This window comes from Diabrotica virgifera, chromosome 8 (assembly GCF_917563875.1).
Source record: "Diabrotica virgifera virgifera chromosome 8, PGI_DIABVI_V3a".
NCBI classification, from domain to species: Eukaryota; Metazoa; Arthropoda; class Insecta; order Coleoptera; family Chrysomelidae; genus Diabrotica; species Diabrotica virgifera.
The window spans coordinates 176,266,514-176,490,390 of NC_065450.1; the positions used below are offsets into that span (position 1 = coordinate 176,266,514).

Sequence of the window (223,877 nt, forward strand, 5' to 3'; positions counted from 1 at the left end):
CTGTGGGACTGTGTTTGGTTATAATGTATGCTTGTTGCGTTTTAAAATTTGTAGGAAGAGAAACAACAAACAAAAAGTTAGTTAATGGTTATACTGCCTTTTTAAATAGTTTTCATATTATATTTTTGGACTTATTTACATAGAAGAGATGATTGTTGCATGCCAATGTGAAAGCTCATCAAACTGTGCCTAGTATGAGTGCCGCAGATCTCGCTTATTCAAAGCTAAAGAATCTTTCACTGGTAAAGTGTTTTATAAATAGTTGATCAAATTTTGTTATGATATTTGAACATAGCCACTTTGCACGACGCAAGTGATTGCGAAATGTATTAGTCGTTATATACGGGCTCCGATTCCTACCTTGAACCTACCAAAATACATAAGTAGTATGTAATACTTTTTTTTACATAATTTGATTACCATCAAAATTTATATCAATATTCACCTAATATATTGTCTTCTTACCCTATGTTTTGTTGTATTTTTTCAATTCTAAATCATTTCAATTCAAAATCAAAATAATTTGATTTACATAAGTTAAAAATGTCAAAAGGTTAATCTGTTTAGTTAGACGATCTTCGCACATAATGACAAGCTGCCTCTGTGGTGCAGTTTTAATGCGGGTGAATCCCAATACAACGCAAATACCAGCCGCGTGGTAAGTTGGTTCGAATCCCAATAGAAACTTTTATTTTTTTATTTTTTTTTATACATTTTATGATTGTAAGTATATTTATTATATAATTTTATTTTCAGAAAATACGTATTTAGTTAAAAATTTTTCCGACAATTAATGTTCAGAAATCATTTGTGGCATTTTTAATGTGTTTGTGTGTGTTTTATTTTTTTATTATTTTAATTTTTGGCACTGTTTTAATAAAAATGTTTGAGAAGTATTAAGTATAAATTAATTTAATATTTAAATAAAATATAAATAAAAAGTATATTAATTTCGTTTATAATCATATAATCATATAATCATATAATAGAAGTATAACTTCTTACGTGCGTACAAAGTACACACACATTCTTTTTTTATTATATAATATAAGCAAATGAATCAAAAAAGAAAATGTTAAGAAAGCCTAATTGAGTTTTAATTTTAATATTTTATCTATGCTATAATATTCCACAGAGTGTTCCGAACTTTAAGGAAAAAACACAGTATGATTATTACACCCGGTATAAAATGGCATTTACCTGTCTAGCAACAATATTGTTAAGTTGATATTTTAAATAATAAGGCTATAACATACTAAAAAAATCACTCAAATCAGACAACAGGTTTAGGAAATTCGAGACCTCAAACGTGTATAATTCATCGAATGACCCGATTTTTGTGATCGCGAGTGTAGTTGCAGAAGAATGAGGAGCCATTAAAAATAAATAAGCTGTCTTTATTGATCATAACATAAGAATTATATTCATAAATACAAACGACAAGCTATTTGTCATTGGTGTATTCTTTAGTGTTACATCTCATAAGTCATTTTTAGGAAGAACCTGACTTCACCGTTTGACTTCTGAAGCATCCATATGTATAGTACTGGGTAATTTTTTGTCATGTGTTAGGTCTCAATTAAGTTCTTTGTAGGTTTAATTATTAGGTGATTAAAAGATTTTGTCAGGTTTCACTTTTTGATGTTACTAGGTACCTACCTACTGAACATAATTACAGGGTGTCCAGAAACTCTACCGACAAACGAACACAGGAGATTCTTCAAATCATTTTTAGACAATTTAATCCAATTCACTTAGTCCAAAAACGCTTCCTAAGGGATCTAGAGCCATTTGAAGACGGCGTCTGGTAATATAGTTTTTCTTAAATCCCTCCGGAACGCTTCTATTTAGAAAAACAAAAATTGGTATGCATATTTATCTTCCAGAGATATATCGATTCCATCCATTGCAAATTTCTAATACCGGTCATAGTAGTCCGTTTTGGGTAGGGCAACGGTTACTTCATCGCATAACTTTTTTGTCTTTAACTTTTAAGCATTTTTAAGTCTGGATTATTAAATTGTGAGGCATGCTTGTACTAAAAGGTACTCTTGTTTTAAGTCGATAGAATACACCGTTTTCTAGAAAAATCGATTTGAAAATTTTTCGTTTTTTAAATTTCAAAAAAAAACTACATATTTAGAAAAACGAAAACTTGTACGTTTAATTATATTCCAGAGATTAATCGATTTCATTAATTGCGAATTTCTGGTATCGGCCATATTCATCGGTTTTGGATAGGTCAACGGTGATTTTACCGCATAACTTCATTTTTAAGCATTTTTGACACTACCTAGATTATTAAATTCTGAGGTATTCTAGTAGTAAAAGTTACTCTTGCTTTAAGTTGGTAAAATACACCGTTTTTGTTTAAAAAATTTTTTCAAATTCAAGAGACGAAAAATTTTCAAATCGATTTTTCTAGAAAATTGTGTGTCCTACTGACTTAAATCAAAAGTACCTTTTAGTACTAGCATACTTCACAATTTAATAATCCAAAGTGAAAAATGCTTATAATTTAAAGACAAAAAAGTTATGCGATAAAATAAACGTTACCCTACCCAAAACGGACGCCTATGACCGGTACTATAAGTTCGCAATCTATGGAATCGATTTATCTCTGGAAGATAAATAAGCGTACCAATTTTTGTTTTTCTAACTAGAAGCGTTCTGGAGGTATTTAAGAAAAACTAATTACAAGACGCCATTTTCAAAGAGCTCTAGCTCCCTTAGGAAGCATTTTCGGACTAGGTGAATTTGGTTAAATTGTCTTAAAATTACCTGAGGAATCTCCTGTCTTCGTTTGTCGGTAGAGTTTCTGGACACCCTGTATATTGAAGACACTGGTGCAAAAAAGATGATTAGTACGTTCTTTAAAGGTAAAATACTGCAAAACCTCTAAATTTGATAACCGCTTGGATTGACATGAAATTTGGCATACACATAGCTAACAAGTAAAAAAAAAAGTGATATTGTGTAGATGTGTGCTTTTGCCCTAGGGGTGAGTTTCACCCCCTTTTGGGGTTGAAAATTATATGTTCGAAATAAGTCCGGAAATGGATAAAATTTATTTATTTATTTATTTATTTATATATATTTACGAGCAAAGCTCATTGCAATAAAACATTACAGAAGATATGAAGAACTAACAAAATATTACAAATATACGTAAAATACAATAAGATACAATAAACACTACGACAATAAAGCAAGTCAAAAAGTAAAAATAACAGGTAAAGATATATAATCACAAGTTTAAAATATTCAAGAACATAAAACTAGAGGGTGCAATCCTTTAGCGTTTTTAAAAATCGCGAACTATCCGCAAAGAAATCCACACAATTGGAGCAAGCATTTGCCTGTCTAGAAACCCTCGAGATGAAAGAATTTGCAGTGAAGTTAGTTCTGCTGATGGGAGTATGAAACGTAGATCTTGAACGTGTGATTCTGGAGGGAATATGTAAACCTACTTCCTCCAGGAGCTCAGGGCAGTCGTGAATTGAATTTATAATATTATACAACATGTACATGTCCTTCTTTTTCCGTCTGCTTGATAAGGTGTCAATGTTAAGTTCTAGTTCAAGATCCATATAATTCCAGTCTCTACGGTTTGTTTTGAATGCGACGAACCTAAGGAATAGGTGCTGGATCCTTTCAATCTTACAGTTGTATGTCTCATAGGCGGGTGACCAGACGCAAGATGCATATTCCACGATTGGCCTCACCATTGCACAGTACAATAGTTTAAACGATCTCAACTGCTTAAAGTCTTGGGAGCACCTTTTAATAAAACCTAACAGTTGAAGCGATTTTGAGATGATATTGCTTATATGAATATTGAAAGATAGTCCAGAGTCAAGTGTAACTCCAAGATCTTTTATGGATGTGACTGTTGTGATATTTATATCACCTATTTTGTATGTGAAAGAGATAGGACTTTTCGAACGCGTGAATGAAATGTGAAAACATTTTTGCAGGAGTTGAGAACCATGTCATTGTTGCTGCACCATTCATTCAACCGATTCAAATCGGACTGAAACCTTAAAATTAAAATGACTAATTCTAAGCAACTTTTGTTCTATAAAGTTTTTTCACCAAGTTTACACTTTTCGAGTTATTTGCGAGTGACTATGTTAATTTTTCTACAAAATAACCACGTTTTCAGACGGTTTTTCGCAAATAAATCAAAAAGTAAGTATTTGGTCAAAAAAAAAAATTCTTATCAAAAATATAGCACGTAAAAAAGTGAAAAACATGGTACCTATACCTATATATTAGGTCATTATACCTAGTAGAAGCAGAGTTATAGCTAATGAAAAATAGGTTCATATTCGTCAAATTCCAAATCGAAAAATTGTAACGTGCCTTAACCAAAAACGAAGCACTCTTTTGGGGAAAACTCATTTTAACTTTTTTAAAGTGTTTAAAAAATGCTTATTTTTGTTTAAAAAAAAATTTTAGCATCAAAAGTAAACAAGTTATTACGCTCAAAATAAAGTTGGTCCCTTTTTTTTGGTAAGAAATCGGGAAAATCACCCCTTAATTAACATTTCAAATGAACTTAATTGTTACCACTTCACAAGTTTTTTACTCGCGTATGTATGTATCATAATAATATGATATGTAAGTTTCATCGGTTCAAAGTCTTTATTTTTGAAAGAGCTGTAGTTAAAAGTGCTTGAACGAGTCACTTATCACGAGTGTATGCAAATTTAGAAACACCGAATCTTAACCAATTTTTGTCTTACAGAAAAACAAAAAAATACAAAATATTCAGAAAAGTAAAGCCGACTTTTTTATTGTTTAAGATTTTTGGTATCTCTAACAATTTTTAAGTTATTTTGAAAAAAAAAGCATTTTTTTCAAAATTAAAATTTTTAAATATTTACTTTAAAACCAAATTTTTTCAAAAATAAGCACTTTGAATCGATGAAACTTACAGATCATTATAAACACAGCATAAGTAAAGTAGCTTGTGAAGCGGTAACGATTAATTTAAGTTAAGTTGCTAATTGGGGAGTGATCTTCCTGATTTTTTTTGCCAAAACAAAAGTGACCAACTTTATTTTGAGCGTAACTTGCTCAAAATAGAAACAAAAACAGAAATAAATATTTTTTTAAACACTTTAAAAAAGTTGTAATGTGTTTTCTCCAAGAATGCTTCATTATTTTGATATTTCACATTGAATTACTCTATTTGGAATTTTTCGAATATGAACCTATTTTTCATTAGCTTTTGCTAGGTATAGATACCTAATATATACACATTTTGTTCACTTTCTTATAGGCTATAGTTTTGCTAAGAATATTTTTTTCGACAAAATGCTTACGTTTCGAGTTATTTGCGAAAAACCGTCTAAAAACGTGTTATTTTGTTGAAAAATGAACATATCACTTGCAAATAACTCGAAAAGTATTGATTTGGTGAAAAAACTCTATAGAACAAAAGTTGCTTAAAATTAGTCAGTTTATCCATTTCGGGACTTGTCTTGGACATATATTTTTTTTCACCCCCGAGATGGGGTGAAAGTTACCCCCAGGGCAAAAGCACACATCGGTACCATAACCATATCACTTTTTTTCTTTGACATGTTAGCTATGCGTATGCCAAATTTCATATCAATCCAAGCGGTTCTTTAAAATTTACAGCAAAAACCGTGAAAGAATGTACTAGATTTTATTAATCTTTTTAAGAATCAGAAAACTGTTACTCAACTACAAATTTTTTCACTAGGTACATAATCGTATGTAGTGTTACACTCTATTACTCTAATACTGAAAACTTACTACTATTTGATTGGCTAATTGTATAAAAAAGGAAATTTTGGAGCGGCCTTTTTTTGCACTGAAGCTCTAAAAAATGTACAAACATTTCAATTGGCAAATAATTCAAAGCAATTTATTAACAAAACGTCGAAATCTTAATATTGTTCTGAATCTATTTTCTTGTGGCTTTTTAATGCAATTTACATTAAGGATATTCATTTATAATGTCTTAATTTTTAGATGGTAAATAAGCCACCATTTTACTTTGAAATTAAGTTTATTTGACGTTTCGATTTCCCCTTCGGATATCTTTATCGAAATACAAAACAATAAATTAAACAAATTTTGTTTTTCGTTGCTTGTAGTCCTGTCGCCAAGGGGGTGGGTACAACGGCCTCCTTTATTCAGATGGACTTACTTAAGTTTTTTATGTATTTTGACGCGTAGAACACGAATTTTTTGGGTAACAGTTGATCCGGATGTCGATAAGATTGTTATTAACAAAGAACTTGAGGAATTATAGGTATAACAGCGATTTTTTGCAAAATAAAACATTTTTTCGTGTTTCTTGGGTCATTCTAAGCAAAAAATGTTCTTACAAGTTTTTTCGTAGGATGCATAGTTTTCGAGATAAACGCGGTTGAACTTTCGAAAAATTGCAATTTTTGAACCCGAATAACTTTTGATTAAAAAATAAAATAGCAATTCTGCTTACCGCATTTGAAAGTTCAAGTCAAATTATACCGGTTTTGATTATTTGCATTCCTAAAAATTAATTTTTTTATTGTTACACAAAGCTATAAACATAAATTGGGCTTGAGTGATGTTTTCAATGCATCTTCCATATAAAATCGAACAAGTAGGGGCGCCTACAAACAGGCAATTTGTACGTAGCATGCATTAATATAAAACGCACTAAAACACTATTTGTTTATAGCTTTGTTTGACAAAAAAAATTAATTTTTAGCAATGCAGGTAACCAAAACCGATATAATTTGGCTTGAACTTTCAAATGCGGTAAGGAGAATTGCTATTTTATTTTTGAATCAAAAGTTATTCGGGTTCAAAAATTGCAATTTTTCGATTTTTTGAAAGTTTAACCGTTTATCTCGAAAACTATGCATCCTACGAAAAAACTTGTAAGAACATTTTTTGCTAGAATGACCCAACAAATACAAAACACGTTTTGTTTTGCGAAAAATCGTTGGTATGTAATTCCTCAAGTTCTTTGTCTATAACAATCTTATCGACATCCGGATCAACTGTTCCCCAAAAAATTCGTGTTCTACGGGTCAAAAGTCAAAATACATAAAAAAACTTGGGTAAGTCCATCTGAATAAAGGAGGCCGTTGTACCCCACCTGGCCCCAAAAAATAATATTAATTTTATATTTTATCTAAAGAAACGTTTTCTTGTAACAAAGTGGACGTTTGATACCAGGAGTTGATGGTCACTTCTGGTCACGTCACAATATGCGCTTGGGTATGTTTTATAGTTTATGGCCGAGAGTTTCAACTTTTACCTTATTGGGACGTAATCTACCTATTAGAAATAAAAAGAGAGCCTATGAAAATGGACAAATAGAAAAAATGGAAGAAAAATTCAAAAACAACGAAATTAGAGGGGCGTACGAATACCTAAAAAAGATAAAAAGTGGGCAAATAATCAGTGACCAACAGAAAGTCACAGAAACCTGGAAGCATTATTTTCAGACACTACTTAGTGTAGGAAACAAAGGTTGAACCTTGCAAAATGGACACAAGTCCGGTTTTATTTTTTTTCTGGTATATCAAGGAGTGCTTATTATAAGACTAACTTTTTCTGAAAAAATTTCGCCCCGGAACCCCCCTTTTCACCCCTTTAAAGGGGGTAATTTGTGGTTTTTGCGGAACATAGCCCTTCCTGTACCTTTTACAAAAAATTTCTTTTATAAAAATATGAAGAACACTATATTTTCTACGATTTATTTCCAACAGCATATGTCTATCATCCACCGTTTAGCAAGGGTGGCGCCCCAAAGTTGACAAGTTTTAAAAAAATATGTTTTAAAAAAATATATATTTTTCCCTAACTGTAACGGAAATTAAGAAGAAATCCTACCGCAATTATTCACAAATAATTGATTGATTTTTTGGTATAGGTTTCACTTAAGCGTAATTGCTGATTTTTTAATTACAGGGTGTTACATTTTAAAAAACCCCTCTTTATACCATCTGAACTGTTTATGCTAGAGTAAAAAGATTTTCAGCGATTACCCATGTACTGGTGCTATTTACAAATTTGTATAATGCACCCCCATTTTTTTCCCGGAACCACCCCAAAAAAAAGAAAAATTAATAAGTAAAGTGATTTTCTTGGAATCCTTCACACACAATGCCCTTTATTAATATGCTTCAGACACCATTTTGTGCAGGTTATTATTACCCATACATGGACACCAAAAGCGATTTCCTAGTGCAACCCCTTTAGCCAAAAAAAATAAATAAAGTGGGGGGTTGGAAATTTTTTTTTGTTTTTTGCCTTTTGATCCATATGGGCATATGCTTCATCAATAGTGCTTTTCAAAAATATATATGGTTATTGCAACCTCCCTGCGGAAACCACGCCTATCCTTGAAAATATACTGCAGAAACTACCCCTATGCCTTGGCGAGCATGTTTTTACGATTTTCTCATTACCTATGCATTATTTTTAAACAAAACTTATACATTGTTAAAGACCACTATTTACTCTAAAAATTAGGTCCTATTCATTTTTTTCGTATAAGCAACCGTTACGGCACAGTGGCGCCGTAAACCTCATATATGCTTTGGCGGGCTCCAGTTTTTGTTTTGTTTTTCGTCATCTGTTCGTTTTATTGATAAAGTACTTATGTAAAATAAAACAACACAGTGTAACCTACAAATTATGACTTATCCTCATTTTACAATCTTTGCGCCCCAAAGCCACAGTGGTGGCCCAAAATCAATTTTTGCATATTTTCGCAACCTACACGCATTTTATTGCATTAATGCTACCTTAATAGCACAATATTCACCCCTAAGTGGTCGCTAAGCAGTGGCGGATCCAGGGAGGGAAGCTGGGGGTGATCACCCCCACCCTCTCAAACCAAGTGATATTATATTTAAAGATTATAAAAATATTCATTTATTTTTATAGAAATTTAACCAATTGGCACCCCCCTCTTAACGATGCTGGATCCGCCACTGTCACTAAAGAATAAAAAGTACGCCATTTTTATAAAAATAATAATATAATATAAGTATTTCTATAAAAATAAATGAATATTTTTATAATCTTTAAATATAATATCACTTGGTTTGAGAGGGGGGGGAGGTGATCACCCCCATCACCCCTTCCTGGATACTTCAGTACTTAGCGACTACTTATGGGTGAATATTGTGCTATTAAGGTAGCATTAATGCAATAAAATACGTGTAGGTGGCGAAAATATGCAAAAATTGATTTTGGGCCACCACTGTGGCTTTGGGGCGCAAATACCGTAAAATGTGCATAGGTCATAATTTGTAGGTTACACTGTGTTGTTTTATTTTACATAAGTACTTTATCAATAAAACAAACAGATGACGAAAAAGAAAACAAAAACTGGAGCCCGCCAAAGCATATATGAGGTTTACTGCGCCACTGTGCCGTAACGGTTGCTTATACGAAAAAAATGAATAGGACCTAATTTTTAGAGTAAATAGTGGTCTTTATTCGTGTAAAACTTTTGCTTAAAAATAATGCATAGGTAATGAGAAAATCGTAAAAACATCCTCGCCAAGGGATAGGGGTAGTTTTTGCAGTATATTTTCAAGGATAGGGGTGGTTTCCGCAGGGATGTTGCAATAACCATATATATTTTTGAAAAGCACTATTGATGAAGCATATACCCATATGGATCAAAAAGCAAAAAACAAAAAAAAATTTCAACCCCCCATTTTATTTATTTTTTTTTTGGCTGCAGGGGTTGCAGTAGGAAATCGCTTTTGGTGTCCATGCATGGGTAATAATAACGTGCACAAAATGATATATGAAGCATATTAATAGAGGGCATTGTGTGCGAATGATTCCAAGAAAATCACTTTATTTATTAATTCTTCTTTTTTTGGGGTGGTTCCGGGGAAAAAATGGGGGTGCATTATACAAATTTGTAAATAGCACCAGTACATGGGTAATCGTTGAAAGTCTTTAAACTCTAGCATAAACGGTTCAGATGGTATAAAAAGGGGTTTTTTAAAATATAACACCCTGTAATTAAAAAAAGGGCAATTACCCTTAAGTGAAACCTATACCAAAAAATCAATCAATTATTTGCGAATAATTGCGGTTAGATTTCTTCTTAATTTACGTTACAGTTAGGCAAAAATATATTTTTTTTAAAACATCTTTTTTAAAAACTTGTCAAATTTGGGGCGCTACCCCCGCTAAACGGTGGATGATAGACATATGCTGTTGAAAACAAATCGTAGAAAATATAGTCCTCTTTATATTTCTATAAAAGAAATTTTTTGTAAAAGGTACAGGAAGGGCTACGTTCCGCAAAAACCACAAATTACCCCCTTTAAAGGGGTGAAAAGGGGGATTCCGGGGCGAAATTTTTTCAGAAAAAGTTAGTCCTATAATAAGCACCCCTTAATACACCATAAAAAAAATTAAACCGGACTTGTGTCCATTTTGCAAGGTTCAACCTCTGTTTCCTACACTAACTTGAAACTCGAGTAGACATGGAAGATGAAATGGGTATGATCTACGTAGAAGAGAATAGAGTAGAAGCTCCAACCATAGAGGAAGTTCTCGAAGCCATTAAGGCCCAGAAAAACAATAAAGCTCCGGGAGTTGACGAAATACCAGCAGAACTATATAAGGTAGGTGGCGACCACCTAGCAAGTCACATCCACGCACTCATCAAAGACGTATGGCAAGAAGAGAAAATACTCGACGACTGGAAGAAAAGTATAGTATGCCCGATCTATAAAAAAGGAGACAAACTCCAATGCAAAAACTACCGTGGAATCTCTCTACTATGTACAGCATATAAAGTCCTCACGTATATTATAAACCAGCGGCTCCAACCACTAGCAGAAAATATTATTGGAGAATATCAGCCGGGCTTCCGACAGGGAAGATCCACACTGGATCAAATATTTACGGTCAAACAGATCTTGAGCAAAGCATGGGAACTTCAAACAGGCATACGACTCAATCAAAAGGAACAAACTATACTATATTGGCTGAATTGGCAATACCACACAAGCTAATAAGACTCATTAAAGCCACAGTGGATGAAACTCAGGCATGTGTACGAATACAAAACCACCGGACAGACTTTTTCAACATTTCGCAGGGACTAAAGCAGGGAGATGGGCTGGCCCCAACATTGTTTAACCTGGCACTGGAGTATGCGGTTAGGCAAATGCAAACTGGACGAGGAAATCTACTGACCAACCGAACGGTTCAACTGGCCGCTTATGCTGATGATATTAATATTATGAGTAGAACATCAACAGGAGCACAGAAAACATATGCAGAGTTAAAAACACAAACAAAAATGCTAGGTCTGGAAATTAACACAGAAAAAACAAAGATAATGACTCAGACGAGAAGAAATATAGTCCCAGAAAACATTATACATGAAGATGACATTGAAACGGTTGAAAAGTTTACATACCTGGGAGTAGAAATATATGCCGACGGATCAGAAGATGGAGAAATACGGAAGAGAATAACGCAGGCAAACAGAGCTTATTTTGCCCTCTCCCATATAGTTCGGTCTAAAAGTGTCCACCGAAATACAAAGATGAGAATCTATAAAACCCTAATTCGACCAATAACATGCTATGGCAGTGAAGCCTGGGTCCTGAAAGAAACATCCAAAAACAAACTCGACACATTCAAAAGGAAAGTACTTAGGAGAATACTAGGACCTGTGAGGGAAAACGGAATCTTCAGAAGTCGATACAACAACGAGCTTTATCAACTTTATAAGGAAACGCCCCTGTTAGACTTCATTAGAATACAAAGATTGCAGTGGGCCGGACATGTGATAAGAATGGGAGAGGATAGGCTACCAAAACGAGCACTGAATGCTAGAATGCAAGGAAAGAGACCGGTTGGGAAGCCACGAAAGCGCTGGGAAGACACAGTAAACAGCGACGCACAAGCCCTCTTAGGAGTCTGTGTATGGAGAAGAGCAGCCACAGACAGGCAAGGGTGGAGGCAAAAAATAAAGGAGGCCAAGACTCAATTTGGGCTGTAGTGCCGTAGAAGAAGAAGAATCTACCTATTGACTTCTTGAACGTCCATGTAGGCTACGCCATGTGTAGGTACAATCTGCGTGAGTGGTGCTGAAAAGACGTGTTTGTAATTTCAAGATGATGCTCTACACTCTACATAGAACTCCATAAGACGGCCACCCCTCAAATTTCTCTACCCCAATCCATTGCTGCCCAGTATTACTTCAATACATAATATTGTTGTTAGATGACCCTACTTTGGCGCTAAAATCTCCTAGGATTGGCACCATTCTGCAGTATATACAAAGTGGGCCAAAGAAAACAGTCCACCTCGATATTTGGCAGTATTAATTAGATTTTAAGGAAATGAAGAAACAGGTCGATTTTTGATCTAAGGGGGACACATTTTTACTGTACATACATCTGTCATTTGTCAACCCCCTCCCTTTCATTTCCCCCACCCCTTATTTTTAAATAGGGAATAGGGATCGTGTGCTACCTCATTTGAAAGGTTATTCAATTATCTATTGAGTAATATTAATATTGACATAATTATTTATACAGGGTGTCCAAGAAAAATTATTTTGAATTAAATTAATTGACACAAAAAGAAGAATGTATGCAATTTATTTAACTCAAAATACATTCTATTACTAACAAAAAACAGAAAAATGTTTATTTGACAAATAAATATTGTTTTTCGCTTAAATTCAATATTCAACCTACCAAGAGGCAGATGGGTGGCAGCTTGAACATTGAAATTAAGCGAAAAACAATGTTTATTTATCAAAAAACATTTATTTCTGTTTTGTGACAGCAGTAGAATGTATTTTTAATTAAATAAATTACATACATTCTTCTTTTTGTGTCAATTAATTTAATTAAAATATTTTTTTCTTGGACATCCTCTATAAACAATTATGTTAATGTTTATATTACTGAATAGGGAATTGAATAACCTTTTAAATGAGCTAGTACACGACCCCTATTCCCTATTTAAAAATAAGAGGTGGGGAAGTGGAAGGGAGGGGGTTGACAAATGTATATACCGTAAAAATGTGTCCCTCTTGGATCAAAAATCGACCTGTTCCGTCATTTCCTTAAAATCTAATAAATACTGCCAAATGTCGAGGTGGACTGATTTCTTTGGCTTACTCTGTATAAAAAAAAAGCATCGTGGAAAATGTCCCAAAATGAAGAAAGGGGAAGGAAATTAGTGCTGACTACTGGAAAAATATTTCAGGATAAAGGATTTGTTATTTTACAACCAGCCTCATCAACTACAATGTTATTCAAAATTTTAGGATATTAGAAATTCTATAAATATCATTTAAAATTAGAAAGATACGCCCCTGGTGTATAAAATATAGTAGGTATTCCAATTAATACTAATTATTTTGTCTTCAAATCGACTTGCTACAACGAGGATGTATGTACTTAATTGCTCTAGATATGAACTAAAAAAAATAAGTTGATATACCTAGTACATACTTTTTTAATTTGTTGTTATATTGTATTTGTTAAAAAGTGTAATGGAATTGATTTCAAAGGTAAGTTATTTTTTAAAGGAAAAGTTTTAACTTGATGTAAAATATTTTAGATACTTTGTTTTGAAGTAAAGTGGATGTAATTTTAATATTAGGAATATTTGTTATCGATTTCCTTTGATAGAAATGAAAAAGATAAGTTACTGAAATATCGTCTGTTTTTTGCGTTTTTACTGCCTCTAAAAACAATTTTAATTTTATAGTCACTAGGTATTTGATTCTAAGTCGTTTTATTAAAAATAGTGATTTTTTATAAAGTTTAAAACTAGTAGTTCAGAACTTGATAGCGGAAAAACTTATATTGTATTCTATAAAAACACAATATTTTTTCTTATTTAAAATATTTATTCCTTAATTATGTTAGCGTTCTGCCAGATGCTGAGAATGTTTTGTCCAAAATTAATAGCGTTTTGTTCTTTTCTTCTATTATAATAGTCTATTCTTTTACTTTTTTATTTGTTCACTGCAACCATAGGTGTTATTAGCGACATAAAATAGAATACATATACAAGTAATGTTATAGTAACTATATAAACCAGTCTCTTTTAAATAACCTATTTTATTTTTAACATTCACATTTTCTGCTAAGAATTCTTCTATCTATATCTTTCCAATTACATCATCCCATCAATGTCTTGCTCTCCCCTTTTTTTGGTTTTTCTATATTTTTGCTTACCACACTCTTCTAACTAATAGTATGGTTTCATCCGGTGTAAATGACCCCACCAGTTCGTTCCTATTTTACTTTTCTTTATTTTATTTTTACCTTTTCTTTGGTGCGAATTTTTCGGTAAATCTGTATTTGTGTTGGTTTTTTTAATCAGGTACACTTTTTCTACTGCCTATTTGCTATAATTTCATTTTCAAATCAGTGGCTCAACTCAGCGGCGGATCTACGGATGGAGGGGTTAATGGGGAAATCCTCAACAAGGTCCTAAATAAAGAAAACAATTGTTGATTCAACCCAATAAACCCGTTAGGAAAATTAAGGGAACTTAACGCATATAAGTTATTATTTCTGTCTTTTATGTAGTTCGGGTATGTACAGGTTTAGGTCTTTTGGTTGGTGTTTCATTGGAAGTCCCCCCAAGGAAAGTTCCCTCCAAGGCAAATGTCTAGATGCGCCACTGGCCTCAACTGTTATTTTCTGTAGCTCATTTTGACCTCTTCTCTTTTTGTTTCTTCTATACTGTTGCTCTTTGTGAGTTTTTGTATTCCTGGTTATTATCTTCTACTTTTCTTCTTCTTCTACTTTATAAATAGGCTCATTGCTTATTTTACTTCGATTTTTAGCCTCAATCTCAATTGACATTGTCTCACCAGCTTTTCCTCGGTCGTTCCAATGATCTTCCTTTTGGCGATTTGTCTCTTGCTATTCGTACTATTCTATTTTCTGTCATCCTTTCTATGTGTTGATTCCATTTTATTTTTCTTGTTTTGGTCCACATGTTTATCCACAGAGAACGCCAGTTCTCACCAGTGGCGCACAACACCCCTACAAGCGACACTATATACACACGAAATTTTCGATTTTCTAAACCTGACTGAATTGAAAATTGGGCAAAATCCCATCTTAAAGTATATGAAAAGACTCGTTCATCCATATGTTACATCTCCATTTTGGTCCAAGGGTGTGGATTTTACGACCCTTCCCATTTAGAGTCTGTTTTTCGTTCTCGTCCCCAAAACTCCCAAAAATTTCAAAAAATTGAGCCCGACCTTTGCGGCTTCTGATAGCACAGATTATTACCTTTCCAACGCATGTTTAATTTCGAAAATCGGTTATACCATTCAAAAGTTATCGCGCTCAGAATTATGACTCAATTTTTATTTAAAAAATGGAAAATGTTTGTGGATATGTTTGTATGTATGTATGTATGTTTGTATGTGTGCGGAAAAGTTACACCGATCTGAATTTTTTTTTCTGTGTTTCAAGAGGGTGTAAGGGCCGATTCAGAACCGGTCTAATTTTTGACTTCTGACTACTCGTAAGCCAGCTAGAGGACTGGGTAGATACAAAATAGCATATTTTTTGGGCGTATATATCTTATGTTCAAGGAGAGACAGGAAAACCGCAAATACACCAAATCAATAAGGCTGAGTTAAGCTTTCAAATGGTGCTTAAGCGATGAACCTGAGACATACACACTGCTCACCATAGCCGAAAAACTGAAAAATTAAACTTTGAAAATTTTGGTTTTTCGACCATTACTCAAAATTTCAACCTACGAATTGCGCTAATAACTGAGCGTTTGTAGAAAGTCTCTAGACGCATCTAACGGTGTATACCTAATATCTGGGAAAATTCGAATTTTTAAGTTATAGGCTTCATAAGTATGATTCAATCTATTTCTTACGGAAAAAAAGGTTTTTCAAGCTCAATAATTCCTGTAATACGTTCAGTTATCATAGTTAATCTTGGATGCATCAGATACTACTTGTCAATACGTTTCAAACTCATGTTTATTGATCAAAATCAGTTAAGCTGTTCAGAAGTTATAGAGCTCCAAACGTATAATTAGTTCAGGAACTGAAACTTTTCACTTCGCAATTTTTACAGAATGGATCGATTTGCTTGAAAATTTGACAATAAGTAGTGGAAAGTCTAAGGATCAAAATCTATATGATGCCGAAAGACGTCTTTACGATGGGGTGGTTGCCACCCCATCTTGGGGGTGGAAATTTTTTATTATATTTTGACCGCAAATGTTGGTAAAAATATTAATTGTAAGCAAACAATATGTTATTCGTTTTTTTGATAAAATTAATAGTTTTCGATTTATTGGTTATTGAAAGTGTTAGTTTTATATCGAAAAAATCAATGGTATTAATCAGTTTTCTGCTAATAACTCAAAAAGTTTTTGTTTTATCAAAACAACTTTACTTAACGAATATATACCTTATAAAAGAGAAAAAAGTTTTTTTTTAATTTTCTTTAAGACCAATAATAGCAGTAATCGAGCTGTACTTTATTACATGTTAGCTTGTCTTCGTCAAATATTAAATATTATATTTTCAAAGTCAAAAGACGGAAAATATATGCATTTTTCGAGGATACTTTTTAGAAACTAATTTTAACTGCTTAAAAACATTTATGTTCAAAAATAAAAAATAAAGTCTGTAGCTTAAAAATTAAGTGACTAATAATGAACAGAATGCCAGTCCCTATTTTTTTAGTCAAAAAGTTATTGGAAACAACCCCCTAATTACCACCCTAATTAAAATTAGTCATCGACCTTATTCCGTATTTTTTATTTATGTATTTTTAATAGATTACAGAAGTTTGACCGGCTTAAAACAATTAGTTTTTAAAAAAAATGGAGTTAAAAGCGAATAACGAATTTTTGTAGTTTGATAAAACATGCCATTTTCTTCAGAATAGAAAGATTAGCATCAGAGATACTAAAAAATGTTTACATATGAAAATGCAGCTTGTTTAATTAAGTTCTTAAAAACTGAAAAACTAAACTTTGAAAATTTTGGGTTTTCGACAATTACTCAAAATTTCAACCTACAAATTGCGCCAATAATTGATCGTTTGTAGAAGGACTCTAGACGAATCTAACGGTGTTTACCTTATATCCGGGAAAATTCGAATCTTTAAGTTATATGCTTCATAAATATGATCAAATTTTTTTTCCTATGGGAAAAAACGGGGTTTTAATCTCAATAATTCCTGTAATAGCTTTAGTTTTCATACTTGACCTTAGATGCATCAGATACTACTTATCAATACGTTTCGATCATGTTTAGTGATCAAAATCGGTTAAGCCGTTTAGAAGTTATTAAGCTACAAAAGTATAATCCAAAAAACGATTATTCCCGAAATGGTTTATGTAGTTGTAGTGGTTACGACGCTAAATTTGATCTGCAACGGGCAATCCGAGTTAATTTACAGGCCATCCCAATATTTTTATTCAATCTATTTCGACTAGAAAACAATCTAGTGTACATTCGATGGACACTAGATCATTTGGCAGCTAATGCGACAAAGGTGACCATTTATAAAACTTAACGTGTAATCGAGAAAAATTGCATTCAACTTCATATATTTAATTTGTAAAAAACTTGAAAAACTCCTGATACAAGAATAAAAAACCGCTAGACGCCGTAAAAATGAGTGGCGCATACAATATTCCAGCTACAAAAGATCTGATATGAAAATTACGTGGCGCGAAAATGTATTTCATTTTGATGCAAAACAAAATTCTAGTTTTATTTTAAAATATTTTTCCATAATATTTGCTAAATTTGAAGTAAACGCGCCACAAAAGAGTTTCAAAATTCAAACTGTATCAAAGTTACTCTTTTGTGGCGCGTTTACTTCAAATTTAGCAAATATTATGGAAAAATCTTTTAAAATAAAACTAGAATTTTGTTTTGCATCAAAATGAAATACATTTTCGCGCCACGTAATTTTCATATCAGATCTTTTGTAGCTGGAATATTGTATGCGCCACTCATTTTTACGGCGTTTAGCGGTTTTTTATTCTTGTTTCTTCTATACCACATCTCGCTCGCATTTCCTCACTTCTTACTCTCTCTCTCTTAGAGTTTGGTTTGTTATTTTTCGTAAGACTTTCATTTCTGCTGTTTCCAGCAGTCTTTGTGTTTTCGCCGTATCTGCTCTTGTTTCCGCTGTGTAGGTACGTCTATCGGTTTTATTGTTGATTTATATATCCTGGTTTTCGTTTCCATTGTGAGGTATTTGTTTCTCCAGATTGTGTTGTTGAGACATCCTGCTGCTCTGTTCGCCATGTTCACTTGTTTTTGTACTTCTTCCACTTTTTCGTAGCTTGACAGTTTTATTCCCAAGTATTCCGTTTCCATCACTTGTTCTATTATTTTGTTACTTACGACCAGTTTACATCGTCTCGGTTCCGCTGATATTACTTGCGATTTAGTTTTCTCTATTAAGATCACCATGTTATATTATTAGCCCGATCAGGGAACGCAAAATTTTACGAAAACCTCCAAAAAAATAAAGGAAGGATGAAAATTTGGCAATAGGTAGTTGAAATTGTCTATTATTATATAAGAAAAAGTTTACAATTCCACATCCCCTCCATTTTACAAAAATTGGGAAATACGGGGAGAAAAATATGTTCTCGTGATTGAAAAATATACGTTCAAAATAAGTCCGGAATTGGATAAAATGACTAATTCTAAGTAACTTTTGTTCTATAGAGTTTTTTTACTAAGTCAATACTTTTCGAGTTATTTGCGAGTGAATGTGTTCATTTTTAACCAAAAAAAATGTTCTTGGACGGTTTTTCGGAGATAACTGAAAAAGTAAGTATTTTAGCGAAAACAATATTCTTAGTAAAAATATAGCTTATAAAAAATTGAAAAAAAAAATGGTGTATGCGTGACGTCTGCAGACACAGTAGAAGCAGAGTTGCAGCTAATGAAATGTAGGTTCTTCTTCGTCAAATTCCAAATCGAATATTTCAGTGTGAAATAACCAAAAACGGAGCACTTTTCGAGGAAAATTAGTTACAACTTTTTTAAAGTGTTTAAGAAAAGGTTTATTTTTGTTTTTTTAAAAAACTTCTAACATTAAAAGTAAGCGAGTTACGCTCAAAATATTGTTGGTCCCTTTTATTTTTTGGTACAAAAAATGGCGAAAATCACCCCTTAATTAGCTTCTCAAATAAAATTAATCGTTACCGCTTTACAACTTACTTTACTTATGTATTGTTTATACTATCTATAAGTTTCATTGGTTCAAAGTGCTCAGTTTTGAAAAAAATTGGGTTTAAAATAAAACATTTTTTTTTATTTTGAAAAAAAATCATAATTGTTTATGGAATTAACTTAAAAACAATTAGACCAGTAAGGATCTGCGAAAAAACGTCTATTTTTGGATGTGAGAGGTGGCATTCGGATATTTGCAGATAAAGTTAGGTGACACCTTCAGTAATAATAATTGACTTATGCTCCTTCTCAAATATGCCCGGAACATTAATAAAAAAATTAAAATATTTAAAAATGTCGAAAAACCTTTTTTGTAATATAGCAATAAATACAAAATAAGGGGACAAAATAAGTCTGTTGTTATTCAATATTTTTTAACCACTTTGGTGGCACTTAGAACCTTAGTAATTCGCTTAGGACATTCTTTGTAACATACTTAAATCGTGTACCAAATTTCATTAAAATCGACCTAATAAATTTTGCATAATAAATTTGCAATCTAAATGTTTTTAAAAAAGTTCAAATTTTGTAAAATCTTTCTGAACAAAAAGTAGAACATTTAGAAGTTGGCTAATTTTTTTTACATATAAAGAGGTGCTCTACCTATCTAATACACTTTACAGAATTAAAATCGGATTATTTAAGGGGCCTCAGCAATGTTTTAAATTTATAAACAATTTTTTGGCTTATAAACAAATAGCTTTGTTTTTAATTTAAACTTTCAAATTAAACTTAAAATTTGACTTAAACTTTCAAATGCTGTCAGCAGAATTGTTATTTTATTTTTTTCTCAATTTTTTGAAAGTTCCACCGCGTTTATCTCGAAAACTATGCATCGTACGAAAAAACTTGTAAGAACATTTTTTGCTTAGAATTACCCAAGAAATAAAAAAAATGTTTTATTTTGCGAAAAATCGATGTTATGTAATTCATTATGTATTTATAACAATCTTATCGACATCCGGATCAACTGTTACCCAAAAAATTCGTGTTATACGGGTCAAAATACATAAAAAAAACTTAAGTAAGTCCATCTAAATAAAGGAGTCCGTAGCACCCTCTCCTGGCCACAGCACTAATTTGTTTATAAGCCAAAAAATTGTTTATAACTTTAAAACATTGCTGAGGCTGCTTAAATAATCCGATTTCAATTCTGTAAAGTGCATTAGATAGGTGGAGTACTTCCTTATATGTAAAAAAATTGACAAATCTTTGTATGTTCTAGTTTTTGTTGTGCAAGATTTTAAAAAATTTTAATTTTTTAAAAGAAGTTTAGATTGCAAAATTATTATGCAAAATCTAGTAAGTCAATTTTAATGAAATTTTGTGTACGGTTTTAGCACATAACAAAAATATTCTAAGCGCATTAGGAAGGTTCCAAGTATAACCTAAGTGATGGAAAATCATTGAATAAGGACAGGCCTGTTTTGCCCCCTTATTTTATATTTATTGCTATTTTGAAGCAAGGGTGATAAATTAAGACATTTTTAACCAATCGCATCTGATAGAAAATTTAATTATCTTTGTTTTATTTCGATACGACTTTGTTCTAAAATGAATAGTTTTCAAGTTATAAGCAAAAAAAGTAGAAAAAAAAACGAAATTTTTTAAAATTTTTAAATATTTTATTTTTTTTATTAATGTTCCGGGAATATTTGAGAAGGAACATAATTCAATTATTATTAACGAAGTTATCACCTAACTTTATCCGCAAAAATCTGAATGCCACCTCTCATTCACCTAAAAACAGATCCTTAGGCTACGGCTCCACGGGCGAGAAATTGACGCTAGCAGTAGCCGTAAAACGAACTTAAGGTTCCGCGGAACGGAATAGGAATAGCCGAACTGAACCGACTACGCACAAGTCCTGTAGTCGGTACAGTTCGGCTATTCCTATTCCGTTCCGCGGAACCTTAAGTTCGTTTTACGGCTACTGCTAGCGTCAATTTCTCGCCCGTGGAGCCGTAGCCTTACTGGTCTAAATTAGGAATACCAAAAATCTCAAAGAGTAATAAAATGTACGTTTTGCTTTTCTGAATATTTTTGATTTTTTGTTTTCTTGTTAGACAAAAATTGGTTATGCTATGGCTGTTCAAAATTTGCCTAAACTCTAATTAGTTACTCGGTCAAGCCATTTTAACTACAGCTTTTTCAAAACGAAGCACTTTGAACCCATGAAACTTACAGATCATATAAATAATACATAGACAAAGTAACTTGCGAAGTGGTAATGTTAAAATTTATATGTGATGCTAATTAGGGGGTGATTTTCGCGATTTTTTTACCAAAAAATAAAAGGGACCAACAATATTTTTAGCGTAATTCACTTACTTTTAATATTACAAGTTAAAAAAAAAAAACAAAAGTAAACCTTTTTTTAAACACTTTAAAAAAGTTAAAATGAATTTTCCCCTAAAAGTGCTCCGTTTTTGGGTTATTTCACATTGAAATGTTCGATTTGGAATTTGACGAAGAAGAACCTACTTTTCATTAGCTGCAACTCTGCTTCTACTGGGTCTACAGACCTCATGTATACACCATTTTTTTCATTTTTTTATGGGCTATATTTTTGCTAAGAATATTTTTTTTGCTAAAATACTTACTTTTTGATTTATCTCCAAAAAACCGTCCAAAAACATGTTTTATTTTGTTAATCATGAACATATTCACTTGCAAATAACTCAAAAAGTATTGACTTGAAAAAACTCTATAGAAGAAAAGTTGTTTAGAATTAGTCATTTTATTCAATTCCGGTCTTATTTTGAATGTATTCTTTTCATCTTCGAGAGGGGGCATTCCCCTCCATTCTTTTTAAATGGAGGGGATGTAGAATTGTAAATTTTTTGTTATATAATAATAGACAATTTCAACTACCTATTCCCAAATTTTCATCCTTCCTTTATTTTTTTTGGGGTCAGATTGTTCTTTGATCGGGCTATATATGATAGTCCAAGTAATAAAGCTTAAAGTAGGACAAAACCTCGCAATTTTTACAGAATGGATCGATTTGCTTGAACATTTGAGAATAAGTAGTGGATAATCCAAGGATCAAAATCTATACGATGCCGAAAGGCGCTTTTACCATGGGGGTGGTTGCCACCTGATCTCGGCGGTGGAAATTTTTTATTATATTTTGACCGCAAAAGTTGATAAAAACATTCATTCTAAGCAAAAAGTGTTCTATACATTTTTTTGATAAAATTGATAGTTTTAGATTTATTCGCTATCGAAAGTGTTAGTTTTATTTCGAAAAAATCAATGTTTTTAATAAGTTTTATGCAAATAACTCCAAAAGTTTTCGGTTTATCAAAACAACTTTATTTAACAATAGTGTACCTTTCAAAAAAATAAACAAAACCGTCTTTTTTAATTTTCTTTAAGACCAATAGTAATCGAGCTATATTTTATTATATGTTAGCTCTTCATGATCAAATGCTAAATATTGTAGTTTTAAAGTCAAAGGACGGGAAAACTGTGCATTTTTCGAGGATAATTTGTTCAAACTAATTTAATGTATTTAAAAATATCTATCTCCAGAAATAAAAAAAAGTCTATCTCAAAAATTAAGTTACTTATCGGAAGCAACCTGCTAATCACCACCCTAATCAAAAATTAGTTATTGACCTTAATTAGTCTTCTTTATTTATGAATTATTAATAGTTTATAGAAGTTTGACCGGCTTAGAATGATTAGTTTTTAAAAAAATGGAGTTAAAAGCGAATGACGAATTTTTGTAGTTTGGAAAAATGACCTTATCTTCAGAATAGAAAGATTAGCATCAGAGATACGAAAAAATTTTTCAATATGAAATTGTAGCTTATTAAATTCCCAAGAACCTGGTTTGCAAAAATTTTTTCTACGGCAAAAATTGAGTGAGCGATTGACAATTAAAACTTGTAATAACATGCAAAAACCACCTTTACCAACCCTTCCAAAGCCACCTTCTTTGCGACTAATGATTTTAAAAAGATTTAATATTAATAGGCTTATAGATCTTGTTAAAATCTACAAAATTCTTTTTTACCAAACTTTCTAAGATAAAAAATAAAAAAGTAACGGTTAAAATATCAATATATTTTTTTTGAAAAAAAAAAAGAAATCCAATTGGAAGAATAATAATGTATGTTAGCGGTGTTTTTAGTCATTGATTTTATTCATTCTTCTTTATTTATGAATTATTAATAGATTCTAGAAGTTTGATTGGCTTAGAATGATTAGTTTTTAAAAAACTGGAGTTAAAAGCGAATAACGAATTTTTGTAGTTTGATAAAAAATGCCATTTTCTTCAGAATAGAAAGATTAGCATCAGAGATACGAAAAAATGTTTAAATATGAAATTGTAGGTTATTTAATTCCCAAGAACTTGGTTTGAAAAAAAATTTTCTACGGCAAAAATTGAGTGAATCGTAAATGAGTATTATCGAAAAACATTGATTTTTTTTTTATATAAAACTAACACTTTCGATAGCGAATAAATCGAAACTATAATATCAAAAAAAATGTATAGAACATTTTTTGCTTAGAATGAATGTTTTCATCAACTTTTGCAGTCAAAATATAATAAAAAATTTCCACCCCTGAGATGAGGTGGCAATCACCCCCATGATAAAAGCGCCTTTCGGCATCATATAGATTTTAATCCTTGGATTATCCACTGTTTATTCTCAAATTTTCAAGCAAATCGATCCATTCTGTAAAAATTGCGAGGTGAAAAGCTTCGGTTCCTGGACTATGAAGCGCCGTGTCTTCGAATTCTTGAATTAATCTTTGTAGGTCATCTTCGTTTTCGGCTGTTATTATTGGCGTCATCTGCGAGCAGAATATTTTTATTTCCTTTCCCCCATTCTATATCCTCTTCTTTTTTTAACTTTCTTTATGATTTCAATCTTCTACTTTTGTAATGTATAAAATAGCAAATTGTATTGTATTTAATCAGGAATTTTTTCAGGACAATTTGGAACATATTAATAATAATTACTGGGAGACTTACCCATACATTAGGGTATCTACTCCAATATTGAAAAGAAAAGTGAAACTAGTGGATACTGATTCACAATATATAAAATTTTGCGAACATCTACACGAACCTCCTATAAAAACAATCGTAAGAGGCCTTCAGGCCCATAAATCAGATCTAACAGCAGGTCATATAATTTTAAATAGGCAGAAATCAAAAATAAACTCGGAAGAAAACGAAATAAAAAAATCCTATGAAGATAATAATTCAATAAACATTTATTTAAAATCTGATGTAGTTGAAATTATTATCAATCCCACCGCCAATAGTACTGAAAAGGAGACCGTTAGTATTCACGAAAAGTTAAAAGACATGATACAAGGTGAGATATTTGCAAATAGATCAAAATATTCAAGAAAATGGAGGAAAATTATTGACAACAGCAAAAGTAAATGGCTGAGAATCTTGGATATTTTTAGAAAAGAAAAATCAGTATCCACTTTGGTGCAGTACCAAAACAAAGGAAGATATTTCAAATACGCCGACGAAATTTGTTTTTGAATAGGTAAATATTAATTTTAATATAGTTTTTAATGTGTTATGGTACCTATGTTTCTTGTTCGATATCCTTTAGAAATGACATACAAAAATTATAAAGGTAAGTTTAGAAGAAATTATTTGTATGGTACTTTCCATGTCAAATCACACAGACAAAAACTTGAGGATCTCCGATTTGCCTGAAACTTGGAGTATAGCTTCAGCGTAACATAAAAGTAAGCCATTTAAGCCCGAACAGTTGTTTTATTCCCTTGAGTGTTTTAAATACTATATTTAGCGATTTTACAGTCATATTTTTTCATTTCGTTCAACTCCCAAAATACATATCCTTCGATTTGGCTGAAAATTTGCCCACAGATAGCCAAAATAATACAGGACTTTTAAGTGGTTAAAAGCAGATTTTTTATTATTTTACAATAAAAAAAAGTTACACTTGCTCATTAGTTTTAATGTGCATCATTCCCATTGCATTTATTATATTTTCCATTCTTTTATTTGTACCTACTTCTCTGAGCCATACAGTGAGCAGCTTTCCACTATTGTCTTAAATATTGGACAGCTTGTATATTAGTGCACCCTAATATCTATGTGCGTATTTCGGCATTGGATCCGAGCTTAACATGTAACACCGTTGCCATATCCTCTATTTTTTCATACTATGACATAATATAAAGTTGCATTTCAAAAATATGTAGTTTTGAAACACCAATTAAGTAAAGTTTTTATGTTGTTGTTTTCACCAATTTTGAAAAAACGTAAAAACGTTGAATTATCCACGTCCGTCCGTCTGTCTATCTGTAAACTCAACTCCTCCGTCATTATACCAGGTAAAATAACAAATGAGGTGTCAAAGGAAAGCTATTAATCTAAGGATGGTACTAAAGGTGAGAAATTTGACCTAGGCTGTCTGTCCGTCCAACCGCGAATTTAACTCCTCCGTCATTATATCAGGTAGAATGACGAATGAGTTGTCGAATGAGAGCTTATAATCCAAGGATGGTACTAAAGGTGAGACATTTGACCTAGGCTGCCTGTCCGTCCGTCCGAACGCGAATATAACTCCTTCGTCACTATACCAGATAGAATGACAAATGAGGTATCAAATGAAAGCTTATAATCCAAGGATGGTACTAATGGTAAGAAATTTGACCTAAACTGTCTGTCCGTCTGACCTAGGACTTCCGGTTTTATTATATTATTCGACATTATTATATTTATATTTTATTATATTTTATTATCCGACGCGCCAAGACGAGAACAAATATATACTTCCGGACTTATGACTGTCTGTCCGTCCGTCCGCGGATACAACTCCTCCATTATTAATATTGACAGATTTTCCTCCATTCTCACTAATGGTGAGAAATTTGACCTAAACTGTCTGTCCGTCTGACCTAGGACTTCCGGTTTTATTATATTATTCGACTTTATTATATTTATATTTTATTATATTTTATTATCCGACGCGCCAAGACGAGAACAAATATATACTTCCGGACTTATGACTGTCTGTCCGTCCGTCCGCGAATACAACTCCTCCATTATTAATATTGACAGATTAATGGACGGACAGACAGCCTACAAATTTCTCACCTTTAGTACCATCCTTGGATTATAAGCTTTCATTTGACATCTCATTTGTCATTCTACCTGGTATAATGACGGAGGAGTTATATTCGTGGTCGGACGGACAGATGGTCAAATTTATCACCTTTAGTACCATCCTTGGATTATAAGCTTTCATTCGACCTGGTATAATGACGGAGGAGTTGTGTTTACGGACAGACAGACAGACGGACGAACGGACGGACGGACAGACGGACGTGGATAATTCAAAGTTTTCACATTTTTTCAAAATTGGGTTAAATTTCAACGTTCTTATAAAATTATTCTATTATTCTTGTAGGTACATTTAACATTTATTGAAATTATGCAATAAACAAAAAAGTATGGCAACACTGTGACGCACAAGCATAAGATTCAGATGTATGTTACATAGGGTGCACTAATGTACAAGCTGTTCTAAATATTTGGTGTTTAGATTTACCTGTAATATTGTCGCTCCATGTAATCGAGTGTAAATATCGTGTTATTGTCTTTCCCTTCTTTATTTTATTTATTCTTCTTCTTATTCTTCTTTTGGCATCATAACCCTGGATGGGTCTTTGCCTTTCTGGCCTTGTCCTTCCATTTAGATCTCTCTTGTGCCCTTCTCCTCCATTGTCTTATATTCATGTTTTCAGGTCGTCTTCCACATCATCCGATCATCTCGTTCTGAACATTCCTTTTTTTCGGCTTCCTACCGGCTTCCATTGTAATATTTTCTTAGTCGTTTTTGTATTTTCTTGTCGCTGAACATGACCCAGCCATGAGTCTTTGACTTTTCACAAATCTTACAATATCATACCCTTCATTCAGTTCGTTAACCTCGTCGTTTCTCCTGATTCTCCATGTGCCGTCTTCCTCTTCCACCGGGCCATATCCTTTTCTCAGTATCTTTCTCTCGAATGTCCTGACTTGGGCTTTGCCTTTTTTCATCATTATCCAGGTTTCACAACCATAGGTTTCAATGTTCTGTAGATAGTCATTTTGGTTCTTTTGTCTAATAATTTCGATATCAATTTTTTATTAGCATAGTATGTACGATTTCCACTAGAAATACGTGCATTAATTTTGCTACTAACGAATTCTTCTGATTGATTGTTTCGTTTATTTTAAGCCCTCTTTTTTGTGCTTCAGGATCAATTTCCTTGAACGTTTCCATTAGTCGTGTCTTGCTTCTACTAATAATAGCGGCATCGTCTGCATATGCAGTAATTTGTACTGTTTTGATATTTATATGGCCGGTTACATTGGTTTTTCTAATGACTACCTCAAGAACTAGGTTGAACAACATGGTTGAAAGTGCGTCTCCCTGTCTCACCCCCATGTTGATTTCAAACAGGGAAGACAGTTCTCCATCCACTCTAACTGCGGCTTTTGAACCCTGTAACGTCATTTTTATGAGGCTGATATATCTTTTTGATATTCCTAGATTACGGAGGTCTTCCAGCATTTTGTCTCTTTTCACACCATCAAAAGCTTGTTTAAAGTCTATATATGTACCTACATATTATATAGTTCTATGTCGTAGTCATCAGCTTTTTCTTGTATCGTCCTTAGTATGAATATGTTGTCTGTAATGCAGTGGCGGCTCGTGACAATTTCAGTTAGTGGGGCCTGGGCCGCATATAAATTTGACGAAATTACAATAAGAAAAATGAAGAATGAAAAACATGGCTCAAAAAATATATATATACAGATACTGTATTGAACTGACCCAATAACACTCACACACACACATACTCGTACAACCCCAGCTTCGAGAGATATGTGTGTTCCAATGGAACAGTGGGACCCACATGTCCGAAGATCAAACCGGTCACACTCCGTAATGAAGTGGTACCTATCTGACCCTCAAGCTATACTACCACGTCTCCCCATCGAAGGACATATCAAATGGGGAGGCTTTGTGCTGAACGTTACTTTGGATGCCCTAAGTAATGGGATATCCTCTTATTACTTTATGTGGTTAAGCCACCTGACTTTATGGATACCTATAAAAGTTTTCCTCCATATTAATGACTTAGTTGTCGTTCGAATTACAACAATACTTAAAAACAAGTGTTTGACCAGTGCATACTCCCAATTCTTACATAGGCATGCCAAACATGGATCTTGATCAAAGCAAACATTGATAAAATAATGAAAACACAAAGAGCCATGGAAAGAGCAATGTTAGGAGTAAAATACAGACGAAAAGCAAAACAACTGGGTAAGAAATAAAGCAAAAGTCAAAGACGCAGGACAACATATTATAGCCAGGCTAAAATGGAGCTTCGCAGGTCATAACGCCAGACAAACGGACAATAGGTGGAATACCACGATACAACAATGGAGACCATGGGCAGGAAAGAAAGCAAGAGGACGCCCCTAGATGAGATGGGGAGATGACATTAAAAAGATAGGAGGAACGCACTGGAAACAGAAGCACTAAACAGAAACGAATGGAGGAAACTGGGGGAAGCCTAGGTTCAAAATTGGACGAATTAAAGGGCAAAAGAAGAACGAATGACTTAGTTTATTTATTACTTAATCTTTTATTTATTTATTACACCTAATCGTTTAATTTCATTATTTTCCTCTATCCCTAACGTATAAAAAGAACTTTGTAATAAATAGTCTACTTTGTTCATTTTAAATTACCGTTATCACACCGAAACAACGTATTAACTACACAGAAGAGCCACACAAAACGGGCCCCTAAACATCTTATACGGCCTGCCTAGGATTATTGACAACAGCGAAGAGCATGCAATGCAATACAGCCGGTACCTACGTGACTGCAACGACTAGTCAAAGAAATAATACTGTTTGAAGCAAGGGCCAGGGTAAACGGGCCCATCGGACGGTTCTATGCGGCCAATGCAGCGCATGGTGACAATTAATAGAGAAGACTTCTACTTAGTACGGTGCGTGATTGTGCAATATATTATTTTTATATCACGAGAAAAAACTATATGCATGAGCAAATAAATTATTTAATACATATTTATATAAAATATTATACAATAGAATCGTAACTAAAAATTTACATATATTACATATTTTTTGGTGGAGCCCGGCCCCTCTGGCCCCTAAGGACGCTCCGCCACTGCTGTAATGGTTGTCTGTTGTCTATTTGGTCTAAATCCATTTTGATAATCACCAATTAAATTTTATATTATTTATTATTTCCGTTTAATCTGATCCTGTATTTGTTAAAGTTACCCCCAAGTACATATTTATATTCATTTGTTTGTTTTATTGAGTTGTTATTTACCTCCAGGTCTTCTGCGGTATCTCCAATGTACCATGTATTGCATTTTATCATAATTAATTTCCAGATCCCAGCTTACAAATTCTTCTTCCAGCTTTTTTTATCATGTACAGAATGTCATCTTTCTCTTCTGCTAAAATTATTTGATCATCGGCAAACAAAAGGCTATGGATGCAGTGTTTGTCAATTTTTACTCCCATCTGTCCCCATGTCTTGTTCCAGTTTTTTAGTGTTTTATCAACAGGATGTTTAATTTTTAATTAAATATAAGAAACTGACGGAAGCACTAAAATCGGCAACATTGCGGTATACTATAATTGTATTTTAAATTGCTAAAGATGTTCAAAATTTGTCTACTCGTTCCGATAGTAATAGTATGTTATTTATCAATTTTTCTCTTTTCTCAATTATTAGTTTTTATTGCATAGTATACAGGGTACAGGGTGTAACAAAAATACAGGTCATAAATTTAATCACATATTTTGGGACCAAAATAGTTCGATTGAACCTAACTTACCTTAGTACAAATGTGCACAGGAAAAAAATTACAGCCCTTTGAAGTTACAAAATGAAAATCGATTTTTTCCAATATATCGAAAACCATTAGAGATTTTTTATTAAAAATGGACATGTAACATTTTTATGGCAGTAGCATCTTAAAAAAATTATAGTGAAATTTGCAAACCCCTTAACAAATTTTATGGGGGTTTTGTTCCTTTAAACCCCCCGCCCCCCAACTTTTGTGTACGTTCCAATTAAATTATTATTGTGGTACCATTAATTAAACACGATGTTTTTAAAAGTTTTTTGCCTCTTAGTACTTTTTCGAAAAGTCAGTTTTTATCGAGATATTTTGAATATTTTTTTGTCAAATCCACCACATATTTGTATATGGATAAGTACGATTATGGAGACTTGCTAATAATATGAAAATTTATTTATAATTTACATTTTTAGGTATATTTTGAACCATATTAAAAAAGAAGCCACATCTCGATAAAAGGTGCCTTATCGAAAAAATACAAAGAGACAAAAAAGTTTTAAAAACACTGTGTTTAACTAATGGTACCGCAGAAATTGTTTAATTCGAATGTACAAAAATATTTGGAGGGTTTAAAAGAACCAAACCCCCATAAAATTTTTATGTAAACATATTTAAAAAGAAGCCGTAACTCGATAAAAACTGTTCTATCGAAAAAATACTCAGATGAAAAAAGTTTTAGAAATATTGAGTTTAACTAATGGCATCACAACAATAATTTTATTGGAACGTACACAAAAGTTTGGTGGGGGTTAAAGGGAACAAAACCCCATAAAATTTTTATGAGGTGCACAAATTTCACTATAATTTTTCTTTAAGATGTTCCTGCCATAAGAATGCCGCATGTCCATTTTCAATAAAAAATCTCTAATAGTTTTCGATATATTCGAAAAAATCGGTTTTCGTTTTGTAACTTCAAAGGGTTGTAACTTTTTTATGCGCATATTTGTATTAGGTAAGGTAAATTCATTCGAACTATTTTTGGTCCCAGAATATATTTAATTTATGACCTGTATTTTTGTTACACCCTGTATATAAATTACTGTAATCACTGAATACATAGTGAAAAAATAATATTAGTAATTTAAGCGATTACGCAAGTAACGATTATCCAAGAATATTAAAAAGCTAAACGAAATAGCTGATGGATTTTGCTGATGAAATAATTGATACTCCGCCGTCGGCAACTAATATAACTATAATACACTTGCTAAATGTTTACGTATAGCTTGCAGTGTTGCCATTTAAAGAGTGTATATCTAATTAAAAGCTAAACAGTCTGTATATAAAGTTTATAAGGTTGGTGGCTGTTGATGTAGTAGTACATTATTTCACGGTTTTTGCTGTAAATGTTTAAGAACCGCTTGGATTGACATAAAATTTGGCATACGCATAGCTAACATGTCAAAGAAAAAAAGTGATATGGTGCCGATGTGTGCTTTTGCCCTGGGGGGTGAGTTTCACCCCATCTCGGGGGTGAAAAAATATATGTACGAGATAAGTCCCGAAATGGATAAACTGACTAATTTTAAGCAACTTTTGTTCTATAGAGGTTTTTCACCAAATCAATATTTTTCGAGTTATTTGCAAGTGAATATGTTAATTTTTCAACAAAATAACCACGTTTTTAGACGGTTTTTCGCAAATAACTCAAAACGTAAGCATTTTGTCGAAAAAAATATTCTTAGCAAAACTACAGCCTATCAAAAAGTGAAAAAAACAGTGTATATATTAGGTCTCTATACCTAGTAAAAGCAGAGTTACAGCTAATGGAAAATAGGTTCATATTCGAAAAATTCCAAATAGAATAATTCAATGTGAAATATCCAAATAATGAAGCATTCTTGGGGAAAACACATTACAACTTTTTTTAAAAAGTGTTTAAAAAATGTTTTATTTTTGTTTTTATAAAAACAATTTCTAGCATCAAATGTAAGCAAGTTACGCTTAAAATAAAGTTGGTCCCTTTTGTTTTGGCAAAAAAAAATCAGGAAGATCACCCCAATTAGCAACTTAAATGAAATTAATCGTAACCGCTTCACCAGTTACTTTACTTATGTTGTGTTTATATGATCTGTAAGTTTCATCGATTCAAAGTGTTTATTTTTGAAAAAATTTGGTTTTAAAATAAAATTTTTAAAAAATTTAATTTTGAAAAAAATGCTTTTTTTCAAAATAACTTAAAAATTGTTAGAGATACCAAAAATCTTAAACAATAAAAAAGTCAGCTTTACTTTTCTGAATATTTTGTATTTTTTTGTTTTTCTGTAAGACAAAAATTGGATAAGATTCGGTGTTTCTAAATTTGCATACACTCGAGATAAGTGACTCGTTCAAGCCCTTTTAACTATAGCTCTTTCAAAAATAAGGACTTTGAACCGATGAAACTTACAGATCATATGATCAATACGTACGCGAGTAAAAAACTTGTGAAGTGGTAACAATTAAGTTCATTTGAAATGCTAATTAGGGGGTGATCTTCCCGATTTCTTACCAAAAAAAGGGACCAACTTTATTTTGAGCGTAACTTGTTTACTTTTGATGCTAAATTTTTTTTTAAATAAACATAAGCATTTTTTAAACACTTTAAAAAAGTTAAAATGAGTTTTTCCAAAAAAGGGCTTCGTTTTTTGGTTATGGCAAGTTAAAGTATTCGATTTGGAATTTGACGAATATGAACCTATTTTTCATTAGCTATAACATAACTATGCTTCTACTAGGTATAGTGACCTAATATATACACCGTTTTTTTCACTTTTTACGTGCTATATTTTTGATAAGAATTTCTTTCTCGATCAAATACTTACTTTTTGAGTTATTTGCGAAAAACCGTCTGAAAACGTGGTTATTTTGTAGAAAAATTAACATATTCACTCGCAAATAACTCGAAAAGTATTATTTTGGTGAAAAAACTTTATAGAACAAAAGTTGCTTAAAATTAGTCATTTTATTCATTTCCGGACTTATTTCGAACATATATTTTTCACTCCCAAAAGGGGGTGAAACTCACCCCTAGGGCAAAAGCACACATCGGCACAATATCACTTTTTTTCTTTGACTTGTTAGCTATGTGTATGCCAAATTTCATGTCAATCCAAGCGGTTCTTTAAAATTTAGAGTTTTTGCAATATTTTACCTTTAAAGAACGTACTGTACATAACTCAATATTTTGTCGATCCGTCGACATTTTTTCTCTTTAACTTTTTATTAACTGCCAAAGATGGGTCAAAATAAGATGAATAGTTTTGAATTAATCCATCTCTAGATATTCGATCGTATCTCATTTTTGTATCCTCTTTACTTTTGTTGCAGATGAACTGATTGAAAAGTGGCGTAGAAAAATTGTGCTGGACGTGATTTATCTACTATTTATTCTATCTACTTGAACGAATACTTAGGGAAAATGTTATTCATCCCACTGTTTTAAAAATGAGCAATCAACATTTCTGAGATGGTGATTAAGATCAAATGTAATTTTATTGCAAAGTAGTTGTTTTTTAAAAGTAGACAAAATTCAATGTGAACTTTTGTTCAATAAAAACTTTATTTATTTATTAGTCATTATTAATATTCTTTAGTCGAACCATAATTTAATATTGTTGTGAAGCTATTTTCTTGTGGCATCTTAATACAATTTACAATAATTTTTACTGGGAACTGGGACAAGTTAAAAATGGTGGAGATATTGAACACAAACGGTTCCACTTTAAATTCAAGATGACGGCTAACGCGGCGGCAGAATACCGCAAAAGATGGAAAACACATTAAGTTATAAGATAAAAAGAAATGAAACTAGTGGAGGTGGGAGATATAGCGATAAAAACCTAAAAATTTACATTCTACTTATTGTTTTCCACCTTTAGACGTATCGGTCCAGTTTGGCAACTGCTACTATCACATTGACATGGTAAGATATAGTAAATTATGTAGATGTAATATCTTTAATAAACATAGAGATGGATGGACGGTGGGTGTGGATGCAGATCGGAGCAGCAAACTGGCAACGGTTGGCGATGAACAGCAATGACTGGCGAAACAGACTGGGAAAGGTCGAGGCTCAACTAGGGCTGTACCACCACTGATAATTGAGGGGGCCACACGTAAAAGGGTTTAAGTGCAGTTTTGATAGTTCTGAGATAATCAGCTTCAAAGTTGTTTTAGTTTTATAAATTCTAGAAGTCATTAAACTAAAATATATCTAGTGTACAATGTACTATACAATGATAAAAATATAAGGGTATATTATTACTCTTACTATATCCTTCCCTTTTTTCAATTATTAAAAAAAGTACTTGAATCAGTACATGGTGTTGATAAATGTTACTGGTAAAACGGTTCAAGTGCAGATGTTACCTACATATTACTACAACTGACACGTTGAATAATACTTAATTAGTCTTCAAAATTGGTCATAAATCTAATATTTATTTACTTGAAATTAATTCTGTATTAACATGTGTTTACACATTACAGAATACTAAAAATAGTTTTGTGGTAAAATGGTTCAAGCGCACTTAACCCCGTTTATTACTATTTGTTTTTACAGAATACTAAAAATAGTTTTGTGGTAAAACGGTTCAAGCGCACGGTTAAACCTGTTTACTACCAAAGCAAACTGCAATTGTTTTCAATGAACTAAATGTAATGGCGATAGATGGCGACTGTAGGGGGAGATATGCTTAAATCGTTTTACCACCAAGTTCTAATACCATTTAAGTATGCGAATCTGTACTTAGAGTATAATTTTAAAAAAGTGTACTTAAACCCTTTTACTTCTAACCCCCTCAATTATGATCTTTCAGGTCAAAATGTACTAGAATAATACAACTATATTCTCTTTTAATTTATTTTAAAAAACACAGTAATAAATATCAAAAATAAATTGAGCAAATTGGTCCAGCTGCACAAAAATGTACAACAGATCAGACCACTACTTTTTCGACGAATAATTAAAGCATCTCTGATTCTCAATGAATTATTCGTTGTTTTTAAGACTTGAAGGCAGAGACCGAACAATTTTCGATACTCTGTATCGACTGTTTCCAGCCTATACTTACTTTAAGTTTACTTAAAATTTGTACGACTATTTAAATATTTCATACATTTCTGATTCTTAATGAATTCTTCGTTGTGTTTTAAGGCTTGAAGACACAGTCCGAACAATTTTCGATACTCTGTCGGTACAGTTGCTTCCATATTTAAATGATACAACCATTCTAACATCTGAAAAATAAAAACGTATAAATACCCTGATTAGTACTAATACACATAATTTTGACCTTTACCGTTATAGATCAGGACGGATCTGTTTTGAGGTGGATGTGAGAGGTGGCATTCGGATTTTTGCAGATAAAATTAGGTGAAAACTTCAGTAATTATAATTGACATATGCTCCTTCTCAAATATGCCTGGAACATTAATAAAAAGTTAAAATATTTAAAAATTTCGAAAAACATCGATTTTTTTTCAACTTTCATTGCTTATAACTTTAAAACGATTCATTTTGGAACAAAATCGTAGTGAAATAAAATAAAGATAATTGAATTTTATATGATATACGACTGGTTTAAAATGTCTTAAATTATTATCCTTTCTGCAAAATAGCAATAAATACAAAATAAGGGGGCAAAATAAGCCTGTTTTTATTTAATGTTTTTCAATCACTTTGGTTGCACTTAGAACCTTCGTAATTCGCTTAGAAAATTCTTACAACATACTTAATCCGTCCACCAAAGTTCATTAAAATCGACATAATAGATTTTGCATAATAATTTTGCAATATAAATTTTTTTAAAAAAGTTCAAATTTTTTAAAAAATTGGTGAACAAAAAGTGGACTATTTAGAAGTTTGCTAATTTTTTTACATATCAAGAGGCGCTCTACCTAATTAATACACTTTACAGAATTAAAATCGGATTATTTAAGCGGCCTCAGCACTGTTTTAAAGTTATAAACAATTTTTTGGCTTATAAACAAATATAGTGAGGACGTATGAGTTGGAATAAATTCATTTTCTCGAGAATGGGCGATTCTGGAGATAAATCCCGACAGAGGTCGATTTTTATATATTTTTTTTTAATTTACATTAACGTGCTCGGCAACTATGGCCACTCGCACAGGACGATTACAAACAAGATTACAAGAGGTATAATTAAAGAGCATTAACAACTTATGGCATAAAAAAAATTTAAAGTTTATGATACAATGATATTTTTTTTAAAACTGAAGAACTCTGTCAACTGGTTGGTATTTATTTTAAATGATTTTTATATTTAAATTACAATTTTTTGGCATATATATATCATGCTAGTGACGTCATCCATCTGGCTGTGATGACTTAATCGATGATTTTTTTAAATGAGAATAGGTGTCGTGTGCTAGCTTATTCGAAAGGTTATTCGATTCTCTATTCATTATGGGTGCCCAAAATTTTTTTTAATTAATTCAGACACAAAGAAGAAAGTATATAATTTATTTAATTCAAAATACATTTTACTGCTGTCCAAAAACAGAAAAAAAATGTTTATTTGATAAATAACTTAAAAATTAATTTATTCCAATCCAAACGTCCTCACTGTATTTGTTTATAAGCCAAAAAATTGTTTATAACTTTAAAACAGTGCTGAAGCCGGTTAAATAATCCAATTTTAGTTCTGTAAAGTGTATTAGACAGGTACAGCGCCTCTTTATATGTAAAAAAATGAGCAAACTTATAAATGGTATACTTTTTATTCAGAAACTTTTTAAAATATTTAATTTTTTTTTTAAATAAGATTGCAAAATTATTATGCAAAATCTATTAAGTCGCTTTTAATTTGGTGGACGATTTAAGTATGTTGTAAGAATTTTCTAAATGAATTACGAAGGTTCTAAGTGCAACCAAAGTGGTTGAAAAACATTGAATAAAGACAGGCTTATTTTGCCCCCTTATTTTGTATTTATTGCTATTTTGTAGAAAGGTTAATAATTTAAGAGATTTTTAACCGGACGAATATGATACAAAATTTAATGATCTTTATTTTATTTCCCCACGACATTTTTCCAAAATGAATCGTTTTAAAGTTATAAGCAAACAAAGTAGAAAAAAATTTTTTTAGAAATTTTTAAATATTTTAATTTTTTTATTAATGTTCCGGGCATATTTGAGAAGGAGCATATAAGTCAATTATTATTATTGAAGCTGTCACCTAACTTTATATGCAAAAATCTGAATGCCACCTCGCACATCCAATAATAGACGTTTTTTCACAGATCCGCCCGGGTCTATTAGTCCTGAAACAATTCTGAGATCGCATACATGTATCGTTGACTACCATGCTTCGTTGACTACCAAAAGACATTCGGTTATGTAAACTGGATAAATCTTTGGTCCGTAAGTGTCACCTGATGACACTTCGACACCTCGTGATAGTCCAATATAGCAACAGTACGACTAGATCAGAAGTTCTCAATCCAATTCACAGCAGATATAGGGATAGATGAGGATGCGTTTTGTCACTTGACTTCTTCTATTTCATCTTCTTAGTTCAGGCGAGACTAGTTAATCTCTGGCACATAATATTAATATTAACCTTTAATAAATCATGTGGCCTCAAAGAAAACCAACAGTTTCCTTATTAGTAGTTTTAGGCAGGGCCGGATTACCACTAGGCCGACAAGGCACTGGCCTAGAGCGCCAAATTTGTTAGGGCGCGGAAAGGGCGTAGTTTGTTCGCATTGCCTAGCTCCGAGTACACGCTAGCACAGTTTACCACACATTAATAGTCTAAAAAATATAAGAGCGATGATTTAGCATACCATTTTTAAATATAACCGTAAGAACATATTATTTACTAATTCATAGTCATAAGACAATGCCAGTAATATGGCAGGGACATATCAGGTGTTTAAACCAGAATAAAAAACTATGTCCTCAGGCTGAGTATGTCCCATGTGCCGCTTATTCCTTAAATCTGGTAGGATCTGTGGCCGTTAGTTTATGTGTGGTTGCTGTTTCATTTTTTTTTATCCCCTTCAAGAACTGTACAATTTTTTCACAGGTTCAACACATAAATGGGAGCTTTATTTGAACCACAAATGCTCTGTGGTACTTCAAAGCCTATCTAAAACACGTTGGTCAGCGAGAAACGATGAAAGAAAATTGGCCGGCAATTACAGAAACTTTGAAGCTAATAGAGAATGACAGGAACGAAAAACCCTCATGGTGAAGTGATGCATCTGCTCTAAGATTAAATCTTCAATTACTAGAGACAGCATTTTTATCCATATTTTGGAGTACCGTTTTAGAACGATTCCAAAAAGTCAGTACTAAGCTTCAGTATGAAACTACAACTTTAAGTAAAAGGATATTACCAGTCGTTGGCTGGTTTTTTGGTAGAGCTTAGAAAGGATTTTTGACGATTAGAAACCTTGGCAAAAGAAAAGTCTGGTTTGACTTAGTACAAATATGAACAACAAAGAAAAAAGAAAAGAACCTTACCTCATGATGAATGTAGCAACACTGAATCTGAAGTTTTAAAAGGATCCGAGAATTTTCGCATAAACATTTTTTTTGTTATGGTAGATTCTCTCAGCACTGAGCTAGGGATTCGAGAAGAAAAGTACAAACACTTGCAAACTTTGTTTTTTTTTTAAGAACTGAAGCAGCTGACATCGTTCACAATTACCGAGAAGGCTACAGAACAATAGAAAGTGTACGTGAATGATTTTGAAGAGTCAGTGGTTCAAGAATGTTTACATCTTAAATCTTTTTTGTTGGATTTGGAGCAAAGTGACATAAAAACTGATTTAAGCCTCCTTGAACTGAATAAACTATTGCGGAAAGAAGATGTAACTGATGTCTACCCAAATGTTGAAATAGCATTAAGGATGACTCTTAGTACACCAGCCACAAACTGCACGGGGGAGCGGGAGATCAAGGCGTGGGGCGCCAGAAATATTAATGCCTAGTCGGGTTCAACATGTAAATCCGGCCCTGGTTTTAGGATCTTTTCTGGTTCAATCCGCAGTGGACCAGTGAATTCCTTTATTGCAATAGCATAGGACGTGTATGGCAGTATCTTCTTCCATTTTGCATTTTTGCACCGTGGTTCATATACCTTACCTAGTTTGTGTAGGTGTTTTCTTAAACGGTAATGTCCAGTCACAGTTTCAGTGACCGTCATGATCTCTCGTTTATTGAGGTTCATCAAATTGTTCGAGAGTTTATATATTCTTGGTTAATTCTTGCTTAATTCAGTATTCTTGATTAATTTGTTAGTCTGGATTTGCCCTTGAGTGGCATTCCATTTATTTTCATGATTTCTGAACCTTGTTTTTTGCAGCATCTTTAATGATACCACATAATAGTTCTGGGTCTACAAAGGTTTCATTCGAGCCTTGTTTGCCAACAAATCTGCTCGTTCGTTCCCCATCATCATCTCGCACCCATACTACACTTTATTATGTTTTGCCAGGTTATTGAGGAGATTTTTGCAGTTTCTCACCAGTTTTGATTTGGTGAGTGGATTCTTTACTGTCACCTGACTTAGTCAAGTCAATATACAGGGTGTCCCGGAAAATAGTGCGTTCCTTATAAAGGTATAGGTAGAGGGCACCATGTAAAACAAAAACTCTTATAACATTTTTTTCTAAATGGTACCTTTTGACCAAAAAATTAAAATACATTTTGGTATGCAAATTAAAATCTGGCAACTCTGTGAGGTACGAAAATTTAATCGTAGACAGTCCCAGTTTAGTAAACAGATAGTTTGGAAGAATCCTGTTTAGTGTCAATTCTAATCGTGAGTTCATTACCTATTATGTTATTATGTTGATTATTTATGGCAGATCACTAGAGACATACTATAATTTCATTCAAAATATTTTGCCGGTATTTCTCGTCGTATGAATGTATGTGTTCGTGAAAGTGAGTTACTTTGAACATTTATTGGGTATAATAATTTTTTTCAAGTAAGTACAACTTAATCTGGTGTATTTGATTTCCAATGTAAGCTATGTTAAAGCCCTCAGCATTCAACACATTTAAGCTTACTAAATACATAATACTAGTTCAGTTAAAATATGTGTTTTTATGTTAAAATATGTATAATTCGTTTAACATTATGCAATAAGTATTTCAATACATTAAAAAAAATAATTATAGTAAACAAATAACAAAAAAAACAAATAATAGTAAATACATAAGTACTATTAGGTTGGATTATTTTAAATATGTCTTGTAAAAAATCACAAACGAGTTCTTATTATCTGTTATTATTCCGTAGTGCGTACGATGTTGTCAGGCTATTTAAATTTCTAAACATTAAAATACAGGTATATGGAAAACAATGTAATCTTTTTTTTTTGGAAACAGTTAACTTTAGAAAAAAATGGTACTGGACTTTTTTGTTCTAAATTGTGTATTCTATCCATACCTTAAAGGAACGCACTATTTTCTGGGACACCCTGTATACGATGGAACATGTCATGAGGATGGCTTTGGAAGAAAGGATTATTTTTCTGTATCTGTGTATCTGTTGCACTAATTACCGAATATATAAGAAAACTGGTCTTGGAAAAAAATTTTGTACTTACTTGAACTGACGAAGCTTCCCAAGTATATCTATCCAACAAGGTTGCTAAAGCCGAAGGAAACAATTCTTTCATTCTGATTTCTTTATCCAGATTCGTTTCTATCAATGTATAAAACCCAGAAAAACTTATAACGGCATAGATAAGTATATCGAATAGACAACAAATATTTTCCACTTCACTTCTTTCTGCTATCTTTGCTTGAATCTGACCGACTAGCTCTAGAAACCAGGGTACACATTCATCAGTGTTTTTACTGTGGGTTTTAAACACTAAATCCAGTTCTTCCCATAAAGACAAACCTCTAAAAGAAAGGATATAGAATGAATTCGTATTTCATGACTAAAATTAATAAAAACATAAAAATTTCCATGTTGTGTTAGGTATCATCGATAAAGTTACACTCTTTAAAGGTACGTTTCTGGGACTTTGGGCGTGTGTTATTTTTTACCTTGTTCGTCGTAGCGAACAATAAGAGCAGAAAATATGGTAGGTGGTGTAAACACCACCCAAGAATGTTAAAAACGAAGAACACGAAAATCAAATCGACTACATAATCACGCGGAAAAGATGGAAAACCTCAGTAATAAACGTAAAAGCTATATATACCTCAAGCATACTGTGGATAATAAGCTGCTAAAAATGAACTGCAGGCTCAAACTACACAAAAATACATCAGGCAAAACAGCTAAGGTAAAAAAGTAATTGGACTTCGTAAGTCCTAGGTTTTCACCCAAAGTGATCTAAAGTAGAAGCGGAAGTCGATATTTGAACTCTTCGTGTAACTTTGCGTCGATTGATATACGATTTGACTAATTTTGAGTCATTTTTACTAAACTTTCGGTCATAATTGTTTAAACGGAAATGACTTTAAAATCGGAACTAAAGATTCAAGCTCTACTTTTCAGTACGCGTTGATTGACATGTCACATGTACTATTTCTGCAACTATATTATGGCACTTCCGGTTAGAACTTTTTAACTTCTTGAGGACACAGTTATCCTAGAACCTACTAGCACCTAGTACCAGCAGCTAGTAACCAGTTAGTAGCTAGCACCTAGTAGCAACCAGAGTCACCACGATTAGAACACCCACCTACGAGACCGTAAGCAAGAAGACGAAGTCAGTATTAACAATATAACCTCTATTTTTATATATATACTATCTCGTATACCGTGTATCTACTACTTTATGTATATAACTTAAGGGCTATCAACGTAATGAACTAGACGTCTCTCCTGTAAGTTCGTTGTAAGCCAGAGTAAAGCTATAAGAGGGTATTAACTATTAACAGAGTGAATACAGGGTATATTTACTGTACAGATTCATTCCAAAGGTAATAGACACCAAGTACGTATTTGACACTTCATGGTAGTAATCGTTAACAATATTTTATTCTTGCTTGATCTTACTTATCCGGGTGTATCTTATATTCATATTTTCTATATTGCAAGGTAACAACGGTGTATTGTATGTGATAAGTTATGGCCTTTAAGTCTTAACAGTATTTTATATTTAATAGTTCAATAGTCAATACATTTTTCTTATATTTTGCTTCATTTTATGTTCAATTAATATTTGTAACGAATAGATTGTTTTAATGCTCAGAATCATCCAGGATCCGCCTTATGCTAACCCACTAATAAATTCCTGAGATGAGATAAAAGAGAGATTAACTGAATTTTGTATTCTATATTATATTAATATTCATAATTAAATTAGTTTTTCATTTTACTGATAACTCCAACAGCATCTCTCGATCTAATTGTAACAAACTGGCTTAGAACTTTTTAACCAGAAATTATATAAAAACCAAAAGTGTACATTTGCTCTCATCTTGCTTCGAATAATATATCGCTTATACTTTTTCGGTGACATTAAAACGTTACTTCTGGTTGCAAGTCTAAAACCGGAACTCCGATATCAAATTTCTCATCTTTAATATCATCCTTGGGTTATAAGCTTTCATTCGACACCTCATTTGTCATTCTATCTGTATAAATAACGGAGGAGTTATATTGGCGGACGGACGACAGACAGTCATGAAGACAGTCATGAAACCGTAAGTATATATTTGTTCTCGTCTTGCTAAGGCGCGTCAAATAATATATCGCTTGTACTACTCCGGTGACATGAAAACAGTACTTCTGGTCGCATTTCTAAAACCAGAAACCCTAGGTCAAATTTCTCACCTTTAGTACCATCCTTGGATTATAAGCTTTCAATCGACATCTCATTTGTCATTCTACCTGGTATAACGACGGAGGAGTGGTGTTTACGGACGAACGTAAATAATTCAATGTTTTCACATTTTTTTAAAATTGGGTGAAATCAATAATGCACCAGAGTTCCAGATGAAACCAATAAACAAGGAAAACCACAAATATTAGAAGATATAAATAAAACATGGATTGGAATAAAAACCTGTATACATTCAGCGAAAAAAGAATGCACACCACATAAGATCCAAAAGAACAAACATTGGATGTCTTGAGAAACATTGGATGTCTCATTGTTTTGTAGCTGAGAGGTGTACTGCTTGTGTAGCTTGTTAAGGAGATGTTTTGAGCGTCTACAGCGGTTGTAACGCTAGAGCCGTTAGTGTCGATTTTTGGCGACTGTTCTGAGAGCAGACATAGTCGCAGACGCTGAACGGTTAGAGTGGCGTGTGTACGTAATTTGGAAAGTTTTTTATTTGAGAGATTTTTAGCAGTTTGTGAAGTGACGCTTGTTTTTATGTCTCATTTACATCATCTCCTAATAAATGGTTTTGTTTATCAAAATTTTTAAGTATCCTTCTTCTTGGCTTCTTTTAAATATTGCATGTTTTTCTAATCTTGGAGCACTTGACATTTCTAACATGTCTTCGTCCTCTATTCGCGGTGTGCAAGTACTTGGAGGGGATACGAGAAACGATTGTGCGCGAATAGCGGAGAAATCTTGCAACTTTCTTAAATAATTCATATTGTCAATTGAAATTGTCAAATTGACGTATATTTCATACCTACTGTCATTGAAGAAGAAAAATTATATGTTGCTCCACAATATTGATACATATAAGCAATTATTATATAAAAGTAAATTTAAATAATTGTATTTTGCTTGCAGTACTGCATTTTAATAATTAGTTTTATTTACTACATACAATTGTTTACCTTTTAATAACATAACCTAAATCTTACTTTTTCTTCTCATAATTTTTTTGGGCTATGGCCGACAATTATCCAGTAACCAGGACTAATATAATTGGGCAATATAATTAAAAGTGCGAAAAATGTTGCTGAGCTATGAAACTAGGTGTCGCTATTCCGAACTTGCATGGTCCCAATATCTTCTGCTAGTAGGTATTTTAACAATAATTATTGTTTTCTTTTCATAATATTATTATTAAGAATTAAAAAATGACTTTTTTTTTATAAATTCTACTAAAATTTTTTCGGCCCGGGCAGATATTATTTTAGATTGTTTGGATCATTCGAAATAAAAAAGATCTTTTGTAATTCTTCTCTTAATTTGATCGTTTTCGAGTTATAAACAATTTAAAACTGAAAAAGGAACGAAAAATGACGATTTTCAAGGCTCAAAAACACAAGTAAAAAATACTACTTTGTAATCGTCAAATACCTAAATTCAAGATAAAACCTTCTTCTATCATACGATAATTGCGAGTACGTCTGTTAATTAACAATTTAACTTTTGCTAAACTATTCGTTCAATTTTCACTGGCCTCTGGAAATATAATATATACCAAAAGAACTTTTATGTCACCAAGTTATTTAATTATTGATAAGTAATTAGTTAATTGAAAATAAAAGATTTTGTTGGGAAAACCCGGATTTTCCGGGGAAAATTTTTGTCGAAGCAAATCGGAAAAAATATCTCTATGCAGAATTACATTATGGTGAATTTTTATTTGGGTGTTTTTGGTGTAAAGTTAAAATATTCGGAGTTACAGAGCAATAATTGAAAAAAACACGAGCGGTAATTTGTTTATAAAGAAAATAACACATTATCTGCGGACTTTGCATATCTATATTATTAATATAATATACAATCATAAGATTCGATTCCAGCAATAAAATTGCTAGTAAATAATTTTCCTTGTTTTTTTTTCTAATTTGCCCAGAGTAATAATCAAAGAACGGCTACTAAAGAACTTTCTACTTGAAGCTCATGAAAACTTCTTACTCTTTACTTTCTACTACAAAGACAATAAAACCGACTGCCTACAAGCAAAAAACTAACAATATATAATACAAACCTAAAATTAGTACTCCAAACGTCAATAAGTAAATTTAACCAATTCATAGGTGCAAATTTGCCACTTCTTGCTAAAGCGCACCTAATTTTAACAGTTTTTCTAAAACCCTCCTCATTATCAACTATATCAAACTTTGCAACCTCCAGTAAGTTTGATGGTGAAACAACGATAACTTGACACAAAAGATCGAATAACTAAAAACAAAAGTTATTAAGTTAGTAATATGAAAATTAATATAAGACAAGGTTAACTTTTACAAAATCATTATTGATCGAAATAAATAGCCCGACTTACATAGAGCCAACTAGTAATTGAATAGCTCTGCCAAACGAAGTTGCAAGTTGCAAGCCACGGTTATTAGACATTTACTACGGTTGTCTTGTCCGACGGTGGTGGGGAGACTTAAATTTTTGACTTTACGTCACAAGTATACACAATCCCATATTTTTAAATCATTTTCGATCATTGAATGTGTATTATTGTGTATGTATGTCTATTATTATTTATCTTATATACCCTAGTTTACTTTATATTTTTGTATTTGTAATTTTGGTGTTGTTTCCCTAAAAACTTATTTTGAATTTATTCATGAAGTTATTTATTATATGTAATTGTACATCATACCCATTGTAGGAGTTTAAACAACAATATATATTTATAAGGTAGGTTAAAACGTTAAAATTTCATTATGTATTAACGTAATAATAATGTTGATGACATTTTAGAATGCTAGGTATTGGATGTAGTGTGGCAAAATTTATTACCTATTAATTTAAATTCTTACAATAAATTATACAAGTAATTCTAATTCACATAATTCTAGCTGACCTCTAAGGATGGTATGTATGCAGTGTTAATCCAGTATTAATGGAAATTCAGCGACAAATTTTCAGTGTAGAATGGGGATTGAAGTCCTAGATTTCCGTAAATATTGCATTAACCATTGGATAAATATCAACAGTTTTCCATAATTATAGTATGGTATAACTAGATCCAAACCCAGACATTCAAAGTGAAAGTTATCCTTCAACACCAAATTGTTCTATATGGTCCACATAATGTTCAAAAAAAAGTCACACCATTTTGAGCGTCGGGTTTGGGGGGAGAGGGGGGAGAAATCGGTAAATTCGTAGTTTTTTAAGTTTTTCGTCAATATTTCTAAAACCATGCGGATTAGCATGAGCAACCTTCTATACAAAAATGTTCTACATTCAATTTGAAACAAAAAAGGCCCTATGCATAATCCTTCTAAAATGAACGGTTCCAAAGTTACGGAGGTAGTATAGTATAATTGGTCCAAAAAAGGCCTAACCCAAACATTAAAAGTAAAAGTTTTCCTCCAACACCAAATTGTTCTATATGGTCCAGATATTGTTCAGTAAAAAGTTATACCATTTTGAGCGTCCGGTTTGGGCGGGAGATTGGGGAGAAGTTGGTAAATTAGTAGTTTTTTTATGTTTTTCGTCAATATTTCTAAAAATATGCTTTTGCGTAAACAATGTTCTATACAAAAATGTTCTACATCAAATTTAAAACAAAAAAGATCCTATCCATAATTGTTATAAAATCAACTATTCCAGAGTTACGGAGGGTGAAAAGTGGAGGTTTTCGATACTTTTTATATTTTTTGGGCAAAATATTTTTACTGATTGAAAGAAATTTTCTTTAACAGGATTTGCTATTTCAGTGGCCGATGGTATGTTAGTGATAAGCCCTTGAAGAAACATCAAACTCACCAACCAAAATCATCATCAATTGCCCAAAAAATATAAAAAGTATCGAAAACCTCCACATTTCACTCCCGTAACTCTGGAACTGTTGATTTTATAACAATTATGGATAGGACCATTTTTGTTTTAAATTTTATGTAGAACGTTTTTGTATAGAACATTGTTTACGTTTAAACATAGTTTTATAAATATTGACGAAAAACGTAAAGAAACTACTAATTTACCAACTTCTCCCCCATCTCCCCCCCAAACCGGACGCTCAAAATGGTGTAACTTTTTACTGAACAATATGTGGACCATATAGAACAATTTGGTGTTGGAGGAAATCTTTTACTTTGGATGTCTGGGTTAGGCCTTTTTTTGGATAATTATACTATACTACCTCCGTAACTTTGGAACCGTTCATTTTAGAAGGATTATGTGTCAGGCCTTTTTTATTTCAAATTTAATGTAGAACATTTTTGTATAGAAGGTTGTTCATGCTAAACCTCATAGTTTTAGAAATATTGACGAAAAACGTAAAAAACTACGAATTTACCGACTTCTCCACCCTCTCTCCCCCAAACCCGACGCTCAAGAAGGTGTGACTTTTTTCTGAACATTATATGGACCATATAGAACAATTTGGTGTTGGAGGATAACTTTCACTTTGGATGTCTGGGTTATGTCATTTTTTGAATCAATTCTATCATACTATTAGGTATTATAATCCACTAAACATCTTTATTTCTTAACTATCTGGACTATTTTCCATACATTACAGACATAAAAATACCGATTAATCATATTACGATTCAAATTACAGTATACTCGTGACGTAATCGCACCCTTAATGTTCATTGGTTAGTCGATCTGGGCAACCGTAGTAAATGTCTAAGAACCGTGGTTGCAAGCGACCTTTAGTTGAGATTTTTGTAGAACAACGCTGCAAACGACATTATCTACCACGTGCTGTATTTCTTGTTTGAAAATTTTTGGGTTGGCAGCACTTCAGATAGTCGAAAGCACTGGAATCCGGCTAAACGTCGTCACATGCCACGGTTCTTAGACATTACTACGGTTGCCCAGATCGACTAACCAATGAACATTAAGGGTGCGATTACGTCACGAGTGTACTGTAATTTGAATCATAATATGTTTTGTTTCGAATCCTGAGAAAACTAATAAGTATTTTAGAAAATTTTTAACGCAGAATGAAAGATTACGTTATTACCGAGGGCCGAAAGTCTCTTGGAGTAAATAAAAAGTTTCTTTTGAATGAAATTTTCTTTTATTTGCAATTAAAAATCACACTTCTCTTTTATTTTCAGCCCTGTAACTTATTAAAATAAACATTATAGAACTTTTCAGGGACTTTCGGCCCTCAGTAATAATGTAGTCTTTCACTCTGCGTTTAAATTTTTCAAAAATATTTACTAGTTTTCTCAGGATTCGAAAAAAAAAAATGAATACATTTAAAAAACTAATGAGAATTTTGACGTGCGTCAAAATTTTGCATTTTGCTCCTTCCCCTTAATCGGTATTTATATTATGTCTTTGATGTATGGAAAATAGTCAAGATAGTTAAGAAATAAAGATCTTTAGTGAATTATAATACCTAATTATGGAAGACTGTTGATATTTATCCATGCAATATTTACGGAAATCTAGGACTTTTTTCTCCATTCTACACTGAAAATTTGTCGATGAATTTCCATTAATACTGAATTAAATATTGAATACATACTATCCTTAGAGGTCAGCTAGGATTATGTGAATTAGAATTACTTGTATAATTTATTGTAAGAATTTAAATAATAGGTACCTAATAAATTTGGCCACACTACAGCCTGTACCTGGCATTCTGAAATAGCATCAACATTATTATTACGTTAATACATACTGAAATTTTAACGTTTTAACCTACCTTATAAATATATATTCTTATTTAAACTCCTACAATAGGAACGATGTACAACTTTCATGAATAATTCAAAATAAGTTTTTACGGGAAACAACACCAAAATTACAAATACAAAAATATAAAGTAAACTAGGATATTACCGGGTGGTGAATTGGAAAACGGGCCATAGGAAACTCAATGTAAAATTCTAAACTGTTGAATTCCTGCTTGCCTAATTATTTTACATCAAAAGACATTAGAAACTATTTGTAGAGGATTGAAATCTGTATTGAAAACAACTGTTAAAATTGTTCTACGAATTAAACATATTCCAAAATTTAGTAAAAATGCGTAAAAATACGTTTTTCAGCCCAACATTAGGCCACACACAGTGCAATGTCACAATGAAGTTATTATTTTTACATTTTTGAACTGTCAATATTTTTATTTTATCATTAAAAGCAATACAGTTGATAAGATACCCTCAGTTGCGGAGAAAGTATTAATAATAAAGATCTTTTATTCAGTCAATGGTGTGAGCACTGTCAGTTAAATAGTAACGTGTGGCCTAACTTTTACACATAGGTATACCTACTGTGGCAAATGTATTATTATATTTTTCAAAATTTTGGAATGCGTTTAAATCGTAGAACAATTTTAACTTTTGATTTTAATACAGATTTCAATTCTCTACAAATATTCTCTCATAACTTTTGATAATTCATAGGGTAAATAGCAGTAAAAAGTAAAATAATTAGGGAAGCAGGAATTCAACAGTTTAGAATTTTATATTGAGTTTCCTATGGCCCGTTTTACGATTCACCACCCGGTATAAGATAAAATGTGTATTATTTGTCTTATTATTTAATAATAACACAAATACTACACATATATACACAATAACACACATTCAATGATCGAAAATCATTTAAAAATATGGGATTCTGTATTTTTGTGACGTAAAATCAAAAATTGAAGTCTCCCCATCACCGTCGATCTGGGCAACCGTAGTATGTCCAAGAACCCTGGTCACATGCAACGTTATTCTGTCAGAAAAATCGTTTAAAATGATACTATCCGACGCCTTCCGACTGCTAACCACCATTCTTCTCTGTTTAACCATAGACCTGGAGGGATTTCTCTTTCCTCTAGTTTTTATCAATTCCCTCCCTCCAGATTCTTTTCGGTCTTCCTCTTTTCCTTCTCCCTTGTAGTGTCCACGTCAAAATCTGTTTAGGAATCCTGTCATCTGACATTTTCTATACATGGCCGTGTCATATTAGTTCTTTTCTTTTTTATGTCATCAATTATTGTATGCGTGACTCCCATCATTTCTCATATTCTCTCATTTGTTATCCGATCTCTTCTTGACTTGCCCGCTGCTCTTCTCCAGAAGTCCATTTCTGTTCTTAGTAACATTTTCTCTATTATTTGTTTCATTTGCCATATGTGATTACACTTTTAAGTATGGTATTGTATATGCGCTGTTTGTTCGCTTTAGATATTGTTTGGTCCCACAGAATGCCGTTCATCATGGATATGGCTTTTCTACCTTGTACGTTTCTGTTTTTTATAGCAGCATCGACTGTTCCATCTTGAGGTATCTTCATGTCCAGGTGCTCGTATTCATCACAGTGTTTAATTTCTACCCCATCGTCTAATGTAATGGGCTGCATTGTCCCTCCAATACAGATGGATTCAGTTTTCTTATGTTGACTTCGAGACCCCATTTGTTATATTATTCTATTACCTTCCGCATCATGTTACTCAAGTCGTTATGGTCCTGAGCAATTTAAAACTCAATAGTGTCAAAATTTCATAAATGTTAATAGTGTCCAAATTTAATAACATAGTGCAGTAAACTTGCCTACAGTTGGACCAATTACAAACAAGCATTATAGCTCGGTAAATTTGAATTACTCCTCCTAGTTTAAAAACGAGGATAGATTTTTCTCTTTTTGTTCCGTTTGGGGTTGAAAAGATAAAACGTGATACATTTTTAGAAATACAGTTCTTAATACTACATCCATTTTATACATAAATGAAAAAGTATCATTAAAAAACAATATGTATTTATCATATGCTTAACTTCAAAATGTGGCCGCCAAAAATGTCAGGTGACGACGCTAGGTGTCGCGTCAGTCATGCACGGAGCGAATAGATATCGCTGGTACCTATTATTAATGTGATTCTTAATACATTTTCAGTGAAAATAATAACTCTTTGATAAGTGTTGGCGATACAATTTTTTTATATGCGTGTCCGCGAAGATTATAACTCCCAAAATATTTATGATGAAAAGATTTAGTTCTTAATAGATGCCGACGAAAACAATCATTCCCCTTTCTGTTCTCGCGAAAAAAAAAAATAATTCCTGGAAGATTTACAGCGAAGGAATCATTTTTCAATAAGTGACCACAAAAAAAATTTTGTTAATGTACCGGCGAATACTATAATTTTCAAAAGGTTGTGGGGAAAACAATTACTTCTCTACAGATATCGACGAAAAAAATTATTGCTATTCACGTGCCCAAGAAGATTGTAAATTTAAAAATATTTGTGACGAAAAGAATTATTTTTATAACAGAAACAACAAAAAGTAATTATTTTTATCTGTATATTCACGAAGATCATAACTCCCAAAATATTTATGACGAAAACATCTAGTTCTTAATACATGACGACTAATATAATTACAGTCCGTCTAATTTACTTACCATTGCACGTCATTATCTACGTTAGAGATCTAAGTTGACATTGTTGCCCAATTATAAAAAATTCTTGAATTCATTTTAAATCAAATACATCACACAATTTTTGCGGAAATGGATTATACAGCAAAACAAATTAATATTCAATGTAAATAAATAAAACTTTAGAAATAGAAAACAAGAATTAAGTTATAATCTTACGTGAAAGTACATAATAAAAACAGTAAATATAATGAAACAAATATTTATAGTAGAGAATATAAACAAATATGAAGTGTCATCACCGCAACTGTCAAATAAATGTTACCAATTTATGCCAAAATATCACCTTCGTTCGATTATAGTAACAGTGTATTCCGAACAAATGTGCTTCATAAAAACGCTTTATAATCCATTTATACAAATTAAATGAAACATATTATTGTGTATTTCTGTAAGTTAACATTAATAGAAATCTTTAAATATTATTTCTACGCGTATATAATAAAATATGTCTAGTGGCTGTAATGCCAGTGTACTCGGCAAAGTGATTCTAAAAAAGAACACACCTACCGCCTAAATATTTCGTCTTGGTATGATGTGACGTCACGGGCTATGACGCGGATGACGTGCAACGGTTAGTAAATTAGATGGAGTATACTTACGTATCTGTTCTTGCGGAAAAAATAACTCCTCGAAGATTTACATTAAACAAAAAATATTTTCCAGTAGAGTAGCTACGAAAATAAAATTTGCCGTCGTTTATTTAGGATTATTCATTTCGTCGCGCATTATTGGGATTCATAATCTTCGCAAACATAGAAATAGAAATGTTTTTTTTTGCTGTCATTCATAGAAGAGTAATTATTTTGGCCAAGAAATTTTTAGTAATATAAATTTTCGTGGAAACATAATCAGAAATAATTATTTTTACAGGTAATTATTATGAACTTTTTTTTATATTCGTATTAGAAGTTATGGTCTTCGAAAGTATAGAACAGAAAAATATTTTTCGCTCTCATTAATTCAGGATCATACTTTTCACTGCGCATTATTTGGAGTTATAATCTTCATGAATACAGAATTAGAAATAATTTTTTTCAATGTTATTGATCGAAGAATAATTATTTTCAATGAGAACATCTTAGTAATTATAATTCTCGTGGACCCACAAACAGAAATGATGTTTTTTGCTGATACTCTTCAAAAAATAATTTTTTTCGCTAACACTTTATTAGGGATTATAATTTTCACGATCATATATTCAGAAATAATATTTTTCGCGGCGTTTATTGAAAGTTATACTCTTAACGGCATTTTTCGGAGTTATACTTTTCGTAGGCGGCGGCGATATAACATGCATACTTACTTTTAAATTCACATCTGTTACGAAGATAATGCTACCCACAACTTCTATAATAGTCACTTTATTGGTTTCTTGGATATTTTCTTGCTGGAGTACATTCTTTAAGTAATCCGTCATTGTGATTAACAATTCAGGGTGATTCTGATTATATTCTTGAATAGCAAACCACATACAATTTTCAATGAAAGGCCTCAAAATCATTGGTTGGATACTTCTTGACAAAAATTTTAAATTTCTAAACGTGTGCTCTATATCTGCAATCTAACATTAAAATATATTATTGTAATATACTAAATATACAGTGCATTCGTAAAGTGTGGAAACGGTCTATTATCTCATGACTTAATTATATTCAGAGTTAAAGCTCTGACAGGTCGATTTTTATTTTTAAATTATGATTTTTTGACGTATATCCCATAATAGTGACGTCATGATTTGGGCGTGATGACGTCATCGATGATTGTTTTGGGAATAGAGGTCGTGTGGTATCTCATTTGCAAGGCGATTACATTCTCTATTCAGTAACATACTGTCAGAAAAGAGAAAAAAGTTTATTTGACAAATAAACATTGCTTTTCGCTTAAATTAAATGTTCAAACTGCCAAGAGGGAGGTATGTGGCTGTTTGACATTTTTTAATTTAAGCGAAAAGCAATGTTTATTTTTATGAAATAAACATTTTTTTTATATCATGTGGCATCAGTAAAATGTATATTGAATTAAATAAATTATATAGATTCTTCTTTTTGCGTTAATTATTTTAATTCAAAAATTATTTTTTGGCCTCCCTGGAAAAATAATGATGTTAATGTTTATATTACCGAATAGAGAATTGAATCACCTTTCAAATGTGCTACCGCACGACCGCTATTCCCATTTAAAAAAATCATCGATGACGTCCTCACGCCCAAATCGATGAAGTCACTATTATGTACTATACGTCAAAAAATCATAATTTAAAAATAAAAATCGACCTGTCAGAGCTTTAACTCTGAAAATAATTAAGTCATGAGATAATAGATCGTTTACACACTTTAGGAATGCACTGTATAAGATACTAAGGAAACTAACTAACTTAAATTTTTTCTTTGATGGGAAGAAGCTGGAAAATTTTGTAAAGGCAATACCAGACCTTTTCCCTTCTTTCTGACAATTCACGTTACAGCCCAATATTGCGTTGTATTCAGTCTTTCCTCTCATTGCTACCTGCATTATGCTACCTAAGCACAGTCTGTGCAGTTTCCATCAGCAAACTTCACTATCCTTTAATGTCTCTGTCATCGCACTTCAACATCTTCTACTGTGAAAGATTTGTATGGACATACCATATACTCGTTTGTGTCTCATAAAAAGCCTCAATTTACGTATATTTATATTTCATCATCATCAACAGCTATTCCATCCATCGCCGGATGCAAGCCTCCCTTAGGTGTGTCCATTTATTTCTGTTCGTTGTTTTTTTCATCCATTCGTGACCTGTCATTCGCATCAGTCCATCTGGTTTAGGGTCTGCCTCTACTTCTCCTATTTGCTCTTGGTCTCCACTCAACAATTCACTTCGTCCAATGGTTGTCTTCCATTCTTCATATGAGCCCTGCTCAGTTCCATTTTAACATGGCAATCTTTTGGATTAGATCCGTTACTTTTGATCGTCTTCTTATTTCGTTAATGAATTTGCGATCACTGAGCTTAATGTTGAGCATTCTCCGTTCCATAGCTCTCTGAGTTACTTGGAGTTTATGGACTATGTTTCTGTTCTATATGTCAGAACCGGCAATACACTTGAGTCCACGAATCTTTGCCCGTGCATCATTAATACCTGGCGAGATAAAACACATACTTTTTATCTAGCATCATTCTCTTCCACGCATGAAACTAATGACAAACCAGCTACCGCCTGTTATTAAGTAAAAACACATGTTATTTTTATGAACGATCTAGACTCAGTACATTGAAAAGAGATCGGTACAAAAAAAGACGATTGGACATGTTTTCACATATTTTAAGTACAATTTCTGACGTTTTGGTTTGTTTACTTTTGTGGCTGTCAGTTTGTTGAATTTTTTGCTGTTATTTTGTCGAACTTTTGCATTTTGAAGTTTTTTATAGTATAGAAACAATTGTTTTCACAACTAATTTTATATTGAAGTTTGAAACTTTATGGTAAGTTTATGTTATTTTACGATTAATTTTGACAATGTACAAAGCTAACCTCATTGACACAGTTAAGGAATGCTTGTGTTTAATGTTCCGCCAAAGTGAATAAAATAACAAAAAGAAAATATGTTATTGAATTTTTTTATAAATTGTTTATTTAATAATCAATGATAATAAAATAATTTATTAAGCTACTTCAAATGTAGCTGTAATTATGCACCAAAATTTTCAAGCAAAGCTTAAATTTGACATTCTATTTATTTGATAACTTCAAATGTTATACTATAACCCGTGATCGGAGTAATACCCACTTTCTGTCACTTGCTGTTGCGCTTAGTAAATTTCCGACTTATTTCGTATACTTTTTAAATGATGACGCACGAGTAAAGACTCGTGGACTCAACTTTATGCTACTATCGAAAGCTTTTGCCCTTAAGGAATTTGGTATGTTTGATTTGAATACTGTTTGTAATCTTCTAAATGCTGCACATGCTAAGGAATATCTTCTATTTAAATCAGCCTTTAGAGTAAGCTTTGACAGTTCGATCTTGTGTATAAGTGTGAATGTTGAGTCGTATAAGTATATGTAAATACGACTCAACCTTTTCTATATTATTATTGTCCAGAGGTATTTCCCCAGTTATATCTAGAGATTTGTAAGACATTTAGTTTTTGATAGTTTTATTTTTAATCCTATTTCTTTTGATTTTATATTTAGGTCTAATATCATTTCCTGCAGTTCTTCTTTGTCTTTTGGGTGAGATAGAATCTCCTTGATTAACCCCATTCTGTAGTTTTCTTGATTTTTTCTGTTTTTGCTTCTGTTTTTACTTACGGTCATCAACTCTATTGTTTCTTAAGGCATTAAGGATTGCCCAAAGGACCCCGCAAAAACCTTATGGGAAATGGCTCTCTGTCAAATGCTCTGAAACTTTGGGTTCTGGTAGTCCTTGATGTGTAGAACAAAAGACTCACTGGGCCTTTAGCTCTATAAAATCATGGTTTTAAAATATAAGCCTCTGAAGTTACATGTAGAGTGAGGACGTTTGAGTTGGAATAAATTCATTTTCTCGAGAATGGGTGACTGGAGATAAATCCCGAATCAGGTCGATTTTTATTTTTAAATTTAAATTTTTTGGAAAATATATCATACTAATGACGTCATCCATCTGGGCGTAATGACGCAATCGATGATTTTTTAAATGAGAATAGGGGTCGTGGGATAGCTCATTCGAAAGGTTATTCAATTCTCTATTCACTAATATAAACAATAATATAATTACAAATTTATACAGGGTGCAAAAATTTATATTTTAATTAAATTAATTGAGACAAAAAGAAGAATGTACCTATGTAATCTATTTAATGCAAAATACATTTTACTGCTGTCAGAAAAGAGAAAAAATGTTAATTTGAAAAATAAACATTGCTTTTCGCTTAAATTAAATGTTCAAACTGCTAAGAGGTAGGCGGGTGGCAGCTTTAATATTGAATTTAAGCGAATACAACATTTATTTATCAAATAAACATTTTTTCTTATCAAATAAACATTTTATGATAATCTTAATGTATTAAAAATTCCACTTCCCGTCTACCTGAACAATTTGATATTTTCTGAAGATATTAATATATTAAAAACAATTTACGAACATATCAAAAACTGTAAATATAGATTGTAGTAATAAAATTTACCCTGTATTTAAGAAATTTTGTTAAAACAAAGCAGACATGTTTGTTAAAACAAAACAAACATGTTTGTTTTGTTGTTATTTTTTTTTTAAACTCTGTAGATTTAAGTAATTATTGTATATTATAGTTGAAAAAAGAAAAGAACAAAAAAAGAGAAAAAGAAAAGCAAAAAAAAAACAGAAAAAGCAAAAAAGCAAAAAAAAAAGAAAAAAACTAAGAAGATGTAAACCTCCGCGAGGTTGAATCGGGTTTACGTCTTAGCGTAGTAAAAAAAAACAATTTATAAAAAATAACAATAAAAAAAAATAAAAAAAAAATAATAAAAAAAACAAATTAACAATACAAAAAAATACAACAAAAAATACAAAAAAAAAATAAAAATTTACAAAAAAAAATGAACAACCAAAACAGAGTATTATTTAGATAATAATTGTAGATAATAATGTTAGTTTGTTATGTGTTTAGAGTTAGAAATACAGAAAAAATTCCTCTGATTGAAAAATCAAATTTGTTTGTTTTTAAAATAACAAAATGTCTGGCTAATTGGCTCGGCCAAGGCCATCAAATTCACAAAAAAAAACATTTTTTCTTGTTTTCGAGCATTAAAATGTATTTCGAATTAAATAAATTATATACATTCTTCTTTTTGTCTTAATTAATTTAATTCAAAATTTTTTTTTTGGGCGCCCTATATAAATAATTATATTAATGTTTATATTAGTGAATAGAGAATTGAATAACCTTTCGAATGAGCTACCACACGACACTCATTTAAAAAAATTATCGATTGCGTCATCACGCCCAGATGGATGACGTCACTATAATAAGTATATGCCAAAAAATTATAATTTAAAAATAAAAATCGATCTGATTCGGGATTTATCCCCAGAGTCGCCCATTCTCGAGAATATGAATTTATTCCAACTCAAACGTCCTCACTATATACAGGGCGTTTCATTAATAATTGTCCATATAGCAACTGGAGAAACCTTAGCACAAAATACGAAGATTTAACCTAAAACACTTAAATAAAATGTGGTTCCTTACTGAGTTACAGGGTGTTTAATCTAAAAGTTTAAAAACTATTTTTGCTCAGCATTTTAAAACTATTCGACGTATCTTTTCCATACTTGGCAGGAAGTAGAGCTACTGTACAAACTACCAAACTGTGTTAAACAACGTTTCTGGCTATTACCAGAGGCGTACAACGGGGGAAAGTGAATGGTTGACCCTTTTCAAATTCTACGCCACTGGTGAAATTGCTATTTTAGTTCCATTTTTGGATTCACCAATACTTTCTATGAAAATAATATACTCTTCATTCGTAACGATAAAGTCATTAGTTTTCGAGATCTTTGAAGTTAAAAATGAAACGACACGGTTATTTTAATCAGTGTATTGTGTCGCTTCATTTTTAATTTCAAATATCTCGAAAACTAATCATTTTATCGTTACGAATGAAGAGTACATTATCTACATAAAAAGTATTGCAAAATAAAAAAATTACACTAAAATAGCAATTTCGTCAGTGGCGTAGAATTTGGGAAGGGTCAACCAGCCACGATCCCCTGTCGTACGCCTCTGGTAGTAGCTAGAACCGTTTATTTATCTTAATTTCGTAGGGTGTACGGTACCTACACTTTCTGTTTAAGTACGATAAGGATACGCCAAATAGTTTTAAAATACTGGGTACAAATAATTTTTAAATTTTAATCATATTAATCATATCGTAAATTAATCAAAATAACTGTGCCGTTTCATATTTAACTTAAAATATCTCGAAAACTAATGACTTTATCGTTACAAATGAAGAGTATATTATTTACGTAGAAAGTATTGGGGAATCTAAAAATAGCACTAAAATAGTAATTCCTCCAGTGGCGTAGAAATTGAGAAGGGTCAACCATCCACCATCCCCTGTCGTACGCCTCTGGTAGTAGCTAGAAACGTTTGTTTATCATAATTTAGTAGGGTGTCTAGTAGTCGCACTTTCTGTTAAGTATGAAAAGGATACGTCGAATAGTTTTAAAATGCTGAGCAAAAATAATTTTTAAATTTTTAGATAAAACACCCTGTAACTCAGTAAGGAACCACATTTTATTTAAGTGTTTTAGGTTAAATCTTCGTATTTTGTGTTAAGGTTTCTTCAGTTACTATATGGACAATTATTAATGAAACACCCTGTATATAACTTCAGAGGCTTATATCTTAAAACCATGATTTTTTGGAGCTAGGGGTTCATTGAGTCTTTTGTTCTGCACATCAAGGACTACCAGAACCCAGTTTCAGAGCATTTGACAGAGAACCATTTCCCATAAGGTTTCTGCGGGGTCTAACTATGAAGTAAATTGTCTTCTCGTAACCTCCCGTAGCTATCCAGAGTGTTATATTGTATTCGTTTGATTTTTCGATTAGTGTTCTTATTATTTGTATATGACCTATGCGGCTGATAAATCAGTTAACTAAAATGAATATTTATCTTTAGATGTAATATAGTTTTACCTGTGGATTATTGGTTAACTCCACCAAATATCCTTCGATCAACCTCCTAGCGGTACCAGACATCACCACCTGATGGGAAGCAATGTCCACAGCATATTCCTTCGTTTTCGGATCCACCAGCAAGTCATGTAAAAAACTCCAATCTAGTGGAGGTAAGGGCTTGCTGTACTCTACGCTATATATGTTCAAACACTCAAGATAAAGTTTATCGTGTATACTTCCTCTCCATTTGTTGACCTTAAACAAAATATTTCGTTTACATATCGATGTAGAGGGTTGGATGATGATAGTATATGGAATCAAATTGAAAAATATTTTTTCAATAAATCTCAGGTTTAAAAATATTTTTCAACCTAAATAGGCTTTAATGAAAAAAGGAATGTACGAAATTCTTTTACGAAGTGTTTCTTAATCGTTTTACATGTTTAAAATGACTATTAAATTTTTTGTGAACATCCCTATTATATGCAAAGTTGAAAACTCCCCTATGTCTTACATAAGAGTAAAAAAAAAGAAAATGGAGATATGGTGCGAAGAAACAATGCGCATTCAAAACACTCACGAAATGAATGTCAGCGAACATATGTTGGAGATGAGGTGGTAAATACCAATGCCAGTGACCGAAATAGACAGACATTATAACGAAGCTAATCAAACAATCTTTCTTCAATCCCGAGCTCCGGAGGGAGTGTAGTGGTCGACGTGATGTCGTGTATCGTCCGTCTCCAAAGATCTCTGTCTCTGGTCATTTCTTTTAATTCATGCCTAGGTCTTTTGCATATTGATCGATCCATCTTGTTGGGGATCTTCCTCGTGATCTTCGGCCTTCCACCTTTACTTGTATAATGAGTCTTTCCATGTTTGCTGTGTTTGCTCTCATAAGGTGTCCAAACTATTTTAATTGTTGGAGATGGACTTTACTGGAGAATCTTTGACCAACTTTTAGGTCTTTAAAAATTGAATTATTTGTCCTACGGTCGGTCCAAGGCATAGCATTCGTCTCCAGAACATTTCAGTGGCGTCTATCTTTCTTCTTTTCGATTGTCTTAGGGTCCAAAATTCACATCCGTAGGTAGTGATGTGAGTCGAGAATATTTCCAAGCGAATATTCGCGAACATTGGAAAGTTTCCGAGAATATTCGCCTATAAAAAATGGAAATATTCTTCTGGCCGCGAATATTCCCGGAAAATTTCAATGGAAAATTCTCGAGAACATTTCCGAGAACTTTCAAGAATGTTTCCGAGAACTTTTAGGGATATTTTGAGAATAACTATTGAGAATATAAAAGAGCCTTTTGCACATAAGATGAACGTCAGTGACGTAATTTGAATTTACATGGAAGTAAGTACAGCTATTTAATTCACACGGTCGGCGATCCTATACAAATGCCAAGTACAAAAAGAACATTGTTTTGAACATTACCTTCATTATTTTTATACTAAAAATGCCTAAAGCTATACTAAAAGCACAATAAAGATGCACTAGAAATAAACAAACCAAGACACGTTGAATGTTATGAGGAGTACTCCCGAATAATGATTTACAATATATAAACTTTGCAAATTATGATTTGGGATTTACAATGTATATACATGTAAATCATGATTTGGGAGTCCTCCTCGAACATTCAATGTGTCTTGGTTTGTTTATTTCGATGCATGGGAATATTTCAAAACAGAAATAATAATTAAAAAGAAAAAATTCAAAACTACAATAAAGTTATATCATTAAAACTAAAGACAAGATATTAACCAATTAATTGTGATACATCCCAAGTTTATTGACAAAAAAGAAAACATTTTTACAGAACTACCAAACTTCTGTGCAAAAGCAGACCTTTGCGGTCAATGGATTTTATTTGGCTTTCAGCACGATTAGTAGATTGTATAAGCTGGTGACAAGGAATGTGCACCCAAACTTTTTTAAAATATTTGGCAATTACAATACTGGGGTTACAAGCTTCCTACGCTGAAACAGGGCGTAGCTTTAGCACATACTCTTTCATACATAATAAAAGGAGAAATATACATACTGACTATTTATAGAGCAGGGAAGGTAATGCATAATAGCTCATAATGAAAAACTTCCAAAAGATCATAAACATAGAAAAATGGTATGTGATGAGAGTCTTTCTATAACTCATCTGTTGGAAGTTCCAACTTGGAACCAGAACATAAGACTCTAAATCCATATCAGAAAATAAAAGATTAAGCGAGACAGAGAGAGACTATTCTCTTCATAATACAGAGTCCAGCTTGTGTGAAGAAAATTTCTCTGTCTCACAAGAATAGACTCTTATTTATATAGGTATTTTATAATTATAATTTCTAAGAATTTTGTAGTGTCTTTTGTTATTATTAGTTAAAAAAGTTCCCGCTTTAATATTATATAGGAATACAGATTACCTGAGGTAAGTTCCTATAATATAATCAATTTTGGTCTGTTTATTGTATGTTATGTTTTTTATTGTAATATATTTTTTAAATAAAATAACCTTTTTAGTTTTAATTATAATGAATAATAACAAATATTCAGATTAAGTTAAATAAATTTTAAAAGTATTTTTTGACTTTTCATTTTTAACAGATTTTTTCTGTAGTCGTAATACCACAACAATAAGTAAAGCTAGCTACTGATTTGTATAATTTATAATAATAATTTTAATAAAAATGCAATATTTCCATAAGTTTCCGAAAGTTTCCACCGGCATTCGAATCTTCCCGGAAATTTTACATCACTATCCGTAGGTCAGTATTGGGAATATTAAGTTGTTGATCAATCTCCTCTTTAACGCTCTTGAAATTTGACAGTCCTTTCATATTGTGGTCATTCTTGCTGTGGCAACTTTTGCTAGATCACATCTATGTTTTATTTCTTCCTGTAGTGACCCTGTGTTTGTGATCAATGATCCCAGATATAAGTATGAGCTCACAACCGGTAAATTGTGGTTATGTGTGGATGATTGTTATGTAGTCTATCCACTATCAGTACATTTGTCTTTGGATGTTTAATTGCAGACCAAATATTTGACTTTCGTTTTTTATTTCGTTAAAAACGTAGGTTTTTTATTATATGACCATTTATTGAGATGCCATTTTCAAATCAAACAATCTTCTTCTTCTTGCAGTACCGTCTCCTATTGGAGGTTGGCTACCATCACAGCAATCTTAACGTTGTTGGCTGAAGCTCTGAACAATTGTATTGAGCTGCACCCGTACCACTCCCTTAAATAGGCTATTGATTATGTATTTTACAAACGAACTACAACGTTAACGGAGTTTTATTGTTTCTTATAGTCAATGGACCTCTAAATATGAAAAACCCGCGGAGTGCTATCATTTAAAGCGGTGCGTTTTTGAGAATGGGGTGAATTAGTCCCTAGGCACAGGGCGAATTAGGGCGAGTTCTATGCACTGTTGGTACAAACAGGTCTACAAGAAAATTGTTCCAGGTTAAATTTACTACCGAAACATCACATTTTAAAGCCAAAAATATATTTTTTTTACAAAAATATATTCAAAAGAAAAGTAAAAAAACACGAAAGATAGCAATTTTGTCTTTTGCCCCATAACCTATTTCCACGGGGATATAGGTATAGGCATTGCTTCACAGAAAAAAGCTTACATCCTTCCTCTTTAAAATGACGTTTGGTAGAAGTCACTAGGATTTACAGTTTTCGAAATAGGATTTTTCAAAATTCGCCGCTCACAACATTTTGGGCCATTTTCCCCATTATTTCGCAAACGTTGTTGTGTAACTTTTTTCTACGCATTTCCAAGTACATATGTGCAATGGTACATTTAGTAGAAATAGAAGTCAATTACCTTTAAAATGGTCTATTGTATAAGATTATACGGCTCTTTTTAAGCAAGTTATGCTTTTTCAAGGTTTTATATTTTTAATGATTATTTTTTAAAGTCATCATTATGACTTTTTTCTTGTACTTTTAGGTATATACATTGTGGAATAAAAAAAGCTTCCAAAATGTTTCCAAATATGAATAGTTTCCAAAATATGATTTTTTGAAGTTTGCCACTCACAGCGATTTTGGCCCATTTTCCTTGTTACGTCTCAAACACTGTTCTGTAACTTTTTCCTATGTAGCTTTAGGTAGATGCAATGTTACATTTGATAAGAAGAAAAGTCAATTGCCTTTAAAATGGTCTATTCGCGGTGTGCAAGTACTTGGAGGGGATACTAGAAACGATCGTGCGAGAATAGCGGAGAAATATTGTAACTTTCTTAAATAATACATTGTCAAATTGACGTATATTTCATATCTACTGTCAATGAAGAAGAAAAATTATATATTGCTCCACAATATTGATATGATATGCAATTATTATATAAAGGTAAATTTAATTAATTGTATTTTGCTTGCAGTACTGCATTTTAATAACTAATTTTATTTACTACAATTGTTTACGTTTTAATAACATAACCTGAATCTTATTTTTTCTTCTTATTATTTTTTTGGACTATGGCCTTGACAATTATCCAGTAACCAGGACTAATATAATTAGCAAATATAATTAAAAGTGCGAATAATGTTGCTGAGCGTAGAAACCAGGTGGCGCTTTGCCGAACTTGCACGGTCCCATTTGTAGAAGGCGTATAACTATTTTTAAGCAAGATATGGTTGTTCAAAATTTTATACTTTTAATGATGTTTGATATATTTTACGATTATTTTTAAATTTCTCATTATAATATTTTTTATTGTATATTTAGGTATACACATTGTACAATAAAAAACAAAGCTTATTTTCTTTACTTTAAAATGTGGCATATATGTACATATGCAATAGGTCCCACTAAGTTGGAACCATATGGAAAACTTTTTTATTATTAACTTTATGAAAAAAAAAATTCTTTACCAAGTGTTTTGCATAGCGCAAAACCCAAGATGCAATCATCAGATATAAAATTTTATCAATAGTGTACGAGGCATGTTAAAAAACTAATATGAATTTCACTCAAGCGTAAAGTACCTCTATATTTCACAATATCGAAAAGTGGCATTAAAAAAAGTTATTTGGAATTAAAAATTATGTGATAATATGCAATTATATTGTTCTAATTAAAAAAAACTAAAAAATTTTTCTAAAATTTTTCTCTTAAACTAAAATAATTAAAATTTTTCTCAAATTACGGATATATCCTACGGATATATTGTTTAAAAATAGTTCTAGAATTTTTTACAATACACCATTTTAAAGTAAAGAAAATAAGCTTTTTTTATTCCACAATGTATATACCTAAAAGTACAAGAAAAAAGTCATAACGATGACTTTAAAAAATAATCATTAAAAATATCAAAAATCATTAAAAGTATAAAACCTTGAAGAAGCATAACTTGCTTAAAAAGAGCCGTATAATCTTATAAAATAGACCATTTTAAAGGTAATTGACTTCTATTTCTACTAAATGTACCATTGCACATATGTACTTAGAAATGCGTAGAAAAAAGTTACACAACAACGTTTGCGAAATAATGGGGAAAATGGCCCAAAATGTTGTGAGCGGCGAATTTTGAAAAATCCTATTTCGAAAACTGTAAATCCTAGAGACTTTTACCAAACTTCATTTTAAAGAGAAAGGATGGAAGTTATTTTTGGCTGAAAAAGAAAAATATTTTTGACTATAAAATGTGATATTTCGATACTTAATTTAACCTGGAACAATTTTCCTGTAGAAGTGTTTGTACTAAAAGTGCATAGAACTCACCCTAATTCACCATGCGCCTAGTGACTAATTCACCCCTTTCTCAAAAAAAAAAACGCACCCGTTTAAATGGTAGCACTCCGCGGTTTTTTCAAATCTAGAGGTCCATTGGCCGTATGAGACAATAAAATCCCGTTAACGTTGTAGTTCCTTTTAGCTCTCTTATTTTGAACATAATCAATAGCCTAAAATCAAACAATGAATGACCCTAAATATGATAATCAACAAGTAGTTGATTCTGCTCCACACACGAGTAACAGTGGAAAGATAATTAAGCAACCAATCAAATTTCAAGATTATGTATGCTAAAAAAATAAAATAAATAGAAAAATTAAAAGGGGGAAGATGTCATGTAGGTAGCTCTAAGTATTATTTTATTAGTTTTGTTTTTTGTTAAATGCCATATTATATTTACGTTTTATGTTAGATTTCATACTAAGGATTACACTTCGTCTCATGAATGTATTATGTAAAAATTATTAAATAAAATAATTAATAAAAATATATAAAAAAACGTTTATTAATAATACAACAGTTTATTATTCAATTTTCTTACCCATGTTTTAATAAATTCGCCAATGGCCCTAACTATACTAAACGAAGGTAAATAACTATAGTTAACTGGTTCTTTGGGACCTTTGGGCTGATACACATATTTTAAAAATCCATCAATCTCGATCGACATCATTTTTTTGATAAAATTTATAGATGATATTGAAGCTCCATTCTGAATCAAAAATTGTATCCAGGTCTTGCCTAAAACAAAATTCATTAAAAAATATCGTTCTGAAGGTATGATAATTTCTTATGGCATGATTTACTACTACTACTTAACTACTACATTCATTTTCTAATAAAACCTTTAGTTATTGTTACAGCTTACTATTTAGGAGTGAAAATAGAAGAGAACAGACATAAAGCACAATAAGTAAACAACTTAAAATAATCTGCTATGCACAGGGGCGGATCCAGAAAATCGATTAGGGGGGGGGCACATAGGGTACAAACTCAAGGAGTCTGGAATGTACCCCGATAAAATCTATTTTATCTAGTGTATTTTTGATCCGTGCCCCACCCCTGGATCCGCTACTGGGACAATACAAAACTAATCTCTCAAAGTGAAGATGATTTACAACGTATGCTGCAGTAATCTAATTAGACAAGCCGAAAACGGCGGGTTCGTTGGAAAAAATATTCCCATGAGATTTTTTGCATAATCACATTCGTGAGACATCCCAGAATAAGGTTCAAGAAGCAGGCCCGTTTTACACCCTGCCAGCGCCCTAGGCACAACGAAGAGTAGCGCCCCTTTTTATACCCCTTACAGCTGATTACGCCCCTCCCCATCCCCCCACCAGCCCTACCATAACGCGCCTACACCCCGTAAATTTAGATTTAGTCTGAAATGCCAGTTTTGGTTCGGGAGGACTTTAGACTTAATGTCCCTTAACTCTCCTTTACAAATTATCCTGATTCTTTTCGAGAGCCTTCCCATTATCCACCACCTATGGACCCGCCGTGTCCCGGACTGGCAACCGGTAGCCGTGAGGTATCCGGTGGGAATGCGTGACTGGCCTCCGGTGGGAATGCGTGTAACGTACCTCACGGCATCACGGACCACCCACCCTCCCTTCTTTACATTTGAAGTATTTACATTATTTACAGTATTCGTTTAATCACATTTTCTTTGGATTATTTTTGGTTTGTTGGCTTACCACTAGACTGACTAGAGATTCATACAATAGCTTTTTTTTCTGGTTTTCCGTGTTGCAAAGTCGTCAATAATGTTTTTGTAGTCTAATTTTAAAGTAATGTCGTTTTGGGTGCACAGCAACAATAAGCCATTAAGCTTTTCATCAACCATCGACGATCTAATTTCTGACTTCACTCTTTTCAAAGCTGAAAAGCTACGTTCAGCTGTGCAGTTCGTCACAGGTAAGGTTAGAAATATCCTGAGAGCAACCTCCAAATTGGGGAAAGTGTTCTCTAATCTGATTTTATGTAGGCGTACATTTCTTTGATCTTAGAAAGGTTCTCCAAAACCATGTATTGTTTGAAATGGTTACATTCCTGGGCAAAGTCTTCCCCATCAATATCATTCTTGTATACTTCTCCTAACAGTTTAGCTTCACAAGCCACCTCATTGGAATTTTTCTCTTCTAGATTTTGTAAGATCTTAAATCTTGTGTCGAGATTTTTATAGGCCTCCCTTCTTTTGTTGAGCTGCGAAGCTATGTTGTCAACAATGGCAATAAACACCCCAGTGCGAAATCTTTCTCGAGAAGATGTTTCTTCCATGCTTCTGTCCTTTTCATCGGGCAATAACTTTCTTTCTCTTACTTTGTCGTATACAGCTTCTTCTTTTTCTGCAAGTTTCAATGCTTTGGACTCGAAATCATCAAATAAATCTCTCTTTTCACTCAAAAACGAAGATAGTGTTTCAAGTTCCTTTGTGGCACCAAATAGGTCTAAATCTTGATTTTGAAGAGTCTTACTTGTTTTATCAACTCTCTCGAGAATTTCGTCCCAGATCACAGTTAATAACGTGGTTTGGAAATGTCCAAGTGTTTTTAGAAACCCAGCGGCTGTGCATTGTGTTGCTGGTGTCTGAGTATTGTCTTTATTTAGCTCTTCAAGAGCATCTTTTAATTCATGTCGACTTATTTTTAAAGCTCGAAGGGCGTCTGCCCTAGCAGACCATCTTGTGTCACTCAGGGGCTTTACCATTAGCTTTCTCTGATCTTTCTTTGATTTTCCTTCGTTAATCTTGTCAATATGACTTTTTAGGATGTTCCACCTGTAAGTGGATGCCGAGAAAAAAGCATACAGCCCTTGTACGAATGTAAAAAATATTGTGGCTTCTGGACACGCCTTCTCGGCAGCAAAACACCCAGCAAGGTTTAGTGAGTGGGCTGCACATGGTACATAGTCAGCAAGATCATTTTTGCTTTTAATCCTTGCCTGAAGACCTGAGTATATGCCCGACATGTTTGATGCATTGTCGTAACTTTTTCCACGACAGTTATCGATATCCAGCTCAAGTTTCTCAAGTAAACTGAGGGTTGCTTCTTCCAAACTTCCAGATTTGTGGCATACACTTAGTAAGAGTTGTATCAGGCGTTCGTTGGCGCAAGCATTGGGCAATGAAACATACCGAAGTACTACAGCCAATTGGTCTGTGTGCGACACGTCAGGTGTGGAGTCTATGATTAAAGAGAAATAGCGAGCTTGCCTGATTTCATTCAAGATTTGTTTCAGTACTTCTTTGCTCATAATCTCAATAAATTCATTGCAAATGTCAGACGAAAGGTATGATACACTACCTTTGCCTTTGTTACCATGTGTTGCTATGTGTTGGGCGAGAAACGGATCAAATTCACTTATCAGCTCAAGACAGCCTAGAAAAAGTCCGTTTGATGTAGATCCAAACGTTTGGTTATCACCTCTAAATGGGAGACCTCTACTCGACAAAAATTTTACAACAGACACAACTCTTGTCAATATTTCTCGCCAATATTTCACTTCTTCCTGGTATTGACTTTGAATTTGTTTGGTGACATTAGATGTGGTCTTTTTCCTCAAAATAAATTTCAAAACATTAGCCCTGTGGTCGTCAGATTTTTCATGTTTCTCAGCTAATGCAAAGGAATTTTTACAATCATTAAACCCTTTGTTAAAAGATGTGGATTTGTCCTCTGGTTGAAAAATAAGGCAGAATTTACAAAATACCTGCCCTGTTGATTGCGAGTAAATAAGCCAGTCTCTTTTGATCTTTTCTCCGTTCGGAAGCGTGACAAGAAATAAGTTGACCGAAAGCTTCCGTTTCACCTTACTTTTTCCATCGCCGTGATGTTCAGACTTTGAAAAATCAGCTTGCAGAAGATTTTGATCAAATTCAGAACTTATTATTTTATTTACTTGCGATTCATTTTTGATATTCCATGATGCCGGGTCTTCAAGCTCAAAATCGTATTGGTCTTCAACTGGGTCTTTGGGCTTCACACTTTCTACTACGAGGTTTGTGTCTGAGTTTGAGTTACTGTCGTGCTCGTGCACAATTGCAATAGTTGTATCTAATTCGGCCGACGTTGGAGAATGAATAGGGTCTTTCTCTTTAGTCTCAAAATTATATTGGTCTTCAACTGAGTCCGTAGGCTTGATTTTCGGGCGTTCTACTTCCAGGTTTTTTTCTGAGTTAGGTATGCTGTGTGCGATTGCAGTTGTTGAATCTACTGCGGCCGACGTTGATGGATGAATGAGAATTCTTAGGGGTCATTTTTTACTGGATTACACGAAGACGGATTTTGTAGGTTTATCTGTGGTTTTGGCGCAACCTTGAAAAATCCGGATATTTTGGGGATCTTTTTCAAAACATTTTGCTCTTTTTGGTGTTTTTCAGCCGCTCGTTTACGAAACTCGGAACCACTTGGCTTTGAAGAACTCATTACGATTCCTTTGAGAAGCTCAATAACACACGACTTTATTAAAAAACCGCCCTATCAATAAAATTAATACATTATTATAATGTTGTATATGAGCATAACCTTTGGAATGAGTTTTATTGCTTGTATTTTACTTTATAAAATTAGATCACAATTTGCTGTGTTACTTCTATTCAATTTACTTACGCGCAAATAAATTGTCCCTTCTTCTTGATCACAGAATTTGTTTCACAGTATATTGTTCAAAATACTAAGAGGGTCACAACATGGATAAAAGAACTTCTTTTATCTGTGGTCACACTATACTATACCGATATTAAACCACACCACTACCACAGTCTTCAGTCTTCACTTCAGCACCTACAGATATCACATTGACTAGGACAAAAGAATATACTTTCAATTCATAATGATACACGTTGTCACAAATCATCCAAAAAAGGAAACAACAACAACTACAGATTTTCAAGTTGTGACAGGCGTAATCAATCCACGGTAGGAAGTGGGGAGGGTGGTCGGGGTGCGGGCGGAGAGAGAGGCCGAGCGTGGTTGACTAGCAACCAGTGGCGGTGGAAGGGGGCGCGAGGCGGGCTGTGTGGCTGGCACACGGCCACAAGTGGCACGTTAAGTACAGCGCGGAGCGCCGGGCGGGCTGTGATTTGGGTCAGATGTCGGCTTTCGGCAGTGGCGCAATAAATGAGGCATGCTGATACAACCACGGCAATTTTTTTTTTGCGCCCCCCAAAACCTAGCGCCCTAGGCACGTGCCTACCGTGCCTATTCGGTAAAACGGGCCTGTCAAGAAGTCGCCCACGTGAAAAGTGGTCCAATTTTTTTTAACAATTTTTTTTAATCAAATTGCAAAAATCAATATTTTCAGCCCGGACAATTTTTTTAGGTTTTTTGGACCATTTTGGACAAAAAAGGTTTCTTATAATTTTTCTCTAAAGTTGATCGTTTTCGAGTTATAAGCAATTTAAAATTGAAAAAAACGAAAAATGGCGATTTTCAAGGCTTAATAACTCGGTTAAAATTTATTACATATTATGAAAGTCAGAAAGTAACTAAATCAAAGAGTAAAGCAACCCCTACAAGATCCTAAAGAAATTTTTGTCATTATTTTATTACTAACCTGTTATTTATAAGTAATAATAATGAGCGACATGCACGTATTAGGCTGCCATCAATGGTGAGTGGGAGAGAGCCATTCCGGCAGTCAATGGTGCATCTTACTCGCACTCACATTTACAGCCGCGTCAATACGATCTTGCCGCTCATTGTTAATAATTAAAAATAACGGCTTAGTAATAAAAAAAAAGACAAAAATTTGTTCAGCATCATGTAGGGGGCGCTTTAAACTTTGATTTAGTCACTTTCTGACTTTCATAATAATAATTTTTAACCGAGTTATTAAGTCTTAAAAATAGCCATATTCGCGTTTTTCAAATTTTAAATTGCTTATAACTCGAAAACTATCAACTTTAGAGAAAAATTACAAGAGACCTTTTTTGTCCAGAATGGTCCAAAAAACCTAAAAAAAATTTGTCGGACCGAAACAATTATTTTTGCAATTTGATTAAAAAAAAATTATTAAAAAAAATTTGGACCACTTTTCGCGTGGGCAACTTCTTGAACCTTATTCTGGGGTGTCTCACGAATGTGATTATGCAAAAAAATCTCATGGGAATATATTTTCCAACGAACCCGCCGTTTTCGTCTTGTCTAAATCTTATAAAAGCCTAGGACGACACGTTAAGCGGAAACGCTATTTGTCCGAGACAATAACTCTCGGATAATTTTATTTATATTCTAAACAAAAAAAATATAGGTACGTTATATTTATATTAAAATAATATTTTTAAAATTGAATAATAGTTATTTATGAAACAGTTCGTGAAATATGGTTTTTGCGAACGCACGCGATGTTTAGAGCACGAGCGACAACGGAGTGAGTGCTATACATCGCGTAAATTCGCAAAAAGTACTTCACGCACAGTTTCATACAATATTTTATCTACGATAAACAAATAAAAAAAAATGTAACTCTTCGTCACTGGAATTCATTTCTATTCTACAATTTTTAGAACTTTGACATTTAAAAATTCTAATTTCTTTCAAACCACAAAACTGTCAAAATTTTTGTTGTAATTTATTGCTTATTATGTCATCACCATGACAACGCGAAAGTTAAGGATATTTGATTATATGAAAGTGTGTCAAAAACAGTGCGAAAAAGTAAATCCCATTTAAAATACATTGGGTGCGTTCGGACGACCACAGCGGCTGGACAGCTGAGCCAGCAGTAGCTGTCAGACGTCACCGCTGGAAGTCAGCCGCTGAGAGATTTACTAAGCTTTCCCTATCACGGCTGGATACAACCACTCAGCCGATTTCTGCTGACAGCCAGCCGCTACGGTCGTCCGAACGCGCCCATTGTTACTTCACGCACACTTTACACCCTTCACGCACTGCTATACTGAATTCGCTCTACCGAGATTCACTTTGACACATTCGGAATATGAAACATACAACACAAAAATTCCTACCTCACACTATTAACTGCTAAAATCAACTTAATCTTTCATTGAAAAAAGAAGAATTGTTAGAAACAGTGGGAGTGTCTACTAATCTTATAAAATTTTGTGGAGTTTATTTCTACAAAATATTTTTATTTTGTACAATAAATAATTTTGTCATTTGTTATCAATACATTATAATGGTGTAAATTAATTATTGTTTGCCGTAAGGTTTATGTTATTTTTATGTCTGTTTACTATTAATAATTAATAGTGTTTACTATGAGCAGGTGCGTTGGTTGTGTAGTAATTTCCAGTCACTTCTGACAACTGAACTTCCCAAAAAAGAAATTACTAACGTCAATGTCAAAGTGAATCTCGATAGAGCGAATTAAGTATATCTATAATGACAGTTTTCACAAACTAAAAACTTATACATAATATGACATAGAGTAGATCAAGGAATTTTATTATTTATTTGTTATTAAGATTTTAAACAACTTGTTATATTAATATTTAGTTTGACTTTGACGGTTCTGTCAAAAGTACACAACGTACATTTTGTTGATACGTTAGCAGGTGGCGATAGGAGGAAACATAATAATTTATGGAATTATTTTAAATCATTAATAAAATATAAATATCATTTGATCGTAAATTGTAAAGATTATTATATAGAATAAATAAGAGGTATAAAATTAAAATTTGAGTCTAGTTTAAAAATAATTTATTAACAGATAACGTTAAAAAGGTTAGTAAGAAATATATTGTTTTTATAATTATTACAAATGAAGCGGACTCCCCTTTATCGGGAGTAAATTGACTCTTCCATCTATATAAAGGTACGTATAGATATAAGATATACGCGCCGAACACTTCGCGCCGTGTGTGCGGTACGCGTTCGTGGCGGGTTCGTTAGATTAGTACGCGTTAGTACGTGTTTTCAAGTGGCACACAAACGGTGCGCACACGATCTAACTTCTGTCGGCGTCTAAGAATTGACAGCCTAAGTCTGACGTCACAACTGTCACAAAATTGGGAGGAGCTTATATTGGCTCCAAACAATTTTGTTTGTAACGTTAAATTGTCATAAGGAATTTTTCATTTATTTGCTTTGTGTGGCAAAATAAGACTTCATTTAGGTATTTCGTTAAAGAAACGTGTTAATTAAGAGATTTTTATTCGTTTTTGCTCAGGTGGTTTTTATTCCTTAGTGGTTGAAAATAAACACAACCTTAAAAATGTTTACGTTCTAATCATTGCATTAAATTAACTCACCTGGGCAAAAACGAATAAAAATCTCTTGATTGACACGTTTCTTTAACTGAATACCTAAATGAAAAGTCTTATTTTGTCCCACAAACCACGTAAACAATAAATTAAAAATTCCTTATGAGTGTTTAACATTATAAACAAAGTTGTTTGGAGCCAAATATAAGCTCCTCCCAATTTTGTGACGTCAAGACTTAGGATGTCCATTAGAAGAGTAAGAAGGATAAGAATGACAACAAATAGAGTAGTAAAAACGACGAGAGGCGGTTCACCAATAGAAAGACGATCAGTGGGAAGACTACGAAAACGATGGAACGACAAATTACTGGAGGCACATTGAAAAACAGAGCCGAAGAAGTAATTTATATTTCATTTAGTATTGTACCATTTAAGATTGTAACTTTTCAGTTCTGGACGTGTCATTGAAAACAAATAGATAAATACCTGAGACAGCTTGCATGTTGGGAGTACTCCCAGGCTCCAAGTACTTCTCCGGTAAATGCATACATATATGCTCCATTCCGAATGTTGTCAGACTCAAAAGAGCAGTTTCGCTTATCTCGGAGTTTCCAAGTTCACCATAATACCATAAGGTTTTTGTTACATCTTCGAATAGGTCTTTGTAGTTATCCGTATCAGATAGTTGTGGAATTTCTTGGGTGAGTGCACATAAACTAAAATAGGAAATTATGTATGTATTACACAGGGTGTTTCATTGGGAAACGGAAATACTTGAATGGTGAATAGAGGTCACTGAGGCGGATTTTTATAACAGAGTTACAGGGTGTTTTATCGATGTTACCCATTTCTTTCTGGACCCATTACTTTAGAACCACCCTGTATATTTTTCTGATATTTGGTGATTTAATGAAATTACTTTTGAAATTATATCGAAATTTTTCTTGTTCTCAGAGTTCTTAAAAATTTCGGCATAATTTCAAAATTAAAGTCATTAAATTGTCTGCTCAAAAAATGGACGCGAACCATTAAACTTAGTTTTTTGTGCTAATTTCAAATGTTCAAAGGGACTTTGAAAATTTCAATATACAGGGTGTTTTTTCAAGGTCACTATTACTTTATATTTTTTGTTAATCCGGACCTGGATTTTTGTTGTGATTAGTATGTGGGTCGTTTCAATGTAGTCAAGAAGTAATAATTATTTTTAAAATAAGTATTTAGCCATTAATTTTATTAATTTATTATTAACAGTTATAGGTCTGGATCCCGCATATAAAAAAAAGTTGATTAATAGCAAGCTGAAAATTTGTTAATAGCTTAAGGGTGTCTCGTCGGACAAACTTTGATATATGGGAACACTGGAATAGGGGAAGTTTTAATTGTGGAACAGGTTAAAAAGGGCCTAGCCGGGTAAGATGGTGAAAAGTGCCCCCAGCTCGATTTAAATTCCATATAGGCCAATTTTTAGCACATATAGAGGAACTCACTTTCTGAAATTTTTAGCTCCCTAAGTGGTCACGTGACCCCCCTAGAGCCTAATTAGGCTTTTTATGTTTTTATTTTTTATCTCAGGCGCATCAAGAGCTAGCCAAAAACTTTATTAAAAAAAGTTGTAAGTTCCAAAAAGATCTATAAGAAAAAATTTTTTTTTTAATTTTTTGGCGGGAAATTCGAATTTTTAGAACAATTTTAAACTTTTAAATGACTCTGAAAAAAAAACTAAGACACTCGTTTTTACGAAAATTAATTATAATGTGTATTTTTGCACAATCTTTCACCCTGAATTTTTTCAGACTTTTAAAATTGGTGAAACGTACCTTTAAAAATAAAAAACCGCATTTTTTCAGTTTTTTTTTCGTATTTTGAAACAATTTTATACATATTTTTCAAAAAAGGTAACACTGTTACTAGAATAGGTAAAAAACTGAAAAATAATTGGGGTTTGCTTAATAAAAATTTTTTGTAAAGCCATCCATTTTCAAAATACAGGGCGTTGAAGAAAACAAAATTTTACACATTTTTTACGATTTTGCTGAAACTACTGGCAACATTGTAATAAAACTTGGCGGGATTTAAGAGCTGGTTATTGTGCATATTTTGACATACAATTAATGATTTGATATTCATCATTGGCTCGCATAGGGGTAATGGTCTGAACTTTTTAAAGAATAAAGATAGTACGCCACTGACATATTTCAAATTAACAATCGTTTTTTAATTTCTCGTTCAATTTGTGACAAAAAATGTATCTTCTTATTTTTTCATACGACGCGGCATTTTTATTAAAAAAATAAAAGATCTTAACCCTTACAAAGTATTCGAACTTCTAGTAGTTTCTACATCTACATACATAATAAACTCATATATCCATTATCAAAATTAATTCGAATACTTTGGAAGCGTTAAGATATTTTATTTTTTGCAGCAAAACAGCGCGTCGTATGAAAAAATGAGAAGATAGATTTTTTATTGCAAATTGAACGAGGAATTCAAAAATGATTGTTAATTTGAAATATGTCAGTGGCGTACTATCTTTTTTTCTTTGAAAAGTTCAGACCATTACCCCTATGCGCGCCAATGATGAATATTAAATCCTTAGTTGTATGTCAAAACATGCACAATAACTACCTCTTAAAACCCGCCAAGTTTTATTACAATGTTGCCAGTAGTTTCGGCAAAATCGTAAAAAATATATAACATTTTGTTTTCTTCAACGCCCTGTATCTTGAAAATGGATGGCGTTACAAAAAATTTTTATGAAGCAAATCCCAATTATTTTTCAGTTTTTTACCTATTCTAGTGACGGTGTTAAATTTTTTGAAAAATATGTATAAAATTGTATCAAAAAAACGAAAAAAAAACCGAAAAAATGCGGTTTTTTATTTTTAAAGGTACGTTTCACCAATTTTAAAAATCTGAAAAAATTCAGGGTGAAAGATTGTGCAAAAATACACATTATAATTAATTTTCGTAAAAACGAGTGTCTTAGTTTTTTTTTCAGATTTATTTAAAAGTTTAAAATTGTTCTAAAAATTCGAATTTCCCGCCAAAAAAATAAAAAAAAAATTTCATATAGATCTTTTTAAAACTTACAACTTTTTTAAATAAAGTTTTTGGCTAGCTCTTAATGCGGCTGAGATAAAAAATAAAAACATAAAAAGCCTAATTAGGCTCTAGGGGGGTCACGTGACCACCTACGGGGCTAAAAATTTCAGAAAGTGAGTTCCTCTATATGTGCTAAAAAGTGGCCTATATGGAATTTAGATTGGGTTGGGGGCACTTTTCACCATCTTACCCGGCTAGGCCCTTTGGAACGGTCAGACCACGAAAACGGCACATGTATTTTGTCCGACAGAACAGACTTAAACTCTTCGAACAGAGAATAAACTCTCAAGCAAAAATCAGACTGCTATTTATCACCAAATTGGCGTTTTAATGAGTGGAACATGTAGAATATGTCAAACAAGAATAAAAAACCGCTAAACGCCGTAAAAATGAGTGGCGCATACAATATTCCAGCTACAAAAGATCTGATATGAAAATTACGTGGCGCGAAAATGTATTTTCATTTTGATGCAAAACAAAATTCTAGTTTTATTTTAAAAGATTTTTCCATAATATTTGCTAAAATTGAAGTAAACGCGCCACAAAAGAGTTTCAAAATTCAAACTGTATCAAATTTACTCTTTTGTGGCGCGTTTACTTCAAATTTAGCAAATATTATGGAAAAATCTTTTAAAATAAAACTAGAATTTTGTTTTGCATCAAAATGAAAATACATTTTCGCGCCACGTAATTTTCATATCAGATCTTTTGTAGCTGGAATATTGTATGCGCCACTCATTTTTACGGCGTTTAGCGGTTTTTTATTCTTGTATCAAGAGTTTTTCAAGTTATATACAAATTAAATGTATGAAGTTGAATGCAATTTTTCTCGATTACACGTCAAGCTTTATAAATGGTCACCTTTGTCGCATTATCTCCCAAATGATCTAGTGACCATCGAATGTATACTAGATTTTTTTTCTAGTCGAAATAGAATAAATAAAAATATTGGGATGGCCGGTAAATGAACTCAGATTATCCGTTACAGATCAAATTTAGCGTCGTAACCACTACAACTACATAAACCATTTCGGGAATAATAGTTAATTGGATTATATATTTCTAACTTAAGACTTCTAAACGGCTTAACCGATTTTGATCACTAAACATGAGTTTGAAACGTATTGACAAGTAGTATCTGATGCATCTGAGTTCAAGTATGAAAACTAAAGTTGTTACAGAAATTATTGAGCTTGAACTGTTTTTCCCCATAGGAAATAGATTTGATCATACTTATGAAGCGTATAACTTAAAATTTCTAATTTTCCCGGATATGAGGTAAACAACGTTAGATTAGCCTAGAGTCCTTCTACAAACGCTCAGTTATTGGCGCAATTCGTAGGTTGAAATTTTGAGTAATTGTCGAAAAACCAAAATTTTCAAAGTTTAGTTTTTCAATTTTTTGGCTATACTGAGCCGTGTGTACGTCTGAGCTTGATCGCTTAGGCAACGTTTGAAAACCTAACTCAACCCTATTGATGTGGTTTATTTGCGATTTTCCTGTCTCTCCTTGAACCTAAGATATATACGCCCAAAAAATTTGCCATTTTGTATCTACCTAGCCCTATAGCTGGCTTACGGGTAGTCAGAAGTCAAAAATTACACCGGTTCTGAATCGGCCCTCACACCCTCTTGAAACACAGAAAAACAATTCAGATCGGTGTAACTTTTCCACATACATACATACATACATACATACATACATACATACATATGTACATATCCACAAACATTTTCCCCTTTTTAAATAAAAGTTGAGTTCTAATTCTGAGCTCGCTAACTTTTAAACGGTATAACCGATTTTCAAAATTAAACATGCGTTGGAAAGGTCATGATCTATGCTATCAGAAGCCGCAAAGGCCGAACTTAAGTTTTTGAAATTTTTGGGAGTTTTGGGGACGAGAACGAAAAACAGACCCTAAATAGGAAAAGCCGTAAAATCCACAGCCTTGGACCAAAATGAAGAAGTAATATATGGATCTAGGAGTCTTTTCCTAAACTTTAAGATGGGATTTGGCTCAATTTTCAATTCAGTCAGGTTTAGAAAATCGAAAATTTCGTGTATATAATACATAGTGTCGCATGTAGGGGTTGTGCGCCACTGGCGAGAACTGTCGTTCTCTGGTAATTTTCAAAATTAGATGTGCGTTGGAAAGGTAATGATCAGTACTAGCAGAAGCCGCAAAGGTCGAACTAATATTTTTGAAATTTTTGGTAGTTTTGAGAACGAGAACCTTGGTCGCAATCTCTCCCAAATGATCTAGAACTTACGACACCAGTGATAAGACAATCCGAGTTCATATCCCAGCCATCCTAATAATTATGTAATTATGGCCGGCAAATGAACTCGGATTGCCCAATCAAACTAGCATCGTAACCACTACAGGTACATAAACCATGATTGATTAATATCATTGATTTTTTCGATATAAACTAAATTTCGATAACCAATAAATCGAAAACTATTAATTTTATCAAAAAAATATAAAACATTTTTTGCTTACAATTAATGTTTTTACCAACATTTGCGGTCAAAATATAATAAAAAATTTCCACCCTCGAGACGGGGTGGCAACCACCCCATGGTAAAAGCGTCTTTCGGAATAATACAGATTTTGATCCTTAGACTCTCCACTACTTATTCTCAAATTTTCAAGCAAATCGATCCATTCTGTAAAAATTGCGAAGTGAAAAGTTTCAGTTCCTGGACTAATTATACTTTTGGAGTTCTATAACTTCTGAACAGCTGAACTGATGTTGATCACTAAATATGAGTTTAAAACGTATTGACAAGTATTATCTGATGCATCCAAGATCAAGTATGATAACTGAACGTATTACAGGAATTATTGAGCTTGAAAAACGGTTTTTCCCATAAGAAATAGATTTGATTATATTTATAAAGCCTATAACTAAAAAATTCCAATTTTCCCAGATATGAGATATACACCGTTAGACGCGTCCTGAGTCCTCCTACAAACGCTCAGTTATTGGCGCAATTCGTAGGTTGAAATTTTGAGTAATTGTCGAAAAACCAAAATTTTCAACGGTTAATTTTTCAGTTTTTCGGCTATGGTGAGCAGTGTGTATGTCTCAGGTTGATCGCTTAAGCACCGTTTGAAATCTTAACTCATCCCTATTAATTTGGTGTATTTGCGGTTTTCCTGTCTCTCCTTGAATCTAAGATATATACGCCCAAAAAATATGCTATTTTGTATCTATCTAGTCCTCTAGCTGGCTTACCGGTAGTCAGAAGTCAAAAATTAGACCGGTTCTGAATCGGCCCTCACACCCTCTTGAAACACAGAAAAAAAAAATTCAGATCGGTGTAACTTTTCCACACACATACATACATACATACATACATATCCACAAACATTTTCCCTTTTTTAAATAAAAATTGAGTCATACTTCTGAGCTCGATAACTTTTGAATGGTATAACCGATTTTCAAAATTAAACATGCGTTGGAAAGGTAATGATCTGTGCTATCAAAAGCCGCAAAGGTCGGGCTTAAGTTTTTGAAATTTTTGGGAGTTTTGGGGACGAGAACGAAAAACAGACTCTAAATGGGAAGGGCCGTAAAATCCACACCCTTGGACCAAAATGGAGATATGACATATGGATGGACGAGTCTTTTCCTATTCTTTAAGATGGGATGTGGCCCAATTTTCAATTCAGTCAGGTTTAGAAAATCGAAAATTTCGTGTATATATAGTGTCGCTTGTAGGGGTGTTGTGCGCCACTGGTGAGAACTGCCGTTCTCTGTGGATGACAGGAATTATGACAGGTGATAAATATCAGTCTGATTTTCGCATGAGAGTTTATTTAATCTCTGTTCGGAGAGTTTAAGTATGTTCTGTCGGACAAAATAAATGTGCCGTTTTCGTGGTGTGACCGTTCCAAATTTTTAACCTGTTCCACAATTAAAACTGCCCCTGTTCCAGTGTTCCCATATATCAAAGTTTATCCGACTAGACACCCTTAAGCTATTAACAAATTTTCAGCTTGCTATTAATCAACTTTTTTTTTCATACGCGGGATCCATACCTATTACCAATACCTGCTTTTTAATCTCAGAGTTATAAAAAATTTCAATAGATTTAATTTCAAAATTAAAGTTATTAAATTTTCTGTGCAAAAAATTAAAGCGAAACTATAAACTCAGTTTTTTGTGATCTTTTCACATGTGCAAACGGATTTTGAAAATTTTGATACACAGGGTGTTGTTTCAAAGTCACAATTACTTTGTTTTTTTGTTAATCCGGAACTGGATTTTTCTTGTGATTAGTAAATAGATCGTTCTAATGTAGTAAATAAATACCGATTATTTTTAAAATGAGTATTTGTTCACTAAATTTAATAATTTATTATTAAAAGTTAATAATACCTGCTTTTTAATGTAAAAGTTCTTAAAAACGTATATATTATTTCAAAATTAAAGTCATTAAATTGTCTGGCCGAGAAGTTTAAGCAAACCATCAATCTTAGTTTTTTGTGCTCTTTCCAAATATGCAAACGGATTTTAAAAATTTCAATATACAGGGTGTTGTTTCAAGGTCACAAAGCATTTATAATTTTTTTTTAGTCCGGACCCGGATTTTTCTTGTTATTAGTAGTCGGATGGGTTGTGTTGTAAATGAGACATATGAGTACCAAATATAAAAAAATATACAGGGTGGTTCTGAAGTTATGAGTCCAGAAAGAATGTATCCAATGAAACACCCTATATATAAATTCGAATATACAGGGTGTCCAGAAACTCTACCGACAAACGAAGACAGGAGTTTCCCTAGATAATTTTAAGACAATTTAACCAAATTCTCCTAGTCCCAAAATGCTTCCTAAGGAAGCTAGAGCTCTTTGAAGATGGCGTCTTGTAATTAGTCTTTCTTAAATACCTCCAGAACGCTTCTAGTTAGAAAAACGAAAATTGGTACACGTATTTATCTTCCAGGCATAAATCGATTCCATGCAGTGTGAATTTTTAGTACCAGTGATAGGCGTCCGTCTTGGGTGGGGCAACGGTTATTTTATCATATAACTTTCTTGTCTTTAACTTTTAAGCATTTTTGATACTGGATTATCAAATTGTGAGGTATGCTAGTACTAAAAGGTAGTCTTGATTTAAGTCAGTAGGACACACCGTTTTCTAGAAAAATCGATTTGAAAATTTTTCGTTCTCTGAAATTGAAAAAAAAATTGAAAAAAAATTTAAAAAAAAACGGTGTATTTTACCAACTTAAAGCAAGAGTAATTTTTAGTACTAGCATACCTCATAATTTAATAATCTAGTGTAAAAAATTCTTAAAAATTAAAGACAAAAAAGTTATGCGATAAAATAACCGTTGACCTACCCAAAACGGACGCATATGACCGGCAGTAGAAATTCGCAATTAATGAAATCGATTGATCTCTGAAATATAAATAAACGTACCAGTTTTCGTTTTTCTAAATAGTTTTTTTTGAATTTCTTTTTTGATATTCAAAAACGAAAAATGTTTTTATCGATTTTTTTCATCAAGTTTTCATCAGTTTTTATCAAATCGATTTATCTAGAAAACGGTGTATCCTATCGACTTAAAGTAAGAGTACCTTTTAGTACTATAATACCTTACGATTTGGAAATCCAGGCTCAAAAATGCTTAAAAATTAAAAAGAAAAAAGTTATGCGATAATATAACTGCCCTCTTCAGGTGACAGGCATAACTTTGACTTTTTTAAATGTTAAAGTATATCATGTGACACCTCATTTAAAAGTTTTTGAAATACTGATTACAAAAATGTATAATACTTTAATCTTTTTTAAGAACGTAGGCGCAAAATTTCGTTCAAATTATTTTTAAACGCATTTATTTTTTTCGAATCTTGAGAAAACTAATAAGTATTTTTGAAAAATTTAAACGCAGAATGAAAGATTACATTATTACCGAGGTCTGAAAGTTCCTTAGAATAAACAAAATGTTTATTTTGAATGATATATTTGAAACTAAAAATCAGACTAAATTTTTTCTTTTTTTCACCTCTGTGAATTATAAAAATAATCATAGAAGCTCTCAGGGATTTTCGACCCTCGATAATACTGTAATACGTCATTCTGCATTTAAATTTTTCAAAAATACTTATTAGTTTTCTCAGGAATCGAAAAAAATTAATGCGTTTAAAAATAATTCGAACGAAATTTTGCGCCTACGCTCTCAAAAAGGATTAAAGTATTATACATTATTGTGTAATCAGTATATCAGAAGCTTTTAAATGAGGTGTCACATGATGTACTTTCCAATTTAAAAAAATCTAAGTTATGCCTGTCACTTGAAGAGGGATCGCGTAAAGTTCGAAACGTTGATGCTGTAATATACCTACAATGATTATTTTAAAAATCGACCTGTCCGAGCGTTTTGCTTATGTGCTTAAAATAAATAAGTTAATAAGGGGGGGTAACACTTATTCCAGCGCACTGTAGATACAGATTTTTACTATAAGTTGTGCAAAAACATTTAATGTATATGTTGTTTAATTGGGATTCTCTATGGGGATTGGGAACATAATATCTGATTGGCATGTGTCGGATGCGTTATCCTTATCAGATCATGCATACATATGCTTTGAGATAAACTCAGTCAAACCGGAACCAAGGTTCTATAGAGACTCTAAGGTGACCGATTGGGAATCCTTTAAGAGGGATCTTGGAACAAGGGTACGGGATTATCCTAAAAGGCCAAAAAACAACGTTGAGGTTGAGATGGCAGTAGACTGGTTGCAGCATGCAATAGTCGTCTCATATGAGGAAAACTGCCCGTTAAAAGAAAGTCGCCCTCCCAGGCAAGTAACTTAGTGGAATAAGGAGCTGTCCGATCTCAAAAGAGAAACAAGACGGCTCTTCAATAGGGCGAAGAAATCAAGTGATTGGGAAGCATATAAGGCTAAACTGAAAGCCTATAATAAGAAAATCCAATCCGCTAAGGAAAGTCCAGGAGAGAATTCTGTGAAAACATTGAAAGTATACCTGAAAGCGCCAGGGTCAACAGAATCCTCAAAAGAGATAACATTAACAAACCCAAGTCAATGAAATTGCCCAATGGGAAGTATACGGACACAGAGAAGGAGGCTGTAGAGCATCTTTTAAGTGTTCACTTTCCAGGGTCGACGCAATTGACTGGCAATAACAATCATCAAGCAAACAATAGCCCAACCAAAAGGGACTGGCTGACCTCTGACGAGATCTTTGGTTCTCACAAGGTCAGATGGGCTATTGAAACTTTTGAACCTTATAAAACTGCGGGACCAGATGGTATATTTCCTAAGCTTCTCCAGGAGGGTCTGGAAATAATCATGGGTCCCCTGATCACAATATTTAGAGCCAACCATGCTCTGGGATACATTCCCAAAGCTTGGAGAAGGGCAAGGGTGGCGTTTATTCCCAAACCAGGAAAAACAGATTACACCTTAGCAAAATCCTACAGGCCTATAAGTCTGACCTCATTCATGTTAAAAACCATGGAAAAAATCTTGAATGAACACATCAAGAACAACAATTTAAATGAAAATCCACTGCACCAACGGCAATGGGCGTATAAGGCAGGGAAATCAGGTAAAGCCGCCCTGCACAATCTAGTGTCGGAACTCGAAAGGAGTCTGCATCAGAAAGAAGTCGCCCTTGCTGCATTTTTAGATATAGAGGGTGCATTTGATAATACCTCAATCGAGTCTATACAAAGCGCACTGGTGAGGAAGAAAATCAACAACACAACATGCAAGTGGATTATTCAGATGCTTCAGAGCAGAATAATATCCACAGATACGCATGAAGATACCATAAATCTGAGGGCAACTAAGGGATGCCCTCAAGGCGGTGTATTGTCACCGTCATTATGGAACATAGTTGTCGATGATCTGATTCATGGGCTAAGCGCCCAAGGAATCTGGGTCCAGAGTTTCGCAGATGATATCGTAATAGTAACTAGGGGAAAATTTCCCAGCACTGTTGCGTATCAGATGCGATATGCCCTTCACTACATAGAGAACTGGTGTCTGAAAGAGAACCTTTCCGTGAACCCTTTTAAAACTAAACTGGTAGCCTTTACAAATAAGAGGAAGCTTACTGGACTGAGTGAGCTGAAATTATTTGGAGAGGTTCTGGAAAGAACCAATGAGGTTAAGTATCTAGGGGTAACACTGGATTCGAAACTCAATTGGAATACTCATATTACCAATATAACCAATAGGGCTAAGCGACTCTTCTGGAACTGCAGACGAGTTGTAGGTAAAACCTGGGGATTGAAACCAAAGGTGATCTGTTGGTTGTACACATCAGTGATACGACCGACAGTTACTTATGGGGCAGTACTCTGGTGGAGAAAGACGGCTTTGCAATCTTGTGTGACCACTCTCACCACCCTACAAAGACAAGCGCTTCTAAATATAACAGGAGCCTTGAATAGTACAGGAACGGCTTTATTAGAGGCTATCACAGGTCTCCCTCCGCTGGAATTATATATTTCGGCGGTAGCCTTTATGACCATCCTGAGGCTCAAAGCAAACAATACTTGGAGGCCAAATTATGTATTGAATAGCCACACAAACATTACTGGGACTATACTTGAGGAATCCATCTCTATGATGAACTCAGATATGATGACACCAGAACTAATCTTCACTGAGAAGATTAACACAATTATACCATCTAGAGAACAAAAAGTCCCAAACATTAATGGGGACTTAATATGGTTCACTGATGGATCTAAAACTGCCCATAGTACTGGATCAGGGTCTTTGGGCAAACATGTAACTATAATAAATCTTACAGCCTAGGTCAACATACAACGGTGTTCCAGGCTGAAGTTTTTGCTTTGGTGGCCTGCATTGATGAAATCATTGATGAAGACCCTAAAGCTAAGAGAATCAACATTTACACAGATAGCCAATCGGCTATTCTGGCTGTAAAGAACCCTCTCACCAAATCAAAACTGGTGAGAAACTGCAAAGATCTCCTCAATAACCTGGCAAAAGACAATAAAGTGTCTTTAATATGGATGCCGGGTCATGAAGGGGGCATGGGAACGAACGAGCAGATATGTTAGCGAAACAAGGCTCGAGAGAAACTTTTGAAGGCCCAGAACCTTTCTGTGGCATCACTAAAGATGCTATGAAAAACGAGGTTCATAAATGGCTGATAAAGAATCATCAAAATAAATGGAGAACCACTCAAGGGCAAATCCAGACTAAAAAAATAATCAAGAATATTGATAAAAAACTCTCGAACAGTTTGATGAACCTCAATAAACGAGAGATCAAAACGGTCACTGAAATGGTGACTGGACATTGCCGTTTAAGAAATCACCTATATAAACTAGGTAAGGTGAATGAATCATGGTACAGAAAGTGCGAAATGGAAGAAGAAACTGCCATACACATACTATGCCAATGCAGTGTGCTAGGTGATGCAAATAAGGTTAGAACCAGAAGAGATCCTAAAACTACCAATAAGAAAACTGTTGGCCTTCGTTGAGGCCACAGGACTTATTAAAGTTTAAGGAGAAGAACAGGGTTTGGTACAAAGGTCTTATGACCAAGTGCCAGAGACTAACGAGTCTCGCCTGAGTTAAGAAAAAGAAGAAGAAAAGAGATGTTATTTAATTAAATTAACAGCTTATGTTTCATTTCAGTTCAGAGATTATCCACCCTCCCCATACTTCCGTTTCAGTCTCTTCAGACCTCTTCAGTTGGGCTACATGAACACCTCTCTATGTTATGTTGCTTTCTTTCTTCTATCTTGTTGAATTCTTTGTAAATTCTACGTTAAATGGAAAACATATAAAAATGAATGTTGAACATTCAATAATTCATTGCACATTAATCATTAACTGAAGCAAAATACCTTGATATAAATTTCAAGTTCGTAGATCTCGTACCCTTACATTTAATAATACCAAATAAAATTTTAAATACTTTACCTTTTTACTACCTGAACTCTCATATCGTTTTTAAATTTAGGTGATAAAGTTGACCACGTTGTTTTAATGTCAATCACTCCAGCTCTGCACAAGACCGTTATAGCTTCTATAGCTAGAGAACATGGTAAAGCGCCATTGTCGTCATCACAATCATTTAATATTTTCGACAAATGTGCTATGACATCTTTTCCATATAGTTCTGGTCTAAAATAAAGCAATAATAATATAAAACTAAAACACAATTCTTTAGTTTTCTTTATCAATTGAACTATTTGGTTCGTCCACACCATTATGAATAACAATTTTTATTTTTTCCTATTTTTGTAGAGAATATTTTTGAATTTATTTTTCAATATTATAATTATTTATCAGTTTTTTGACACTCCTTATATACGAGAAGGCAAAGATTTCAGTGAGTTAAACTATTCATTTTTAACTTTTTTCACGAAGACCTTAAAATTTTTTGTTTACAACACCTACAACTCCGAAAAGTGTGTAGAAAATAATATAGTCCAACTCCAACTCAGCAACAGCAGTACGAAGAATAGCAGGCCTGCTCAAGATTGTTCACCGAGAATTGACAAGGTAGGAAAAATCTTTCTATTACAACTTTAAAGTCTGTTTGTTTTTACAGCTATTTTTTTTTATTTTAAATTCACCCTATGGTACCTACCTACAGTCCATTTATAAAGCTCACTGAGTTAGTAGTCTCCTACAAGAAAGATTCACTATTAAAACAATAATCGTTCGTTAAAAATACAAAGAAAATACTAATACGAAAAGAGAAATTGTAAGTTGTCATAATCAAACAAGACTCAGGAAAAAATAGACTAATAATAATCAATGATTAATAATAATCAATGATGAACAAGAAGCTGTCATACGAATAAATAATTTAAACACCAATAAAATAAAAATCGTAATGCTGTTAAATTTACTAAGACGTACCCAGGAGCTGATATAGGCTCAGATCATAACCCGGTAGTTACTGTGATAGAGGCGAGACCAAAAAAGATTAGGAGACCACACAGAAAGACACTAGATTTAGATAAACTTAGAAACAAAAATATACGACAAGAAACAGGAGAAGAAATAAATGAAAACCTCAGTTCAGTGCAACAACAAATTAACGATACAGATAACGTTAACCAAAAATTAAAGTACATAAATACAGCTATACAAACAGCAGGAAAGAAACATCTGACAAAAACGACAACAAAGAACAAGGGGTGGATGACACAGGACATACTAGACTTGATGGAACAAAGAAGAAAGATGAAGAATTACCTAGGCAAATACAAAGAAATAAACAAACACATAAAAAAGAGAATAAAAGAAGCCAAAGAGGCGTGGATTAAAGAACAGTGTGAAGAAATGGAAACCTATGAGAAAAAGTACGATGCGTTCAATATGCACAAAAAAGTAAAAGAGATAAAAGGAAGCATAAAGAAATGCCAAATAGGTAAACTTAAAGACAAAGATGGAAATCTTATTGTAGATCTAGAGAATAAAATAAAAAGATGGACAGAATACCTGAATGAATTATTTGAAGACGATAGAAACAACTTAACTCAGATAACCAATGCAACTGGGCCAGACATATTGAAAGAAGAAGTAGAATACGCAATAAGAAACGTTAAAAATGGAAAAGCAAACGGACCTGATGAAATCCCTACAGAACTGCTGAAGCTTTTGAATGATAAATCCGTAACCGTAATATTGCATATATTCAATACAATATACAGTACTGGAGAAAACTAAGGCAATGCAATGTTCAGATCATCGAACAATCTCCTTGATGAGTCACCTGCTTAAAATATTTCTTAGAGTCATCCACAACCGAATCTATCAAAAACTAGACATCGATATTAACGATACACAGATGGGATTCAGAAAAGGATTAGGTACAAGAGATGCTCTCTTTGCCTTGAACGTTCTAACACAGAGATGCCTAGATGTTAACCAAGAGGTACACGCCTGCTTTATAGACTTTGAAAAGGTCTTTGACAAAGTACGCCACAGTAAACTCAAAGAAATCCTGGAGAGTAAGAACATTGACACCAGAGACATACAAATAATATTAAATCTGTACTGGAATCAGCGAGCTAATATAAAAATAGAAGATCAAACATCGGACGAAATAGAAATACGTAGAGGGGTACGACAGGGTTGTATATTGTCACCGATCTTGTTTAATATCTACAGCGAACAAATATGCCAAGAAGCTCTCTCATATGCAAACGAAGGGATAATAGTCAATGGAGAAGTTATCAATAACATTCGATATGCTGACGATACTGTGATAATGGCAAGAACAGCGGAAGATCTACAACATCTAGTTGAAAGTATGAATGAGATATGTAATAATTACGGCATAAGGATGAACGTCAAAAAAACCAAATACATGACCCTCAGTAAGAATCCAATAAATGACACTAGTATCACAATAAACGGTACCCAACTTGAAAAAGTAAACGAATACAAATACTTGGGAACCCTTATCAATGAAACAGGTGACCGAAATCACGAGATAAAAAGACGTATTGAAATTGCCAGGTCTACTTTTATAAAAATGAAAAAATTATTTTGTAATCGTGATATTAGTATTCATCTACGAACTAGAATGTTAAAATGCTATGTATTCAGTACTTTGCTCTACGGTGTTGAGTCATGGACTCTTAAACAGAGGAATATTAAAAATCTTGAAAGCTTTGAGATGTGGTGCTACCGCCGTATACTAAGAATAAGTTGGGCGGATAAAATTACAAATGAAGAAGTAATACGCAGAATAAATAACGAGCCAGAAGTTCTGCTGAATATAAAAAAGAGAAAACTTGAATACTTAGGCCACCTGATGAGAGGACAAAAGTACACATTCCTACAAAATATAATGCAAGGAAAAATCCAAGGACGAAGAAATCCAGGCCGTAGAAGAATGTCCTGGATGAGAAATTTGATAGAGTGGTTTGGCTGTACCACTAACGAATTGTTCAAAACAGCAGTATATACAATTAGAATCGCCCTAATGATATCCAATCTCCGATAGAAGAGGCACTCAAAGAAGAAGAAGAAATAAAAATCAAAAGAGGCGTTAGACAGGGCTGTGTCTTGCCGCCATCACTGTTTAATGCATACTCAGAACAGAAGAAATATTCAAAAAAGCATTAGAAGATGAAGTAGCAGGCATAAAAATAAATGGCCTACCCATATGTAAAATTAGATACGCCGATGACACAATACTAATATTACAGATCTACTAAGAATTTTAGATAAGGTTGTTGCAACGAGTGAAGAATTTGGTCTGTCACTAAACATAAAGAAAACGAAATCCATGGTTATATCAAAGAAAAATATTAGAAACATAAATCTACAAGTAAATAATAAGACGATAGAACGAGTTCAGAATTATAACTATTTAGGGACAAACATTAGTGAAACAAACGATTATACCAAAGAAATCCGAATTAGAATAGAAAAGGCTAGAAGTGCATTTACTAATATGAAACAAATTAGTAAAGACCTCAGCCTAAATCTTAGAAAGCGAGTACTAAAATGTTATGTATTTTCTGTTATTTTGTATGGTGTGAAGACATGGATTCTCAATAAACAATGCCTCAATAGATTGGAAGCATTTGAGATGTGGACGTATCGAAGAATGCTGAGAATCTCCTGGACAGACAGAATAACCAATGAGGAAGTACTAAGGAGAATACAGAACAGCAGGGAGATACTGGATTCCATCAAAATAAGAAAACTTCAATACTTGGGTCATATAACACGTGGTGACAGATATGAACTCATAAAATTAATTATGCAGGGAAAGATTCAAGGAAGGCGCAGCATAGGTAGGAGAAAAATGTCCTGGCTGAAAAATCTCAGAGAATGGTTTGGATACAGCTCAACTGAACTCTTTCGGGCTGTAGTATCAAAAGTGAGAATAGCAATGACGATTGCCAACCTTCGTCACGGAGATGGCACGTAAAGAAGAATAATCAATGATCATGATGAACGCTGTTGGATCAACATGTAAATATAGGCCTGGATCCCGCGTAATAAAAAAATTTGTTAATAGCTTAACGGTGTCTAGTCGGACAAAATTTTGATGTATGTGAACACTGGAACAAGGGGAAGTTTTAATTGTGGAACGTGATTTTAATCGTGGAACGTGTCATCATGACAAGTTTATGATTGTAAAAACTAGCAGGTTGTTTTTCTTTTTCTTCGTTTTAATTGTGGAACGTGATTTTAATCGTGGAACGTGTCATCATGACAAGTTTATGATTGTAAAAACTAGCAGGTTGTTTTTCTTTTTCTTCAAGTGCCATCTCTGCGACGAAGGTTGGCAATCATCATGGCTATTTTGACCTTCGTGGCAGCTGCTCTGAACAGTTGAGCTGCAACCAAACCATTCTCTCAGGTTTTTCAACCAGGAAACGAGTCTCCTTCCTACACTTCTACTACCTTCTATTTTTCTTTGAATTATGAGTCTCAAGATATTATATCTTTCGACTCTCATCACATGTCCGAGATACTGCAATTTCCTTTCTTTTATTGTGTTTTCAATTTCCCTCTCTCTGCCTATTCTCCTTAATAGTAAAGGCGCAAATATTTTACGGCTATCCCTACTTTTTCTGTCTTTACACGGCAAATTACGTGTAGTAAAATTCTCACTGGTATGGATATGTAAACATTACTTGACAATGTCATGATTAACTTTAAAGAGATGGCTTTTGAATGTTCTTAGATAACTGTTACTTGCTTAAATTATTAAATCAGTTAATTAATATGATTATTTCATTCATAGGAGATTCTGACCAATAGAAAGTTACAGAAATCTGAATTAAATCGATAATTTTTGATAATTGCCCGTCGTTAAGTATATTACGTCAGATGCCCTTCGTTGCTACGAAAAAATACATTCAGTGACAAAATGACAATTAATGTTTTAAAAATTATAAAAGTGATGACTTTCAATCGTCAAATATTTATAAAAAATTTTTGTTTATTGTACTAATTTGTACTTACATAAATAAATTACAATAAAATTTTGGTTTTGAACAGTTTTATTCATGAAATAATCGCAACAAATTGCACTCGAACTCTAAAATTAATATAGAATTTTAGAGCTGTTGTGCAATTACTACTGATAATTTTTTCACTATGTATTCAGTGATTGTAATAATTTATATAGGTACTGTACAACAAAAACTAATATATCAAGAAAAGGAGAAAAGTGATAAAGTGATTTTTTAATAATGTATTGTTACTATGGGACGCTTACAATTTTGAACATATTTAACAACAAAATACTTGGATCACAGAATAAATCCTGGTGTATTCTCTGCTTGGATCTTGCATAAATAATAAACATAACTTTTTATTAAGTTCACATCTTAAATCAATTATTTATCAAATACACCATCAATATTATTTAATCAAAAACTCAAAATATTCCCGATGCCATGTCAAATATTTAAAATTGTCACTGTCTTGTTACCATATTCTATTCGACTCAGTGCGTTGTATGACAAAGATAGCGAATATTCGATTTGGAAAATATCACCGCGGACATGGTGTCCATTTTTTTCGAATTCCGAAAAAACTAATAAATATTTTTAAAAAATTTAAACGCAGAATGAAAGACTAAATTATTATCGAGGGCCAAAAGTCCCTTTGAATAAATAAAAAGTTTTTTTTTTGAATAAAATATTTGAAATTTAACGACTTTCGGCCCTCGGTAAGAACGTAATCTTTCATTCTGCATTTAAATTTTTCAAAAATACTTATTAGTTTTCTCAGGATTCGAAAAAAATGAATCCCCATTTGAATAGCATTGCAGCCGAAAATACGTACCCATCCCCTTAACACTTCCATATTATTAAACAACAGGTTGTTTTTAAGTTTATTCAATAGCAAACTTTATATAATATATGAAAAATGTTTGTCCGACAGATATGTTGGGCATTTTAATAAGTTCGACACGTAGAACCTGTCAATTGACATGAATTATGTTGCTGGTAAATAGCAGTCTGATTTTTGCATGAAAATAATGAAAGGGTAACAAATCAATTGGAAGTTCTGTCCGACAAAAATACATGGGACGTTTTCGTAGTCTGACGTTCGAAACCTGTAACCTGTTCCACAATTAAAACTTCCCCTGTTCCAATGTTCCCGTACATCAAAGTTTGTCCGACTAGACACCGTTAAGCTATTAACTTTTCAGCTTGCTATTAATAATTTTTTTTGGTACGCGGGATCCAGGCCTAATAATATATCTTGGATTATACATATCGCCGCTTGGCAAGAACGTAGGCTTAATTCAAAAAAGACGATTTTAGAGGAGAGGCATTTTAAAATTTTATGGAATTGATTATGAGCATAACTCCGAAAAAGTTGTTATTTTACTTTAAAGAAATTACTTATACAATTTGGTTAGAAATATATCTAATTACAAACTGTGATAACTAGATGAATTTAAAAAGTGTTTGTGTTAACCCCTATTACATTTGAGTCTTTTTTCTGACCTAACTAAAACAGGATCTTTATTTTAGAGAGAATTTTCACAAAAAATAATCTTAAGTATAAGATCGGTCGTCCTTGACGAGAAATAAACACACAAATTGCTTCACATTCTGCGCTATTCTGCGGCGTAACTAACTTGGATCTATATTCATACGAAAATGTTAAGTATTTAACTAATTTCGCGCTAAACAAATATAGACACTTGACGCCATCTCTTAGCGACTATTATTATTAACGTCATAGGTCTTTATTCACGCGATAGATACTTTTATTTGTAGTAGATCTGCATTAATAAGTCAATTTCGTCAAATTTTGACTTAAGCCTACGTTCTTGCGTAGTGGCGATATTATAAACTTTTATTACTACTAGTTTTATTTGAATAAAGTGAAAAGCAATTGATATTTTAAATTATTTAAGGGTGAGTGGGGCAAAATGATTCCTGTAACATCTTTTTAGTCTACACATAATGAAAAACGAATTTAAGTACAGTTATGCTCTAGTGGGAGTGTATTCGAATTCTGGCCCAGGTACAGAAAAATAAAAAGCTAATGTAGTAGTTCTTCCACTATCTACTAGGGTGGAGCAGTACGGTAAAAGATATGGGCTTGCGGCTTGGTGATACTCATCCATAGATCCCTACCGAAAGGGATAACTTCTACATTAAAATACGCCATTACAGGTGAAAATACTACCACACGCAATGGGCATCTTGTGCATGCAATGTGGAGGACAAGACAGCTTTATAATGCCATTTTCTCTGTAATATTCTATAGCTTCGGCAGACCGAGTACCTTGAATTACCACCATGCAATTATAGGACCTTATCTTCAATTGAGCACTGTGTATGTTGCAGAAAATACTTTTAGAACAGGATGAAGGTGTCAGATTTTGTGTATTCAGATTATTCGTAAGGAGAGAAAGTGTTGCATATGGGACGCTTTGAAATAATTCATTCCTTCTTTTGCGACGGATTATTATTGCTGTAGGAATGAATTGACCCGCGCCATTTACATGGAGAACAATAGTGCAATTTTGTCCCTCTTCAGCGCTTGTTAGGAAACCAACCTGTTTCCGCCCTTTATGTGCTGAAATTTTGGGCAACTTGCCTTGTCTGGTTATCAGACTCGCCCACATTATACAGGGTGTAACAAAAATACAGGTCATAAATTAAATCACATATTCTGGGATCAAAAATAGTTCGAATAAACCTAACTTACCTTAGTACAAATATGCAGATAAAAAAAGTTACAGGCCCTTTGAAGTTACAAAATGAAAATCGATTTTTTCCAATATATCGAAAACTATTGGAGATTTTTTATTGAAAATGGACACCTGGCATTCTTATGGCAGGAACATCTTAAAGAAAAATTATAGTGAAATTTGTGCACCCCATAAAAATTTTATGGGGGTTTTGTTCCCTTAAACCCCCCAACTTTTGTGTACGTCTCAATTAAATTATTATTGTGGTACCATTAGTTAAATTCAATATTCTTAAAACTTTTTTGCCACTTAGTATTTTTTCGATAAGACAGTTTTTATCGAGTTGAGGCTTATTTTTTAATATGTTTACATAAAATTTTTTATGGGGTTTTGTTCTTTTAAACCCCCCAAATGTTTGTGTACGTTCCAATTAAAATATTACTGTGGTACCATTAGTTAAAAACAGTGTTTTTAAAACTGTTTTGCCTCTTTGTATTTTTTCGAAAAGGCACCTTTTATCGAGATGTGGCTTCTTTTTTAATATGGTTCAAAATATACCTAAAAATGTAAATCATACATGAATTTTCATATTATTACCAAGTCTCCATAATCGTACTTAACCATATACAAATATGTGGTGGATTTGGCAAATATTCAAAATATCTTGATAAAAACTGACTTTTCGAAAAAGTACTAAGAGCCAAAAAAGTTTTAAAAACATTGTGTTTAACTAATGGTACTACAATAATATTTTAATTGGAACGTACACAAAAGTTTGGGGGGGTTTAAAGGAACAAAACCCCCATAAATTTTTTATGGAGTGTCCAAATTTTACTATAATTTTTTCTTAAGATGCAACTGCTATAAGAATACCACATGTCCATTTTCATTAAAAAATACCTAATAGTCTTCGATATATTGGAAAAAATCGATTTTTATTTTGTAACTTCAAAGGGTTGTAACTTTTTTTATATGCACATTTGTACTAAGGTAAGTTAGGTTCAATCAAACTATTTTTGGTACCAGAATATGTGATTAAATTTATGACCTGTATTTTTGTTACAGCCTGTATATTCTCACAGGATTGATGATACTTTTTGTATATATTTTGAGGAAGTACAAAACTCAAAGAAGTACCACAAAATGTATATATACATTTTGTGGTACTTCTTTGAGTTTTGAGATACCTCGAGACCACATTTGAGAATGGATACTTCTCTTCATGTATATATTTTGTATTTCATCTAAAAGGAAAAAAACTCAGCGACTTTATTAAAGCCTCTCGCTCTGGCAGCTGAGGTTGAGGTAGCCTCAGGAGTTCTAAAGGAAATCTCTAAAATCTTTTAGAGATTTCTTCTCTTAGAGTCAGCTCTAAAGCTCCTGACATTTTGTTATTAGAAAACCTGTGTTTAATACCGTTCCTTTCCGTAAGCTCGTAGGTCATTCCACCAATGTTTTTCTCTGTCATACCGAATAGTCGGTCTTCCATCTCTAAAATATACTCCTTTAAGTAAGTCTCCAATTCTTTTGGCAATTTGACATTTACAAATTTGACCATAGCTCTGAAGATGAAAGCACTCAGCTAAGAATTAAATGCTTTACACACTTTTAAAGTAGCGCTTCCTATAGATACCACAAAAGATCATCGATAACAGATTACAAGGTACATATTTGTTAGTCAAAAATAAAGAAAGATGGCCACTACAATAAAAGTAAGTCGGCCACAAACCAACAATTTTTTTTAAAATATTGAATGGGTTGCATGTATGAACCCATATTAAGAAATGAAATAAAATAATGTTCTCACAATCAATTTATTATCTACTCAGAACTATCGGTTTTGCTGTCCATAATATGTCCAGCATCATCAGGTCCCGGTATCAGTAGACTAAATGATCTCGGTGTCGGTATAAGGAATGATTTCAGAAGTAAGCACTGTCATACTTTTTTGCTCAGTTTATTGCTATTAGGGAACTGAAGGCAAGGATGGGCTTAACTGCATTGATTAACAAATAAGTGGGCTGGATCTTGAGGGGAAGGTGGTAATTAACAGCCAACCAACCATTGATCAGTAGATATTGTTTTTTTATGGAATAATAAAGTGATGTTATTTATTTATTTATATCGGTTTTATTTCTATTTATTGTAGAGTTTTATTTATTATGTGTTATTTGTTAAATTTTATATTTGTTGTGTAACCGGCAAAGTTCAAATTAGATATAGTGGCAGACGAAGGGATATCTAAGAGAAGAAATGATCATTTATCATTTCTTGTTAATCAATGCAGTAGCCAATCATTGCCTTCAGTTCCTTAATAGCAATAAACTGGACAAAAAAGTATGATAGTGCTTACTTCTGAAATCATTCCTTATACCGACACCGAGATCATTTAGTCTACTGATACCGGGACCTGATAATACTGTGCATTTTATAGACAGTGAAACCGGTCGTTCGGAGTAAATAATAAATTGATTGTGAAAACGTCTTTTATTTCATTTCTTAATTTTTTTTTAATTGAGCCGACTAACATTTTTTCTGGATTTCCACAACTGAAATTTATAACTGATAACAATATTAATATTAAAATAAAAGGTTTAATAGATTGTAGAATATTTCTGGTGGAATATCATTATGATAACTTAGTTTAACACCTTTATGCCAAATGGATACTTACTTTTTTTCACAGATTTTCTTAAGAATGTATGCTTTAACAACATTCCGTTCCCATACTTTCTTAACGGGAACATTTTGTACCAAAAGATCTTCCAAGTATATATAACATTTATTATCGATTTTCCAAGCGTCGTACGCTAAAGAAAGAGCCATGTTAAACAGATTTTCTGAACCTTTGCTTACTGCTTGTATCATTGCTATAATTTTGGGAATATTATCACGTAGAATAATTAATCTTGGCAATGCTGTTAAGAAATGATGCGACGGATTTTTAGGAATTACGTACAAAATTAGTGTTAGCAATTTTGAAGAGAGTGAAATTTGATTTTTGGTGCAGATAAGTAATAATTCCAAAATAATCATTGATATTTCCGGATCAGTATAATCAACCATCATCAGACCACAGAGAATATTAAACATTTCCGCAATGAATTCTTCAGGAACTTCTTGTAGTTCCTTCAGCCATATTTTTAGGAGGTTTTCCTGTGAAAATCGCTCTAAATTCATAGCTAACGTTACAGAAAGAAATACAGTTTTATTTGTACAAATTTGATCTTTATATTTATCAGCGAATGCTTTTAAACTCGCATTATTTTCTTTTTCATCATGCTGACGATTATCGATAATAGCAATGATGTTTGCAGCAACTTCGTATGCTTCATTCGTTAATAAACAAGGTGCTGCTAACCATGGTAGTAAAGATGCTCGAACTGTTTCTAAAGCACACAAATTGATTGCTTTATTTGATTTTATAGCAGTTTTGCCTAAAATTAAGAAAACATTTTTAATAATAATGCAGTACCGAATGTTATGTATGAGAGAGAGAGAGAGAGAGAGGGGGGAGCTGAAAGGCAAGTTTACAGCGCCCACAAAATAACTGGAGCATATTGATATATACATACTACATTGGGATAATACGTTGATATACATTGGGATATACATTGGGTAAATGGTACAGAATATGCTGTATAAAGCCACATACATATAAGTAAATAAAAAAACTTATCAATAATAATTAAAGATAGGAACTTTAGTAATGAAGAAAAATAAGAGGTACACACAATAGACCAGGGCGGATCTGTAAAAATATTAGTACATTTGGACGTTGAGAGGTGACTCAATTTTTTTGCAGAAACTGCTTGAAAATAAATCAAATAATAATATTTGAGTTATTCTCCCTCTCAAAAAGGTCCGGAACATTGTTTAAATAATCAAAATGTCAAAAAATTAAGGAAGAATTCGATTTTTTCCTTGGTTTTTTGATTATAACTTTAAAAGTATTCATTTCCGAAAAAAGTTGTACTGACATAAAAGTTGCGTAATTAAATTTCATACAATATAGAATTGGTTAAAAATTTAAAAAATAGTCACCCTTGTTGCAAAATAGCAATAAATGTGAAAAAAACATACAAAAACAAATATTCGCATTTTACGTTTTTCAACCATTTATGCTACACTTAGGGCCTTCATATTTCACCCTGAAAAACTTTATGATACAGTAAAATAATACTGTAAATGTCATTAACATCGGTTCAATAGATTTTGCAAAATAAATTTTGCAATCCAGCTTTCGTAAAAAAAATTCATTTTTCAAAATGTTACAGGACTGAAAATAAAGCAGATAGCAAGTTGAAAATTTTTTTGCATATAGAAGTGTAAGTATCTTTCATTTGCAATTTTGCAATATTAAAATAGATTAACACCACGGCGTCAGGATTTTTTTTAAATAAACATTAATTATATTGGTGCTACGCGCAGGACAGCGGATAGTTTGCTCTGATTGGGCATTCCAATGACCTTTGATAATGATTGATACATTTTAATTTTTATTACATTTCGATATAAATAAATAAATTTGTTTATTGCAAAATAAAAACACATACTCTATCCTTTGAAATAACACTTTTATCAGCAAAAACTTTCTTTGTTCATATATTTTAACTTAAATAATAAAATTTTATCATTTTTAAACATATGCAATTGTTTAAACAATATTTCACAAACAATAATAAAATTAGTTTGATTTTTGTGGAATTAAAATATTAAAATACAACAAAATATAGAGTAAGAAAATAATATATTAGATAAAGATTGGAAGAAATTTTGGTGGAAATCAACTTGTGTGAATCGAACACCGCAGTCCTGCGCGTAGCACCAAAAATTATTGTTTATTTCAAAAAATTTCTGACGCCGTGGTAATTAATCGATTTTAATTTTGAAAATTGCAAATGAAAGGTACAGTATACTTCTATAAGCAAAAAAAAATTTCAACTCGCTATCTGCTTTATTTTCAGTCCTGTAACATTTTGAAAAAATGAATTTTTTTTGCGAAAGCTGGATTGCAAAATCTATTAAACCGATCTTAATGAAATATACAGTATTGTTTTACTGTATCATAAAGTTTTTCTGGGTGAAATATGAAGGTTCTACGTGTAGCATAAATGGATGAAAAACGTAAAATGCGAATACTTGTTTTTGTATGTTTTTTTCGCAATTATTGCTATTTTGCAACTAGGGTGACTATTTTTTAAATTTTTAACCAATTTTATGTTGTAGGAAATTTAATTACGCAACTTTTATGTCAGTACAACTTTTCTCGGAAATGAATACTTTTAAAGTTATAATCAAAAAACGAAGAAAAAAATCGAATTCTTCCTTAAATTTTTGACATTTTGATTATTTAAACAATGTTCCGGACCTTTTTGAGAGGGAGGATAACTCAAATATTATTATTTGATTTATTTTCAAGCAATTTCTGCAAAAAAATTTGAGTCACCTCTCAACGTCCATCTCAAAACAGATGCGCCCTGGAGTACAATGAAAGAGCGCTAAAGCAACTATAATATGTTTTTTAAGTGATCCCACAGGAAATAGTCTAAATGATTCATGTCGGGTGATTGAGGGGGCCATTCGATGAAACCACGTCTTCCAATCCATCTTCTGAGAAACACATTATTTAGGTATTGACTCACCACATGCGCATAGTGAGGTGGACCACCAATTTGGTGTCCATTTTTTGGACACCCTGTATAAATAATTATATTAATAAAAAGACTAAGTTTTCAATATAATAGCACATAAAACAATATCAAAAATGTTACTCTACATCCTACCACATTGAAAACAATGGGAACCTTCTTTGGTTACACCTCCGAGGCTTCTACAATTTGCAAGCCATAACGGATGCTGTGACTAAAGAAGATGAGGGAATTTTACAATTTATAATTCACGTCCCATCTGCTCAGCGCGGTAAAGTTCCAAGGAGAATGGTTCCCTTCGTACTCCAATCAGAGTAAATATGTAAATCAAAAATGAATAACCATTTTCAATTTCGTTGTAACACGAAACTACAGCCGCATCATATTCTAGTTCAATCAGAAAGTGCCGCAAGCAGCTCTACCGGTTTCGAAACTTATTAGTCTCTCATCAGGAGGCACATATGCTGATTTCTCTGACCCAACCAGGACAAACCCCGGCGTGCAGTTACGAATTGCAACGGACGAAATGGCATGGATGCCCTAGCGGCAACTGCTAACAAAAGACTAAGTTTTCAATCTAATAGCGCATAAAACAACATCAAAAATGTTACTCTACATCCTACCAGATTGAAAACAAGGTTCCCATTGTTTAAACTTAGTTTCGTGTTGCAACGGAATTGAAAATGGTTATTCATTTTTGAATTATGTTACTATTTATATTACTAAATAGAGAATTAAATACCCTTTCAAATGAGCTATCACACGACCCCTATTCTCATTTAAAAAATTATTGATTACATCATCACGCCCAGATCCAGGGCCGCGTTTAGGTCAATTGCCGCCCTAGGCAATTCTCTAGTAGCCGCCCTTCAAACATGTACCATTTGTGCGAAAAAAATGCAAACAGAATTTTTTATTTAGGGAGCGTTCAAGCATTATGTAACGCGATTTTTGAAGATTTTTGACCCCCCTCCCCCCCTACGTAACGCAATTTTTGAAGATTTTTGACCCCCCTAACCTGCGTTACGTAATACTTGAACGGTCCCTTAAATAAGAAATGTATTGTTTGGAAATGTATTAAAATGAGGAACATAGAATTTATAAAAAATAATATTTTACACAAGTGAGAAGAACAAAAATCACACTGATCACAGTATGGTATGAATTCACTTTTGACCGGTGAAAATAGACACAGAATGTTTTACATAAAAATGAAAAATTATGATTATGTATAATTTGCAATTTGCACTAGTATAAGATAGGAATATGTTGTGATAGCAGTAGCCGTTATTTTTTAACTGTTATTTCACTGAAGCTACTTCACATTGTTACATCATTTTAATAATATCTAACTGAAATATTCAGGTAGCTGACTACTTTTTTAATTATTGTAGACCCGTGTCCTGTCTAGAGTTCACGTCCGTTTTTTTAATTATTAACAATTTAATTTGTATGTAATTTCTACATACATTACATATATGCAATTTTATTATAAATGTATTAATTAATACAGGGTCTAATTTGTTTAAACATTTCTTGAAAAAAATATTTTTTTCCAAATATGTTACCTATTTTCTTAATCATATCATTATAGTATGGTATAACTAAATCCAAACCCAGACATCCAAAGTGAAAGTTATCCTCCAACACCAAATTGTTCTATATGATCTACATAATGTTCAGAAAAAAGTCACACCATTTTGAGCGTCGGGTTTAGGTAGGAGAGGGGGGAGAAATCGGTAAATTCGTAGTTTTTTAAGTTTTTCGTCAATATTTCTAAAACTATGCGGTTTAGCATGAACAACCTTCTATACAAAAATGTTCTACATTAAATTTGAAACAAAAAAGGTCCTCTGCATAATCCGTCTAAAATGAACGGTTCCAAAGTTATGGAGGTAGTATAGTATAATTGGTCCAAAAAAGGCCTAACCCAGACATTAAAAGTAAAAGTTTTCCTCCAACACCAAATTGTTCTATATGGTCCAGATATTATTCAGTAAAAAGTTACACCATTTTGAGCGTCCGGTTTGGGGGTTAAATAGGGGAGAAATCGGTAAATTAGTAGTTTTTTTATGTTTTTCGTCAATATTTCTAAAAATATGCTTTAATGTTCTATACAAAAATGTTCTACATTAAATTTAAAACAAAAAAGGTCCTATACATAATTGTTATAAAATCAACGATTCCACAGTTACGGAGGGTGAAAAGTGGAGGTTTTCGATACTTTTTATATTTTTTGAGCAATTTGTAATATTTTTACTGATTGAAAGAAATTTTCTTTAACAGGATTTGCTATTTCAGTGGCCGATGGTATGTTAGTGATAAGCCCTTGAAGAAACGTCAACCTCACCACCCAAAATCATCTTCAATTGCTCAAGACATATAAAAAGTATCGAAAACCTTCACATTTCACCCTCCGTAACTCTGGAACCGTTGATTTTATAACAATTAAGGATAGGACCATTTTTGTTTTAAATTTTATGTAGAACGTTTTTGTATATAACATTGTTTACGCTTAAACATAGTTTAAGAAATATTGACGAAAAACGTAAAGAAATAACTAATTTACCGACTTCTCCCTCATCTCCCCCCCCAAACCGGACGCTCAAAATGGTGTAACTTTTTACTGAACAATATGTGGATCATATAGAACAATTTGGTGTTGGAGGAAAACTTTTACTTTGGATGTCTGTCTAGGTTAGGCCTTTTTTTGGACCAATTATACTATACTACCTCCGTAACTTTGGAATCGTTCATTTTAGAAGGATTATGTATAGGGGCATTTTTTATTTCAAATTTATTGTGGAACATTTTTGTATAAAAGGTTGTTCATGCTAAACCTCATAGTTTAGAAATATTGACGAAAAACGTAAAAAACTACGAATTTCCGACTTCTCCCCCCTCTCCCCCCCAAACCCGACGCTCAAAAAGGAGTGACTTTTTTCTGAACATTATATGGACGATCTAGAACAATTTGGTGTTGGAGGATAACTTTCACTTTGGATGTCTGGGTTATGTCATTTTTTTAATCAATTCTATCATACTATTAATGATCATAGAAAAAGTTAAAGTACCTATATTTTAATAAATAAATTATTTTTATTAAATAATAATTTATTGAACATAATTTATTCATTAAAATATACCTTAACTTTTTCTATGATTAATAATGATATCATTACAAAAAATGGATTTTTGAGAAAATATTATTTTTTCAAAAATTGTTTAAAAAATTAGACTGTTTATTAATTAATAAATGTCTAGACAAATTGCATATTTGTAATTTACACAAAAGTACATACAAATTAAAAGAAGAAATATCAAAATTCATTGAGTAGATCCCAAGATATAGAAAATGGTAGTAGTTTAGTTGCTTTTTTAGTTTTTGAACTCGTGCATTTTTCGGCTCCCGCCAGGTAGCTGACAACTGTTTTAATTGCTGACCTATAGGATGAAAACCTACATGTTTCCTGCCTAGAGTTCGCGTTCGTTTTTTAGTTATTAACAATTTAGTGCAATCAACGCAGAAGCTCCCCCTTCACTTACTATGACTAATCATCATTTGAACTACATTTTTAAAAATTCGAGTAAAATATCATCTTTCCGAATACCTATGTAAGAAGATGTTTTGTAAATGTTTATAAACTAGTATTTTTTACTATATTAGATAATTTTTTATCTTTTCTTAATACATTTTGATAGGATCACTTTTCTACTTTCATTTGGCATACGCAGAATTGTCCTATCTTCATTATTTTCTGTCATTTGTTCTTGCAAAACAAAGGTCTCTGGGATAAACAAATAGAATACCTAACTTTTAAACTAATTAATGGATCGGTCTCAAATTTTGGGAGTTTGTTATGTACCCCAATACCCAACTTTGAGTAAAGCGAAACACTATAGTTCTAAGTTAGTTTTAGGAAAAGTTATTAATAAATAACGATTTTCAGTTATTTTGCAGTTTACGAAGCAACAAATTAACTTTTTGACTTTCAAAAATCGTCATTGTGAAGGTTTTTCAATGTTCTAAAAAAATAAATTTTGTAATTTTATGTCAACTATTTAGCTTTTTAATTGAGGGCAAAAAATGGAAAAAATCGCATTGATTGCACCAAATTGTTAATAATTAAAAAACACGATCTCTAGACAGGAAACATGAAGGTTTTCAATGTTTTCATCCTATAGGTCAAGTCTACAATAACTAAAAAAGTAGTCAGCTACCTTGATATTAATTTCATTGTCCCGAACATGGTCTATTTCTTGCTTATTTCCCTGACTGGAGTATTATATCAGTGCGACGACACGAATGTTATCTCCTTGTAATAATACAGTTTGAAAGTCCCAACTCTAATTCGATTTCCTACTGGTAATCAGTAGTTTCTGCAATATGTGCAATATTGATGTTTTCAGTCAATTCACCGACCGTGTTTGCGGAGCTTCTGGCGGCCCAATAATCACTAAATTTATGACTTCCGTTTTTTTTTTGATGAATAGTGTTAGGTTTAAGATAACAGAATGCTATGTTTGTTTTATTTTTGATATGAATGCAATTTCTTTTATTTAGAAACGAACGCCCACTTCTATTTAATTGATGGATGAATGATGAATATACATATTTGTTATTCGATTTTAATTTTTAAATACAAATATTTTTTTGTACAGTATTTTTGCCGCCCCAGGGGCGTCATTTGATAGGGTTAGGGGAGGCAGTTGCCCCCTCCCCTGAAACTGAAAATGACTGAAATTTACAAAAAATACTTTCAGTTTTCATTATTACATCATATAATATATAATGTATTGTATATTATAATGCTTGCCCCCCCCCAATCAAAATTTCAAGCCCCTGTGCCGCCCTCTCACAATTTGCCGCCCTAGGCAGCTGCCTATATTGCCTAATGGATAAAGCAGCCCTGCCCAGATCGATGACGTCACTAGTATGATATATGCCAAAAAATCGTAATTTAAAAATAAAAATCAACCTGTTTCGGAAATTTCTAATAATGTTGTTTATTTAGCTAATAGTGAATTTATGCGTTACTTTATGGACGCGCTGTATAAGAAAGTTCATTAGACTTCCAGAAAAACGTAAGATCTGAAAACAATCTAAACACCACCATAATATCGGCCGTATCACATGACCCTTACACACACAAAATCTATAAAAATCGTGCAAGCCCTTTCCGAGGTAATTAAGGCATTCCATACATAAAACTTTGTATGTTTGTATATATGCCACAAAGAGGTGAAATAGATAAATTGTAATGTAAACATATACTTACACACTTCAAGTAATTGTTTCAAATGGAGTGGTGAACAAGTATCGATAACTTCTGAAAAAATTAACAGAATACTGTCGATGGTCACTAAGGTTCTGTTTTCAATAACTTTTTTTAAATAACAGAGAACAGATTGCGCATCTAATTTGTTTATCGATAAATTACGTAGAGCATTCACCAACCACAATATTATCAATTCAATTTCGATAAATTTACTTATGTTGGGATTGTTCAAAGCTTCAATTAACTGATCACTTATTAGTGGTAAATCTTCGATTCTTTGTACCTGAAAGGTTTTTATATTTATCACTATCAAATAAACATTAAAACATGTTATTAAGATACTTAAGTATTTTTATTTATTATATTTTTGTAAAAAAAAACAGAAAAGTACCAAGATTACGCCAACTACCAAGCCAACAAATAGCATTTATGAATTACGAATTCTACCGCAGGAATAACGTAAAGGAGAAAGTGCTAAACACTGCTAAGATTCTTATTCTTCTTCAACCTGTTTGCATCCATTACAGGACTAAGGCTTCCCCATGAGTTCTTCACTCTTCTCTGTTTTGTGCTATGTGATGCCAGTTTCTCCCCACTTTTGCTTTGATGCCATCTAGTCACTGATTTTATGGTCTTCCTCTACTAAGACTGTGTTTGTTTACGTGGTCTCCAGTGTAAAATTTTGTCTCATTGTCTTGTTATGCCAGGTATCTTAATCAGCTAAATTTCATTTGCCCAATTCTTCCAATTGCATCTTCCACCTTCGTCTTTGTCCTGCTTTGCATGTCCTCGGTTTGAATATGTTCTCTAAGAGAAACCCCTAACATAGCTAGTTCTATACATATCTGTGATATTCTTAATCTATTAATTAAATGTATTGGTATCTTTTTGTTATTCAACACAACACTGAGTCTGCCCAAATTATCGCATTAACGCCTAATAGGATATTCGCTAAACGCGTTTTTTTTAAACGGTACACGCTAGAAAATAAAAAAGCTAGAACATAATATGAGCTGAGCACAATTTGGATTTCCAACTATCTTGGCACTCGTGATGCATTGTTTGAACTTTACGTAATATCACAGATACGTTTATAATCTATTAATAAATACAGAGCAATCATACACTACTTCAAGAAATTAACGCACCACCTTAAAATGGGTCATTTTTAATGTCTCGAATTTCCTCAACCTGTTGTCCGATTTAGGTGATTTTTTTAAATATGTTAGCCTTATTCTTTAAGAATATCGCTATAATAATATTGTTGCTAGACATGTAAATTGTCATTGTACACCGGGTGTACCAGTCAAATTATGTTTTTTCTCAAAGTTCACCACACCCTGTAGTCCATTCTTTCACGGTTTTTGCTCTAAATTTTAAAGAACCGCTTGGATTGACATGAAATTTGGCATACGTATAGCTTACATGTCAAAGAAAAAAAGTGATATTGTGCCGATGTGTGCTTTTGCCCTGGGGGTGACTTTCACCCCCTCTTGGGGGTGAAAAATATATGTCCAAAATAAGTCCGGAAATGGGTAAACTGACTAATTTTAAGTAACTTTTGTTCTATAGAGCTTTTTCGCCAAGTCAACATTTTTCGAGTTATTTGCAAGTGAACATGTTCATTTTTCAACAAAATAACCACATTTTTAGACGGTTTTTCGCAAATAACTCAAAAAGTATTTTGTTGAAAAAAACGTTCTTAGCAAAAATATAGCCTATAAAAAAGTAAAAAAATGGTTTACGCGTTAGGTCTCTGGATTTCGTAGAACCAGAGTTATAGCCAATGAAATATAGATTCATATTCACCAAATTTCAAATAAAATATTTCGACGTGAAATATTCAAAAAATTAAGCACTTTTTGGGGAAAATCTATTATAACTTTTTTAAAGAGTTTAAAAAAAGCTTTATTTCTGTTTTTACAAAAAGTTTCTAGCATTAAATTTAAGCAAGTTACGCTCAAAGTAAAGTTGGTCCCTTTTGTTTTTGCAAAAAAAAATCGGGAAGACCACCCCCTAATTAGCAACTTAAATTAAATTAATCGTTACCGCTCCACAAATTATTTTACTGATGTTGTGTTTATATGATCTATAAGTTTCATCGATTCAAAGTACTTATTTTTGAAAAAAATTGGTTTCAAAGTAAAATTTTTAAAAATTTAAATTTTGAAAAATATGTTTTTTTCAAAATAACTTAAAAATTATTAGAGATACCAAAAATCTCGAAAAACAAAAAAAGTTAGATTTGCTTTTCTGAATATCATGTATTTTTTTGTTTTTCTGTCAGACAAAAATTGATTAAGATTTGGTGTTTCTAAATTTGCATACATTCGTGATCCGTGACTCGTTTAACCCCTTTTAACTACAGCCCTTTCAATAATAAGGACTTTGAACCGATGAAACTTACAGATCATATAAAAAATATATACATGAGTCAAGAAACTTGTGAAGTCGTAACGATTAAGTTCATTTAAGATACTAATTAGGGGGTGATTTTCTCGATTTTTTTACCAAAACCAAAAGGGACTAACTTTATTTTGAGCGTAACTTGTTTCATTTTGATGCTAGAAATTTTTTTTATAAAACAAAAATGAAGCTTTTTTAAACACTTTAAATAAGTTGTATTGAGTTTTCCCCGAAATGTGCTTCATTTTTGGTTATTTCACGTTAAGGTATTCCATTTGGAATTTGACGAATATGAACCTATTTTTCATTAGCTATAACTCCGCTTCTACTAGGTGTAGAGACGTGATATATACACCATTTTTTTTTAAATTTTTTGCAGGCTATACTTTTGCTGAGAATGTTTTTTCGACAAAATACTTACTATTTGAGTTATTTGCGAAAAACTGTCTAAAAGCGTGGTTATTTTGTTGAAAAAATGAACATATTCACTGCCAAATAACTCGAAAAGTATTGACTTAGTGAAAAAACTCTATAGAACAAAAAATACTTAAAATTAGCCAGTTTATCCATTTCCTGACTTTCTTTGGACGAATATTTTTTCACCCCCAAGAGGGGGTGAAAACCACCCCCAGGGCAAAAGCACATATCGGCACAATATCACTTTTTTTCATTGGCTTGTTAGCTATGTGTATGCCAAATTTCATGTCAATCCAAGCGGTTCTTTAAAATTTAGAGGTTTTGCAATATTTTATTTTGAATATTCTAGCATTTATAAAATACTGAAATTAAAACCCAACTATAGCCTCAGATTTTCTTAACATACTGTTTTTTGATTCAATCGCTTATGTTGATGGATAATAAAAAAGTTAGGTACTTTAACAACTAGCCATGTCTTTCAAATGAAATGAGAGTTTGTGGTATAAACGTATGATACGGGGTGTTGAAATTTTTCTTACAAACTGACGATTTATTTATTGCTCTAAAATTGCGTTAATTTTTTGGAGTAGGTATTTTAAAAACATAATTACCTGCAACCATCCTAGTATGTTAACAAAGAAGTTTGAATCAACACAGTTTGAATTTAAGAGTAAAGTCCAGAGTCTATATCTTAGTAAATCATGTTCATGTTTTGATGGACAACATAAACAGTAGAGATAAAAAGGTTCAAATATTTTATTGACAATAGATCTAAAACAAATTAAACAATGTTAATATTTATTTATGTGATGAATAAATATCGTCGTCGACACAAGAAAACCGCTTAACTCCAATTTTTACTTAAAGTGAGATTTTATTGCCAGCTATTAGCCAATCGACTATTCTAGCTATCCGACAAATAATACGTCATTTAAATGCAGATTTCTAATTGTAAAATGTATTGGGACCGTGCAAGTTCGGCAAAGCGACATCTATTTCTACGCTCTGCAACTTTATTCGCACTTTTAATTATATTGGCCAATTATATTAGTCCTGGTTACTGGATAATTGTCAAGGCCATAGTCCAAAGAAATAATAAAAAGAAAAAATAAGATTCAGGTTATGTTATTAAAACGTAAACAATAATTGTATGTAGTAAATTAAATTAGTTATTAAAATGCAGTACTGCAAGCAAAATACAATTAATTACAGTTACCTTTATATAATAATTGCATATCATATCAATATTGTGGAGCAACATATAATTTTTCTTCTTCAATGACAGTAGATATGAAATGTACGTCAATTTGACAATTTCAATTGACAATATGAATTATTTAAGAAAGTTGCAATATTTCTCCGCTATTTGCGCACGATCGTTTCTCAATTCCCTTCCAAGTATTTACTTGCACACCGCGAATACTAGAAAAGCAGATACCTATCTCCCTTGTCAAAAAATTATGTTAGTAAAACACGCAACTACCGCGCTTTTTTTGTTAAGTCAGTTAAGTGATTATTGCCGTTGATTTGATTTGTTTTTTTTTGAGTGAAATAGAGGATTTTAAGTCCTAATTTTACATCTGTAAGGAAGTAAGATAAGGTAAGTTGATTTGTGTAATCAGTGTTTTTAGTATGATTTAAAAATAAAAGGATTTTTGTTGCTTTAAACTATCGTTGGATTTACATGGTTTTCCATATTTTATTTTATGAACTCATGTTGCAGTTACATGTTCTTCTAATGTTACATGTTACTGTTTTTAGGCTCTCCTGAAAATTAAGGAAAATGGAGTTAAGAGTTTTTCTTGTGTTGACGACGATATGTGACATATACACACACCGGCAAAATTAAAGGAACACCTTAAAAATGGGACATGTTTGATGTCTCGAATTTCCTCAACCAGTTGTCCAATTTGAGTGATTTTTTAGTATGTTATAGCCTTATGTTGGATAATAAAAAAGTTAGGTACGTTAACAACTAGCCATGTTCTTCATCAATACGGGGTGTTTCTAAATAAGTGCGACAAACTTTAAGGGGTAATTCTGCATGAAAAATTAATGGCCGTTTGCCTTATAAACATATGGCCGCAAAAGCTTCGTTTCCGAGATACGGGATGTTGAATTTTTTCTTACAAACTGACGATTTATTGATTGCTCTAAAAGCAGTGCAGATATGCACATGAAATGTGGTAGTTTTTAAGAGGTAGTTATTGGGCATTTTTGACATACAATTAAGGCTATGGGTACATAATTCGCAAATATTTTACGTGTATCCCTACTTTTTCTGTCTTTACACGGCAAATTACGTGTAGTAAAATTCACACTGGTATGGATATGTAAACATTACTAGAATGTCATTCTACTTGAAAATGTCATAATTAATTTAAAGAGATGGCTTTTGAATGTTCTTGGATAACTGTTATTTTTATAATTGCAAATTATTAATTCAGTTAATAAATGTGATAATTTTTTCACTAACTATGTTTTCAGTGATTGTAATAATTTATTTGTACAACAAAAACTAATAATCAGTCGAGAAAAGAGGAAAAGTGTTAAAGTGATTTTTGTAATAATATGTTGTTATTTTGGAACGCTTACGATTTTGAACATCTCTAACAACAAAATACTTGGATCACAGGATATATCTGATGTATTCTCTGCTTGGATCTTCCACAAATAATACACAATAAATAACTTTTTATTAAGTTCACGTCTTAAATCAATTATTTATCAAATACACTATATATCAATAATATTTAATCAATTTCTCAAAATATTCCCGATGCAATGTCAAATATTTAAAATTGTCACTGATTGTCAGTGTCTGACTGACAATATATGCTGACAATATTATATTCGGTTGAGTGCGTTGTAAGACAAAGACAGATTTGGAAAATATTACCACGGCATTGTGTTCATTTTTTTCAAATCCTGAAAAAACCAATAAATATTTTTGAAAAATTTAAACGCAGAATGAAAGACTAAATTATTACCGAGGGCCGAAAGTCCCTTAGAATAAATAAAAAGTTTATTTTGAATGAGATATTTGAAATTAAAAATCACACTAAATTTTCTCTTAGTTTTTTCACCCCTGGAACTTATTAAAATAAACATTATAGAAGTTCTCAGGGACTTTCGGCTCTCGCTAATAACGTAATCTTTCATTCTGCGTTTAAATTTTTCAAAAATACTTATTACTTTTCTCAGGATTCGAAAAAAATGAATCCCCATTTGAATAGCATTGCAGCCGAAAATACGTACCGATCCTCTTAAGAATTTTATATTCACCACTGGCGTGCATACGGGTATAAACATTTTAGATATATCCCGTATGCACGCCAATGGTGAAGATAAAATTCTTAATTGTATGTCAAAAAATGCGCAATGACTACCTCTTAAAACCTACGAAATTGCATTTGCATATCTGAACCGGTTTTAGAGCAATAAATAAATCGTCAGTTTGTTAGAAAAAATTCAACATTCCGTATCTCGGAAACGAAGCATTTGCGGACATATGTTTATAAAGCAAACGGTCATTAATTTTTCATGCAGAATTACCCATTAAAGTTTGGCGCCCTTATTTAGAAACACCCTGTATTGATGAAGAACATGGCTAGTTGTTAAAGTACCTAACTTTTTTATTATCCAGCATAAGCAAATGAATAAAAAAAGATAATGTTAAGAAAGCCTAAGGCTATAATTGTATTTTAGTTTCAATATTTTTAAACGCTTTTTTAAATGCGTTTCTTTACTTCAATAGTTTGCATCAAATCTTTAGACGTTAATTTGACTGACTTTCCTTCAATGCAAATGAATGAAAATTTGCAGACATATGCATTCGCGGGAACAATACACGAATAGTCAATAAAATTTTTTTTTATGTTTATTAATTGTTTAAATAAAAAAACGATTTTAACGGAAAATGCTTAAATTCTCTTGTTTTTTACAATGTAGAAACTTGAAACTTTTACGAATTGTAGCTAATGATATGAACTATACATAATTTCACTTTTTACGTTAATTTTTTACGTTATGCTTCATAAATAAACAATAATGTTTCAAATTTTTTGTGGATTCCGACTATTTTTCATGTTTGTACCGGGTGTCCCAATAAGAATGGCTCTCGGCCATATCTCAGGAATCGTTTACAGTACAGCTTTGGGAAACAAATTTTATAACAAAAGTTACCTCGAGAAAAGCCTGGAAATTATTTTCATATTTGTAAGTCCACCGCTAGAGGGCGTAATTGAATGTCAAAAATTTAAAAATCAAAATCTTACAAAATTTACATAATGAAAGGGCACTGAAAATCCAATCATCGTATTCTTCGCAAAATTCTGCGAATATTTGATTTCACAAGTGTAACTCTACCTTTGCAAATAATAGGTGGGGGTGAGTGGGAACCTTGTTATGAAAAATGGCTGTAAGTCCGGTTCTGCTTAATCGATTTTAGCAAACTTGGTCTCGTTGAAAACAGATCTTTTTCGTTAATGTAACGAAATGTTATAATTACGAAACAGCCTAATAAGTAGTATGCCAGGGGGCGCTATTTTATGTTTTTCAGAAATCTAGTTTTCTTTGGAAAATATTAAATACAAGTATGCACTTTTAACCCTGTATTACAAAATTAAACCAAATTATCAACAGAATATCGAAAACCGCATGTCGATACCTTTTTTCTATCTCGAGATATCTTAAGAAACGTGTTAATTTTTAAACATAACTGATGATGTCTCCTGTAAACGAAGTTACGGAAATCAAATTGGAAACAAGTAGTGTGCTGTGGAAAAAAATTAAAGCGTGATACTTGCGGGATGCCGACAGAAGTGAATACTTATTATAGATTCGATTATATTCGTTTGATTCAATTAGATTCCATTCGATTAGATTTAATTTTATTTAATATATATTATATCTATAATTTAATATAAATATATAATATATACCTAATTTAATACATAATATTATATACTAGTGATTTTACCCGTTAAAATTAGGATTAATAAGATATAAAGATACATAAAGCTTTAAATTTTTATTTTTCTTAATAATGTAACCGATATTTTTTAATTTAAAAATTTAATTACTGATGAAGTATAGTAAATACTTCGTGTAAATTTTAATCGTAAATAATGCATGGAAGAGTTCATTTATTTTTAGATACTCTCATTAAAGGGGGGGCCGTTATACAAAGGTGTCTTTTTTAAATTTGTTGATTACATTATTCCTTTCAACCTACTTATCCTCAAATTGTATTTTTAAACATCCTATTCATTTTATATAATAATAATTAAATTCACTATCAAATTTGAATGATTAATTATTTATATGGGAAATAAGCCACAATTAAAATGAAAAAATAATTTTATTAATAATTGTGGCTTATTTCCCATATAAATAATTAATCATAAAAATGCCACAAGGAAATAGCTTCAGAACAACATCAAATTTGAAGTAAAACTTCTTTTGAAAGTTTGTTAATTCTAAAATTAACGGGTAAAATCACTAGTACAGTTTGTCAAACGTAGCAAAAAGTTTAAAAATTTAGGCGATTGTAACAGTTTCAAACTCTTTTCTACGTTTGACAAACCATATATATTATGTATTAAATTGGGTATATTTTAAATATATTAAATTATAAGCATAATTATAATAAATAAAATTAAATCCAATTAAACGGAATCGAACCGAATATAATAAATCTATGAGAAATATTCACTTCTGCCGGCACTCCGCAAGTGTCCCGCTCTAATTTGTTTCCATAGCACACTACCTATTTTCACTTTGATTTCCTTAACTTCGTTTACCGATGACATTATCAGCTTGTTTACAATTTATACGTTTCTTAAGATATCTCGAGATAGAAAAAAGGTATCGACATGCGGTTTTCGATATTCTGTTGACAATTTGGTCCAATTTTGCAATACAGGGTTAAAAGTGCATACTTGTATTTAATATTTTCCAAAGAAAACTAGATTTCTGAAAAACATAAAATAGCGCCCCCTAGCTGGCATATTACTTACTAGGCTGTTTCGTAATTATAACTCTTACATTAACGAAAAAGATCTGTTTTCAACGAGACCACGTTTGCAAAAATCGATTAAGCAGAACCGGACTTACAGCCATTTTTCATAACAAGGTTCCCACTCACCCCCACCTCTTATTTGCAAAGATAGAGTTATACTTGTGAAATCAAATATTCGCAGAATTTTGCGAAGAATACGATGATTGGATTTTCAGTGCCCTTTCATTATGTAATTTTTGTAAAATTTTGATTTTTAAATTTTTGATATTCAATTACGCCCTCTAGCGGTGGACTTAAAAATATGAAAATAATTTCCAGGCTTTTCTCGAGGCAACTTTTGTCACAAAATTTTTTTCCCAAAGCTGTACTATAAACGGTTCCTGAGATATGGCCGAGAGCCATTCTTATTGGGACACCCGGTACATCATATCTTTTATACATATTTTAATAAACATGACGATATATTTTAATATATATAATAATAGTCTCCCGTTTTATACCGCACGCGGCTTTGGGAGTATAGCAGGGTAGTCTGCTATACCTAGGGCCTACGGTATACAAGGAAGGTAACAGGACCAGTGCTACGCTTCAACCGCCTATTATTACCCCTGGTTTTACCCAAGGTACTCATTTTATTCAGGCCGAATCGACCTGGGGCCTATTAGACAAGGCGGAAACGGCGGGTTCGTTGGGAAAAATATTCCCATGAGATATTTTTGCATAATCACATTCGTAAGACATCCCAGAATAAGGTTCAAGAAGTCGCCCACGAGAAAAGTGGGCCAATTTTTTTTTAACAATTTTTTTTTAATCAAATTGCAAAAATCAATATTTTTGGCCCGGACTAATTTTTTTACGTTTTTTGGACCATTCTGGACAAAAAAGGTCTCCTATAATTTTTCTCTAAAGTTGATCTTTTTCGAGTTATAACCAAGTTAAAATTTGAAAAACGCGAAAATGGCCATTTTTAAGACTTAATAACTCGGTCAAAAATTATTATTTTGAAAGTCAGAAAGTGACTAAATCAAAGTTTAAAGTCGCCGCTACATGATCCTGAAGAAATCTGTGTCATTAATTTACTACTAAGCTGTTATTTTTAATTAATAACAATGAGTGGTTAGATCGTATTAAAGCTGCTGTAAATGTGAGTGCGAGTAAGATGCACAATTGGACTGCTGGAATGGCTTCTCTCTCGCACTCAGCATTTACAGCCCCGCACACGTGCATAGCGCTTATTATTATTACTTAAAAATAACAGCTTAGTAATAAAATAATGACAAAAATTTCTTCAGGATCTTGTAGGGGGGGCTTTAAACTTTGATTTAGTCATATATTGACTTTCATATTAATAACTTTTAACCGAGTTATTAAGCCTTAAAAATCGCCATTTTTCGTTTTTTTCAATTTTAAATTGCTTATAAGTCGAAAACGATCAACTTTAGAGAAAAATTATAAGAGACCTTTTTTGTCCAGAATGGTCCAAAAAATTAAAGAAAAAATTGTTCAGGCCAAAAATATTGATTCTTACAATTTGATTAAAAAAAAATTGTTAAAAAAAAATTGGCCCACTTTTCACATGGGCGACTTCTTGAATCTTATTCTGGGATGCCTCACGAATGTGATTATGCAAAAAAATCTCATGGGAATATTTTTCCCTTCGAACCCGCCGTTTTCGCCTTGTCTATATAGACATTTTAAAAATAATGCTTGAAAAGTGTAAAACTAAAAAGTAAAAAATAAAAAAATATGAAAAAAATATTTTTAAGAAACGCTTTTCTTTAGTTACGAGTGACTCAAATTAAACATATAAAAAAGTCAACTAAAAAGCAAAAAATAAAAAAAAATTGAAAAAATCTAACACATTCGTTAAAGAAAAGCGTGGTGCGAAAACCGTTTATTCGATGAAGACGCGCCACGCTTTTTTTACGAATTTTTTCAATTTTTTTGCTTTTTGATTGATTTTTTTATAATATGTTTAATTTTAGTCACTCGTAACTAAAGAAAAGCGTTTCTTAAGAACATTTTTTTCATATTTTTTTATATATGCTAGAATATTCCACAGGGTGTTCCGAACTTTAGGGAAAAAAACAGTATGATTGTTACACCCAGTATAAAATGACATTTACCTGTCTAGCAACAATATTATTACACCGATATTCTTAAATAATAAAGCTATAACATACTAAAAACATAACTCAAATCGGACAACTGGTTTAGGAAATTCGAGACATCAAACATGTCCCATTTTTAAAGTGTTCCTTTAATTTTGCCGGTGTGTGTATTTATGTTACTTATATATTGAAAGATGCAGAAATGAAGATAAAATCCAGAGATGCATTTAAAGTACCTAGGTACTTTGAAAAATCTGTATTTCTAGTGTTAGTCTCATTTAAGTTTTGTATAATCAGCTCTTCTGAATCACAGTGAAACCCAGCTTCTTACGAAATTTCTAAAAAGTATTGTTCTGAAGCTATTTCTTTGTGTAAAATTTATCATTGCTATTTCTTCTTAAAAGTAAGTTGTTAATATTATTTGCTAACCAAATAAAAATAGACGGTTTCGTTTTGATTCAATTTGAGTCTCTTGCCATCCCCTGATACATGTTTCTAGGTTTACCCGTTATCAAAGAGGCTTTGCAAAAGACTGAATTGAACCAAAACGCACCGACTCGTTGGTAAATATGTTTAAATATACTACCAACTCTAACGAGGTAAGATGAAGTGAGTGTTGATAACAATTAAAGTAAACTGTTAACCTGAGGCATATTCATGCCATCGGGCGATGCTGGGAATTTGTTCCACTAAAACATATATATTCATGTCATACCTATATGTCAAAAATGATTAATATTAAATGTCACTTATAAATGTTTAAATTAAGAAAATTACTGTAAAAATGAAAAAAACACCTTAAAAGTTATGATAATTCTCATATAAAACGAAGTCTCGCCAGAAAAATCCCATCTGAAATTATTCGCAATCCTTTGTTGAACTTTATTAGAGATTTTCGTAGGTCCGATAAACACAATTTAACGTTAACTGAATTAGTGAGAAGAGGATCCCAAATTTGAAGAAAGATGAGTGAAATAGACTATTTAATGCCTTTTTGTAAACTTTAAGATAAATTTATGTCGTTTTATAATCAAAATTTAACCCTCACGCACAAGTTGTAGTCCATGTGACTAACAACTTCAGTGAGAACTTGGGTTAATTATTATGTACTAAATGCTACAAATAAACTCTATTATTATTAAAAACATCAGCAGTTTACCCGTCTTAATCGCCATCATTTTGTACTCTGCAGCCGAGTATAGCGTGAAACCAAATACAAAGAGATGGTTTCGTTTTTTGCTAACGTTTTCTTTTGTCCAGGTTTGAATTAATTATTATTAACTTAAATCTATGTTTTACTAACTGATGATGTACACAAAATTCTTAACGAAATCAGTGTAAATTGAGTCCACATATTTATAATTGGGTATTGGGTATTATTATTGAAGTTGGAAATACATAATATCATGCTTATAAATATAACTAAAATACAAATGACACTTACCCATCAAGCTCTTGCAATTGACATATTTTATTCAAAATATGGCTAGATAAATGTGGATTTTCATTTTCCAAAATTATAAACGGATGTTGTGGAGAATGTAGATTAAAAATATTTTCTTTTTTGATTATTTGTAGATACAATAATTCTCCTAATGTATTAATTAGAGTAGAATGACATCTATAACAAAAATATATTAAACAGCTATAACAAATAGCAAAACAATAGTACAATATGTTATTTAAAAATAAGAAAATCTTTTGTCATAATGCTTATTAAGATTATTTGGTTTGTTGAATAATAAATCAAGTAAACAATAAAGGACCTACTAAGACCTTGGCTGCAGTTAGAGATATTTATAAACTTATATTGAGTGTGTTACGAGGCATATATGTCCTGTATACCCCATTTGCCACTGCGCTTACGAAAAAGTTGATGCAGCCAACCGTTAATCTAATACGAGGTATATTTGTCCTGTAACGCAGCCAAGGTGTTAAATTTATTCAGAACCTCAATTAAAACACACAACGATACATGGATTGACTACCTAAAACAGCTCTACTCAGAGGAAGAATAAGTGATACTAAAATCTAAAACAGCAGAAATTACCACAAATGAAGAAGTTAATGTAAGTAACAACTAAGTTCGAAAAACACTTGAAAAGCTGAAGAAAAAGATGCAGGCAAAGATGGAATACCAATTGAATTACTCAAATATTGTGGAGCAGCAGTGACAGAACAATTAACAAAATTGTAAAACATATTAAACTACCGGAAGAATGGAGAACAAGCGAACTAATTCTACTATTCAAAAAAGGAGATAAAAACAACCAGAAAACTAGAGAGGTATCAAGTAAAACTTACAACTAAAATTTTACAGAAACTAATGAATCAGAGGATAAGTTTAGCAGATGAATAACAGGGTTTTTCATACTGGAAGATTATGTACAGATGCAATATTCATCACAAAGCAAATTACTAAGAAATCGCTAGAGTATAATAGACCAGTATTTCTAAATCTGATTGAAGAAAGCATTTGACAGAGTAAGGCTCAAAGATGTAATTCATCTTCTGTATAATAGAGAAGTTCCCCTAGATACCATAAAAACTATTGAAAACATTTACCAAAACAACAAAATGGAAGTCAGAATAGATGGACAACTTACAGAACCTATAGACACAGGCAGCAGAATAAGACAAGTGTAGGTACTCATTGAGCCCTATGCTCTTCCATTTATTCATTAATGAAATCTTTAAAGACATCAAGGGATAGGTACAGACTACAGACAGCGCAGTATTCATAGACCAAGATGAAGATAGTCTGCACAGATTAGTCCACAGAGTTCATATAAGAGCAAAAGAATTCAATATGACAATTTCATCTCAGAAAACTAAAACAATGGTAATCAGCAGTGGTGTCATGGCAAAATTAGCAGTGCCAGAACTCATTTTCCTTAACTTTTTACAAGTAAAATATTACTCTATGTTTTTTTAATACAAGTTACGTTTGCATATTTTAAAACGTATATGCATTTGCTTAATTCAAAATATTTTAGTTACAAAAACTAAATTCTCTATTTTTTTTTCTTTTCTTAACCAGTGACAGAACGCTGTTAAGAACCGATCAGATGTAAAATAGAAATTGATAGCATCAGTATTGAAGAAGTAATGGAAATAAAATACCTTGGAATTAAACTGTCCAGTTACAGAGACCTGGACAAAGTAGTGAGAAATCAAAAAATCAAATAGACTGGCATTATGCCATAATAATACTATATGGTGAAACCAACAAGTTTTATAAAGAAGAATATAAAGAACAAATTATGAAGAATTTATAAAGCCAATAAGACCATTAATGACATATGCATTAGCATATAGAATCAGAAACAAGACCCAATACAGCCACAACTAAAAGACATCTGGAAACAGCAGGGCCTCCGCCAGAAAAAAATTTAGGGAGGGGTCAAAATCTTTAAGTCGATTTTCTATTCTAGTAATGAATGAAAGAACAAGAAAAATTTATATTTTAATAATCATATATAGTTAAGTCAGTTAAGTTGGTTATGTCAAAATTTAATAAATAAGAATCAGCATGGGTTTTTTTCGGGTCGATCTACTATTACCAATTTAGTTTTATATCAGAATAGATTAATAAATGCTATGGAAGACTTTAAACAAATTGATACAGTGTATACAGACTTTTCTAAAGCTTTTGATCGAGTTGACCATAGCATTTTCCTTAAGAGGCTCATCGATATTGGTTTTGGCATAACCACAGGCACTTGGGTCAAGAGTTTTCTGTCTGGCCACCAGCAGAAGGTTAAGGTTGGATCCTTTCTGTCAAACTCTATTGCAGTTACAACAGGCGTTCCTCAGGGCGGGCACTGCTCACCGATTTTCTTTGATCTGTTTGTGAATTCTATTTTCAACTGCTTTGAAAACAGTGATGGTTTAGCTTTTGCTGACGATTTTAAAATATCAAAGATAATTTCTAGTCCTTTAGACCAACACCTTCTGCAGGAAGACCTGGATAGATTGACACATTGGTGTACAGTAAACAAACTCAACCTAAATGTCTCAAAATGCTGTTACATTAGTTTTTTCAAAGGTAATAAGAAGATCAATACTTCATATAAAGTAAATAATGAAGATCTGAAATATGTTTCAAAAGTTAAAGATTTAGGAGTGATTTTTGACGAAAGTTTGAGTTTTGTTGAACACATTAATTACGTAACAGTTCAGTCTTCAAAAATGTTAGGATTTATTTTGAGACACTGTAGTAATTTTTCAGTTGACACTGTAAGAGGAGTTTATTGTTCTTTGGTGCGATCTAAACTTGAATATGGCTCTATAGTATGTAGTATGGTCTCCATACCATTCAGTTCATAATATGACTGTTGAAAAAATTCAACACAAATTTTTGAGGTTCTGTGCATTTAAATTAGGTGAAACTATTGTAGATCACGATTATTCATTAATAGAAAACAGTTTAAAACTTAATACACTAGAAAATAGACATAATCAAGTAGGATTAGTATTTTTGTATAATTTAATAAATGGAAATTTAGATTGCTGTGATCTATTACAGTGTATTAATGTTGATATACAAACTAGAAATCGAAGAGGTGATTTTATAACATTTTATATTCCTTTCCATCGCACAAGTTATGGCCAAAATTCACCTATAGATCGTTACTGTAAACTTATAAATGACAAACACATTGAAATTTTTGATATATTTTTGAATATGTTTAAAAATAATTTAAATAGAGTATTTATTTAATTTTTTTGTTAGTTCTAAGGTTAGAAGTACCTACCTATTCTTATTCTAATATTTGTTATCTAATTATAATGTTGTTAAAGTATTATTAGTACATATTTAGCTCGTAAACTTATTATTGTTAATTGTATAACTTTTAATGGGGTAATCCCGTCAATAAATAAATAAAAAAAAATAAAATAATACAAAAAAAAAAGATTAATTAGCAAATGAAAACTGTAATCTCCTTCGATCTTGACCAAATTTATCAATAACCTTTTTTTATCTTCTTCTTCTTCATCTAGCCATTCACGTCCTCATCTGAACATAAGCCTCTTCAAGTCCTCCTTTCCATTGTTTTTTGTTGTACGCTACTTGTAGCCAATTTTTCCCGGCAGTTCGTTTCAGATCATCTGTCCATCTCATAGGAGGTCTGCCTCTGGGTCTTTTGATTTGTTATGGTCTCCAGGTTAGAATTGTTCTGTGCAATTTGTTTAGATCGCTCCTAGCTACATGTCCAGTGTATTCAGATTTCAATTTTAATGATTTTTGTACCACATCGGTAACTTTAGTTTTCTGTCTTATTCATGTGTTTGTTTTATCTTATGAGCTGTAATTATCCAGGGGGTCGGTGGGAAACGGTATAGATGACTAGATGAGGGTACTGAGAAGAATTACAGGAAATACACTGAGAGATCGAAAGAGTAGTGAAGACATTGAAGAAAATGTAACATACAGTGTATAAACGAATGGACACTAAATAGAACAAAATAATGGAATAACCACAGAAGCAGAATGTGGGTGACCCGTGTGGTCAAAATAGCAAGAGATAAATCATAAATCAGTAGAAAAAGTAGCAGCGAACTGTGAAAATGATGCTAGCATAGTTAAAACACTATCAATTTTATACAAATGCAATTACTATTGCTGTGAAATTATAATATATGTAACTTTAATGTAAATATATTTAATTTAAAACTCACTGAATAGATTTCATAGTACTAATAAAATCTGTTAAAACAGAATCAACAGGTAATATACCATCCTTAATTAGTTGTATTATTGCAACTCCAGCTACCTCACTAATTAGAGGATCAGGATTCATTAACTTTTCTTTTAAAAATTTAACTTCTGGAAATTCTTTTGTCCCATTTTCATGTTTTTTCTTAACATTGCTAATAATTTTTGATATTAGGGTCGATATATTAATGGGATTATTGGAATATAATTTATTTTCTATTTCTTCCATTGTGTTACTGAATTGAATAGGCATGTAAATATTATGGTGAAATATCAAACATCTTTAAAAATAAGTGTTTGAATTTTCAAAATATTTGAAATAAACATAACCACACATAACCCTCCATGAAATATTTGACAGATCTATTTGTAATTTAACATTAGATTTAAGAAGCATAAAGTAAGATATTTAATAAAGATGGTATTTCTTATTTTTAGACACCTTTACATAAATGTAAATACTATGAATAATTAATCTTAATAATAATAAGAAGAATTAAATTTTAAATGTAATCTTTTAATTAATAATTCAAAATGTTAATAGAAGTGGCTTAATCCTAACAGCTTCCGAAGCTATGACATATATGAGCAGGGTTGCCAGGTCAGTTATGATGTCGTCAGTAGTTTTGCTTTCAAAAAATCAGTAGCCATCAGTAGATTTTTTAAGCCATTTATAATACTCTAAAACCTGTGTTAACGGCCACCTGTTAAAATCGGCCATTTCTACTAACGGCCAGTTTTTAAATAACGGCCAGTTTCTAAATAACGGCCAGTTTAAAATTCTCCAAACTAATTATATTATGTAGATTCCCTTATATTTATGAACTGGTATCTACGGTCACCTCTATATTACGGACGCGGCTAAGTAACCAAGTAATCTCATATTTTTAAAGCCTTCATAGAAATTTACATAGATAGGTACTATTTATTTATTTGGTCTTTTATATAATATATAGTGAGCGCGTAAAGTTGAAATAAAATAATTTTTTTGTGAATGGGTGACTTTGGAGAAAAATCCCGAAATGGGTCATTTTTAATTTTTTAGATTATGCTTTTTTGGCGTATATAGCGATGATTTTTTTAAATAAGAATAGGATCGTGTGCTCGCTTATTTGAAAGGTTGTTCAATTCTCTATTCAGTGTAATAAACATTTATTGCTTCAAACATTAAAATAATTTTGTATAAAGGGTACAAAAAAATTATTGAATTAAATTAATTGACATAAAAAGGAGAATGTAGGTATGTAATTTACTTAATTCAAAATACATCATTATACTGTTGCCAGAAAACATCAAAAAATATGTATTTGCTAAATAAATATTGTTTTTCGCTTAAATTCAATGTTAAAGCTTCCACCCACCTACCTCTTAGAAGTTTGAACATTTAATTTAAGCGAAAAGTAATGTTTATTTATCAAATAAACATTTTTTTCTCTTTTCTCAAAACAGTAAAATGTATTTTGAATTAAACTTCATACATTCTTCTTTTAATTTGTGTCAATAAATTTATTTATTTTTTTGGACACCCTGTATAAATAATTGTATTAATGTTTATATTCATTAGTAGAATGGCAGAGGATAGGATAGTACGAATAGCATGAGATAAGTCACCAAATGGACGAAGAAGTATTGGCAGACCAAGAAAAAGATGGTGCGATAACTTAAATAATTTAGGAAGCTAATATTGAAGAAGAAACAGGCTTTAAAGCCTACATCCAAGAAGGAAGAAGAATATGTTTATATTACTGAATAGATAATTGAATAACCTTTCAAATAAGCTATTGTTTATTTTTTAAGCAAGAGGAGTGATTCAAATTTACCCCGTAATGCTTGTTTCTAATTGGTCCAACCGCAGGCAAATTTACTCCACTGTTATTAAATTTTGACACTTAGGTACGACATTTATGAAATTTTGGCACTTCTGTCATTTTATAGGTTAATTAAGTATATCGACGATTTTTTTGTGTTTTCTGTATTATTCCTTTAATTTTTAGATTTTTAGTCTACTTTTTTATAAAAACAGTTGTTTTTAGAACTCTTTAGCGATGTGTTGAAAAATAAAATAATAAAATAAATCATAATAAGACCATAATATATTTTATTTCTAAAAATCTTCTTTCTATATTTTCCAGTTTGTTAAATTTTGTAAGATATATTTTTATTATTTTGATTTTTTTATTTTAATCAACCTCTACTAGGTACACCACTGGCAACGCCACTTTGACGCAAAAGGTGCATTTTAAACGAGGTAAAAATTTAAAAAATCGGCCAGCCTGTAAACTATTCACTGACCGTAACTGTACTATTCATCAGACTCATAAATCTTATCCAAGGCGTCACAATACCCGATGGTTTGGTTGTATCAGTGGAAACACATGACACAAATGTCTATTGAAAACAAAGCAATTATCTCTCAACCCAAGAATCCCTTATGTTTTCTTCGTAGCCACTTGACATCCTTATTAAGTACCATGAAAATTCTAAACATCCCACAATAGGTACCGACTACCGACTATTTATAGAAGTGAAAGAAGATTAACACGTTGTTGGACGTTGGATTTTGAATTTTTTTAGATTTTTTAGTAGAAGTTTAAGTAGATCGGTAAATTGGAGTTCAAATCAGTAGGTTTTATACAGTTTTCAGTAGGTCAGTAGATTAAAGTTCAAATCAGTAGGTCTACTGAAAAATCAGTAGACCTGGTAACCCTGTATATGAGCCAAAAACGTAGACAAATTTAATTGGTTATTTTAATCCTACAACTATACTCCTATTGGAGAATTTTTGAAACTTTTATTGAGACCAACCAATGAAAAAAAGCAAATATGAATATGACATTTCAGAGCAGAGTAACAAGTAACTGTCAGTGTCAGAAGTTTTTATCAATTTTTTAATATTGTAGTGTTTTTAATATTTTTGTATTAAAAAAGTATTCAATTTAGATATGGGTTTATCTAGACAAGAAGTAAATTTAAGAAGATTGTTAGCAAAATGTGAATTAATGTGTAAGACTAAAAAAGAGGACGATAAAATAGAAAAATATGTAGAAACATTGGAAGATATGTTACAAGAAGTAAAAAAGCTGACTGAGTAAGTTAACTGTATATTAAGAATATTATGGAATGTATTTAAAAAATTGTTTTTAGTTCTAGTGAGAGTATACAGAGTTACAATAAGAGAATCAAAGATATTAAAGCAGCTGTAGGAATAACCAAAAATAAATATATTGATGAAAATGACATAGCATCTATGAGGAACGATCTTCTAGGTAATTTTTTACTTGTAATATTGCAATAGTTCTTCCTCTTTTAGTGCCTATTCGTTTCGAATATTAGCCGATCATTCTGGCTATAATTATTTTATTAATTGATGCTTTAAATATATTAGCTATTACTTATTAGTTGTTGTGAAGAACCATTTCCCTAGGTTTTTTAACCATGACATTCTACTTCTCCCAATTCCTCGCTTTCCGAATACTTTGCATTGAAGGATTATTTTCAGTAATCTGTATTTAGTGCCGTTTTTAATATGTGTCCGAGATATTTTAACTTTCTCCTTTTAATTGTATAGATCAATTCTCTTTCTTTCCCCATTATCCGTAGTACAGTCTTGTTGGTTATCTTGTCGGTCCATGATATCCGTAGTATTAGCCTGTATAGTCACATCTCGAAGGCTTCAAATTTTTTCTTCATCGCTACAGTCCTTGGTTCAGGATTCAATTATGTAGTATAATATTGAGGACAACATACAGTTTAGGGCAACCAAACATAACCAATTTGTAGTTGACATTTGATTGATTTGATGTAATCTAAAAGCATTGACAGTGTTGCCATATTATAAAATATTTCTTACTGTAACATCTAAAATTCAAAATTGGATAAGAACACAATATATAATTTAAAAATCAAAAACAAATTTTAGATATAAATCAGAAAATATATTAAAAGCATTAAATACATTAAAAGCATTAAAATTATATAAAAATCAATAGTGGCAATAGTTAATAGAAACACTAAAAAATGTAAAGATTTCTAAACTGTAACTAATAAAATATCTAAAATACTAAATACAGTGGAACCTCGATTATCTGTCTCTCTATTAACCATCACCTCTGTTAACCGTCAGGGTCCATACATAAGTTATATTGACTACATAAGTAAAAATTTAGTCATCAATTCATTTTGTTTGAGCATTGCGATAAGTAAAACGAAATTCGTTGAAATTTACATGTGCTGTTATGCTACTACCGGGTGGTGGACGATTAAACTGCCACACGAATCCGGGACATTTTTGTGAAAAATATGCAAATATACATTATTCTAAGCCATTAACAAAAAAAATTTTTGCGAAATATCCATTAGTTTAAATAAAAAACAACTTTGAAAATTGAATTTGTTACACTTTTTAGTCCGCCATATTGAGAACTTCGGGCGGCGTTGCCAAATCTATAAAAATGTTTAGCATCTCAAGCATCGAATATAATAATTATACGCATATAAAGGTACATTTTATGCGGAAGAAAGTTTAATAGACTTCAAAATACTGTTTTAGATGTCAGTTATTATATTACTTTTAGATTTCTGCATATTCAAATTAAAAATTTAAAGCATTCTTCATAGATTTAATGAGATTTAAAAGCTAAAAGTAGAATTAAAATGAAGTAGCTAAAGTGAAGTAATAAATTCTTATTATAAAATATATATTAGTGGGCAGATTGCAATTGCTCGCAGCGGTCTGAAAGGAGGAAGACCTAACCCTTCGGTCCAAACCTAACTTGCGGGTATTAGAGTGAGAGAACCGCAAGAGGTATTTGACCGCTGCGTGCAATCACAACCCACCCATATTAGTGGGTGTATTGCTCCTATACGGAGCAATAGTAGCAATACACGGAGACGCCCTACGGGCGTCGGTAGTTCATTTCACGGTCTGGGAACCTAACATAACCTAACCAAACCAAACCTAACCTAACCTGTATAGGAGTAATTTCTACTTTTTAAGTAAGTTACATACCTCCCTTTTTAAAACAATATCATGTAACCCTAAAATCCATTGTTTTTACAACTCTACTGCGGATGAATTTTCTTTTTGTCAAAACACTCTCATCAATATTATGATTAATATTCCCATCAATATTCGAAACTGGGTTAAAGCTACGACAAAAATTGGCAACCTCGCACATTTCATTATATGTCAAGTGTCGATTGTTGGATTGTTGTTGCAACAAAAACATCAAAACACAAGATGCAAATTGTTTTATTTCCTTAAATTTATCAATTTTTAAGTAAAATCTCGTATTGTAATAAAGAATATGAAACATTTCAACCTAAAATAAAATAAATAAAAGATTAGTAGTAACTACATAATTCTATTATATAAAATATGTCTTAAATTAGTGACAGCTTAATCATCCAGAAAGGTGTAAAAATTTCAATTTTCAAAGTCGTTTTTTATTTAAACTAATGGATATTTCGCAAAAATTTTTTTTGTTACTGGATTAGAATAATGTATATTTGCATATTTTTCACAAAAATGTCCCGGATTCGTGTGGCAGTTTAATCGTCCAGCACCCTACTACCGCATTTTTTATGTAAATAATTTTTGTTCTTATTCAGGGCTCTGGATTAAATTTCAATTTAAATAGGTAATGATAAAGGATACCGTGCTTTTAGAGTTCTAATTTTAGAATCGCAAGCCGAAAATAAAAACGCATGGCACAATAATTATTAGATTTGATGATTTTACGTCGATTAAGAAATTCAGCTGTTGCAAATAAATGTGAAGTAACAATAAAACAAACAAATATTTTGGAATATTTTAAATCAAATTGATTCGACTCTACTAACATAAATCCCTCTTATATTGTCAAATAAAACATACAAATACAATTTGAGTTATATGTACTATGAATTTTTATTTATTTTTTAATGTTCTGTTTACCGTCTTTTCGATTATCCGTCATACCCTTGGTCCGGTGCCCTGACAGATAATCGAGGTTCCACTGTAGTAATAAAAAGAAACTAACTTAAATGAATAAACTAACCTATGAAATAAGACCAAGAATACACTAAATTAAACTGAACTTAAATTTAACTAAACTAAATATTGTTCTAAAATGTTCTAAAATCTGACCATTTCTGTTTTCAAATTTTTAGCCCCATTGCCAAGTATATCTGATAATGTATAAGGGTTGATTTTACAAAAATAATTTAGAATACCTATATTTTATACATCCTGCTTTGTATAAATTAAGAAATTATAGCTTTTCATAACAAAAAATTATCAAAATATATTTGCGTAAAAGTCTAACTTTATAATATTTTAAACAACATCTAAATTATAAAAGAAAACATTTTAAACAAGGTCTAAATTCATGCCTAAATTATAAACAGATATGGCAACACTGTTCACAAAATTCATGTTGTTGCATGGCCGTTGCTCTAAACTGTATGTTGTCCAATATTGAGATGTCACATCATAGGAGCCGTACTTTTATCTCCAGATTAAGGTTGTGGCTTTTAACCCGGGAACAGTCGCACTCACTTCTATCACGTCAGCAGTCGCATGTTAGATTTTATCTAACAATACGAATATAAATTCGAATTTACAACAAATTTTTATTTTTTGGTATTTTTATTTACTTGTTATGTTAAAAATATTATTTCTACCAATTATTATTAATGCTAATTGATTCTCACCAAAGCCATAAATTCCACAAAAAGAAGAAAAAAAATTAAAAAAAAATAAACCTACGCATTACTACACCCTTCCTTGAGGCACTTACGAGTGGAAAATTATGTTGCAAAATTTTTCATCGAGTTATCACGAAAAAGAGTAAGATGTTAGTTTTTCTAAAGGCACAACTGCTACCGGGTTAAAGAGTTTGGCCATGTTGTTGAATGCACTCCTAGCCTTCTCTATTCTACGTTTTACTTCTTATGAGTGATCCCATTGTTCGTTTACTATTGTTCCAGATAGGTTAACTGTTTTACTCAGTCCACTGGTGTATTCTTGATAAGCAGTTGAATGTGTCTAGTTTTATTTTCACTGATGACTATAAATTTAGTTTTTGATATGTTTACTTGTAGTCCAAATCTTTCACTTACTTCATTTACTTTGTTTATTAGTTACTGTAAACTGTCTGCAAAAATAATGGTATCATCTACATAACCAATGTTGTTTAGGCATTCTCCTTTTAGGAGTATTCCATGTTTGCAATTTTCCAACGCTTCACTAAATATTTCCTCTGAATATAGGTTAAATAATATAGGTGAAAGTATACATCCTTGTCTAATGCCTCACAGAATCTGGATCACTTCTGTTGGTTCGTCTCCAAGATTTGTTCATATTGGGGCTGATTGGTTCCAGTATAAATTTTGTATTATAAGCCGGTCTTTTTCATTCATTTGAGCTTTTGTTAGAACATCCATCATTTTTTGGTGTTGAACTGTATCAAATGCTTTTTGCTCTGCATCTTTAGAATAATACCTGTAGACTAAAAGTGCATCTCGTGTACCTACGCCTTTCATGAATCCAAACTGTGTGTCTTATATAGGGCTTTTCATCGATTGTCATTGTTTCGAGCTTCTGTCATGTGTCACATAATATTAATACAGTAAAACCTACCATATCCGGATCAATGTGGCGACAGACCGATCCGGATATGAAAAAAATCTGGATATCAATCAAGACCACTTCTTTTATAGTCTGTGAAACGTTTTCTCTTTCATACATTCCAGTAATCAACGCCGTCAATAACTTTCGTCGATAGACACGTTTTATAGATTCTATAATACATTATTTCGCCATCTTTTAGTTCTTTTGGGTCGAGATGAGAGGTGCGTTGTCCCAACATCAGGACTGCCTTTCTCGGTATATTTTGGTAGATGCGGACGGCAGAACCGTCCGGATATGGCAGGTTGTACTGTATATCTACGTCATACGTCTTTGGTTTGTATCATTGGTATATGCCAATAACGTATGACGTAGATGTATTAATATTATGTGGCACATGACAGAAGATCGTAGCAAATGACTGTGAATGAAAAGCCCTATTCTTTCTTAGCATAGCTTGTATATTCTGCGATGTATAATTTTAGAAAAAGTTTTAATGCGTGGCTCATTTGATTTAGTAGCCTATATTCGCCCCACTTTTTTGCTCCCTGTTTCTTTGGTAATGTAATAAATTCTGAAACTAGCCAATCTATTGGATTCTTGCCTGTGTCATAGATATTATTGAAGATTTTACATAGTATTCGTAATGATTCATTATCAAGAAGTTTAAGAAATTCAGACTGTACTCCGTCTTGTCCTTCCCTCCTCCCTTCTTTTAGTGATATTATGGCTGCTCTTATTTCTGCCACTAGTATAGGTGGTCCTGTTTCCGTAGGTATTGAGGACACACACACATGCTCGTATCAACCCCAGTCCCGGGGGACATGTGTGTTCCAATGGAAAAGTGGAACCCACATGTCCGAAGATCAAACCAGTCACACCCCGTAATAGAGTGGTACCTATCTGACCCCCAAGCTATACCTCCACCCCTCCCCATCGAAGGACATACCGAATGGGGAGGCGTTGACTTTAACGTTACTTTGGATGCCCTGGGTAATGGGACATCCTTTGTATTACTTCATGTGGTTAAGCCACCTAGTTTTAGGGGTAGCTAGAAGAGCTTTTCTCCCTATTAATGACTAAATTAATTTTTTACTTTACTTTGGACTTGTGTCCTAAAAAAAATGTGTTCCAGACATCAAGGCACCGATCTAAATCGGTGTCTCGCTGTCCAGACCGTGTGTGCTCGGTCACTCAGCCGGCGAATTGGCAAAATAAATTTTGTTCTCCTCGACAGCTGAGCGCCCGTAAGGTGTGGTCATCTAGCCCACGTCTGTCGGTACGTGACCTCGATGCTCACATTCCACGGCTATGGTCTATTTGACCTACCTGAAGAGTACTTAGTGCCTGAAGGGCGACATTTGTCTCTCGATATCATGTGGCTATCTCAATTTTTCATTCTTAAGGGTTTCCTCTATATCCAGCTAACTGCTGTCTAGGCCGTCTATGTACCGTTCTTTGGTTTTCGTCGTAATTAGTCAATTCTTTTAATAATCTGCTAGGATGGTTCCTGATATTGTTAAATATTTCATGTGCTCTTTCGTCTATCATTCTCAGTACTTTCTTTTGTTGCGTATGTCCAAATACGTATCTTAATGGGACATATCTAGGTATATTCAGAGCTTCCCTGATCATGTGGTTTTGGATGGTTTGTATTTTTTTCTTGTTGGTATTACACGTGTGTCCCCATGCGGCTGAGGCGTATGTTAGTGTTGGCAAAATTATACTATTTGCCATCCTAATCTTTGTCTTAAATCTCAGTTTACTCTTTCGACCTATTAGCGATGAGAGTTGACTCCTAAGGGCTTTAGCTTTGTTGATTGTTTGTTTTACGTGTTCTGTAAAGGTCAGCCTTTTGTCCAACATTACGCCTAAGTATTTGGCTTGATTTGACCATTCAGTTTGGGTATCAAATAGGGATAGTACCTCATTTGGCCTGCCTCTTCTTTTTTGGTACATGACGGCCTGTGTTTTGTCAGGATTGATAGCTATTTTCCTCTGCACACACTATTCTTGTAGTTCATCAAGAGCTCTTTGTAGATGTCTTGTTGCAAAATCTGGGTGGGTACTGCTAAAAGCTATCGCTGTATCATCTGCGTATAGACTTAGCATCGATCTGGGTTCAGTTGGAGTGTCTGCCGTATATATGGTATATAGATATGGCGACAACACTGCCCCCTGTATTGAGGACTGGTTCTCCCTTTCATCAAAAAATAAATTTCGTATGTAATTTTTCCAGATATTATCAATACTCTCTTTGTCCACCTTACCTCTCCATTACCATTAAAAAGTTTACCTCTCCATTGTCATTAAACAGTTTACTTATTAATGACAATGGAGATTGCAATAGAGCTAATAAATATTTTAAGTAATGTATTAATTGTAGGTTTAAGGCAAAGATTTGTTGATAAAGCTGAAACTACCAAGGCAGATGATTTTGACCAGGTTATAGAATTCCATGAAAATATGCAAAGGAAAATTACAGAAGACATGTTACACTTAACTAAAACATTAAAGGAGCAGTCTGAGACAGCTAATAAGATTATTAAAAAAGACACTGAAGTAAGGCAAACATTGGTTTTTATATTATAGCACTTTACACTAAACACAAAAGTATCGCATAATTTTTGAAACAAAAAAAGTTTAAAAATAATTTTTAATTTTTAGCAGAATGTTATAATACCCGTATATCATCTTCTTTAGGTGTCTACAAACACATAACAAGTTAAAGCGCGTTTTTTCCGAAAAAAAAAACAAGAAACAAAACGTTAAAGCAGCTTGAGTTTTCAATGAAGAGGTGCGTTCTTACACAAAATGAGTAATATAACGTCATAACAAGCAGCCCAAATTGTAGGTTTAATTGGAGATGGTCGATCGCAGCAATATCTTGCTGAAGTTATGGGAATCCACCAATCCACCAATTTTTGCGGTATTTGGCCTTTAAGGCTAGAGTGGATCCCCCTGATAACTAGGTACTAGTAACTTGTAGGTTTAATTGGAGATGGTCGATCGCAGCAATATCTTGCTGAAGTTATGGGAATCCACCAATTTTTGCAGTATTTGGCCTTTAAGGCTAGAGTGGATCCCCCTGATAACTAGGTACCATTACAACTATGATTCACTTCACACAAGATTTTCTCTCCCTCCTCTTCAGATTCGCAGGCAATGTAAGGACTTACAGAACCTTTACAAAATGTTTAATGGTATTGCTGATTGCCCAGATCTACTGTACTCTATTGGTTTGGCAGTGCCATCAAGGAATACTGGATTTCACCTCATGTTGCAACAACCTTTTTGTAGCAAGCACTAATGTAAAGTATAATAGTTTTAGTTCAAGGTCTGTAAGGACAGCCAATAACTTGTCTCCGAACATTGATTTCAGTGTAAGTCAAAGACGCTTTATGTGCTTTGTTAAGGATTTAACACTTAGGGTAGAACACTAATTTTTAAATTTATAAGTTGTTAAGTGTTCAAATAATTGTCAATTTATTATCTGTGATATGTTATCATTGTCTGTGATATGTTGATATTTAGTGATTTTAATTAAGTGTATTTACATATTTTTATAATTTATTTTGAGGTTTAATGTATATTTTAGCTCTTAAATTATTTTGTAATAATGGGTAAGGCCCGTAAATAAATAAATAAATAAATTCAGTGTTTCAAAAGCTTTAAGAAGGTATAGAGAAAGTGGAGGATACACAAAAAGACCAGTTCCAGGACTTTCTAGGTGCATGAACCCAGCAGATGAACGTTATTTACATCTGCAGACTTTGTGTACACATCATGTTACAGCGCTAGACAACTGCAAAATGATCTTTCGACAGTCCGTGGCCCGTAATGTTCGGTTCGTAAAGTGCCAATTCGGTTAGAAACAGATTAAGGGAATTTGGAATCAGAGTCAGAATGACTGCTATTGCTCCAGTGTTAACGAGGGCACACCGTATGTCACGTTTAAGTGTTGCACCAAAATATGTCGATTGGGATATTAATGACTGGACTAATATTCTTTTTATTGATGAGTCAAAATTTACACTTTTTGGAACTGATAGACACTTTGCACTGTCGGATCCACAAAGTGCACATTTTGACCCCTCAGCAAAAAGAATATTAGTCTATTTACTAATATCCCAATCGACATGTTCTGGTGCAAAATTTGAACGTGCCATACGTGCCTTCGTTAACCGTTGAGCAGTAGCAGACATTCTGACTCTGATTCCAAATTCCCTTAATCTGTTTCTAACCGAATTGGCACTTTACGAACCGAACATTACGGGCCACGGACTGTGGAAAGATCATTTTGTAGTTGTCTAGCTGTAACATGATGTGTACGCAAAGTCTGCAGATGTAAATAACGTTCATCTGCTGGGTTTGTGCACCTGGAAAGTCCTGGAACTGGTCTTTTTGTGTATCTTTCACTTTCTCTATACCTTCTTAAAGCTCTTGTAACGCTGAATTGGTAGATTCCCATAACTTCAGCAAGATATTGCTGCGATCGGCCATCTCCAATTAAACCTACAATTTGGGCTGCTTGTTCTGACGCTATATTACTAATTTTTTGTAAGAACGCACCTCCTCATTGAAAACTCAAGCAAACATAGTGCACAGATCAAATTCTCGAACACAAAGGTCCAAAATAAATATTCTGCTTTTAACAACGTTTTGTTTCTTGTTTTTTTTTCGGCAAAGACACGCTTCAACTTGAAATGTTATGGGTTTGTAGACACCTAAAGAAGACGATAGATCCGGCTCGAAGGACCATGTATATTTCCTAGGGCTCAGTGGAGGCTGTTCTTCAGATAAGGGAAACACCAAATAGCAATTCGAGAGTTTATTTATAAGACCGAAGGACCATGTATAATTACTAGGGCTCAGTGGAGGCTGTTCTTCAGATAAGGGAAACACCAAATAGCAGTTCGATAGTTTATTTATAAGACCGACACTAAGGGTTGTTACCCCGGGAGAACTTTGAGTAGTGACTTACTTGTACACGCTTTAGTTGAAGACTCTAGTGATACTACATAATGATTTTAGTGAGTGAAGTTAAAGGCACCTCTGGCCTGGTTTAAGTGATTCTTGAGAATGATTCTAAATGTGTTATTTCTTGTTGGCAACATGAATTAGGTCATGGGCCACATGACAACAAAGTTAATTAGTCAGCTAATTTAATGTTCATTGCCAGAATATAGTTTATAAAGTACGACAAATAAACAAATGAAATATCCCGCACATGTTTAAATATGATAACAAATTGGTTAATATGCTGTACGGGGTGATAAAAATATACTGTTCAATATCGGATATGAATAATGAATGTTTGATATTGGACACGGGTATTATAACATTCTGCTAAAAATTAAAAATTATTTTTAAAATTTTTTTCTGTTTCAAAAGTTTTGCGATACTCTTTGCGTTTAGTGTATTTCTTATAAAGGTTTGGAACCTAATTGATACTGACATGTTGGATGTTTATATTAAGAGTTGTAATTATTCTTGTGTAGTTCATGAGCGAACTAGTTCAAAGATCCAGCTCTGATACGTGAGCTAAATAAACTAGTTCGCCAGAGCTGGCTTAAACCACTCAGTTGCTTGGTCATTTATTTCTTGGAGCTTTGCGTTTCACTCATCGTTCAGGAGCAATTCAGTTCGAATTTTCCGTTCTGAGTTGAGACGCGACAAACAACATGAGCGGAGGAGCTGAGGGGTAGGAAGAGAATGATTTAACTAAAGAACTATGAACTGAACTTTGATGACTGGTGAACAATGAGTGGATGATAACTGGAACTAGCTGCGAAATTACAACTTGTAATATTTTTCTATATTCTCCTTTATGTGAAGAGTTTTAAAAACTCCTTACTCTGAAAAATACAGGGTTTTTCAGAGACAAATTTCTATATTTTCACTCTCCTCTACCCATTTTAAAATCTTGTACTTTTTTTGCTTTGAATACCTCATTTTTCACAATGTACTTTGCTCTTATTAACTAATTCTCTAATGTTTTGTTTCTCCCTATCTTGTTCATATTTGTAACTCAATTCTTCTTTAAATATATTATTCTCTAATTATCCTGCTTTCTATAGTAATATTTTTATCCTTTATAGTTTTATTGTGATGATATGATGATATACTAATTGAATTATTTTTGTCTGATATTTTTTATTGACAGATCAAGACATTTGCCTTGGGGGGAAACTTCAAATGAAACACCAAAAGTCATAATAAAAAAAACCCAAACTACATAAAAGACATATAAATAATAGGTATGTTCTTTTGTTTTCAAGTGTAGCACTTTCGAGTGTAGACTAGTGTCAAACGAAAATATTGGCTGTGCCACTAATATAAAAGGAACGTTCTAGTGTAGTTAACCTTTGAGTTACATCTATAACAAGTCAGGTTAGAAACAAGAAACAACAAAATAAAAAATTAAATTGAATTAAAATTTGTAGGTATTTTAGTTTTTAAAATTACTACGCTTCTTCAAGAAGTTAACGCACCATCTTAAAATTGGGACATTTTTAATGCCTCGAATTTCCTAAACCTGTTTTCCGATTTGAGTGATTTTTTTAATATCTTATAGTCTTATTCTTTAAGAGGCAACAGTAGCAATCAACAGGTAGCAACAAACGTGGTCCAAGATTGCGGCTGTAATTTTGAATATTTTGTCGATATATTTGGCACAAATATTCGTAATATAATAAAGAATGGCAGTACAGAGCCCAATTTGAGAAATATGTTAGTATGTGGAAATTACTCTATAACTAAATAAAATACTTATTGCAAAGAGGAGCCTGTACCGCCATTAAGAAGAACAAAAAAATACACTTTCGTCAAATAAAGTTTTTTTATCCCATGCCTAGATTTTGTGTCACATTGGATCTACTAAAAATCGATTTTCTATAACAAGAAATCGAACGTGACTGACTCGGCAACATTTAGCGCGCCTATGAGTATAAAAATTATTGTTTTTGATAGTATAATGTCACTGTCAGCGTCGAATTACCGATGCACTGTTGCCTCACTGTTGAAAGTTCATAGAACTTTCGAAAAACAAAAATATTGATGACGCACTACTGTTTACTCTTAAAAATATCGCTGTAATAATGTTGTTTCTAGACAGGTAAATGTCATTGTATACCGAGAGTAACACAATCATACTGTGTTTTTTTTTTCTAAAAGTTTGGAACACCCTGTGGAATATTCTAGCATTAAAAAAATATTGAAATTAAAACTCAATTGTAGCCTTAGGCTTTTTTATTATTCTGTTTTTTGATTCATTCGCTTATGTTCGGTAATAAAAGAGATATGTACTTTTATATTACAAATGAGGTTTGCTATTTCGTCTTGATCAATATCATTCCAAATGTCGAGAGCTACTGTTTGTACTTCTTGTGAGGTTGTAGGAGGTGGCAAACGCTGTTGTAGTCTTCTGCCAATTATGTCCCACAAATGTTCGATTGGGTTAAGATCTGGACTATGGGGTGGCCAATTCAAAGTCTGAATATGTATGTGTTGTAAATATTCGGTTACAGTAAAGTTCATGCAACGTGAGGTCTTGCATTTACGTGCATTCTTTTGTGTGAATTTGATGGCCTTGGCTGAGCCAATTAGCCAGACATTTTATTTTAAAAACAAACAAATTTGTTTTTTCAATCAGAGGAATTTTTTCTGTATTTCTAACTCTAAATATATATGTACATAACAAACTAACATACTACTATCTAAAAATACACTGTTTTGGATGTAAATATTTTTTTTGTATATATTTATTTTTTTGTATATTTTTTTTATTATATTTTTAATTTGTTTTTTTTTCTTTTTTAATTGTTTTTTTACTACGCTAAGGGCCGGTTGTTCGAACGCTAATCAACAATGATCATTATCAAATATTTAATTACTGTCACCAACTGTCAATGTCAACTTTGTTTGGGTTGCTGAAAACATAATTGATTACAATTATGAAATTACTTAATTAATTATGTTAATAATTGTTATGTTAATTGATTAACTAATCTCATAATTATAATCAATTATGTTTTCAGCAACCCAATAAAAGTTGACATTGACAGTTTTGGTGACAGTAATTAAATATTTGATAGTGATCATTGTTGATTAGTGTTCGAACAACCGGCCCTAAGACATAAACCCGATTCATCATCTCGGAGGTTTACATCTTCTTAGTTTTTTTTTTCTTTTTTTTTTCCTTTTTTTTTTCTCTTTTTTTTGGGTTTTTTTCTCTTTTTTGTTCTTATTTTTTCAATTATAATATACAATAATTACTTAAATCTACAGGGTTAAAAAAATAACAATAAATTATCGTGCATTAGCAAAAAATTGTTACCAATATCAGGAGCCGATAGCATGGTAGCTAAGTCCTTCGCTATGTAAGGTCACTGCTTGAACACACTCATCGGGAGTCAAATTCCTTGTAGCGCGTTCAATTTCCACCAAACAACAAAAAAAAATACGGACTTAACTGAAACTTTAAATAATAAATCTATTAATTTTCTGTTAACAATTTAACATTTATCAAATTGCTAATTTCTCATAGCCTTGTTATTATTAGGCTTGTTTATTACGTATTGAAAAAATCACTTGCATCAGACAACAGTTTTAGGAAATTCGAGACATCAAAAATGACCCATTTTTAAGGCGGTGCGTTAATTTCTTAGATTTAGGGGTGGGATTTTCCTTTCTCCCCTAGTAGATCTGCCACTAGATGTTTTTGATAATTTGAGTACTCATTATTTGTTTTTGTATTTCAGTAATGTTAAACCCTATTTTTTTACACATTCACATGGGTACATTTTGCAGGTAGTTTCCAAGTCTTCAGAACTAACAGACAAGAACTTTGATAAGTTATCAGTAGAATCTTCAAAATTAGCTGAACATTCCAAAAGAGCTTGGAAGTGCTGGATGTGGATAATGCTGGCTTTGGTTGTCGCAGTTTTTATAAGTAAGTTTTGTGATTTGAAAAATATGGAAATAAAGATGAAGCTCAGATAAATTTTAATTTATTCAAAAACTTTATATTATAGTCCAAGTAATGAAGCTTAAAATAGGACAAAACCTCTCAATTTTTACAGAATGGATCGATTTGCATGAAAATTCGGAATTAAGTTCACCTTACTCTGTATTAAGTTCACCTTACCCTCAACTTCAAAATCTATATAGTGTTGACGGGAGCTTTTATTTTTTTAAGGACGAAAACTACTCCTTATTGCTAAAACCTATAAAAAAGCTTAAAAAGGGTGAAATTTGTTCATATGCATTACTCAATGATTGTCTAATACTCTAACTGTATTTATTGACTATTTCGATCCTTTAAAAGTTCATTTTTAATAGTGCAAACTACCGTAATAATGGTTTGATATTCTTAACATAATTTCAACCCTTAAAAATTTAAAATCAATGGGAAAATACCCAGTTGGTCTGTGTCCATTGAACTGGCAAGAACCACGATTTTTTATCGAGCAGGGAACCATGTTGCCCTTTGAGCACTCCTAACACATAAATTAATCCTTTAACATCGACTTGGAGTCGCTATAAATATTATATAATTATCATGTAAACCATATTTCTCGATGTTACCATTTTCATAAGGTTGCTAGTTCCATGTACTAGGCAGAACGCACTGAAGATGATCTGATCTAGATCGAAAACGTTTTGCAGATCCTTTTGGATGACTTTTAATAGTTTTTAATAAACTTTTTATACCATTGTACAAATGAAGTTTTTTACTTCTGTATGATTCCTTAAAAATTTATTTTTGAAGGGTGAAAATTACCCCTTATTGCTAAATTTGCTTAAAATTGCTCAAAAAATGCTTAAGGAGGATAAAATTTGATTCGGATGATTTATGTAATATGTAATTATATTCATTTATATTCGTCCCGCCTAAAATTTACGGATACACGCATACACAAATATGTATTCGCCCTGTGCCAATACTCGGAGGGGATACGAGAAACGATCGTGCGCGAATAGCGGACAAATCTTGTAACTTTCTGAAATAATTCATTGTCAATTGAAATTATCAAATTGACGTATATTTCATATCTACTGTCAATGAAGAAGAAAAATTATATGTTGCTCCACAATATTGATGTGATATGCAATTATTATATAAAAGTAAATTTAATTAATTGTATTTTGCTTGTAGTAGTGCATTTTAATAATTAATTTTATTTACTACATACAATTGTTTACCTTTTAACAATATAACCTTAATATTACTTTTTCTTCTTATAATTTTTTTGGGCTACGGCTTTGATAATTATCCAGCAACCAGGACCAATATGATTGGCCAATATAATTAAAAGTGCGAAACATTTTGCCAAGCTATGAAACCAGGTGTCGCTTTTCCGAACTTGCACGGTCCCAATACGTATTCGTATATGTTATATGTATTATGTATAGTTCCATGAGTGTCGAGTATGAATCAATGTGTGCGTATATATTATGTTTTTAACGTACACCATACAAAAAAATACCGCTAACTTACATTATTATGCTTCCAACTAAATATGCTTTTCAAAAAAATATATTGGTTTTTTAACCGTAACTTCTTTATTTTTTATCTTAAAAAGTTTGATAAAAAATAATTTTGTAGATTTTTACAAGATCTATAAGGCTATTAAGAAAATCTATAAGAAAATTAGTGAAATAACAGGCACTAATATTAAGAAAAAATCAAACATACTGCTGGATAAAAACGGAAAAATAATTATAGACGTCGGTGAAAGGCTTAAAAGATGGCAGGAATATATTCAAGAGCTATTTAAAGACGAACGGACTGAAATAGTACTAGAGCAGGAAAAGTTCGACAACGGCCCAGACATAACAGAAGATGAGGTACTAGAGGCGATAAAGCGAACAAAGAACAACAAGGCAACAGGTCCTGACCAAATACCTGTAGACATAATACGGTTAATAGAGGACCAGCAAATTGGAATATTGGTCGACTTATTTAATACAATATACAGTACAGGAATCATTCCCAGAGATTGGCTGCTGTCAACGTTCATAACACTGCCAAAAAAACCAAATTCAAAAGAATACCAAGACCACCGGATAATAAGTTTAATGAGTCATACACTCAAAATATTTTTAAAAATTATACACCGGAGAATACATAACAAACTTGAGCAGGACATAAGCGACACGCAATTTGGATTTAGAAATGCAATGGGAACGAGGGAAGCCCTGTTCGCTGTAAATGTACTTGTGCAAAGGTGCATGGATGTTAATCAGCCAGTATATATGTGTTTCTTGGATTACAACAAAGCCTTCGATAAGGTCAGACATAACCGCCTTATCGAATTACTTGAAAAGAAAAACTTAGATATGAGGGACATCAGGATCATTAGTGCTATCTATTATAATCAGATCGCTGTGGTAAAAGAGAACAACGCCTTTTCAAATGAAATACGTATTGAGAGGGGCGTCAGACAGGGCTGTGTCCTGTCTCCTACTTTGTTCAATTTGTATTCAGAGGAAATAATCCAGGAAGCACTAGAAGACCTAACCACGGGAATAAAAGTAAATGGTCGACCAATCAATAATATACGGTTTGCCGACGACACTATTTTATTAGCCGAATGTCTTGAGGATTTACAACAAATGGTTGACAGAGTGGTAGAAGTCAGCCAAGAAAACGGACTGTCCCTAAACACAAAAAAGACACAATTTATGGTAATCACAAAAGTTCAACAGCGCCAAGAAAGCATAACAATACATGGAGAACAAATTAAAAAGGTTGAAAAATATAAATATTTGGGTACAATAATTAATGAAACTAATGAGTACACAGAAGAGATTAAAGCAAGAATAGGACAGGCAAGAAATGCTTTCAACAAACTAAAAAAAGTACTCTGTAGCAGGGACATTACAATTCTTTAAAGATAAGACTTCTGAGATGCTACGTGTTCTCCGTATTATTCTATGGGTTGGAGGCTTGGACATTAAAGAAGGATGTTTCGGACATATTAGAAGCCTTCGAGTTATGGGCCTACAGAAGAATATTAAGAATAAGTTGGGTGGATAGAGTCACGAATATCGAGGTGTTGAGAAGAATGGGAAAAGATAAAGAGGTTTTAAATACAATTAAAGTCAGAAAACTGCAATATCTGGGACATGTTATGAGGGGCGAGCGTTATAACTTGTTACAATTGATAATGCAAGGAAGAATACAGGGTAGAAGGAGTCGCGGAAGAAGACGCATCTCCTGGTTAAACAATTTGAGAGCTTGGTTTAATTGCACTTCTGCTGATCTCTTTAGAGCAGCGGTATCGAAAGTGCGAATTGCCGTGATGGTTGCCAACCTTCTTAGAGGAGATGGCACATGAAGAAGAAGATAAGGCTATTAATATTATATCCTTTTAAAACCCTCAATCGCAAAAAGAGGCGACTTTGAAAGGGTTGGTAAAGGTGGTTTTTGCATGTTAGTACAAGTTTTAATTGTCAATAGCTCACTCAATTTTTGCCGTAGAAAATTTTTTGCAAAACCAAGTTCTTGGAAATTAAATACCTAACCTACAATTTCATATGTAAACATTTTTTCGTCTCTCTGATGATAATCTTTCTATTCTGAAGAAAAGGGCATTTTTTACCAAACTACAAAAATTCGTTATTCGCTTTTAACTCCAGTTTTTCTTAAACTAATCATTCTAAGCCAGTCAAACTTCTAGAATGAAAATAATTTCTGTCATTGTGGGATCGGTACTCACCGGAGGGACCGCAGACGTTCGGATACAATTAGAGTCTCTTTGCAAAGACAATGACATCGACTTTGCAAAGTAACAAGACACTTACTCAACACACACACACTACACATTACACTATACTCTGTCTACTGAACAGACGGAGTAATCACGTGAATAAATCACAATATTTCTTCAAAATACCTTAACGCACGGCCTTGTACACAATACCGATAACAAGGTAATCGGTATTGGTGTTATAGATATTGTGTGCAAGGCCGTGCGTTAAGATATTTTGAAGAAATATTGTGATTTATTTTATTCACGTGATTGCTCCGTCTGTTCGGTAGACGAAGTATCGGTACCTAATTGGAAAAATCCACAGTACCATGCCAATGGCCAATACATAGTTGTCGAGGCATTAGCTAAATAAAAAAAAACTTCTAGAATCTATTAATAATACATAAATAAAGAAGACTGAATAAGCCCAGTGACTTAATAGTCCATTCATTAACGGTAAAATATTGCAAAACCTTTAAATTTTAAAGAACCGCTTGGATTGACATGAAATTTGGCATACACACAGCTAACAAGTCAAAGAAAAAAAGTGATATTGTGCCGATATGTGCTTTTGCCCTGGGGGTGGTTTTCACCCCCTCTTGGGGGTTAAAAAATATTCGTCCAAACAAAGTCAGGAAATGGGTAAACTGGCTAATTTAAAGTAACTTTTGTTCTATAGAGTTTTTTCACTAAGTCAATACTTTTCGAGTTATTTGGCAGTGAATATGTTCATTTTTTCAACAAAATAACCACGCTTTTAGACGGTTTTTCGCAAATAACTCAAATTGTAAGTATTTTGTCGAAAAAGCATTCTTAACAAAAATATAGCCTATAAAAAATTTAAAAAAATAGTGAATATATCAAGTTTTTTTATTTAGTAGAAGCAGAGTTATAGCTAATGAAATATAGGTTCATATTCGTCAAATTCCAAGTGGAATACTTTAACGTGAAATAACCAAAAATAAAGCACATTTCGGGGAAAACTCATTTAAACTTATTTAAAGTGTTTAAAAAAAGCTTCATTTTTGTTTTATAAAAAAAATTTCTAGCATCAAAATTAAACAAGTTACGCTCAAAATAAAGTTAGCCCCTTTTGGTTTTGGTAAAAAAATCGAGAAAATCACCCCCTAATTAGTATCTTAAATGAACTTAATCGTAACGACTTCACAAGTTTCTTGACTCGTGTATATATTGTTTATATGATCTGTAAGTTTCATCGGTTCAAAGTCCTTATTATTGAAACGGCTGTAGTTAAAAGGGGTTGAACGAGTCACTGATCACGAATGTATGCAAATTTAGAAACACCAAATCTTGATCAATTTTTGTCTAACAGAAAAACAAAAAAATACATGATATTCAGAAAAGCAAATCTGACTTTTTTTGTATTTCGAGACTTTTGGTATCTCTAACAATTTTTAAGTTATTTTGAAAAAAAGCATATTTTTCAAAATTTAAATTTTTAAAAATTTTACTTTGAAACCAAATTTTTTCAAAAATAAACACTTTGAATCGATGAAACTTACAGATCATATAAACACAATATAAGTAAAATAATTTATGGAGCGGCAACGATTAATTTAATTTAAGTTGCTAATTAGGGGGTGGTCTTCCCGATTTTTTTTTGCAAAAACAAAAGGGACCAACTTTATTTTGAGCGTAACTTGCTTAAATTTAATGCTAGAAACTTTTCGTAAAAACAGAAATAAAGCTTTTTTAAACACTTTAAAAAAGTTAAAATGGGTTTTCCCCAAAAAGTGCTTAATTTTTTGGATATTTCACGTCGAAATATTCTATTTGAAATTTGGTGAATATGAATCTATATTTCATTGGCTATAACTCTGGTTCTACGAGATCCAGAGACCTAACGCGTACACCATTTTTGTTACTTTTTTATAGGCTATATTTTTGCTAAGAACGGTTTTTTCGACAAAATACTTACTTTTTGAGTTATTTGCGAAAAACCGTCTAAAAATGTGGTTATTTTGTTGAAAAATGAACATATTCACTCGCAAATAACTCGAAAAGTGTTGACTTGGCGAAAAAGCTCTACAGAACAAAAGTTACTTAAAATTAGTCAGTTTACCCATTTCCGGAGTTGTTTTGGACATATATTTTTTCACCCCCAACAGGGGGTGAAAGTCACCCCCAGGGCAAAAGCACACGTCGGCACAATATCACTTTTTTTCTTTGACATGTAAGCTATGCGTATGCCAAATTTCATGTCAATCCAAGCGGTTCTTTAAAATTTAGAGCAAAAACCGTGAAAGAATGGACTATAAAGCACCGCTAACTTACATTATTATGCTTCCAATTGGATTTCTCCATTTTTTTTCAAAAAAAATTATTGGTTTTTTAACCGTAACTTTTTTATTTTTTATCTTAGAAAGCTTGGTAAAAAATTTTTTTGTAGGTTTTTATAAGATATATAAGGCTATTAATGTTAAATCCTTTTAAAATCCTCAGTCGCAAAAAGAGGTGACTTTGAAAGGGTTGGTAAAGGTGGTTTTTGCATGTTATTATAAGTTTTAATTGTCAATAACTCACTCAATTTTTGCCGTAGGAAAAATTTTCGCAAACCATGTTTTTGAGCTACAATTTAATATGGAAACATTTTTTCGTATCTATGATGCTAATCTTTCTATTCTGAAGAAAAGGGCATTTTCTACCAAACTGCAAAAATTGGTTATTCGCTTTAACTTCAGTTTTTTAAAAACTAATCGTTCTGAGCCGGTCAAACTTCTAGAATCTATTAATAATACATAAATAAAGTTAATTTCTTTCGAATAAGGTCAATGACTAATTTTAATTATTGTGGTAATTAGGTGGTTGTTTCCGATTACTTTTTCGCTGAAAAAAATAGGGACTGACATTCTTTTTATCACTTTAGTCACTTAATTTTTGAGCTAGAGACTTTTTTTATTTTTGGAGATAGATCTTTTTAAATACTCTAAATTAGTTTCTATAAGTTATCCTGGAACAATGCATAGTTTTCCCGTCTTTTGACTTTGAAACTAGAATACAGTCGGAAATATGAAAGAATACCCATGAACGATCACATCAATCACTTATTTTCTATTTCCTGTCTTTTTCTATAAATAACAAACGTTTGTTATAGAAAAATACAGCAAATACAAAATAAGTGATTGATGTGATCGTTCATGGGTATTCTTTCATTTTTCCGACTGTATTTAGCATTTGACGAAGAAGAGCTAACATATAATAAAGTATAGCTCGATTACTATTGGTCTTAAAGAAAATTAAAAAAAAACCCGTTTTGTTAATTTTTACAAAAGGTACATTTTTGTTAAGTAAAGTAGTTTTGATAAAACGAAAACTTTTTGAGTTATTAGCAGAAAACTGATTAAAAACATTGATTTTTCGATACAAAACTAACACATTTGATAGCGAATAAATCGAAAACTATTAATTTTATCAAAAAAATGTATAGACTATTTTTTGCTTAGAATTAATGTTTTTACCAACTTTTGCCGTCAAAATATAATAAAAAAATTTCTACCCTCGAGTTGGGGTGGCAACCACCCCCATGGTAAAAGCTCCTTTCGTCATTATATAGATTTTGATCCTTGGACTATCCACTACTTATTCTCAAATTTTCAAGCAAATCGATCCATTCTGTAAAAATTGCGAGGTGAAAAGCTTCGGTTCATGGACTAATAAAGGCAGTTTTCTATTTTTTAAAGTATAAACTATTTGGATAAGAATATTTTAAACAATAATTAAGTCATATTCCCATGCTTTGGCTAGTATTTGTTTGACTGTAAAGAGTTGGTTGAAGGTAGATCTTCTTCTTATTTTGGCAGAATAACCCTGGATGGGTGGCTATGTCCTTCCATTCAGATCTCTCTTGTGTCCTTCTCCTCCATTGTCTTATGTTCATGATTTTCAGGTCGTCTTCCAAGTCATCCATTGATTGGTTGAAGGTAGATCTATTTTGCCTAAACCCTGCTTGGTATTCCCTGATGATTTTTCCAGCGAGAGGTTGAAGTCTTCAATTAAGAATATTTGAGAGTATTTTGTATCCCGAACAAAGTAGAGAGTTGCCTCTATAAGGCTGAAATAATAATTTGTCTCCATTTTTAGATAGGGACGATTATACTTTTTAGTAATTTTTTCTTCTCCCCTTATTTCTTGTAGTAGTTTGTACATCTATTTTGTCAAATTTTTTCCTTCTCGCTTGTATAGTACTGTCGGTATTTTATTCATTCCTGGTACTTTATTGTTTTTTTGTATTTTGATTGCCATTTGAACCGCCTCTAGTGTTGGAGGTCTACAGCGTATGTCAGACATCCGATTCAGTGTACGAAGGATACCCCAATACAAACTAAATGAGAATCTTCTTGACAATGTTGTCGCTCTTCACGCTATCGGCCGTGAAAGGTAGTATTAGGCAGGTACTTTTAGGGGATTATCGCTGTTAATTGTTGTGGAATACTGAAGAAGGATTTATTTATCATAATTCACAGAATGGCAAACTCGCTTGCAATATACAACCGTACTGTTTGGAACAGAGAATAGTTAATTCATTTTCTTCATGTGTCACCAGCTCTTGTTGTTCCTGGTGCTGTTGTTTTTGTTCTAGTGGTTGTATTTTTTGTTTAATAGTTTCCTAAAATACATCATCCAGGTTGTCTTAATTTCCTCCATATTACTCATTTTCACCTTTCTTGAAGAAGTATCATGTTTAGGTAATAAAGCCGTTTTTTTTACAAAAAGATAAGTTTTTTAATTGCTGGTTTTTAGAAAATTTTCAATGCTGTATCAAATACACCACAAAATTGATAGAATGTTACATATTTGGATGATTTTATACAATTTACATTTTTTAGTATAATTGATAATACTCGGAGTATGGTTATTTAAATGTTACCATATTGTATACCATATTACTATTTCTAACAAAATTTAAACTATTCTGTCATATGAAACGCTTATTGTATAAAGGGTATAAGTCCGCAATACTTAGTTTTGAGAAAAACGAAAAAAACTATTTAGTTTAGAAACTTGATGACCTATCAAATTTTGTTCTACAGATGAAATGTAGAAGGAGACTAGTAGAGTGACATGTGATACAACAAACTTGGCTTTGAAAACGATTAAGGCCAAAAAGTCGTTTTTAAAGACTGGGACTTGATTCCTTTATACAATCAATGAATAAAAGACGAAAAAGTGCTGCTTTTCTACAGTTAAATTATTAATTTAATTACTAATTTAATTGGCTCAGTGGTAAGAGCGCCTACTTTTGGATCGAAAAATCCGAAAGGTCGTGAGTTCGAATCTCACCAGGGCCAGAAATTTTTCGTTTATTATAAATTAATAAATGAAAATAGTTTCTGTCTTTGTGGGATCGGTACTCACCGGAGGGACCGCAGACGTTCGGATACCATTAGCGGCTCTTTGCAAATGACGTCGACTTTGCAAAGTAACAAGACACTCAACACACACACTACACATGACACTAGGTACCTAACTGTAAAAATTTACCGTACCTACCATGGGCCATTAGTTGTCGAGGCATTAGCTAAATAAAAAGAAATCATTAATTTATTTATAAAAAAAGGTTTATTATTACAAACAAGACCTAAAATACATCGTAAGACTAACTAACGTAAGCTAACCGAAGTAATAAAATAAACGACTTTGTAAACAAAATGCCACAAACGATGGTGGCGCCCAAGAATTATTGTATAAAGGTAAACAGTCCCGGACTAGTTCCCTTTATACGCTCAACAAATATTTTATCGTACGATATTTCGCGTATGGTGAGAGATACAAATTTACTTTATAGACTCATCCATCCGTCGACGTTGGTTTAACAAAATATATATCTCACTTTAATTTCGTACATAAGTGGACTTATTCCCTTTATACAATAAGCCATTCATATGATGGATTCGTCTAAAAGTTGAGTTATCCGTTTAGGGTATCAAACCTCCCTAGTTTTCCCTGCTATTGCTATTACTGTAGATTATTAACATTATTTGAAATAATGTATTTTTTATTAAATTTTACTAATATCTTTTTAGATATGGTGCTGTTTATGAAGGTTATGAAGAAAAAGTACTGAACCAGGAATTGTTTGTTGTTATTATTTATTTACATATTTTTAATAAATTATTAAACTTTTATCTTATGTCTATAATTTCAAATTTCGAGATTAAATATATTTATTATCAAGTATCTACTCATAATCTTATCATTATATTTATTCATTCATTCATTAAGCATTACAATCCCTAGAGATTATAGCTAACGTCTTCAAAATCTTATTCTTGAACTTTCTGAACTTTCCAATCTTTAACATTCATTGTTCTTATGTCTTCTTCTACATCATCCAGCCATCTTCTTCTAGACCTTCCTCTACACCTGTTAGTTATCCTTCTCAACATATTTGAGTGTGGGTCTCTCTGTATATGTCCTATCTATTCTAAGCGAAGAGATCTTATGTATCTGACTATATTTTTTCCCTTTAATTCTTCTTTCTTCCTCTCTTGTTACATGATACCCCAGTAACGTTATCATTATTTTTCTTTCAAATTTAAGAAGCCTCTTTCTTATTAATCATCGTTGTTTTCATCCGATATGTTTCATCTTTGTTCTCTTAAGAGTCTGGCTTTCCAGCAGATTGCTATTCATTCACACTTAAAAAAAATAAATATTGTTTAATAGACATGTTAATGTTACAATTTTGGATCCAGCATTTTAAAATTTTCACTTTTGATATCAAATAGTTACTCCGAAAAGTCACAAACCTTATAGTACACTGTTATGTCTATTTGTTTTAATTTTTAATAAATTTTGGTCGCCATTTACGATCTGCCGTTTAGAATATTTAAATTTTGACATAATTCGTGTTCAGCCAGCTCGAAAACAGCCCAGTAGCGATTGATGTCCAATTAGTTCAAATTTTATTAAATTTGGTCGGCCACACTGGATTCGATATTTTGAGCTTTTCAATTTTGACAAAATTCGTAATCAGCAAGTTCTAAAACCTCATAGCACTTGAATATCATCATCATCATCAATGGTGCTACAGCCCTATGAAAGAGCCTCGACCTTCCCAAGTCTATTACGCCAGTCAGTCCCATCCATTGCCAACCGTTGCCAGTTTGCTGCGCCTATTAGCACTTGAATATTATCTTCCAAATTATTAATGTTTATTTTTTAACCAGGAGGAGTAAACTAAAAAGACAGATTCACACCCAAGAAAGTCACTAGAATAATAACCAAATACATCTTCTTTTTTGGTTGATTTAGTCGGCCCTCAACGGTAATCCATAAATATTACTTATATTAAATTCATACGTCGCTAAAGAGTTCCAAAAACAACTGCTTTTTATATAAAAGCAGAGTAACAATCTAATAATTAAAGGAATAACACAGAAAACACAAAAATCGCCGATATAACTTAATTAACCTATGAAATGTCACTAGTGTCAAAACTTGATAAATGTCATTAGTGTCAAAATTTTATAACAGTGGAGTAAACTTGCCTGCGGTGGGACCAATTACAAACAAGCAATACAGCGCGGTAAATTTGAATCACTCCTCTTGGTTAAAAAACAAACCATAGGTATATACAGAGTGTTTCATAAAGAATTGTCCATAGAATGGAGAAACCTTAGCAAAAAATACGAAGATTATTTGAGTTTAAAGGTAATGGATTCAATAAGATTATGTACACTCGCGAGTAAAAAAATCGGGTCACTCGATGAATTATACAAGTTTGATGTCTCGAATTTCCTAAACCTGTTGTCCGATTTAAGTGATTTTTTTAGTATGCTATAGCCTTATTATTTAAGAATATCAGTGTAACAATATTGTTGCTAGACAGGTAAATGTCATTTTATACCGGGTGTAACAATCATACTGTGTTTTTGTCCTTAAAGTTCGGAACACTCTGTGGAATATTATAGCATAGATAAAATATTGAAATTAAAACTCAATTGTAGCCTTAGGCTTTCTTAACATTTTCTTTTTTGGTTCATTTGCTTATGTTGGATAATAAAAAAGTTAGGTACTTTAACAACTAGCCATGTTCTTCATCAATACAGGATGTTTCTAAATACGTGCGACAAACTTTAAGGGGTAATTCTGCATGAAAAAATGATGACCGTTTGCTTTAAAAAGATAAAGAACAGGGCAAGTTGTTAAATTACCTAACTTTTTTATTATACAACTTAAGCAAATGAATCAAAAATGAAAATGTTAAGAAAGCCTAAGGCTACAATTGAGTTTTAATTTCAATATTTTATCTATGCTATAATATTCCACAGAGTGTTCCGAACTTTAAGAAAACACAGTATGATTTTTACACCCGGTATAAAATGACATTTACCTGTCTAGCAACAATATTGTTACATTGATATTCTTAAATAATAAGGCTATAAAATACTAAAAAAATCACTCAAATCGGACAAGTTTAGGAAATTCAAGACCTCGAAACGTGTATAATTCACCCGAATGACGCGATTTTTTTGCTCGCGAGTGTATTTTAAACACAATAATCTATTGAATGTTGTTTAAAATACATATTCTTATTGAATCCATTATATTTAAACGCAAATAACTTGAAAACTACTTACTCTACCGCATTGAGACAAAAGGATATTTACGTAGAAAGTAACGAAGAATCAAAAACCATACTGAAATGATTATTACGACAGTGGCATAGATTGTGAGAGGGGAAATGAAGTATATATCCCTACAGCACGCCTCTGGTAGCAGCAGAAAACTATATTTTAACACTAGTTATCTTAACATGTGTAAACTGTTTGTCAAGTTTGAACAAAAAATATTGAAAGTTGTTAAAGCAATGGGCTAAAATCATTTTAGAATATTTGAAATAAAACACCCTGTATCCGGTAAGAAGAAATATTTTATTTAAATGTTTTAGGTTAAATCTTCGTACTTTTTGCTAAGGTTTCTCCAGTTACTATATGGACAATTCTTAATGAAATATTTTTTTGACTAGTATTTAGACTTTTGACCACTTTTCAGTAATTTGTCCCAGTGTGAGATGTTTAGTAATAAGTGTAAGACAGTAAGTAGGGTAATAAGAGTAAGACATTGAAAATATTAGTATTAAATATATTTATACAAAAATAAAACTAGATTAAAAGCGTTATCACAATATTGTCAAATTAAGCTCGAGTTTAAATCTGCCCTATATTTACTAAAATATCTATTGAAATCGAGCTGTGAAAGCAACTGAAGCAAATGTTGTCCGCTGGCTTTCTCGTGTAACTTTTGTAGTATAAATAACAGAGATTCTATAACTACATCGGTCTGATTTTGAAACATTATTAACTCTTCGAGTTCAACATCGGCCAACTCAGAATCCCAAGTATTTGCGACTAAGCAAAAATGATCGCATAATTCCAGTAGTTTGATAATGATGTTGTATACCTGCAAAAATATATAAATTTGATAAAAATAAGACTGCCATTTAAAAAGATCTGACATTAATGATATTTTGAAAGATGTGTTTATTTAGCAAGGTTCTAAAACTGTTTTCTTGTGGCATGTTTAATTTAAGTATTATGTTTATATGGCATTGAACCACAATCATTATTGGTGTAATGAAATTTACATTTTTAATTAAATGGTGTTGTGGCACATTCTGCAATACCACTAAGTGTCAGGATAAACGAGCACGAAGCATACATCAAGAACAGAGAATTTAAGAAATCCTGTGGCGGCCGGTCAGGATCGGCAGTGCCGACCCACACATTTATAGATATAGATTTTTTTTTTAATATTCAATTTAATCAGAGTTTATGTCATTTTTTGTATCTGTGAAATAAAAAAAACTGCCAGATAATACAGACTAAATTTTATTCATGGTTTTTAAAACGATTCGACCAATCCAAGCGTTAACAGATCCCTGCGCATAAGAGACTTTTCAAAAAATGAATGATCCGAGCCATTAATCTGACTGTTCGGCTAGCCAACCCCAGGTCATCTCTAGCTTGACGATTTACACGTAAAACTCAACGAAAAATACAAGTCGATGAGCAACCAAACATACATTTCTCCGCAGACATTAAGCGGCAGGTACGGCACATTTAAATCTGCCGATGTTTCATTTGGAAACATCAGCAGAAATAGTAAAAAATAATCACGCCGTTTTACGTTGTTTAGTTGATATTGTAATTTTTTAAGTTGTCAGGAATTATTATTTATTTACAGATACACAATATCGTATAATTGTTATATCATATAATTATAGATAACTTATAAAATTGTTTAAGAAATACGATTTCGAATTTTATAATTTACTTTTTGATTCTAAGATATTCAGCGGCATGTCTAAAACAGTACAGAATGAACTAATATAATCAATTAGTTACATTTTGAATAACGTTATTGGATCTGAGATTCAGAAAACCATTTGCTTTTCGCTAGAAGTAGATGAAACTTCTGATTATCATGTCATTCACAATAATTATCAATTGTTGCCCGATACGCGTTACGTGGTAATATTTATGAGAGGTTTTTAGGTTTTACAGACGTGAGTAAAAGTAATAAGGTAGAATATATTTTTGGTGTTTTAAAGAACAGATTAAAATTTTTTTATATTAAAAATAAGTTTTTAGAGCAAACTGGGGCAAACTTATGACGGCGCTGCCGTGATGTCTGGCGAATTGAACGGCCTCGAGGCAAATTAAAACTATTGCACCACAAGCTTTATTTACTCACTGTCATGGGAATATAATGAATTTAGTTTTGCAGGATACGTGTAAAAAAATTAAAGAATATCGTCTTTTCTTGCCAGTTTAGCTCGCCCAAACGGACTACTGTTTTAGAACAATTTGTTTCGAAAAAATGCAAACTTGTCAAACGCGATGAAATTTTAAACCTCGGTTAGTTTCCACTGTAGCAGATTTTCGTGAACAGTTTTTTTAATTTATTATCGAAGGCGACGATTTTGTAAGTTGTGATGTGATATCTCGATCCGTGAAGCAATCGGTTTGAGAACTTTCGTAAATGATTACTCTTTTAATATTCTTTTAAATATTTTTAAGAAAGTGTTTGCCCAAACCAATTTGATATTCATTGTTGTTCAAAATCAGTCAACTGACATTATTTATTCCAAAGATAGAATAAGAAAACTGGTGCAAAATCTCAGATTTTCGTAATGATAGTAGTTTCCAATATAATACGCAGTGACGTTTTGGGTTCACTTGATATTTCCGAACCACCTCAAAAAAGACACAGGCATGATACATATCTCGAAAAACGAGTATATTTTGAAATTTTGGATACCTACTATGTATTATGCAAATAGATACTCGTTTTTCGAATTTTAAAGGTTTGCAAATTTCTGACCTCTTTGACGATTCAAAATTTAAAAGTTTTCTTCGCCAAATAATTTTCAAGATATGTATTTATTATTACAAATTACTTAAAAATTACGCTGATCCAAATATTTTCAGAAAGTTGGATAAGTTACAAAATATGTGCAATTTTATATAGGGTGAGGCAGATAACTGGCCTATTAGAAATATCTCGAGAACTAAAGGCAACAGAATCATGAAAATTGGAATAAAGGGGTTTTAAGGGATGATCTATTAAATGAAAATATTTTCATCTCTTTGCAACTTCCGGTTATACCGGAAGTTGCTTATAACTTGGTTTTTTTAAATGGGACACCCTGTATATTTTTACATTTTTGGATTCTCCTCAATATCTTCTTTCTTAAAATATGATATTTTGTAATATTATACAGGGTATTTTAAAAGATATTTACGTTTTTTTATTAATTTCGTAGCAATATTCACACCCTGTAGAATTGTAGTAGTTTGACAACTAAAACTCTACTTAGGTTCAAATGATTTTTAATATAATCTACTATTGTTAAGAATCATTAGTATAGCTAATTTTGAAATATTAGTATACAGGGTTGGTCAAAACTCGGAATGAATATTTTCTGAGTTTTCTTAAATAGAACACCCTGTATTTTAGTATTGTAATGAAATGATATTTCATAGTACTTTTTTATTTTATAAGTATTCCCTATACCTAACTGCTTTAATTTGTGAGTTATTGGTGATTCAAGCTAAACATTAATTGCAACAAAAAATACGTAAAATTTTATTAGGTTGGCCATGAAAATATTCAATCACAAACAATTTTTCAGAAATAAATACATAATAATCCAGACCGATCGTTAAAATTACCAATAATGGTTTAGCTATCAAAATAGCTACGTAGTTAAGATTGTTGGTGCGACTAACAATTAAACACAAATTAAAGCAGTTAGGTATAGGGAATGCTTAAGAAATAAAAAAGTACCATAAAATATCATTTCATTACAATACTATAATACAGGGTGTTCCATTTAAGAAAACTCAGAAAATACTCATTCCGAGTTTCGACCAACCCTGTATACTAAAATTAAAAATTTAGCTATACTAATGATTCTTAACAATAGTAGACTATATTAAAAATCATTTGAACGTAAGTGGAGTTTTAGTTGTCAAACTACTACAATTCTACACGGTGTGAATATTGCTACGAAATTAATAAACAAACGTAATTATCTTTTAAATTACCCTGTATAACATTACAAATCCTCATATTTTAAGAAAGAAGACATCGAAGAGAATCCAAAAATGTAAAAATATACAGGGTGTCCCATTTAAAAAAACGAAGTTATAAGCAACTTCCGGTATAACCGGAAGTTGCAAAGAGATGAAAATATTTTCATTTAATAGATCATCCTTCAAAACCCCTGTATTCCAATTTTCATGATTCTGTTGCTTTTAGCTCTCGAGATATTTCTAATAGGCCAGTTATCTGCCTCACCCTGTATAGTAAGTACTGCAATTCATTACAACAAACTGATCATCAATTCTCTTATTACCACCAACTTCTGCTTTAAATGAACGGGATTTCTCTCGTCTCAAAAGAATCAAAACATATTGTCGAAACACCATGAAACAAGAGAGAATATCAAGTAAACCAAACAAAAAAATCTCCTATGATGATTTGAGCCTTTTAATTAGATTGTACACCTATATGAGGAGACAAAAGACCTTGCCGATCCTGTCTCTAAGGCTACGAGCCACCACTGAAGAAATCCAGATATGCAAACATGCCTGGAACAAGGAGCACAGTGTACAATAGAACATGCCTGGGACAAGGAGCACACAATACAATGGAAAGATGCATCAATAATCATGAAATAAACACATGAAAAAGAAAAAAGTCAAAGAAGCTGCCCTCATCTTACTCAACGAAGAAAAATGTAGCGAACCCATCAGCAGAATGCGGCATACTTTGGTTGCCAATACTAAAAGAAGAAGTCAAAAACAAGAACATACCAACAATAACCGAATAAAAGGAAGTTGAAGAACACACCACTGAATATCTCATACACACTACAGAGGTAACACTAATTTAATTTAAATTTCATATTTTTCAACAATCACATCTATGATACAGGCTACACAAACAAATTAACACAAAAAATAACATACAAAAACAGTCAGAATTTGATAGGTACTCCTAGGACAGTGACGTTATTTCAAATATTTTTTTTCAACCACAGATTGCTATACTATAGTCCATAAATTCGAGACAAAAATTTCATTTGTTTGAATAGATACACATAACCTAAAAAAAATTCAGCTTTCCTTTTTTTGAGAACGATTTTCGGAGTGGACATCGAAACGTCAAAACATTAGTTAATTAAAAATGTAATTTTTATTAACCAATAATTGTGGCTAAATCCCATATAAACATAATACTTAAATGTGTTTATTTATTAGTATTATTATGCATTAGTGTGGTACATGAAAGACAGTCTTTCATGTACCAGAAACTATTAGACACATCATTTTTTTGTGTGATAAGTGTAATAACCGTTTAGCTGTGAAGCACGCTAGTAGACAAATTAGTCTAAGAGCTAGTGAACCCTCCGACTAACGGTCGTCATGTAAGGCTATAAATTTTTCTAGTGATAATTCATAGCACACCAAGGCTAAAAACCACGACCTGGGAGGCCTCAGTGGTACACGTGTATCTACCAGGTGAATCGAAAAGTGCAAATTTAGGGGGTAAAATAAACTTTCTCCTGTAAGGTTTAAATTTAAGTATGTGTTTGAGTAAGTCATTCAGAAGAAATGTGTACAATGACAGGCGATTCTGAAGAGCATAAGACCTTGCCAGGCGAGGGGAAAGATTAGGGGTTTTTCCTAAAATTATTCTTTTTGCATCGAACAAATTTTTAGGTTTTTTTGAATCATTCCAAACAGAAAACGTCTTTAGTGATTTTTCTCTTAAGTTAATAGTTTTTGTTATATAAGCTATTGAAAATTGCGAAATCAGCCATTTTTAACCCTAAATCGGACATTTATCTAACCCGAAGAGGTTTTTGCAATAAAATATCGAAAACTTTTTTGTTTTTTTAATTGCTAATCAAGCAGGTGCGACACTGTAGTATAAGTGAGGGCGTTTGAGTTTGCATAAATTCATTATCTCGAGAATGGGCAAATTTCAAGAGAAATCCTCAGACACGTCGATTTTTATTTTTAAATTAGGACTTTTTGGCATATATATACCTAATACTAGTGACGTCATCCATCTGAGCGTGATGACGTAATCGATGATTTTTTTAAATGAGAGTATGGGTTGTGTGATAGCTCATTTGAAAGGTTATTGAATTTTCTATTCACTAATATGAACATTAACATAATTATTTATACAGGGTGTACACAGAATTTTTTTTTATTAAATTAACTTTGATTAAATTTGACAAATAGAAGAAAACTTTTTTGTACACCCTGTATAAATAATTATGTTAATATTGAATGGGTTGCATATGTGAGTCCATATTAAATATAGTAATGAAACACAGACTTACTCACAATCATTTAATTATACTTTGACGACCGGTTTCGATCTCTACAATATACAGATCATCTTCAGGTCGGCGTTACAAGTAGTTAAATGCTACAATAAGAGAAAACTTGTGTTAGACCAGTGTCTGATTGAAGAGATGTTAATAGAAAGCCAAATTTAAAAAATTTTTTTATAAAATTTTTTGAAATAAAGGTTTGCAACTGTTGACATTTCAGAATATTGGTATATACAAAGTCAAACCTATGAGTAAAAATGCTCATAGGCATGTATGTGCAAATGGGTGCATACAGTTTGAATTTGTTGAGATTAAAATTTTTAACCATTAAAAAACAAAATAAACATAAACTGACTTAAATATGCTGCCAAATTCAAAGTAGTAATAATAAAAGAGATAGTAATATTGTTCTAATCTACTTACATGCCGTTACAAGGATTGCGTTGCAACTTAGTTGTTGTCATATTAGTACGTCCAAATTATGTTAATTGGTTTGTTGGGGTAGTGATAGGGTAAACAGACATGTTACGTAGGTTACGTAGGTTAAAACACAGTAAGTACGTCTTACTGTGTTTTAAGTAAACACGGCATGTAAGTAGATTAGAACAATATTACTATCTCTTTTATTATTACTACTTTGAATTTGGAAGCATATTTAAGTCAGTTTATTTTGTTTTTTAATGGTTAAAAATTTTAATCTCAACAAATTCAAACTGTATGCACCCATTTGCACATACATGCCTATGAGCATTTTTACTCATAGGTTTGACTTTGTATATACCAATATTCTGAAATGTCAACAGTTGCAAACCTTTATTTCAAAAAATTTTATAAAAAATTTTTTTAAATTTGGCTTTCTATTAACATCTCTTCAATCAGACACTGGTCTAACACAAGTTTTCTCTTATTGTAGCATTTAACCACTTGTAACGCCGACCTGAAGATGATCTGTATATTGTAGAGATCGAAACCGGTCGTCAAAGTATAATTAAATGATTGTGAGTAAGTCTGTGTTTCATTACTATATTTAATTATGTTAATGTTTATATTACTGAATAGAGAATTAAATAACCTTTCAAATGAGCTATCACACAACCCCTACTCTTATTTAAAAAAATCATCGATTACGTCATCACGCCCAGATGGATGACGTCACTAGTATTATATATATGCCAAAAAGTCCTAATTCAAAAATAAAAATCGACCTGTCTGAGGATTTCTCTTGAAATTTGCCCATTCTCGAGATAATGAATTTATGCAAACTCAAACGTCCTCACTTATACTACAGTGTCGCACACGCTTGATTAGCAATTAAAAAAACAAAGGGGTTTTCGATATTTTATTGCAAAAGACTCTTCGGGATTTCATCAATCAATGTTTAAAGAATATCTACGTACCTTGGCAACATTGAAATTTTTAGATAAATGTCTGATTTAGGGTTAAAAATGGCCGATTTCTCAATTTTCAAAATTTTCAATCGCTCATATAACAAAAACTAAAAACTTAAGAGAAAAATCACAAAAGACGTTTTCTGTTTGAAATGATTCAGAAAACCTAAAAAAAATTTGTTCGATGCAAAAAGAATAATTTTAGGAAAAACCCATAACCTTTCCCCTCGCCTGGCAAGGTCTTATGCTCTTCAGAATCGCCTGTCATTGTACACATTTCTTCTAAATGACTTACTAAAACACATACTTAAATTTAAACCTTACAGGAGAAAGTTTATTTTATCCCCTAAATTTGCACTTTTCGATTCACCTGGTAGATACACGTGCACCGCTGATGCCTGCCAGGTCATGGTTTTTAGCCTTGGTGTGCTATGAATTATCAATAGAAAAATTTTTAGCCTTACAGGACGACCGTTAGTCGGAGGGTTCACTAGCTCTTAGACTAAATGAGAAAAGATGTGCAGTTATAAATGAATCCGCTTTAATTTTTCGTGTATTTAAAAAGTGCAGGTACTTTTTTAAGTATTATCGATATATCTTACCCTACTGGGAATATCGTATTGGACAGCAGGAACTTGATATAGACTTCGTTTGTTTTGACATGTGCGTTCCTAAAATGTTAAGTAATTAGTACCTGGTTAATGCATAATTAAAGTATTTTTTTAAGGTATGAAAATTTGAAACAGAAAAAAAGTTTAAAAATAATTTTTAATTTTTAGCAAAATGTTATAATACTCGTCTTTAAGTGTCTACAAACCAATAACATTTCAAGTTGCAGCGTGTTTTTGCAGAAAAAAAAACAGTAAACAAAACGTTGTTAAAACAGAATACATATTTATTTTGGACATTTTTATGTTCGAGAATTTAATCTGTGCACTATGTCTGCTTCAGTTTTTAATGAGGAGGTGCGCTCTTACTAAAAATGAGTAATATAACGTCAGAACAAGCAGCTCAAATTGTATTAGAGATGGACGATCGAAGCAATATCTTGCTGATGTTATGGGAATCCACCAATCCAGCGTTTCAAGTGCTTTAAGAAGGTATAGAGAAAGTGAAGTATACACAAGAAGACCAGTTACAGGACTTCCCAGGTGCACGAATCCCGCAGATGAACGCAGGTGAACAGCGGCACTTTGCAATGTCGGATGATAAGTGTAAATCTTGACTCATCAATAAAAATAATATTAGCCCAGTCGTTAATATCTCAATCGACATGTCCTGGTGCAAAACTTAAACGTGCCATATGATGTGCTTTCGTTAACAGTGGAGCAGTAGCAGGCATTCCGGCTCTGATTCCAAATTCCCTTAATCTGTTTCTAACCGAATTGGCACTTATTCGAACATTACGGGTTGTGGAAAGTAGTGATGTAACGATGTCATTTTTTGAACATTCGCGAATACGAATGCGAATATCTGCTACCGACACACAGTGGTGAATTTTGCCGAAAACCTGGCCAAAATGCAAAAATTTTAGTTTATATATTCCGAGAAATTTTATATGAATCTTGCTCTGTAGGTTTCGGAGGATCATTAATGGCCATTGAGGGTAGAACAATACAAGCATATCACATATTTATATTAGTGTAAAGTTTGGATTGAACGAAAGCGGACCGAATAAAATTAAAGTGTGTTATACAATTAAGGCATTTTTAGGTTTTCGTTTAAAACTATAAACGTGTATTATTTTGTTATTTTATAGTGGATGCTATTTCTTGAGGTAAGTGGAGTATTTCAATATACTTTTTAGATTCTTTTTCCTAACATGAAATTTATTTACAACATATTTACAAAATGATGGCAAGAATCTTCAATCGTTTTCTGTTTACCAAGTTTTAAAATGGGAAAAGTAAAAAAGTCAGCTTTGGTCAGCAAATATTTTTTGCTTAATAAATAATTTAATATTTATATAAATATTCCTCAAGAAATCATCTACAAGTTGCAAACTTAGCGGAATTCTTCATTTTAAAAAACTAACATGCTGGAGAATTTCTACATTAAGAGACTTTAATGTTATGGTCAGTTAATAAAGTAAGAACAAAATATGAAGCAGTTGATCTAGAAAATTTACAGTTTTTTTTTACACAAGAACCGAAGTTTTTTGTTATTTTTTTGCTTTCTTCTTCTTTTTTTTTAATCTTTAAGTCATTTTACCTTTACGTATAGGTCTATCTTTTTGCTTTCTTATTTTTATATTTTTTAATAATTTTGGTCGTGTGAGTCCAAAAATTTTGCCTTTTTTTTTTTAAATAAAATGCATAAACGATACTTTATATTAAGAAGCCAAAAACAGGTAGGTCAACTCTTAATACATCTTAATTGTTTTGTAAATGGATCCGATTAATTATAATCATTACCTACCAATGTGTGGCTTTTTAACACAAAGTTTCGTTTATGCATTTCATTTTTAAAAAATTAAAATTTTTGGCTTACACGACCAAAATTATTAAAAAATATAAAAGTAAGGAAACAAAAACAGAGTCCTTTACATAAGAGTAAAAGGACTTAAAGATTAAGAAACAGAAGAAGAAAGCAAAAAAATAACAAAAAACGGCGGCTCTTGTGTAAAAAAACTGTAAATTTACTGGATCAGATGCTTCATATTTTGTTCTTACTTTATTAACTGACCATATAACATTAAAGTCTTTTTATGTACAAATTCTCCAGCATGTTAGGGAGCGTTCAAGTATTACGTAACGCAATTTTTGAGGATTTTTGACCCCCCTCCCCCCATGTAACGCACCGTAACGTTTTTCTGTACCCCCACCCCTTACCTAAACGTTACGTAACACCCAAGTGGCCATTTGAACCTAAATGGAAAACGTGGTTGCGAAAAGTACCGGAAACTCGGTAAAAGAACTTTGTTATTATTTTAATGGCATTTGAGGTAATAATAAAAACTTACAATCATCATTCAGCCTTAAATGTCCACTGCTGAACATAGGCCTCCTCCCCTCGTTTCCAACCACGTCTATCCTGCGCCGCTCTCATCCAGTTTTTATTTAGCTTTCTTAAGTCGTCAGTCCATCTTGTAGGCGGTCGACCGACGTTTCTCTTGTCTTCGCTTGACCTCCATTCCAATAACCTTTTTGTCCATCTCCCATCTGTTATTCTGGCAATGTGTCCTGCCCATCTCCACTTCAACCTGGCTAGCCTTTCGATGACGTCAGTCACCTTTGTTCTTCTGATTTCTTCGTTTTTGATTTTGTCTTGCAGAGTTATTCCTAACATTGAGCGCTCCATTCTTCTCTGCGTTACTCTTAGTTTGGTAGCCGAGGCTTTAGTTAAGGTAAGTGTTTCTGATCCGTACGTCAAGACTGGGAGGACGCACTGCTCAAATACCTTTCTCTTTAGGCATGTGGGCAACTCACTTTTAAAAGTTTCTCTTAGTTTTCCAAATGCTGCCCACCCAAGAACGATTCTTCTATTCAGTTCATGTGTCTGGTTATCCCTGCCACTCGTAATTTCATGTCCCATGACATGAAATATGTTCAAAACTTACAATAATAATCTTTTATTATTAATTTTACATTTACATTTAATTTACATTTACATTTAATTTACATTTACATTTTCCCTACTTGGCCCCATCCTTACATACATTTTTGGTTTCATTCTTTATTGTTCTTCTCATGCATTCTTCTATTTTATATTTTTTAATAAAAGCTTAAAATAAAATAACATATTTATAATTTCAACATTTTATTTTGCTTAGTAAAAATTTTTGTATAACGAATAATATACGATGTTACCAGTAGTTTCAGAAAAATAGTGAAAAAAATGTGTAAAACTTTTTGTTCTTCAACGCCCTGTATCGTGAAACCAAAATTATTTAGTAAGCAAACCCCAATTATTTTTTAATTTTTCACCTATCCTAGAGATCGTGTTACCTTTTTCTGAAACACCTTGTATATACAGGGTGTAACAAAAATACAGGTCATAAGTTTAATCACATATTCTGGGACCAAAAATAGTTCGATTGAACCTAACTTACCTTAGTACAAATGTGCATATAAAAAAAGTTACAACCCTTTGAAGTTACAAAATGAAAATCGATTTTTTCCAATATATTGAAAACTATTAGATATTGTTTATTGAAAATGGACATGTGGTATTCTTATGGCAGTAGCATCTAAAGAAAAAATTATAGTGAAATTTGGACACCCCATAAAAATTTTATGGGGGTTTTGTTCTTTTAAACCCACCCAAACTTTTGTGTACGTTCCAATTAAATTATTATTGTAGTACCATTAGTTAAACACAATGTTTTTAAAACTTTTTTGGCTCCTAGTACTTTTTCGAAAAATCAGTTTTTATCAAGATATTTTGAATATTTGTCAAATCCACCACATATTTGTGTATGGTTAAGTACGACTATGGAGACTTGGTAATAATATGAAAATTTATGTACTTATAATTTACATTTTTAGGTATATTTTGCACCATATTAAAAAAGAAGCCACTTCTCGATAAAAGGTGCCTTCTCGAAAAAATCCAAAGAGGCAAAAAAGTTTTAAAAACACTGTGTTTAACTAATGGCACCACAGTAATATTTTAATTGGAACGTAGACAAACATTTGGGGGGTTTAAAAGAACAAAACCCCCATAAAATTTTTATGTAAACCTATTAAAAAATAAGCCTCAACTCGATAACAACTTCCTTATCGAAAAAATACTAAGAGGCAAAAAAGTTTTAAGAATATTGAATTTAACTAATGGTACCACAATAATAATTTAATTGAGACATACACAAAAGTTTAGGGGGGTTTAAGGGAACAAAACCCTCATAAAATTTTTATGGGGTGCACAAATTTCAGTATAATTTTTCTTTAAATGTTCCTGCCATAAGAATGCCACATGTCCATTTTCAATAAAAAATCTGTAATAGTTTTCGATATATGTATTCAAAAAAATCGATTTTCATTTTGTAACTTCAAAGGGCTGTAACTTTTTTTATGTGCATATTTGTACTAAGGTAAGTTAGGTTCATTCGAACTATTTTTGGTCCCAGAATATGTGATTTAATTTATGACCTGTATTTTTGTTACACCCTGTATATAAGAAGGCACTTATGGAATAAAATTATTTCTGTCCTTGTTTTAAATAATTTTAAAAAACGCTGGGACCCATAGATTTTCATATATAAAAATGTGTGCTTTTTAAACATAAATTTAAATGTACAGGGTGATTCATGCAAGCCTAGCGTAGTCCATTATCTTTAATTTTAATTAAACACCCTGTATATTTTTGTCTTTAGAAGCTGCTTAACAACCTCATCTCAAAAATGTGTATCATGTAGGGTCTATTATGAATAATGCAAGGTGAAATTTTGAAAGTATGTATAATTTTCGTCAAGATGTTAATCACATAAAACTTTGAAATTAATAATTCAGGAATCACACTTTAAATAAGGGTATTATTTTTTAAAATTTCTATCACTTTTCTAAACTAAGTATCAATATAGTGGGTTTTGTATTTAATGCTTTTTATTTAAAGACATTTTTAACTAATTTGAAAATTTGCGTACATATTTCTGTACCATCCGTGAATAAGTGGATAAGTCAAATCTTAAATTTTTTATTCTTCAAAACTAATAAAATGTTTAAAATGGCCATACCGAAATATTTGCATTTTTGAGTTATCGACTTATTCACAGATGGCACAGACCGTGAATAAGTGGATAAGTCAAATCTTAAATTTTTATTCTTCAAACCTAATAAAATGTTTAAAATGGCCATACCGAAAAATTGCATTTTTGAGTTATCGACTTATTCACAGATGGTACAGATTTAAAATATTAATGAATACCTACCTACTGCTGAAAACGATACTGCATGTTATGGACTTAAATTACCCATTTCATTTTTACCAAAATATAAAGTACCTACCTATCTATTCATCAGATAAACCCATAAATAACTCTGAGGGAATAGTTCCGGATAGTGGAAACATATGGTCTTTTGAAAACAAAACAATTCTTAACGAAAGAATCCCTTTAGGTACTTGACATCATTTTGACTTGACCCTGAAAATCCTATGTCGCTAAACCATCAAATATAATTTAGGTGAAGTGAAATGAAAGAAGATTATGCGCTGTTGGATGATGGGCTTTGGGTTGTATAATATAAATGAGAAATGGTTTACATTTGAGCAATGAATTTTTTTTAGAGTTTTCGGTTGATTTTATATAGTTTTCAGTAGATAAGTAGATTGGAGTTCAAATCAGTAGGTTTTATACAGTTTTCAGTAGATCGGAGTTCAAATCCGTAGGTCTACTGAAAAATCAGTAGACAAATCATAATACAATTCAGGGGCCTATGTAAAACATAAAAGAAATTATGTAGTTTTTTTATTTAAGTTAAAAAAGAATGTTACGTAACGCGCTGTTCGAACCCCCCTTCCCCCATGTAACGCGCCGTAACGTTTTACAAAACCCCCCTCCCCCCAAACTGCGTTACGTAATACTTGAACGCTCCCTTGTATTTCTTTAAAATGAAAAATTCCGCTAAGGATGCATTTGGCTGCAGATGATTTTTTGAGGAATATTTATATACATTTTGAACTATTTATTAAACAAAATATCTTTGCTGAGCAAAGTAGACTTTTTTACTTTTCCCTTTTTAAATCTTGGAAAACTTAAAACGATTGAAAATTCTTGCCAATTTGCAAACATGTTGTAAATAAAGTCTATTTTACGAAGAAAAAAGTCTAAAAAGTATATTAAAATACTACACTTACCTCCAGACATAGCATTCACTATAAACTAACAAAATAATACACGTCTATAGTTCTAAATGAAAACCAAACAATGACCCAATATTATTGTATAACACACTTAATTTTTATTTGGTCCGCTGTCGTTCTATCACAACTTTACACTAATATAAATATACGATCTCATAGGCGCCCATGTCCACGGGCATGGCCACGGCCCCCTAGCTTTTCTGTTGCTTTAAACTATAATATATTGTCATCCAAAGTATACAAAATGTAATGTGCAACATCTTCACGTCTGGCCCCTCCACTAAAAAATTTTTAGATGGACGCCCATGCATTATCTGCTTGTATTGTTCTACCCTTAACGGCTGTTTATGATTCTCAAAAACCTACAGAGCAAGGTTCATACAAAATTTCTCAGGGTATATCTATAAACTTAGATTTTTTACATTTTGGCCAGGATTTCGGCGAAATTCACCACTGTGCGACATCGCGAATGAGGATGCGAATGCGAATATTCAGTTTTTTTAATTTGTTCCTATTTTTGTCATAATTTCCAAATTTATAATGCGAAATTAATTGATATATTATGTAGTTAATCAATCTGAATCGTATTCTTTATTACATAATACCAAATAATAAAATAAAGTGAAGGCTGATAATGTGATTATACGAGGTTAAGTTACCTTTTCTTAATAAAAAAAGTGAAAAGTGAATAGATTTTGATTTTACTAACCTAATATTATCTTCAAATTATTTTTTTTCTAATATTCATATTCGCAAAACATTCGTACAAATTTTACGAATGCAAATATGTAAAAATATGCGAATACGAATATTCGTTACATCACTAGTGGAAAGATCATTTCGTAGTAGGGAACTTGCACATAAAAATTTTTTTGCATAAAATTGTTAAGTTATGTTTAAGTATATTATATTCAAAATATTACGTCTTTAACAATTAATAGTGTACGTACAACAACTGATAATAGTTGCGCGCCCAAATTTACCGTTTTAAACTACTTCAAAAGCACGGGCTTGGATCTGACGTCACCAACCATGATGTTTACCACTGTTCTCGTTTGGCTAGTGCCAGACGTGCACTGTGCAGACAATATTTTGAAATTTTAAAGATTTTCATTCATTTATAATATTGTTTTTAGTTTACGGAAATACATTTTTATTTTACAACCTTTCACAAATGCCAAATTATATTATAAATATTGAACAAAATTAAATACTTATATTATATTGCTTATAAAAATGTAAGTATGTACATACATAGATACTACTAAAAAAATACTTATAAAAAGAAAGGATGTTTTATTAAAATATATATAAATATATTTAGTTTAAAATTTGAATTTCATTCTCACATAAAGAAATAAAAAATATTTTATAGATGAAACTTTATTTTATCAGTTTTATTCAATTTATTTTTAATAATTAGCATAGCCAAATAGATGAGGGAAAATATTTACACTCCAAAAGTCTTGTGCTATACTATTCAAACTGTTAATAAGACCTGCGTCATATTTTATCCAAATATAAGTAAATTTTGAATTATTTTCAAAGTCTGTATCTGTATCTGCTACGCAAAAAATACTTATTTTTTAAATAGAAACATTTGCAACTGTACAACAAAATTAGATTTTAGCCCTCGGTCTCGGTTTTCTAACAACACAACTTTTTAAATCCAAAACGTTTAAATATTTTATATTTATAACAAAGAAGAAAGAAAAAAACTTAAAAATAAACAAAACTTTTAGTAATAAAAGTAAGAGTAACAAAACCTATTTTTGTAAACAATTTGTCAAATCTCAAACATTCATTATTCATGTCCGATATTTAACAGTATATTTTTATCACCCCGTATATCACATGAGCCAATTTGTTATGGTATAATTGCATGTACGGGTTTCTAATTTAGTTCACGAATTGTAAATTGTAAACAATAATTCGGGCAATTACATTATTTAATTTGATGATCAAATATATTTCTTTGTTCTCAATATTTGTAAATATACTCAGCGCGTGGCTTGACACCAATACTAAGTGCCACCGCTGAGAAACAATACACATTTAGAATCATTCACAAGAATCAGCTCCACCAAGCAACATGTGCTTGTAACTTCATTCCTTCGAGTCACTTAAGGGCTCCCGGGCACGGGTTGTGTTAGAGTGTGGTAGGAATTATACATGGTCCTCATCGAGAAAACGGAAACATCGAGGTAGAAACGAGACTCGATAAACCTACGACTACAGTCCATACCAAACAAACCCAGTAGCAGATAGACGACGCTAGGCCCGGGAGAACAGAAACCAGGAGAGCCGTAGAGCATCCAGAGCAGAAACTACAAACAGGAGAGCCGCAGAGCATCCAGAACAGAAAATACAAACAGGAGAGCCGCAGAGTATCCAGAACAGAAACTACAAACAGGAGAGCTGCAGAGCATCCAGAACAGAAACTACAAACAAGAGAGCCGCAGAGCATCCAGAACAGAAACTACAAACAGGAGAGCCGCAAAGCATCCAGAGCAGAAACCACAACCAGAGGAGCGACTCAACGCTCAAGAAAAGAAAAAAACCGTAAGTTTTTGAATGAGTTAATATTTTTCCAACTTTTAGGTATCGTATACCGAAATATAAAGGTCCAAGTACCGAAATATTTTTCATTTAACCCCAAACTATTTAACTTATACATAGATATATTTTTTTAGTACACTATATACAATATTTTTCATTTAACCCTAAACTATTTAACTTCTACATAGATTTTTTTCCTATATAATAATAATAAACGGTATTTATCTCTAAAAATATTTATTACATATTTATCTTAATTAAAAATTTGTTTAAGAAAGACGTATACTTTGATAATTTTACATATTTCATTTTGTAGTTCATTCATATTGCATAATTTTACTAACGCATCGTAGCAAAGAGTTTTCAATTTATATAACATTCACCTACTTATTTTAACTGACCTTTGTTAACACTGAACGCTCGTCAGCAAGGTCAAACAGAATCAAATTTTGCCCATTACACTATTACAGGTAAAGTGAATCATAGTACTTGAAAATATAAATAACATTTTATTTAATAGCGTATAAAAATATAATAAAAACATTTACTCCTGAATAAAGTAGGTAAATTTAAAAATTGTTAAGGACATGGAAATTGTATACGGAAAACAGCCAATACAGGCAACCATATCAGGAATAGGCTCGTCTGGAGAAAAGACAGCCAACTAGAGCATGTAAGCATTATAAGGAAAAAAGAGGCGTTGGTACTACCAAAGAACATACATATACAGTTACATATTCGAGAAGCGGTATCGACCGAGAAAGTAGCGGCCTACCCACTCAAAACACGAATCGAGGAGCGGTATCGACCGAGAAAGTAGCGGCCTACCCACTCAAAACACGAAACGAGGAGCGGTATCGACCGAGAAAGTAGCGGCCTACCCACTCAAAACACGAAACGAGGAGCGGATCGACCGAGAAAGTAGCGGCCTACCCACTCAAAACACGAAACGGGCAAAGAGTGACAAAACACTCGTCCCAACCAAACAGAAAACTCCAAAAACCGAAGAAACAGTAGGTATAGAGGGAGAAGAAAAAGTGTACCAAACGGACACAAATACCTAAATACACACACAAAACAATACAGTTCAATACAAAACGTCGATCGACGGAACGAACGTGAAAATGAAACAGAAAGATTATAAAAATAACTATGGAAAAAGAAGAGAAACATACAGAATCAAAAGTGCAACAGTACTAACGCCAAGGAAAAACGACACGAATATGTACCGTGAAAAAACTTACAGAAACGCCAAGGAAAAACGTGACACAAATATGTACCGTGACAAAACTAACGCCAAGGAAAAACGTGACAAAACTAACGCCAAAACAAAACGGACCACAAGAGTCGAAGACGTACCATGACAAAAGGTACAGAAACGAAAAACAATACGAATCTCAGGAACCGAGGATGTACCGGGATAAAATTTACAGAAAAACAAAAGAACAAAGACGTCGTGATACAAGGACGTATCTAGATCAAACTTATAGTAAAACAAGCGAAAATAAGAAGAAAACTTACAAGAATAAAAATAGAAAATATGACAGAGACGAGGAGGAATACATTACACGAGGAGGAATCATTATGAAAACCATACAAATAAGAATAAACATAAAACATATGAAAGAAGGACTTACCATAACAAAAATGGAAAACAGAGAAACAGAGGAGCATAGCAAGCTCAGCAAGGAAGAAGAAATAAACAATGGACTCAGGTGACTTACAACCACCGTGAGCGAAGCAGAAGAAACAAACAATGGACTCAGGTGATTTACAACCACCGTGAGCGAAGCAGAAGAAAGAAACAATGGACTCAGGTGACTTACAACCACCGTGAGCAACAAAAGAATTCGGTGCCTGATGCAAAATTTTCAAGAATGTATGCAAACTAGATAGGGATTGACCTTAAGGGTTAAAAACTAAGTCGTGTGTGATGATGCTAAGAGGTATGCCTAGGGTGGTAATTCGAATCCCACTCGGTTTGAGGACCTGCATGTTTAACACGAAAATAGATTGTTTACATGATGGAAATAAGCAAACGGAACTTGGAATTATGGAATTAGGATAATTTTGTTTTGGAAATCAGCTATAACGCTGCTAATGGAGGGAGTTTTGTCCTCGCCCCAAGGAATCTAATAACTATTAGATTATTTATTACACTTTTCTACAAACTTATACAACTCTTGTATACAGACTACAGAGTTAATAAATTAATACTTCAATTATGGTCAGAACAAAAGAATAATACAAAAGGGAAACCAATATAATTAATTCATAAACACATACACACAACGCTATAATAATAGAAATAATAAATAACCCTGTAATAATAAAATCAAATATTTTATTTCGCGTTATAAAAACACGACCTTCATTATTAACCTACATAATATGTTTACTTGAGGTAATACAACACGGAGTATGTTACAAAACATAATTATCGAGATTCAGCAAGAACAATAAATCCTAGTTGTTTGGATGGCATAAAATACAATTTAATATATTTACGTATCTAATAATTATAGACAGAGAGCTCGTAGTATAATTCGATAATATTAATAATAAAATTTCTAATACTACAATCCAACAATACCATTATAATAATAAGAGAATACAATAATAATAATATTATTCTTAACAGATTGAAAAATATATCCCACTCAATACCTTGCATTTACTTTCATTTCATTTCCTAAACTAAACTTTGATTTATTACCTAAGGTGTTGCAGTTGGAAAAGTATTATTTGTTCAAAGACTAGTGTCTTTACATCACACATTATATTAACCTATCATTGTAAAATACTGTATCATTATCATTGTAAACTTTGAGCACTGAATCATCCGTTATTACTTATTTCGCCCGGGCAGTATGTCAAATCTCAAACATTCATTATTCATGTCCGATATTTAACAGTATATTTTTATCATCCCGTATATCACATGAGCCAATTTGTTATGGTATAATTGCATGTACGGGTTTCTAATTTAGTTCACGAATTGTAAATTGTAAACAATAATTCGGGCAATTCCATTATTTAATTTGATGATCAAATATATTTCCTTGTTCTCAATATTTGCAAATATACTCAGCGCGTGGCTTGACACCAATACTAAGTGCCACCGCTGAGAAAGAATACACATTTAGAATCATTCTCAAGAATCACTTCAACCAGGCCAGAGGTGCCTTTAACTTCATTCATTACATTCAACATGTAGTATCATAGTCTTCAACTAAAGCGTGTACAAGTAACAAGTCAGTACTCAAAGTTCTCCCGGGGTAACAACCCCGGTGTCGGTCTTATAAATAAACTCTCGAATTGCTATTTGGTGTTTCCCTTATCTTAAGAACAGCCTCCACTGAGCCCTAGGAATTATACACAATTTAAACATGATTATTAATAATACTTACTTATTAAATTTGTCTTAACACCTGATCAATTTCAATTTGAAACTAAATAAACTTAGTATGAACAAGAACACAAATAATACCTTGTAATGTCCAATTAAATACGATTAAATAGTCTAAGAGCTAGAGGCGAGAAATCATCGTCATAAGTAATATGGACTTTGGCATGTGAAATGTGTCTATTGTATGTTGATAATTATGACCCCTTTCAGGCTGACACCTCAGTGGATACAGGGAGTAGCAATAAGGGATGAAAGGGGAAAGTTAACGCAGTCATTAAAGGTTTTCACCTCCTATTTTGTTAAACCTCCATCGATTTACATGAAAATTGTTGAGCAGTTAGAGCATACCTCAAGAAATAAAACTGATATGGTGCCAACGTGCGCTTTTACCCTGGGGGTGGATGCCACCCCTTCTCAGAGGTGAAAACTATTTTATTAAAAATAACCCCACTAATCGATAGAGGGACAAATTTTAAGCAAAATTTATTACCTCTAATTATTAAAATAAATCAATACTTTTTGAGTTATTAAAGATCAAAGATTTGAATTTTTCGTGAAATAAATACATGATGTAAAGCGGTTTTTCGTAAATAATTCAAAAACTGTAAGTTTTATCAAAATAGTTATGATTACCAAAATTGAAGATAATAAAAAATTAAAGAGATTTCTTTTTCGAAAAACCTTTGAGAATTAATAAAAAGTGAGTTATACAAATCTATGTATTCGATCAAATAACGGGAAAACGGTGCATTTTATAAAATATATTTACTGAACACTTGTCAAAGTACTTAGAAATATGTATCAAATGAGCTCCCGGAAAAGTTGATACCATTAAACATTATGCTACAAACGTTTTTCAAAGTTTAGGCTCCAAAAATTTGGAGCTTAATTATTATATTATTTATATAAGTTTTTAAAATTGTTTTAAGACATTTATATAAAATATAGCAAAAATGTATTTGAATATTATGTCAAATGTGCCCATTATTGGACACCCTCAGTTTCTGTACATATTCAGTTTATACAGGGGCGGTTCTAGACCAAAAAAAGTGGGGGGCAAGGGAACACAACCGCTGAATAAACAACATAACGTGCCTTTTTAACGAAAATTAGAAAATTATAGTACAAAAGTACTGTAAAAACTGAAGGGGGGGCAGCTGCCCCCCTGCCCCTGGCTAGAACCGCCACTAAGTTTATGTCGATAGAAAAAATTCAATTAAATATCGAAATAATATAAAAATAATATTTTAGTAACATACATTTAATTAATAATAATATGTTCTTTTTATCATTCGTAACTTCACGCATGTGCTCTTAAATTGACGCTATTGTATAGGTACTTGCTACTGTCATTTCGGAGTCGGCGTTTATATTGAATATATCCATCTCAATCTGAGCTATATCAACATCTTTTACGAGCACGATACATTACAAGTATTTGGTTGAACGCCTATAAAAAAAATCCAACAGATCTGGTTATTGAACAAAATGGTTGGGAACTTGCTGAAGATAACACATATAAATTCAAATGGTTTGAAGGGCCTCAAATGCCAGAGATTGTTAGAGATATTATTTTTGAGAATGAAACAGACGATGAGATGGATGATGAGCAAGCTGATGATGACATTCATAATAGCGAAAGTGATGAAAATAATTATGATAGCGATTTTAGTGAATGTGACAGCGAAAGTGAAAAATAAATAGTATTTTCAACGAAAATTTTGATTTCGTTTATAAATTCGCAAAGTCCGTTCGTTCGTTCCTGCGTTGTCACCCCTGCAATATCTGAAGCTTATGTACCGATGTCAATGTAGTTTTGTCTCCTGAATCCAAATCTTTAAACGGCATTTCGATATCTCAAACCATCTTCGAGATAACCGACCTCAAAGACAAGTTGCATCTCGGGACAGCAATTTATGATTTTTTAGCAATTCTAAATAGCGAGATAATTCTACAATGGAGACACTGTACGTAAAAATGTTAATGAAAATTTCATATTATTTCAAAAATATATTACTTCATATAAACTGTAAAAGAATTGAAATATCAAATAAATAAATATTACTTATTAATTTTAATGTAAGTAATGTTAAATGGCAGGTTACAAATTTTTGGTGCTGTCTACCCAATGATTTATGTATTATGTATATTATATTGTATAATATACAGTGTGTCTACTTAAGTTGGACACATATATTATGGGACACTTTTTAATTTTTAATTTTACGAAATAAAGTTATAATTCATAAAAAGTTCTGCATCGTCTAAAACCTACGATCCAATCATCAGATAGCAAATTTTATCTATATTATAGGAGGTATTTTAAAAAATATGAATTTCGCTCAAGATTAAAGTACCTTTTTTTCACCCTGTTGTAAATTATTGTTACTACGAAAAATTGTTTGGAATTAAAAACTGTGTTCTAATATATGCAATAGATGTTATTATTATAATTAAATAAATACTAATTATTATAATAATGTAACTATTATCTACATTCTTCTAATAAAAAAAAAATATTTAATTTTTTTCTCAAATTAGAGATACCTACCAATCATCATTTTCATTTATAACTCTTTTATTATTAATTTTACGAACAAAAATTATTCTTCATAAAAAGATCTGCACGGTCTAAAATCCAAGATGCAATCATAAACATAAGATTATATAAAATTGTATCGATTTTAGTCGATGTGTAAAAAATATGAATTTCGCTCAAGAAATTCGCTCAGTAAAGTGCCTTTATAGCTCACAATATAGTAGGATATAATTGCACATTAAACATAATTTTTAATTCTAAACAACTTTTCATAATAGCAATTTTCCATATTAGAAATTTAAATACATAAAAAACAAAGTTTTCGTTATAATAATGCTCGCATTTTTAACTTGTTATATTTAAATTGTAATAAAACGAACTTGATAATAAATTATAATCCTAACTTCATTCCCGAAATTCCTTTAAAAATTATTCTGTTAACAAATTTCAAAATAAATATATAAATAGCGTATGTTTTAATTTTCACTTTTTCCTAAAAACTCGAAAGGGTTCTCTTATTTTCATCATCACTTGCTTAGCTTTGATGTTATAAACTTCATCTGGAGCTCACTTGATAGGTATTCTTGAGTACTTTGACAAGTGTTCAGTAAATATATTTTATAAAATGCACCGTTTTCCCGTTATTTGATCGAATACATAGATTTGGGTACTAGCCGAAAAAAATATACATTCCATCACCTATAACTCACTTTTTATTAATTCTCAAAGGTTTTTCGAATAATAAATCTCTTTTATTTTTTATTATCTTCAATTTTGGTAATCATAACTATTTTGATAAAACTTACAGTTTTTGAATTATTCACGAAAAACCGCTTTACATCATGCATTTATTTCACGAAAAATTCAAATCTTTGACCTTCAATAACTCAAAAAGTATTGATTTATTTTAATAATTAGAAGTAAAAAATTTTGCTTAAAATTTGTCCCTCTATCGATTAGTGGGGTTATTTTTAATAAAATAGTTTTCACCCCCGAGAAGGGGTGGCATCCACCCCCAGGGTAAAAGCGCACGTTGGCACCATATCAGTTTTGTTTCTTGAGTTATGCTCTAACTACTCACCAATTTTCATGCAAATCGATGGAGGTTTAACAAAATAGAAGGTGAAAACATTTAATGACTGCACCAACTTTCCCCTTTCATCCCCTATTGCTACTTCCTGTATCCACTGAGGTGTCAGCCTGAAAGGGGTCATAGTTATCAATATACAATAGACACATTTCACATGCCAAACTCCATATTACTTATGACGATGATTTCTCGCCTCTAGCTCTCCGTCTAAAAATAGAATTAATACAATCCCCAAAACAACTTTTTTTTTCTTTTGAACTTTTATTTATACAATCAACTTCTACATGAGAGTTTTAACCGAATGTGAATGAATTTGTAAATAATATTTTCGAAATATCCTAGCGGTTTTGTTGTCGATGGCAGATAGACCGTAGGTCGTGACGTCAGACACGTTTACGCGCCTCTAAAGAAATTTGAAATTTATACCATTTTCAAAGCCTCGTAATAAGGGTATGAGTTAAAAATATTTGTTTTTTTTTCATGCATGCGTTTTAATAAGATCATGTTACCTTATATTTTTTAATATTATTTTAATATTTAAAAATTTATGCAAGTTCCCTGTTGTATAGCTGTAACATGATGTGTACACAAAGTGTGCAGATGTAAATACCGTTCATCTGCGGAGTTCGTGTACCTGGGAGATCCTGGAACTGGTCTTCTTGTATATCCTCCACTTTCTCTATACCTTCTTAAAGCTCTTGAAACGCTGGATTGGTGGATTCCCATAACATCAGCAAGATATTACTTCGATCGTCCATCTCCAATTAAACCTACAATTTGGGCTGCTTGTTCTGACGTTATATTACTCATTATTTGTAAGAACGCACCTCCTCATTGAAAACTGAAGCAGACATAGTGAACAGATCAAATTCTCGAACACAAATGTCCAAACGTTTTGTTTACTGTTTTGCTCTTTTTAAAAATATTTCAATCGTGTATTATAAACCCATTTCTTAACACATTCGCTGCGCGTGACTCCGATCGGAGTCAAAGTGATACTTCACTATACTCTGTTTTTAAACCAGGAGGAGTAATTCAAATTTATCGCGCCGTAATGCTTGTTTGTAATTGGTCCATCATCAGGCAAGTTTACTCCACTGATATGAAATGTTGACACTATTGAAATTTATGAAATTTTGACACTATTGGCATTTCATAGGTTAATTAAGTTATATCGGCGATTTTTTGTGTTCTTTGCGTTATTCCTTTAATTTTTAGATTTTTAGTCTGCTTTAATATAAAAATACAGTTGTTTTTAAAACTCTTTAGCGACATATTAGTATAATATAATATTTATGGATTACTTTCGAAGACCGACATACTCAACCAAAAAATATGTATTTGGTGATTTTTCTAGTGATTTTCTTGGGTGTAAATTTGTCTTTTTAGTTTACTCCTCCTGGTTTAAAAATAAAGCATATATGCGCATGACTCCGATCGGAGACAGCAACCTGTTGATTTTTAAGGGGGTATAATTTTGCCGCTCCTGGATAAGAACACTCACCACAGATTAACATAACACCAACAGTCGCAGCGAATGTGTTAAGCACATATAACTACAACTTTGTATTATTTCTTACCTGATTGGGCGTTGAAACAAAAGTTTTTGCCAACAAACTAGAAATAAATTCATGATGAACTTTGATTATGTCTTCGAACCCATTGGCGTTTTCAACGGCTTTCAATAGAAGAGAAAAGTGAGCCTCTATAACGTCTACTTGTAAATAATACTGAAGGTTATTCACCAAGAACATTAGGTTCTGACGTAGGGTCCAAACTCTCCTATCACTGAAAAATAAAGTTGTTCATAGTTTGTCATAAGTTTAATTTCTTTTAAAATTATTTTGCTACTATTAATATAAACTAAGAGAGATAATCAAGATCACAGCAGAACCCTCCTAGAAGAATCCTTATGTCACAACCTGTGGGAAGTAGAAATAGGGGTAGGCCAAAATTCAGATGGAAGGATGGTGTAGATGAGGATGGGAGAAAAATAGGCGCAGCAAACTGGCAACGGTTGGCAATGGATAGGACTGACTGGCGTAATAGACTTGGTAAGGTCGAGGTTCTTTCATAGGGCTGTAGCACCATTGATGATGATGATGATGAAGAGAGATAATATCTCATATATTATATGACAGATAAAAGAGAGGGAAAAATGATATTTGATGACCAAGAAATATTAAGACGATGGAAACAACATTTTGGTGAACTGTTAGACGGGGAGTATACAAAAAATGACAACGAAGAAAGCACAGATAACGAAAATGAAGAAGACATAGGTCACGATGATGAAGAATATACATGCTTAACAATAAATACAATCTACAACTTGATCTTCCAATGAATGGAAGATCAAGTGAATAGAGCAAAAAGAGCCGCAGGTTGCCTGAATGACACAATATGGAGAAATAAAAACATCGAAAAAGAAATGAAAGGCAGAATTTACAAAACATCATCAGACCAATAATGACATACGCGGCAGAAACACGACCCTACACAGAGAGGACAAAAAGATTGCTCGAAACAGTGGAAATGAAAACCCTTCGAAAATCGATGGTAAGACTCTATGGGACAGAGCTAGAAGTACAGATATACGACGGAGATGCAAGGTGGATAACATTAATAACTGGGTAAGAAACAGAAGAATAGAATGGAATGACCACATAAGCCGAATGACAACAAATAGGGTAGTCAGGACAGCGAGAGACGGTTCCCCAATAGGAAGACGATCAGTGGGAAGACCACGAAAACGATGGAACGACAACTTACTAGAGGCACATTGAAAAAACAGATAGTCATGTCTATACAAAAAGAAGAACAATAAAAATACAAAACGACCGTAGGGAAAATCTTTCGCCATCCCTATATTAAGTTGAAATCATTATTAAGACTCTAAAAACAACAACAAAACAATAATCACTCGAAGTGATTCTATAACAACAGAGAAATGTTAAAATATGGAGGAGCGCAGTTGACAGACAAAATACCAAAAAACATGGGGAAAGGAAGAACTACCAATGTAATGGAAGCAAGCACTACCTACTATATCCTCTTTATAAAAAAAAGAGATAAAGCGGAAAGTCAGAATTATAGGGGTGTGGAACTATTAAAATGTAGTATGCCTATAAGATATTAGCAATCACATCAAAAACAAGTTATAGGTCATTCCACGAATATACGACTGTTTTGGATTATTGCGACAACGAATATTTTACTGTGCAACTAGAAGTACGAAAGTAAGTTGGTCTAATAATTATTCCAATAAAAAGGATCTACTGTCAATATGACATAATTTAGTATGTCAAAATAAATTCTAATTTCTAAATGCTAACAACAGCATAAGAGAATACCAGTGTGGCTTTGGAAAAGGGAGAAGTACTATAGACAACATATTTACTTTGAGGGAAATACAAACTAAGAATCATGAATATAATAAACCAACAATGGTATTCTTTATAGGTCTTAAGCAAGCTTTTGATAGAATAAAAAGAAAATAAATATATAAGCATTTAAAATAATAGGTTATAATTAAATGGAGGCCATGGGAGCCAGAGTGACCTAACTGATAGGAACAATACCAAGAATGATTCTTGGTCAACATACAATTACTAAAACAATCGAACATTATTAGCTTCTGATCATTTTCTTTGATTATGTAAAATAATGTTCTTATCAGTTAGAACACTCTAGCTCTCATGGCCTTAATTAGGTAATATTTAGTATGTTTTGATAATAGTTAATACATTACTTACATTTTTCTTTTTTCCGATACTTGATCTGCCCAGAGTTTATGCAAATCAATTTGAGTTTTTCGTAGTTTTAATAAATAACAAAATAATTTGTTGTATAGTTCCATAACTTTCGGATGAAAAACTATGTGGAGCGGCCAGTCTATTTCAAAATTTAGTTGTAGTCTAGACCACGGGTTCGTACCTGAAATTATAATAATAACTGGTAACGAATAAAGGATTTGAAAATAAACAAAAAAGAAAATGATGGTGTAGAAATATATACTAAGCTTTTTGTAATTGAAATTGCCGTATAGTGGGGTTTACATGGGGTAGTGATGCGCATCATAAGGTGTTGCTTCCAGATAACACCTCTAGCCTCTCCTACCCAATTCCTATCCTCACCTCCGAGAAGTGTGATCCGGGTCACACGGGTGAACCCCGGTAAACCTGAGCAGCCCTACTGGAGACTGGGTAACCAACCCCGGTGGAAGGTGGGTCAGGGCTGACGAAGAAGGGAGAAATGGTCCCCCGAAAAGGGGGTTGGGCATGAGGCTAACTCCCTCATCCCGTAAAATCTTATTGTTACGAAATCTCGAGATAGAAAAGCCGGACTGAATTCAAGACGACGACCCAGGTACCGCATTAAGGACAATGATTTAAAGATCAGTACTTGGAATGTAAGAACGCTGTATAGGACAGCGGGACTGAAGCTGCTCCAGGATCAACTCCTAAAATATAGAATAGACATTGCAGCCATTCAAGAGATGAGATGGACAGGAACCGGCATCATGCAGAAAAAAGAACATGATATCTATTACAGCTGCAACCCGAACCGACATGAGTTCGGAACCGCGTTCCTAGTATCAAAGAAAGTCAAAAATTTTATTATTGGTTTTAAGCCATAAATGATCAGTTATGTATCCTTCGAATAAAAAGAAAATTTTTCAACATATGCCTGATTAACGTGCACGCACCAACCGAGGAAAAAGATGAAGAAATTAAAGATCTGTTCTACGAAGACCTTGAAAGAGCATATGATAATTGTGCCAAAAACGATATTAAAATAGTCATTGGAGACATGAACGCCCAGATAGCAAAAGAGATATGCTACCAAGATTATATTGGTAAACACAGCCTTCACGATATTACTAATGACAATGGTTTAAGACTTATTAGTATGGCAGCTTCCAAAGACTTAACTGTGGGAAGTACATGTTTTAATCACAAGAATATCCATAAAGCAACTTGGATATCACCAAGTGGAAACACCACAAATCAAATTGACCATATTATAATTGACAGAAGGCACTTTACAAATCTAATGGACGTCAGAAGTTACAGAGGCGCAAATACTGACTCAGACCATTTCATGGTAGGGGCCAAGTTACGACAAAGAATTTCCAATGCCAAGAAAGAAAGGGGCACTAGACAAGTAAAATATAATTTACATATGCTAAATAATGAAAATATAGAGAAACAGTTCCAGTCACATATAAAAGAAATTCTAGAACACACTAGGGCAGTCGATCAGTCAAGCACGGACATGTGGAACAACTGCAAGGAGGCTCTGAAATTAGCAGCCGAAAGCACATTGGGAATATCTCGAACCCAAGAAAGAAACGACTGGTTCGACCAAGAATGCAAAAAATAACAGATGAGAAGAACGAGGCATTTAGGACCATGCAACAACGGAAAACTAGGACAACAATAGATAGATACAAAAACTTAAGGAAAGAGGATAAATACATATGTATTAGAACGGCTCGAAAGCCATTTGAGTCACGGAGAAACAAGAAAGTTCTATCATCAAATAAATATTATTAGAAAAGAATTCAAACCGAGAATCAACTATTGTAATGATAAGGAAGGTAACTTACTTACCAACAAAGAGTATATCCTGTTAAAATCGGTAAGGCACTTTCGACAGTTGCTGGAAGGGGAACCTACTAACAACATAGAGCTGGAATACCGAAATGAGGAACTCGTGGAACCCCCCTCGGTAGAAGAAGTGAAAGTATCTATAGAAAAACTAAGGAACCACAAATCCCCAGGCTGCGATGGCATCCCAACAGAGTTATTTAAGCGCGGTGGAGAGCAGATCACCAAGGTGATGCGAGAAATTGTTTATAAAATTTGGTCTGAGGAGCAAATGTCTGAAGAATGGAGTTTAGGCTTAATATGCCCGTTACACAAAAAGGGAAACCAACTGGAATGCAATAATTACCACGGAATAACTCTCCTAAATACAGCATATTGTCAAACATTTTACACGAGAGTTTGAAGCCTTATACCGAAACGTTTCTAGGAGAATATCAGGCAGGATTCAGGCGTGGACGTTCAACCATTAACCAGATCTTTACACTACGACAGATCCTCGAAAAAGCGCAAGAGTTTAACATAGATATGTGCCATATCTTTCGGTATATGACAGTGTCTTAAGACCAAGTCTTTACAACGCTATGAATGAGTTAGGAATTCCAAAAAAATTCATATGTTTGATAAAAGTGATAATGGCGAAGATGCTATCAGCAGTAAAAATTCAAGACGACACGTCAACCCCATTTGAAATACATAGGGGGTTAAGGCAGGGAGATGCGCTGGCGTGTCAGCTTTTTAATGTAGCCTTAGAAAAAGTTGTACGAGACGCTAATTTAGATAGCAGGGGAACAATATTTAATAGATCAGTCCAAATTCTAGCATATGCAGACGACGTGGACATTATAACAAGAACCAGGGCGAGAACTGCGGAAATCCTAACCGATCTAGTAGCAGCAGCAGAACAAATGGGGTTACATAAAAATCAAAATAAAACCAAATTCATGGCGACTAACACACACACAAGAGCTGGAAATGTTGACGCAGATCTAATCATCAATGACCAAAATGGGACGTGAATTTTATAAATTCTAAAATTCCCTCATCTTCTTTAGTCTCAGTATCCGTTATGGCTTGCAAATTTTAGCAGCCTCGGAGGTGTAACCAGAGAAGGTTTCCATTGTTTTCAGTCTGGTAGTAAAGTAAAACTTGTTAAGTATATAAAAACGTTTTAAAATCACTCAAATCGGACAACAGGTTTAGGAAATTCGAGACATCTAATATGACCCATTTCTAAGATGGTGCGTTAGTTTTGCCGCTCTGTGTATGATAATTAATTATAAAAATAATACTTACGAGTAACCTCGGAACTGGATGTCAATTCAAATTTCAAATAAGTCTTATCGTTCTCCCCATATATTTTTCTAGCTGTTTCATGGAAGATAAAATTTAAATTTTGTACGATCAAATCCGAAGAGGTGTCTTTTAAATGGTCTTCTGCTACCCGTATGAACTGTTGAAATAGTTCTCCTCTGCCTAATGCATAGTAATCTCTAATTAGGTGTAAATGTTTAACCAAATTTCCCTCTTCTAACATGATTGACCACAAATACTGAAAAAATGCAATGAAAATAAATGGTATACTTTAAATTAGGCTTGTCCAGTTCGTGGATTAATAAACAAGATATAGTTGTTCCATTTTAAAGTGTTAAGATAGGCAAAATGCTCTCACTCCCAGAATTCAATTTTATTAATTTTTTTACGTTCTATGCAACTAAAAAATGAGATAACGCGGATTTTTAGCTCGCCACCCCCTTACCCCTCCCCCCACAGCCAAAAACGTAGATTTTTCGATTTAATTTTTTTTAGTTGGGTTACAGTTGATTTAAAAAATTCAAAAAATTCACAAGTGTAGCCATAGATATATAATACTCTAGATTGCGCCTTACGATCTTAAAATGGGTGACGGTTGCGACAGAGATAAATGAGCCTATTTGGTCGGTAGTCTCTTTCTAATTCAAGGGGAGTATCGACGACGTCACTATCCTACTCTGTCGTCGAGTATTTTAGATGGTTTGACAGTTAGAGCGGATGGCGACGAGAACTGGTCGTTTGTCTTCGGACGTGGATAATCCTGGTTCGAATCCCATACCAATCTTTACTTTTTTTATTTTTTATTTAATCAATATTGCGTTTATTAGATATTATTACATCTCTAAAGTAAATCTATGCAAAGAAATATATAACAAATAAGAAAAACTGTGTAGGTACCTATAGATTTTTAAAAATATAAAAGAAAATGTTATTTTTTTAAAAGTTAATTGTAGAATAGTATAAAGTAATTGTTAAAAATATTCGTAAAAAATTACCAATAATGAATATCAACATAATGTACCATCGATTTATTAATTGAATCGGTCATTTCAAAAACAACACGAGTCACATATTCCTAATTTTACAGAAGAGCAAAGAAAACTAACTATATAGTCGAAAGATGGATGAAATGGATGACATCAAAATTCAGAGTTATATTGTAGTTTTGTTCCTAATGTTTTTACTAGACTGGTGTCGTTTTTGCACACAACGTTTATCTTAAAGGAGTCTATTCCTCTCAAAAAGTTAGTTTCTGAAAATTGTGGACTTTGCTGTTTTTGAACTGACCGATTCAATTATAAGTAATTAGACATTATTTTTATTTATGAAACTATGGTTACAATTTTTTAAAAAAGTAGAAGCAAAACAAACATTCACATCATTCGAATAAGGATGAATTTATATTAATAACGAATGACTTTTATTTTACTATGCAGTTCACAAATTATGTATTCCAATATTAACTTACTATACATACATTTATTATCTGCTAGATTTACTTAGGTCCATTTTTCAGATGTAAAAATATCTAATAAACGCAATATTGATTAAATAAAAATAAAAAAAAGTAAAGTTGGTATGGGATTCGAACCACGATTATCCACGTCCGAAGACCAAAGACCATTTCCCGTCACCACCCGCTCCAACTGTCAACACATATTACTCGATAAAGTGGGATATTCACGTCGTCGATATTCCCCTTAAATTAAAAAGAGACTACCGACCAAATAGGCTCCTTTATCTCTGTCGCAATCGTCACCCATTTTAAGATCGCAGGGCGCAATCTAGAGTATTATATATCTATGAGTGTAGCTGAGGCTTTTACAAAACACGTTCATTTTTATGGACCCATAGGTCGAGTGTACATAACCTCAATTTTTTTTTAACTTTTTTAAAACCTATAACTTTTTTTTGGAGGGGGCTGCAGGTCCAATTTTTTTTTAATTTAGTGTATTTTATCAAAAGCTATCTCTCTGATTTTTTTCAGATTTTTCCGTCAGGTGCGCCATCTTGAAAAGTCAAGAAAACTGTTTTTTTAGGGGGTTTTTGGGGATTTTCCCCATTTTATAGACTGCAACATAGATCAACTCAAGGTGTTAATAGCTTATGTATAATTTGAAATAACTGAGTATTTTAGGATTATCAAAAATTAAGCAAAACACCTTTAAACCCCCAAAAACCATGTTTTTTAAGTTATGTAAGGGTTTTTGCGGGCTTAATGATATTCGTTGAGATCGATACAGCCTGAATATTTTTTTTCATTTTTTTTACGTTATATGTGAATAAAAAATAAGACTAATCGCATTTTTAGCCCACCACCCCCTCCCCCTACCCCACAAAAACGTCAATTTTTCTATTTTTTTTTTGTTTAGGTAAGTTGCAATTAATTTAAAAATTTTATGAGGCTTCTACAAAACATATCTATTTTTATAGACCCGTAGGTCGAGTGTACAATACATATAACCTCAAAATTCCTTTTTTATTTTTTTAAAACGTATTTTTGACTTCCAATCGATATTTTTTTAAAACATCCAATGAATTGTACATCTCTCTCGCAGACGGCCGCTTCAATACGTGCTTAGCGCTTATTTTTAATTATTAAAAATAATAGTAATAAAATAATGACAAAAATTTCTTCAGGCTCTTGCAGGGGGGGAGGGGGGCTTTAAACTTTGAGTTTGGTCACTTTATGACTTTCATAACAATAATTTTTAATTGAGTTATTAAGCCTTGCAAATGGCCATTTTCGCGTTTTTCAAATTTTAAATTGCATGTAACTCGACAACAGTGAACTTTATAGAAAAATGACAAGAGACCTTTTTTGCTCAGGTTGATCCACAGAATCTAAAACAAATTTGTCCTAAGTGAAAAAATTGATTTTTTGAATTCGTTTAAAAAATTGATTAAACAATTTTCTGACTGCGGTACTGCCTGGCATCTTGTTGATTTGTTATAAGGACCTGTTTTTGAGTAAGTTTGTGCAAAAAAATGAATCGGAATAATTTACCTAATGGGGACAAGCATACAGCATGGACTATTTGCATTATGAGCCAAACGAAGATGGTTTGGAAAACATTAAGCGATACCTGTAATAGACGAAGACAGCGATGAAGACCTTGGAACTGTAAAGTGTAATACCAACGAATATATTCTCCGAATACTCTAGGAGTATATACGGAGCTATTATATTCTTTGGTAATACTTTCCTTATTCATTTTATGGTGTTTTACGTGGCAGTAAACGTGAAGCAAAATGACATTATAATAGGCAGAGATGGAGATATAGGTTATGTAGATGGTATTACAAGCACATCTTTGAATAATAAGAATATGTATAATGAAAGGTAATATTAGGGTACCTACTAAATACAAACTAATGAACAAAGAACAAAATGTTTTGATTCACAAAACGACAAGAAGTATGATATATTAAAATAATGTATTTTTCTTAAATTGATTATTCTGTTTTATTTTTGTTTTTTGTATCCTACCTAAAAGATATCACAATGACATCTTTACTTTATATAAAAATATTGCAAAAATTTGAAATTATTTTGTTAAATGTAGTTTACTTGAGGACAAACTGAGCAACAGATATACTGAGAAAAAAAATGAAAACGAAAAAATGATGATTTATTGGGCAGGTTGAGAGGGAGGAGGGCTAAAATTGGGCTAAGGCTTATTTTTTAAACACGTCAAAAGTAAAAAAAAAAAATGAAAAAAAAATATTCAGGCTGTATTGATCTCAAAAAATATTAGGCCTCGATCCCGCGTACCAAAAAAAGTTGATTAATAGCAAGCTGAAAATATTTTAATAATTTAACGGTGTCTAGTCGGACAAACTTTGATGTAGGTATGAAAACAGGGGAAGTTTTAATTGTAAAACGTAATTTTAATTCTGGAACGTGTCATCCTGGCAAGTTTACGATTGTGAAAACTAGCAGGTTGTTTTTAAGTTTATTCAATAGCAAATTATATAAAATATCCCTAAAAACTCAGTTATTTCAAATTATACCAACATAACCTATAAAAAAACCTCGAGTTGATCTATTTTGAACAAACCAGTTTTGCGGATTTTTGAAGATGGCGCACCTTACAGAAAAATCTGAAAAAAGTCAGAAATATAGTTTTTGATAAAATACACACAACACAAAAAAATAGACATGCAGCCATCACCAAAAAAATATACGTACCTATTAAAAAACAAAAAAAAGAGGTTATAATATGTACACTCGACCTTCGGGTCCATAAAAACAGATGTTCTGTAAAAGCCTCAGCTTGTGCGTGTGAATTTTTTGTAATTTATAATTTAATAATTATTAACTATTCTAAATGGGAAATAAGCCACAATTTAACTAAAAAATGACCATTTAGAATAGTTAAATACAAAAATGCCACAAAGAAATAGCTTCAGAATAACATTTATAATGTAATTGCAAACCAACTTAAAAAAAAAATAAAATCGGAAAATTGACATTTTTGGCTGTGGGGGAGGGAAAATAGGGTAAGTGGGCTAAAATTGCGGTGAGTCCGCATTTTAATGCGGATTTTTTAAAATCATATAGAACGTAAAAAAATTAAAAAAGAATATTCAGGCTGTATCGACCACAAAAAATATAATTAGACCCGCAAAAATCCTTACAAAACTTAAAAAAAACATGGTTTTTGGGGGGTTTAAAAGTGTTTCGTTCAATTTTTGAATATCCTAATATACTCAGTTATTTTAAATTATACATAATCTATTAACAAAACCTTGAGTTGATCTATGTTGCAGTCTATAAAATGGAGAAAATCCCCAAAAACAGCCTAAAAAAACAGTTTTCTTGATTTTTCAAGATCGCGCACCTGACGGAAAAATCTGAAAAAAATCAGAGAGATAGCTTTTGATAAAATACACAAAATTAAAAAAAAAGGACCTGCAGCCCCCTCCAAAAAAAAGTTATAGGTTTTAAAAAAGTTAAAAAAAAAATTTGATGTTATGTACACTCGACCTATGGGTCCATAAACAATGGACGTGTTTTGTAAAAGCCTCAGCTACACGTGTGAATTTTTTGAATTTTTTAAATCAATTGGAACCCAACGAAAAAAAATTAAATCGAAAAATCTACGTTTTTGGCTGGTGGGGGAGGGGTAAGGGGGTGGCGAGCTAAAAATCCGCGTTATCTCATTTTTTAGTTGCATAGGACGTAAAAAAATTAATAATATTGAATTCTGGGAGTGAGGGCATTTTGCCTATCTTAACGGGGGTACCCTTTGACCATGCGTCATGCTTAATTTTCAAACAAATTAAATCAAAACATAAAGTGAAACATACGTCGATGTGTGTAGTATCCGCTCCGAGCTTCGCTGGTATCGCCACCTACCTACAGGATTACTAGTATAACTTTTACCGGAAATTTTCTGGAAAGAGAGAAGTGTTGCCTATACTCTGTGAGTTTCGCTGGTATGGCTGCTATCGCCATCTAACGGTTGACTAGTGTTCCTATTTCGGCCGGAATTTTAAAGAGGACAGTAGAAAAGCAAATAATAGTTGTTTCAAACTTATTATTTAATTCTCATCGTGTAATATTTACAACGTAAAGAAGTAATTGGATTGTAATCGATAATTAATAGCACTAAGTACAGAATTTATTATTCATTATGATTATTTTTAAGATTTTGCTTATCGTTTTGACGTTTATGTTGACAACTAATATTAGAAAAAATTTACTCTGCAAAAAAGTATAATAATTTAATATAATTATAGTATAATACTTCTTACATATTAACTTATGAATGACAGTTAACGGCATCCTACGTTTGCTGTGATTGGTCGTTATTTTCACGCATTCAAATTTTGTTTCATGGATTGTAAAATTGAAACCGTCAAAATTCGAGAGTGTGCTAACTGATCCTTTAGCTCAAATTTTTCTACCGTTTTAAAATTAAAATTGTGTTTACTTACTTTTTTCTAATTGCATCAATCCATTTTTGTCGTTGAATCCACAAACCATACATACTCATAGACGTTTCACGTAAATTATTGTCAAGGTCAAGACAGCAAATTAGTTACCATTCCAATCCAGAGATGTCGCTGTCAGTCAATTCTCTTGTCATATTTAACAACTGACAGTTGACAATTAAATTAATTTGTTATTAGAGAGATTTTAGACCCTCTACTTTTTGACGTACGTTAAACGTAAAACGTTATACTTGTCATGCGCAATGAGTGATAAATAAGGGATAACGTATTTGCTTAAAATAGATTTTGAAACCCTTCAGAAAATACACACACAGATTAACGATAATAATTGACATTTGGCAAATGTAACCTATAAAGCGGCAGTTGTGTGCTATAACTTATTTTATTGAATTATTTGCCATAATGGAAGAAAATGTATTAAGACGTTCACCAAAGACAATTTACTACTTTAGGAACACAAAACATCCATCCTAAGTTTAACAAGACAATTCAATCAAGTGTCAGATTTTTCAAGAAATAGTGTAATTTAGAATTATTCTACCAGGGTTGCCAAGCAGATTATATTCAATTATATTATAATATGTTTATTACCTGATAGTTTTTTTAAAAACAAATTTTGATTACAATTTTATACATCGTTACTATATTTTTTATTCTAGTTGTCTCTGGTTCAGCTCATATGACTTGTTTTTCGTTTTTTATGATTTAGATATATGACATTTGGCAATCTTACAAATACGTAATCCCATAATAACGTGAACCTTATTTCTACCTAAATACCTTATCCGCTAATAAAGTAATACGTTATTTTTTAGTTAATGCGCATGAGCAGAATAGCGTATAACGTTTAACGTTGCTGAAATAAGGGGCTTAAAAACTCTCTATTTACTTTTAATTTTACAGTTTGTGACTTAATTATTTTATTATAGTGGTGTTACGTTTTTAATTAGGTTTAATCAAAATTTTAATCAATTGTATTAACCTCCTCTCCGTTTTAATGAGTAGAATTTTTAGTTTACATTGATCATCCCGTGTTGTGTTTCTCCACATTTAAAAAAACAATATAATAGATCCTGAAACAGTTTATTTTAATAGGCAAGTGTGTCATCAACATTTCGGGCCTATATATTTTTGGAGGTTTGTAAAAGATTATAAGGTAATATTTATCTAAACAATCATCCTACAAGATTCTTTCAAAAATTTTCATTCAACTCAATATTACACATCAGTGCTTTCACGTGACACATGGCAGTATTGTTTAGCATTTTGAAAACAAATTGGAATATTTGAAGTTTTCAGTAAAATATTGAATAAAACATTGAATTGTCTTTCTGTTGTTTTAATTTTCTGCGAAATTTCATCAAAAATCCCGCAAAATTTATAATTTGAAATTCCCACGTAACTAAAATTTGTCAATTTAGTTCCCATTCCAATCAAGAGATGGCGTTAATTCGATCCGAAAGATTAACATGGCCGTGAAACGTCTATGAGTATGTATGGTTTGTGGTTGAATCACCTTATGCTTAGCGGCAGGAAAGTTGTAGAATACAGTTACTATTGTAACCAGTATTTCGACACTCTTAAATATAACAACTTTCGTGAGACATTTAAAAGCTATAATATGCAACTCTTAATGCAGAACGTCAAAAAGCAAATATCCAGTAAAGGTTTACAAACTTGTCACTACTGGCGCTCGCGAATTTTTAATTATCCCCTCTACCTATGAGCTCACAGCGTATATACAGTCGGAAAAATTAAAGAATACCCATGAACGATCACATCAATCACTTAATTTGTATTTGCTGTCTTTTTATATAACAAACGTTGGTTATTTATAGAAAAAAACAGCAAATACAAAATAAGTGATTGATGTGATCGTTCATGGGTATTCTTTCATTTTTCCGACTGTAGTATACACAATGTATATACGCTATGAGCTCGTAGGTAGAGGGGATAATTAAAAATTCGCAAGCGCCAGGAGTGGTAAGTCTGTAAATTTTTACTGGAAATTTGACGTTCTGCATTAAGAGTTGCATATAATTTTTACTAAATGTCTCACAAAGGATGTTGTATTAAAGACTGCCAAAATACTGGTTACAATAGTAACTGTGTATTCGACATATTTCCTGTCGCTAAGCATGAAGTTACATTATTTGCGAGGTCCGAAAATTACCAGAGAACGACAGTTCTCGCCAGTGGCGCACACCTACACCCCCTACGACACTATATATACACGAAATTTTAGATTTTCTAAATCTGACTGAATTGAAAATTGGGCCAACTCCAACTCCCATCTCAAAGTTCAGGAAAATACTCACCCATTCATATGTCAACCATCCATTTTGGTCCAAGGGTGTGGATTTTACGGCCCTTCCTATTTAGGGTCTGTTTTTCGTTCTCGTCCCCAAAACTCCCAAAAACTTCGAAAATTTAACTCCGACCTTTGCGGCTTCTAATAGAAGCGATCATTACCTTTCCAACGCATGTCTAATTTTGAAAATCGGTTATACCGTTCATAAGTTACCGAGCTCAGAAATATGCTACAAACTAAACTTTGAAAATTTTGGGTTTTCGACAATTACTCAAAATTTCAACCTACGAATTACGCCAATAACTGAGCATTTGTAGAAGGACTTTGGACGAATCTAACGGTGTATACCTTATATCCGGGAAAATTCAAATTTTTAAGTTATATGCTTCAAAAGTATGATCAAATCTATTTCTTATGGGAAAAACGGTTTTTCAAGCTCAATAATTCCTGTAATAGCTTCAGTTATCCTACTTGACCTTAGATTAAATGCATAAGATACTACTTGTCAATACGTTTCAAACTCATGTTTAGTGAACAAAATCGGTTAAGCCGTTTATAAGTTATTAAGCCACAAAAGTATAATCCAATTAACGATTATTCCCTAAATGGTTTATGTAGTTGTAGTGGTTACGACGCTAATTTGATCTGGCAACGGGCAATCCGAGTTCATGTACCGGCCATCCCAATATTTTTTCAATCTATTTCGAATAGAAAAAAAATCTAGTGTACATTCGATGGACACTAGATCATTTGGGAGATAATGCGACAAAGACGACCATTTATAAAGCTTAACGTGTAATCGTTAAGAAACATTGCGTTCAACTTTAATCATTTAATTTATAAATAACTTTGAAAAACTCCTGATACAAGAATAAAAAACCGCTAAACGCCGTAAAAATGAGTGGCGCATACAATATTCCAGCTGCAAAAGATCTAATATGAATATTACGTGGCGCGAAAATGTATTTTCATTTGGATCCAAAACAAAATTCTAGTTTTATTTTAAAAGATTTTTTCATAATATTTGCTAAATTTGAAGTAAACGCGCCACAAGAGTTTCAAAATTCAAACCGTATCAAAGTTACTCTTTTGTGGTGCGTTTTCTTCAATTTTAGCAAATATTATGAAAAAATCTTTTAAAATAAAACTAGAATTTTGTTTTGCATCAAAATGAAAATACATTTTCGCGCCACGTAATATTCATATCAGATCTTTTGTAGCTGGAATATTGTATGCGCCACTCATTTTTACGGCGTTTAGCGGTTTTTTCTTCTTGTTCCTTATAATAAACAAAAAGTTTCTTCTGAATGAGATATGTATTTGAAATTAAAAATCACTAAATTTTCGCTTTTTTTCACCCCTGTAACTGATTAAAATAAACAGAAATTTTCAGGGACTTTTGAACCTCGATAATAATGTAGTCTTTCATACTGCGTTTAAATTTTTCAAATACACTTATTGGTTCTCTCAGGACTCGAAAAAAGTAATGTATTTAAAAAGAGTTGGCCCGAAATTTTACGTTTACTCTCTTAATAATTAATTAAGTGCAATAAATGCATAAGTTAATATTTAAGAAGTATTATACTATAATTATATTAAATTATTATACTTTTTTGCAGAATAAATTTTTTCTAATATTAACTGTCAACATAAACTTCAAAACCATAAGCAAAATCTTAAAAATAATCATAATGAATAATAAATTCTGTTCTTACTGATATTAATTATCGATTAAAATCCAATTACTTCTTTGCGTTGTAAATATTACACGATAATAATTAAATAATAAGTTTGAAACAATTATTATTTGCTTTTCTCGTATCCTCTTTAAATTTCCGACCGAAACAGGAACACTAGTCATCCGTTAGATGGCGATACCAGCCATACCAGCGAAACTCACAGAGGACAGGCAACACTTTTTTCTTTCCAGCGAAATTTATACTAGTAATCTGTTAGGTAGGTGGCGAGCGATACCAGCGAAGCTCGGAGCGTATACACATTGACGTACGACTTACTTTATGTTTTGATTTAATTTGATTGAAAATTTTTTGCTCAATTAGAAATCCAATGAAATCAATAAATTTGTGGTCATCTGATTGAATACAACCAATAAAACCAACATTATACTGAAAACAGATCCCATGGGCTGTTTTCACTCAATCATGTAGCTATGGATACCTACATTTCGTTTCATTTCGATTTTGACGTTTCAAATATTCAATATTTCAAAATGTCACGATTTGGTTGTAATACTGATGAGAATATTAATGAAATTATTAATTATCTTCATTAAATTTTTCTAATTGTTCCTTTGTTAATTGCACATTTAAATAAATTGTTTCTGCTCTGTATTTTTTTTTTCATAACCAGCAAAAAATTTTCTATCCGAATAACCCTCGAACATTGATAAATGCTCAAAAATTTTTTAACAACTTTCTCAAGCTTGTTGCTTACAGGCAACAGACCTCCGCCTACGGCGTCGGTCTGTTTCCAAGCAACAAGCTTTCGAAATCTGTTATAAAATTTTTTCGAACAATTATCAATGTCCTTGGGTTATTACTACTGAAAATGAATCATGATGCATGGGCAAAGATAAAATGGAACAACTATATAATAGCACACATCGGAAAAGCTAGATCCACCTTCAACCGGATGGGGACCTTCTTCAAGAGTCACAAATTCTCTCTTGGTATAAATGTAAGAATGCTGCGATGATCCGTCTTCTCTGTCCGTTTTTATATGGTGTTGAATCGTGGACCTTGAACGAAGATATGCGCAGAAAATTGGAAACTTTTGAGATGTAGTTCTATCGGAGAATACTTAAAATCCCGTGTACTGACAAATTCACAAATGAGGAGGTCCTCAAAGGACCTCTTATAAGATAAGCCATCCTGCAAGGAAAAATATTTGGAAAGTGACGTCCAGGAAGGGTCTTAAGAAATCGTTTTTGATTTTTACCATGCTCTCTGCTCATGTGAGTGTAAGTTCAGTTAGTTGGACAAGATGAATCGGTATTTGAAATTCTACCACAGCAAGTAGAAGTTTACCTCTATTAACTGAGTCGTATGCGACTTTGAAGTCCATGAATATGTGGTGGGTGTCGACGTCGAACTCTAGGGTTTTTTCAAGGATCTGCCTCACTGTAAATATCTGGTCCATTGTTGATTTATTAGTACGGAAACCGCACTGATATCCTCCCACTATTTGTTCGGCGTAGGGGAGGAGTCTTTTGTACAAAACGTTGGACAACACTTTATATGCCATATTGAGCAGAGTGATGCCTCTATAATTATCACACACCATAATGCCTCCCTTTTTGTGTAGAGGATACAGTACACCTAACTTCTACTCTGTGGGTGTTTCTTTCTGTTGCCAGATTGCAGTTATCAGTTATCAGAAAAAATTTTCTTACCTTTGTTAACTGATGGCGCATAGAAGCAAAGCCAAGCAATATGTCACTACTAAACGTATATGCGCCTACAGAAAATGCGAACAGAGAAGAAAAAGAAAAATGGTACGATGATATAGAGGAAGAAATAGAAAAGATACCCAAAGAAGACACGATCATGGTACTGGGAGACTTCAATGCCCAAATAGGAAAAGAACAATACACAGAAATTGTAGCAGGAAGATACACAATACATGAAAGGACAAATGACAATGGACAACGATTATGCAATCTAGCAACAAGAACAGACATGGTCATAAGCAGTACAAAGTTCCCGCATCCTGATAAACACAAAATAACATGGATATCACCAAATCAGCAAACTAAATCTCAGATAGACCATATTTTGATAAACAGGCGGAGACAATCTTCAATTAAGGACGTAAGATCCTACAGAGGAGCCTGTGCTGACTCAGATCATTTCATGGTAACAGCAAAAATAAAACAAAAAACATGCAGGAGTAAAAATAAAAGCAAACAAACGAAATGGGACACTGAAGAACTAAAAGAAGAGCAAGTAAGAAGAAGATATCAGGAAGAACTGGAAAAATATCTAATAATGGATGACAATCAAGAATGTGTTGATGTGAAACGGGAGTGGAGCTGCATAAAAGACGCCATACAGGAAGCAGCAGAAAAAACAATTGGCAAAAAGAAGAAGGAGAAGAAAAAAGAATGGTACAATATCGAATGTCAAAAAATTATGGAAAAAAAGTGGAAGCGAGATTAAAATGGATAAGAATGAACACGGCAGAAGACAGAGAACACTACGAACTACTGAGAAATGAGGGCAAAAAAATTAACAGAAAACAAAAACAACAATGGATAGCCCTAAAGATTCAGGAAATAGAGAACGAAAAATATAACAGAAATTCAAAAAAATTCTATAATAAAATAAAAGAAAACAATAGAACATTCAAAGGTAAATTAAAAGGAATAAAAAACAAACAAGGTAAAATTGTAGAGAAAGAGAAAGAGTATAAAGAAATATGGACAAGTCACTTTAAAGAATTACTAATGGAACCAGTTATAAACGATGAAGTAGAAGACGAGGACGAATAAGAAACGAAAACACAGGAACCAACATTAGAAGAAGTAAAAACCATTATAATGAAAGAGAATAATGGAAAGGCACCTGGGAAGGACGGAATAAATTTAGAACTAATAAAATACGGAGGGGACATATTGCATGAAAAAATACATGAATTGATTAAGAAAATATGGAAAGAGGAGACAATGCCGAACGAGTGGGAAATTGGACAGATTATAACGATCCATAAAAAAGGCGACCAGCATGAGTGTAAGAACTACAGAGGTATTACACTATTAAACGTTGCCCATAAAATATTATCGTCAATAATACAAAAAAGGTTAACAGATGAAACAAAAAATATCATAGGACAATACCAATGCGGTTTCGTAAAAGGCAGATCAACAACAGATGCAATATATACCATTAAACAAATCATGGAAAAAGCATACGAACATCAACATGAAATAGAAATATTATTTATAGACTTTACACAAGCCTTTGACTCAATAAAGAGAAAGGAAATAATGAAAGCCCTAAAATATCAATGAGTAAGTAAAAAACTAAGAAAGCTAATAAAAATGTCTATGAATAAATCAAAAATAAGTATCCTAACACAAAAAGGGGAAACAGAAGAATTCGAAATAAATAAAGGAGTGAGATAAGGTGACTCACTGTCAGCAACACTATTTAACCTGACAGGAGATTTTGTGTTAAGAAAGATCCACAAGGGAAACCTAAGAGCATCAGGTTACCAACTAATCGCCTATGCAGATGATATAGCGATAGTAACAAAAACACGAAAAATCATGAAAAAATTATTAATGGAGATAGAAGAAGAGGGAAAGAAGATGGGACTAAGAATTAATTAAAAGAAAACAAAATTAATGAGACTCGGAAAAGCAGAACAAAACAGAGAGATAAGGATAGGAAATAAAAAATTCGAGGAAGTACAGAAATATAAATACCTGGGCGTTATGATAAATAACAAAGGGGAAAGAAAAACGGAGATCGAAGAAAGAATAACTGCGACAAACCGGGTATACCAAGCAAATAGAAAACTAGTAAAGAGTAAAATATTGACCAAACAAACAAAAATTAATATATATAAAACAATAATAAGACCAATAACGATGTATGCAGCAGAAATCATGACTATGACAAAAAAAGAAAAAGAGAAATTAAGGATAAATGAACGAAAGATAATAAGGACAATACTGGGTCCAGTGAGAATCGAAGAACAAGACTATAGAAGGAGAACGAATACAGAAATTTTAGAAGAATTAAATGGTGAAGATATATGTAGTAAATAAAATAAAAGTACAAAGAACCAAATGGCTAGGTCACATATGGAGACAAGGACCAGAATCAGTATCAAAAGCTATGATATTGTGGCAACCAGGAGGAAAAAGGAGACGTGGTCGACCCAGATCGAAATGGTTAACTGAAGTAGAAGATGACCTAAGAGGAGCAGGAATTACAAAATGGAAAGAGAGGGCAATAGACCGGAAGAAATGGAGACATATTAGCGAACAAATACAATGATCATGGGGACTGATCCACCCCGTAAAATGGATCTAGAAAGCGAAAGCGGCAAAACCCCACATGGGGTGTTAAGCCATATACTATACTATACTATACCTTTGTTAACTTAACCCTACAGTCTTCTATTGTCTTCTGGAACTCGATATTGTTAAACGGTTGTGATTCCAATAACTGCAACTTTTTATAATATTCGACATCTTGTCCTTCCCAAATATCTCTCTTATATTCTATTTGATAGTTGTTGTCACCGCCAGGTTTGTTAGGACCGTGTCTTATAATCCAGACTATTCTACCCATAAACAAAATGCTCTCTGCTAGGTCTTCACTGATAAATAACGGTACCATTTGCCAATTTATAAAAAAATTTCTGACTATGGACGGTCTTCGAATTTTGCGTTTCTGAAAAAGATCTTAATTAGATATAAATTAATTCTGCATATATTGGACAAACCAAACAATATCTTTACATAAAAACACATTGCACAAAATAAAAAATTGATCATAAGATTCTGACCAATACACTTTTTGCTTATGAAAATATATTTTTTAGAAATATGAAAATCAACTCACTTTTTAAATATCAATTGAAACGTTTCTTTTTTTTGTTTTTAAATATATAAAATATTTATCTGGGGACGGGCAGCGGATGTAGAAAAAGAGGTGACGGAACTTCTACTGAGACTGGGAGAACTAACGAAAACAGTCAAAAACGTTTGTACTGCACTGTTTGTAATCTGCTGTAATTTGGTTTGAGGAATTTTGTTTCAATGCGGGTTCAGTAACATTTTAGATTTTAGTAATAATTTAGTCACAATTAAAAAAAAACGCAACAAAGCAGTACCGGAACGGCGTTCCGGTTCCACTAGACCCCCCTCGTTATGGTTTGAAATCAACATTTCAATTAAGAGGCTACAGTAGCGATCAACAGGTAGCAACAAACGCGTTCCAAGATTGCGGCTCTAATTTTGAATATTTTGTCGAGATATTTTGCACACATATTCGTAATATAATAAAGAATGGCGGTACGGATCCCAATTTCAGAAATATGTTAGTACGTGGAAATTACTCTATAACTAAATAAAATATTGAAAAAAGGAGCCTGTACCGCCATTAAGAAGAAAAAAAAACTTTCTTCAAATAAACTTTTTTATCCCATGCCTAGATTTTGTGTAATCTTGGAACTACTAAAATTTTTTATTTCTAACAAGAAATCGAACATATTATAACTAAATAACTAATTAGGCAACATAGAGAAATTATCACTGTCATTTTGACAAACCTGCGTCAGATTTTCTCTAATCTAATCTAGTGTGTTAATTTAAGAATTCGTTATTGTTGTTTCATAGGAAAGTAGTGTTTATTGATAGTTAATTTATTATATATTTGTTGTTGTATAAGTTGTTGGCCTCTTTGAAAGAGTAGATTGTTGTTAATTGTGAGTTTTAGTTAAATGTAGGTAGGTAAGTATATTTTACGTAAAAATATTTCGAATTCTAATGTGAGTATATAAAGTTTTAGGAGGATTTTTTATTCTAAAAATATTATCAATTGTTTAACAAAATGGAAAAAGTAAATCAAACGAAAATACAGTGAAACCTTTCAAGAAAAAGTCCATTAAAAACCGTGCCAAAATTATGCGAAAATCGAAATTTGTTTCGCTTCACAACAAAAAATTATTATTTATTATTGTTTTATTATTACATATTTCAGCAAATACCTTTCTAAATACCTATCTTAACATAAAATTTTCACCCATTTTGGTTTATTTTTATTAATATCTATTTATTAATAATAAAATCGTTTTCTATTACTTCCATTTAACGCGACTATGATATTGTCAAAATATTAATCTTAGATAATGTCAAAGATTACCACTGTAGCCAAAGTTTATGATACTATCTCCCGAAGTTATATTTTGTTGCTACCTGTTGATCGCTACTGTTTACTCTTAAGAGAATATTAAAAAAAAATCAAGGAAAAATATTGAAAAATAAGCCAACGGTGCCAAATTTTTACAGACACTTCCGAAAAAAATGGAGAAAAAATTCAAAAAGATTTTATTAGCTTATGAGTTTCTCGAGGTAACGCTGTCAAGTTTTTTTTTTATTTTTAACGATTTTTGAGTTCTTGTTATCACTTGAAAGTAAAAAAAAAAACGAAATTTTTTGTAACAAAAAGGTGAAAATCAACATATTTATTATTGCTATATTGTTAACAAAAAATAAGCATAAAAACAAATGTATCTCGATAGCCGATACCGAGGTAACGGTTCCAGAGTTGTAACCGGAAGTACTGTTTTTACTGAAATAGTACAATCGATATATTATTCGACGCGTTTTAGCAAGACGAGTTTTGGTTTTTATATCACTTCCGATTAAAAAGTTGTAACCACATTAAAGTCGCAGAGATGGTTCGTGATATATGTATAAATTATTCTGTTTAATAAGTAGAAGACTGTAATAAATTTAAATAACTGTACATAAATTAAATACTAAATAAGATCCCTGTAAAATTAGAAAATAAAATTGCATTATTTTAAATACCTGTACACTAAGACTTGTTAAATTTTCAGTGGCTAGTTCAGCCATTTGTTCTGGATATAGGAAATTTTCATCTGGGTTTTTACCGTCTCTAATGAAAAATTCTTCATATGTATCTATCAAGTCTCCATAAATTATCCAATTGCATAAGTGTCTGTAGAAGACAGTATTCATTGATTTAATGATCCTAAAATATACAATAGGCCCTGTTATTGTGCTTAAGTTTTATCAGCGAATATAGTTCTAGTCGAGGAAGTGAAGCTGAAAAAATAGTAAAACCTCGCAATTTTTTCGTCCAGCATCGATTTGTACAAAAATTTGGGATTAGGCTCATTACACCCTCTAGTTCATTTTCTATATTGAGCCGTTGTACGCTTTTGGTTTTGTAAGGGTGAAAACTAGCCCTAGTTGTAAAAAATTATAAAATAACATTTTAAACTTTAATATTGTCAACATTTGGTTCTTATTAGTTACACAATGAATGTTTTATGCTTTAAGATATACTATCATAATATTTCAACCCTTAAAACCACCCTTGTTGGAGCTATATATAAAAAAATTTTATTATCCTAAAAGAATAATTTCGGCTTGCATCGATTTACATAAAAATTTGGGATTAGGATCATCTCACCCTGCACTTCATATCCTATATCATGCTTAAGGGCGTTGATTATTTTTAGGGGTGTAAACAACCCCTTATTGTCAAAAATTATATAAAAACATTGTATACATTAATATGGGTAAAATTTGGTTTTGATTGGTTAAATAATGATTGTTTTATACTTTAGGATATAATATCAAAATACTTCAACCCTTAAAAACCACCCTTAATAACATTACAGTTTTTATAACTAGCTATTTTAATAGGTCTATACAGAAAAAAAAGCAGCATTAAAGAATTACAAAAACATTTATTTACACAAAAATACGAATTGACAAATATGTACAAATACAAATAGTTTTTTAGTCATCTTCCAGTATACGAACCGGTTCTGTGGTATTATACATACATTGAAAATTATCCATAAGCGGACTATCCGAATTTTTCGAAAAAAAATTCGTTTTATAAACAGAGCTCCTTCATTTTTGGCGGTGAAAAGATTTTTCAAAAATGACTTTGTAGGATTTTTGAAGAGTTATAAGACTGTGTCAACTAAATTCCGTAAGATCCCTCAGTTTTTAATTAGGGTGGGTTTAAAGGGCTCGAATAAGGGGGTGTTTGCTCGTAAATAGAGGTTTTAAACAGCTATATCTCGCTAACTGTTCACTTTAATGAAAATCTATGCACAAGGGAATTTTAGTTATCAAAGAAGCTACAATTTGGTAATGTATCATTTTTTTCGTATCTCCAGTATTTTCGGAGATATTTTGAAGTAAAAGGTGAAAAATGGGAAATTCCAAAAAATTAATTTTTCTTTAAACTCTACTTTTTCTAAAACTAGGCCTTTTAAATAGATCAAACTTCTTGGATGTATTGATAATACAAAAATAAAAGGAATTACAGAAAGGTGAAGACCAATTTATAATCAGGAGGGTAGTTAGGGGGTTGTTTTCACTGATTTTTTCATAGAGAAAAGCAGGTACCGATTTTTTTTAATCATAAGTCGCTTACTTTTCAGACTAGAAACTTTTTATGTTTTTTTTTTGAAATGCCTAACTGTATACTTGAAAAAATATTATTTAAGCTTTCCTCGAAAAATGCAAAGTTTTTCCGTTATTTTACTTTGAATATTTCAAATTATGCATTTGACGAAAAGAGCTAACTTTTAACATGCCGTATCTCGGTTTGTATTGGTCTTAGCGATATTACAGAAAAATAATTTGGTTTGATAATGTAAAAGATACAATTTTGATATCCACAGTTTTTATGATTAAATGCATATTTTTCGAGGTATTCTCAAAAAACTCTCTAAAAAAGTCGATTTTTTTATCGAAAAACTGTTACTTTCAAGCGCGAATAACTCGAAAAATATTAGTTTTACGAAGAAAATGTAAAAAACATGTTTTTCTTATAATCACTTTTTACATCGATTTACATAGTTAAAATGTAATAAAAAATTCCCGCCCCCGAGATGGGGTGGCAACCACCCCCAAGGTTTTAGCGTACAGCGGCATGATATAGAAAATGATCCTTGGACTATTCCCTACCTTCTGTGAAAATTTCAAGTAAATCCATGCTGGACGAAAAAATTGAGAGCCAAAATGCTTCATTTCCTCGACTATTCGTCCGCTATAGCTTTTACCATGCGTATTCATTTTTAAACAAATTAAGTCAAAACATAAAGTGAAACGAACGTCGATGTGTATATACATTTTGTATACTACACACATCGACGTACGTTTCACTTTATGTTTTGACTTAATTTGTTTGAAAATGAATCGTGACGCATGGGAAAAGTTATAGCGGACGAACAATATATTATACTCTTCTTTGGTTTTATGATAAAACTTTTTATCCCAAGAAACGAATCATTTAAAAATCGCAAAATTTTAGCCGCTAGAAGAGGCGTACCATCTCGTATGTACCTATCGAAATTTTTACTACGTCATGGTTTTTCTATTAACATTTTAGCAAAAAAAGTTAATTAATTGATTCATTTCAATATTGTGAAAAAACTACTAGTTTGAGAGCTAGTGAACCCTCCGACTAACGGTCTTCCTGTAAGGCTAGAAATTTGTATAATAGTGATAATTCATAGCACACCAAGGCTAAAAACCATGACCTGGCAGGCATCAGCCCTGCACGTGTATCTACAAGGTGAATCGAAAAGTGCATAGTTTAAGGGAAAAATAAACTTTCTCCTGTAAAGTTTAAACTGAAGTATGTGTTTGAGTAAGTCATTTAGAAGAAATGTGTACAATGCCAGGTGATTCTGAACAGCATAAGACCTTGCCAGGCGAGGGGAAAGATTAGGGTTTTTCCTAAAATTATTTTTTTGCATCGAACAAAGTTTTTTTTAGGTTTTTTGAATCAATCTAAACCGAAAAGGTCTTTAGTGACTTTTCTCTTAGGTTAATAGTTTTTGACATATAAGCGATTAAAAAATTTAAAAATCGCGAAATCGGCCATTTTTAACCCTGAATCGGACATTTAACTGAAAATTTCAATGTTGCCAAGGTAGGTAGATATTCTTTAAACGTCGATTGATGAAATCCAGCAATTTTTTTGCAATACAATATCGAAAATCCCTTTGTTTGTAGTATAAGTGAGGACGTTTGAGTTTGCATAAATTCATTATCTCGAGAATGGGCAAATTTGAAGAGAAATCCTCGGACAGGTCGATTTTTATTTTTAAAATAGGACTTTTTGGTATATATATATATAGTGACGTCATTCATCTGGGCGTGATGACGTAATCGATGATTTTTTTGAATAGGAGTAGAGGTCGTGTGATAGCTCATTTGAAAGGTTATTTAATTCTCTATTCAGAAATATAAACATTAACATAATGATTTATACACGATGTACAAAAAATTTCTTTTTATTAAATTAATTTACACAAAAAGAAGAAAAATTTTTTGTACACCATTTGTATAAATAATTAGGTTAACGTTTATATTAATGAATAGAGAATTAAATAACCTTTCAAATGAGCTATCACACGACCCCTACTCCCATTCAAAAAAAATCATCGATTACGTCATCACGTCCAGATGGATGACGTCACTAGTATTATAAATATGCCAAGAAGTCCTAATTTAAAAATAAAAATCGACCTGTCCGACGATTTCTCTTTATTTGTGCAAACGAATTTATGCAAACTCAAACGTCCTCACTAAGGCTAAGGCTCCACAGGCGACAAATTTACGCTAGCAGTAGCCGTAAAACGAATTTAAGGTTCCGCGAAACGTAATAGGAATAGCCGAACTGAACCGACTACGCACAAGTCCTGTAGTCGGTTCAGTTCGGCTATTCCTATTCCGTTCCGCGGAACCGTAAGTTCGTTTTACGGCTACTGCTAGCGTAAATTTGTCGCCCGTGGAGCCTTAGCCTTATACTAGAGTGTCGCGCCCACTTGATTAGCAATTAAAAAACAAGGGGGTTTTCGATATTGTATTGCAAAGAACTCTTCGGGATTTCATCAATCGACATTTAAAGAATACCTACCTTAGCAACATTTAAATTTTCAGTTAATGTCCGAAAAGAGTTAAAAATGGTCAAGTTAGCAATTTTTAAACTTTTTAATCGCTTATATAATGTCAAAAACTATTAACCTAAGAGAAAAGTCACTAAAGACCTTTTCTGTTTGGAATGATTCAAAAAATCTAAAAAACTTTGTTCGATGCAAAAAAAAATAATTTTAGGAAAAAAGCCTAATCTTTCCCTTCGCCTGGCAAGGTCTTATGCTGTTCAGAATCGCCTGGCATTGTACACATTTCTTCTAAATGACTTACTCAAACACATACTTAAATTTAAACTTTACAGGAGAAAGTTTATTTTCCCCCTAAACTATGCACTTTTCGATTCACCTGGTAGATACACGTGCAGGGCTGATGCCTGCCAGGTCATGGTTTCTAGCCTTGGTGTGCTGTGAATTATCACTAGACAAATTTCTAGCTTTACAGGAAGACCGTTAGTCGGAGGGTTCACTAGCTCTTCTGTAAACGTTCACCAGACGACTTTCTTTAAAATATTGCCCTTTGAAATGAGATTTTCTAAATTAAAAAATGTTTACAAACAAAAAAATTATTGCAAATTAAAGCCGAAATTAAGCATGTTTTCGATTGTTTGTAGTATTTAAAATAAACTATAAATGGCTGTACAGGTGTTTTGTCAATATTTATAAGGGTTTTGTTCCCATCGTAAGGTGTCAAGTTTTCATGTTTTAAAAAAATTATTAATTTTTAATTGTTTACTTACAAAAAAATTGATGCAGAATGAAGTAAAGTTCATACCAAACCCTCCTTTCAATGCGTCATAGTTTATGGAATTCTCTTTAACGCATTAAGTTGCAAGTGAGAGAAAAACGTACGTCCGTAATTATTATACACTACTTATAAATAAAAAAAAATTTGTTTATTAATTGTTTATAAAAAAAAACGATTTTAATGGAAAATGCTTAAATTCTCTTGTTTTTTACAATGTAGAAACTTGAAACTTTTAAAGACTGTAGCTAATTATATGAACTATACATAATTTCACTTTTTACGTTAATTGTTTAGGCCCAAAAGAATTAGCTTGTCCCCGAAAGTGTTTGCGGAAGGACAGGCTTACGTTGCATTGAGCCTAGTGCGATCATTAGACGACTTGTGCATCTAAGAACTGCATTGCGAGAAATTAACAGGGTCTACACCGTGCAATAGTAAAGCATTAGAAGAGATGGAAAGACTGCGAAAACTGCAATAGGTGTAAATAATGATTTTGATTTAAGAAATGTATGAAGAAATTACAGAAAATGTACAATGTATGTATCAAATGTTGAAATAAATGCAAAAAATGTGTCTATCGTATACCTCCTTTATTTTTAAACATGACGATATATCTTAATGGTTGAAAAGTGTAAGACTAAAAAGTAAAAATAAAAAAAATATGAATTTTTTTTAAGAAACGCTTTTCTTTAGTTACGAGTGACTAAAATTAAAAATATTATAAAAAAATCAACTAAAAAGCAAAAAATAAAAAAATTCAAACTCGAAGGATTATTCGACAAAAACTGTTAGACAGATTAAATAAGTATACAAAAATCTCACACATTCGTTAAAAAAATGAAAAAATCTAACACATTCGTTAAAGAAAAGCGTCGGGCTCGTCTTCATCGAATAAACGGTTTGAGGATAGATACTTTTTTACTTTTCGCGCCCCACGCTTTTCTTTAACGAATGTGTTAGATTTTTTCAATTTTTTAACGAATGTGTGAGATTTTTGTATATTTAATCCAACAGTTTTTTTTAATAATCCTTCGAGTTTGAATTTTTTTATTTTTTGCTTTTTAGTTGATTTTTTTATACTTAATATTTTTAATTTTAGTCACTCGTGACTAAAAAAAGGCGATTCTTAAAAATTTTTTTTTTCATATTTTTTTTTTTAAATTCTAAACAACTTTTCATAACATCAATTTTGCATATAATGAATTTAAATACGTAAATAAACAAAGTTTCCGTTATGATAATTCTCGCATTTTCAGCTTGATTTATTGTTTATTTTAAAAATTAAAAAAAGCGGGCATATTTCGATTTTTCAAGTGCTTTTTCGGCTTTGTTTCCTGGGGTATTTAGCTAAGAATGTCGTATTCATAACTAGACTGTGTAATAACGTGTGTGATGTAATAACGGATTAAGTGCCAAATATTAAAATTTCAGATAATATTGCCATACAATATCAAGGGTGCAAATATATGTATAAAAATATGGTCTTTTACTTTGTTTATTTTTTGTAATATTTACGAATTGATGAATATGTTACCGGCCAAACCCGATTTCAGGACGAGCGCGTTAGGATAAACTAGTATGGCCTAGGCCAAACTAGTATGGCCTAGGTCAAACTAGTTTGTCCTATCGAGCGTAGGCAAATAAAGACGCGCGCACACTTCAGGCCAAACTAGTTTGGCCTAGGCCAAACTAGTTTATCCTGAAGTGTAGTATGTTTTTATATCAGGATAAACTAGTTTAGCCTAGTCTAAACCAATTTAATGTAGTCGAAAGTAATTGATTACAGACTTGTTGCTGATTTAAACGTAAGTTTAGAAGACACTATTAAGAGTTGTAAGACTTTTAAGTATTTAGGGTAAATGATAAACTGAGATGACACTTGTATGAAAAATGTAGAAATGAAAATAGTATGACGAAAACAAGCCACGAAAGCACTCCATGGAGTGATATGGAAGAACACTCTAACTAAAGAAAACAAAAAAGGTATTTTCAGGGCATAGTGCTGAATACTACCCTACAAGAGCGGAAGAATGGCCAGTGACAACAATAATACGAAATAAAATACGAACAGTTGAATTGCAGTTTATGAGAAGGTGTCTAAAAATCACCAGGTAGAATAGAATAAGAACAGAGGAAATATGAAACGGAATAGAAGTAGAAGGCTCAATTACAAAAAAGTTGTGGTAGTAAAAGTAGAGCCCTGAAATGGTACGGGCATGTACAAAGAATGCCAGAGCACAGGTGGTCGAAAAGATTACTGGACTGGGACCCGCGGGGAGGAAGACGGAGACAAAGACCTGCTGTGAGATGGAAAACTCACATAGGAAATGCTATGATAGATAGAGACCTCGGAGATGGCGACTGAGAGAATAGAGTGCTATGGAAGACGAAAACAGCAAACTCATAATGGGAAAAAGCCAAGAAGAAGAAAGTAATTCAGCGAATTAGTACTGCTGAAATAAATAATAGATTAAATAAATTACTTTGTTCTTGGAAAAATAATCATTTTTATTAAAATTATAATTATTCGTAACAAACAATAATACTGAGTTATATTCGCGGTCGGACGGATAGACAGACAAACAACTTGGGTCAAATTTCTCACCTTTAGTACCATCCTTGGATTATAAGCTTTCATTTGACACCTCATTTGTCATTCTACCTGGTATAATGACGGAGGAGTTGAGTTCACGGACAGACAGATAGACAGATGAACAGACAGACAGACGTACGTGGATAATTCAACGTTTTCACATTTTTTCAAAATTGATGAAAACAATATTAATTCGTATTTGATTTTATTCGTAAGTGTATCTTTTCTTTTAATTTTTGGAGAAATCCTCATCCTTTTATTATTTTTTATATTATTTAATTATACAAGAATATATTGATTTATAGCATGTATCAATATCTTCATTCGATGTATCATATGATACAATATATCGATGTATAATTTTTTTGCCATCCCTGTTGGGACGTGATTTGGGAATTTCCCGCATGTAAAAGTCCTTACATGTTCCCTAAATTACTTTCGACTCAGCTAAATTGGTTTAGACTAGGCCGTACTAGTTTATCCTGAAGTGTGAGTCTTTATTATATCAGGATAAACTAGGAAGTGTGTGTATTTATATCAGGATAAAGTGGATCGTGTGCCCTACACACGATAGGAGAAACTAGTTTGGCCTAGGCCAAACTAGTTTGTCCTGAAATCGGGTTTGGCCGGTAACAAATACATTAATTAACGTACTTACTCATCTGCTGCTGTGACAATCTGATCCACCCCACAACTAACATATTTATGCAAACGTCCGATCAGTAAACAACCGTGTACATTATCATTCTCAATTATATTAATCATAGAGAGAAGTACTTGAAAAAGAGTTCTATATCTTTCAATTTTACTGAGGATGAACGTCAGTGACAGTTGAGGATTCTGCAAGAACATGTCTTCAAGAGCAATCGTTTCTTTCCTATAGTTATCTAAAACTTTGTAAACGCCAGTACAGAAAGCTGTAATGTATAATCCACTTGGAACATTTCTTTCCGGTAACTGAGTTGTGGTAGCTAAAAAAAGTTTATGTATATAATCAATATGAATAATTATCAGGTGAGGTATATATTATTAGTCTGGGCAGATTATCGGAGAATAGGTCATTTTTGGGAAAAGTTTACCAGCAATTTTATTGCTGGAATCGAATTTTATGATTGTACATATTGATAATATTATTTCCTATCTAAATAGTTAATTATTAATATAGGTATGCAAAGTCCACAGATAGTGTGCTATTTTTTTATAAACAAAATGCCGCCCCCAAATCATGTTTTTTTTTCAATTATTGCTCTATAGCTCCGAAGATTTTAACTTTACACCCAAAACTTTAATTTTCAACTAAAATTTTAGGTAAGTAATTATTCATCAATAATTAAATAACTTGATACATAAAAGCTTTTTTGGTATAGATTATATTTCCTAAGGCCAGTACAAATTTAACGATTCGTTTAGCAACAATTAAATTGTTAATTAACTGTACTTAGTGAAAAATAAGACAGTTTTGCCTTCGCATTGCAACTGAATAAAAATGGTATACATTTTTATGTTAATTAACAATTTACGGTCGCAATAATAACCATAATAATTATGATACACCGGAACAACTATGAATTTCGTATAAAAAGGAACCTATCTAACATACTTTGCAGAATTGAAATTGAACTATTTGAGCGGCCTCAGGAATGTTTTAAAGTTGTAAACAATTTTTTGGCTTATAAACAAATATAATATCTCTGCCAGTATTAAATTAAATTTAATCAATAAAACGGTATTGGAAAGAACACAACAGGTTGCTTCTTTTAAAAGAAACAAGGTTTAATTGCGATGAGTGGTTTCTGACATACAGCAGGTCAAAGTTGACCGGCATTTGCGAGGAATTTATAAACAATAGGAAGGTAATTTTCAAACCATTACCTTTTTATTGCGGTCCTCTTTCTACAGACAAATTTTCATATCTTCAAGAGACTCATAACATATTATTATAATAATAACAACAATTGAAATTACGCATTAAAAATACCAAAATCCCAATCAAAAACTAGGTTGAAGACAACAGAATCTCAAAGTTCAAAACCGGTATATGTTACAACAATGTATTTTCTCGGCTTCCCATTAACATTTATTTTCCATCGCTTAAGCCAGTTCTGTAATTGGTCTAAATGATTTTTTACTTTTTGTGATACTTTTTTGATTTTTGTGATTTTTTTTGCACATTAGGGTCGATATCCACTGCTAAGATTCCCTTATCATCAGCAAAAGTAGCTAAGAAGAAGGTGTCATTTCTGGTTGCAATGTCGGCTGTAAATATCAGATACAGAAATAGGCCGAGAACGCTACCCTGTGGTACGCCAGATTGTATGATGTGGTAATTTGAGTAGTTGTCTTCAATTTTGACTTGGAAGTATCAGTCAGTAAGATTCGATTTTAGAATAAAGTATAGTTGGTCTCTTATGTGTAATTTCAGTTTATTTCACACAGAACATAATTTCACTTACTTTCTACATTGGGTGTTGGGATTAAAACATTTTTTGTAAATGCTACTATCTTATGATAATCCAATGCAATCTCGACTATGGTCTGTATGAGTTTTTGCTCCCCAGGATGTAAAAACTCTTGTAACTCAAAGAGAGAAGTCCACTAAAAAATTAAGCATTAATATTTATTTATAAATGATAGAAAATCGACTAGTACATTATATGTTTCTGATAAGCTTTCCGAGTCTGGATTATTAAAGAGATTAAATAGACACTCGTGAATCATCCTTAATTTACAGTATTGCTAGTATTTGAATAGGGCTCCTTTATACAAATTTTCAAAATTTGTTTGTTGTTTGATACAATGTCACATGTCACAAGTCTTGCGTCATGCCTGTCAAATGTCACTCACTACCATGGAACCCATGGAACAGTAACCAATATAGACCATAGACATAATAGAATAGACAAGGTAAGGTCACAGAACAGGAAACTATCAAAAACAAAATTACCTCGGCGTGATAACGATGTTGATCCCACCTTTTACATATAATATAATATAATAGGGCTTTTCATTCACAGTCATTTGTTTCGAGCTTCTGTCATATGTCGTATAATCCGTGTATATTAATATTATACACAGATTATACAACATTTGACAGAAGCTCGAAACAAATGACAATCGATGAAAAGCCCTATACAGCAGTTGCGGAGTCTACATTTATTGAACCTACACTCGAAAGTGTCAAAAGGCCGCGTCTCACCATTAAATAATTTGATCAAACAGTTTGAGCAAACTCCGGAAGTACGTCAAAGTGACGTCACAATTGCAGTTTTTTTGAAATTGTAAAAATCTGTGCTCTTACTATCAGTCTAGTTTGATCAAATTTTTTGTATTGAGTTGTCTAACTTGTTTGTACTTTATTTACAATTAAAATTTTTCATTATTATCCACAATGAACACTCAGGATGTGACGTCACTAACTGTCACTTTCAGTTTGCTCAAACCAGTTTGATCAAATTATTTGATGGTGGGACGCGGCCTTTACACTAGAAAATAGACAGAAGGAACAGACCCAATTAGCCAACCGCTACGAGTGAAATTTACCGCAGAAAGAACCCAAGCGACGGCGCTTGGGAATCGGGAATATAACATGAAAAATAATCAGTATTTCTTGGCTTTCTTGGCAAAAAATATACAGGGTGTTACATTTGAACTAAGAAAGTTTATGAGATTTCCAGAAAAACGGAAGATCTGACAACAATGTAATTACCACCATGATACTATAAACAAAGAATACCCCATCCAAGTTGGATGGGGTATTCTTTGCTATAAATAACGTTATTTATAGTATCATGATTACCACTATAATATCGGCCGCATTAGAAAACCCTTATTATTAACATTACTTTCAATCAAACATCCAAAAATTTCCAAAAACTGTTTAAACGCCGCGTCTCACCATCAAATAATTTGATCAAACAGTTTGAGCAAACTCCGGAAGTACGTCAAAGTGACGTCACAATTGCAGTTTTTTTGAAATTCTAAAAATCTGTGCTCTCGCTATCAGTCTAGTTTGATCAAATTTTTTGTATTGAGTTGTCTAACTTGTTTGTACTTTATTTAAAATTAAAAGTTTTCATTATTATCCACAATGAACACTCAGGATGTGACGTCACTAACTGTCACTTAATAATGAAAAATTTCAATTTTAAATAAAGTACAAACAAGTTAGACAACTCAATACAAAAAATTTGATCAAACTAGACTGAGTCACAGATTTTTAGAATTTCAAAAAAACTGCAATTGTGACGTCACTTTGACGTACTTCCGGAGTTTGCTCAAACTGTTTGATCAAATTATTTGATGGTGAGACGCGGCCTTAAGGGCAAGGGTGTCTGAGCAGCAGCTTTAACTTCTTCAGAGAGTAGCACAATATATTGAAAAACTTTCTGCGAAACCGGTTACATACAGGTAACTTTGACGTATTTAGCAGAAAATTCTAAATTATCTCTACAGCGGCGGATCCAACATCGTTAAGAATTTGACTTTAAGAATACGAAGACAATGGAGAATGCAAAATACCCTACCGAAAGGCCGCGTCTCACCATCAAATAATTTGATCAAACAGTTTGAGCAAACTCCGGAAGTACGTCAAAGTGACGTCACAATTGCAGTTTTTTTGAAATTCTAAAAATCTGTGACTCAGTCTGTTTGATCAAATTTTTTGTATTGAGTTGTCTACTTATTGTTTGTACTTTATTTAAAATTAAAATTTTTCATTATTATCCACAATGAACACTCAGGATGTGACTCACTAACTGTCACTTTCAGTTTGCTCAAACCAGTTTGATCAAATTATTTGATGGTGGGACGCGGCCTTCACCTAATATTCTTAATGATGATCCAAAAAATTTAAAAAAATAATTATTTTCATTTTTAGTAAAATGTTTTGACACCATGGAAGAAATATGCATATCTCTAAAATTTATTTATCAATTTTAACGTAAAAAGTCTTATTTTTAAAAATTCTTGTAGTTGATGCACTAATAAAAAAATGACATGTGAAAATTATCAACAAAAAAAAAAGAAACTAAAAATTTGGGAGGCACACCCAAATTTTTCAAGGTATACACCAACACCTCCAAAAAACAAACCAAATAAGATTTTGTGCGTTAAAATTTATCATCAAACTTCGGAGATATGTTTATCTTTTCATTTGTCGGAAAAAAACGATAAATCGATATTTTTTTATATATTTTCGCTTAAACATAAAAGATTTACACATAATAATGATTGAAGGGTTTCAAAAAAAAACAAAATGAGGCTTTCTAAATTAAAATCCATGCAGTAGTTCTTGAGATATAAAGAAATACCTTATAGTTATAGCGAAAATTAAAGAAATTCGAGAATCTCATAAACTGATCTTTCTACGGGAGGCATGTATACTACTTTTGACACTTTTGTTATCCTGGACCTTAACTTGATGAAAACAAACGAAACGACAAAAGTTTATGCCATAATTACAGGCGAATAGCGCTACTAAACGTTGCATATAAAATACTTGCAGTACACATTATAAAAGACAAGATAACACAAAAGATAGATAATGACATAGGAGAATATCAATGTGGATTCAGAAGAGGACGCAGCACAGTGGATCAAATTTTCCTGCTACGTGAAATACAAGCGGAAAGCTACGCTTTCGGTAAAATGAAAAAAATATATATACAAGGCAATATGTAACTCCGCCTGTGGTGACAAATGGGTGGATCGAGTAGCTCAGGAGTCACCATTGCCGGTCCTAAGCTCGGATGAAGGAGGAAGGTTGGGCAGTGGGCTGAAACCCACTCCCGGAAAAAACACACTGTTACGAAACCTGAACATTTGCCTCGGAATACAGGACGGAACTTTCGGAAACGACTCAAGCTACGAAACATGGACTATGCATTTGGAAACTGGAATGTGAGGACACTTAATAGACCAGGAGCTCAAACCGCACTTCTGCAAGAACTAAAAAGATATAAGCTCATGATTACTGCTCTTCAGGAGACAAGATGGCTGGGGAAAGGTGTCAGGTACACTAAAACGCAAACAATTCTATATAGTGGGAAGGAACAAGGAAGCAAAGAATGTGGAGTCGCATTTGTGGTGGATAATGATTTTAAGTCAAAAATCATCGACTTCCAGGCAGTCAGTGAAAGGATATGCAAGTTGAGAATTTGCACCCACTTCTTCAACCTAACAATGATAAACATTCACTGTCCAACAGAAGATCAAGATCAACATACAAAGGAAAGCTTTTACCAACAGCTGGAGATAGTATATGATAATGCGCCAAAAAATGACATCAAGATTATAATGGGTGATATGAATGCTATAATAGGCAAGGAACCGCAGTTCTATGGTACAATAGGAAAACACTCTCTGCACAATGAAACAAGCGAGAATGGGGAGTTTTTGATAAATTTTGCCACCAGTAAAAACATGGTTATAAGTTCCACATGCTTCCCACATCAAGACATACACAAAATGACATGGATTTCACCAGATGGAATCACAACCAAACAAATTGACCATGTGCTGATAGACAAAAGGGCAGCCAGTACTATCTCCGATGTGAGAACACGACGAGGAGCATGGTGTGGATCAGACCATCTTTTAGTACAAACCAAATTTAGATGCAGAGTTAATAGGGAAAGAAACGAAAGACAACAAAGAACAAACAAACTTTGGAAAAACTGAAGATTCAGGAATGTAAAGAGAAGTTCGAACAAGAAGTCGCAAATGAGTTAAGGACGCTAGAACTGCACTCCATAGAGGGCAAATGGACTAATATCAAAACAGCAGTACTGACAGCAGCAGCGTCCACCCTGGGAAACAAGAAAAAGGAGAGAAGAGCAGCATGGTTTGACGACGAGTGCAGACAAGCAATAGAGGAAAGAAATGAAGCACACAAAATGTACATAACAAGAAGAACACGGGAAAGCCGAACATTATTTGAAGTCGCAAGACGGAAAGCAGACAAGACATGTAGAAATAAAAAGAGAGCCTATGAAAATGGACAAATAAAAAAAATGGAAGAAAATTTCAAAAACAACGAAATTAAAGGGGCTTACGAGTACCTATAAAAGATAAAAAGTGGGTATAAATCTCAAACAAGTCTATGTAAAGATGAAAGTGGGCAAATAATCAGTGACCGACAGAAAGTCACAGAAATCTGGAAGCATTATTTTCAGACACTACTTGGAACTCAAGTAGACATGGAAGATGAAATGGGTGTATGATCTACGTAGAAGAGAATGGAGTAGAAGCTCGAACCATAGAGGAAGTTCTCGAAGCCATTAGGGCCCAGAAAAACAATAAAGCTCCGGGAGTTGACGAAATACCAGCAGAACTATATAAGGTAGGTGGCGACCACCTAGCAAGTCACATCCACGCGCTCATCAAAGACGTATGGCAAGAAGAGAAAATACCCGACGACTGGAAGAAAAGTATAGTACCTATGCCCGATCTATAAAAAAAGGAGACAAACTCCAGTGCAAAAATTACCGTGGAATCTCTCTACTATGTACAGCATATAAAGTCATCACGTATATTATAAACCAGCGGCTCCAACCACTAGCAGAAAATATTATTGGAGAGTATCAGACGGGCTTCCGACGGGGAAGATCGACACTGGATCAAATATTTACAGTCAAACAGATCTTGATCAAAGCATGGGAACACGATGTTGATGTTCACAACGTGTTTGTAGACTTCAAACAGGCATACGACTCAGTCAAAAGGAACAAACTATACTATATATCGGCTGAATTGGCAATACCACACAAGTTAATAAGACTCATTAAAGCCACAATGGATGCGAAACTCAGGCATGTGTACGAATACAAAACCACCGGACAGACTTTTTCAACATTTCGCATGGACTAAAGCAGGGAGATGGGCTGGCCCCAACATTGCTTAACCTGGCACTGGAGTATGCGGTTAGGCAAATGCAAACTGGACGAGGAAATCTACTGATCAACCGAACGGTTCAACTGGCCGCTTATGCTGATGATATTAATATTATGAGTAGAACATCAACAGGAGCACAGGAAACATATGCAGAGTTAAAAACACAAACAAAAATGCTAGGTCTGGAAATTAACACAGAAAAAACAAAGATAATGACTCAGACGAGAAGAAATATAGTCCCAGAAAACATTATACATGAAGATGACATTGAAACGGTTGAAAAGTTTACATACCTGGGAGTAGAAATATAAATATGTCGACGGATTAGAAGATGGAGAAATACGGAAAAGAATAACGCAGGCAAACAGAGCTTATTTTGCCCTCTCCCATATATTTCGGTCTAAAAGTGTCCACCGAAATACAAAGATGAGAATCTATAAAACCTTAATTCGACCAATAACATGCTATGGCAGTGAAGCCTGGGTCCCGAAAGAAACATCCAAAAACAAACTCGACACATTCGAAAGGAAAGTACTTAGGAGAATACTAGGACCTGTGAGGGAAAACGGAATCTTCAGAAGTCGATACAACAACGAGCTTTATCAACTTTATAAGGAAACGCCCCTGTCAGACTTCATTAGAATACAAAGATTGCAGTGGGCCGGACATGTGATAAGAATGGGAGAGGATAGGCTATCAAAACGAGCACTGAATGCTAGAATGCAAGGAAAAAGACCGGTTGGGAAGCCACGAAAGCGCTGGGAAGACACAGTAAACAGCGACGCACAAACCCTTTTAGGAATCCGTGTATGGAGAAGAGCAGCCACAGACGGGCAAGGGTGGAGGCAAAAAATAAAGGAGGCCAAGGCTCAATTTGGGCTGTAGTGCCGTAGAAGAAGAAGAAGGCAATATGTAAAATTAGAATTAGTGAAAAATTAATACAAATGATAAAAGTGAGACTCAGAGAAACAGAGAATAGGGTTAAAATAGATGGAAAGGAACAGATAAGTTTAAGGTCAGTGAAGGGGTGCGACAAGGATACCCACTGTGGTCATTGTTGTTCAGTATCCTTCTTGAAATTGTCATCAGAGAAGCCGAAGTTAACAGGACAGAACTTGTATATTAACGAAAACACCAATGCTTTGCATTCGTTGATGACATAGTACTGATAGCCAGAAGTAAACAATAAATAAAAGAAATACTAAAAATCCTAGAGGCGATGCGAGAAATAAAAGGATATGAGAAAAGATACAAGGACAATAGCTGACGATAAGCACAGAAGAAAATATATATAAATTCAAAGAACGGAAGAAGTAGAAAGATTCCAATATCTAGGAGCGATATTCACTAGTAGACCAAATACGAACGATCAAATCCAAGCAAGAATTACGGCTAGTAATGATGCAAAGGCATAGTGATGCGCAATGTATAGCCTCTCCTGTTCAAATGTCAACCTCACCTGCTCGTATGATGATCTAGATCATGGTCATCTGGTATATCCTGCTAGATATCTAACGAGGCTCTGGCGTCCGAGTGTTAAGCAATCCACCATTTACTAACCAACGGCTTCGGCGGATGAGCTGGTAAATGGAAGGGCACTCTGTTGTCCTGAAACTGAGAAATTGGTCTCAAAGGCGGAAGAACCAAGAAAGGGGTCAACGGTATCAGAATTCAGAAGGCAACGAGAAACCACTGCATTAAAGGTCCCTGATGACATCTCTAGTAAAGCTATCATGGCAAATCCAACTAAAGTGGAAACAAATACTAATCATGGAAAAAGGAAGCCAAGATTCGACAGGGGAGGTGATCCACCTTTAGATCACAGGGCCTCCCAGGTCGTAACCCAGCGAGACCCCTGTGACAAAAACGGAAAAGTATCTCTAAGAACATCAGAATTGATTACTAAAATATGTACCTGGAATGTAAAGACAATGTATCAGGCTGGAAAAATTCATAACACTATTCAAGAAATGGCCAGACTCGGAATCAGTATAATGGGCATAAGCGAAATGAGGTGGCCAAATAGTGGTGCTTGTACTGTTGACAACCATCATATGGTATACCACTCAGGAAATGACGATGGTCAACATAATATGTGGTTGGAATTATCGTGTCTCCCCAATTACGTCAATATGTTACAAATGTTTTACCTATCTCTGAAAGATTAATAATAATCCAGCTGAATACTAGTCCCGTCAAATTACATGTTTTACAAGTGTATGCCCCCACGAGCGATTACCAGAATAAGAGCTAGAGCAATTATATGAGTTGTTGATAAAGTCACTTAAACGACTTAGAAAAGAAGATATAACTATTATTATGGGTGACTTTAATGCGAAAATTGGTAAAGGAAGAAGCGGTGAATTCATAGGTGATTTTGGTATAATAGGACAGAGAAATGAAAGGGGAGAAAGATTAAAACTATTTGTAGAGGAAGAAAAATTTGCAATACTAAATACATTCTTCAAACTACCACCAAGACACTTGTATACCTGGGTTTCCCCGCAAGATCAACCAGAAAACGTAATACGGAATCAAATTGATTACATAAGAACAAGAGATTCCGTAATGGATGCATATCAGTTAAGAGTTACCCCGGTGCTGACGTATCATCAGATCATGTTCCTGTTGTTGGTAAATTTCGGTTTAGATTCAAGAAGGTTGCAAAAAAGAATAGCAACAAAAAGTGCGATATGAGAAGACTAAAAGATAAGAAAACAAAAGAGACAGTCGCACAGATTTTTCCAGAGAAGCTAAGTAATATGGAGCAAACAGATAATGCCGAAAAATCACTCCAAAATATATGTGAAACATTTAACAATATCAGAGAAGAATATCTGATAGAAAAGAAAGAGAAAAGAAAAAGTTGGATGAATGACAATATATTACAACTCATGGAAGAAAGAAGAAAATCAAAGAACAACAAAATAATGTACAACACGATTCAGAGACAAATAAGAACTGAAATACGAAAGGCCAAAGAGAATTAGTTAAAGTCACAGTGTGAAAAGATGTTGTTAAAACAAAAACATGATACGTTTAACTTGCATAAAAAGGTGAAACAAGCAGCTGGTCTTCAGAAATCCAACACAGCTAGCAAACTGCGAGACCAACAGGAGGATATCATCACAGACAAAAACCAAGAAATCTGCATATGGACAAAATACATACAAGAACCCTTTGATGATACTAGATCCGAACAACCTCCATCCTACATAATATGTGATGATCACTTACCAATCACATCAGATGAAGTGAAAAAAGTAATATCACAACTAAAAAATGGCAAAGCTCCTGAACCTGACAATTACATATTATGCTGAACTCATAAAACTATTTAATACCGACGGTACTCAACGCCTAACAAAAATATTGAGCCATATTTTAAAATTATTTTTAAAAATTATAAGTACATCAAAGGATATATAGACTGTGAGAAGAGAAAATCAGCCGTACAAAGTTTGGTTTTCGGAATGGATTGGGTACGAGAGAGGCCCTCTTTAGTATACAAATGCTATTTCAACGATGTAGAGACGTGAATTGCGATATTTATGCATGCTTCATTGATTACCATAAAGCGTTCGATACAGTAAAGCACGACAAGCTGATGGAGATACTAACCAATATTGGAATAAACACCTGTGATTTAAGAATTATCAGCAATCTGTACTGGAATCAAACATCAACTATCCGGACAACGGCAGGAGAATCAGACGATATCAAAATCAAACGTGAGGTCCGTCAGGTATGTATATTATGACCACTGCTGTTTAACATCTACTCTGAGCAAATCTTTCAAGAAGCAGTGGATGATGTTGAAGCCAGAATTAGAATTAACGGAGAATGTATCAATAACATAAGATACGCAGACGACACGGTGGTATTCGCTGACAGTTCTGAAGCCCTCCAGAAATTAATGAACAGAATCACAGAAGTCATCCAGAGATACGGACTTTCACTAAACACTAAGAAAACAGAATGTATGATGATCTCTAAGAAGGAACAGCAATTTGGACGAATCAGTGTAAACGGTCAACAAATAGAAAGAGTAAAAACGTATACCTACCTTGGTACGAACTTCAATGAAAATTGGGACCATTCGATAGAAATTAAATGTAGAATAGAGAAAGCAAGATCGGCATTTCAAAAAATGGCTAAGTTATTCAAATGTCATGATTTATCATTGCCCATAAAAGTCAGGTTACTGCGATGTTATATCTTTCATATACTGTTGTACGGAGTTGAGTCGTGGACTCTCACAGACGCCACCTGCAAGAAAATTGAGGCTTTTGAGATGTGGCTTTATCGTCGAATCCTGAAGGTATCTTATACCGACCACGTTACTAATGAGGGTGTTTTGCTGAGAATGCAAAAAGAAAAGGAGCTGTTAACCACAATAAAAGCCGCCAAAATCGAATACCTCGGTCACATCATGAGAAACAGCGAAAGATATGGACTACTGCAACTAATCTTGCAAGGAAAAGTGGAGGGAGAACGAGGACCAGGAAAGCTAAGGATTTCCTGGCTGAAGAATCTACGCACATGGTTCAACACAACAACCACAAGTCTTTTTAGAGCAGCAGTGTGCAAAGTACAGATTGCCATGATGGTCGCCAACATCCGAAACAGATAGGCACTACAAGAAGAAGAAAAATAATTGTATGTTTTCTCTAAAAAACTTATTAAGAAGTAAGAACACATCTAGAAGGGCTAAGATAAGAATATTATGACATGTATATGACATAAGAATGTATAAGACAGTGATAAGACTTATAGTATTATATGCCGGTGAAACATGGACGATGAACAAATCCTAACAAGTCATGCTGAAAGTGTGGAAAAGAAAAGTCCTCAGGAAAATATTTACAGGAAAGGTATGGAATTGAATGTGGATAAAAAGACCAGATGTAGAACTGGAGACGATTTATGGAGAACCGAATATAGCAGGGATCATAAAATTACAAAGACTGAGATGGTTGGGACATATCCAAAGGATGCCAAACACGAGACTTCCCAAAAGAATCCCAACGGGAGGTATAGCATAGCAGGAAAGAAGAAGAAAGGTAGACCGAAAACCAGATGGAAGAAAGGTGTTTAAAGAGACAGAAGAACTTAAAATCACAAATTGGAAAAATAAAGGAACAAGCAGGAAAGAATGGAAAAGAATAGTAAACCAAACCATGGGCCTTCTAGGCCTGGAGCCCTGGAGAGCTAAACTATATACATATACAGGGTGTCAAAAAATAGCGGAACGGTCGAATATTTCGCGAAATGAAAATCGGATCGAAGTACTGAAAAATACCTGTTCAGTAATTTTTAAAAATCTATCGAATGACACCAAATACGACCCCCTACTCCAACCCTTGGAGGTGGGGTGGGGGCTCAATTTAAAATCGTAAATGGAAACCCCCATTTTTTATTGCAGATTTGGATTCCTTACGTAAAAGTAAGCAACTTTTATTCGAGACATTTTTTCTATTCTATAGAAATATAATAATATTCGCGGTGCAAGTACTTGGAGGGGATATGAGAAACGATCGTGCGCGAATAGCGGCGAACAGTGCCGCGCCAGCACGTGTTAGCGCCTGTGTGCAAAACATTTTATGGCGCCCAAAAATACGCATTTCGTGAACACACCGAATACGTGAACATCATGCGTGGGCTGAGGCAAGGCTGTATTTTGTACACTGTAATTTTCAACCTCTCCTCTGAAAGAACATTTATCGAAGCTTTGAACGAAACTGAAAAAAGAATTCTACTAAACGGATACCTGCTAAATAACATCAGGTATGCAGATGACACCATAATATTTGCGGACAACCTAGAACACATACAAGTCCTTATAAACAAAATCACATATTACAGTCGATAATATGGACTCAATATAAACGTAATGAAGACAAAGGTTATGATCATTAGAAAGGAAAAGAGAAGGGCAACTCTAAATCAACCAAAATCCCGTAGAAAGAGTGAAGCACACAACTACCTCAACACCATAATATGTAAATGAAGAATGGACTAACAACCAAGCAATAAGAGCGCGCATTGCAAAAGCTAAATCCACCTTCAACCGTATGGGGCCTTTCTTCAAGGGTCACAACCTCTCTTGGTACTTATAAAAGTAAGTACGTTTTCTCCGTCCTTTTTTATGGTGTTGAATCGTGGAACTTGAACGAAAATATGTGCAGAAAATTGGAAGCTTTGAGATATGGCTATACCGTAGAATTCTTAAAATCCCGTGGACTGACCGGGTCACAAATGAGAAGGCCCTCAGAAAAATGAAGAAGAACTGAAAGGTACTGAACACCATCAAATCTCGAAGTTAGAATACTTTGTACACATTATGCGAAATGAATCCAGATATGTCCCACTACAAGCCATCGTGCAAGGAAAAATATTTGGAAAGCGAGGTCCAGCAAGAAAAAAAGATCCTGGTTAAAATACCTCAGAACCTGGTTCAACACAACATCTGTGTAGCTTTTTAGCTCTGCATATATCACGGATATAGCTAATATAAAGATTGCCACGATAATCGCCAACATTCGTCAAGGATAGGCACATCAAGAAGAAGAAACAGTTATTTCCTTTAAAAATATATATTTTAAAATTTTACAAACATCATTATTTAATTCTTTTAACAAAGGCTGATGTATAATTATAATTCTTTAAACAAATCGCCTCCCTCCATAATATATAGATGATCATTAAATCTCAGTTTTTTCCAAATTTCTACACAAAAGTTTTAATTGTGAGTTTTCTGTATTGTCGTTAAAATTACCTTTATAAAAATTTTCAGTTCTAAGCTAAGGTCTTTGTTGCAGAGAATTGTTCTCATTTTTACAAACGCATTTCTTGCTATTTCTATCCTAGTCCTTATTTCTGTTGTTTGAACATTTTTCTCTGAAATCCAGGTTCCTAGGTATTTGTATTTATCAACCCTTTCTATCGGTACATTTCCCAAATGTATGCTTGTATGATTTTCCAATATGAAAATCTTTCGTTTACTGACATTAATGCTTGCTCGAGAACACAATGAAAGAAATTAACTTTGTATGACATTTTAGGATCCAAAATCGGTTCGTCTTTATGTTAGTAATCGAACTGTCCGCTTTTTCCGAAGCCTTAACTGTGTGACTGGTTGATAACTGGACTCCACATCCAGTTTCTCTGTAGTTTCATTTGCTGTAGTAATTACATCATTAAATTTGATATTTGTTCGAAACTCTAGCAACAATTGTTTTATCTCTTGTAAAACATTTAAGGCAGCTGCATACTCATTGTTTTTGTTTGAAAAATTTTGCTAACGAAGTTAACTTTCATCAGAACTTTATACCATAGGCATAGGCATGTAGACTGCACAACTGAGCATATGAATGTAAATGTTGATATTTTATCTCCTTAAACATCTAGCTTGATAATTTCAATCACGATATTTATCCTAATGCGTTATATCACATAAAGCATAATAAATTTCTGACAAATTTTTGTGTAATGGCTTTAAAGCATCAATTCTGCTGGACCTGCGTGTATTAGATAAATGCTTGTAAAGTGTTGTTTTATGATATCCTAACGTTTGGTAGAAGCTGAAAAAAATAGGTAAGTGTTATTTTGATCCGCCTAACTCTAGTGGCGCCCCTTCATTGCTGGCGCCTGTGTGTGCCGCACACATTGCACACGTGGACGGTGCGGCCCTGGCGGAGAAATATTGTAACTTTCTTAAATAATTCATTGTCAATTGACGTATATTTCATATACTGTCAATGAAGAAGAAAAATTATATATCTCGAGTCTGTCTCGAGAAATACACTTGTAATTCATAGTAATTTTAAAACATGTATAATTATCCATTTGAAAAAATAAATGAATGCTTTTGTAATCTTTATATTATAATTAAAAAAAAATCACTTGGGTTGAGAGGGGGGCCGATCGCCTTCCCCCTGGATCCGCCACTGTATTTCTAACTCTAGCCACAATGCAATATGCATACACTGCTACGCTTTGCCAACAACTACTGGCACCAGCAAATCCATGCATGTATAAATTCGCTTTAAAACCGGTTAAACCGGTAATACACAAAACAGTAAAATAATCTAAAAACCACCACAAAAACAACGTCACAGAACGTTTGGTTGTGATATTGACGTATGGTTAAGGTGCGACTGCACGATCAGTAACGCATGCGCTCTAGCTTTAAATCCTGTGTAAGAGTGTGTACGATTGGTAAACATAGCAATAAAATATCGCAGATTGAGGTTAACTTTGTTTAAAGAGACCGCCTTTATCACAATGCTCAGGGTTGCCAATTTAGTAGATTTTCTACTAGATCTAGTAGAATTTCTTGTGATTTAGTGGGAAAATTTTAAATCTAGTAGATTTTAGAATCTGGTAGAAAATATAGTAGATTTTAGTAGGTTTTGGTTGTAAGAAAGGAATCTTTTATTTTGACAAATGACAATGACATTAAATATTTTTATTTTTGTAAAAAATTATAAAAATAACCTCTAAAATGTGCTAAAATTCTATTTTTGTTACCTGTAATCTCTATGCCTGTAATATATATAAAAAGTAAAAAGATCATGAAAAAGAGTAAAACGTTGAATTTAATTAGTATTTTGTCATTTAAAGAGCAATATAACCCATAATACTCATCCTACAATATTATGGAAGTGCATTTAGAAAAAATACTCTATTTTAGGAGTTGTCAAATACTTTTGCATATTATGGATTATGGGCACATAAAATGGGGAATTTATGGACAATGTATTGTTAGGGAATATCCAGTTCTCAACTACCTATTAATGACACCATAGCAGAATCTTCGACAGCAGTTGAAGTGCTTTTTAATCAATCATAAATTGCTTCAATTGTTATTGAAAGAAGGTTTAAAGAGATTTTTCGTATTAATATGTGAAATGAGATGCAATGCAACATACCTTTTGTTCCAATAATAGCAGCTTTACAAATATTGCAGTTGTTTAGAGAAAACATTGAAATATTGGCAACTGAGCCTGCGGTTATTAATTCGAACAAACTGTGGCAGTACCTTTATACATTTTTAACCAGGAGAAAGTCTAGTGCAACTTTTTGTGTAATGTGTGTTTGTTTGTTTTAAAATGTTGCCATTTAAGGCAAATACAGTAAAACCTCCGTTAACCGAAACCTTTTTAACCAAAACATCGTTCAACCGAAATGGCTGACAGTTTCAATAATTTTGTCAATATAAAGGAAATTAATCAAAAAGCAATAAAATCAAGGAAAATGAACATGTTTAGAGTGTTTTTTAAAGAATTCTTCTATTTTCTTTTGTGTTTCCCTTTGACAATGATGTTTTGTAGCTATATCTCTCCAATAATATGTAATTTGATAAAAGAAGAGTACAAAAACAATGTCATTTTTAACTGAAATTCTTGTTATCCAAAACAGCCTACCCCCAATTATTTTGGTTAACGGAGGTTTTACTGTAAATGGCTAATGTTGATAATATATTATTTTTCTTGGACTGCAGTTTGTTAATAAATTTATAAATACATAGGTACATGATATTGGTGTTTGATTTGAAGTATCATTTAAAGTATGTTATATCACATTCCGTTAAAAGAACTTCCACAGCTAGCAAAAATGTATGAATAAACAAATTGTTTTAAAGGACAAAAAATAATAAGTAAAGGAATTGGATTTATGGTGTTTTTTTATAGCACATTTAAATAAACAAATGCTGATGGCATGCAACTGAAAGTGTCATACTTTTGGTCTTAGTTCAAAACTTTATAGATTCCAATGCATAAAGTATTAAAATTTAAAAAATAAATACTTAAACCTTTGTTTTATTGTATTAACCTGTTTATATTGTTAATACCATTTATGTTATATATCTGTTGTATTAAACTCCTACTTTTGAATCCAGCATTTTAACAAATTCTAAACTTTTCCACAATGTCTCGTCTCAAGAATGATATTTGTGCATTCAAATTAGTTTACATTGCATCTTAAATACCTTAGATTGCATATCAACCAAAGGATAACATGGAACAAACACCTCTAAATGAAATGCAGGCAGTTGGATCTCAAGTTCAGACAAATGTACTGGCTCCTTGGTAGGATATCCAAATTGTCATTAAATATCAAATTACTACTATACAAAGCCATGTTGAGATCAATTAGGATGTATGGTATCCATCTCTGGGATTGTGCTAAATTAACACACATCACAACCATACAGAGATTTCAATCAAAAGTCCTTAGACCAATTACTGGCGCACCCTCTTATGTCAGTAATCTCACAATGATCTGAATATTCCCTTCGTATAATACGATTTGATATTTTTTTGCCTAGAACTTATAGTTGTCTTTTACATGTTTACATATGGATGCCTCAGAAGTCAAACGGTGTAAGTCACATTCTCCCTCAAAATGACTTATGGGATACAA

At 32.6% G+C, this 223,877-nt stretch overlaps 4 protein-coding genes across 4 annotated transcripts; 2 read left to right on the forward strand and 2 right to left on the reverse strand.

Annotated features, from left to right (window-relative positions):
- The first annotated feature begins 13,401 nt into the window (after positions 1–13,401).
- Positions 13,402–33,712, forward strand: LOC114340473 (uncharacterized). The gene is made up of 3 exons (XM_050659516.1): positions 13,402–13,552; positions 24,195–24,768; positions 33,473–33,712. The coding sequence occupies exons 1-2, from the start codon at positions 13,535–13,537 to the stop codon at positions 24,762–24,764; spliced, it is 588 nt and encodes a 195-aa protein (XP_050515473.1). The 5' UTR covers positions 13,402–13,534; the 3' UTR covers positions 24,765–24,768; positions 33,473–33,712.
- Positions 33,713–34,992: 1,280 nt separating this feature from the next.
- On the reverse strand, positions 34,993–121,653 carry LOC114340474 (focadhesin). The gene is made up of 13 exons (XM_028291221.2): positions 121,269–121,653; positions 117,031–117,207; positions 108,065–108,224; positions 104,631–104,913; positions 96,375–97,137; positions 85,978–86,181; positions 73,407–73,636; positions 65,289–65,488; positions 59,009–59,245; positions 52,665–52,922; positions 44,994–45,187; positions 40,736–41,036; positions 34,993–35,383 (listed from the first exon to the last, which is right to left on the reverse strand). The coding sequence occupies exons 1-13, from the start codon at positions 121,556–121,558 to the stop codon at positions 35,225–35,227; spliced, it is 3,456 nt and encodes a 1,151-aa protein (XP_028147022.2). The 5' UTR covers positions 121,559–121,653; the 3' UTR covers positions 34,993–35,224.
- Positions 121,654–124,158: 2,505 nt separating this feature from the next.
- On the forward strand, positions 124,159–147,816 carry LOC114340475 (vesicle transport protein USE1). Its single transcript, XM_028291222.2, has 5 exons — positions 124,159–124,393; positions 124,450–124,571; positions 131,301–131,476; positions 137,726–137,867; positions 147,717–147,816. The coding sequence occupies exons 1-5, from the start codon at positions 124,248–124,250 to the stop codon at positions 147,755–147,757; spliced, it is 627 nt and encodes a 208-aa protein (XP_028147023.2). The 5' UTR covers positions 124,159–124,247; the 3' UTR covers positions 147,758–147,816.
- A 2,948-nt stretch (positions 147,817–150,764) lies between these two features.
- LOC114340477 (gamma-tubulin complex component 4) lies at positions 150,765–208,378 on the reverse strand. The gene is made up of 10 exons (XM_050659519.1): positions 208,209–208,378; positions 208,013–208,154; positions 206,218–206,530; positions 198,101–198,284; positions 195,654–195,956; positions 181,245–181,500; positions 178,095–178,275; positions 175,920–176,127; positions 158,544–158,612; positions 150,765–151,098 (listed from the first exon to the last, which is right to left on the reverse strand). Exons 1-10 carry the CDS (start codon positions 208,275–208,277, stop codon positions 150,829–150,831), a joined length of 1,995 nt encoding a protein of 664 aa, XP_050515476.1. The 5' UTR covers positions 208,278–208,378; the 3' UTR covers positions 150,765–150,828.
- Positions 208,379–223,877: the final 15,499 nt, after the last annotated feature.

Bases quoted from the DNA above. Each gene is read 5' to 3' on its own strand.
- LOC114340474 (XM_028291221.2), bottom strand. From the start codon at position 121,558: ATGCCTATTCAATTCAGTAACACAATGGAAGAAATAGAAAATAAATTA. The intron at 108,225-117,030 runs GTAAGTGTCATT...AATTTGTTTTAG, and splicing joins CAATTGCAAGAGCTTGATGG to ATCTATTGTCAATAAAATAT. The intron at 45,188-52,664 runs GTAAGTATGCAT...TTTTGTTTTTAG, and splicing joins TAACAGATGTGAATTTAAAA to TTATTCGATCTTTTGTGTCA.
- LOC114340477 (XM_050659519.1), bottom strand. From the start codon at position 208,277: ATGATTCACGAGTGTCTATTTAATCTCTTTAATAATCCAGACTCGGAA. The intron at 176,128-178,094 runs GTAAGTAATGTA...TTTATTTTTCAG, and splicing joins GTATCGGAAAAAAGAAAAAT to TGATAGGAGAGTTTGGACCC. The intron at 151,099-158,543 runs GTAAGATATATC...ATATTTTTGCAG, and splicing joins AATACGATATTCCCAGTAGG to GTATACAACATCATTATCAA.
- LOC114340475 (XM_028291222.2), top strand. From the start codon at position 124,248: ATGGGTTTATCTAGACAAGAAGTAAATTTAAGAAGATTGTTAGCAAAA. The intron at 124,394-124,449 runs GTAAGTTAACTG...AATTGTTTTTAG, and splicing joins GAAGTAAAAAAGCTGACTGA to TTCTAGTGAGAGTATACAGA. The intron at 137,868-147,716 runs GTAAGTTTTGTG...ATATCTTTTTAG, and splicing joins GGTTGTCGCAGTTTTTATAA to ATATGGTGCTGTTTATGAAG.